The sequence below is a fragment of the Natator depressus genome, chromosome 12 (assembly GCF_965152275.1).
Source record: "Natator depressus isolate rNatDep1 chromosome 12, rNatDep2.hap1, whole genome shotgun sequence".
NCBI lineage: Eukaryota > Metazoa > Chordata > Testudines > Cheloniidae > Natator > Natator depressus.
Window position 1 is genome coordinate 3,990,675 of NC_134245.1, and position 256,154 is coordinate 4,246,828.

The 256,154-nt window shown below is 51.1% G+C and overlaps 5 protein-coding genes and 2 non-coding genes across 19 annotated transcripts; 4 read left to right on the forward strand and 3 right to left on the reverse strand.

Annotated features, from left to right (window-relative positions):
- Window positions 1–17,542: 17,542 nt before the first annotated feature.
- ST3GAL2 (ST3 beta-galactoside alpha-2,3-sialyltransferase 2) lies at window positions 17,543–110,838 on the reverse strand. 10 transcript variants are annotated; one of them, XR_012641544.1, is made up of 10 exons: window positions 76,046–76,267; window positions 61,818–61,916; window positions 54,384–54,456; window positions 38,987–40,271; window positions 32,514–32,707; window positions 25,580–25,759; window positions 24,176–24,221; window positions 23,422–23,541; window positions 21,610–22,288; window positions 17,543–19,062 (listed from the first exon to the last, which is right to left on the reverse strand). XR_012641544.1 is itself a non-coding variant. In XM_074968373.1 (10 exons), the coding sequence occupies exons 5-10, from the start codon at window positions 39,314–39,316 to the stop codon at window positions 22,115–22,117; spliced, it is 1,044 nt and encodes a 347-aa protein (XP_074824474.1). In that variant the 5' UTR covers window positions 39,317–40,271; window positions 54,384–54,456; window positions 60,587–60,655; window positions 61,818–61,916; window positions 76,046–76,267; the 3' UTR covers window positions 19,064–22,114. The 10 variants fall into 10 exon arrangements, 9 of the variants coding, with proteins under 9 accessions (XP_074824474.1, XP_074824471.1, XP_074824472.1 ...); XM_074968373.1 differs by lacking the exon at window positions 17,543–19,062 and adding an exon at window positions 60,587–60,655 and having other exon boundaries at window positions 19,064–22,288; XM_074968370.1 differs by lacking the exon at window positions 17,543–19,062 and adding an exon at window positions 68,811–68,904 and having other exon boundaries at window positions 19,064–22,288.
- LOC141996417 (uncharacterized) lies at window positions 92,647–94,587 on the reverse strand. The gene is made up of 2 exons (XM_074968380.1): window positions 93,794–94,587; window positions 92,647–93,214 (listed from the first exon to the last, which is right to left on the reverse strand). Exons 1-2 carry the CDS (start codon window positions 94,455–94,457, stop codon window positions 93,156–93,158), a joined length of 723 nt encoding a protein of 240 aa, XP_074824481.1. The 5' UTR covers window positions 94,458–94,587; the 3' UTR covers window positions 92,647–93,155.
- FCSK (fucose kinase) lies at window positions 110,156–154,099 on the forward strand. 3 transcript variants are annotated; one of them, XM_074968364.1, is made up of 24 exons: window positions 110,156–110,170; window positions 122,548–122,667; window positions 124,445–124,596; window positions 125,331–125,381; window positions 129,164–129,289; window positions 129,764–129,836; window positions 131,461–131,558; window positions 133,309–133,389; window positions 135,888–136,007; window positions 137,026–137,197; window positions 138,229–138,356; window positions 138,891–138,992; window positions 140,051–140,221; window positions 140,654–140,724; window positions 142,008–142,372; window positions 144,195–144,405; window positions 145,014–145,180; window positions 145,884–146,111; window positions 147,314–147,457; window positions 148,163–148,282; window positions 149,810–149,997; window positions 151,751–151,850; window positions 152,873–153,096; window positions 153,401–154,099. In XM_074968364.1, exons 2-24 carry the CDS (start codon window positions 122,589–122,591, stop codon window positions 153,611–153,613), a joined length of 3,384 nt encoding a protein of 1,127 aa, XP_074824465.1. In that variant the 5' UTR covers window positions 110,156–110,170; window positions 122,548–122,588; the 3' UTR covers window positions 153,614–154,099. The 3 variants fall into 3 exon arrangements, with proteins under 3 accessions (XP_074824465.1, XP_074824464.1, XP_074824466.1); XM_074968363.1 differs by lacking the exon at window positions 110,156–110,170 and adding an exon at window positions 113,878–113,938; XM_074968365.1 differs by lacking the exons at window positions 110,156–110,170; window positions 124,445–124,596 and having other exon boundaries at window positions 122,545–122,667; window positions 153,401–154,098.
- A 694-nt stretch (window positions 154,100–154,793) lies between these two features.
- Window positions 154,794–187,998, reverse strand: COG4 (component of oligomeric golgi complex 4). 2 transcript variants are annotated; one of them, XM_074968366.1, is made up of 19 exons: window positions 187,824–187,998; window positions 186,585–186,667; window positions 185,576–185,690; window positions 182,305–182,479; window positions 179,031–179,224; window positions 177,630–177,735; window positions 175,706–175,863; window positions 174,773–174,831; window positions 171,144–171,277; window positions 169,545–169,663; window positions 167,853–168,019; window positions 166,132–166,297; window positions 164,541–164,603; window positions 162,021–162,137; window positions 160,378–160,470; window positions 158,390–158,473; window positions 157,863–157,964; window positions 157,206–157,334; window positions 154,794–156,874 (listed from the first exon to the last, which is right to left on the reverse strand). In XM_074968366.1, exons 1-19 carry the CDS (start codon window positions 187,968–187,970, stop codon window positions 156,740–156,742), a joined length of 2,346 nt encoding a protein of 781 aa, XP_074824467.1. In that variant the 5' UTR covers window positions 187,971–187,998; the 3' UTR covers window positions 154,794–156,739. The 2 variants fall into 2 exon arrangements, with proteins under 2 accessions (XP_074824467.1, XP_074824468.1); XM_074968367.1 differs by lacking the exon at window positions 187,824–187,998 and adding an exon at window positions 187,474–187,719.
- Window positions 187,999–188,262: 264 nt separating this feature from the next.
- SF3B3 (splicing factor 3b subunit 3) lies at window positions 188,263–237,505 on the forward strand. The gene is made up of 26 exons (XM_074968381.1): window positions 188,263–188,432; window positions 191,247–191,363; window positions 191,784–192,110; window positions 193,233–193,405; window positions 194,638–194,779; window positions 195,876–195,988; window positions 197,217–197,354; window positions 198,655–198,758; window positions 202,259–202,424; window positions 203,098–203,193; window positions 204,355–204,427; window positions 210,388–210,539; window positions 211,037–211,192; window positions 211,667–211,822; window positions 215,736–215,879; window positions 216,762–216,884; window positions 219,465–219,619; window positions 224,686–224,860; window positions 225,874–226,079; window positions 226,991–227,147; window positions 229,230–229,355; window positions 231,140–231,352; window positions 232,935–233,033; window positions 233,968–234,111; window positions 234,858–234,962; window positions 236,797–237,505. The coding sequence occupies exons 2-26, from the start codon at window positions 191,294–191,296 to the stop codon at window positions 236,935–236,937; spliced, it is 3,654 nt and encodes a 1,217-aa protein (XP_074824482.1). The 5' UTR covers window positions 188,263–188,432; window positions 191,247–191,293; the 3' UTR covers window positions 236,938–237,505.
- Window positions 192,493–192,570, forward strand: LOC141996933 (small nucleolar RNA SNORD111). The gene has a single exon (XR_012641659.1). It is a non-coding gene; the product is annotated as a small nucleolar RNA SNORD111 (small nucleolar RNA).
- On the forward strand, window positions 194,976–195,052 carry LOC141996934 (small nucleolar RNA SNORD111). Its single transcript, XR_012641660.1, has one exon. It is a non-coding gene; the product is annotated as a small nucleolar RNA SNORD111 (small nucleolar RNA).
- Window positions 237,506–256,154: the final 18,649 nt, after the last annotated feature.

Sequence of the window (256,154 nt, forward strand, 5' to 3'; positions counted from 1 at the left end):
CACTTGTCTCTTTCCCAGATGTATTAACACTGACTAAGATGGTGAAGTGTTTCAGCTAAACACCGCCAGCCCGTTACCATTAATTGTTGAAATATTGGCCCAATTGAAGTCAATGGCAAAACTCCTCTTGATTTCAGTGGGCTCAGGATTTCACCCACTATGTTTCATTTAGCTATGTTGCCTTTGGGAAAAAAATTGCTCTATATACCTTTTAAATGACAATTGCACTACAATTGCTATTAATTGACATCACGTACAGTAATTTAACCCTTTTTGGTTAGTTTTTATTGTGTGGAAAATCTGTTCCCTTCCCCCACCATGCATAAGCCAAACTGAGGGCAGGTCTACACTTAAGTCGATCTAACTTATGTTGTTTGGGGTGTGAAAAAGCCACCTCTTGAGAGAGGGACGCTACGGAGGTGTAAGCACTGTCCGCACCATCCCTATGTCAGCGGGAGGCACCCTTCCGTCAATACAGCTTCGGCCTCTCGCGGAGCTGGGGTAATGATGCCGAAGGGAGAGTGCTCTCCTGTTGGCATGGAGCGTCTTCACCAGACACCGCACAGCGGACCTGCCCTCAGTTGTCATGAATTCAGAAATTGTGAAACAGGAGCCGAAAATAATTTGTACCAGTCTTGGGGGAGAGCCCACTGGTGGCGAGAGGAGAGGCACGGGAGTGTAGTGAGCGATCCGTGTCCAGTATACTGGCTGGGATTTTCAAAGGCGCCTTGGACAGTCCCAGTCTTGGTCATTAATTGAACTGTTCTTATGAGTTTAAAAAAATGCATACAGAAACTGAGACAAAAATAAAACAGCTAGGCAAGTATTTCCTGCTCACATCAGGGTTTGGCTGTGCTCTCAAAATAGGGGACTTGTCAGGTGACGGTGGCATTTGTCACAGCTCTAGAGGACGGCAAGTTGTGAGGCGAGTGCTCCAAGACCCTTCAATCGGAAGCGGCCACATGTTATTTTCTTTGTTAAAAATCCAGTAGATAATTGAAGACCGTTTGTTTGGTGTTTATATCTGGCTGTGGCCCAGTGGCTCCCAAACTTTAACAACCCGCCAACCCCTTTCACTAAAATGCTAAATCTCGCAAACCCCTCCTAAAAACGAACATTTCCAGGGATTTTATCCTTTACCGGAGTATAAATGATAAAAGCAGCGATCTTGGAAATATAACATGTGTTTTTATGACATGCTTATTACAAACTGTTTATTATTAATTGTTTATCATGACAGTATTTTTATTGCATTATGAACAGGGCAACACTCTTCCAAGATCTCACTTTCGTAGCTTGTATCACTTGCAATAAGCCTGTTATAAGACAAGGCTCCTAGGTTTCATCAAGGACTATCAGATGTGAAACAGCATGGAGACATTAACAAACCAACTCAAAGAGTTCATCCAGCACAAGCATTCAGGTCTTGAGAAGGCTCTGGGCTGGGATAGGGGTGCAGGCTCTGGGAGGGAGTTTGAGGGCAGGAGCAGGGGGGTGTGGGAAAGAGGGGGGGGTACAGGCTCTGGTTGGAATTGGGGGTGTGTGTGGCACTTACCTGGGACTCCTAAGCAGGGCAGGTGGGGGGGGGGCCTCCGTGCGCTGCTACCCCCAGGCACTCTCCCCGCAACTTCCTATTGGTTCGCAGGGGTGCTTGGGGTGGGAGCAGCACGCGTGGACACAGACCCGACCCACCTCACCCAGGGGCCGTCGGGAGGGGCTGGCAGTCATGTGGTGGGTGGGGGCCCTGGGGCATTTAAAATCACCTGGGGGACGTGCAGGGCGAGCACTTGGGGGTGGAAGGTGGGGCCGGGGGGAGACCCGGCCTCAAACAGTGCTGGGCCAGCACCACGGGCCCATCGAACTCTCCGCCTATGGTTGCTGCCCCATGCTGATTTGTAGAGTAATGGCTGCTGGACAATTTTACATTTTACCTGAAAAGCATTTTGTTTTATCATTTTTTTTTGTTCTGTGTTTGAGAAAAGGAAGGAATGAGACAGTGTCATATGTAACTCAAATTCTTAGGGTTTCAGCTATATCCAGGCCAATTCCAGAACAAAGAATAAAAGTCCATAAAGCTGACGATTCTTGTCATGATTTGTATTATTCACTGGGCACCATCGCTGTGCTCAGCACTGTTCAGAATATTTCTAAAAAAGGTAGGTCATGCACATTGTGGTGAGATGCCCAGTCACTGACAGCCGGGACCTTGTGCAGATCCATCTTGATGCCTTCTATGGACAGGATGAAACCCAGGAATTCTGTTGAGGTATAATCAAATGCTCACTTCTCTAGTTTAGTGTACAGACCATGTTCTCGTAGTCTCTCCAGGACTGTGCTGCCATAAGTGGTGTTTTGGTCCAGGTCATCCGAAAACTTCGATATGTCAGCTAAGTACACTACCGCAAACTGGTCCAGTAGTTCTCATAACACATCATTAATGAAATGCTGGAATGTTGCTGGAGCATTAGTCAGTCCTAATGGCATAACTAAATATTTGTAGTGGGTCTGCAACGTGGTCTTCCATTTATCACCCTCTCAGGTACAGATGAGATTGTAAACTCCACACAAATGTAGTTTTGTGCAAATGCAGGCAGCACCCATGTGATCCAACAGCTCAGGTATTGGGATAGCAGGCAGTGGTTCCGGATTGTGATCTGATTTAGGGTGTTCGATAACCAACACAGAGGTGGATGCTTCCATCTTTTTTTAAATGAAAAGCACCCGGGTGCTGACTGGTGAAGTCAATTTGCGGATGAACCCCCAGACCAGGCTCTCGGAGATATTCTCGCAATGCTGCCAATTTGGGCATGACATTTGTATTTGTCCAAATTGTATCTTTGTCCCTGGCTGAAGTTCTCTGGGACAGTCATAGTCCCGATGTGGGGGGTGGTTTTCTGCTTCATTCTTCTCAAAGATGTCAGTGTAGTCACAGTGCTTGGGGGGGAAGTTCCGTAATTCCCCCAGTAGGTGTTTCAATGCAGGCAACTACCCCTACTCCAGCCTTTTTGTCTCTGAGTGAAATGTTCATTGGTCCCTGGCCATGCTGTTGGCAGAATTCTGATGGGAAGGTGAATTTCTGTTCTCTCCAGTGAATGAGGGTGTCATGAAGGATCAGCCAGGAGATGCCAAGAATGAGGGGAGCATGCGGGGAATGGATCACACCGAATTGGGTCATTTCTCTGTGTCCCTGAATAACGGCCTTCCAGGGGACAGTCTCCTTCACAACTGGACCTGAGGACAGTGGAGACCCCTCAATAGTTTTGACTGTGTCAGGCATGGCCTTGCGTAGCAGGGCTATCTGTAGGATCTGAGCTGCAGCTGCATCCATGAAATTCTCCACTGCTTCAGAATCAATAAGGGCCTGTTGGAGGGGAATCTGTCAGGGGTCCCCCAGGCTGTACAGCTGGATAGGCACCTGCAAATGAGAAGCCTTTGATGGGGTTCAGGGTGCAGCTCAATGAGAACTAGGGTACAGCGAAGTTTTTTCTTCTCTCAAGTTCCAGTCATATTCCCCCACTGGACCTGGGTCATCTTGTTTCCCCATGCTCTTCAGAGTGGGCAGGTGAAAGATGGCATGGCCAGTTTCATCACCGTAGAAGCACAGATAGTACTTTTCTTCAGATGTGAGTTGCTGGCGAGCCAGATTGGCCTGCATGGGTTTGGCAGGTGGTACAGAAGCTGGAGTTCTGGTACGTGGCCAGGGAGGCTGCAGGCCATCCCCTTTCTTCTCCCTTCATTCTAGCCTCGTCGAACGCATCTCCTATCAGCAGGCCGATTACCAGGGCCACCTTGACCTGGTCAGAGGACACATCAGAACACATAGATTGGAGAACACATCAGAAATAGAAGATGGTATTGGTTCATGGACCCCCAGAACTGCCGGCATTTCCTGTCAAACCACTGGGGCAATGGGTCAACGAGTAGTGATCAATGGCTCCATGTCTAGTTGGCAGCCGGTGTCAAGTGGAGTGCCCCAGGGGTCGGTCCTGGGGCCGGTTTTGTTCAATATCTTCATAAATGATCTGGAGGATGGTGTGGATTGCACTCTCAGCAAATTTGCGGATGATACTAAACTGGGAGGAGTGGTAGATAGGATACAGAGGGACCTAGACAAATTGGAGGATTGGGCCAAAAGAAACCTGATGAGGTTCAATAAGGATAAGTGCAGGGTCTTGCACTTAGGACGGAAGAACCCAATGCACAGCTACAGACTAGGGACCGAATGGCTAGGCAGCAGTTCTGCGGAAAAGGACCTAGGGGTTACAGTGGACGAGAAGCTGGATATGAGTCAGCAGTGTGCCCTTGTTGCCAAGAAGGCCAATGGCATTTTGGGCTGTATAAGTAGGGGCATTGCCAGCAGATCAAGGAACGTGATCATTCCCCTCTATTCGACATTGGTGAGGCCTCATCTGGAGTACTGTGTCCAGTTTTGGGCCCCACACTACAAGAAGGATGTGGATAAATTGGAGAGAGTCCAGCGAAGGGCAACAAAAATGATTAGGGGTCTGGAACACATGACTTATGAGGAGAGGCTGAGGGAACTGGGACTGTTTAGTCTGCAGAAGAGAAGAATGAGGGGGGATTTGATAGCTGCTTTCAACTACCTGAGAGGTGGTTCCAAAGAGGATGGTTCTAGACTATTCTCAGTGGTAGAAGATGACAGGACAAGGAGTAATGGTCTCAAGTTGCAGTGGGGGAGGTTTAGGTTGGATATTAGGAAAAACTTTTTCACTAGGAGGGTGGTGAAGCACTGGAATGCGTTACCTAGGGAGGTGGTAGAATCTCCTTCCTTAGAAGTTTTTAAGGTCAGGCTTGACAAAGCCCTGGCTGGGATGATTTAATTGGGGATTGGCCCTGCTTTGAGCAGGGGGTTGGACTAGATGACCTCCTGAGGTCCCTTCCAACCCTGATATTCTATGATTCTATTCCAGGTCCCTGCTTGGGGTAAGGCACTGCATGCTTGGTTCACAGCAGAGGATTCTCAGCGTTAAACCGCCTCACTTGCTCCTGCAGTCATTGGTTGTCTGAGGTCAGCTGCACAACTTGGGCCTGCAGTGCTTAATTAGCCACCTGATAGAGGAGGGCCCAGCTGGGTGAGTCTGGTGTTTCTAAGTTACCAAACTGTTAAATATTGACCCTTTATAAGGGCAATGGACCTGTAATATCTGAACTGTCCAAGAGAGGGCTGGACAGTGCAGAACACAAGTTTTGGGGAAAATTTGGGACTGGGAGTGTGTTGAGGTCACCCTGCAATTAGTAACCCAGGCTGGCGGAAGCCAGAGAGTGACTGGAGTGTTGCTAGCAGGCTGCAGCTCTACCCAGACACTCAGGGTGTTACCTGCATGCTTGTAGGTGGTTTATAAGCAGTTCAGGTTAGAAGCTACAACAGCAAACCATTATGAGGCACTCAAGGTTGCACAGCCCCTCGGTGGTCTGGATTGCACCCCAGAATGCGATAATAATGCAACCACAAGAACCCTGGCATGGCACAAGAAATTGCACTTCCATGTAATGCAGCAGACTGTGCACAATTCTTACGTTATCTTCCACCAGACATTAGGAGACTTTCACTGCACCTTTGTAAATGTCCAGCTCTCACTTGTATCCAGCCTGCTAGTAGTTCAAGCTGCAGTAGATGGAAGCATGGTTCCCTTTGACTGACTCATCAATTAATCCAAAAATTACTGCAGTCCCAAGGCAAGTGGAGGCCACAGAAGAGATGCGGAACCAGCAGCAGGCAAGGGAAAAGGTGAGATACACATTACCACTGCCCAAATACGCAGGAAAGCCAGGTCTTTGCTTGGGTGCTTGTTTTCAACGTTACCAAACTTCTACTGGTCATTCTCTCTAAATAAACCCTTCTCGTGTACATCCAGCCCCTGTGATTCTTACAAAGGGACAAAAAGTGCACTGTGGGAATTGATCCACCCCTCTCTGTTTGACCTGGGTGCACCCTGCTTAGCTTGGAGGGGTGCCACAGGTCGGTGGTGGGAAGGATATGAGCCCAAAGACCTAGGTAAGTGCTCCCAAGTGCCAGGGATGCCTCAGGTGGTTTTGGAGGTCGGGGTCTCCTTTGGAGGAAATTGTTGGGGGGGGGGGGGGAGTCAACACCTGCTCCCCTGCTCTAATTCCCTCTCAGGTTTGGCTAGGCCTGGGTGGCTACTGGTAGCTTTGAAGTGGCTCTCTGTACCTCTGGTGGGGAAGATGGAGTCCCAGAGGTACCAGAGCTTTCCCCCCATGTGCCATGGATACCTCAAGTTGATTCTGTTTCAGGTGATCCAGAGAACAAATGCTACCTTATGCAGGCACTCCCTTCCTCCTTCATTCTGGCCAGTCTGGCTGGGACCTCTGACCTCACCCTGCCTGTGGAGCCAGGGGCTCAGGATGGAAGTTGAGTTATCCAGGGGTCCAGGCCTGCTTCCCCAGGTGGATCCCTGTGCTCCTGGTCATATTGGTGAGACACAGGTGTCAGCTGTGGTGGGCCGAGGGGAGACGGGGGGGGAAAGAAAAAAGCAAAAAGAACAATTGCAACAGGAAGAAAGAATTATAAAGAAACTCTGCCTATATCTCCTGGGATTCCCAGATGTTCTCCCAACCAAGTACTAGCCAGGCCCACAAGAGTTCAGCTTCTGACATCAGACAAGACTGGGCGCATTCAGCCTGTAGGAACCTGCCTCCCTGCCTCCTTGCCAGCTTCCCTGTACTGACACACAAGCCTGCAAAAACCAAAACCAAACCAAACCCCACACGCCCTGCCAGGCTAGGAGGGTGGGATTGGCGCCCCCTTCAGTTGTTCGAATTGGCTTCTCTCACTCTCCCCAGGAAGCCAGGTGCAGCGGCTGTGGGAGACAATACAGACTTCCAGGGGCCCGATCCTGGCTGAGAAAGAGGCTCCCCGTTGCTACTGCTGGGGAGGGAGAGCCCGAGACAGCTTGTGGGGTGGCAGGCAGCCTGTCCGAGTGGGCTTGACCTTTTTTCCCCTTTGAGTTCTGGGGCTCCCTTGGCTGGTTCATCAGTTTGGACTAGAGCCTCCCCACACCAGCAGGCCAAGTCCCGCCAGCCAACAGGTCAACCGCAGAAAAAGTAGAAAACATTTTCTAAGTTTAACTGGCCATCAGGTCGACCCCATTCTAGTCAACTGGTTGCTGTAATGGCTGGTAATATCACAGCTGCCCACAGGAGGCCACTCAAATTCTGTTTGTCACCTGTTCAAACCGCACAGGCAGCTTCGTCCCCCTGCACAGCTCCGCTGATGGGGCCAGGTGCCTTCCCATTAACTCCTGTGCAAAAAGTCCATGGAGACTTTGTTGACAGGGTTTTCAGCACCTGGTGAGAACAGAGCTGAGCCCAGCGGCTCAATCCCAGTGTTGTTCCTGACCTATATGAGGGCAAGGCAGATATTTAAAGGTGGGAACCAGCCCTCCGGTGCTCCTTCCAGTCGGTGCTGTTTTCCCCGGCTCGTGGTCTCTGGTGACCCTGCAGCCATCCCAGTGGCCCAGACTTGAGATCAGACAGTGGGTGGCCTTGCCTGGGAGGGCCCTCCGTGCGCTGGCGCTGCTCCCAGGGTGCCAGTGCATGGGTGGGATGGGGTCTTCTTCCTTTTCTCCTGCCAGACCCCAGCACAACTATACTGTCCTCGGGGAATGGGCATGGGTGCCCCTCGGGGAATGGATTTGGGTGCATGCCTTGGCTCCTACCCCTCTCTCCGTCTGACCACTCACTGGAGTGACAGGGAGGGCCCTTCGTGGGCCAGCATCTCTCCCAGGGTGCCAGTGTCAAAGCAGATCGGGACCACTGGTCTCTCTAAGCTGTGCACGTGCGCACACACAGATCCTAAACCCCACGCACTCAGCAAAACACCGCACACAACCATTTGCACAGAAGCACAACAATTTGTACAGAAGAATTTTTTTGCACACATGGCCTGTCAAAAATTAGAGGGAACACTGATTGGGACCCTCCTCCCTTTTGTGTATCACACCCAGGGACACTCGAGGGTCTCCTCAGGGAAGAGGGTCTGGGTACATGCCCTCCCCTTCCGGGGGCTGGCTGATCTCTGCCAAGTGAGGCTGAGCTGCTCTGTGAGCCCATCCGGGGATCAGTTACGTCCCAGAGATGTGTGTGTCGGCAGGGCAAAGCAGTTGCAAAAGTGAGTAGGGGGCACGCGGTGGAGCCCACCACACACGATGGCTCACCCTTGTGCATGCTGGGGTGGCTCCTCCCCCTTGGTGGGACCCTCAGAGCCCCCTCTTGCAGGAGCTCCAGTCTGCCCTGCTGCCAGCCCAGTCTCTGTTGCTGCTGTCTTCTCTAGCAGTTGCCTCGAAGGCATGCATGGGCCCCATGCCAGCTAGCCATGTTGTCTCAAAAAGCCCTTGGGAAACAGGGAGAAGGGGGTCTCCATACTCCATCCTATATTCCACTGTCCTTTGCTGGTGTGACGCAGGGAACTGGGGGAAATGGGGAGAAGGGGGGTCTTGATGGCTGTCCCTCTCTTCTGTCATCCTACCCTGCTGTGACCCAGACCAATCATGGGGGAAATGCCATCCCTGTCAGTCCACGTGTTGCTCTGCAGACCCTTTTCCTTCCTTCTGGGGAAGCCTGGTGGGGCCTGCCAGGGGTGCCCCCTGTCCTTAAGGCGGGGCCCGTACTCTCCTTCCTAAGCATTGCTACCTGGTTGTTCCTGTCAATAGCATATGGTTGGCTCAAAGATTAAGCCCGGTATGTCTAAGTACACACGGCCAGTACCCTGAAACTGTGAATGGCTCATTAAATCAGTTACGGTTCCTTCGGTCACTGTACCCATTACCTGGAGAACAGTGGTAATTCCAGACATGCCAATGAGATCTGACCTCAGGTGATGCGTGCATTTATCAGACCAAAACCAACCCACTCATCTGCTTTCGTGATTCTAGATAACCTTGGGCCACGCACACGACCCCGTGCTGAGTTGGTGCAACAATGTCTGTGCTTCTGTCTGTGCTTCTGCAACTGTGCTTCTGCCTGTTCCTGTCGCCTGGACCATCCTCCCCAACGGCATGCTGCACTGGCAAGTGTGAGTGCTTGGCCAGGGTGGGACTGGGAATGAACTGAGACCCCGCCCCCCCCCCAGCCCCCCCAGTCAGAGGTGATGCGCTCCAGCAGCCCGGGGAGGCAGACTTACTGGGATGGCTCATCCGTGGAGGGGAGGCTTGAGCAAGGGATGAAGTGGGTCACTTTGGTAGAGTGGTCCACGAGCATCAAAACTGTTGTAAATCTGTTGGCCCTAGCCAAGGTCTTTATTCAGAAATTCACTTCACCTGCCCGGGCACCCATCCTCTTTGTTAAAAATAAAAATGACAGAAGGCTCTGACTACGTGTTGAGTAGTGGGTCCTAAATCAGGTCACCAATAGAAAATGATATCTGGTACCACTAAGCCCCAAGCTAAGGGGCCGTGTAAGTATCACCCAGCTGTACACAAAACTAGACAGCCTGGGGCATAAAAGCTGGAACACATTAGATATGGGGATGGAGGGAAGACCACCTCTGGAATGCATTATGGTCACTTCAAGTATCTCATGGCTTTTTGGATGACAAACACATCTGTGATGCACCGACATTTTATTAATGATGTACTCCAGGACATTCTGAACACAGTAGCATACCTGGACAGCCATGACCAAATGTACCCCTGCATTCACACCCTACACACTGTTGCAATAATCTTCATCCAGATTATGCCTTGGAAGATATCATTTGAAAACTAACAATTCACTGGTCAATAGTATCATGATGAAATGTGTAGCATCATTATATATAAAGTTATAAACAAGATGAAATTAGGTCTCACATGTGTTTACTGGACAAGTTTGAGTAAAACAGATTCTAGAGACAAAGGACAAGCTTGCACCTCAAGCCAAGTGTCATTAAAGTTCTTGGGCAATCATCGGTCAAGTGGCCATTCTTTGGCAAGGAAGGAAGCTAGGAACAAACAGATCTGCATTTTAGTGAACAATAGCATGTCACTTCTTTCACCATGACACTCCTTGTCTCCACCCTCACAGTGGGAATAAAATTTATCTAGGGGTAACCTCAGGAAAATGCTTTTCAAAAGTGGCATGAACTATAAAAGTGAGCAGCAAGATGACCCCCAATGTAGCTCTCCCTCTCTCTCTCTCTCACTTAAGATGACAAAAGAAACAGACTTTGGAAGCAGATCCTGGCCTGAGAATTTGGTCATCAATGTTACTGGGAACATGTGGTAAGGGACTTCACTTTAAACCAAGTCCAGTTTTTTTTAAGTTTTAGTACAGGGCAGCCTTTTATCTTCATTTCTCTTGTAATCATTTCTGACTCTAATACCCTATAGCTGTACTCACTTAAAATCTCTCTCTTTGAAGTTAAATGAACTTGTTTTATTCTTTAATTAAAACTAATTCACTGCTGTCATTAAACTGAACTGTGTGGGTAACTCCATTTAAAGTAGCAAACTGTTGTATATTGCTCCTTTACAGGGGCAACAGACCTAAAATATCTGAAATATCCAGGAGAGGGCTGGACAATGCAAAACACACCGCGGGGGGGCGGGCAGAAATTTGGGACTAGGATTGTGTTGGGGGTTATCCTGCAAGTAGTAACCAAGGCTGCTAGAAGCCTGAGTGTGGTTGGTGTGCTGCTGATAAGCTGCTGGGTTCAGAGTTCCTGGACCAGGTCTGTAGCTATATACAGACACTCGGTGTGATTGTGAATGACCCAAGTTTGAAACCACAACAACAGCTCACGTATTAAGCCTTCCTGTGAGGTTTCTGCTGCTGGGAAGCTTAATGCCCTTGGGAGGGAGGGGGCACTTGGTGGCAAATCCTACTCAGGAAGAATTCTGGCTAACAGGTCAACCCATTTGGTGGCCTGGTGATTTAGTCCTTGGGGCCAGCAGGTCAAGCCAACTCTCCAACAAGCATGGGAGGCGGCCACGGAGATGCCCTCCCAGCTCCAAATCCTTGTCAGCCAGCTAGTCAGGCCAGGAGCCCCAAAAGGGACAGCAAGGAGGTGGCCAGATCATCTTGCCACCAGGGTCTCACCACCCTCTCTCTTCCCCACTGCCACTGGGCTCCAGTCCCGATTGGCCACCACGTCAACCCACAAAGTAAGGTAGGAATGGGGCGAGGGAGGAAATCAAGCTGAGAATGGCAGGCAAAGCTAATCTTGCCTTGCTAGGCCGCCTGCAATAGTTTTATTCTGGAGTGCCATGACTGAACAAGCAGCCACACGAGAGTAGCAGCAAGCAAAAGGCAGGGACCAGAGTAGCTCAGCTGTGAGCACATTAGACTGAAGGTCCCTGGCTCAGTCCTGGGCTTTGGCATGCCTCTTCCATCCAGGGTGTCTTTTGCTGGTGATGCATTTTGTGGGAGTGCAGCTGCGCCCTTTTAACCAACGAGAATTCCTGGTCCCCGGCTCCTGAGCAAAGGAGAGTGTGTGAGCATATGCTTCTGCACCTCGGTGGCCCACCTGACCTTTCTTTCTTGCCTTGCTCAGGAAGGCGAGGAAAAAGCAGCTCTCCTTCAAGCCAGAGTCAAATTGGCAACCTACAACTGACTTCCCAAGCCCCCGCTACAGCCCTCCACTCTGCCAGCTGAGCTATCAAAGGGCAGCAACAGCAGGTTCTTCCAGGTTCGCCCAGAAGCAAGTGGAGTTTCTGTCATTTAGTGGTTATCACATTTACCTAAAATGCAAAAGGGCCCCAGTTCAACACCAGACAAAGCCTCTCACTTTTTGCAGCTCCCTTTGCTCTCCGAGGAGACGTGCCCCTTTCTGCCGCTGGCTTGTACCAGGGATTCCCGCTGCACGAGAGACAGCAGTAACATCTGCCTGGGCAAGCTGGAGGCGTTAGGCCGGTCACCTCTGCGAGGCTTGTGCCTTGGCCTCCTCTGCCCTGGGAGGCTAGCTCCTCCCGCTGGCTCCTTTGCTCCCCTTGCCAAAGGAGGAAGTAAGGCAGGCTGGGGCGAAAAAAGCAGGTCACCATGAGGAAGGCAGGGCAGAAGCTAAGCGCCTCCATGAGGCAAACGGGGCTCGGTCGAGTGCCACCGTTCCTTCTGCCATAAGCTGTGATGGTGCGGTTGGGCCCAGGGAGCTCGAATCGTGTTGCTGCCTCCTGATGGGTCAGGGAGGGTGACTTGGTGCCCAGGAGAAGAAGAGGAGAAATGGGTGGAAGGAAGAGGAAGCCAAGTAGAGTCTGAGTCGGCGTGGCCCAGCACTCCTTTCTGGCCCAGCTGGGTGCTCCCTAGTGGGCTTGCGGGGCTGCCTGCCAGCCGTGGGCACCCGTGATCCAGAGGGAATCGCCGCTCCTTTCGGGCTGTCCCAGGGCCCCATTGATGGGTTGGGAGAGGGCGGGAGGACTGGCTGTGAGTGAATGAGCTCCTGGAAGCCCCAGCCTGCCCCTCAGGGCCTGAGTCTTCTGCTTCTCCCCTTCCTTGGGCACCAAGTCTCAAGCCTGCCCAGCATGTGCTAAGCCTTTGTGTGTGGAGTCTGCTGCTGGGGGGGGGGAGGCTATTTGGGGGGAAATCTTGGAAAGAATTCTGGCCACCAGGTCAACTCATTGGGTCGAATGGAGCAAGCTTGTGGCCTGGTGACTTAGTCCTGAGGGCCAGCAGCCCATGTTGACTTACCTGCAAGTGGGGGAAGTGGCCGCAGAGGCTTGCCCTCCCAGGCCCTGTGCCCCAAATCCCTGTTGGCAAGCCCCTCAGGCCAGGAGCCCAGAATGGGCTGGCAAGGCGTTGGCCAAATCCTCATCTCACAACTGTGGCCCAGCACACCTTCTTCCCCTCTGGAGCTGACCAGCACGTCTAACGATGGGGGTGAGGAAACATGTCAATCTGAGGAAGACAGGCAAAAAGCTAACTTGCCTTGCTCAGCTTCTTGAAATTACTCCTGGGGGAATTCTGCATGACTGCGCACCCCCAGAAAATGCTCCCCCCGGCAGAATTCCTGTGCTTCTGGGCAGAAACCAGCAGGGAAGCAAAGAGAAACCATGTGGGAGGGGAGAAGCGGGATGACCCTGGCACTACCCCCGAAACAGAGGCAAGGCATGGGGGGGGAAAATGGGGTTATATGCCACTTCCCCCCCTCATTTCTGCAAGCACAGAGCTGCCCAGCTGAAGGAGGCTGCGTCTAGGCTGAACGCAGGCTCCTGGGTCATAGTGCCAGTCGTGCTCCCCTTCTATGTGCTGGGAGTCTTCCTATTCTCTGTGCAACAGTGAGTGCCCCTGGTGGGGCTGGGGAAATGAGGGAGGGGGGGGATGAGGGGGTAGGGAGAAGAGGCAGTGGGGAAGGAAGGGGGGCTGGAATAGGGCAGGGGAGGGGAACATGGGAGTGAGGGGAGGGGGATGGAGAAGAAAAGGGGAGAGGGAAATCGCAGGAAGAAGCAGGAGCCTGGCATGCAGCATCCTCTCGGCAGCAGCTGGGGGTCCACTATTAAGCAGGCTCATCGAACCCTCACCCTGACAAGCCCTACCCCCTACACCTGAACCCCTCCAACAAGCCCCGTCACACCCAGACCCCCCACCCCACTGATTCTCAACCGGCTGCACCTGGACCCCCATCCCATCAAGCCCCACTCCCCCAGCACCCAGACCCCCCTACCAACCCCTCACATCCAGACCCCACCCACAAGCCCCTCGTCCCACACCCAGACCCCCTGCTGAGCCCCAACCGTCTTCACCTGGATCCCCTGCAGAGCCTCATTGCTCCTGTACCCGAACCGCCCCTGTGCATCCAGGTCTCCCACCGAGCTGCCCACACAGAAACCTCTCACCCCACACCTGGATCCCATCACTAAGCCCCTCCGCACTTGGATCCTGCTGGGCTGAGCCTGCCCACTCACACCTGGTGCAGGGGGGCAGGGCCCTGGGGCATTTCTGGGGCAGATCCAGTCCTTGCACTGTGTCAGGGTCAGATGCAGCCTCACTGCCGAGTCCCTGTACTGAGGGGTTGAAGACTTCAGGGTGATCTCCCACCTGCATGCAGCCCATGCCTGGGCTCCCCACTGCCATGCTGGAGCCACATTTATTTATTGACAAATAAAATTTGCAGAATTTTAAAATATTGTGCACAATTCTAAAACTTTTGGCGCATAATTTTACATTTTTGGGTGCAGAATTCCTTCAGGAGGATGAAATGGCTTCCTTCTTGTGTGTCATGGCTGCCAAAAATGTCCCTGACAAAGTAGCAATGGGCAAAAACACCAACAGTTCTGTAGGCCCAATCTCTATGCTCTGATAGATGTCACTAACTACTGGTAAACCCATTGGTGATCTTCCTGAAAACACCATCCTGGCCACTATGGATGTGGAAGCCCTCTACACCAACATTCCACACAAAGATGGACTACACGCCGTCAGGAACAGTATCCCCGATAATGTCACAGCAAACCTGGTGGCTGAACTTTGTGATTTTGTCCTCACCCATAACTATTTCACATTTGGGGACAACGTATACCTTCAAATCAGCGGCACTCGCATGGCCCACACAGTATGCCAACATTTTTATGGCTGACTTAGAACAACGCTTCCTCAGCTCTCGTCCCCTAATGCCCCTAACTCTACTTGCATTGATGACATCTTCGTCATCTGGACCCATGGAAAAGAAGCCCTTGAGGAATTCCACCAGGATTTCAACAATTTCCATCCCACCATCAACCTCAGCCTGGACCAGTCCATACAAGAGATCCACTTCCTGGACACTACCGTGCTAATAAGCGATGGCCACATAAACACCACCCGATACCGGAAACCTACTGACCACTATGCTTACCTACATGCCTCCAGCTTTCATCCAGACCACACCACACGATCCATTGTCTACAGCCAAGCTCTATGATACAACCGCAGTTGCTCCAAGCCCTCAGACCAACACCTACAAGATCTCTATCAAGCATTCTTACAACTACAATACCCACCTGCGGAAGTGAAGAAACAGATTGATAGAGCCAGAAGAGTTCCCAGAAGTCACCTACTACAGGACAGGCCCAACAAAGATAATAACAGAACGCCACTAGCCATCACCTTCAGCCCCCAACTAAAACCCCTCCAACGCATCATCAAGGATCTACAACCTATTATGAAGGACGACCCATCACTCTCACAGATCTTGGGAGACAGGCCAGTCCTTGCTTACAGACAGCCCCCCAACCTGAAGCAAATACTCACCAGCAACCACACACACCACACAACAAAACCACTAACCCAGGAACCTATCCTTGCAACAAAGCCCATTGCCAACTGGGTCCACATGTCTATTCAGGGGACACCATCATAGGGCTTAATCACATCAGCCACACTATCAGAGGCTCGTTCACCTGCACATCTACCCATGTGATATATGCCATCATGTGCCAGCAATGCCCCTCTGCCATGTACTGGACAGTCTCTATGTAAAAGAACAAATGGACACAAATCAGACGTCAAGAATTATAACATTCAAAAACCAGTTGGAGAACACTTCAATCTCTCTGGTCACTCGATTACAGACCTAAAAGTGGCAATTCCTCAACAAAAAAACTTCAAAAACAGACTCCAATGAGAGACTGCTGAATTGGAATTAATTTGCAAACTGGATACAATTAACTTAGGCTTGAATAGAGACTGGGAGTGGATGTGTCATTACACAAAGTAAAACTATTTCCCCAAGTTTATTTCCCCCCCTATTGTTCCTCACATGTTCTTGTCAACTGCTGGAAATGGCCCACCTTGATTATCAGTACAAAAGGTTCCCTCCCACTGGTAATAGCTCACCTTACCTGATCACTCTTGTTACAGTGTGTATGGTAACACCCATTGTTTCATGTTCTCTGTGTATATAAAATCTCCCCACTGTATTTTCCACTGCATGCATCCGATGAAGTGAGCTGTAGCTCACTTTGAAAGCTTATGCTCAAATAAATTTGTTAGTCTCTAAGGTGCCACAAGTCCTCCTTTTCTTTTTGCGGATACAGACTAACACAGCTGCTACTCTGAGACACTATATGTTTACCAGGTTTATCAGCTAGGCACATCCCAAATTAACAAACCACTTCACCCAGTGTCAGTATGCAGCCACCTCTGAAATTGAATGCAGTCACTAGCTAATAATATCTAATCCCACTGAGTCTTCATGAGAAAAATCTCTGCAACTGGAGGCAGTCACTCATGCTGGAATTTAGCCAGGACACTGAAGGTCCCACCCTTGCACTTTTGAAACAGGCTCTTGGATCTTTAATGAGCAACATTTGTCAGTATCCCTGTCTCACCTCTCCTAATGGCCAGCACCCGTCCCTCATCACTTGGCTGTGGCTTTGGCTCAAGAGTGACTCAAAGGGAAGGCTGTCAGCTGGTCCTGTCCTGTCATGGCTGGTCCTGTCCTGTCATGGCTGGTCCTCAGTGCAGACCAACTCCCAGCCCCGTGGATCAGAGATGATCACAACTCAAGGGGCTGCAGCTGCCAGGCAGTGACAGCAATGACTGGTCTAACAGGACAAGTGGGTGACATTTGGTTGGGGTTTGAAAATCAGCTCTGCGAGACGGTCAGTGATCCTGAATGATGGACAGTGCATGTCTGTCAGCTCCATTGTGGTCCTGCAGTGGGATTGTACAGACAGGACATTGAAAAAAGTCAATTGTGAATCATAATCAGGTCTCCCACAAAGCACGGTAATAATCTACTAATGAACTACCGATGCTGCCACTAAGCCACCAGCCTTTCCACAGCTTATTTGCGGTCTTACTGACACAAGACATGCCTATCTTTCTCTCTCAAGAGTGGGAGAATTAGTATCTCCTACACTGGAGACAGGGCTCAATCCCCAGCCCCTGCAGAGAAATCGAATTTCTGTACAGCTAGACCTGGAATAGCAACTGTGGGGAATTTTTTGCTAACATTTCCTAGAACAGACAAAGCCTGAAAATGCAGAAGGGATTTTGCAAGAGAGAAATTAGAATTTGGCCAGGAATAATTCCCTGGGTCTTATGGAAAGTTATTTCCAGTCTGAATAACATTGGTTGAATAGCGTTTGTGTTATGGACAAAGTGAACAGCTCACTTTGCCTTATAAAAAGAAACCAGACTATTGAATGAAAACTGTTGAATTTGTGTTATTCATTAAATGTGCAGTAATCATTTCAAAAGGAATCAAATCCCCAAATAAATTAGAACAGAGCCCTATGGGTATTTCCTCATACTCTGTATTGTTGAAGTAGCGTATGTTTATTACAAGAATTGGAATGGCCGACCTAGCAGGTGTTATGATAGGATGGTTTAGGTGAGTGTGAAAAGAACTTGTCAGATTGTATTCTTAGGTATATTGGGTACCAATTAATGTATGTAACGCTTTGCATGGAGTATGGTAAGGCAGGGGTTTTCAGGCCCTACCCAGCAGATGGACCAGAGAAGGCTAGCGTGAAATCAGAGCCAATCTGACCATCTTTCCTCATTAGACTAGTGACTTCCAGCTATTGCTCATCTCCAGATGAAATACCATGCAACACCAGAGGCCTAAGGTACACAGATGCCAGGAGAAGGAACAGATACAGATTTTATTTTGTACAACATAAAATAAACCCCATTTTTCCAACTGTGGCACATGAAAGAAAACAAACCCCTCCAATACAGTAAAAGTGCGCATAATACTGAAACCAGAGGGCAGGGGAGAGCAGGCACAGCTTTGCAGGCTGCTTACAATAGAAGGAGAGGAACAGAATGCTTCAGATTAAATCCTTTTATTAACAAAAACAAAACAAAAAAAGTTTTAAGACAGTCGTGTGTAGAAGTAGCAAAGTACACAGAGGCTATCGGGAAGGCTGCCAAGCTGCTTTTCAGACTGGTTTATAGGAAGAGTGGACGAAGACAGGGCTGGACCATAAGTCACCTTTACTAAGAGCCAAGCGCTGCAAGGCATCCAGAAGATGACCGTAAATTCAGTAGGATACCACAGGACCCATGGGTGCACCACAGAGGAACCCTCCATTTCTCCAGTTGGTGGTAGGATTTTGGGCCCCAGTCCACCAGAGATGCACGTGAACAGCCCCACTGACTCGAATGGAGCGGCATGAACCTGAGCATATGCAGGAGGAATCTATGCAGAATTGGGACCTTGGGTTGTCTTTCAAAGTTCCTCAAGACTGAACCATCCTGAACCAGCCATGAATTGACAAACTTGCTCTCTGCAGCTCCCAGCATGTCAGGGCTGCTCCGATCCTTGGGCAGCCCTGACTAAGTGCAGAGCTATTTCTGAACTGTTTTGATCGTGATGGAGATAACAAACTGGGGCAGTCTCAGCTGAATCCAAGCTGGTTCCACTAGTCTCCTCTCCATCTCTGCTCCATTCTGGAAGGCACCAGTGCACCTTGCCCATAGCCTCTGTGTAGTTTCCTCTATGTACAGTACAGTGGTATTTGTAGACAATGCACTCCACACTCCCTTTTCCGCGGGGGTGGGTTGCAGCATGCTCATGCAGGCGTTTGTTGGCCAGTCTGCCAAGGAAAGAAGCGTTAGCAAGTCCTTGTAGCAGGGTGAACTAAAGATTGTTTTCCAAGAACTAACTGGAAAATGGAATCATTCATCCTCCTACAGGACTGGCTCTTGGATTCGAGACCGCATGGAAACATCCCATTTGTTGGTAGGGTGGCTCCTGTCACTTCTTGATTGTCAAGCCAGTCCTGCCTCTGCCCATGAGCCAGGAGTGAGACCAGCCCTTCCAAAGACAGCAACTGGATTTTTAATCAGGTGCTTCTCTCATCCTGTTGCACCAGCCAGCACCGAGAGCAGCAGCAGGTTTGGAATTGCAGCAGCAGCTCCAGAAAAGGCGGCATCTGGCAGCATCTCTACTCTCCCCATGAGTGGCATTTTTCAGCTAACCCCAGCACCTCGCTCAGATTTGTTTTTAACATGGCAGCATGGAAACAATGAAGGAAGCAGCCAAGACTGCCACTAAAAGCAGACATCGACATCCTGGCCTGGTTCGTGAACCCCAGACACAGCATGGTCAGTGGGTGGAGTCCAGTGTGACAGACAGTATGTGATTCAAGGCACTCTTTGGTGCTCATGGTTTGTTTTTTATTTCTAAAAAAAAAAAAAAAAAAAAAAAGATAGCAAAGACTGGGCTTGCACTAAATCACGTCTCCCTCCCCTGGTTCCCAAGAAGAGAGAGGTGCAGAAAGAGCACAGGTTTTACTGTCCTGTCAAACACCCCAGCATGCAATGACTTGCTGACTTTTGGTTTCCAGTACACTATTACAAGCCTCAGAGGGTCACTACTATGGAGTTACCTCTTTTGCCCTTGATTATCCCAAATGACTGCTTGGCAAGCAGGTCATGTGATTGCATGACATCACAAGCAGAACCTTTCGTTTTTAAAAACGGCCTCAGACCTTCACCCACCTCACTTCTTTAGAGCCCTGTAGACTGAAAACAAGAGCCATCTTTTTGACTGCTGTAATAGGCCCAAGAACGTACATTTCACAACTGCAGAAGAAACCTCAAAAACGGGAGAGATTGCCATACAGAAAAGTCACAGATACAAAAAGAACTCCCTTTCCCTATCATAATTTCTTTAAATAACTATTGCAAAAAGGAGATCTGGCCACTCTGGGCCCTGTGTCTCCCAATACCACACAATCCAACTATGATACAAACCAGAATAAATTATTCCATTCTATACTGTTTGGCATGATTGCATTTTATTTAATTAATCAGATACCTACCTGAAAAACCCAGCCAACCAAGAAATAAGAAGCCATTCTCCTTTGATTTAGCTAATACCTGTGAGAACATTTCATAGCTGCAGGCTTTGCTCCCTAATGGAACACACCCCAGTTTGGACCAATCCCCCCAAACAAACAGGGAAGCCTCCTCTATAGTTGGATGAGGTTATTTCACTCTCTCTTTGCATCCTACCGCTAGGCCAGGAGCTCTCACTTAACTGTGTCTGTAGCCTTAAACCCCACGAAGGCAGAGCGCAAAGCAGGGACTGGCTTAGATGGCTTAGGTTGGGCTCCAGTCCAGTGGCATGGTCCAAGTCAAGCTAAAATGAATGCACAGGAAGGGCAGGACATCCCTATTGGGTGAGAAGAGTTAAGGGTACGCAAAGAGGTCTCGGCTTGCGAAAGGGAGCCTGTGAAAGTCAGTGTATGAGATACTCCTTCCAGTGGTTATAAGATTTCACAGAAGCCTTTCCCATTACCTTTAACTCAGTCTCCTGCCCAAAGGCAATTAGTCCACGGATGAGTCAAATCCTAGAGGTCAGTCATGATTAAAAATGGGGCAAGCTCTTCTAGATTTGGGAAGTCTAGATTTAGTTTTCTATTTTTAAAGACACTTCATTCACCAAAGTTCTAAGTGTTCTACAATTTGCTCTTTCATCTTGCAACAGAAAGGAAATCTATTTTTTTCTTTATCTAGTGTGCAGCACCCCCAGCCCAAGCACTAATGTTGTGATCTCCATCAAGGACGGCCCCCTACCTTGATTCAGATAGCTTTCAGCTGGTGCCTCCCTAGCAAGTTCTCTACAAATCCATCCTCCCAGCTCCTTTCTAGTCTTCCTTTGATGCCCACCGGCCAATTCTCACTACCTGTCCCAGCTCTCTCTTTGCAGGGGCAAATTAGCATCAGCAATGCTGAGAAGCAGCCGTCTAGAGAGAGGAGAGTCTCTGCCCATAACATCAGCAATGAGATCAGCTGTCTATCTGCTAGGACAATCCCTTCGCCACAGCTTAGCAACTAGCCATTTAGCTGGAAGTTGCCACCACAGCTTCATTCTGATGTGAGGATGAGCTGGGCAATTTACAATGAACCTGGAAAAGCAGGATCTTACTCAGCCATGGGCCACCACTTCCCTGTCATCATAATTTGTAAGAACACTGGCTTCTTGCAAAGACAAGGACTGCTTGTTGCAAGAACATGCTCTGGTGGAAGAGATAATGGAGGCAACACTTGTGGGAGAGGGACTGGTGTGGGGCGGTAGGGTGTGGTTCTAGATTAGAGAATTCCCCCTTCCCTCTCTAAACCCCGGTGGGGTTGGCATGGAGATGGGGAAGCGGTCTAAGACACAGGCTCTTCAGATTTCTTAGCTGCATTTGGCATGGCTTCTCTTCATACCAGTCAGTCCTAGAGCAAGACACTGCCCCTTCTCACGGGAGTAAAAAGGCAGACTCCAGGCTTTAAACGGAGGTTCCCCCTCCTTTCCTTTCCTCCCACTTATTGAGACTAGCTCCCGACAAACTTTAACCACTGACCAGTCTCAGAAACTTGCAGTCTGCCAAGACCCTACATCAGAAGCACCCAAATGCTGCTTCTCCACCAGGGCAGGGTCTTCCTCCCTCTTGATGTTTCCAATGGCTTTAAAATCCTCTGCTCAGCAAGAACTCTTCTCAGCAGGCTCCATTCCGAATGGTTTGGACCCAGCTGGCTGTCAAAAAGCCAAGAACCACCCGACACCTCTTCCTCTAACTCCCTCAGCCCCTCCCTTTGCCAAGCTGGAACTTTCCCAGTCAAACTGATTGTGCTGACACCCAAAAGGAATTGACTGGCTGCTCAGCATTTTGAACCAGATTGTACAAAATAAAGTGACACTGGAGCCTAAAAGGAGACATTAAAAAAGGTGACGTTCACCTGGGTGTTTCATGTAGAAACCAACCCATTCCATAGGGTCAGTCAGGGCTGAAGCTCACAGGCTAGTGTCATTGCACTGGGAGATTGGGCCAATGGGGAAAAGAAAATCTGATTGGTCGAAACATGCAGCTTGCCTTCAGCCTGTGGCCATGATTGGTTGGGCTTTGTTCTGAAATTATCAGGATTGGTTTTAAAAAAAGAGCAGCATTTGGTTTGACCATGAGGAAAACCGGGCTGGAAGCCTCCAACGTAACCAGGGGCCGGTTTTCTTTGTAAATCCTTTTCATCTGAAAGTTTTAAACAAAAAGAAGTTTCCTTTTCTCTCTCAACGTGATTGGCCGGCAGAACCAAGTACCCCCACTTGGCCACTGGTCAGGTGGGTCTCAGACCAAACCCTGTAACTCATTGTGATTGGTCGGGGATCTGTCACAGCAAGGCCTGCAACAGCTGTCCCGTCACTTGAAACCTGATTCTGAAATGAAAGCCGAGGACAGAGCCCAGAGCATCAGTTGCCGCGGTAAACGTTGATCTTGCTGGTTTTCACCAGCATGTCAATGATGTGCGCCTCAAAGTCCGCATCGTGCACCCCGGTCTTCCGGAACTCCCCTGCGTAGCGATTGTTCTCCCAGTAATGGTGCCAGTTGCCCCAGCTGTCTGCCCCGAATCCAAAGACATTCACCTGCCGCCAGAGATGGGGGAACACCAGTTACACCAGAGCTGGGCAGGAAGCAGCACGGGGCAGGAAGGTGTATTGTGGGTTTTTCTGCCTGCCTCTGACACATCAGGCATTAGCCAAGGCTGGACCCAGGATGCTGGACCAGTGCCTGATCCAGCCTGGGAAATCCTGCACTCCGGTGTAACATGGGAGCTAACATGGTACTTGACAGCAGTCTACTCAGGGAAGCCTTTCTGTGCACCAGGAATTCGGAGTCATCATACTGAGATATGTGCGGACCATCGGACAGACAGAAGTTGATCCCACAAGCAACCTCTTTGCTCCAATTTAAAGTCTGCATAACCCTGGATATGAAAGGCAGGTCACGAGCATGGCCTCATTCTGTAGTTTGGTGAGGCGTGTCAGTGGCATGGGCTGGAATTAAGGTCTCTCTAGCTTTTAAGATTGGGTCACAGTTTGAGAGTGGGCACCACTGTGTTACGTAACACTGTGGGGGGGGGGGGGGAAGGTCTCTGGCCTAGGTCATGCAGGAGGTCGGACTAGATGATCACAATGGCCCCATCTGACTTGGGATCTCTGAAACACGGCCGGTTTTGTCTGCATTTTGCCTGACTGAAGAGATTCTAAGGGGCGGCTGAGGAAAGGTGTCAAGTGGCCCAGTGGGCTTCAGATAAACCCTGGGAAGAAGCTACCCAAAGCACAAAGCAGAACCCTCAGCCCAGCCCGAGTAAGAAGCCCTGCCACCACTCCCGGCAAATCACCACCACTCCCAGAGGGAGCCGATGCTTTCCCCAGAGTAAGGAAGCCTGCAAGTCTGACGCGGAACTTGGATTGGCTTTTTCAGGCCATTTCAGCACGAGATGGATAGACAGAAGCAGCAAACTGCTGTCTAGGAGACAGTCACCATTGGCAACCACGGGCAGACTTTGGCAACGCTGTGCTGCCGTGCAGGGACACTAGGGATGGTACCAGCTGCATGAAGATGGCTAGGACTGAGTGTTACTGGCCAGTGCCCTGCTGGACAATTTGTCTCTTGCCAGCGTAGTGAGGTGGCGAGGGCAGGGGAGGGCATGTCACATGGAACCCCAGATTTCTGGCCCTGTCCCGGTGGCCTCACCAACTGTTCCTGAACCCACCTCATCGCAAACATGAAGCGCGAAGAACAGCACTAGCATCCCCGTGGAGGGGTATCGCCCGTGGTGCTCGGTCCACCTGTCGTGAATGTATTTGAAGAAGGCTGGGTTGTAGATCTGCACCTGCAAGAAAGCCAAGGTCCAGAGGTCAGGCTATGTAAATGCTCCCTAAAACCAAACACAGGGAGGGGGAGAAGCACATGGACAAGTAGCTCAGGAGCGTAGTCGGGTCTAGAACCTCCCTCCTCTGATGGTCAGAAATGTTCTTCCGATTTGGGCACTGCAAAGTCAGTCCCACATTGCTTGGTTCTGCAGGAATCTGGCATGCTCTCCCAGTACTGACCAGCTCCAGGCCACCCCTCTCACGGGGACACAAATGGATGCAAGATCAGCTGTGGGAGCAGCAGAACATGGTGCAACCTTTGGAGGAAGGCGACCCCCGAACCACAAGAAGCGAAGAGTCTGAGATGTTCACGCTACCCCTCATTGTGAAGATACAGCAACATCCTCTGGCTTCTAGCTACCCCAGAGCCCATGCAGCGTTGTCTGCACCAGGGATGAAGCTGTTGGACAAAGACTGGGCTGGAACGGTTGCCCATGTTCTCAGTGCTGAAGAGCCAAGGCAGAGTTAAGGGGAACGCCCCAGAGGGGACCAGGAGTGGGGGTTTCTCTAGCCAGAAGGATGCTGAGCAGGGTGTACTGCAGCCTCCCTACAGTCAGGGCTGGGCTAGGAAAGGGAGCCTGGAGCCAGCCTTACCTTCTCCTTGTCCACGCGAAGGAAGGGCTTCACAGGCGCATATGTGCTGGAATAGGAGAGAGGCAGATTATCGCCGAGGCCACACAGCACTCCACAAGGCTTTATCGTTAGAGGGTACACACAAGGCACAGCACAATTAATGGCAGAAGTCAGTCACTTGCGGCCCAATTCAGGAGGGTACTGCAGCACATGCCTGGTCCCACTGACATCAGGGGCAACGCTCAGGTGCTTAAGGTTACGTACATGCCTAAGTACCACCCTGAATCAGGGCCTTTGAAACAGGGATCCAAGCCTGCCAAGGTCCCCTTCTGCCCTGTGGTGAGGGGGAACTGCCAATGCACTCCTCCCTCCTCCTGGGGGGAGACAGACAGACCTACTTTACAGATGAGGGAACAGAGGTCCAGAGAGATTATGCATTTCCCCCACCATTTCCTTTTGTTTTCCCTGCATTTATCTTCCAGTCACCTTGGCAATGGCTTCTCATTCTAGTATTATGGGATAGTGTTAGAAGGAGGTGCCCTTCCGAATACTTAGGTACCTCAGGCAATACCACACCTTTCCCCTGGAGGGCAGCAGTGAGGGGGCCCTCCCTGCATTAGGAATGGTTCCAATTCACTCTGTGGGTAAAGCAGCGAGGGCGAGTTACCAGCCTGTGAGGGCATCTGCAGAGGGTGGCAGGCAGGGATTACTGCAACACTTGCAGGGGCATGCTCTGCTCAGCATTAAACAAGCTTGATAGGGAGAGAAGAGGTGGAAGAAGAGCTCCTCACAGTCTCCCCAGGGCACCCTTCGCACAGTAGGCGTTAAAGGGTTCTGGTTCGGGATCACACATTGCAAGTGGCCTGGTGCCCCAAATTAAGTAGGCAGATGCTGTAACTCTCCACCCAGTCTGTGGCTCCCAGTCAAACCACCGGCTCTCGCCCACCCCGCCCTCCTGCCTTCCAAGGGAGTTCAGTGCTGGCGAACACTACCAGCCCCGCGGATCGAAGTCCCCCGTTCCGAGCACTGAGCAGGCCCAGCTCACGCAGAGCCTGGCCAGCCTCCCCAGCACTGTGTCCTACTAGCTAGTCTCCTCCCCCACCTAAAGGGGCTGCCACTTGGGGTGTGCCCTGGGTACTTCTAAATACCACAGAGAGCTGAACGAGAGGCTCATTTAGGGCCTGATCCTTTGCCCAAGGAACCAATGGGAACATTCACACTACTGGCTTTCAGCGGTGCAGAATCGGACTCTTAGCAAAAGCATCACAAGATGGTGGCTTCTGTTCATTACCAGCCCTGTACTGGGAGCCAGCAGCCCAATGGGGACAGGCTCTGTGTCCCCCACGTGGCACCAGAGGGGCTGGCACACAGCATCACAGAGCTCACTGGCCAAAGGTGTGTTTCTTCCCACAATTGGCTACTCACAATCTGATCTGCCCAGTCGACAGGGCACTCGTGATCCACAGCAGGTCCAGGGCTTTGAAGGGCACCAGCACGAAGCTGACATTGGCAGGCAGGTTCTTGGCACTCTCTGGGTACATGAAGTGATGGGTGGTCCTGCCCCCGACATCTGCTTCAAACCCCACTGTGGGGGCCTGGTTCATTCTGCAGAGAGAGCAACGGTCTCGTGACCTTCAGGTCATTTCCATAGAGCAATTGGATTGGTTAGACACACAAGGCAGCAATTAGAAACTGCAATCCTGCTTCAGCTAGGTACACTGGGTATGTGCTTAGTAATCAACGCAAGGAACCCTTTCTATTCCCTCCCCCACTGGTCAGTCTCCAGCCTTGGTGCTGCATTAATTGAGGGCTTATTATTTTCAGCTGTCTCCTCTTTTCTTTAAAGACAAAACAATTTTTTTGTAAAGCAATCCCAGCTACAATCCTGCAGGGTTCAGAACGGCATGGTCCCGAGCCAGCATACCTACACCTGCACCTCTCAGGCACACAGCCAGGGCCCGAGCTGGAGCCATGCTAAACCCCCACAGCAGCCTTTGAACATCACCCGGAGTTTCGGGAGCTGAGCAGCCAGCCCTTAGCTGTAACACGACGTCACGGTGAGCAGTGTCAGTGCGACAGAGAGAAGCAGGACTGCGGTCCAGCAAACGTGCACTCAACTCCAAACTGTAATGCTGCTTTTAAAGCCACGGTTTTCCACTTTGGGGCAGGGACTATCTCACGGTTGGTGTTTGTACAGCACCTGGCCCAGTGAGGCCTCAGCCTCAACAAGTTATAGGAACAGAGACACTGCCAGACTGGACCAGGCTAGGGATCCATCCCAGCTGAGAGCAGCCTGGGCTAGATGCTTCAGCGGAATGAGCAAGAGACCCTGCAGTAGCAACTATGGGAGAACTCAGCCCCGGGGAACACACTTCCCAACTCCCAATATTCCTCAGTGCAGACCAGCTCCATGGGCCAGAGTGAGTGACCTTGGAAATTTACCCCCCCTCCCCGCAAAAATTGGCCGAATTCTAAATAACGAGGGCAGGGCAGGACAGTCATACGGAGCGATCTGAATTCCTTGGCAAGATGGCACCAGTCAAACAAAATGTGGTAAATATGTACACCCAAATGCAAAGTTATACACCTAGGGCCAGGACTGCAAGGAAGCCAGATGGGAGATTGTGCCCTAGACAGCAGTGACTGAAAAAGATTTAGGGGCCACATGAGCTCTCGTGTGATGCTGTGGCCAAGAAGGCTCGCATGATTCTTCTTGTACAAGCAGGGAAGTGTGGAGCAAAGAGGTGATTTTACCTCTGAACATGGCATTGATAGGACCGATACTGGAATCGTGCATCCAGTTCCGGTGTCCACATTTTAAAAAGGATGTTGAAAAATTGCAGAGGATGCAGAAAAAGAGCCACAAAAATGATCTGAGAGCTGGAGAAGACACCTTAGAGCAAGAGAGTTAAAGAGCTCTGTCTGTTTAGCTCGTCAAAAGGCCAATTGCAAGGTGACTAGATTAGCATGCAGGTACCTTCACAGGGAGAACATCCCTGATACTAACAAAAAGAAAAGGAGTACTTGTGGCACCTTAGAGACTAACAAATTTATTTGAGCATAAGCTGGTACTAACAGGGTCTTTAACCGAGAGGAGAAAGACTGAACGAGAACCAGTGGCTGGAAGCTGAAGCCAGACAGAAATTGGGCACAAATTCATAGAATCATAGAATATCAGGGTTGGAAGGGACCTCAGGAGGTCACCTAGTCCAACCCCCTGCTGAAAGCAGGACCAATCCCCAATTTTTGTCCCAGATCCCTAAATGGCCCCCTCAAGGATTAAACTCACAACCCTGGGTTTAGCAGGCCAATGCTCAAACCACTGAGCTATCTATTCCCACATCAATTGTTCCCAGCCAGGGTGACTAGCTGAAAAGTGTGCCTCTGATGAAGTGAGCTGTAGCTCACGAAAGCTTATGCTCAAATAAATTTGTTAGTCTCTAAAGTGCCCCAAGTCCTCCTTTTCTTTTTGTGAATACAGACTAACACGGCTGCTACTCTGAAACCTGACTAGCAGGGTGACACTGCCATGGGAAGCAGCGGGTTCTCCATCTCTTGATGCCTTCAGATCAAGGCTGGATGCCTTTCAGGAAGATCTCATCAAAGTCAAGTTATTGGGCTTCACACAAGGCTATCTGGGTGAAATGTAATGGCCTGTGATACACAAGTGATCAGGCTAGCTGATCTAATGGTCCCTTCTGGCTGTGAACACTATTAATATAGGAACTCAATGGCTCTTGCCATCAGCAGAGTCATGATGTCACGTTTCTCTTGTGACTTTGCTCTTTTCCGCCACCCAGAGCTCCTTGCTGCACTGTACCACGTCACCCGAAGTTCAAGCTGCATTTCACCACTACGCTGCACCAATGAAGCAGGAATTGGACAAGGAGACAGTTTCTGGAGAAGCCCAGGCTGCACGTGGAACGTGACTAACCCCATATATGTTCTGTTACACACACACACACACCCACCCCCTGACGATGCAGGCTTTAATGACATGACCACTTTCCATGCAGCACTCCTGGCTCATTTTGTGCAGGATGGGGCAGTGCTCAGGTAATGAACAGCTATGGACAGTTCTGACTGCCATCCACAGGCCAGTAACCACCGCCCCCAAACAAACAGTGCCAGAGGCTGCTGGCACGATGACATAAGCTAGCATGGATCCCTGATCGAGCCATTGTGGGGACCGGTCTCTGCACCATGCACAGGCCAGCCTGGAAAACATTCTCTGTGAGCTTCCCTGAGGATTGGCAATTAGACAGGGCAGTAATAGACGAGCTTGTCAGCGTCAGGAGCTGGTTTCTGGAGCAACCTCCTAATGGAAGGATCGATACAATTCCTCTGGGGCAGCGAGACTGCAGCGAAGGTGGAGATGGAACGATTCCTGCCTCCTGCAGCAGCTGCTGCATTCTGGTTCCAGCACCGTTCTCGGCTAGCTACACAGGGGTAGGGCCCTGCCAAATTCATGGTCCATTTTGGTCAATTTCACTGTTGTAGGATTTTAAAAATCATAAATGTCATGATTTCAGCTATTTAAACTCTAAAATTTCACGGTGTTGTAATTGTAAGATCCCTGACCCAAAAAGGAGTTGTGTGGGGGATCGCAAGGTTATTGTTGGGTGGGGGTATGGCTACCCTTACTTCTGCACTGCTGCTGATGGCGGCGCTGCCTTCAGAGCTGGGCAGCCACAGAGCAGCAGCTGTTAGTCTGGCACCCAATTCTGAAGGCAGCACACAACAGCTGCCGCTCTGCGGCCGGCCAGCTCTGAAGGCAGCACAGACGTAAGGGGGGCAATACCCCCCCCCAATAACCTTGCGACCCCCCTGCAACTCCCTTTTGGCTCAGGACCCCCAGTTTGAGAAACGCTGGTCTCCCCTGTGAAATCTATGTAGCGTAGGACAAAAGCACACAAGACCAGATTTCCCAGGGGGAGAGCAGATTTCATGGTCCGCGATGCGTTTTTCATTCCTGTGAATTTGGTAGGACCCTACGTATGGGGCAGGAGGAACAGCTTGATTTTCAGACACCAAGATGAGCTGGCAGGTAGAGTGAGTTTTGTTCTGTCTTAGGTGAGTGAACGGCATCAGAAAGTCAGAGGGAGAGTAAACAACAGCAAGGCATTTCTACAGCGCCTTCCATCCCAAAGGCTCCTCAGGGCTTCACGAACCTTTACAGGTGCAGTGCAGCACCACTGAGAGGCAGCTGCCACAGGACAGAGGACGCTGGGCTGGCAACCGACTGGCAGCATCCTGCATAACAGTCAGGTAGAGCAATGCACATAGTGAGGGCGGATTCTGGTCAGCGATGGCTGGGTAAGCCTCTGCATTGATGAAGATAGATGGGACCAGTTATCCAGGCAGACTGCCAGCCCTGTCTTGCAGCTGAGATTTTGGGGAGAAGCACATTCCTGATCACAGCCCTACTTCAGAAGCTAGGAATGTTTCCCCAGGATTCTCCCAGAAAATTACACTGCACAATCTCAGCGCTTAGCCCCCGACACTCGCTGCAGAGGAGCCTGGAGGCACAGGGTGGCCTCCCATGGCATCCAAGGAGCCCTGATTGGTCTCAAAGCCCTCACCTGGGTTTGGATACTTTTGGAGCCATAATTTCCCATGGCTGTGAAGCTCCAGTGTTTTTGATAACCCTGGGTCAGCATTAACTTAGACAGGGACCCCTCCATGCAGCTGAACCTTCCCAGCCCCACGCAGAATCAGGGTGACATCTTCTCCTGCCCCTCCACTTCCCTTGCAGAGCAGCAACTCCTCATGGGAAGCCTGTCCTCACGGGCCTCCCTCCTGCATATAGGACAACCTGGCCCAAATATACCCTCCCTGATCCTGGGCAGTCCCAGGGCACCCAGAATCCAGCCTCTGCACGAACACAACCCCGCGTGTGCCAGCAGCCCCAGGGCCCGGATCTATTGACCCCTGTGTCTGAAGGGGAGCTCCAGCAGGCAGAGGACAAAGCCAGCAGGAGCGATCACAGCGGTGAGACAGCAAAGGCAACTGGGCCACATCCAGATAGAATCACAGACTATAATCACAGACTTTAACGTCAGAAGGGACCATTATGATCATCTAGTCTGACCTCCTGCACAACGCAGGCCACAGAATCTCACCCATCCACTCCTGTAACAAACCCCTAACCTATGTCTGAGCTATTGAAGTCCTCAAATTGTGGGCTTTCCTCCTGCTAGCTGCTAAGGGAAGAGGGAGGAGGAGAGTCTATGACGGGAACAGTGATGCGGCCCTAGCTACGCCGTGGTGCGGAGCCAGGCCTGGCCAGGGAAGGGGTTGGAGAAAGAGCGCGGGGAAGGGAGGTGTCTGAGAATGGCAGGGAACAGCCAGGTGTTCTAGCTGCTGCTCAGGGTCATCCAGTGACCAGCTCAAGGGAGACTGATGAAAACGGACAGCGAGTGGCTGATCCACCTGGACCATTCCACCAAGGCTCTTGGTAAGAGGCCTTCAGGCTTCCCGAGAGGGGAAACAAGCATGCAGAGCGGGGTACGCAGCAGTGGGGTTTTCAAAAGGGTCCAACTGACTTAGGAACACCAGCTCCACCTGGACTTGTGCTCCCCAGGTGATTCAGGAGCATCTGAACCCATCCTCCAGAGATTTAAAGGGCTCTTGGGCCTATGTGGGCAATTGCACCCGGCCGTTCTTATTTTTGGGGCCACGACTTTCGGGCACAGAGCATGGATCAGAGAGCAGAGCTGTCTCAGGATGTAGCTGGACTGGGAAGCGAAGGCCGGATGAAAGGAAGGTCCTCTCAGCAAGGTTAAACACCATGGAGGCCAAAACACCCAACCAGTGTCTACCCTGCAGCCTCCACCACTGCTGCCACGCACAGCAAGTGAGGGATCCCTGGTCCCCCTAGTGCAGAGATGGGCATCATGGCGGGGCATCAAGAAGGAAGGAGGTGCAAGTCCCCACCACGAAGGCGGATGAGCCAGTGCCAGATCGGCCAGCGGCTATAGATTTGACGGCCAGTTTGGCACATCGTGGTCATGTAGTCTGACCTCCTGCACCACCCTGGCCAGGGGATCTCTGCCAGCGATTTCTGCACCCAGCTCAGCGTGTGCTTCAACCAGAGCATGTTGTGGGGTCTCTAACCCTGGATGCTTTTCTACTGGTGATCCTGAACATTGCAAGTAGCCGACTCTTTCCTCCCTGAGACTGCACTGTGCCACCAAAGCATGCTGAGAAACCTGCCTTCCCACCGCACCCCATTGCGGGAGGCCATGGGGAAGTTGGGTACAGAGATTTTATAGTTCCGTTGTTTCAATGATAGGTGTGCAGAAAGGTCTTTAAAAGAATGGAGAAAGATTGTTCCTCCCCACCACCACCATTTACTAAAAAGGGCCTGAGTACTTGGCTTGAGCCTCCCAGTCAGGCTGAGGGTGAGTATGGGGAGCTGGGAACTTGTGAGCGGGGAGCAGCCGCCTTCCCTTGTAGCTGCTGGGCTAGGGACTCATTCCCATTGTAGCTCTGGCCCCACACCTGGCCTCCAAGGGTACATCTACACGGTATTGTAAACCCAGGGCTGGGAGACCTGGGCTTGTGGACTTGGTGTTTCCCAGACCATGCCTGAGGTTCACACGGCATGGTGAACCTGGGCTGACAGCTGCGGGACACAGGTCTCACAGTCATGCTAAGACCTCCTGCTCGGCCCTGCAGCTTGAGCTGCAGCCACACTATGAAACAGGGCTTGGACCTGAATCACAGCAGGACTCGGGCTCTGACTCACCTCCTAGCATGCTCCTAATGCCTGGGTGCCGAGTGATTCAGGTCAGCCAGCAGACTGATGTGTCTGTGGATGGAAGAGGCTGTGGGCTCAAACCTGAGTCGCAGCCCGGGCTCAGTGTGCAGCACAGACATACCCAGAGGGGCTGTGACCTGACACAGCCGGCGCTAAACACTGCAGCAGCAGGTCAGACGCACACCCCTGCTTTCTCGGGCAGGTCCCAGCCTGGCTGCCACTCGGCGTGCATGCGTTCTGCTGTTTGTCACAGAGACAGCCGCTCCCAGTGACACATGACAGCCCCGTACATGCAGCTCTTCCCCTGCTCAGCGGCCATGTCCAGAGACTTGAGTTGATGAAAGGAGCCTGGAGGCAGAGGGTTCACCCCGCACAGAGCCAGGCCCGAGCGAGAAGGGGGCTCAATTGCCTGGAGGAGGAAAAGGTGCTCTGAAATGCAGGTAAGAGCAGCACGTGTGGACAAAGCGCTTCCACCTAGTTTGCTCAGACATTATCTGAAGCAAAAGCCGGCCCAACGCTGAGTCCGCGCCTCCGCCCTCAGCTCACCGCCCCATGGGAGCCAGCCACAGCCCCTCCCCGGCAGCACTGGCCACCCACCTCATGACGAAGTCATGCCTGTCGATCTCTCGCCCGTAGCCAGAGCCGCGCAGGTTGCCCGAGTTGCCCACCACAGCGCAGCGCCAGCACTTCCTGGGGTCACGGAAACCATAGGGGTTCTCGCCTGGCACGATCTGGAAGAGCTTGTCCAGGACTTCATTAGTGTTGTGGGACTTGAACTGGGGCTGCAGCATCTGCAGAGACACACAATGGCCAGTGAGACGTCAGGCCGGGAGAGGTTTCTATAGCACCCATCTCCTTGGCACCCAGCCCCAGCAGCCCACCTGGGCTAGACAGTCCGGCTGCCAGGCACTGCTCAGACTGCGCCCATCGACATCCAACTGGCAGCCGCTCCTGGGGCACTGGGCAAAGGAGATGGTGCCAGCTTTAGCAGCAAGCTCCTATGGGCATGGGAGCAGCATGAACAGCAGTCCTGGGACAGGACCAGAGACCCCAGTGGTGGTGGGGGAAATGGGAAGAGAAAGGAAGGGGGTGAGGGCTCTGGTTGGGGGTCTGGTTGGGCTCCAGGGTGGGGCCAGAAATGAGGAGTTCAGGGTGTGGGAGGGAGCTCTGGGCTCTGGGGGGGTGGGGGGTGAGGGCTCTCGGCTGGGGATGAGAGGTTTGGGGTGCAGGAGGGTGCTCCAGGCTGGGATCGAGGGGTTTGGAGGGTGGGAGGGGGCAGGGCTGGGGCAGGGGGTTGGGGCCGGGGGGAGGCTCTGGGGTGCAGGCTCTGGGCAGTGCTTACCTCAAGCGACTCCCAAAAGCAGAGGCTCCTATGCAGAGGCTCGGCCAGGTGGCTCTGCATGCTGTCCCATCCCCAGGCATCACCCCTGCAGCTCCCATTGGCTGTGGTTCCCAGCCAATGGAAGCTGCGAGGCCGGCGCTTGGGGTGCAGGCAGCGTGCAGAGCAGAGCCCCCTGGCTGCACCTATGTGTAGGAGCTGGAGGGGACCATGCCGCTGCTTCCAGGAGTCGAGTGGAGTGGCCCCCAACCCTGCTCCCTGGCTGGAGCGCCAGAGCGGGGCAAGCCCCAGACCCTGCTCCCCAGCGGGAGCTTGAGGGCCAGATTAAAATGGTTGACAGGCCGGATCTGGCCCGTAGTTTGCCCACCCCTGTGTTAAAGGAAGAGAAACATATGTTCAGTCTGGGCCCAAGACTTCTGCACTGCCCCTCAACCCCTGTGCCTTTAAAGACAAAGTTAAAAGTGCAAGACCTTGGGATGGCATTGATCCCATCAGAGGCTCAGCAATCTGAAATACAGCTTCAGCATTAAGTAGGTTTTGCTGCAGCACCCAGAGGGCCCAAGGGGATTATTCACCCTGCCTGGGTTCAACCCCCCGGCTGGATAACAAGCCAAAGCAGTTGGCACACAGCTATCGCACATCAGCCACTGCTACTCCTGTTCAGAGTCTCTCTTGCAATTGGGTGGTTGGGAAGCCAGCGTGAGCTGTGCCTAGCTGAGATGATGCCCCATGTGCAGCTTGGGTTTCGTAAATACTTTGGACGGACTGTAAGACTTGGCATTTAAGCCGAATCCTTTTGAGACAAAAGCAACATCAGATTTCAAATTATTTGCATTTTTAACTATGCTGTTTCCTTCCCTGTGTCGTCTACACTATTTTGGCTTAGTAACGTGGGAAGGCAGGGTGCGGTTTTGTCTGGTTTTCCTTCTGAAGATGGAGCTTACGACCAGGATGGTATTATGGGGTTGTCTGTGACAGCAGGGCTGGACTTGACCACCCAAGAGGACCCTTCCAGGCCGTGTTCTTATGTTTGAAAGCTCTTTATTCGGCACCATTAAACAGGAACACAGAATTGCCAGGCTGGATCACACTCAAAGCCCATCTAATCAAATGTTCCTCCTCCAGCAACTGCAGGGACCCCAGGATAGGCATAATCTGCCTACACATGAGGTCTCCTCCTGGTCCCTAAGCCCATCTTCTTGCAGTTTTCTCCCGGCTTGGACAGCAGAACTGAGCTAATGAAGTCACCCTCTTTTCCAGTGCACTGCCCAGCCAGACTCTGTCACACTAGCGTGGCAGCAGGCTGGTTTGCGAGCACTGCAGGGGAAAGTTCTAATGAAACCCTTCGCCAGCCAGATGGAAGAGTGTCGAAAAGGACGGTTCACACGGTGCCAGCGGCAGGCCTGGTGCTTCGGAGACAAGTGAGACAACGAGGGACCCAATTCTCACTCACACTGTTCTTAACTCCGCTCACTTCCTTATTCCTGAGTTACACCCACACACAAGTGGACGCGGGCCCACCCTGCTTAAAAACACAATCACGCTGGAGGGCAGGAGGGTCTAACGGACTGGGCATCAGGCTCGGACTCTGCAGATCTGGGGTCAGCTCCCTGGCTCTGCCACAGATTCCCTGGCTGACCCTGGCCAAGTCTCTTATTTCTCCCTGTGCTGCTGGTTTCCATCTATAAAACGGGGATAGCGCTTTACTGGGGTGTTAAGGAGGAACTCAGTGTTTGTGGGGCTCAGGTACTGCAGGGATGGGAATCCTCACAGGTCCCAGCTGGTGATTTCGGTCCACGTTGCCCTGAAAGCATCTCATATGAAGCACCTGCCTTGTTCTGGCCCAGCAGTCAAATGCAGCAGGCTACAGAAAGGGAGGCGGAAGGGCAGCCTGGTGCTGAGAACCAGAGTGCCGGCTCCGAGACACCGTGCTGGCCCTGCCACACCCCCCAGGGCAGCAGAGAAACATGCTGTTGTGCCCGCCGATGGTTCCAAGTTGAACCTCTCCCATCCCTGCAGAGGGATGCTCTCCTGAGCTCCCACCCATCAGCCTGGCCCAAGAGCATCGTTGGCTTTTATACCAGTCACTGAACACCCCCCGGATGGTAAGAGTTTGCAGGACCAGCTAGGTCACACTGGAGCCAGCGACTGCGGTGGAGCAGCTCCCAGTTCCTGTCCCCCCCATCCCAGCGTGGGGACTGTCTAGGAGTAACAGTGCATGAGGGCAATCATCAATAGTTAAACAGCCCAATGCTCCTGCTCCCATGGCTAGACTCAGCTGTCTGAGGGAAATTAGGCCATTCCACTCCAGCAGCTGCTGTGTGGTTGGCAGCCATCACCTCCAGTGACAGCCCCCAGTTGCGAGGGGTGCCCAGCCAGGCAGCCGCAGTGCTGTGGAAGCGGCCAGGGTCCAAGGCAGGTTCTGCAGGGGAGACACTGCATGCCGCTCTGATGCCCAGTTAGCAGCGCTCCCCTGGATTGCTGAGAGTCAGGAACATGCCAGTAAAGCTCCTGTGCTGGGCAAATAACCACTCCCGAGGCACTCTCCGCAGCACAGGAGACATGGGCGGGAGTGAAGACGGTCAGTGCTAACAGAAATTCCAAATGAACAATCCAGCCATGCCAGGGAAAGAGTGAGGAGCACACTATTGCCCAGGGGATTAGGGCACTCACCTTGGATGTGGGCACCAAAGTGAGTAATTTAGACAGAGTGGAAACAACGAGGAGTCCTTGTGGCACCTTAGAGACTAACAAATTTTGGTGCCACAAGGACTCCTCACTGTTTTTGCTGATACAGACTAACACGGCTACCACTCTGAAACCTGTTAGACAGAATGGGATAGCCTGAGAAAGCTCCATCCCAGAATAGCCCCTAGCCCAGTGGCCAGGGCTCCCTGCTGCAGTGGGGAAGAGCCAACCTCAAAGCCCTTCTCCACATCAGGCAGTGGCGGGGGACATGAACCCAGATCCTCCCCTACTCACGGGGCTAAAGCTCACACGGGTGTGGCCCACCCTGGCCATTTTGGGAACCTGGCTTGCTGTTGGCAAAATACCTGAAAGTTGAAACTAAATGTGGGGGTCAAAGGAAACATTTAGCCAAAGGAGACATTCCGGCTTCTCCCATTTGGTGGACGCGATTCAGGGAACTCGGTAGGAATTCACCAATACTTTGGGTCAGCCCCAAACTGCCTTTTTCAGCAAACAAACCGTTCAGCTGAAAAACGTCACCCGGCCCTACCCGTTCGCCAACCGCAAATCCAGGGCTAGCGTAGGGAGAGTGGTGGAGGCGGGGCCCTGTGGGGAGGCAGAGTTTGCCCCCTTCTCATTTAGGAGCCTAGGTTAGTTTATCCACTAAGCCACTGGAGCCGGGCTCTCGGGGCCTGGAGCCAGCATCGGGTTCAACTGCAAGAAGAGCCCCGGTAACAGAATGAGCCTCTTGTGGTGTACCGAGAGCCCACACACAATCACTAGCAGGGACGGGCGGGAGCACCGGTGCTCTTGTGGACTCCCAGAAAGGACGTGGGAGATCCCAAGGATGAGAGCAGACTAAGACTCTCCTTCTGCTAGCTCAGCCTGAGCCCCTCCGCTAGCAGCTGGGCAGCCTAGGCTGTGCCAAAGCAATAGCGGCCTCTCCATTACACAGCCCCGGCAATCTCCGCACAGAGCTGTGCAGCAAGAGGCAGCGAAGGCTGCGAGCCCATGGACAGACAGGGCTCATTGCCCAGAGCCACTGGGCAAAGAAGGGGCTACTGTCTCCATGCCACCTCTCGGCCACTAATCCTGGAACATCAGCTAATGGCCCTGACAGGAGGGGCGGGACAGGTCCCCGCAGTACAGGTCAGTGTTGCACATGGAGCAAGAAGAAGAGCAACCCGAATGGAAGCTAGACAGATGGCTGGAAACCCAGAACCAAGGCGTCTCTGTGTCGTGGTCCCCAAATTGCCTGTGACACATGGCACCCAGCAGCAGGGCGGCTGCTGGCAGCAGGGCAAGATCTAAAAAGCAATGCTTTCACGTTGGCATCGCCTTTCCCATGGAAAAAAAATCTTTCTGTGCACAGGCGGAAACACCAGCAGCAGAGATCCCCTCACTGCCCCCCATGCCTAGCAATCCCTGGCATCTTAATTGGGTTTCAGGACATCAGCCTCACACCTAGCCAGGTGCTCCGACAGCCCCTGTCATCTGCATGAGCACCAAGACCGTCTGCGCCAGGAACGTGCCAGGATTCTCTAGCCAGGGTAACAGGGAGATGGGATCTGTACTTGCTGCACGGTTAAAGCACGTGAGACCGGATTCATAGATACTAAGGTCAGAAGGGACCATTATGATCATCTAGTCTGACCTCCTGCACAACGCAGGCCACAGAATGTCACCCACCACTCCTGCAAAAAACCTCATACCTATATCTGTGCTACTGAAGTCCTCAAATCGTGGTTTCAAGACTTCAAGGAGCAGAGAATCCTCCAGCAAGTGACCCGTGCCCCATGCTACAGAGGAAGGCGAAAAACCTCCAGGGCCTCTTCCAATCTGCCCTGGAGGAAAATTCCTTCCCGACCCCAAATATGGCAATCAGCTAAACCTTGAGCATATGGGCAAGATTCACCAGCCAGATACTATAGAAAATTCTTTTTGCCTGCCTCCAGAGCAGAGGGGGTCAATCCCCGACAGCACACGCTAGGAACTGGGGTGGGGAGAGCGGGGGAAGCCTTCAGCCCATGCGAGTTGACGTTTCATAGATATTAAGGTCAGAAGGGACCATTATGATCATCTAGTCTGACCTCCTGCACAATGCAGGCCACCGAATCTCACCCACCCATCCTGCAATAAACCTCCCCTCCCCTCCATGGATACATTCATCTCCCTGCGAGGTGAGGTTCACCCCATTTTAAGCTGGGGAAAGAAAGGCCAGCAGAGTGACTCACCCAAGGCTAGGGAGCATGTCAATGGCAGATCTGGGATGGGAGCCCAGGGGTCCCGATTCTCTGCTGCCGCATGCACTGGGGTGTGACTTTACACCTGTCCGGCAGGGCAGAACGGCAGAGCTCTGCTCCCTGGTGGAAGTGGATTGATGACAGGCAGGCAATGGAGGGTCAGGTCCAACTGCCGGCTGTGCTGTGTGCACTAACCACTAGACCACACTGCTCCCTGCAGGCTAGACATGGGAGCGCCCCTACTTCCCCAAACTCTGCCCTCTGTTCAGCACACCCAGCCCCAGGGAGGCAATGGGGCGGCACAGGGGTCGGAGGCAGCGCCCAGCCTGGGAGAGTGCATCCTCAGGGGGGCATGAGCTAGGAGGAGCACAGTTGGGCTCAGTACCAGCAGGGGCTCATCTCGTTGCCAGATGGCCAGGGCCCATTTGATCGGGAGGCCCAGAGAGCCAGTGGAGCCGGCAGGCCACTTGCACAGAGACACGTCACAGATTAGAACTAGGCTGCCAGCAGGTTCTGGGCCCCTAGAGGGGAGCAGGTCAGTCATTCGAGCAGGCCAGGGAACACGGACTGCCCAGCAGCAGTGCGGCCTCCGGGTGGATGAGACAAACTGCAGGGAAACAGGGGCCGAGCACTATTTCCAGATCCCGAGCTGCGGAGCGGGTGGCAAGCGGGCCAGGGTGAGGGCGGCTCTGGAGTAGAGCACGGACCGGAGGTCGGGGGGACGAAGAGAAGGGGACTCCCTCCCAGCGCGAGTGCTTGAGATCCACTGACCCAGGGCCTCCTGGCAGGGGCTCACTCACCATCCACCACCTCTGGACATCCAGCGGGAGCTCCATGTTCTCCTTGGTCCACACCGGGGAGATGCTGCTGTCATAGTGGCTGGTGAACCACTCCGAGGTCCCTGCGTCCCCTGTGCACCTGTGGCAGCTGCACCCCTCCCCGAGGCGCCTGGTCTGGCTGAGGCGCTGCATGCCGGCGTAGCCGGGCACCAGTCTGACCCGGTGGAAGCTGCCCGGGCTGTCGGGGTCCAGGTAGGCCATGCTGGGGTGCGAGTACGTGAAGAGGAGTGACATGACGAATACCAGCAGGAAGGCGGTCGAGAGGAACCAGAACCGCAGGGAGCACTTCATGGTGGAGGGGGGAGAAGAAAGGACCACCCTGCCAGGGCTGGGGTGGGGTCACTGGGTCCGCTGCGTTGGCTGCTGACGTCCCAGCCAGCCTGTGCCACCCTCTCCGTGGCAGTGGCAGAAGGGCATAGGGCAGGCTAGGGGGACGCACAAAGCCAGGGGGAAATACACTGGAGATCAGCACAGGGATGCGTCCAGCTCCCTGGGGGCTCTTTAGTAACCGCAGGTGCAGTCACGGCTCTCTGGATGCCACAGAGCCCAGCTGGGCCCCAGATGCTCTGTTACAAGCCAAGGCAGGGATCCAGGGAGCTGCTGGAAGTCTGGCTGCCAGGCCCCGTGGCTCTTCGCAGAGTCCCCAAGCTCTGGATTAATAAGCAACAGGAGCCCTGGTCTCTAATGGGCAAACAGCTCCCCTCTGCCTTGAGCCCCAAAGGGGAGCCGTACTTCTCATCCCCTGCAATCTCTGCTGGCCCGGGGAGTGAAGGGAGCAAGTCTTGGTGCGCGCAGACCCAGGATCTAGCCCCTTGTCTGCCGGTCACCTGCTGCAAGACCCTGTCCAGGAGGGGGAAGAAAAATGCATCTCAGGGGAACTCTGTGTAAGGGGCTAGAGAGCCAGGTTCCCACTGCGCCTTGCCTGCGCCTGGCTGGCTGCTGCTTTCCATCAGTGTCTCCTCGCAGCTGAGGGGGCCTCCCTGGCTCTAGTTGCCTGGGAGACAGCTGAGCTCTTGAGGAGCTCCACATCTGTAGCAGGCCCGGGAACAGCTGCAGCTCGGTGAGGGTCTCTCGATGGCTCCTGCTCAGCCCTTCCACAGGCTCTCAGGAACCCCCAGCTGGCATTCAGCTGCAGCCTCCCTCATGCTCTCCGGAAGCCAGCCTTCCCCGCTGTGCGGCCTTTCAATAATCCCCTGGCAATCTTCCCCTGCTGCTCGGCTGGAGGAGCTGCTGCTGCGACAAAGCCCTGGAATTGCAAGGGGGCAGGGATGGGGGAGGAAAGAGAGATTAAAAAAAAATCACTAACAGCAAATAAAACTAGCTCCACTGCTAAGCCCCACAGAGCCACCACAAGCCTAACTCACCAGGGGGCAGCTGGAGCCTGGCAGCCCTCCTGGGGCTGGTGGAGCAGAGGAGAAACTAGATGAAGATCTCGGTGAGTGGCCAGGGAGAGTCCTGAAACGTGCCCCCTTCTCCCAGTCCTCCCCAGGCTCTGCCTGAATGGAAGACAGCCATGTACATGGCAGGCCAGGTCCTCTCCAGTGGGAGAAGAGGAAGGGACACCCCCGCTCCGAGACCACTTTGCATGGGTCTCTTGTTCAGTTTGGCACCGGTCACAAGCACAGGGAGGCTGGAGGTCCCTGCGTGAGTCAATCCCGGGAAATCCCCCTCTGCCCTCCCATCACAAGAGACATAGCACGGTTAGGAGCGGTTGCTTGGAGAGGCCCAGGGCTTTCACAGCAGAGGTACTGCAAGCCAAGACTGAGCTGTGTGGGGAGCTCAGCCCTAAACCAGAAGGGGGCGCTGTAAGGTCAGGACAGAGGCCTCCCGACAGCTGTCTGGGGGAGGAGCTGGTGCTAAGCAGATCATCTCCTCTGTGTAGGTAGGTGCACTGTATAGGGAGCCCCTCACTGCCTGGAGACCCTGCCCCATGCCCCGACCGCATAGGTCCCGTTGGAGCCAGCAGGTGCCACTGCCACCAGAGTTCAGGTTAGCGACGTGCCATCAGCCTGCACAGATAACACACTGCTTCTCTGGGCTAGCCCGTGACCACCTCCAGAGGGTCAGCGGAGCCACTGCAGCTCCTGGGAGACGCTGCTCGGCCCGACTGTCAGGATGGAAAGGGCAGCCCCCACACCGGCAGTTCTGTCACAATAAGACCATGCTTCTTTGGAGGCTCTTTGATGCCTACCCTCCCCGGGTTTGCTGGGACACAACGTGAACCCGCTCCTCACACTCCTCTCCCTGCTCCACCTGGAGGCTGCTCGTCAGCCCCCCACTGCAACACCCGAGGCACTAGACACACTCAGAAGCAGGGCCTGACCCAGACCCACAGAGCCCATGGGACTCAACCCCCTCCCCCCACAGCAACCTCCAAGACGTGACCAGCATTTCAGGTGGACCTATCCCTGCCAGGACGAATATCCCTGCCTCTGCCCCAGGCCAAACCAGAGCAACCAATGCCACCAGCAGGCAAAGGGCTCTGGCTACAGATCATTCCAGGGAAAGCGCTGCCCATGCATGGAGCGGCTCAGGACTGGCTAAGGGAGGGATGAGCAACAGTTACGGTGGCCGCGTGGCTCAGGATTGGCAATGGTGTCTAGGACGTTTCATTCCTAGGTGGCCGGTTCAAACCTGGCTCACATCAGTGGCTGCCCCACCTCAGAGCCTTTTGGGTGATCTTAGTCCAGTTCCTCCTGCATTTGAGAAGAGAGAACGCTCCTCAGAGATGCAGGAGGCCACATGCAGTAAGGAGAAGAGAAGGGGGTCAGGTGCCAATCTGGGACTCTACAGAATTGACCCTCGGTCTCCACCACCACCAGCTTCCTGTAGGCAAGTGGCTCGGTCTATTCCTCAGTTCCCATCTGTCCAATGGGGACAGCAGGCCTGCCCTCCACAGGGGGGAGCCATGTGAAGATAGGCACATCAACCACAGGGGATGCTCAGACACCATGGTGACAGGTAGGTACAAGAGGCAGAGGAAGGCTGGGCAAGTGGTGAAGGTATAGGTGTGTGCAAGGGGTTGGGGCATCAGGAGACCCAAGTTCTATTCCCAGCTCTGCCAGTGGACTCACTGCACCACCCTGTGCAGGCCAGCCCCCAAGTAAGCACTAGGGGTGAGTAATTCCCTCCCGCCCACTCACACAGGGGAGGGGGACATGCGAGATAATTTCTATCAGTGAAGTAAATCACTGGTACAATTCATTAGTGTCTTACCAGAGCACCCAGATGCCCCAGTCATGGACCAGCATGCAGCAGTGCCAGGCGCTGTACAAGGATGCCCTTTGCCCCCAAGAAGATTCACCAATGGACCGTGCTGGAGGAGTGCAGAGCCTCTGTAGGGCTGGTCTGATGCCCCTGCCTGGGGAACCTAGCCAGTGTGTATCCAGCTTTTCAAAGCACAGTCCGTATGAAATGGTTGCATTTCTGATACAAGGGAAATGTACACAGGGGTATGTATAGAACAGGGATGGGCAAACTATGACCTGCAGGCTGGATCTGGCCTGCCAGCCATTTTAATCTGGCCCGCCAGCCATTTTAATCTGGCCCTCGAGCTCCCGCTGCGGAGTGGGGTCTGGGGCTTGCCACGCTCCAGCCGGGGAGCAGGGTCGGGGGCCGCTCCATGCGGATCCTGGAAGCAGCAGCATGGCCTTCCTCCGGCTCCTATGTATAGGGGCAGCCAGGGGGCTTCACTCTGCATGCTGCCCCCACCCCAAGTGCCACCCCTGCAGCTCCCATTGGTCAGGAACCACAGCCAATGGGAGCTGCAGGGGCGGTGCCTGCAGACGGGGCAGCATGCAGAGCCGCCTGGCTGTGCCTCCACATATGAGCTGGAGAAGGGACATGGTGCTGCTTCTGGGAGTCGCTTGAAGTAAGCGCTGCCTGGAGCCTGCCCCCCTGAGCCTCCCCTCGTGCCCCAACCTCCTGCCCTGATCCCCCTCCTGCCCTCCAAACCCTTTGATCCCAGCCCTGAGCATCCTCCTACAGCCCAAACTTCTCATCCCCAGCCCACACCCCCAGCCAGAGACCTCACCCCTCCACCCCCCTGCCCCAGCTCTGATCCCCCTCCCACACCCTGAACTTTTCATTTCTGGCCCCACCCCAGATCCCACACCCCCAACCCTAATTTTGTGAGTGTTCATGGCCCGTCATACAATTTCTATTCTCAGATGGGGCGAGGGGTAGCTCAGTGGTTTGAGCATTGGCCTGCTAAACCCAGGGTTGTGAGTTCAATCCTTGAGGGGGCCATCTAGGGATCTGGGGCAAAAATTGGGGATTGGTCCTGCTTTGAGCAGGGGGTTGGACTAGATGATCTTCTGAGGTCCCTTCCAACCCTGATATGCTATGATTCTATGTGGCCCTCAGGCCAAAATGTTTGCCCACCCCGGTATAGAATTTCATTTCATGTGTTTGCCTACAGGCGGCTACTAGGGGGCCTATTTATACCTGCCTAGTCTCTTGTGGAAGCAGATCCTTCTCACCTAGTGAACTGCTGTTCCAGTCTGCGAGCAGTGGGCAGCATGGCCTTTCAGAAAAGCCTCCGCACTGCATTCAGTTCTGCTGCCCCTTCCTTTCCCTGAGACTGGATTGTGCAAGGATGCGGGAGAAGCCTTCTGTGAGGGCGGAGGCCCCGAGTGCTGTCGAAGGCAGAGGTGCGCAGCGCCGGCCAAGGCTTGCAGTCAATTGCTCACCAACCCAGCCAAGCAGAAGATGGACAGTCTTTCCCACTGCATTGCCTGCCTGGCGGCAGTGCCAAGGCGAGTGGTGCCTCTCCGGATTTCTACCCTATTGCAGCCTTACAACCTGCTAGGCTGGCAGCACAGGGAATTTAAAGGCAAGTTCAGTGCATGGGTTATTGGAGACCTATGTTCAGTCATTGCAGTGAGCCAGGAGAGACATCCCCCGCACTGCCAGGCCTGGATACCACCTTGGGCAGCCTCAGGCGGCGGGCCACAGCTGGTAAGATCTCGGCTATTAAAGCCTGGCTCCCATTCAGCCCACACACTGGCAGGGCAGGGCAGGGCAGGGCCCTGGCATGAAGGAGTGGGCCCTGTGGACAGGCCACGCCATTGCAAGAGCCTGAAGTCACAGTCATTGGGAGCCATGTGACTTGCTGCCAGAGACAAGGTCTGGAAAGTCCAGTTGGATCCTGGCTTCCAGGCCCAGAGCAGACAGGATAACGGGATGAAAGCAGGAACGTCCCATGCAGAATGGGAACGAGAAAAACCCAGCACTTTGCAGGACCTGCTGGTATTCTCGGTGGCACCTGCGATCACAGCTGTTGACGGGTATTAGAGGAAGGGAGTTTAAGCTCCTTTTTCAGTTTGCCATCACATGGGCAGAGCAGACACCGTGTGCTGTTAGCATCACAGATCCCTCTGCAACGTCCACCCCCTTCCCTGTTGGGGTGGGTCTTTCAAACAGGGAGAAAAGACCCCAAAAAACACAGGAAAATCTAGTTGTAAAATCACAGCACCCGGTAGGGGGATGCAGGGCCGGGATAGGAGCTGGAACTAGTTTTAACTCTAAGTTAACTAGCTTAACTAGGTTAACTGATCCTCTGAGGCCCAAACGTGGCCCTGGGTGGAGCTTTGTGGAGCAGAGACACAGCACAAGCTTTTGGTCCCAAGGATGCAGTGAACAGCCCACTGCCCTTCCTGTGCCTCAAACGCTAGCTCAACTTTCCTTCCCTGCCCCTAGCAGCACCCCAGAGCCCGCTGGGAGTCCAGGGAAAGATTTGGGAGCAGACTGAAGTGAGAGGGAGAGAATACAGGGCCTAAGGATTTCTGCGTGCAGGGGTTGGGAACAAGGAGCACGCCTGCCGGGAGAGGTCGAGTCCCCTGTGCTCACCACAGTGAGTCCATGTGAACAGCATTGCCGCAGGCCAGGTCCAGACTGAAATGAGGCCGGGAGGGAGGGAGCAGAGCCCAGGTCAGAAGAGCTCACTTCCTTTGCACAGAGCTGCAGTCCTGGTAGACACTTCTGGGCCCATCTAGCACCAGGCAGCTCAGAAAGGGGTAGAGCAAGGCTATCCCCACAGCCTCCGTTGGTTCCACTGGCTCATGGATGTCTTGGGCACGCTCCCTTGACAGTATCCCTGCCTCACCTCACGCATTGCCAGCTCCCAGGCACACTGGTCTGCCACACCCCACCACAAGACTCCCTTAGGGCAACGCCCTTTGTACACAGGATGAAGAGAAGTTTCCTCTAAGTTTCTGCACTAGCTGTTCCCGACCCCAGGCCCTTCAGGGATGTGTGTCTGGCAATCCAGGCTCCTGCTCCGAGGCCCTGAACTGGGCTTGGGGCACCACGGCTGCCCGTTGTACTTAGGCATGACACAAGACTGGCCTTTGAAATAGGCTATGCCCCATGGCAGGTAAGATGCACAGGCTACTACCAGCAAGGCTTATGAACTGGTAGAGTTGCACCAAATGGGGGAACTCCTGATCTCCATGGGGATATTGTCCATCCCTGTACTATTTCCTCCACACAAGGGCTCCTGCTGGGAGAGACTGGGATGGGGATAGCTCGGAGCTACTTTAAACTCAAAGCAAAGTATTTCCTGGACCCATCAAATGCAGAGTGGGTTCCCTATGCTCTTTGGAAAGGAAGTCAAAGGTCACATGGAAATTCTAGCTTCAACCGCAAGCCAGAAGGTGCTTGGAGCAGAGACAAGAGCATCATTCAAGGTGCTGATTCACATGTTACTGAAATCACATCCCTGCACCAATGACAGGCACCCTCCAAGACAGAGTTTTGCGAGTGGGCCTCGCACCCAAGCGGGACACAGACACGTGCATCTCTTCTGCAGAATGGGATAGGAACCAGGCACCCGTAAGGAGATCAGGGACCAGCTATTAATGAGGTACAACATGATTATATGACTAAGCCACAGAGAATGGGGGAGGCAAGCTAAATTAACCCTGCCAGGAACAGTGCCTGTTGGCTGCCATCGTGGGGCTGCCTCTGGTACCAGAGGGAAGGCGTAATAGCCTGGGGCCAAGGGTAATCTGAGATTGCAGGACAGCTGGGGTAAAGGAATAGTGTGACTAGGAGAAGGAAGCTGGGGGCCACAGTTTGTGATTAAAATGCTTTCAGACTAGTGTTTTCCCAGAGACTGTCTGGGAAGCAGCCCTGAGGAGTCTCTCTCCTCTGCCACCTAGCTTAGGGGTGTCAAGATCTTCACCAAGTTCCACTGCTTGGTCAGATTTACAAGGATGACAGAAGTCCCGTGTGTAAACTTGGAGTCTGCACACTGGCCCAGCTGTGACTGGGCCATTCCCATATGCAAATCCCCATAGCACAGGTGCAAATTGACAAATTTAATAAGTGCTATATACAAATGCTAGAAGTCTAAATACTAAGATGGGTGAATGTGAGTGCCTGGTATTAAATGAGAACATTGATCTAATAGGCATCACAGAAACTTGGAGGAATGAGGACAATCAATGGGACATGTACAGAGTACACTATATATATATATAGGAATGACAGAATAGGTTGCGCTTGTGGGGGAGTGGGTTTATATGTGAAAGAAAGTGTAGAGTCAATGTAGTAAAAATCTATAGTATAGTTTGATTCATTTGAGAATCTCTCTGGATAGAAATTCCAGGCTTGAATAATAAGAGTATAGCAGTAGGGATATACAGCAACCACCTGACCAGGATGGTGATGGTGACTGTGAAATGCTCAGGGAGATTAGAGAGGCTATAAAAATAGAAAACTCAATAATAATGGGGGATTTCAACTATTCCAGTATTGACTGGGTACATGTCACCTCAGGAGAGGATGCAGAAATAAAGTTTCTAGACACCACTAATGATTGCCTCTTGGAGCAGCTAGTCCTGGAACCCACAAGGGGAGAGGCAATTCTTAATTTAGTCCTAAGTGGAGCACAGGCTCTGGTCCAAGATGTGAATATAGCTGAACTGCTCAGCAATAGCGACCAGAATATAATTATATTTAACACCTTTGTGAAGGGGGCGGAAATACCAAAGAAGCCCACCACAGTAGCACTGAACTTCAGAAATGGAACTACACAAAAATGAGGAAGCTAGTTAAATGGAAATTAAAGGGAACAATCACAAGAATGAAATGTCTGCAAGCTTCATGGAAATATTAAAAACACCAAAATAGAGGCTCAAATTAAATGTATACCCCAAATTAAAAAGAACAATAAGAGGACCAAAAGAAGCGATTAGAGGCAAAAAGGCATCCTTTAAAAATTGGGAGTCAAATCCTACAGATTTCAGAGTAACAGCCGTGTTAGTCTGTATTCGTAAAAAGAAAAAAGAAAAGGAGTACTTGTGGCACCTTAGAGACTAACCAGTTTATTTGAGCATGAGCTTTCGTGAGCTACAGCTCACTTCATCGGATGCATAGCATATCGTGGAAACTGCAGAAGACATTATATACACACAGAGACCATGAAACAAAACTTCCTCCCACCCCACTGTCCTGCTGCTAACAGCTTATCTAAAGTGATCATCAAGGAAGGCCATTTCCAGCACAAATCCAGGTATTCTCACCCTTCCCCCCCCCCCGCCCCCACAGACACACATACAAACTCACTCTCCTGCTGGTAATAGCCCATCCCTCTTTGAAACCTCTCTTTATAATGCGCATGATAATCAAGGTGGGTCATTTCCAGCACTAATCCAGGTTTTCTCACCACCCCCCCCCCACACACACACCCCCCTCCAAAGACCACACACACAAACTCACTCTCCTGCTGGCAATAGCTCATCTTACAATGTGCACAGCAATAATCCAAGTTTAACCAGAACGTCTTGGGGGGGGGGGGGTTGTAGGAAAAAAACAAGGGGAGATAGGCTACCTTGCATAATGACTTAGCCACTCCCAGTCTCTATTCAAGCCCAAATTAATAGTATCCAATTTGCAAATGAATTCCAATTCAGCAGTTTCTCGCTGGAGTCTGGATTTGAAGTTTTTTTGCTTTAAGATAGCGACCCTCATGTCTGTGATTGCGTGACCAGAGAGATTGAAGTGTTCTCCGACTGGTTTATGAATGTTATAATTCTTAACATCTGATTTGTGTCCATTTATTCTTTTACGTAGAGACTGTCCAGTTTGACCAATGTACATGGCAGAGGGGCATTGCTGGCACATGATGGCATATATCACATTGGTGGATGTGCAGGTGAACGAGCCTCTGATAGTGTGGCTGATGTTGTTAGGCCCTGTGATGGTGTTCCCTGAATAGATATGTGGGCACAGTTGGCAACGGGCTTTGTTGCAAGGATAGGTTCCTGGGTTAGTGGTTCTGTTGTGTGGTATGTGGTTGTTGGTGAGTATTCGCTTCAGGTTGGGGGGCTGTCTGTAGGCAAGGACTGGCCTTTCTCCCAAGATTTGTGAGAGTGTTGGGTCATCCTTCAGGATAGGTTGTAGATCCTTAATAATGCGTTGGAGGGGTTTTAGTTGGGGGCTGAAGGTGACGGCTAGTGGCGTTCTGTTATTTTCTTTGTTAGGCCTGTCCTGTAGTAGGTGACTTCTGGGAACTCTTCTGGCTCTATCAATCTGTTTCTTCACTTCCGCAGGTGGGTATTGTAGTTGTAAGAATGCTTGATAGAGATCTTGTAGGTGTTTGTCTCTGTCTGAGGGGTTGGAGCAAATGCGGTTGTATCGCAGAGCTTGGCTGTAGACGATGGATCGTGTGGTGTGGTCAGGGTGAAAGCTGGAGGCATGTAGGCAGGAATAGCGGTCAGTAGGTTTCCGGTATAGGGTGGTGTTGATGTGACCATCGTTTATTAGCACTGTAGTGTCCAGGAAGTGGATCTCATGTGTGGACTGGACCAGGCTGAGGTTGATGGTGGGATGGAAATTGTTGAAATCATGGTGGAATTCCTCAAGGGCTTCTTTTCCATGGGTCCAGATGATGAAGATGTCATCAATATAGCGCAAGTAAAGTAGGGGCGTTAGGGGACGAGAGCTGAGGAAGCGTTGTTCTAAATCAGCCATAAAAATGTTGGCATACTGTGGGGCCATGCGGGTACCCATAGCAGTGCCGCTGATCTGAAGGTATACATTGTCCCCAAATGTAAAATAGTTATGGGTAAGGACAAAGTCACAAAGTTCAGCCACCAGGTTAGCCGTGACATTATCGGGGATAGTGTTCTTGATGGCTTGTAGTCCATCTTTGTGTGGAATGTTGGTGTAGAGGGCTTCTACATCCATAGTGGCCAGGATGGTGTTATCAGGAAGATCACCAATGGATTGTAGTTTCCTCAGGAAGTCAGTGGTGTCTCGAAGGTAGCTGGGAGTGCTGGTAGCGTAGGGCCTGAGGAGTGAGTCTACATAGCCGGACAATCCTGCTGTCAGGGTGCCAATGCCTGAGATGATGGGGCGTCCAGGATTTCCAGGTTTATGGATCTTGGGTAGTAGATAGAATATCCCAGGTCGGGGTTCCAGGGGTGTGTCTGTGCGGATTTGATCTTGTGCTTTTTCAGGAAGTTTCTTGAGCAAATGCTGTAGATGCTTTTGGTAACTCTCAGTGGGATCAGAGGGTAATGGCTTGTAGAAAGTGGTGTTGGAGAGCTGCCGAGCAGCCTCTTGTTCATATTCCGACCTATTCATGATGACAACAGCACCTCCTTTGTCAGCCTTTTTGATTATGATGTCAGAGTTGTTTCTGAGGCTGTGGATGGCATTGTGTTCTGCACGGCTGAGGTTATGGGGCAAGTGATGCTGCTTTTCCACAATTTCAGCCCGTGCACGTCGGCGGAAGCACTCTATGTAGAAGTCCAGTCTGCTGTTTCGACCTTCAGGAGGAGTCCACCTAGAATCCTTCTTTTTGTAATGTTGGTAGGCAGGCCTCTGTGGATCATTATGTTGTTCAGAGGTATTTTGGAAATATTCCTTGAGTCGGAGACGTCGAAAATAGGATTCTAGGTCACCACAGAACTGTATCATTTTCGAGGGGGTGGAGGGGCAGAAGGAGAGACCCCGAGATAGGACAGCTGCTTCTGCTGGGCTGAGAGTATAGTTGGATAGGTTAACAATATTGCTGGGTGGGTTGAGGGGACCATTGCTGTGGCCCCTTGTAGCCTGTAGTAGTTTAGATAATTTAGTGTCCTTTTTCTTTTGTAGAGAAGCAAAGTGTGTGTTGTAAATGGCTTGTCTAGTTTTAGTAAAATCCAGCTACGAGGAAGTTTGTGTGGAAGGTTGGTTTTTTATGAGAGTATCCAGTTTTGAGAGCTCATTCTTAATCTTTCCCTGTTTGCTGTAGAGGATGTTGATCAGGTGATTCCGCAGTTTCTTTGAGAGCGTGTGGCACAAGCTGTCAGCATAGTCTGTGTGGTATGTAGATTGTAATGGATTTTTTACCTTCAGTCCTTTTGTCACGCAATCACAGACATGAGGGTCGCTATCTTAAAGCAAAAAAACTTCAAATCCAGACTCCAGCGAGAAACTGCTGAATTGGAATTCATTTGCAAATTGGATACTATTAATTTGGGCTTGAATAGAGACTGGGAGTGGCTAAGTCATTATGCAAGGTAGCCTATCTCCCCTTGTTTTTTTCCTACAAACCCCCCCCCCCCCCCAAGACGTTCTGGTTAAACTTGGATTATTGCTGTGCACATTGTAAGATGAGCTATTGCCAGCAGGAGAGTGAGTTTGTGTGTGTGGTCTTTGGAGGGGGGTGTGTGTGTGGGGGGGGGGTGGTGAGAAAACCTGGATTAGTGCTGGAAATGACCCACCTTGATTATCATGCGCATTATAAAGAGAGGTTTCAAAGAGGGATGGGCTATTACCAGCAGGAGAGTGAGTTTGTATGTGTGTCTGTGGGGGCGGGGGGGGGGGAAGGGTGAGAATACCTGGATTTGTGCTGGAAATGGCCTTCCTTGATGATCACTTTAGATAAGCTGTTAGCAGCAGGACAGTGGGGTGGGAGGAAGTTTTGTTTCATGGTCTCTGTGTGTATATAATGTCTTCTGCAGTTTCCACGATATGCTATGCATCCGATGAAGTGAGCTATAGCTCACGAAAGCTCATGCTCAAATAAACTGGTTAGTCTCTAAGGTGCCACAAGTACTCCTTTTCTAAATCCTACAGAGGAAAACAGAAATGAGCATAAACTTTGGCAAGTGAAGTATAAAAGCGTAATTAGGCAGGCCAAAAAAGAATCTGAAAAGCAGCTACCAAAAGACTCAAAAACTAACAGCAAAAAAAAAAAAAAAAAAAAAAGTTTTAAGTACCTCAGAAGCAGGAAGCTGCTAAACAACCAGTGAGGACACTGGATGGTAGAGGAGCACTCGAGGAAGACAAGGCCACTGCGAAGAAACTAAATGAATTCTTTGCATCAGTCTGCACTGCAGTAGATGTGAGGGAGAGTCCCACACCTGAGACAATCTTTTTAGGTGACCAAATCTGAGGAACTGTCCCACATTGAGGTGTCAATAGAGGTGGTTTTGGAACAAATTGATAAATTAAATAGTAATAAGTGTAAGTAAAATTACCCAATATAGTTAAGTCCAAAGCAGACTTCTGTTCATTCCTTCTGAAGCAGCTGGCACCAGCCACTGTGGGAAGACAGAATACTGGGCTAGATGGACCGTTGGTCTGACCCACTATGGCCATTGTTATGTTCTTCGCTCCTGCGCATCCCCATGCTGAGTGTTTATTGAGGAAGTTCTGATCTATTTCCTGCTCCAGCGCTCAGGACTTAGCTGAACCCCTGCTGCTGTGTGTTTGGCTGCTTGTCTGGGACAGGCTGAGTGTCCCACTTGAAATGTTATCCTATGGTGAGTCACCACAGATAAAGAGCTCTGCTGAGAGCACAACCAGAGCCTGTCCCCTGATGCGCAGCCGAGGCACAGATGGGGTTGGAATTCCATGGACCACATCCAGGATGGGTTCCAGATACAATGTGCCAATCAACTGCACTACGAGCTTGGAGGCTAACGAGCTCCCTAGAGTTAGAGCTGGGCCAGCATAACCTTCCTCCACGCTGCACCTCCCACACCCTACCAGCAATAGGCCATAGCCCTCCCTAGAGGGATCCGCCAGTTTCCACAGCAATCTTGTGCCCTCCGAGTGCAGGACAACAGCAAGGAGGTCCCAAGGGTGGCATTGCTGCAAGTCCCTGCATCAAGACCCAACTTCCACAAAATCATAAGCCACGTAGGAGCCAGACAGCCACAGCTTTCCTCTGGGTCAAGCTGGGCTGAATTCAGACTGGTCACCGAGAGGTCAGAGGCACCGTATCCCCATTACCCATCCCCTCAGAAGAGGCAATGTGACAGCAATTGAAAATACCAATGCAAGTGGCTTATTCATTGTGCTCACCTAGCCTGACCTCCAGCATCACAGGCCAGAGACCTGCCTCACAATCATTCCTAGAGTAGATCTTTTAGAAAAGCATCAAAGCTTGATATAGATATTGTCAGTGATGGAGAATCTCCCATGTCCCTTGGAAATTGTTCCAATGGTTAATTGCTCTTGCTATTAAAAAATTACACCTTATTTCCAGTCTGAATTTGTCTAGCTTCAACTTCCACCCTTTGGATTGTGTTAGACCTTCTTCTGTTAGACTGAAGAGCCCATTATTAAATATTTTCTCCCCATGTAGATACTTGTAGATTATAATCAAGTCATCCCTTAATCTCTCTGTTAAACTAAGCAGACTCAGGGAGCTCAATCTATCATAGAAGGCAAGTTTTCTAATCCTTTAATCGTTCTCATGGCTCTTCTCTGACCCCTCTCCAATTTATCAACATCCTTCTTGAATTGTGGACAGCAGAACTGGACACAGTGTTCCAGCAGAAATTGCACCAGTGCTAAATACAAAGGTAAAATAATTTCTGTACTCTTACTCGGGATTCCCCTGTTTATACATCCCAGGATCGCATTAGCCTCTTTGGCCACAGTGTCACACTAGGAGCTCATGTTCAGCTGATTTTCCACCACAACCCCCAAATCTTTTTCAGAGTCCCTGCCTCCCAGGATAGAATTGCTCATGGTGTAAAAGCATGACCTACAGTCTTTGTTCCTACATGTACACCTTCATAATTTAGTCATATCAACATGCATGGTGTTTGCTTGCACCCAGTTTACCAAACGATCCAAATCTCTCTGAATCAGTGACCTGTCCTCGTCTTTATTTACCACCAATTTTTGTGTCATCAGCAAACTTTATCAGTACTGATTTTATGTTTTCCACCAGTGCATTAATAAAAATATTAACTAGCGCACTGGAAACACACCCACTCAAAGATTCCCCATTTACAGTTACATTTTGAGACCTATCAGTTAACCAGTTTTTAATCCACATAATGTGTCATGTTTATTTTATATCATCCTAGTTGTTTTTTTTTAAAATAAAAATGTTGTGCAGTACCAAGTCGAATACCTTACAGAAGTCTGAGTATAGTATGTCAGCACGACTACCTTTATCAACCAAACTTGTAATCTCATCCAAAAACAAAACAAAACAAAAAAAGATATCAAGTTAGTTTTACAGGATCTATCTTCCATAAACCCTGGCTGATTTGCATTAGTTATATTACCCTCCTTTGATTCTTTATTAAATTGAGTCCCGTACCAGCCTCTCCACTATCTTACTTGGGATCCATGTCAGTTTTCTACAATTCCTAACATCTGATTTATAATTCATTACTATTAATTTCGGGAAAGTCACCATAGTACCATAATGAAAAGGATATTTGCAGCTATGAGCCCAGTCTTGCAGCCCTGGCTCATGCAAGGAGCCCAATCTAAGCCAGTAGTACAAGAGGGTTTGCCAGGGTAGCCTTGGACTCTGATATTTCTCCGCACTGAAAGCTACATATTCATGAGCAGTCTCTCACATCCAGTCGCTTTAGCTGGTCTCCCCCAAGGACCTGGTTTTTCTTTTGACTTGGCTACACAAGCCAACAGGAGCTCCACGCCAGCGACGCCAGCCTGGCATGGAGCGAGAGGCGGAGGTGGCTTGCAAAGGGAAAGGAAAAGAGAAGCCATGCTGCAGATGTAGTCGCTTCTGACCTGGAGGCAGATGAGCTGTGTATGAACCAGGCAGGCCATGGCATATTCTGCAGCAGGACAGCACGCAGCAGGCAAGTGCAGCGCCAGGCAGTGGTTGTGTGGCACATGGGATGCAGCCTTCACAGCATTTCCTGGGATCCATCATTTCTCTCAGGGAATAAACACCTCATTACCCTAACAAAGCTCCACCTCAGATCAAAGCAACCAAACACAGCTTCCCGGGGCAGGAGGAAACCTGCATGGGGGCATGTGTTTAAACGTGGAGCCTGTGAACTGGAGCCAAAACGAATCAAAGTGGGGAGAAGGGGGAGCTAATTCAGACTGAATCCCTCCCTGCAGCCCCAGCCACCTCACTCACCTCCTCAGGTGTCTCCTCTATCCAGTCAGCTGACCACCTGCTCACTCGTGCAAGCCACCACCCCTTCCGCTACCTGCAACAGAAAACCAGCATCAGTGCTGGCTGCCAGCGGGTGCGGTGCACAGTGCACATTGTTCTCTCAAGGCCTAACCCAATGGCTCTGCAACTCCGCCACCATGCAGGGCGGAGACCATATCCCCTCCCACCAGAACAATGCCCCTGTCCCACACCCCTCCCTCCCTGGCTCTCTGCTTCATTTCACAGGCCACACTGCGCTCATACCATAACTGAGAGCCACTGAGCTAACTGGGCTCAGAGTCATTTCAGAGGCAGACTGTCCCCCCTCAGTTCTGCCATCAGCGATGAGGTTTTGTCTGCCAGTCCCCAGAGCCGGGCTTCTGGGGGCAGGAGGAGAGGCACTGCCTGGCTATGAAATGTGCGTCTGTCAGGGCCCAGACCTCACCCCCGCTTGCTCTTGCAGCAGATCTCTGGTCTGGCTTCTCCGTGGGATGGGCACTGTACCCACAGCAGAGTTCATCCTTCCCTGTGCAGTGACCAAGTAAGTGACTGTGCGTGCAGAACGTAGCCCGTCCCCACCCCTTTGAGGGCAGGACCCTTGCTCTTCCTCCGTGGTCTGCATATCACTTCACCAGCCAACCCCCAGCCCCATCTTAGGGGCTGAAATAGTAGCTGTGGCCCCTCCAAACAGGGCTCCAGGCCCAGGGGGGCCCAAAAACATATCCCAAAGCCCTGCCACCTACAGCACCCCTCTGCGCACCAGCCTCCCCAGAGCTGGCATGGAGGAGCTCTGCTCCTCATGGCCGCCCTGCCCACACCCCTCTGGGCAGGGCTGGAGCAGCACAGAGAGCCTTGGAATGGGTGAGCACCGCACCAGGAGCATGACTTCCTGAAGAGGAGGCAACATCTGTGATTCCCCTTCAGACGCGGGCCGCTCTCTTTACGGGGGTCCCTGGCAAGTTGCCCCAAGAACTCCCTTCTAGCTCTCCAGCACAAGGCGAGAGGAGAGAGTCACCTCAGAAACCAGCACCACCCGGGCTGCAGACGTTGGCACCAACTCTTGCCACGGCCAGGACGTTTCTTCCACAGCTCCCTCCCCTATGACCTCGCTCCTGCTCTGGGGACAGACCGCTTGTAACAAGGTAAATACAAATGAAAAGGGAGGATATGCCAGCACGCTGGCGGAGTTACAAGCAAAGTCTAGAGCAGAGCTCCTTAGACAGCCAGAAATAATATTTCCTCATTTCCTCTTCCCATCACAGCCCCTGAGTGCCCACATCCTGGCCACCTCACACATCATCGGCAAGATGCTCCCTGCGAGCTGAGCCACCAGCTCTCCCCAGGCACAGGATGGCGCTGGCACGCGGGAACGTGCTTTGCCTCAACAGCACTTTCAGCCCAGGGGAACGCTGACCCTTCTCTGCCTCGCAGAGCCCCGGACCAGGAGGGCTGGCCCAGAACGAGAGGGCAGAGCGCTTTGTGCGGCTTTGCAAGGACACCAGCAGCAGGGTGACCGTGGCCCCAATTCAGATTTTGTAAAAATACACTAATAAAAAGCTCCAGGTGGACAGAAATCCTCGAATGAGATGATTTAAAGAGTGATTCCAATGAAAAAACATCCCGTGGCAGCAAGTGAGCCAAACATTGCAGCACTGCGCTAGTGCATGAGAACTGGAAGGGGGTGGGTGGGGGAGAGGACTAGCTCACGCCCTCCCCAGGCTGAGGAAGAGGCAGAGAGGGAAGGCAGCACAAATAGCCAAGGAATCGGTGTCTTTAAAAGGGACACGGCTCTGCTAAGAATCTGATCATTTAAAGCCCGATCCTTGAAGCATTTCCTGAGGCACACAGCTGTTCCAAACAGGTGCAATTGCATTGTGAGGCCATTATCTCTGGAAAGCCTTTAAAAATCACAGCCTGTGATAAATCTCCCAGGAGCTCAGCCCCTCCGCTCCTGTCAGGCCATCTTTTTTGCAAGATTCATAGGGGCCCTTTGCAAGGTGGCAGAGAGTTGCTCTCACCAAAACGCAGCAGCAGACAGCTCGCGATAACCTGTGCCAAGCTGATAGTGTCCGGATGTCACATGCAACATCCGTACATCTAGGAGACCCAGGGAAGGGAGAGTGGCTTTGACAGCTTGTGCTATTCAGAGCAGAGGCCTGGGTGCAGGCCAGGACACTGGGTAGATTCTCTTCGAGCTGCCGATCTTCAAAAATGTAAATGAGAGACAATGTCATTTCCAGATTAGACTGTCAACAAGCTGTCGCAACACCCTCCCAGTGCTGGACAAGCGTCACTGCTTGTCAGGCTGCCTCCAGCTTAAAGCCAGGGCCTTTTCAGTCTGCCTGATGAAGCAAAGAATCTGCAAAGAATCTCCTCCACCCCCCAGTAGCCCAGAAGGTAACAGAGCTGCAGGGGGCATCAGACTCCAGTTGCCCTCCACGCTTCCCCAGCAGAGGCTCCAGCCTGCAGGTTGGGGGCGTGTCCCATTGGACCTATGGAGCCACAGGTGTTTAGATTGTCAGGCTGGAGGGAGGTTACCAGTGGAGTTCCTCAAGGATCGGTTTTGGGACCAATCTTATTTAATCTTTTTATTACTGACCTCGGCACAAAAAGTGGGAGTGTGCTAATAAAGTTTGCGGATGATACAAAGCTGGGAGGTATTGCCAATTTAGAGAAGGACCGGGATATCCTACAGGAGGATTTGGATGACGTTGTAAACTGGAGTAATAGTAATAGGATGAAATTTAATAGTGAGAAGTGTAAGGTCATGCATTTAGGGATTAATAACAAGAATTTTAGTTATAAGCTGGGGACGCATCAATTAGAAGTAACGGAGGAGGAAAAGGACCTTGGGATATTGGTTGATCATAGGATGACTATGAGCCGCCAATGTGATATGGCCGTGAAAAAAGCTAATGCGGTCTTGGGATGCATCAGGCGAGGTATTTCCAGTAGAGATAAGGAGGTGTTAGTACCGTTATGCAAGGCACTGGTGAGATCTCACCTGGAATACTGTGTGCAGTTCTGGTCTCCCATGTTTAAGAAGGATGAATTCAAACTGGAACAGGTACAGAGAAGGGCTACTAGGATGATCCGAGGAATGGAAAACATGTCTTATGAAAGGAGACTCAAGGAGCTTGGCTTGTTTAGCCTAACCAAAAGAAGGTTGAGGGGAGATATGATTGCTCTCTATAAATATATCAGAGGGATAAATACTGGAGAGGGAGAGGAATTATTTAAGCTCAGTACCAATGTGGACACAAGAACAAATGGATATAAACTAGCCACCAGGAAATTTAGACTAGAAATTAGACGAAGGTTTCTAACCATCAGAGGAGTGAAGTTTTGGAATAGCCTTCCAAGGGAAGCAGTGGGGGCAAAAGATCTATCTGGCTTTAAGATTAAACTTGATAAGTTTATGGAGGAGATGGTATGATGGGATAACATGGTTTTAGTAATTAAATATTCGTGGTAAATAGGCCCAATGGCCTGTGATGGGATATTAGATGGGGTGGGATCTGAGTTACCCAGGAAAGAATTTTTTGTAGTATCTGGCTGGTGAATCTTGCCCATATGCTCAGGGTTTAGCTGATCGCCATATTTGGGGTCGGGAAGGAATTTTCCTCCAGGGCAGATTGGAAGAGGCCCTGGAGGTTTTTCGCCTTCCTCTGTAGCATGGGGCACGGGTCACTTGCTGGAGGATTCTCTGCTCCTTGAAGTCTTGAAACCACGATTTGAAGACTTCAATAGCACAGATATAGGTATGAGGTTTTTTGCAGGAGTGGTGGGTGAAATTCTGTGGCCTGCGTTGTGCAGGAGGTCAGACTAGATGATCATAATGGTCCCTTTTGACCTAAATATCTATGAAAAAAAAATTTCAGAAATTAAGACATTTGCACAAAAATAAATGTGACCTGATGCAAGGTCCTGACCCACTCTGTGGCCGAGCAGAATCCCCTGCCATGTGCCCTCCGAATATGCGTATTGCCAGGGTGAATGCATTTCCCCAGCAGTCACAGTAGGTCACTTCCAGTACTAAACACGTGTCTTTTGTCACCGGGCACCAGCTCTAGTGCTCCATTCCAGAGGTGGCTGCATTTCAGTCCTGGGGAAGGAACTGCTGCGACTCTGTGGTTTGTAAAGTGCTCTGGAGCTAGGATTTCTCAACCAGGTTTATTAAAAACAGAGATTAGGAACCAGTTATTCCACCCAATCTCATTTTGTCTCACTGATGGATCTTATCAGTGCTTTGACACTAGACATCGGACTCTGTTTAATCCTTTTGCTAGAGGGCTAGGAACTCACTAGGCAGAACAAGCCAAGGGGAACCATCCCCCAGAGTGCTGGGCCACCCACAAGCAAGTTGCAGGGTGATTGCATGCACCTGACCCCCACTGTTCGGCTGAACCCCCCCTCAGTCACACGCATGGAGGGACAGCTGCAATGGGTCCCTTGAGACCCTTCTCCAGTGCAATGGAGCTAGAGCTATATGGCCCCATCACTCGGTGAGCGTATCATTTGGTGCTGGGGTCAGCGGGGAAGGAACAGAAATGCTGCAGCCCCGCCCCGGTTGTCCAACTACAAGGCTTGCACTGAAGCCATGACCTACCCCACAGGCCAAGCTCAGCAGCAGTCCGGTTCAAAACGGAGGCAAGGCCAAGGCAGCTGCCCCTTCCCCACATGCCTGCTGGTCTGGTGTCCCGCAGCCAGAAGTGCAAGAACAGCAGAGATCTCTTCCACAAGATGCCTTCCAGAACATGCGCGACAAAGGCAGCGGCCTCCTGGCTATGGTCTGGTACCCAGCACCCACTCCCCAATAAGGTGCAGAGTCCTAGTTTCTCAGAGTCCATCCAGTTCTGGGGTGGGATGTAGGGTGCCCGTGGACATCAACACAAGCTACTTGCCAGGAGTCACACATGGGCACTGGCAGCCAGCTTCTTTACCACACTCAGAACCTGGTGGATACTTTGCATCGCCAAAGCATTAGACTAGGGAAAGGGGCCCACTGCCTTAAAAACAGGAAGGAGACGAGCTGCGCTCACCTCCGATCAGGTTCCAGCCACAGCCCTGGGGCATCTGTAGTCCCGGTGCCAGAGATCCAGCCCTATGGTGAACCCATTGGCGGGGGGGGGGGGGGGGAATCATAGTCCTAACTCTTCTCACATGCCCACTCCCTGAAGCAGTGACTGATCTAGTCAAAAGGCTGGCCTGGATCCAAGCTGCCCAAATTAGATTTCTCGGACATTCTTTAGATGCCCCACAAGAGATCAAATGAGGCAATGTCCCGTTATCCATAATCCCCTCCGCCTGCCCCCAGCACTCGTCTCCAGCTCTAATGATCTCCTCTGCTCCCGGCACAAAGGTTTATGCTAATACCTCTGATCCAATCAGCTTTTATTTCTAGAACAGCTGAAATCTGCCTCCCTAGTTCCCCCCCAGCAGGCCTGTAAGTTCCTGGAATATGCTCATGCAGCCCTAATCAACATTTATTTTAATCACATTAAAAATGATTTATGGATACAAAAGAAAGCCACAGAAGCCATGTGGGCGGCTGAGCCAGGATGGGGCTCAGCCATCGTTCCATGCTCAAAAGGTTCCCATATCCTGCTAGGCCGAGCCCACAGCACCAGCCCAGGGGGTCAAAGGGAACAGACCGGATGGAGACAGAGCTTCCAGTTAGTCCCATGGCCATTGACTGCGGCCAGAACAGCTGGAGCTCTGCAGCTCCTCCTTGGCATGCAGCCCTCACCTCCCTCCCAGGATGGGTTAAAGAGGAGATGAAGACTGTCCTCATCCCACTACAGAGGGGACTGACACCCCCAAATGGGGGCCAGCTTGCAAGGGACACCAGAGGACATTCCCAGGCTCCAAGAGAGAAGCATGAACTGGAAGGAAGGAATTTGGATTCAAGGAAAGGGGACGGGTGGCGATATGGAGGGCAGGATCTGAACTCTCCCTCGAGGGATTTATTGGTCTAGCATCTCAGGAATTAGCCATAACGTTCCAACAGAATCAGGATAAATTTAAGGAAATTGCTGCAATACAAAAAACAAACACAGATTCAACCCTTCTCCTGAATTCAGATTACACTTAAACCCCACCCCATTAAAAAAAGTGAAGCCACAGAAGAAAAATTTGATCCCTACAGAAAATTAACTTCACACAAATTCTTTTCTTGTTTTTACCTGGGTGACAGCCAAGAGGAAAACTGCCTGCATAATCCTAAACGTTATGACTCCATAATCAATGTGCTCCTTTTTGAGAAAATGAGACAAAAGGTTTCTGGGTCAAGATGGGTAATAGCCATGAGATACAGAGGGACAGGAAAAGAGATGGCCTAATAAGTAGTGTGGGAAATCATCAACCTGGTCAAACCCACATGGCTTGCAAAGCCAGCACTGCATCTTTCAAGATAAACCAGCCTCGTTGTTTGAGGACAGAGAGCAATGAAGGTTCTGCCCTGGCTTATTCTTCAGAATTCCCAAGTATTTCTCAAATCTAGGGAAGGTCTTTAAACAAGGGAGACATTTGTTGCCTTAACATCTGTCATTTCCAGTTGTTTAGAAATATTTTCAGCTCTAAACTGAATTACAATTTTAACGTTTAAGAAAGTCTTGACCAAATCTAGTCCCAAAATACTCCAAGAACGCATAGATTAATGGGCTTGCAAAGCCAGGAGAGCTTAAGGGTTAGACTTAGGCTGTTCCTCCAGCCATTGCCTTGGTAGCGGATATAAATTCATAATCAATAATCAAGAAGCACTATGCTTTGGTTGAAACAGAACGTCATCCACCCCTGCTCTACACACAGCAGCTGGAGCATAGTTAGGGAGACAGCATTCTCAAGTTTTGCACTGCCTCTAATGACCTAACTTCTTTTCAGCCCCAAATTTCTACACCATGGGGCACAAATGTGAACCCTGAACCCTCTGTATCTGCGTCTGCTCTCAATCAAATTGTCGCCATGCATATAACAAAAAAAAAAAAAAACCTGCCTGCATGGAAGGCTCTCCCCTTAGTCTCCTGTGTATGTTTAGCCCATTCACCCCGTATGTAAAAGCAAAATATCCAGATAAGGAAAAGGACTTGACCCATTCAATACAATTATCATCAATTGTTTAACCAACTTTGGTCTAAAGCCAAATTATTTCAGCTTTTTAACCATACACTCCTGCTGACAGAAAGTGCTAAAGTCATTTAACAAACACTTCAGACCCAAAGGAGCGTGGGACAACACAGTCATCTGGGGACTAGACTAGAGGACCAACACTGGCTGGGTCAGAATTTTAGGGGAAAAAATCTTGCTCCTCCTCCAATAGCCCAACTACCTCATTGATAGAAAATTTTAAAAAAGGGCGGGGGGAATCAATAAACATCCCTGATCTGCATCCTTTGTAACAGGAACAGGGTCACTTACCTGACCCTTCCATCCTAGCCTAATCCATGCCACAGTTTGGCCACGAAGGGCTCTCCAAATGGTCTCTCCCAGCCCTTGTGAGTTTCCCCCAGAGATGACCTGTGTCAACAGCAACAAAAGCAGGTTTCAAATCAATGAGCACCACATGAAGTTTATCCCCCTTGGGGTATTGTAGCAGGGTGGTCACCCACTCCTGCCCTGAAGGGCTTAAAACAGCCCAGGAGAGGGCTGTGGCTGGGAGCAAGCAGTTCCCAGGCTGATTGGGGAAGCAGGCTCAGCTGTGGCCACACCCCAATCAGGGCTCAGCTGGCCCTTATAAGAGGGCCATGGGCCAGGAGCAGGCAGGCAGGCAGGCAGACAGACAGACACTCTCTCTCTCTCTCTCTCTCTCTCTCTCTCTCTCTCTCTCTCGAGGGAGAAGGGCCTGGCTGCTGGGGAGTGTACCTGGGTACCTATGGTGAAGCAGGGCTGGGGAAGGCCAGAGGAGCTGGGAGGCTCCAGACTGGAAAAGCCCCAGGCTGGAGGCCTGGCAGACGGCCTAAGATAGGTACTGGGGTTGCAAGGGGCAGCCCACGGGTAGGCAGAGGCAGCAGGTCCAAACCCCCCTTGCCTGTGATGATTGGCTTATATACTGCAGTCTGCCCCAGTGAACGGGGGCTAGATGGTGACTGGGCAGCAGCCATATCCTGAGGCGAGGTGTAGATAGCGGGTGGGGGTTCCCCTGGGAGGGGGAGACCCAGATCTGTGGGGAGTACTGCAGGGGGCAGCACCCTGGGTAAAGGGGCACTGTGGTCCGGGAGGGACATGGGGCCAGCAACAAGCGGGACACCGGCCTGCAGAAGGCACTCCGGGAGCTGGAAGAGCTAATTCCCAAGGACGACCAGCAGGAGGCGCCGCAGGGGTGACTCCCAACCATTACAGGGACCAATATTTATAGATCAAACGTGAGAGCATGAAATGATTATCTATAGTTGAGTGGTGATTCCTAAAGCTGGCTTGTTCCTCAGCAAAAAGGTTTCCGCGCTCAGCACAGTGCTCTGAACTCCTGGAGGGGGACCTGGAATAGATTTTAAAGACTACTTCTATCATCCAATTAGTCTTTTAATCACCCTGGGAATTTCTATCACCTTCTTTCATAGAGGGACAATACCTGTAAAGCGGCCTGCCGGGGAAATCTCTTATTTATAACCAATAATTTTGCTAGCAATAGGAGCCCATCAATCAATATCTTTATAGACATCTTCTATATGGAGACCTGCAGCTATTCCAGAAGAGCATGACGGGTAAAGTCCATCGACATAGACCATGTGACTGGATTGGCATCCAAGAACAGAGAAAACCAACTCTCCCCCAACATTTAGTGATAAGAACTTTAATGTAAATATTGATCTTACCCTCGCCTGCAACATCCAAAATACTAAAAAGATAATTTCTCAGCAGCAGCAAGTTAAAATCCCTTCCAACGGGCCCTCTGATGATCAAACTTTTTCCTATTTAAACCATTTCTTTATCGTTCTTTCTAAAAATGACCAATTTCATAATGGAATTTGGTAAGCCCCTTTCTCTAATAGGCATTACAAGAATCTGAAGCTGTTTGTTCTAACCAGCGCAATACATATCACACCAGATTATTTTATCTTGGCTGGGATGAAAATCTCTTTTCTTAGTAGCCAAATCATACCCTTTTTAAAAAAACAAAACAATCAGTAAATGCTAGGTGGACATGTAATGCATCTTAAAGTTCCAGTAATTGGCTCTTCATGAGTAATAGGATGTTAGAAACTATTAAATTTGTACCTAATTCATGAATGGAATACGCTTTACCCCCCAACCCATGTAGAAAGGGGACAATTAAACAACAGTTCAAACTGAAGGAGTTGGGGATCACTGCCCAGTTTAGAAGCCACTGCACAATTAGAGAAACAGGACCAGCTGAAAAATCAGAATTGCAATAAACTATTGAACTGCTCCCTCTAATTGAGATAAATGCAAAATGGCCCTGAGCAGCACTGCATCCTCTGCCATTCAACACCTCCAAGCAAAAGATATTTAGGATTACTGAAAATTTGCAACCCAAGGTATTTCCCACTCTCACCCATGGATGGCCTAGGAAGGGCCTTTTTCAGTAAGTCAATGGGAAGATTACAAATTTCTCCATTCCCAGCTGAGCATTAAAGTCTCTCCAAAGAACAACGTTAGCTAATGGGTAGTTTTCCATAAGTGAGTCCAGCTCTGCCCAGAGGGACTCATAAAAGGAGACCCCAAGGGGAAGACAAGCAAACATTCAGGCTTATTAGAACAACTTTATCCAGAACAATAAACCAAAGGCCTGGCAACATGAGTTACCCGATGTTAAGTTAATATTTTTAACATTAAATTAAATAGAAACAAAGAGGACTAAAAACTGACAGGTCTACCCCTCCCTAACATGGATTCAAAGTCTGGGAGATAAAGTCCCTTTCTTGGCTAGCCAAGTTTCCTGGAGGAAAATTAAATCAAACTGGGATATATAACTCCTACCTTCCAAATCCTGAGATTTGCTTTTGAGACCTGCAATATCCCAGGAGACCATCTTGATAAGAGTCTTTAAGCAGCCTTGATGAGACCCATCTGGTCATTCCATCTCAGGCTTCTATTGAGAGACTGTCTTGGCAAAGAGCTCCATGGGCTTTATAATTAGGTCTCTTCCCCAAAATTATAATCGTTAGCCCTATGGGTCTGGGCCATTTGACTTTGCTTGCACAACAAGGTGTAGACCAACATCCAACCTGTTCTTCTGAGAAGCAGAAATTCTCCCCGACTGAACGTTTTTAGACAGTTTCCCTTTATCCTTTTCTATTGGGTAATCTCTGCATCTAAAAGGAGGTCTTATACCCTAGATTTTCATAACGGTCCACCAGTCCTTAAATTCCACCTCCACTCCCTTGAAGTCCTATATTAGAAACAGGGCCGGCTCCTGGCACCAGTTTTCCAAGCAGGTGCTTGGGCCGGCATTTAGAATGGGGCGGCAGTCTGTGTCCCATGGCGGCAATTCGGCGGCTACTGCTTGGGGCAGCAAAATTGTTAGAGCCGCCCCTGATTAGAAAGCTTCTGTACCTGTTGAATTTGATTTCTAGGGAGAGAATACACCACCACTCACTCTAAGGCTACGTCTACACTCCAAGCTAGGAGGGTGACGCCCTTGCTCGTGGACACACTAGCTCAGTGAGAGATAACAGGAGTATAAATAGAAGCGTAGCCACCATAGTGCGGGTCGTGGCAATTGTGGCACGGCTTAGCCATGCCGAATACAGATCCACCTGAAACTGGTGGGTATGGACCTGGCATGGCTTTGGCATTGCCTGTGCTACTACTATTTATACTTCCCATCGCACGTACTGAGCTAGTGCGAGAGTGTGAATGTGAGCTTCTTCCAGTTCTAATATTGGAAATCTATTAGAATTGGAAAAATTACAGAGAAGGGCAACAAAAGTGATTTGGGGTATGGAACAGCTTCCGTATGAGGAGAGATTAAAAAGGCTGGGACTGTTCAGCTTGGAAAAGAGACGACTAAGGGGGGAGATGACAGAGGTCTATCAAATCATGACTGGTGCAGAGAAAAAGTGTCATTTACCCCTTATTTACCCATAACACAAGAACCAGGGGTCACCCAATGAAATACGCAACAGGTTTAAAAACAAACAAAAGGAAGTAATGCACACAACGCACAGTCAACCTGTGGAACTCGTTGCCACAGGATGTTGTGAAGGCCAAAAATATGACTGGGTTCATGGAAGATATGTCAATCATTGGCTATTAGCCAAGATGGTCAGGGATGCAACCCTGTGCTCTGGGAGTCCCTAAATCTCTGGCTGCTAGATGCTGGGACTGGACAACAGGGGATGGAGCACTTGATAATCGCCCTGTTCTGTTGATTCTCTCTGAAGCTCTGGACACCGTCAGAAGACAAGACACTGGGCTAGATGGACCACTGGTCTGACCCAGTGCGGTCATTCTTATGTTCAGGGAATCACATCACTAGCTCATAGTATAAATTTAGCCTAATATGTCTATCCATGTTCCAGTCGGGCCTGTGACTCACCTGTTTCCATTCATAAAAGCCAGTGCCACACCCCTGTTTCGGATTTCATCAGTTTGAATCTGAAATATTTTCACTAAAATTCTACAGGCACCAGTGGCTTGTTTTCCAGCCTAAGAGAGAGCATGGGGGAGGGGAACATGTCTCCACCTCATGCCCCCCCAGTATAGCTCAAACATTCCCAGTATTATTCATTCAGACCTTGCACCCACAGCTGAGCAAAACGGTGAATAATTAACCAGACAAAACCTTGGCTGCTCCAAATAGCTTGAGCACACACTGGGCAGCAACAGCCTTCTGGTGTGTTCGCCCTGCAGCCTTCACTATAGCCATCTCTACCCACAGTGTCCATTAGAAGCTGCTCTCTTGCCCCAAGATGAGCAGACCTCGAGAAGGAAGCACTACCTCGAAAGTTCAGATCCCTGCCCTCCGGCTGCAGGTCCACGACAGGGCACAAAGAGATGGCCAGGCAATGGTTTGGATCTCATCAGTCAAATCGCCCCACAAGCACTTGCACGCTTCTGCCCAGGCTACCGCTGATCCCTGGGAGGAGGAGTCTGCCAGAGTCATCCACATCTCTCCTTCAAACTCACTTCCACCACCAGGCCGGCAAAGCACGTGGCTACTGTGTGCAATGAGACCACGGCTCATTACATGTCACAGCCATCTCACCAGTACCTTGTGCTCCTTATCTGCCTGTTGGCTCCTTCTACTTCAATCATAAGCTCTTCAGGGCAGGGTCTGGGGGTGTGGGCATGCTTCCCCCCCCCCCCCCCCCAGAACAACGGGGCTACTGCAATGCAAATAAATTATAAACTTTTCCCCTCAATCCACGCCCACAATTCCCAGTGTGGTCACTGGGAATCAAGGTGCAGATTGGAGGGTAGATCTGGGCAACAGGGTCATTGGTGCTAGCGAGCCCCCGTTCTCCCAGCAGCACAGACTTGCCCGTGCTGCGCTGCGTGACGCTGGAGCGATAGCAGCACAAGGGTAACAGAGGCAAGTCCTCCCCTCTAGCAAGGCCTTGCTCAATGGAAGAGCAGAGGGTGGGAAAGCAGGAAGGAGAATAACCGAACTCCCAACAGCTTGGAGTCTCCCATACCTGCTGGTCTCCAGGAGCCAGCTGTGATCAGGTCTTAGGTTATAAAAGGCTCACAAAAAAGCCATGAACACCAGTTATACCCGATAGGGAAACTGGAGAGATGCTCAACGTTCTCATGGGCTCCTTCAATATTCAATCACATGAATTGATTGATTTTAGGGGAAAAAATCTTGCTCCTCCTCCAATAGCCCAACTACCTCATTGATAGAAAATTTTAAAAAAGGGCGGGGGGAATCAATAAACATCCCTGATCTGCATCCTTTGTAACAGGAACAGGGTCACTTACCTGACCCTTCCATCCTAGCCTAATCCATGCCACAGTTTGGCCACGAAGGGCTCTGGATAAGCCAACTTCTCTTCTTTGTTGGAAAAATTCCAAGAGGATACCAGGGTCTGGAATAAGTTGTGTTAGGTAGGTGATGTGCTAAGGGTATGAGCTTGTGGCTTAACATTTTATGTCTTCTACAGGCTCCCAACAAAGACATCCCAGGGACTGGTCGTAAATGCTATAGACTGCTCCGAGATTCTTGGGCCCCTGTTCAGAAGAGACTGTCCCGCTATCCTCAGGGCGAGGCCTCATCAGGATCCCAAACTTTATGCAGTATTATTGAGTAGCTGAGTTACCAAGGATTGCAGCTTGGACTAATGGAAAGCAGGATTCAGAAGGAAAGCCCGGTCCAATTTAAGACCTTCTTGTGTCCTTCCATGGGCACTGCAGAAGGAACATATACTTAAACAAGACCCTTAATTTAGTGCCAATGCGCCAAATCCTCAGGTTATGCCAGTATACACCAGCTAAGGATCTGGGACAGAGCGAGTTCATTATCAGGGTAACTGGAGTTACGACACGGGGAGGAGCCATTTCCGCTATTCAACGTTTTGCTTCACTGGGTTTAAATAATTGGGACAGTCTTGTAGAAAGCAGCAAATATTACAGTAACCTCTTCGAGGCTGGAGAATTACATCAATTACAGGATGGAGTCTAATCTTCTCTTATGCAGCAGAAAGAAATAGCATAACTAGAAATATAAGACAAGGAAGTTGTGGAATAACTGACCATTTCGCTCCTGGACTCTCAATGGAAAGAGGTTAAAGGTAGACTAGATAAGCAGTTTGACTAAAGTTAAAATAAACTACAAAGAAGTGATGAAAGACTGACTTCCCAGTGGAAGAGACAGAGCAAAATGAGATTGTAGCTGCCTTTAACTTGATGAGATAGCAGCATAAAAAAAAAGGAAAGACAAGATGGTGGTGGTAATATCTTTTATTGGACTATCTTCTGTGGGTGAAAGAGACAAGCTTTCCAACTACACAGAAGTTGGTCCAGCAAAAGATATTACCTTGTCTCTCTCATACCTTAGGAGCAAACACATCTACAACACTGCAAACCTATTTTTAAAAAAAATTGATTCTATCGATTTTATTCTAACCCCACAAGGCTGTGGTTCATGAAATGACTGCCACACAAGCAGTGCTGAGAGGCTGCAGTGGGGAAGTAAACACAGATATAAACTTGATATTGCCTAGAGAGGGAAAACTGCTTACAAAAAGCTGAAAGCATTGCCAAAAGTATCGCTGGAAGATGAAATAGCAAGACTATTTCCTGTGGGGAGAATTTAAAGGCAAAACAATGAAGCTATAACAAAATGTAGAAACCGCTTGTGAAATTCATTGTTTCTAGCAGGTAAACATACTATACCAAGGACACGGCAGGCTGAACAACCCCCAGCCCCAGTACAGAGAAGCCCTGAAATACGAGCATCAACTTTAAGCATGAGAATATCAATAAGGCTATTAATGTAAAGTTACATACGTGCTTAAGTTCTCTGCTGGATCAGGGCCATAATGACTGGATACACCGCATAGGGCATGTGGTAGAAGAGACAAGTGTTGGAAAAACAGCTGTCCTAAAAAAACAAACCAAAAACCGCACAACTTAAAAGCCCTGTGGCATCCTTTAAGTTACATAGCAGAACATTCTTCTCCTACTGGATCTCGAGACTCCATTTAAACTGAGATTAGATTTAATTTCAGTTCTATATTTCGAACTGATTGAAGAGTTTTCAAGTGAAGCACAGTGAGGAATTCTGCCTGTGTGTTTCCCAGTGTGAATACCAATACTGGAGGTTACAATGTGGCACAGGACTTTGTTAATTTACTATTTCTTGGCTTCTCTTCTATTTGGAATTTTTATTCAAGCTGTTTAATAGCTGTGGAGCAGTGTGTTGTGAGAAGGAAAAGCGTTAGAGGGACAGATGCTCTTGACTTAAAATAGCCTTGTGTCAATTCACAGTGGCTGAAGATCTGAAATGCAGATGACTCCAAATTGTGCAAATTGTACGGCCAGGCCGTTGGTAAGAGGTAGGTGCCTTTTTAAAAAACAAATTGTAAAACTGAAAGGTAGTTTGTATTTAAGTCACATGACCCAGCCTAGCCATGTGGCTTGCTGTCTCCCTCTAGTGGCAATCCATGGAAAGAGGTTGATGAGTCTGCTACTGCTTCTCAGCTCAGTGGTTCTCAGCCTGTGGTGGGATCCGTGAACTATGCCCAAGGGGTCCACAGACTGAAAACAGACTGGACAGAATTCACCTGTATATACAATCGATCGCCAACGGAGTCTGCACATGAAAAAAGGTTGAGGACCACTGGCCTTGGCCAACAGACCTGGTCCTTCAACTCAGGCGGGCGAGGTTCCTGCTTTCTGATCTGGGGGGTCCCAGTTCAATCTCCAAAGACAACCCCACTGGGGCAACAGTCTGACGTGAGTTTTCACAAGAGAAGCAGGAATCAAAGCCTGAAGTTAGGCACCAGACGTGGCAGAGATCGAGAGTTATTCCAGCTAGGGAAGCAGCCCTCAGAGCTCCACAGCAAGCAGCCTTGGGCTCTCGGCTCTCCAAAAAGCAGCACAACTCCCAAAACAAAGAGGAAGCAAGTGGTTTCTCTTTGGAAATCTCATGCCTGAGCAGGCTGCAAACAGATGCACGTGGGAGGCGGGAAGGGGGAGCTGTGAGCAGTGTGTGCTCTGCCCAGAAGTGTAGGACAATATTTGAGATTTAAATTTGGGTGTGAATGTTGGCAAAAAGGTGCCAGACTGACAGCGCTGGAGATGGGAGTCCTCTAGCTTAGGGCCTCATCCTACTTCCCATCACTGCAGAGTTTGAGCCCCTTCCCCATAGAGGCCCATCAGCAATAGCCATCACTGGTGGACTTGGGGGAAGAGCCAGACACTCTGTTTCAGGTTACAGGAACTCTGCTTGGTTTAGGGTCCTTTTTGAGGGGTCTGGGGGGAGAATAGATGCAGGTGGCAGTTGATGCTGTGAATGTTGCTGCTGACTGTGAGTATCAAGAGGAAGGTTCCTACAGGTTTTCCTAACAGGTGCCCCAAAGTTCACAGGCAGAGCCTCTCTAACAGGCTGATCAAGCCACCCTGAAAGCGGGGGGGCTCAGATTTCAGCCCTGCCTGTTTAGATCTAAAGGGATAGGTCAGGTCTGCTAGTGCAGAATCCAACTTCCATGGCCCTCCCCGTGGGGGGCCTGAAAACCTGCAGTGCTGGCAACAGCAATAGGCCTACAGATCTCTAGCCTCATCTTTCAGGTGCCCACCCTCACCGCTCCATTCACCACCCCTGCTTTCCCAGGGGCACCTCTGAGGAGGAAATCATTTCACACCCGTTCTTGCTGCGTAGCATCTTCTTTGGAAAAACCTAACACACGCCACTCTTAAGCAAAGTCCAGCCAGAATAAGGAGATTGATCTTCCTACAGCAACACACACACAATCTTCAAATGAGACTGCTGGGCTAATCAAGTTTAATACTAGATTACAACATATTGCTGCAGGTTCACTGCATCCAGAGTGCACATCAATAGCCTCTAAAGGCTTTGCTACTCCGACTTTCACAGTAAGTCTACAAGGCTATTTATTATTGATAGGCTGCGGACAACACAAAGCACTCTATGAGATGTGTAAAAGCAGCACAAGGATCTCAGTACAGCTCAGAGAGAACGTGACAATATTTCAAATGCCAGAGAAGGCAGATGCAACCCAGCCCAACTTGCTGCTCTAACACTCCCCTCGGGAGCTACGATAGGGGGCTGTAATATTACAACACAGAGGGGCATATCAGGGTTCCATTTTTAAAGAGTTACTTTGGTGCTATTCACACAGATACAATCAAACTAGACATTCGTGTTGCCCTATGCTGGTAAGGAGGGGGATGGTTTAGTGGCAGACACTGCCATCCCGCTTTGGTTTGGCATTTTAAAATTAATAGGACAGTCTTCATTCAGTTAGTCTGAGTTAGTCCAGTTCCGTTATGGACGCCACCACATTCTTGTCCACAAATGCTGCTGGGAACGAAGGGAGTTACAGCAATGGGCAGCCGGTGCTTCTGTCATCACCAAGCGTAGTTCAGACCCAGAGGATGAAGGACATCAGGCATAGCAACAACAACAAAATCCACTTGAGACTCGGGCTCTGGTCCCAGGCAGCTAGCTAGGTGGATTACTGCATCACACCATGCTCTGCCCATTGGCAGATGAAACCTTCTGCTGCTAGTTTGCGTGCAAAGGCATCGCTGCATGTTTCAAGAGGCACACACAAGGCGCTCTGGAATCTTTACCACTCAGAAACTAGTTTCAGCCTCCACAGCTCCAGTGATCAGTGAGCGGCTTGTGAGGGCAGATAACACACTCAGGACAACTTGCTCCCGGACCACATCCCAGACTGCTTGCACATGCCCTCATATCCAGAGTTTTAGTTGTCTTCAAGATCCATTGTGGCCTCTGCCTGGTGGAGCTGTACGCCACTCAGGAGGATCAGTATCCCTTGTGGAAGAGCTTTAAAGAACCTCTGCCATATTTCAAAGCATGTGGGGCTGGGGGGAGCAGCATCTGGTATTAACATCCCTTCTACTTTTGCTCCTTGGAATGGAGACATGCTCTCTCACCATGGAAAATCAGACCTGCTTATTAGGGGAACATGGTGGGAAGAAGAGAGGCTCCTTGCCAGCTTTGAAGATTGTTAGGAACTCATGGAGACAGAGGTGAAAAAGTGCTCAAGAGCAAAGACTGAACTAAAAACAGAGGCAAGATCTGTCAAATCGCTACTGGGAGAGTTTACTGCCAGCAGAGTCGATTGTGCCTTGAAGCCTCTACACCAGTGGTTCCCAGACTTATTCTGCCGCTTGTGCAGGGAAAGCCCCTGGCGGGCCGGGCCGGTTTGTTTACCTGCCGCGTCCGCAGGTTCAGCCGATCGCAGCTCCCAGTGACCGTGGTTCGCTGCTCCTGGAAGCATCGCAGGCCACTGGGAGCCGTGATCGGCCGAATCTGCGGATGTGGCAGGTAAGCAAACTGGCCCGGCCCACCAGGGGCTTTCCCTGCACAAGCAGCGGAACAAGTTTGGGAACCACTGCTCTACCCCTTGAGCAGGAAAGCGATTATTTGCCTGTACAGTCTGGCCATTCAGGTCAGAGGTACTTCCTAAGGGCTGCTGTCATAAAAATAAATGGAAGGGTAAAACCCCTTTAAAATCCCTCCAGGCCACAGGAAAAATCCTCTCACCTGTAAAGGGTTAAGAAGCTAAAGGTAACCTCGCTGGCACCTGACCAAAATGACCAATGAGGAGACAAGATACTTTCAAAAGCTGGGAGGAGGGAGAAAAACAAAGGGTCTGTGCCTGTCTGTGTGATGCTTTTGCCGGAGACAGAACAGGAATGGAGTCTTAGAACTTAGTAAGTAATCTAGCTAGATATGCATTAGATTATGATTTCTTTAAATGGCTGAGAAAATAACTGTGCTGAATAGAATGAATATTCCTGTCTGTGTGTCTTTTTTGTAACTTAAGGTTTTGCCGAGAGGGATTCTCTATGTTTTGAATCTAATTACCCTGTAAGGTATTCACCTTCCTGATTTTACAGAGGTGATTCTTTTCTTTTTACTTCTATTCAAAGTCTTCTTGTAAGGAAACTGAATGCTTTTTCATTGTTCTAAGATCCAAGGGTTTGGGTTTGTGGTCACCTATGCAAATTGGTGAGGATTTTTACCAAACCTTCCCCAGGAAGTGGGGTGCAAAGGTTGGGAGGATTTTGGGGGGAAAGATGTGTCCAAACTCTGTTTTTTCAGGAACCCAGATAAAGTTTGGTGGTGGCAGTGGAAATCCAAGGGCAAAGGGTAAAATTAATTTGTACCTTGGGGAAGTTTTAACCTAAGCTGGTAAAAGTAAGTTTAGGAAGTTTTCATGCAGGTCCCCACATCTGTACCCTAGAGTTCAGAGTGGGGGAGGAACCGTGACAGCTGCCATCGTCAGCCCCTTCTGAAGTGGCTGTTTTACAGGTGCTGCTGCTCTCAGTGATCTCCAGTGGGGCAGTATGAACTTTGCTGAACATCAACATTAAAACCAGCGCCCCGAAGGAGTAGCTGAGATCAGGGCCCCACTGGACTAGCCACACTAGGAAGAGAACATCCCTGCCCCAAAGAACTAACCGTCGAAATGGAGCGAGAAGGGAGGTGACTTGCCCTAGAAGAGCTGGGAATAGACCCATCTCTCCAGTCCTCCATTTCAACCAGCTCCCACTTGCTCTAGAGGCCACAGATGTCAGATGCTTAGACACCACAGTGATGGGCCCTGCATAAGGAGCTAAGGAGAAAGGACTAGGCCCTAAGCATGGTTTAGACAGTACGCGGCTAGAAGGGAGTTCTGCCAGCAAGCCAACTTCCTAAAGGGGGAAAGAGTTTGGGAGCTAGAAGTAACCCTTCCCCCTATCATGCCCCAAACAATCTCAGCTCATCAAAGGGCCTCCCCCCCCCCCCCACTATATACACCACACTGCTGGGTCTGCGCCCCAGCTGTGCACAGTAAGGCTCAGAAAGGAGATCCCCCCACTCCCCGATGCTGAGGCTGTCCAAGACTTCTCACAGCAACACCATCGCTACAAGCTCTGCACATAGGAACAAGCCACCTTCCCCTTGGAGCCTAAAAAGGTACATATGTTACAAATACAGACAGGAGCCAAGAGAGACATTTAACCATCTTGCTTTATCAGCCAGGCCTTCCCAGTTTCTATAGCTCCTTTCAGGGGCTTGAATTAGACAGTGAAAGGTCACTGCTCATGGCTGTGCGGGCAGAGCCACAGGGAAGCCGGGCGCCTCCCTCCCTCTCCTTGGCATTTGCCAAGAGACAGGCCAACAAGGATGACACATGGCTGGGCTGGGGGAGCAGCTGCTCTGGATGCCCCGAGCTACATCAGCTGCAGCGGATGGAGGAGCAAGTGCCCACGCATGGGTCAGCCAGCGCCTGCTTAACTCAGCTGTGCATGCTCAGGGAGCCTGGGGGCTTGCCTGCACTGCACAGATCACCGTGCTGCTGGGGGTCCAGTTACTCGATTCGCCCACCACATGCCCCAAACGAACCTGGTGCAGATCTGATGCTGAGATGGACCCTGACGGTCCTTTGACACAGCCCATGTGCTGGCCAGGACCTGGGCACAGTTGGGGGTGGGGGGCACCCTTAGATCCCACCACAAATGCGTTCAGGGACAGCCACACAGTGCCCAGGTCAAGCCACCATCCCGCCCACCCCCTCCGCACAGTGCCCTGGGTAAGGGCCATTTTTGCCCTGCTGAGTGCTCTCCCTTTCCTGCTGCTGGTTTTCTGTGGAGAGAGAAAACACCATTCTTGCTTGGGGTGCAGCCTCGCCACACTCATGGCTGGCTGTGCCAGGCAAGAACCCCCCACACACACCCAGCGAACATGGCAGGGGCTGTGCCCAGACAGATAGACATGCCTCATCCCCTGGGCCGACACCAAGCTGCTGGAGCCCATGGAGCAGCCTCCAATATCAGCAACATGCAGCCACAGAACACCCCCTCCCCTTCCCATGGCCCCACTGTGGGGGACACGCCTGGCTGAGCCAGCCGACTAGTGACGGCTGGGCTGGGCTGCGTGGGGATCACAGCACTGGGCCCCAGGGCCATGCAGAACACACGTGCGGTCAGGGCCCTGAGGGATGAGGCAGGGCACTCCGTGCACACGCTGGGTCCCCATTCCTGTGCTGCAGGCTGGAAGCAGAGAAGAAAAGAGGGAAGAGTCACTCCCTGCGCACGGCTGGATGGCGGCCAAGGGAAAGGCATAAATCAAACACAGATGGGGCTGGGAGAGGAGGACACTGCTCTCTCAGCTCCGAGAGGTTCCTCCCAGAGTCAGGCGGTTCAGTCACAGGGAGGGGGCCATTTCCTCCTCTCCCAGCCCCAGGCAGATGACCCAGGCTATGCTCATTAGATGACATCATTATGCCAAGCTGCTGAGCCTTTTCCCTCCCTCCCCCTCCCTCAAGCAATCTGGATACAGACCCCCCTCCCCTACTGGAGGCAGGGTGCACCAGCACAATGCTTCTGGGAAGCTCAGACACCAGAGGAGGATCCTTCCAGAGGGAGGTCCCCAAAGCGCCCTCCCCGCCTGGTTAACTCTGTACCACGCCGGGCATAGATGGGGGCCCATGGCCACACACTGCATACCTCTCATTGGGTGCCAGGCACGTGCCCAGAACCAGGGGGTGGCACAAAGAGGGGAACAAACCCTCCTGCAAACAGATGCACTTTCTCCTCAATCTCCCCAATGAGAGCCAGATGAGTCATCAGCTGGCACCTGGTTGGATGAAACAGGTCCTGCCCCCCCTCCCCATACACACGCCAACACAACTTCCCACCTTGTCATGGTGCGGGACCTTCACCCCATAACCCTCATCGGTGGGGTCATGCTGGACATTGGTCAGAAGCTCTGGGGCAGGGAATTGTGTTCATGCCATGTGCCAGCCACGTGGGTGCTACAGGTCCCTACCCATTAAACGGTCCAGTTAATGCAAGGGCTGGTACCAACCCACAGAAGACCAAGACGGACACGCTGTCTAGACTGGTTCACAACCGTGAGCACCAACCTCAGGGTAGGCTGTCAAAAAGCAGGACAGATGCCCCAAACTGATTGTACGGTCTATAATTAGATTTCACCAAGCCAGTAACAAATGTGATCACCTGGATCAGTACAACAGTCTTACCATGGAGTCACAGACAGTCCCCTTGTGCATTCCAGTCTGTCTTGCCACCCAGACAAGCTGGACTCAGTGATAGTTGTTTGTCACACATCAAAGAGCACAAAAGACTCAGGTTGCTTCCAGTCCCCAGAGACCAGTCACTTGTCCCAGGTCAATTTGTACCTCAGATCTGACATCAAAGACAACTCTTGCAGCCAATCCTACAGGAAACTAAGAATGTATTAACTAGGAAAAAAGACACGAGAGTTATTTACAGGTTAAAGCAGGCAGTGCATATACATAAATGAGTTACAGTCCCTGGTTCCAAAAAGGTGACAAAGTTGTTGCGATCGGTCAGCACCAGCTGCCTTTTAGGGCTGACCCAGGTTGACCCTGGGGATCTCAGCTTTTGTTTCCTAGCACCAGTCCTGGGAGAGTCCAAAAAGCACAAGAGAGATGAACATTTTTCATGTCAGCTATCTAGATTTCCTTCTTCCAGAACTCAGGCTCATGGGATGTACTGCCCTTCACATAGCATCCTTTATGGATGCGAGAGGGCCATTAACTCAGGCTTTGTATCGCCATGTCCCACAATGGCCCATTTTGTTTTGACAGTCCTTCTTGACCCCCCCTTCAGCCTGGGTTCAGAGGTTCAGAGCAGGTATTTTTACAGTTCTAAAGCACAACATCCATATTGGATGGGGGGATAGCTCAGTGGTTTGAGCTGTGGCCTGCTAAACCCAGGGTTGTGAGTTCAATCCTTGAGGGGGCCATTTAGGGATATGGAGCAAAAATTGGGGATTGGTCCTGCTTTGAGCAGGGGGTTGGACTAGATGACCTCCTGAGGTCCCTTCCAACCCTGATATTCTATGATTCTATGCCCTACAAGACACAGAGGTGGTCCTTGCCCTGAGGATTTTAGTTGCCCCTTCAGACTGCAATGCACACAGGCTCAGTGGGTAGTGCCAGCCTAGGGGATGTCCTTGGTGTGAAAGGAGTGAGTCTCCAAGAGGGTTGGCACATGGTTGCGGGGGAGGTGTCTCGTCTCAGGGAAGTGCGGGGAAGTGACTCTAGATGGTTCTTCCCATCTTCGTTTGAAAGGTCCTTTGAAACAGTGACTGACGTCCACTCCTCTCTGGGGTGATGCTGGGGACCTCTGTGCTCGTGCAGAGAGTCTCTTGGCAAGAGGCAAGTTCCCTCAGCCTCTCCTCATAAGTCATGTGTTCCAGTCCCCTAATCATTTTTGTTGCCCTCCGCTGGACTCTTTCCAATTTTTCCACATCCTTCTTGTAGTGTGGGGCCCAAAACTGGACACAGTACTCCAGATGAGGCCTCACCAATGTCAGATAGAGGGGAACAATCACGTCCCTCGATCTGCTGGCAATGCCCCTACATATACATCCCAAATGCCATTGGCCTTCTTGGCAACAAGGTCACACTGTTGACTCATATCCAGCTTCTCGTCCACTGTAACCCCTAGGTCCTTTTCTGCAGAACTGCTGCCGAGCCATTCGGTCCCTAGTCTGTAGCAGTGCATGGGATTCTTCTGTCCTAAGTGCAGGACTCTGCACTTGTCCTTGTTGAACCTCATCAGATTTCTTTTGGCCCAATCCTCTAATTTGTCTAGGGCCCTCTGTATCCTATCCCTACCCTCCAGCGTACCTACCTCTCCTCCCAGTTTAGTGTCATCTGCAAACTTGCTCAGGGTGCAATCCACACCATCCTCCAGATCATTTATGAAGATATTGAACAAAACCGGCCCGAGGACTGACCCTTGGGTCACTCCACTTGATACCGGCTGCCAACTAGACATGGAGCCATTGATCACTACCCGTTGAGCCCGACAATCTAGCCAACTTTCTATCCACCTTATAGTCTATTCATCCAGCCCATACATCTTTAACTTGCTGGCAAGAATACTGTGGGAGACAGTGTCAAAAGCTTTGCTAAAGTCAAGGAACAACACATCCACTTCTTTCCCCTCAACAGAGCCAGTTATCTCGTCATAGAAGGCAATTATATTAGTCAGGCATGACTTGCCCTTGGTGAATCCATGCTGTAAGGGACTGCGGAAGACTTTGTTACAGCCTAGCTAGGGAACTTTCGCTTTCTCGAGGCTGCCCGGTCACTGTAGGACATGGGAAACCAGCTATAACCAGCCTTTAGGCCAATTTTGTCTGCCCTGCATGGCCCTCTGCCAGGTAGCGGAAAGCCCCTTTTGGAAAGTACCAAACTATATATTCATGAGCTGTTTCTGTGTAGTGCTTATTATGGCTTGCTGTTCACCCCTTCGTTGGACTCCGTCCCAGGCAAAGCTCCGGTGTGCTGGGTTCTCCGCCTCCGTGACAGCAATGCTTGTAGTCCCCGTTGCGGGTGTGTCACTAGCCTTCAATAAAGCCAATAACTCGCTGCGTAGCTGCATGTGTGTCTCATTTTTCAGAGTACCTCTGCCGGCCTGCGGTGCTTCGAACACTTTGGCCCAGAACACATGCTGACTGTTCCTGATCACTTTCCTCTCCTCTAAGTGCTTCAGAATTGATTCCTTGAGGACCTGCTCCATGATTTTTCCAGGGAGTGAGGTGAGGCTGACTGGCCTGTAGTTCCCAGGATCCTCCTCCTTCCCTTTTTTAAAGATGGGCACTACATTAGCCTTTTTCCAGTCTTCCGGGACTTCCCCCGATCGCCATGACTTTTCAAAGATAATGGCCAATGGCTCTGCAATCACATCCGCCAACTCCTTTAGCACTCTCGGATGCAGCGCATCCAGCCCCATGGACTTGTGCTCGTCCAGCTTTTCTAAATAGTCCCGAACCACTTCTTTCTCCACAGAAGGCTGGTCACCTCCTCCCCATGCTGTGCTGCCCAGTGCAGTAGTCTGGGAGCTGACCTTGTTCGTGAAGACAGAGGCAAAAAAAGCATTGAGTACATTAGCTTTTTCCACATCCTCTGTCACTAGGTTGCCTCCCTCATTCAGTAAGGGGCCCACACTTTCCTTGACTTTCTTCTTGTTGCTAACATATGTGAAGAAACCCTTCTTGTTACTCTTAACATCTCTTGCTAGCTGCAACTCCAGGTGTGATTTGGCCTTCCTGATTTCACTCCTGCATCCCCGAGCAATATTTTTATACTCTTCCTTGGTCATTTGTCCAATCTTCCACTTCTTGTAAGCTTCTTTTTTGTGTTTAAGATCAGCAAGGATTTCACTGTGAAGCCAACCTGGTCGCCTGCCATATTTACTATTCTTTCTACACATCGGGATGGTTTGTCCCTGTAACCTCAATAAGGATTCTTTAAAATACAGCCAGCTCTCCTGGACTCCTTTCCCCCTCATGTTATTCTCCCAGGGGATCCTGCCCATCAGTTCCCTGAGGGAGTCAAAGTCTGCTTTTCTGAAGTCCAGGATCTGTATTCTGCTGCTCTCCTTTCTTCCCTGTGTCAGGATCCTGAACTCGACCATCACATGGTCACTGCCTCCCAGGTTCCCATCCACTTTTGCTTCCCCTACTAATTCTTCCCGGTTTGTGAGCAGCAGGTCAAAAAGAGCTCTGCCCCTTGTTGGTTCCTCCAGCACTTGCACCAGGAAATTGTCCCCTTCACTTTCCAAAAACTTCCTGGATTGTCTGTGCACCGCTGTATTGCTCTCCCAGCAGATATCAGGGTGATTGAAGTCTCCCATGAGAACCAGGGCCTGCGATCTAGTAACTTCCATGAGTTGCCGGAAGAAAGCCTCGTCCACCTCATCCCCCCCGGTCCAGTGGTCTATAGCAGACTCCCACCACGACATCACCCTTGTTGCTCACACTTCTAAACTTAATCCAGAGACTCTCAGGTTTTCCTGCAGTTTCATATCGGAGCTCTGAGCACTCATACTGCTCCCTTACATACAGTGCAACTCCCCCACCTTTTCTGCCCTGCCTGTCCTTCCTGAACAGTTTATACCCATCCATGACAGTACTCCAGTCATGTGAGTTATCCCACCAAGTCTCTGTTATTCCAATCACATCATAATTCCTTGACTGTGCCAGGACTTCCAGTTCTCCCTGCTTGTTTCCCAGGCTTCTTGCATTTGTGTATAGACACTTGAGATAACTCGCTGATGGTCCCTCTTTCTCAGTATGAGACAGGAGCCCTGCCCGCTCGTGCTTCTTCCCGGTATCCCATTTCCTCACTTACCTCAGGGCTTTGGTCTCCTTCCCCCAGTGAACCTAATTTAAAGCCCTCCTCACTAGGTTAGCCAGCCTGCTTGCAAAGATGCTCTTCCCTCTCTTCGTTAGGTGGAGCCCGTCTCTGCCTAGCACTCCTCCTTCCTGGAACACCATCCCATGGTCAAAGAATCCAAAGCCTTCTCTCCGACACCACCTGCGTAGCCATTCGTTGACTTCCATGATTCGACAGTCTCTACCCAGGCCTTTTCCTTCCACAGGGAGGATGGACGAGAAGACCACTTGCACCTCGAACTCCTTTATCCTTCTTCCCAGAGCCATGTAGTCTGCAGTGATCCGCTCAAGGTCATTCTTGGCAGTGTCATTGGTGCCCACGTAGAGAAGTAGGAAGGGATAGCGATCCAAGGGCTTGATGAGTCTCAGCAGTCTCTCCATCACATCGTGAATCCTAGCTCCTGGCAAGCAGCAGACTTCTCGGTTTTCCTGGTCGGGGTGTCAGATAGATGACTCAGGGCACACCATCAGTACAGAAAGGCAGCAACAGCCCATGAAATGGGACTCCCAGCATGGCACAGGCCCTGCAGGGCATGACCCAGCAGCATGCCACCCAGCAAGCCAAGGCCCACATGCACAGAGGGAGGGGTGCTAAAGTGACCCATCACTGCCCAGTTTGTGCCAGCCCATGTCCCTGCAACACCAGCACGCCATTCTCTCACCTGGCGTGGTACCCAGCACCCACCACTAGCAGTGAGACTGAGTGTCCCATGGATGCCAAGCTATCATTACCCCCACACCAGCAAGGGGCGAGGATGGCAGTAGCGCAGCCACCCCCCACCTTCAGAAGAGGGGGCGCAGCCAGAGAGAAGTTAGCCACACAGTGGCCATCGCATGGGAGAAGCAAGTTACAAGTCATAGGAAAATAAATGAATACCTTAGAACTTGTGGTGTTACTGTGGCTTGAAGAGAATGAAGAGAGAGTCTACAGGGTGTGGGAGCTGATGGCTGGTTTTAGGTCAGACTGACCAGGGTTAAGATGCTTGTCTATATGTTACCTGTGCATCTAATAGACTGTTCAATTACTGGCAATGAATTATTAAGATTAGCGGATTACTTGAATGTAAGAGAATACATGGAATGGAAGGACGTGATACAAAGAACTGGAAGAAGTTAAAAACACACTCAAACGCTGTAGTGGCTGGGTCACTACAAAAAGTAATTTTTCCTTTCTTGATATTCACCTCTTCTTGTCAACTGTTGAGAATGGGCAACGTCCACCTTAATTGCATTGGCCTCGTTAGCACTGACCCCCCACCTGGTAAGGCAACTCCCATCTTTTCATGTGCTGTAATATATATACTGCTTACTGTATTTTCACTCCATGCATCTGATGAAGTGGGTTTTAGCCCATGAAAGCTTCTGCCCAAATAAATGTGTTAGTTTCTAAGGTGCCACAAGGACTCCTCGTTATTTTTGCTGATACAGACTAACACAGCTGCCCCTCTGAAACCTGTCACTCAAATAAAAGTTACTCAGAAATGAAAACCAAGTTTGTATGAAATAAGATCAATCCATTAAGAGTTCGCACATTTCTAAAAAAAGTCAAGAAATGCTGCAGAAAATTGAAAAAAGGTTTAAACAGAATTGGAAGTGAAGCAAGAGACTGCCACCTTTCTGAACAGTGCACGTAGTAAAGCAATTTCATTATAGAATTCATTTCAAGCTTAATGTTAGAAAACAAGTTGACTATGAGTTTGTCTTAAAGATTCCAAGGGGTACTGTTTACCAAAACAAAAAGGAAACATTTGAAACACTTCAGTTTCACTTAAGAAATCTAACAGACTTTTGAATAATTTTTAATAGATCTAAAGATAAGAAGTCAGACATGTAATTTCCACAATCTGAGCCAATGGTAAGGGATATCTTTTTATCCCCTTCACAATCTGATCAACGTAAGAAAAAGATGGTTAGAAGAGACAGATCTACATCTTAAAAAAGCAGTGAGAATTTGCCAAACTGCTGAACTTAATCAACAACGATCGCATATTTTAGAAAGCAAACAAACTGATGTGAATGTAGACTTAATAAGGAAGAATAAAAAAACAAGTCACTGGAGCAAAACAGAGTGAAAAATATTGAAATTACAACATATGAGCATATAAAAATGCAGGCCCTCCAAGGAAGGGGTGTAAAAGGGGCAATTGCCCAAAGGCCCGGGTGATTTTAAAGGGTCCGGGGCTCCTGGCTACCTCCACTGCCACAGTAAGTGCATTGCATCCGAGAGTGCTAAAGGAGTTGGCGGATGTGATTGCAGAGCCATTGGCCATTATCTTTGAAAACTCATGGCGATCAGGGGAGGTCCTAGATGACTTTTAAAGATGGGCACTACATTTGCCTTTTTCCAAAGGGAAGGAGGATGATCCTGGGAACTACAGGCCAGTCAGCCTCACCTCAGTCCCTGGAAAAATCATGGAGCAGGTCCTCAAGGAATCAATTCTGAAGCACTTAGAGGAGAGGAAAGTGATCACTTAGAGGATCAGGAACAGTCAGCATGGATTCACCAAGGGCAAGTCATGCCTGACTAATCTAATTGCCTTCTATGACGAGATAACTGGCTCTGTGGATGAAGGGAAAGCAGTGGACGTGTTGTTCCTTGACTTTAGCAAAGCTTTCAACACGGTCTCCCACAGTATTCTTGCCAGCAAGTTAAAGAAGTATGGGCTGGATGAATGGACTATAAGGTGGATAGAAAGCTGGCTAGATTGTCGGGCTCAACGGGTAGTGATCAATGGCTCCATGTCTAGTTGGCAGCCGGTATCAAGTGGAGTGCCCCAGGGGTCGGTCCTGGGGCCGGTTTTGTTCAATATCTTCATAAATGATCTGGAGGATGGTGTGGATTGCACCCTGAGCAAGTTTGCAGATGACACTAAACTGGGAGGAGAGGTAGATACGCTGGAGGGTAGGGATAGGATACAGAGGGCCCTAGACAAATTGGAGGATTGGGCCAAAAGAAATCTGATGAGGTTCAACAAGGACAAATGCAGAGTCCTACACTTAGGACGGAAGAATCCAATGCACCGCTACAGACTAGGGACCGAATGGCTCGGCAGCAGTTCTGCAGAAAAGGACCTAGGGGTTACAGTGGACGAGAAGTTGGATATGAGTCAACAGTGTGCCCTTGTTGCCAAGAAGGCCAATGGCATTTTGGGATGTATAAGTAGGGGCATTGCCAGCAGATCGAGGGATGTGATCGTTCCCCTCTATTCGACACTGGTGAGGCCTCATTTGGAGTAGTGTGTCCAGTTTTGGGCCCCACACTACAAGAAGGATGTGAAAAAATTGGAAAGAGTCCAGCGGAGGGCAACAAAAATGATTAGGGGACTGGAACACATGACTTATGAGGAGAGGCTGAGGGAACTGGGGATGTTTAGTCTGCAGAAGAGAAGAATGAGGGGGGATTTGATAGCTGCTTTCAACTACCTGAAAGGGGGTTCCAAAGAGGATGGATCTAGACTGTTCTCAGTGGTAGCAGATGACAGAACAAGGACTAATGGTCTCAAGTTGCAGTGGGGGAGATTTAGGTTGGATATAAGGAAAAACTTTTTCACGACGAGGGTGGTGAAACACTGGAATGTGTTACCTAGGGAGGTGGTGGAATCTCCTTCCCTAGAAGTTTTTAAGGTCAGGCTTGACAAAGCCCTGGCTGGGATGATTTAGTCGGGGATCGGTCCTGCTTTGAGCAGGGGGTTGGACTAGATGACCTCCTGAGGTCCCTTCCAACCCTGATATTCTATGATTCTATGAGTAGCAGCGGCCGGGAGCCCCGGTCCCTTTTAAATTGCCTTGGTGGGCTGCAGGGCTCAGATTGGCCAGCGTGGGCGGTCCTGGAAGGGACTGATTTGTCACTTCCACCCTGGGCCCCCCCCGGGGACAGCCCTGGCCCTGGGGCCCAGAATTTCTGTCGGCAGGCCTGAAAGAATGGTCTAGGTGTGGAAGGAGGCACCAACCTAGGCAATTTCCAGCATATGGTCACATCGAAAAGAAACTGAATCATTTAGCAAAAGTCTGTAAACAGAAATCTGGGAAAACATAGAAATATATTTTTAGTTCAAAAATCAAAAATCTCAGAGAAGATAACTAATAAGGAATGCAGAGTTGCCACTACAGATGAAGAAAATTATTTCAAAATTCCCAGAAACAAGAGTCACTCTGTGAAGTACAAGGAGTATTGGACAATTACACTATCTACTAATGGGACATTTATTTCATATGCAACAGATACAGATGCACAAACTAATGAAATTTCAAAAGAAATGATACGGCTAAAGGTAAAACATGTAGTAAGAGAGCAAATATGTATTAATTTACAATTTTACAGTGGTGAAAATATTCCTGTTCTGGGTATTTCTAAATTACAGGTCATAGCTAATGACGACTACTACACAGGGGTGCTGGGACAATTTGTATAGTGGAGGTGCTGAGAACCACTGAACAGAAAAAACTACCACCCTGTAAACCCTGTAGATCAGCAGTCTGAAAATCCTGGCCATCTGCAGCCCGAGAACCTCCCCACTGTGGCCCCCGGGGCTCCAGCAAGTTTGGGGCCGGGTCTCTCCCCTGGCCCTGCCTGCTGTCCCCAGGCGCTCCGCATGTCCCCCAGGCAATTTAAAACGGCCCAAGGCCCTGCCCACCACCAGCAGCGCAGCGGTGCCTCCGCTTGCTGCCCCCGCCCCGAGCACCCCTACGGCCAATGGGAAGCTGCGGGGGCAGTGCCTGGAGGGAGAGGAAGCGCATGGAGGCCCCCTGCCCCACCCCAGAGCCGCAGGTAAGCACCGCACCCCCAGCCCTTTCCCAAACACGCCCTCCCGCCCCCAACTCCCTCCCAGAGTCTGCACCGCTTCCCCCTCCTCCGTCCCAGAGCCTGCAACCCCACTCCCTCCTCCTGCACTCCCACCCCCCTGCTCCAGCCCAGACCCCCTCTCCCACCCAAACTCCATCTCAGAGCCCAACCTCTCACCCCTTCTGCACCCAAACTCCCTCCCAGAGCCTTAGGTAGGTGGGGGGCAGAGTTTGGGGGGATGGCTTCTGGGTGACATGAGTGACATTATTGGCCCACTGGAAGGATTTGAGGACTGGCACTGGCCCAAAGGTAAATTGAGTTTGAGACCCCTACTCTGGATGATGAAAACCACTTCAAGCCAGGGGTGCAGCACCCCTAGTTCCAGCTCCACTGCTACTACAAATCTTATCTTTTCTAAAAGAGACAAGGTATTTCTGTTTTAGGTTTAGAAACATGTTTAGGGCTAAATCTAATTGTTTGAATTCAGAATCTTCAGGATTCTGAAACATTAGAAATAGAACATCAATGTAGAGTTATTCATAGGTGGTGAATTGGATTAAATGTATAAAATAAGTTAAATGAAACAAAAGAAACCAGTTATACGTGCAACTAGAAAAATACCCCTAACTTTAAGACACAGGGTGCAAAAGGAATTTGAAAGGTTAGCTAGTTAATTTAGATACAATTAAAAGAGTGGGTGAATTCATTAAGTAATAGTAGAAAAGAAAGATCGATCCTTATGTTTAGCTCCAAAAGACTTAAATAAGAATGTTAAGAGGGAACATATTAAAATACCTACCAGGGAAGAAATATTTAGACCAATGTCAGGAGCAAGATATTTTTCTTCTTTAGATGTTTTGATTGGATTTTGGCAAATACCAGTGGAGCAAGAAAGTCAATTGCTATGTACGCATGATACAAGGTTAACTAACGCATTATCTAGAGCAAAAGAAGGACTGAAACTTAAAAATAAATGTAAATTTAGAGTGCAAGAATTAAAGTTTCTAGGAGAAAAGCTGACGAGTCAGGGACTGTAGGTTGATCCACAATGGATACAAGCCATTGATAAGACTGCTTACCCAAAAGATAAGGAATCGTTGCAGACATTTTTGGTTATGATTAATTATGTGGGAAAATACATACGTAACCTAGCCCAAAAAAACCCAACAAATTTTAAGTGCTTTACTTTGTAAAAATAATCAACGGAGATGCAACTGTCAACACTAGGAATTTAAGCAGCTTAAAGAAAAGGAGTACTTGTGGCACCTTAGAGACTAACCAATTTATTTGAGCATAAGCTTTTGTGAGCTACAGCTCACTTCATCGGATGCATCCGATGTCTCTAAGGTGCCACAAGTACTCCTTTTCTTTTTGCGAATACAGACTAACATGGCGGCTACTCTGAAAAATAAGCAGCTTAAGCAACTAATAAAAACAGCTCCGACATTAAAACTATTTGATAGTAACAGATTAACGAAATTGTCTTCATATGCATCCAAACGATGCCTAGGTACAGTTCGGTTACAAAAGTGTTGTGATCTATGGAAACTAGTTGTTTATGCATCTAGAGCTATGTCAAACATGGAAAGTCCATATGCTCATATAGAAAAAGAGGCTTTAGCATTGGTTTTTGCACGCAAAAAAAATTCACATATTTATATATGGTGGTAGATCTGTAATGGCAGAAACCAAGCATGAACTATTAGTTAATATTTCAAAAGGGAACATGACAGACACACTGCCTCTGTTACAAAGATTGTTTTTTCAATTGTATTTATAGGATTTAAAATTAGAATATCAGCCAGGCAAATCATTCACTGTTGCTGATTCTCTTTTTAAAGCTTATGATGTAACCAATGTAATTTAAGAAAATGATGTGGCACACGTAGATGTACGTAAATTGTTTCCTACATCAGAAAGAATACAGGAAGAAACTGTACAAGCAACTAGACAGGATGAGAATTTACAAAGGAATATTACAGCTATTGAAAAAGGATATAATAAAAAATGTTACCGAAGCCATATAATCAATTTATTCAAGGACTTATCAGTAATTGAAGGAATTCTGTTTAAAGGAAGAGAGTAGTAATTCCTTTAGGGTTAACAAGAGAGATGTTGAAACTTATACATGAGGGAAATTTAGGCACAGAAAAATGTAAGCGTACAGCAGGAGAGGTTCTATATTGGTCACAAATTAAGCAAAACAGAGAGGATTATACAAAAGAATGTGACATATGTCAAAAACGTAGAAATGCTCAGGCTAAAAAACCAATGAAAAACCAAGAAAACTTAAGACCTTGGTTTAGAGCTATTTGAATGTAAAGGACATGCATATGTTACAGTTCTTGACTATTTTTCACATTTTCCTGAAGTATCTGCACTATAAAACACGTGTGCCAAATAAGTCATTAATAAAATACAATCATTTTTTGCCAGGCATGGCATTCCCAATACCGTAATGACTGATAATGGATCTCAATTTCACAGTCAAGAGTTTAAAAGTTTTATCATAGCATACGATTTCAAACCTATTACATCAAGTTCAGATTACCCACAATCTAATGGACTACTTGACAATAGTGTTCAAATAGTAAAAAGGTTATTAAACAAAGCTGAAAAAACTATTTATATTTTGCATTATTAAACTATAGATAATCGCCATGACAAGGTTTATCACCTGCATAGTTGTCATTTAACAGAAAGCTTAGAAACAAATTAGTTACGTTCTTTCAAGGAGGATGTAAGGAAAGGAATAAGTATAAATATCAGTCAAGGTTTGTAACAGAAGAATTACAATAGAGGATCACATAAACTACCTTATTTGAAGCCGAATGATAGAATACATATCTATAATGGAAGAAAGCAGGCTCAGAAAGCCATTGTAACAAAAAAGAGGTAGCACCTCAATCTTCTGAGGTCACGACTAATAATGGTCAAGTGTAGAGAGGAAATATCAGACATTTGCAATTCTTACCTGCAAGACTAGACTCAGAGCGCACCAAGAAAATGAAAATGAAACCATTCCTCTAAGTCAGGGATCGGCAACCTTTCAGAAGTGGTGTGCCAAGTCTTCATTTATTCACTTTAATTTAAGGTTTCGCGTGCCAGTAATACATGTTAACGTTTTTTAGAAGGTTTCTCTCTCTGTCTATATATTATATAACTAAACTATTGTCGTATATAAAGTAAACAAGGTTTTCAAAATGTTTAAGAAGCTTAATTTAAAATTAAATTAAAATGCTGATCTTACGCCGCCGGCCCGCTCAGCCTGGGGTTCCGTTCACCTAGGCCGGCAGTGGGCTGAGCGGGGCCTGCGGCCGGGACCCCGGCTGGCAAGGGGCCGGCAGCCAGAACCCCAGACCGGCAGTGCGCTGAGCGGGGCCAGAAGACTGGGACCCCAGACGCCAGAGCGGCTCAGCCCACTGCCAGTTCAGGGTTCCAGCCGCCGGCTCCTGCCAGCCAGGGTCCTGGCTGCCGGCCCCGCTCAGCCCGCTGCTAGTCTGGAGACCCGGCCCTGCCCACATAGAGTAGGTACCTACCTTCTCCCTGGTTCTAGCCCATTCTCTTCCTCTCTCTCTCTGCACTGAGCTGAGGGTGGGAGCGCACTGAGCACAGGGCTGGGGGTGAAGGAGCAGGCTGGGGGTTGGGGTGTAGGGTCTGGCCAGGAGCTAGAATGAGGAAGGGGGCTCTGGGTTGGGGCAGGAGGTTTGGGTGTGGAGTGCTTACCTGGGCAGCTCCCATTTGGTGCGAGGGGTGCAGCTGGGAATGTGGAGGGGTGGAGGGTGCAGGAGCTCCCGTTTGGTGCTCAGGGTGGGGGTGGGAATGTGCAGGGTGCAAGAGTCAGGACATGGGGTGTGAGGGAGCTGGGTATGTGTGGGGATACTGGAGTCAGGGCTGGGGTCGTGGCAGGGTGCAGGGGTCAGGGCGTGCGGGCTGGGGTTGTGGGGGTGCGCCCAGCCCCCTGCCCAGAGCGGCTCACGGCAGGGGGCTGGAGGGGATATACTCTGATTCCATCCCCCTTCCCCAAGGCCCCGTCCCCACCTTTTCTCTGCCTCCTCCCCGGAGCAGCGAGCACGCTGCGCCTCTGCTTCCCCACTCCTTCGAGCGTGCTCCGGCTCCGCTTCTCCCCCTCCCTCGCAAGGGCCATCAGCTGATGGGCGTCAGGGAGGGAGGAGGAGGAGGGGCAGGAACCCAGCACGCTGGGGGGAGAGGCGGGGGAGGGGGAGCTTGCCTGCCCTGCAGCAGCAGCTGGCAGGACCAAGCTTCTTCACCCTGCCCCGGCGGGGGTGGTGGGGGGGAGAAGAGCGGGCTGGGGCAGGCAGGATTTTTAATGGCATGCTGCTGCCTGCCGGGGTCCCAGCCTGGGTTCGGCAGTGGGCTGAGCGGGACCGGCGGCTGGGACCCGGCAGGCAGCAGCGTGCCATTAAAAAAATCGGCTCGCATGCCATAGGTTGCCAACCCCTGGTCTTAGTAATAAGAGCAACTTCAGTAATGCGGCAAATACAGAAGTTAGACAGCCCATGCATCAAAGGCGCTTTGTTAAAAGACTTATAAAAAGGTGCTAAAGTAATTCTGATTACACACACACTTTGTGCTAAAAGAAATGGAAAGGAGGTCTGGTGTTACTGTGGCTTTAAGAGAATGAACAGAGTCCCTGGGGCAGAGCTGGCTGTTTTACCTTACACTAATATTGATCAGAGTTCAAATATTCTCTCTATATATTAACTATATGTCTAATAAAGACTTATTAAATTACTAGCAATGAATTATGAAGATTAGTGGATTACTTGAATATCAAAACAACACAGAATTCACCCAAAATAAGCTAGGAAAAGAGCCTTGGGGTGGGGGAGAAAAGAAGGAGGAGATTTCCCTCCCCCCAAATCCCCTACAAGTAAGGTTTCTGACAGGCCAACAGCAGAATCACTACTGGCTATTAAGAACAAGCTGGACAGAGCGTCCCCCCCAGCATGACTCAACTCCCAGGCAGAGTTTGCAGCACTAGCAGTTATAAAACGCATGAGATCCATGCCAAGAAACATGGGCCGAGATTTTTCAGGGCACCCAAAAGGAACCTCACTTTTTAGGAAGTGCTGCGCATCCACCCCCTTTAAAAATAAGTCAGGCCTCTAAGGGTATGTCTACACTACGAAATTAGGTTGAATTTATAGAAGTTGGTTTTTTAGAAATAGATTTTAGATAGTCAATTTGTGCATGTCCCCACACAAAATGCTCTAAGTGCATTAACTCGGCGGAGCGCTTCCACAGTACCGAGGCTAGCGTCGACTTCCGGAATGTTGCACTGTGGGTAGCTATCCCACGGTTCCCGCAGTCTCCGCTGCCCATTGGAATTCTGGTTGAGATCCCAATGCCTGATAGGGCAAAAAAACATTGTCGCGGGTTCTGGGTACATGTCATCAGGCCCTCCTTCCCTCCCTCCCTCTGTGAAAGCAAAGGCAGACAATCGTTTCGCGCCTTTTTTCATGAGTTACCTGTGCAGACGCCATACCACGGCAAACATGGAGCCCGCTCAGCTCACGGTCACTGTATGTCTCCTGGGTGCCGGCAGACGTGGTACTGCATTGCTACACAGCAGCAGCAGCAACCCATTGCCTTGTGGCAGCGGACGGTACAATAGGACTGGTAGCTGTCATCGTCATGTCAGAGGTGCTCCTGGCCACGTTGGCCAGGAGCGCCTGGGCAGACATGGGTGCAGGGACTACCTTAGAAGTGACTTGACCAGGTCACTCTCTTTAGTCCTGCAGCCAGTCCTATTCTACCATCTTTTGGTGAGCAGTCAGGCAATATGGATGGCTAGCAGTCCTATTGTACCATCTTCTGCCGAGCAACCAAGAGATGTGGATGGCTTGCAGTCCTTCTGCACCGTCTGCTGCCAGCCAAAGATGTAAAAGATAGATTGAGTGGATCAAAACAAGAAATAGACCAGATTTGTTTTGTACTCATTTGCTCCCCCCTCCCTCCATGAAGTCCTGCCTGAAATACTCCTTGATGTAAAGCCACCCCCTTTGTTGATTTTAATTCTCTGTAAGCCAACCCTGTAAGCCGTGTCGTCAGTCGCCCCTCCCTCCATCAGAGCAACGACAGACAATCGTTCCGTGCTTTTTTTCTGTGCGGACACCATACCACGGCAAGCATGGAGCCCGCTCAGCTCACTTTGGCAATAAGGAGCACATTAAACACCACACGCATTATCCAGCAGTATATGCAGCACCAGAACCTGGCAGAGCGATACGGGGCGAGTAGGCGACGTCAGCGCGGTGACGTGAGTGATGAGGACATGGACACAGACTTCTCTCAAAAAATGGGCCCTGGCAATGTGGGTATCATGATGCTAATGGGGCAGGTTCATGCCGTGGAACGCCGATTCTGGGCTCGGGAAACAAGCACAGACTGGTGGGACCGCATAGTGTTGCGGGTGTGGGACGATTCCCAGTGGCTGCAAAACTTTCGCATGCGTAAGGGCACTTTCATGGAACTTTGTGACTTGCTTTCCCCTGCCCTGAAGCGCATGAATACCAAGATGAGAGCAGCCCTCCCAGTTGAGAAGCGAGTGGCAATAGCCCTGTGGAAGCTTGCAACGCCAGACAGCTACCGGTCAGTCGGGAATCAATTTGGAGCGGGCAAATCTACTGTGGGGGCTGCTGTGATGCAAGTAGCCAAAGCAATCAAAGATCTGCTGATATCAAGGGTAGTGACCCTGGGAAATGTGCAGGTCATAGTGGATGGCTTTGCTGCAATGGGATTCCCTAACTGTGGTGGGGCCATAGACGGAACCCATATCCCTATCTTGGCACCGGAGCACCAAGCCGGTGAGTACATAAACCGCAAGGGGTACTTTTCAATAGTGCTGCAAGCACTGGTGGATCACAAGGGACGTTTCACCAACATCAGTGTGGGATGGCCGGGAAAGGTACATGACACTCGCATCTTCAGGAACTCTGGTCTGTTTCAAAAGCTGCAGGAAGGGACTTTCTTCCCAGACCAGAAAATAACCGTTCGGGATGTTGAAATGCCTATAGTTATCTTTGGGGACCCAGCCTACCCCTTAATGCCATGGCTCATGACGCTGTACACAGGCAGCCTGGACAGTAGTCAGGAGCTGTTCAGCTTCAGGCTGAGCAAGTGCAGAATGGTGGTAGAATGTGCATTTGGACGTTTAAAAGCACGCTGGCACAGTTTACTGACTCGGTTAGACCTCAGCGAAACCAATATTCCCACTGTTATTACTGCTTGCTGTGCGCTCCACAATATCTGTGAGAGTAAGGGGGAGACGTTTATGGTGGGGTGGGAGATTGAGGCAAATCACCTGGCTGCTGGTTTCGCATAGCCAGACACCAGGGCAGTTAGAAGAGCACAGGAGGGCACGGTGCACATCAGAGAAGCTTTGAAAACCAGTTTCATGACTGGCCAGACTACGGTGTGAAAGTTTGTTTGTTTCTCCTTGATGAAACCCCCCGCCCCTTGGTTCACTCTTCTTCCCTGTAAGCTAACCACCCTCCCCTCCTCCCTTCGATTACCGCTTGCAGAGGCAATAAAGTCATTGTTGCTTTACATTTATGCATTCTTTATTAATTCATCACACAAATAGGGGGATAACTACCAAGGCACTCCAGGAGGGGTGGTGGAGGAGGGAAGGACAAGGCCACACAGCACTTTGAAAGTTTAAAACTTTAAAAACTTATTGAATGCCAGCCTTCTGTTGCTTGGGCAATCCTCTGGGGTGGAGTGGCTGGGTGGCCAGAGGCCCCCCCCACCGCGTTCTTCGGTGTCTGGGTGAGGAGGCTATGGAACTTGGGGAGGAGGGTGGTTGGTTATACAGGGGCTGTAGCGGCGGTCTGTGCTCCTGATGCCTTTCCTGCAGCTCAACCATACGCTGGAGCATATTAGTTTGATTCTCCAGCAGCCTCAGCATTGAATCCTGCCTCCTCTCATCACGCTGTCGCCACCTTTCAGCTTCAGCCCTCTCTTCAGCCTGCCACCTCTCCTCCCGGTCATTTTGTGCTTTCCTGCACTCTGACATTGTCTGCCTCCTCGTATTCGTCTGTGCTCTATCAGTGCGGGAGGACAGCATGAGCTCAGAGAACATTTCATTGCAAGTGCGTTTTTTTCACCCTCAAATCTTCGCTAGCCTCTGGGAAGGAGAAGATCCTGTGATCCTTGAAACACATGCAGCTGGCGGAGAAAAAAAAAGGGACAGTGGTATTTAAACAGACACATTTTATAAAAGAATGGGTACACGCTTTCACAGTAAACCTTGCTGTTAACATTACATACATAGCACATGTGCTTTTGTTCCAAGGTCGCATTTTGCCTCCCCCCAGCGTGTGGCTAGCCCCTCACCCTTCCCCGTGGCTAACAGCGGGGAACATTTCTGTTCAGCCACAGGCAAACAGCCCAGCAGGAACAGGCACCTCTGAATGTCCCCTTAAGAAAAGCACCCTATTTCAACCAGGTGACCATGAATGATATCACTCTCCTGAGGATAACACAGAGAGATAAAGAATGGATGTTGTTTGAATGCCAGCAAACATACACTGCAATGCTTTGTTCTACAATGATTCCCGAGTACGTGTTACTGGCCTGGAGTGGTAAAGTCTCCTACCATGGTGGATGGAATAAGGCTGCCCTCCCCAGAAACCTTTTGCAAAGGCTTTGGGAGTACATCCAGGAGAGCCATGAACGCCAGGGCAAATGAATCATTAAACATGCTTGCTTTTAAACCACGTATAGTATTTTAAAAGGTACACTCACCAGAGGTCCCTTCTCCGTCTGGCGGGTCCGGGAGGCAGCCTTGGGTGAGTTCGGGGGGTACTGGCTCCAAGTCCAGGGTGAGAAACAGTTCCTGGCTGTCGGGAAAACCAGTTTCTCTGCTTGCTTGCTGTGAGCTATCTACAACCTCATCATCATCTTCCTCGTCCACAAAACCTGCTTCCGTGTTGCCTCCATCTCCATTGAAGGAGTCAAACAACACGGCTGGGGTAGTGGTGGCTGAACCCCCTAAAATGGCATGCAGCTCATCATAGAAGTGGCATGTTTTAGGCTCTGACCCGAAGCGGCCGTTCGCCTCTCTGGTTTTCTGGTAGGCTTGCCTCAGCTCCTTAAGTTTCACGTGGCACTGTTTCAGGTCCCTGTTATGGCCTCTGTCCTTCATGCCCTGGGAGATTTTGACAAATTTTTTGGCATTTCGAAAACTGGAACGGAGTTCTGATAGCACGGATTCCTCTCCCCATACAGCGATCAGATCCCGTACCTCCCGTTTAATCCATGCTGGAGCTCTTTTGCGATTCTGGGACTCCATCATGGTCACCTCTGCTAATGAACTCTGCATGGTCACCTGCAGCTTGCCACAGTGGCCAAACAGGAAACTGAAATTCAAAAGTTCGCGGGCCTTTTCCTGTCTACCTGGCCAGTGCATCTGAGTTGAGAGTGCTGTCCAGAGCAGTCACAATGGAGCACTCTGGGATAGCTCTGGGAGGCCAATACCGTCCAATTGTGTCCACAGTACCCCAAATTTGACCCGGCAAGGCCGATTTCAGCGCTAATCCCCTTGTTGGTGGTCGAGTAAGGAAATCGATTTTAAGAGCCCTTTAAATCGAAAAAAAGGGCTTCGTTGTGTGGACGGGTGCACGGTTAAATCGATTTAACGCTGCTAAATTCAACCTCAACTCCTAGTGTAGACCAAGGCTTTGAGACTGTTTCGCTGTCTCCTAGACTGAATAAAGCCAGCTTGGAAGAAACTGGACTGGTCTAGAATTGGTGTTTTATTTTAACTCTCCAGCTGGCATACCTGCCCACCACCCTATACAAGGCCATGGACTCCAATCCCAATCCAGATTGGGCACTCAGTTATCCCTCCCTCTTCATGTAACACCACAGTTTAATCAGATTAGGTTTTATATGGCAGGTAAATTATGTAGCAAATAACCCAGTGTTATAGGAGGTAACAAGTCAACTATTGTGACAGCAGAAACTATATAGACAGCTGTGTCATTCTTTATACATACACATAGCAACAGCTCACCACAGCCATGAGTTAGGGGATGTGCCAGAGACAACAAGCCAGGACCATAGGGGTAGCCCCTGGTATCTGCAGAAAGAGGCAGAGGCGTCCCCCCCAGAGCTTATTCCATTCCTCAATTTCTCCCCAGAGCCGTTAGAGGTAGGAATGAGCAGTCCCAGATCACATAGTGGCGTTCTAGGGGTCTGACTTCACTGCACAGTGTTCTGTTGCGTGAGAGCAGCCCCACTGTGAACCCCATGAATCCCGGCATGGATGCCACAGCTTAAGTGTGGAACTAGGACTTTTAGGGGCCTAGCCCATGATTCTTTGCAGCAGGCTGAGCTGCTCTGATTTTTCCCAGTGCATTGTGGGACAATTTGTCCATCCTTTCTGGGCACAGGGGGGGCGGAATTCTGGGAAGGCACTGGAAGACTAGGGCGCTCGCCAGTGTCCACACTGCAGAGTGGTCACATTAGCAGCTGACGAGTTGCACTCACTTAGCCTACTACCCCTGCCAAGACAGCCACCGCACTCAAACGGAGGGGCTGTGTCCGCGGACGGGACTCAGGTTATAACTCTGCAGTGAAGACAAGCCTGAGACAGGAAGTGGATGCTGTGTCAGACTTCATTCTCCCCATGACGATCAATTCCCTTTTCTCCTTTGGTGCCGGCTGTGCTTGGCAGGACTGGGGGCTACCTAATTAGGGCCTGCTAAGCTCCCCATTCATTCTTCATCACAAGACCCTGCATGATCTGTGCAGGCAGCTACAGAGCAATGCGTAAGGGGGTGGGGGGAGAGATAAAGAGTTATAGTAAAATCCCATCATGTGACAGATCAGCAATGGCTCAGACAGCTCCCAGGCTAGGAAAAAACAGATATAGGTCACACTGGAGCAGAGACTCCCTCCCTCCCTGCCACGGCAAATACCTACAGCCACTGGGATTTAGCTCTGTGGTGAACTGAATCTGAAGGGGCATCCGTACAAACAGGAGAAGGAACAGGTTTGTCATCAGTGAGTCATAAGGAACCCGGCCAGGAGAACAAGGACGGACAGACAGACAGACGCTCCTACTGAGGATTTCTCAAGCAGCCTTGAGGGCAACCTCCCCTGCCCCCCATATAAACAACAGCAGGCTGGGTGAGCAGCGCCTGCCCCATCTCAGTGGTTCACACTCCGAGTCGGACAGACAGGAAAACAAGAGAATAGACCCCCCCAGCCCGAGGAAACGGTGACTGCGCTGGCTTTACCTAGCCATTTTCAGAGGTCATGGCTGTTGCCTCTGCTGACTAAAATAGCTCCCTCCATGTCCCCAGTGATGGGAAACTGGCTGGATTTCAGAGGGCAGCCTCTGGGCTGCAGGAAGCGCAACACAGGGGAACCCCTGGATTCACCCCAGTAGCATCAGGCAGCTCGGCACTGGTCTGACTCCAAGCCCAGATACCAATAGGCACTACCTAAGTGGGGGGAGGTGGGGGGGGGTAGTAGTTGGTGGCAGCACACGCATGCGCCGCTCTCTGCTGGGGAACAAGGGACGGCCAATTCCTGCCATTGGAGTTCACATGGTGGCAACTGACCAGCTAGGCCAGGGCTCCTGAACTCCCCCGTCACTGCTCCCTCGTGGTGCCCCTCATGGCCCTGTTCGATTGTACGTCCCATTGGGCTAGGTCCAGCCTCGTGGGGGCAGGGAGCTTCCTCCCAGAGAGGATCCCACCACCCACATGCAAGCACAAAGCCTCGTGTCATGGGCTAGAAAAACTCGCCCCCATCCCCAACTTCTCACTGTCCTACAGGAATCCTCTGATGGCAAAGAGAACAAGAGCAGCATAGCCACTGGGAGCAAGTTACGCGTCTTGTAGTATCCTCTTGTCTAACCAATCACTCCTAGACCCGAGAAGGGGTAGAATCTCACCAGACCACACTCTCAAAAGAAAGAACAGGAGCTAGCCTGAGACCCAGCTTCAATCATAAGAATGGCCATAGTGGGTCAGACCAAAGGTCCACCTAGCCCAGCATCCTGTCTTCCAAAAGTGGCCAGTGCCAGGTGCTTCAGAGGGAATGACCAGAACAGGGAATCATCAAGTGATCCATCCCGTCGCTCATTCCCAGCTTCTGGCAAACAGAAGCTGCTCTGCCACAAGACTTCCTTAGGCAAGTCACTTAGTCTGTGCCTCAGTTTCCTCATCTGGGCAAGGGGGATAATAGCACGCTCCTCCTCCCAGGCAGGTTGTGAGGATACATGCTCTGAGGAGGTACATATACTACAGTGAGTAGAGACTCATTGGAACTTCCTGCTGCAGACTCTGCAACGGGCAAGGAGATGTGATACCAGTGCTACCGAGATCAGCCAGCAGGAGGCAGTGTGAGAAGCCATCAACTCATGCCGCTTCCCCATTCCTTAACATATAGATCTCCGCTAGGAACGTGTGGCAAGATCTGTCCCTACGAATTTCCCCTAACTGCAAGCTCAGCTGGGAAAAGTGAGCGGGAGCTCATGCAGAATAACCGAACAAACAGTGATGGGGAAGGGTACGAAAAGGAGACGGAGGGAATTAGTCCAAACAAAGAGGCCTCAAGGATCATGTTATGATCACGCTGGTAAACAAGAGAAATGTGGGACCAAAAATCAATGGCCCAAAACTGGTGTGTCAGAAATTAGGCCTAATTGGTGGCAAAATAACGAGGGGATGGGCTATTCCACCCACCTCTCCCTTTTGGGATCCTTAAAAAAAAAAAAAGGACTGTTTTGGGGGGAAGCTGCCTACCATGACACTGGCTGGCTGCAAGATGACAGAAGGGGAAGGAGCGCACTTCCAGGACTGTCACCCCCAGTCTCCTGGAACCCTGGATTTTCTTCATCCTAATCCTGAGAGATGTCCAACCAGACCAGGCCAGAGAGAGAGGGAGCCAGAGGACAAATAGGATTTAGCCAGAGCCGGTGGAGGTTGCAGCCACCACCTGGTACGTGAGACGTTAACACAGACACCTCCTCCCAGCATGTCCTTTTCCTTCCCCACCTTGTTTCTTCTCTTTCCTGTTGCCTTCAGTCTAATAAGAGTTGGGCTTAGCCAGCCAAGACTGTAATTTTGCAACACTGCTGTAAGTCTGTGACCAGAAAGCCCAATACCTAGACAAGTTTGCCAGGTCTGTGTGTGGCTGATCTGCCCATGGGCTGAACCTGTGTTTCTCCAGCAGCCAGGTTGCAAACGAGAGTCAACCCCAGAGACAGAAGCTGCATTTTCTTTCCTTCACTGTTCTTTCCTTTCCTTTTGCGTGTGTGTGTTTGTCTTGCAGGAAATGGGATCGGACTTTATCCAGCCCATCTCAACTTTTTCTCTTTCCCCAAAATCATCATCATCTTTGAAATCACCTAAGATGGTCAAACGAGGGTTTTTCCTTCTAAAGACTCTCTCCAGCTAAAAGAAACAAGGGAGGATGTTAAAATGGAAGCCTGACTTAATACCTTACATTGCAAACGCTTTGTTTTTCCTTTTTTAGTATCTAATAAGAACGGTCACACTGGGTCAGATGAAAGGTCCATCTAGCCCAGTATTCTGTCTTCCGGTAGCCAGTGCCAGGTTAAATGGATGTTTAATGGTGCGTTCGCCTTATAAGCAAGCTGGCATCTCTGGATACCAAACCTCATTTAAAGCTGTTTGACATTGCCTACTTGCCTCTTTGGGTCTTTTATTGCATCTTGATTAATACAAGTGAGCCCAGAGAGCAGGTCCAGGATTAGAGTTCATAAAAGGGAGGGACTGGTGGCTTGCACGGGTGTCTGGCTTCCAAGGGGAAGTCTGAAAGGAAAGCAAACCCCTGCTTGAACCAGGGGCTGCTTCGGGAGAGCCGAACATCACGCAACTTGCAGTGCATGATGGGAAGCAGAGCCAAGGCAGAGTGACTGCTGTACTGCCAACCCCAAATGTTCAAAAATCACAAGACTGGCTTTAAAAATCCAGAGATTATGTACAAATAATAGATTTGGGGTTCTTTTTATTTACCTTTTGAGCCATTAGGTTCAAAATGTGACCTCTTTCTCCCCAGCCACAAGGGCTGGAGACTCACTATTTCTTTCAGAATGACGGCTGAACTCATCACATCCCCGCCTTGACTCCAGGAGCTGGGGCTTTACAGAGAACAATAATTACCCTGAGACTCATGATAAAATCCTGTGAGTTGGCAACACAGTGACTGGCTGCTCTCTGGAGCGTTGGCGCTGGCTGAGTTAGGAAGGTAGCCGAGCAGTAGCTCCAAGGACCATGTGGGCCGACTCCCTGCTGGCTAGACTGCAGGACCGGAGCCCAACACCTGGCCTTGGTCCCAGGAGTTGGAGATCCTGGGTCCTTGGAGTGCCCGCCCCCATGACAATGCTGTGCCCTGCTTCTAGACATGCTGCCCTGTGGATCTCAAGGGCCATCTCATGAGAGCCCCAGGTGGCACAGGACAGGTCCCTGGCCACTGAAGGACCAATGTCTGACCTAGCTGGAGTCAGTAGCCAAGCTCCCCCTCAATTTCAGGAAGGCAGGATCAATCCCCAGGGATTGCTCGGGGGGCAAAGCGAATACTGCCTGCACGTCGTCAATAGGGAACAGCGGAGGGGTGGGGTCAGGGGAGCTCCCAGTGCTACCACGGCATCAGTCACTTCCACAGATGGCCCTGGGAGAGAAGCCCATTGGTGCCAAGATGAGGGACATGCCTGCTTGAAACCCCTATGGTGCAGAGCAGTAAATACTGCCTCCCCCAGGTGTTCCATGCTCCACAGAGACAAACTGCAAGGGGAAAAGCTGCAGTCACGTGGGAGGTCTGGACAGGCTAGACTGCCTGAGAGCAAGAGGGGGGAGCAGTGGGAGAGTACAGAGATACACTGGGTTATCTCCTGTTTGAAGCACTTCGCAGACACTGAATCTCCATGTCCAAGAAGCCCTCCAGGGCTTCCTGTTTGACAGATGAGAAAATGGAGGCGCATGCAGGTGAAGCAATTCACCAGGGTTAGCAGCACAGCAGGGAGTAAAACTCCAGCTCCTGGCCCCCAGGCGCTATCCTGCACCCCATGCCAGGATGCCACATGCGCCCCAGATGCACTCCCCTAATGATACGTCTGGTGGTCTCATTTGCACCAGCTGGGCATCTGACCTCAAGGGGGGCATGATCCAGATGTTAGGGAGCTAGCTTGGGACCTGGGGGGCTATGGCTCCCAACTCCTTGCTCTGCCACCGTGACGTTCCCCTCTGGTTTTGTCTGGACTGGTGATCTGCTAGGCCACTCCAATCCTTGACTCTGGGAGCCAGCCTTACCCTGCTCTGCTGTGAGAACCCCCATTCCTGGGCTGTTCACGCACAGCCTCTGACATGTAAGCTGCTCCCAGCTACTTCCAGCCAAATGACATTAGCCAATATCTCCGGTCCCAGACACAACCCTAGGAACCTCCATCTGCAGTGTCCAGTTATGCCCACTGGAGGCTGCAAGCTTACATGAGTTCGTCATTTTAACAAAGAAATTGATATGTACCAGGCTTGTTATCCCAAGGGGAGACTCTGACACGCTTCAAACCAAAAGCACTGCTTCAGGTAGGATAAACAAACAGATTTATTAATTATAAAGATAGATTTTAAGTGATTATAAGTCAAAGCATAAGTCAGAGTGGTTACCAAAATAAAATAAAATATAAGCACGCGGTCTAAACTCTCAACCCTATTAGGCGGGGCAGCAACTAGATTAAGCAGTTTCTCTCACCCCACTGGATATTGCAGTCCTTAATATACAGGTTTGTTCCTTAAACCTGGGCCAATCTCCCGTGTTGGAGTCTTGTCTTCTTCTCAGTGTCTTGGTTGCTTGCACCATAGGTGGGGTCAGGAGAAGGGCCCAGTATGTGTCCACTCAGTCTGTTTTATATCCTCAGTCCATGTGCCTGTAGAACACAAGTCCAGGCACATGTGGGGGGCATTGGTGAGCCTCTCCCAGCAAGGTTGAGTAATTCCCCTGGTGTGGCCTCGTGCAGGTGAGTCATTGTACTGTAGCTCCCTTGCTGGACAATGGCTGTTGATGGTTGTTTGACACCCCGCCCAAGCATTGGTACTTTCCTTGCTGTTGCCTCTGGGGAGCTAACATCTGGCTGATCCCCAATTTACAGCATGCTTTACAACACAATTCTCATAACTCCATATGCATTAACGATACACATATATGGATAGAGAAATGACTTTCAGCAGATCATAACCTTTCCCGATACATATAAACCATGCCTTGTAAGGTAAGACCAAATGATTATATGAAAATGAGGAATATGGGGGTTACAGTGCACTCCCCCAAGGTATAGAATGTCACAGCTGTACATTTCCTGTGGGACCTTGGGCAAGCCTTAGTTTCTCTGTGCCTCAGATCCCCAGCCTAGAGATGAGGAACTGAGGTACAAAGTTTAAACGGCCCCCTTTTTTATAACCGTGCTCTAAAATAACATTAATAAGACTCAGAGCAGGTCACGTGAAAGAATCTCACTGTAATGGCTAGTAACTTGCTAATTTCAGTTCCCAATGAATCTTCTTAAGACTATTAAATACAGCACCTTTACACGAGGATTGGAAGTCATCCCTTTGAACGGGGGGGAGGGTGGGGGGAATAGACTATGGCGCAAAAAAACCCAAAACAAATCACGCCATGCTGAGTTACTCAAATTTCCATTTGGCAATTCCACCAAGCAATTCCTCACTCCTTCCCCAACATCACATCTATAACAGACTCCTCCTAAACTGACAGGAAGTTAGGTTGTTTCCAAGCACCGGGTATCTAGTTCCATTGTCTGGAGTAGGAAGAGTTAATGAACCAACTGATTGTGCTCCAGTTTTCACAAACCAACTGATTGTGCTCCAGTTTTCACAACAGTTCATGTCATTACTTAACAGTGAGCCCTTATGTTTGCCAGGCTATAATTTGCTTTGCTATTGTTCTGTTCAAATATAGCACATGGGTGAAATAAGTCTTCATATGTAATCAGACTTCCTTCTCTTAAGGACATAGAATCATAGAATATCAGGGTTGGGAGGGACCTCAGGAGGTCATCTAGTCCAACCCCCTGTTCAAAGCAGGGCCAATCCCCAATTTTTGCCCCAGATCCCTAAATAGCCCCCTCAAGGATTGAGCTCACAACCCTGGCTTTAACCCAGGCCAATGCTCAAACCACTGAGATATCCCTTCCCCACTGTCTCACGCTTACCTAAGATACTAAAAAGGGGAAAGGGTATTTGAGACTAAGAGGGTGCTCATATAACCGCAGGCTGTGTTGTTATCCACAAGGATTCATAGTGAAGATGGAACAAAATGTTCCATAAAGGCTGAATTAAGAGGAATTTATGCGTTTAACGAGTGAGATTTGATTTTAAATACTGATCTTAAGTCAAGTTTTTAAAACTTCTGTTACAGTGGTTCTCAGATGTTCAGGCTGCAATGCTACATCACTTGAAATTGCCCTCTTCTGTTAATTTCCTCTGAAGCATCTAGCACTGGCCACACGGAAGACAGGATACCAGGCTAGATGGACCATTAATCTGACCCATTCTGGCCATTCTTATGTTCTTCTATATCTTCTTCCTTCCAACCCCACCCCAAATGGCTGAGCCCAATCACACAACTACAGTGGTCATGTAGCAGACTGGCAAAGCATGGACTGCATAGGGCACTCCAGAGGCCTCTGTTGGCTGGTTCACTAAAGGTCGGCAGCCTACTACTGCCACCAGCTAGCCTAGCTACTCCTGTAGCTCAAGCAGCAGCTGCTCATACTGTGCTGCTGAAGGTCCTTGGTTTTAAACCTACCTCCCACCCAGGGTGGCCTATTGTACTTGGTTACAAGAAACTCACATGGGAGTGTACCAATGAGACAAGGTGAAGATAGCCCCGTCTGCTTGGCTTCATTTGCTCATTCCCAATTGTGGGATGGTGCCAGTCCTTCCTGGGAGCAAGGATTTATACCTAATGTGCCCTTTGCAACCTCCATCCCTCTGATTCCCTGCAGATCACATGGCAGCACAGGCTCTCCCTCACATGTCTGCATGCGACAGAAGTTGCAGTCAAGCAGGGGGAGGTTTAGGGCTCAATTGCTGAAGCCTCCAAGAGCCCACCAGACTAGCCTGAGCTGGATGACAGCTAAGAGCAATACAGGCCAAACCCTGCTCACCTGAGCACTCCACTATAGTGAATGGCACTGCAGTATCCCTGTGGCACTGAGCACTGCGCAGTGACAGCCCAGAGAACCTATGGCCTAACTAGACAAGTCAAAGCATGGGAAAGGAACTTGAGGCACAGGGAGACAGGTCACTGGCCAAGCCGGGAACAGAACCCAGATCTCCTGACTCCCAGTCCAGTGCTTTTATCCACTGAAACACAGTGCCTCTCTGGGGCTGAGGGTCAAGTAGGATCTGCCCCTTAATGTGGCAAGAGGCGGCATTTTGGGCGCTCTGGAAGTAGCAAGCCAGGGTGAACAAGCCGTGCGTCTCTGGAGAGCTCCACAGGCTGCGACCCCAGGCCTAGACCCGTTTGCTTCAATGAGCTCTGCCTGGGACAGCCACGTCACAGTCTCTTCACCCGGCCGCAGAGGAGGGTGGATTAGCACTCAAGTGAGGAGTGAGCTGGGAAGGAGCCACAGTCTGCAGGTATGGGAGCAATACAATCCCTGCCTTCACGAGGTCGGGGGGAAGAAGGCCTCAGCATCTGGCAAGCTTCCTGGAGCAGCTGAAATGCTGATCCTTCCCCAAGGAGGCTGTCAGGGCCAAGACCATTTTAATTTAGTCCAGGGGCGTTTTGTTGGGATGCAGGAGCATGCTCCGGGCTAGGATCAAGGGGTTTGGAGAGTGGAAGGGGGATCAGGGCTGGGGCAGGGGAAGGGGGTTGGGGCATGGAGAGAGGCTCGGGGTGCAGGCTCCGGGCAGCACTTACTTCAAGCGGCTCCTGGAAGCAGCAGCATGTCCCCACTTGGGCTCCTACACGGAGCCGCAGCCAGGCAGCTCTGCACACTGCCCCATCCACAGGCACCACCCCTGCAGCTCCCATTTGCTGCAGTTCCTGGCCAATGAGAGCTGCGGTGGCAACACTTGGGGCAGGGGCAGCGTGCAGAGCAGAGCCCCCTGGCTGCCCCTACCCATAGGAGCCAGAGCGGGGCCATGCCGCTGCTTCTGGGAGCCACGTGGAGCAGCCCCCGACCCTGCTTCCCAACTGGAGCGGGGCAAGCCGCAGACCCTGCTCCCCAGCAAGAGCTCGAGGGCCGGCTTAAAACGGCTGGCGGGCTTGATCCGTAGTTTGCCCACCCCTGATCTAGCTACAGAGAGATCAGGCCTTCTTCTAGAAGCAGCTAAGTGAAAACTGAGCCAAGCCTCATCCATCTCCGTCATTCAGAACCTGTGGGTGGTAGCGACACTGACGAGCATCAAGTCCATTTTCTCAGCGCTGCTGGCAGGCTAGTTATTTTCTGTGACATTGGACCCAAGAGGGAGGCTGGAGGCTGGGCAGGTTAGAAGACAGCTCCTCGCCGTAGCAGCACCCAGGATGCTGAGAAAGGGGTACAAAGCAGAGCGCACCACAGCGGCCGAGAAACTCTGCTGTGTGAGGGATGGGGGCCTGGACGGAGTGCGACACCTACAGCATTTTACCCTGGCCACCGGGTGAGCAAGCATTTGAGAAGAGCTGCTAAAGCAAGGGGAGAAATAAAGATCTCCCTCCAGGAGCTGGACGCTTCCCACAAAAAGTGAGTCCAAGGATCTAGGATAAAAATTAAGCCACGATCCCCACCTTCAAAATAGCACGGCTGTTGTGTAACTCGACTGGAAGTGTGAAAGTCCAGTGTGCCACCCCCCCAACAGGGCCACACTGGATCTCCAGCTTCCTGAGGTCAGGACAGCTACAGTCTGGGAAGGGATTAAGAAACTGGATTCAAATGCTCCCAACTTCCATAGAAACAGAAAGCCACGCGGCCATTTTGGAGGTCACAGGGGCTAGAGAAATACCCTAGCGAGCTCTGTAGCCATGGGGCACCTACCAAGTGAGATGTAGCGCGAGGGGGTCACAAACTGGTATCGTGGTGTTCTTCATCTAGCACACATGGCTTTGGTAGGGGCAAATCCTGGACAATGCCCCCCGAACGGGATGGGAGGATGCTCAGCAAACACAGGATAGGGCCTCTGCCTCATGCACCATAGACTAAATGCATGCAAGCTTAGCAGCTCTACTCCATCACGTCATCCTTCCCACACGCTCCCTCCCCTTGCCCTGAACAGGGCCCGATTACAGAGATGTGTGTGAATAGCTTCCCCAGTCAGAATCCTCCTCCGCCTGCCTGCTTCGTTCAGTCTCTGTGTCTCCTGCATGACATTAGGGACTGAATCGGCCAGGCAGCAATGGCATCAGCCAGGTTTGCCATCTGCACCAATGGAGAAGGGAATCAGCACAAGGTAGGGACACCGAGCAGGGACAGTGACTGACGCGCAGTCTGCCGGGGGGCTCCACCGGCTCTGTTCTGCCCTCACTTCCCAGCCACACCACAAGTGCTAGGATTTCCCCCATCATGCAGGCTATTCCTGCACACACACAGGCTCCCAGGAGCTCTTAGCCAGCAAGCTAAAGCTTTGGCAGGGGGAGGGGAAGATGTCAGGCTGAAGGGGAAAGCAAGTCACAGCTTCATGCAGGGGGACTTCCAACCTGCCTGCCAGCCACACTCCAGGCTGGAGGAGTTCAAGGGCAGTGTATTCCACTGACTAATCAGGATCACACGCCATCTGTAGAGATCTCTCTGCAGCCTGCCAGGGCTGACGCTGGAAGCTCTGGATTCACCCAGAAGCAATGGGAAAGGACCAGCTATCCCAAGTCTAATTTAAAATTTTATTTTGGAGCCCTGGGAGTGACTCTGAAGGGAGGGTGGGAATGGAGGAACCCTGACCCGAGGAAACAGGGCTGGGGAGGAGAGTAGCTTTGTTGAGCTGAGCACACAGGATACTGATCAATTTTAGATATATTTCCTCACTGGTTTTATCTTCGCTCTCTCTGAAGCGCACATAGGAAGGGACACTCCTACTGGCTTTGCTGCCCATTGCTAGGAACTGCCTTTACAACAGGGGAAGAAACACTCCTCCTTCCACGGGTGAACAGTCAAAGCATGGAAACACTTGTCTTACGGGTACCTTCTCCTAAGACAGGGAGCAAGGCAGGGGACTCATGAGAACTACTTCCCACCTTCTTCACCACTGCACATTCTCTTTGTAGGCGGATGTTTAGATGCCTCTCTGGGAAGCATGTTCTCCCAGTGTAGGGGTTTTGTTAGCGGTTAGGTGTCAGGTGGTGATTTACCTGCACAATGCGTGCCTCTGCTCTCAACAGCAGTGCAGGAAAGGAAGAGTTATTTGCATTTCTTTAATTATCTGACTTATAGCAGCCCCTGAAGGTAACCAATCCGGGTGCGCTTGTGCTCAGTATGGTACAAACCAACAAGTACCAAAGAGCAGCTGGAGAGCTTACATTTCTTTTTGAGAAGAGCCTCTGGCATCAAATCTCATTTTAAAAGTCACTTTACTGGCACACTGGACCATTTTAAAAAAATGCACGTCCCATTATTCTACCATAATGCCCCCAAATCCACTACAGCTTAAGCTAGCAACACCACAGCATTTGGTGTCATTACCGCAAAATGGGAAATTCCATAGGAGAGTAGCATGTAGGGTGCGACCCCCCACTCCCCACCTCTGGGAATATGCAGGGCTAGCAGGCAGGAAGGGGACCTGACCGCTGGTCTCAGATTTCATTTAAAACACATCAAGGTCAGTTTTTGACGCACTCCGTGACTCGACGGCAAACGTGCCGTGCTCACAAGGAAAGACGCTTTTCCCTAACTGCTGGCACTGCAAGCTCAGAGCACCCAAGGCACATGCAACCCAGCCCCACTCTACTACCCCCTGCCTGGTCGCCATCCCCAGCAACGCGACCTCTGCAGGGAGAAGGGGCCGTTCCGGTCTGCTGCTGACGCACCAGACAGAAGAGCTAGACTCGCCTGCAGGGCTCGGGAGTCAATGTGGCTGGTGTAAGAACTCTTCGGTCATTAAAGCAAGCAGCTCTGGTGGTTACCACTAGACAAGCAGCCCCAAGGGGCAGTGTACCCAAATATATACACATCAGCTGAAGAACTGGGCTCAGCAGACAAAGCACTCTGCTAAATAGATGGGACTAGGTGGTAGCCCAGGCTGTCCTCCAACTGCAGCTGACGGGCTGTGTGATCTCCCAGGTGCCTCAGCTCCCCCTGCTGTGGAACAGGCCTGTTCCCCCCTTAGCTCTCAAGAACTGAGGATCAGGTACCCTGGAAGGCTACAGAAAAGCACCACGGGCTGCTATAGCTACGAAAAAGCACCACCTGCTTTCCCAGTGGAGGGTTCTTCCATGCACATGACTCCCGTAGGGCAAAAAGGGAGGTCAGTGCACACAGAGACCCTGCAGGATGGGGCCCAAGGTCAATGCTAAGCAGCAACCCTCATTCCTGCTCATCAGGACAGGAACTGGCAGGAAGCAGAGGACTCCAAGCCAGGAACACACCACGCAGGCTTCTCTTCGGGTTTCCATTCTAACTAACAATTGCTGACAGAGTCCAACCGACTCCACCACCTTCGCTTGGCAGGAGCCTTTAATAAACCTGGGAAACTGCCAATTTCAGGCCTACTAAACTGACAGCATTTGAGCACTGAGCTACAGGTTACTGCCGGTGACAGAACCTCCATCCTGTTATCTAGGACTCCAGCAACTCTATCCCCATGGTTAAGTCTCTTCCCTTTGGTCTTTGGGTATTTAGATATATTTTTTGAACTGTCAGCACCAAGTAAATGGGACCACAATGAAAACCCTTTGGACAGGCATCTGCAGTGCAACAACAGGAAACCCAAAGGCTGCCCTGAGAGATAAAAAAAATTGCAGCGAACCCAAGTAGCTGCAGAGGCTACCCTGTCTCGGATTACAAGGTTAACAGTTTCCTTTCCCCCTCCTTCCCCCCTGCCCCAGTCTCTGCTGCAGACAGAACATCTGGCTCTGATCAAATCTGCTCACTCCTGCACACTGCATAACTTTCAAAATGGGCTTCCCATCCGTGCCTCCGCTGGTCACAGCCAAGCTCCGTCGGATGGCAGCGATCCAAATGGGAAGTAAAAACGTGCACACTGCAGCAGCAGCAGCGCACTCTCCCATCCTTGGCGTAAGTTTTCTAGAGCAGAGAGAGTTAGAGGCTCTGATCAGCCCAGGGGTGATAATAAGGTCCCAATTTGCAGAGGTACCCACCACTCCCATATCCCACCAGCGTGGTTACGATGCAGAAGACAGCACAGTCCCCAGGAGCACACCTAGGCCTTTCTTAACAGCAGTGCATTGCAGGCAGCATGGTGGACAGTGGGCTTTGCTAATGAAAGCCTGTTACCTCTGAACAGACTCATCCCACAACCAGCTGACGGAGAGGAGGGAGAAATAGAAATCAATGCCGAACTATCCACTGCTGGGCTTAATGGCCGTTGTTTCAGCAAACACACAGTGGGATGGAAGAGTGGGTTTGTTTCAGGAGAGGCAGGAGCCCCCCAGACCATACTGAGCGCAAGGAAAACGCAACAGTGGAGCAAGAGGACAGGAAGCAGCAGGCCACACGCTGGCCTATGTGGTACTCACTTAGCCCTAGCAGAAGGGAGGAAGAGTTGACATCATAGGGGTCATGAAGCACTCTCAGAGGGGATGGCTTGTTCAGAGCCTCAGGTTGGACATACCTAGAGAACCCAACCCCCAGAGGTCCACATGCCGACATGGCCAATTCAGCCATTCATCCTTCTGGAGAAAGAAGCTGAACCCTATTGGCTTTACAGCATCAAGACTTTTTTGGAACCTGCCTGGTAGAAGTCCTGTCTCCTGTGTATGGACATTAAGAGTCCAGTTAACAGGAGAAGACCCTGTGAAGAAGGGGTACCACTTGCTGGGTGCCACAGCTGCGGCCTTTCAAGTTGTACCCGTTTTTTTAATGTTGGTCACCCAGCATTGAGAGCTCATTTCCATTCTGCGCTGTACAAGAGAACATTAATTACAGAATCTTGCCTGGCCTGGACTAGGCATATGCCAGGAAAAACCCAGCTTGACTTTGAGATCCCAGACTCGAGTTAGCAAAGGGCTGGGGGAGAAGCCAAAATTAATTTTCACTTCAGAACTGAGAAGACAGGATACCAATGTCACTGAGAGGCACTCAGGATCTCATGACACAGGAGTCTGTTGGCGGGTTTTCAGAGCAGTTCGATTCTGGAGAAACTCACAGCAAGTATCCCATGGAAGTGCTAGGAAAAGAAGGGGTTTGTCCCTAAATCTTTGCTCGAGAGTCCCTTTCTTCCTACTGCTAGTGTATGCCATCCACCACCCGAGAGGAGCTGGGGCATATACGATCAGTCAGTTCATGAAGTACTTTGAGACACTTCATGATGGAAGACCCTCTAATTCGGCCATAAGGCCCGGGCTCTTGCCCTCCACCAGACATCTAGTGCCCACGCCACAATGCACAAAGGCCAGGAGACATATGGCACTGGGAGGGCAAAAGGAGAGAAAACGCTAGGTTTACTGAACATCTTGGCAAATAATCCAAAACAAACCAGCCCACCCGTAGCGTGCCTCCAGGATGCCTAGCAAGGTGCTAGAGACAGGCACAAACCGCACCAGGTGCCCAGTTAAAGCCCGTTGGCATGTAGGGCTTTCTCCACTCCACAGCCCAGCTCCCCTTCCTTTCCTCCCCACATGCTTGGGGACCAGCAGTTCTCACCAAGCAGCAGCTGCCTGTGTTACCTTCTTATTTCAGACCTTCAGCAGAGAGTCGCTACACGATGACCCCAACAGGTTTCAAGGCACCCTGACTCCACCTTCAGCGCACCCTCGGCTCATCTCAGGAGGAAAGACCGACTTGGCCGTTACCAAAAAGCCACAAAGCAATCCCGACGTGCTAATCTAGGGCTCCCTCTTGGGCCCAGGACACGGCTTGGACTCAAATGCCACAATACAGACGTAAACCAAGGCAGCCACCCTTTGAAACGTACATTTAGATCAAGCCGGACTTCGCTTCGAGGACAAGCCAGAGTCCCGCTGACAGCCGCCAGGACGGTGTGTAAACCGCGCTGCGGTCACGGGGCTGCTTCGCTCGCCCCTCCCGGGGAAGGCGCCCAAAGCCCGGGGCACGGCGGGGAAGGGCAGACCGCAGCAGCGGCAGGGGCCGGAGCCGCTCCGACCCACTACCCCGCGCCGCAGGGCCAGGAACCGCGCGGCTAACGGGCCGCGGGCACGCCGGGAAAGCCCGCGGCTGTGCTTGCGAGCTCCCCGCCCGGCGGCCCGAGGGGGCAGGGGCGGGGGCGGGCGAGCGGGAAATCCCCTCCCCCAAGACACAGCAACGCCCCTCAGCTCCGCTGTCGCCCCGCGCCCCGCCCGGGGACCCCGGCAGCGAGCCCGCCTGGCAGCCTGGAGAGCCCGAGGGAAGCGGCTGCTGTCCCTGCCGCCGCGGGGGCCGGGCTCGGGGGACGGCCGGCCGGCCGGCGGCCGGTGAGCGGGGCCCGCAGCCCCCCGCGCCCCCCGCGCGCGCGGCAGCATCGGCACCTGGCTCCGCTCGGCTCCGGGCGCCCCTCGGCGCTGCTGCGGGACCGCCGGGGCCGGGCGCCTCGATCATTCCCGGCCGGCAGCTGCTGCCCTTCTACCCGCCCACCCGCGGCAGCCCCACTTCACTTCACGGGGGCTCCGAGCCCGCCGCGGGCAGAGATTTCGGAGGGAGGGGGGGCGATCCCACGCGACGCTGGGAGTTGTAGTCCACGCGGGGCCAACAGCCCCTGGCAGCCGCAGCGCTTCTGGGGGAAGGAAACTACAGCTCCCATGATGCGCTGCGCGCGGAGCCGCGGCTCCTGCCGGGGCTGGTGGGACTTGTAGTCTCCTGACCCTCCTGGGGCTTTCTTCCCCGGGAAGGGCCTGGCCAGGGGAAACTACCGTTCCCAGCATGCAGCGCGCCCCTAGACTAAAAGCCGCAAATATTGCGGGCTGTGATCAGAAAGGGGAACGCGCTGCTGCAGGGGTGTCAGGGGAAGGAGGAAATCAGGGATGTTGTGAAAGCCAAGCAAGACTATTACCAGGGTTCAAAAAGGAACTAGGTAAGTTCATGGAGGACAGGCCCATCAATGGCTCTGAGCCAGGATGGGCAGGGACGGTGTCCCTAGCCTCTGTTTGCCAGGAGCTGGGAATGGGGATGGATCACTTGATGATACCTGTTCTGTTCATTCCCTCTGCGGCACCTGGCACTGGCCACTGTCGGCAGACAGGACACTGGGCTGGATGGACCCTTGGTCTGACCCAGTCTGGCCGTTCTGATGTTTTGGGAACGGGTCAGCTATTCCCAGGGTCTGACACAGACACAGCCTGCACAGCCCCACAGAGCGACCAGCGACATGGCTTGTGACAGGCTCTCCCTTCCCCACGTGCACAGTGCAGCCTAGACTCACCCCCCACTACAGTTCCATGGCCCAGACCCACAACGGTAGATGGGTGCCCAGCCCTAGTCTCAGGTTGAAGTGCATAAATTCTGGTTTTGGCTCCATTGCAAATTGATCCACCAAACTCCCGCTGAACCCTGTAGGCACCTAAGTTTTGAGGCATCGGGATGCCTATCTCCACCTAAGCCCCAAAACAATTCAGTGGAATGGGGAGGCAGATGTTCATCTTCCTAGTCACAAGCAGGGCTGGGTCTGGGAGGCATGCTCAGAGGCTGCCTACCAGGTCAGATCCCATTCACAATCTGGCACGCCGAGGTCGTAGCAGCACCCACCCACCTTATAACTCAGGGATGTGGGAGGCCCATGTTCAACTCCCCATCTGCAAGAGGGAGAGAAAGGAATTGAACAGGGCTCTCCCACCTCTCTGGAGGGTGCTCTAACCACAGAGCTATGGGGTATTATGATTTTTTGGGGGGAGGAAGGGAGTTAGGGTGACCAGACAGCAAGTGTGAAAAATCGGGACAGGGAGTGGGGGATAATAGGCATCTATATAAGACAAAGCCCCAAATATTGGGACTGTCCCTATAAAATCGGGACATCTGGTCACCCCAAGGTGGGTACTCCTCAATCTCTCCTGTTGATGCTGTTCCACTGTGGACAAATAATGGAAGGGGGATTGGACCTTGGATCTCCTAAATGGTTGTCCTAATCACTGGGTTACATAGTCCTTTCCACTTGCTTGCTTTTTCGATCTCTCTGGCCTAATGACTAGTTAATTAGTTAATCCACAGTAGAACAGCTTCAACAGGAGAGACTGATGGACCCTCATATCAGAATATCCATAGCTCAGTGGTTAAAGCACATGACTGAGAGATAGGAGATCCTTGTTCCCATCTTTCTTGACTCTTCCAGTGGCCTAGCTTAGGCCTAATGTGCTGGCTTGTTTGCATTCCACTATAAGGAACCTATCTCTCCCCATTCATTGTATAGGGAGCCTGGGAACCTACCTCACGCTTTGTGCATCACAGTGTTGTTCCTGTGATTCATTAGGCACTACGATGATGTTCATGGCAACGCTAAGTCCCTTTGCAGATCCGGGCCCATGTGTTTATCTGTCCTGCCATATTCTCTCTTCTTGCTTTAAATTAACTGCTCATTTGAAAGTTAAACTGCTTTGAGCCTTAGAGACTTTCCTTAAATACACAGTTCAGCTCATAAATCCATTATCCCACTTCTCTGAACTCACTTAACTTCTTGGAATTCAAAATATCATACAATAAACCCACTTTTGTGTGTTCTGATTTTTTTTCATGTTAAAAACAATTGCAAATATTCCATAGCATCTTTAGCTAAGGGTCTCAAATCTAAGTTGCAAACATTAATTCTCCCAAACACCCCATGATGTAGGTATTATTCTCTTCCTTTTAGACGGGAAGGGTCAGAACAAAGAGGCTAGAGGACTTCCCTAAAGTCATCTAATGAATCACTGGAAGTGCTTCACTGGAAACTGGGGTTTAGGAACCCCCTGCTTATTTTACCATTATACAACCCTGATATCTGTGAGCCTGGGGGATCAGTTTAATTGCTTAACTCTACCAATTACTTTGAAAGGGACATTGCATTTTAATTGCATTGTAATTAGAGTTGAGAGGCAGCACTGTCTAGTAGCAAGGAATCGGGACACTTGGGTTCTGTTCCCTGCTGTGTGACCTTAGACAAGTCATTTTCCCTCCACCCTTTCTCTAATTAGAATTAATATCTTTGAGGCAGAGACCCTCTGTGACTATACACATGTACTGCACCTCGCTCTGTGGGGACTCAACTAATAATCAGGGATTAATTTTCTCAATCAGGACAATAAGACATTCCAATAAAGGGGCAGGTGATTCTCTTCTCTGCACCAAGGCACCCTTTCTGAGATGGCTTCTTTCTCCCTCTCTCTGATCTGAAAACATGTCTATGAAGCGTTATTGTGGATGTTCCCCGGGCTGCATCCTCGTGGCCCTGCAGAGCCTGCTGCTGCCAACCAGATGGTTCTGATGGTTCCTTCTCCTTGAGTCTTATTTTAGGTGAACAATCCTCACACGTATACAGGACCAGGTCACGAGGGACAGAGCCAGCATGAAGGTGGGACACACTGAGCCAGACCCTTAGTTCGCAGGATTCTCTCTGCCCCAGGTGAACAGGAAATGTGCCCTGTTCCCTAAGAGGTCGAAGCCTACGGGCTGGGGAATGCAATGCACCCCGGGAAGTGTAGTTTAGCAACTCTATGCCCGGGGCTGCCCCCTGCCCGGCCAGGATAACGAACTACAACTCCCAGCATGCACCGCGGCGGCGCGGCCGGTGGGGAAGGGGCTGAGTTAAAGGGGCAGCTCTGGGAGGCAGCGTCCTGCGGGGGCAGGTAAGCCGCGCCGCGCCGCGCCTGCAGAGCGGGGCTCGGGGCAGGGCACACTAGGCTCTCTCCCTGCACCCAGGGCAGGCTGCTCCCTTCCCCCTGCTGCACTGGGGAGGCGCCTGGGCTGGTGGCATTTAAGGAGCAACGTTTCCTTCGGCGCTTCAGGCCGGGGCCAGCGCTGCGGGAGGGCCGGCTTCCTGCTCAGGCCCCGCTCGCCCCCGGGCTTTGGATCGGCGCCTCCCCTGGCCCTCCTCAGAGCCTGCCGAGGGCTGAATTCACACCGCGCGCCGGAGCCGCGTTTAGCAGGAAGCGAAGTGGCTTTTGCACCTCTCCTTAGCTGGGGATGGACTTTCAGTCCCTGGAGAGGGTCAGAACTGCCCCAAAGATAGGAGCGCTGGGGAGTGTAAGACCCTCTTGGCTGCACACCCCTCTCTCCGGCTACACCCCTGTGCCGGGAGTCCTGGGGGCGGGGGTTGCATACAGACAGCTGGGCCAGCCCTGCCCCTTCTGGGAATTGCCCAGGGAGCTCTTACAGCTGCTCTTGGCTCCTTTAAAGGAGCCAGAAGGGCACTGGGGAGTCGGGCTCAGAAAGACTAGCTTTAAAGCAACCTGAGCCGGTGCCGTGGGGCGGGCATCACATGTAGAGATGGCTCCCTCAATCTGACAGGCAGCTGGCATTCCATGCGTGCAAGTGTCCATTCCTTACACACAGCCCCATGCTGCTGCTGTGGGGTGGGGAGCAGGCGCTGTTGCTTCCGCTCCCTGCACACATGCAGGCCTGTGGGTGCCGCTCCCATGCACATACATGCCGACATATGACTGATGCTCCTTTCATGTGTGCATAGGGATGCATTCTCTGCACCCCTTACATTGCAGGGCAGGTAACTATGATATGCACAAACTCACCCTCCCTTCCATTTCCTGGGAGCAGTAACCTATCAACTTTCGTCATATTTTGTTTAGTTAGACTCTGGAGACCCTTTGCAGCAAGAGTTTCTCATATTGAGTGGGTTTTTCCCCTGATTCTCAGGGCTTATTTTGCAATACATTAAATCCCATTTATTAGGAATGAAAACCCTGTTTGAGGAGCATTTCCAAGCTCTTTCTCTAAATTACAGCAAAACCAAGCCTCCTCCGAAGCCCTGTGCCCTGCAGAGGAATGCAAAGCAGTGATGGGTGGGTCTCTAGGGTCTACCAGCCCTGCTGTCATCTGCAAGCTGTTTTCAGCAAGGTCATTCTGTGGCTGTTCTTGTTCCAATCCATTCTGAAATGCAGCCCAGGATTTTTACCCTGGGAACAGAAGCCCTGCTCCCAGGGCACCGTTGAAGGCTATTGGAAAGTCCACAGAAATGAGATCAACTGGTTCTGCAGTATCCCTGGGTTTGCTGACGTGCTTGTGGAATCCCGGTAGATCCATGGATAGACTCACTGACGGGAATGTGAACTTGGCCTTTGTTCTCTCACCAGCTTCTGGGCAGGGGAGGACTCCGTTGGGGCAGTTCCTTCTGGTTCCTAATGGAATGGCCGGAGAAAACCACATATGGATTCACAAGCTGACCCCTCGCTGTCCCCAGCTGTTCAGGGCTGGATGTTGTTTATACCCCTCTGTATACCTAGTCAAGGGGAACCTTTCTATTGATTTCGAGGGCCCATGAGTTCACACTCTGTATTTATGGGGGAGGGCAATTGCCTGACGTTGAGGGACTGTTAGTGATACGCTTCTCCAACTTGTTACAATTTTGGAACGTCTCATTCACGCCAGCGTCTCACAAGACAGGTCAGTTGTCAGCCAGGGGACGTGACAGGAGGCGGAGCCGGGAGAGGCATGAAATAATAGTAAGTGCCTGCGGGAGAGAGGCAGGGTTTGAAGCAGGTGCTTTTAGAGCACTGGGGAGGCAAACTGTAGCTGTGTGGGAGCAGGGTCTAGTGGGTGGAGAGGAGCATGTAGGAGTCCATGGTTCTGCTCTCAGCGCTGATGCTCCCTCTCTGTGTGTCCTTGGGTTGGTCATGCCACCTCTCTCCATTTCTCGGTCTGTCAGACAGGGCTAAGCACTTTGAGACCCAGTGGAAGGTGCTATGGAAACAGGGAACATTAACATTTACCTGGGGGTGTGGCTGTAAAAAAGCAACTTCTGACAGCAGGGGTGGCCCAAGACTAGAGACGTTGGCAGTGGTCCCAAACTTTTGAGGGTCACGCCCCCCTTACCCCTGTCCATGTTTCCTCCCTCCCGCCAGGATCAGGGCACAGCTCTGCGGGGGGCATGGACACAAGTACGGGGGCCAAGACCTGGGAGTAGGGCAGGGCCAGAGCCACAGCCAGGGGCCGAGGCTGGGAGTGGGGGCGGGAGCGGAGCCACAGGTGGGCCCCCGTCCAGGTGCAGAGCCACGCCAAGGCCAGGCATGGGGCCAGGAGCCATGGCTGGTAGTGGGGCCGGAGCATAGCGGGGGCGGGGCTGGGTGGCGCTCTCTCCTTGCCCCCTGTAGGAGCTGGCCCGGGCCCACTGTACCCCCCTGAACATTCCTCCGCACCCCCATAGGGGGTGCACCCCACAGTTTGGGGACCTTTGCTCTAGAGGAAGCTGCTGCCATCATGTCTGGCTGAGGAGGCGGCTGCAGAATGAGTCTTCTTGCTGCCTTGTGTCTTGCTCATCTAATGGTGCTTTCATTAGTGTCACTGCCTGCTTTGGTGGGACCGCGAGTGGGAGGAAGCTCTCCCTCCAGGAGAGCGAATAAGGGACAGAGAAGGGTGCCTGGAGACCTGAGCATGAGCTGCTGAGCTGATTGCAGAAGTTGTGCTGAGATTCTTGGGTGGTCTAAAATGTGCTGCTTTCACCTTTGATCTGCCAGCCAATGTGCTTTGGATTTCTACCAAGCACATTTATTCATAGGTTGCTGATTTGCGAGTTATTGCAATGCCACGTGCTGGCCAAAACCATCTAGAGGTACGTTTGAGGAACGGGAGGCACTTACACTTGACTGGTGGTGCACTTGCATGCATTTTGTGCATCTCTCTGTGAGATCCAGTGCTTTTGAGCATCGGGCCAGCATCCGAGGTGCTAACAACCTGTATCTTATTTATATAGCACTAGTTGGGTCTGGACCTTCTTGGATTACTTTGTTGGGGCAGGTGAAATCTTGTGGACTTTGTCCGCTTATAATTCAATGACTTACTTCCCTCTTTTAGTTCCATATTGCTTTGCTTTGATTCAGGGAAAATTGGCAGTGACTATTGCAATGTACTGTTTTGAGTGCCTCTGGTGGTATTTCTAATCATAATACTTCTTAGTGCGAGAAATTTCCTGTTGGGCTTTATGACCCAGAATTTTTCACAGGAGGTTTGAGTGTTTCTGTGTCTAGAAAGTGGAGAAACAATAAAGCCTGGTGGTTTCTTAGGACAGGATACATTTAAGGTGTCTATCCTCTTCTGTAGATAAGCTTGTTTTTGGAGGGGATGGTACGATGAGGTTACTTACAATGGTATGTGGCGTCTGTGACTGCCAGTAGCAAATATCTCCAAGGGCTGGAGATAGGGCACTAGGTGGGGAGGGCTCTGAGTTACTACAGAGAATTCTTTCCCAGGTGTCTGGCTGGAGGGTCTCACTCACAGACTCAGGCTCCAGCTGATCACCGTATTTGGGGTGAGGAAGGAATTTTCTCCCAGGTCAGATCGGCAGAGACCCTGGGGGTTTTTCACCTTCCTCTGCAGAATGGGGCACGGGTCACTGGCTGGTTTGAACTAGAGTAAATGGCAGATTCTCTGTAACATGAAGTCTTTAAATCAAGATTTAAGTAACTCAGCCAGAGGTTAGGGGTCTCTTACAGCAGTAGGTGGATGAGGTTCTGTGGCCTGCAACGTGAAGGAGGTCAGACTAGATGATCATGATGGCCCCTTCTGGCTATAAAGTCTGTAAGTCTGTGTAGAAACAAATTAAATCTTGTGCTTGCACAATACACTACAGACACAATGTGCAGTACAAGCATTTCCAAGATAGTGTAAGATTAAATTTGATTTCTGAGCCTTCTGAATTCTGCAAACCACCTGCGTTTTCCAAGAAACTCCTTGGCTTTGGAGAGAAATCCTTTTGGACATACACCTAGGGAACTGAGCAGAGCCAACCGATCCTCAGTATGCTTTGTGAATGCCAAACACCAATTGAAAGTTCCTGATCTGTTTCATATCGTGATCGGTCTTTGCTAAATATTTACTAGCTAAGAACCTGCCCTCAGAGTTATGAACACCTCTGGAATGAATGCTGTTCGGAACTCTGAAATGTTCGTAACAAAACATTATGGTTGTTCTTTCAAAAGTTTCCAGCTGAACATTGACTGAATACAACTTTGAAACTTTACTATGCAAAAGAAAAATGCTGCATTTAACTATCTTAATTTAAACGAAACAAGCACAAAAACAGTTTCCTTTCTTTGTCAAATTATTTTTATTAACTTTCCCTTTATTTATTTAGTAGTTTACATTTAACACAGTATGGTACTGTATTTGCCTTTTTGTTTTTGTCTCTGCTGCCTGATTGCATACTTCCTGTTCCAGATGAGATGTGTGGTTGACCAGTCAGTTCATAACTCTGAGGGCTTGTCTACCTTGGCAATTTACAGCGCTGCAACTTTCTTGCTCAGGGGTGTGAAAAAACACCCCCCGAGCGGAGCAAGTGTCAGCGCTGTAAAGTGGCAGTGTAGTCAGGGCCCCAGCGCTGGGAGCCGCGCCCCTCGTGGAGGTGGGTTTTTTAGAACTTTAGCGTTGCCGGTGTAGACTAGCCCCACGGTTCTACCGTACTACTGTTGCATAATGAGGTGCCAGTTGCAATTAGTCAAGCCTTTTGTCTTTTATTGGACCAACTTCTGTTGGTGGAAGGTATAAGTTTTCAAGCTACACAGAGCTCTTCTTTGGGTCTGCGCAGCTCAAAAGCTTGTTCCTTCCACCTACAGAAGTTGGTCCAAAAAAAGACATTACCTCCCCCACCTCACCTGACTCATACCCTCATAGCTACAGCAGCACGATAAGCTGCATTTTAGTGGCTAGTGTCTTTGTTGTGCCCTTCGCCTCCGCAGCTCTAATTGAAGAGGTATGACCATGCTGACACTATTTGACACTGGTCTCCGGCACCTAGATTGTATGGCAGATGGGACTCTGTAAATAAGTAGCTAGGTGTCTGTAGCTCAGGCCAGGTCTACACTACAAACGTACTCTGGTCTAACTACATCACTCAGGGGTATGAAAAAATCCACATCCCGGAGTGACGCAGTTATACCGGCCTAACTGCCAATGTAGACAGCGCTCCATCGATGGGCCCGCTTCTCCTGTCGCCCCTCAACACAGGTAGTGACTTCACTAAGCGCCACAGCGCATCTGCCGCTTTTTAAGTGTAGACCTGCTTTCAGTTATTGCAAGAGAATCAGATGTCATCTGGTTCCCCCCAAAAGGAATCGGCCAGAACTCCTCCACCGCTTTCTGCCGTCTGTGCTTTTATCAAGGAAACGTGCGCTCATGTACATTGCAGGGCCCGTTCTGGCGAGTAATCCACAGGATAGGTGTGGCGTTGGTCACCAGGAAGAAGCAAAACCACTTTTGACAGGCAGCGATTAGGAGCTTTCAATTGGTGTCTGGCATTCACAGGGGCTCTGTAGGAAGAGGATTTTTCCTGGAAGCTGCAAGGACAAGACATTATCTGCCCTGCCTTGAGATGGCATTTGCAGGCCAGGCGGATGGACAGATTTCCTAGTTTCACTGCAGCATCTTAGGGTCTCAATAGCCTGTAACACGAGGAGAGCAGAAATGCAGCCGGTGGGCTGGATGGAATTCTTTGCTGTAGCTTGTGGTTGCCCTTCTCTTCAATAGCGAAGTGAGGTTCAGGGTCACCTGCGCACACATACCCGTGCTACGTTTTGTGCCAAGCAGCCAGCCGCTGGGGACTAAATATCCCAGCATGCAATTCTACACTTCATAGCTTGCCCATGCAGACTGCCCCTCCCAGCCTGGAACCAAGCAGCTGGAGACTGCACATCCCAACAGGCAACGTCCCATCTCATCCCAAGTGTGACCCATATTCTTGATGAGAGCTGGGGCAGTCTGCTTCATCAGCAGGCTCCCTGGGAAGCTGCCAACATGGCCCTTGGCTGGGCAAAAGCTGGGTACCCCTGTTGTGAGGCTGCAGGCATCAGGGCTGACTGTGCCAGGTGCAGTACAAACACAGAGAAGCAGTCTGTGCCCTGAAGAGCTCACAGTCTAGACAGACAAGATAAAGAGCGGAAGAAAGCCGCTTGCAACACTTTCAGTGCCAGTGTTTTGGGGGATACCCAGTGGAGCAGGCTGCAGCCCTTTAAGGCAACTCCTCCCAGCTGGCCCCATTAAGTTGCCTTCAGCAGGTTCCCCCACTCTGGCAACAAAGTCTTTCAAACCCAGACAGAACTTGGACCAAAACCCCTTCCTGACAGAAGTATTTTCCTCTCAAGCATCTCTGCTGGGGTACAGCCTTCATCCCTGGCATGGAGGCCAGGTCACCCCTCGGTCCTTTTCCCTGGGTTGGGAGAGGTCAGCAGACCTTCCCCTGCTAACATCTTCCCCATTCCAAGGAAGAGGCAGCTTATATACTGACCTCTTTCCCCAAGCTCACCTTGATTGGCTGAGACGGAGGGGAGCACTGCCCCACCTTACACTCCAAGACTTCTGATTCCAGACCCTTAAAGAAACAGTAGCTGGCATTTCCCAGGGATCACTTCTTTTCTCCCAACACCTGCCTTTGCCATTCCCTAGAAACTTGTCTGTTCCTAAACCTCTGCAACAGGGTAGCGTGGCCTCCCAGATTTCCCTCTCTCACCTTAAAGGGCTAGTATACCCCATTACACCTGATCTGCACACAGATTCTTATAAATATTTTAGGTTTTTTTTAACCGATGTGGTTATACCAGCACTGGCCCAAGTGTGGACGCCGTTATAATGGCACAAAGGTGCCTTATACCTTCCCAAACGGGACTAGCTCTGCTGCGATAAGCGCACATACTGGTATAACTGCGTCCACACTAGGAGTTGCAGTTTTAACTCTTCCAGCATAGTTAAAGCGTGCAACTTGTGTGAGTGGACAAGCAGGTATGTGACTGCTCAGGGCACAAAGCAGAGCTCATCAAGCAGGTGGGAGTGGCAGTGACTGCAGACTGCAGCGTTTCTGATTCCTGATGTTAGGTGCCATTGAGTGCTCCCTGGGAGTTTTCTCTTCCCCCCAGTGGAAGGAGGCACATTAGAGAGCTTGCAGCTGCATAGTTAAGGTTGAGCTAAGTTTGGCACTTAAAGCCGGGCTTGTTCTGTATGAAGAACACAGCGTCTCCCTTCCGAATGTACAGCAAATTTCTAGAATTTACAAGCAAATGCATTGATAGAGCTAAAATAATTACAGCTTGGAATCTGCAGTTTTCCCCTCGTGCCTGCAGTTTGCTCTTGTTCTCTAATCAGTGGGTGATTTTTCCTGCCTGCCCAAAGAGATCCTGAGGGTGCGTCTACACTGCATTGTAAACCCAGGTCTGTGGGATCCAGGCTTGTGGACTTTGTGTTGCCAGCACCGCACTTGCGCGTCCGTACTGCATTGTAAACCTGGATTTACAGTTGCTGGACCCAGGCCTCACAGCTGTGCTAACACGTCCATACAGTGCTATGCAGACCTGACTCGGGTCTGCGGCATGAGCTGCATCCCCACGGCAATATGAAAGGGCTTGGACTCAAGTCTTAGCAGAACTTGGGCTCTGACCCCGCCCCTTAGAAGGTCCTAGGACCTGGGTCCTGAGCGCTTGCTGACCCGAGTCAGACCGATCTGTGTGTGGACAGGCGGGGAGATTGAGCTCAAATAGGATCTGAGCCTGAGTTGCAGTTTGGACAGACATTTGCAACCTCAGAACAGGTTTTACCCATTGCTGAGCACAGCTTGTCTTTGGCTAAGCTGTGTTCCACACTGGTTCAGCTGTATCCACCGCCAACGCCAACGACGGGTCACTTTTGCAGCCTAGATAAGAGCATCTGTTCTCCGGCCACTGCGTCTGTTCAGAGAGGACCTGGTGGATGAGAACTGGGCTGGAGACACTCATCTACGGGGCCAGTTTATTTCACAAACCACCGTCGGATGGGAACAGCTTTGGGTCTCTCCTGACCTGGCTTTGAACAGCACCCAGACATGAAAGACTGGGTTCCTGTCACCTGAGCTGTGCCATCCCCCTGCCTATTTAATCGACTAGTGTATTTATTAAAGCTCCTGCCCCAGTTTCTGCTCAGATCCTAACCCTCCTGAGCCCCCAGCGGAGCCAGTCACAAAGTTTCCAGCTGGAGGTGCCATTCTGTGAGAACCAGCTGTGTCTAGAACGGCCTCCCCGTTGTGTCAAGGCTGCTGCACCAGCCGGGGACTTTCACGTCTCCTCCTCAGATAAGGTTTATCTGGCTAATGGCTGTTGGGAACCAAAACTAGCCCTGTGTGGCTGCAACTCGCCAGCCTCATGCAGGCCTCCCTCACCAGCACAGAGGGGTCCCTGATCACAGCCAGGCCCTGAGCCTGTTGCACAAGGACTCGCAAGGGGTGGGTCGGTGATGGGGAAGTGCTGCAGTCTTTGCGTCCCTTGTACAGAGCCAGCGGCGGCGCCAGGCAGAGAGGCCCAGTGCACCTGGATGGCGCCGAGAGGGGTGGAGTGGACCGTCATCGTCCTGACCTGCCAGCACAAGGACAGCGTGTGTGCCTTCCAGAAAGGTAAGTGGGGCGGCTCGAGTACCAGGGGCCTGGTGTTGACACAGATGCATCCCAGCTGGGGGCGGTTCCGAGCCCTCAGAGCTGTTTGCAAATCTGGGGATGGACTTGGGCTTTGTGTGGGACAAATAGCCCTGGCCAATGCCACGCGTAGCCTGGGTCGATTCTCTGCAAGCTTCCCTCCTCCTGCAGCTCATTGATCCCCATCTGCAGCCTCCTGCTGATCCCACTTGCAGCTTTGCTGGTGCCCCTCAATCCCCACCTGCAGCCCCTTGTATCCCAGCCCTGGGCTCCCGCCCGCCTTGGCTGTGCTAGCGTCCCCCTGCTGTCCCAGCCCCGGGACCCCACACACAGCCCTGATGCATTGAATTCCTGACTCACAGCCCTGCTCCCCAGGCTGTTCTACTCCCGGGATCCGCGCATGCAGCTCTGCCAGGGGAATCCACCCCGGCTGCTCCAGCCCTGGGAGCCCTGCTCACTCTTGAGCCGTGCCAGAGCCTAGAGCGCTCTCAGAGACACACTGGCTCTCTCTCTGCTGAGATGGAGTGTCAAAATGCTCGGGCTGGCACCGCTGCTTTAACCCCCATTCCCATGCCATTGGGGCAGTGCATGGAGGGACAGAGCCATACCCAGGAGCATGGGCTAGGTGCTAGCATTCCTGGTGATGGGCGCAGGACAAGAGGTGGCCGTGTGTGCTGTGGCCACAGGGCAGGGATGGCCATGCGGGTGAGGTACAGGACTGTGGCTCTGGTTATCAGCACAGGAGAAGGCTGCGGGTCAATGGGCCCATGTGCTGCTCGGATGTCACATTCTCCGCGCCTGGTGGTTCAGCCTCTGGGGGGCCCCGTGGCTTTGCCTGGCCCTGCGTGGGAGATCGGGCTGCAATGGGTGGGACCTAGGCTGGACCGAGTAGCCTCATGGCTATTGCCAGGCAGGGACTCATGTCCAGAGCTGGCCTGGGCTGCGGGCCAGGTCCCAGTCTGCCCTCGGTAGGTTTGGATCCCCGGCTATCCAGGCCCTGGAGGAGTCCAGGCCCCACCGTGGCTGGGTGACAGGTGAAGGGAGACACGGTCCCTTGGTGCCCTGCAGTCCTGCAGCACAGGGAGCGACCCCCAACCCAGAGAGGGGCTGTTCCTCTCGGGAGAGCCCTGCTTCACCCTCCACACACTGTGTGACTCAGGGCTGTAGCAGGCAAGGATGAGCCTGTGCAGCTGGAGATCCCCCACCACCAGCAGGGGTCAGCCACGGTCTGACCCATAGAGACGGAGCCATGGTCCTGCAGCGCCCCCCCTCCAGCCTGGTTACTCAGCATGCCCCTGCTTCTCTCACCCCGGCCTGGTCACTCAGCATGCCCCTGTTCCCCCGAATCCTGGTCACTCAGTGCACCCCTGATCCCCCCCACATCCTGGTCACTCTGCGCACCCCTGCCCCCTCTCCACCCCCCCCCCAGGTCTGGTCACTCAGCATGCCCCTGTTCGCTCCCCATCCTAGTCACTCAGTGCACCCCTGATCCCCCCCACATCCTGGTCACTCTGCGCACCCCTGCCCCCTCTCCACCCCCCCACCCCCCCCAGGTCTGGTCACTCAGCATGCCCCTGTTCCCTCCCCATCCTAGTCACTCAGTGCACCTCACTCAGTGCTCCTCTGCCCCTCCCACCCCAGCCTGGTCACCCAGTGCGCCCCTGTTCCCCCCGCATCCTGGTGACTCAGCGCGCCCCTGCCCCTCCCTCCTTGGCCTGGTCACTTAGCGCCACCAAATGCCCCTGCTCTCGTTTGCCAGAGCTAGAGATCCGGTGGCGGCGGGGTGTGCTGGGCCCACACCCCCTCCTGCTGACTGTTGAGGACCCCACAGCACGTGTGGGCAGCGGTGGCGCCACCCTCAATGCCCTGCTGGTGGCAGCCGAGCACCTGAGCGCCAGGGCAGGCTGCACGGTGAGTGGTGGGGCACGACGGGCTCCGGGCTGTCTCCAGGTGGCACCTGTGCTAAGTAGCTGCTGGGTGGGCAGCTCCAATGCCCCCGTCTCCCTGTCCAAGGCTGTGCTGGCATTGCCCGCCCTGCAGGTGCCTCCCCTTCCACCCCACACGCCCCCAGGCGAAGGGCATCCCCTCCCTCAGCCCATGGAGCTGGGAGCCCCAAGTCGTCCCCTCCCCCAGGCCTGACTCAGCTAGCCTGCCCCCGGGACCAGCAGAGGCTGCCTGCCCTATGGGCTTGGTACCTTAGCACCATCCAGTGCCCTAAGGGACCCCCAGCTACAGGGCGCTGTAGCAAAGCAGAGCTATAATACCCTTCGCTAACGCAATATAGCTACCCAGGTGGGCTACAGTGACCCCAGCCCCCTGCCTACCCACTCTTAGGGGCCATATCTGGGGAGCAGGGGCAGCTCCGGACCAAGATCCAGAGGAGCCTTGCTCCAGACGAGAGCCCAGGCTAGCTCTGCAGCATGTAACTGCTGCAGGAAAGGGTCTGCAGCCGTGTGCCCAGATGGCAATGGCAGGAGGTACTGAGGCCTGGCTGGTAGGGTGCCCTCAGCTCTGTGGACCCATAAAGCTGGCATAGGCTGTTCTGGGTTATAGTGTTTGCTGGAGGAGGGGACGCTGGTCAGAACTGTCCAGTCTTGGGGCTGGTTCCCCAGCTCGGCTAATGGGTTCCCTCTGCGCTCCTCCAGGTGGTCACTGCTGATGTCCTGCGCGAGGCCCGGATCCTCATCCTGCACATGGTGAGAGCCTGACGGGGCAGGGCAAAGGCCTGCTTTACAGTGGTGGGCAGCTTTCACCCTTTCCCTCCTCCCAGGGCTGCCAGCCTGGGGGCATCATGAACGCCAGCCTGGCTGCTGGTGGCTAGTCCTCACCTGGGGAGGGTGGGACATTGGGCTGTTCCATCCAGCTGTCACCTCCCTCATCCAAAGCTCCTACCTCTAGGGCACATGTCACGTTACCTCCCACCATCAGCCCCTCTGGCAGCAAACCCAGCCGACCAGCCACTGAGAGGGGAGTGACAGCCCAGCTCTGCCTCCCAAACCTCGGAGCACGTTGGTTCCAGGGACCGTGCAAACCATTGCTAAATGCTACTGCGTGTGCATGGGTCACTGCAGGTAATATTAGTCCCAGGTAGGTCCTACAGGGGTGAGGGGTGAACCCCAAAGAGGCTGGGACCAGATTGGGTACATCCCCCACTGATAAAATCAAAGCCTCCTGGTGCATAATCAGCTGAACACAAGCTCCCAGTGTGACGCTGTGGCCAAAAGGGCTAACGCGATGCTGCGATGCATCAAGGGGAATCTTGAGTAGGAGCAGAGAGGTTATTTTACCTCTGTGTTTGGCACTGGTACGGCCATTGCTGGAATCCTGTGTCCAGTTCTGGTGCCCACAATTCAAGAAGGATAGTGATCAATTGGAGAGGGGTCAGAGAAGAGCCACGAGAATGTCTAAAGGGTTAGAACAACGAGGAGTCCTTGTGGCACCTTAGAGACTAACAAATTTATTTGGCCATAAGCTTTTGTGGGCTAGAACTCACTTAGAAAATCTTCTGTATAGTGATAGACCCCAGGAGGTCAGTCTGTTTAGCTTAACAAAGAGAAGGTTAAGGGGTGACTTGATCACAGTCTGTAAGTACGGGCATGGGGAACAAAGATTTAATAATGGGTCTTCAGTCTCACAGGGAAAGGTCTAACGTGATCCAAGGGCTGGAAGTTGAAGCTAGACAATTTCAGACTGGGAATAAGGTGTATAGTTTTGACATGCGTGCAGGAGTGAAATCAGGAAGGCCAAATCACACCTGGAGTTGCAGCTAGCAAGAGAAGTTAAGAGTAACAAGAAGGGTTTCTTCAGGTATGTTAGCAACAAGAAGAAAGTCAAGGAAAGTGTGGGCCCCTTACTGAATGAGGGAGGCAACCTCGTGACAGAGGATGTGGAAAAAGCTAATGTACTCAATGCTTTTTTTGCCTCTGTCTTCACGAACAAGGTCAGCTCCCAGACTACTGCACTGGGCAGCACAGCATGGGGAGGAGGTGACCAGCCCTCTGTGAAGGAAGAAGTGGTTCGGGACTATTTAGAAAAACTGGACATGCACAAGTTCATGGGGCCGGATGCGCTGCATCTGAGAGTGCTAAAGGAGTTGGCGGATGTGATTGCAGAGCCATTGGCCATTATCTTTGAAAAGTCATGGCGATCGGGGGAAGTCCTGGATGACTGGAAAAAGGCTTATGTAGTGTCCATCTTTAAAAAAGGGAAGAAGGAGGATTCTGGGAACTACAGGCCAGTCAGCCTCACCTCAGTCCCTGGAAAAATCATGGAGCAGGTCCTCAAGGAATCAATTCTGAAGCACTTAGAGGAGAGGAAAGTGATCAGGAACAGTCAGCATGGATTCACCAAGGGAAAGTCATGCCTGACTAATCTAATTGCCTTCTATGACGAGATAACTGGCTCTGTGGATGAGGGGAAAGCAATGGACATGTTGTTCCTTGACTTTAACAAAGCTTTTGACACAGTCTCCCACAGTATTCTTCCCAGCAAGTTAAAGAAGTATGGGCTGGATGAATGGACTATAAGGTGGATAGAAAGCTGGCTAGATTGTCGGGCTCAACGGGTAGTGATCAATGGCTCCATGTCTAGTTGGCAGCCGGTATCAAGTGGAGTGACCCAAGGGTCGGTCCTGGGGCCGGTTTTGTTCAATATCTTCATTAGTTTGGGGTGAGGAAAAATAGTGGTACTCTCTTGTGATGTGACCACAATGATCTGGAGGATGGTGTGGATTGCACCCTCAGCAAGTTTGCAGATGACACTAAACTGGGAGGAGAGGTAGATACGCTGGAGGGTAGGGATAGGATACAGAGGGCCCTAGACAAATTAGAGGATTGGGCCAAAAGAAATCTGATGAGGTTCAACGAGGACAAGTGCAGAGTCCTGCGCTTAGCACGGAAGAATCCCATGCACCGCTACAGACTGGGGACTGAATGGCTCGGCAGCAGTTCTGCAGAAAAGGACCTAGGGGTTACAGTGGACGAGAAGCTGGATATGAGCCCTTGTTGCCAAGAAGACCAATGGCATTTTGGGCTGTATAAGTAGGGGCATAGCCAGCAGATCGAGGGACGTGATCGTTCCCCTCTATTCGACATTGGTGAGGCCTCATCTGGAGTACTGTGTCCAGTTTTGGGCCCCACACTACAAGAAGGATGTGGAAAAATTGGAAAGTGTCCAGCGGAGGGCAACAAAAATGATTAGGGGACTGGAACACATGACTGATGAGGAGAGGCTGAGGGAACTGGGATTGTTTAGTCTGCGGAAGAGACGAATGAGGGGGGATTTGATAGCTGCTTTCAACTACCTGAAAGGGGGTTCCAAAGAGGATGGCTCTAGACTGTTCTCAGTGGTAGCAGATGACAGAACAAGGAGTAATGGTCTCAAGTTGCAGTGGGGGAGGTTTAGGTTGGATATTAGGAAAAACTTTTTCACGATGAGGGTGGTGAAACACTGGAATGGGTTCCATAGGGAGGTGGTGGAATCTCCTTCCTTAAAAGTTTTTAAGGTCAGGCTTGACAAAGCCCTGGCTGGGATGATTTGATTGGGGATTGGTCCTGCTTTGAGCAGGGGGTTGGACTAGATGACCTCCTGAGGTCCCTTCCAACCCTGATATTCTATAATTCTATGACAGTGATGGCAATTATCCATTGTAGCAATTTACCAAGGGGCATGGTGGATTCTCTGTCACTGACAATTTTTAGCTCAAGCTGGGCTGTTTTTCTCAAAGCTCTGCTCTAGGAATTATCGTCACAGGGGCAGGTTGCTGGCCTGAGCTAGACAGGAGGTCAGACTAGCTGATCACAATGGTCCCTGCTAGCCTTGGCATCTGTGAATCTATATGAGGAGCTCCTCCCCTGATCTCCTGCCATACCACGGCTCTGCTTTCCTTTGGCAGCTGCTGCCATCCCCTGCCTTCCACGGGATGTGGTTAGAGCCATGGGACCCTTGGGTGGACAGGTCACACAATCCATGCTGCTGGATGAGACCCCATTAAGTTGCGAGGGACCCAGGTTTATTCCACTCCCACATATTCCAGGGCCCCAGCCCTGGGTCTCCCCTGCCCTCTCAGTGCAGCAGGGCAATAATCCCCTCCTAGGGCTGGAGTCTGCTGCCCTTTACATGGCACCTCTCAAAGCCACCAAGCGTTTCAATGCGTCTCCGATCCCCAGCCCTGGACTGTCCTATCTGCAGCCTGGCTGCAGACGCAGCTGCCCATGCCTGTCTGACCAGCCCCTGCCCCAGCACTCAGCCCAAGAAGGAGCGCACCTGCTCATGGGGTTCCAGGCAAGGCACCCAGGGGGCATCTGATGGGGCGTGACATTGCTGGGAGTGAGCCAAAAGGCCCAGAGGCCACAGCTCCTGGGTCGGAGGGGGTCTTGGGGCCAATTCTTTTCTCCACAAGGCCTCTCGCAGGACGGAGCCTGTCACCCTCTCTGCCCGGTCTCCCACTGACCAGTGCTCCGGCTCTTTCTCCCATCAGGGCCGTGACTTTCCCTTCGATGACTGCAGCCGAGCCTTCACCTGCCTCCCCGTGGAGGACCCTAATGCCCCAGCCGAAGCGCTGACCTGCAACCTGGACAGCCTGCTGGGGACCATGACACAGCAGGTCAGTGCCAGGCAGGGGCAGGAGGAACCCCTGGCCAGGCTCCTTTAGGAGGGCGAGACTGGGCCCTATTCAGCCCATGACCATCTCATCCTGGTCCTAGCATGCACTGCTTTCTCTCCATCCTCATCCCCAGGGCCAGGTCATATAGCACATTGGGGCCTGGGTCTCCCCATCTCTATGGCAGAGGGGGCAACCACAATTTATTCCCACAAGCCTACGGAGGGACCCCTAGACCCCTTGCCCGGGGGCAATGATGAGATCCAGCCAGGTAAAGTGTGGGCGCCCCCTGCTGTTGAGGTTAGGAAGGCCAGACAGTAAATGGCTGCCTACCTCCCTTCCGCCCGGCCTGCGGCGTTCTGGGGTGGGGAGGGCACGTATTCCAGGCCCTGTGCTGATCTCCTGGCGCTGAGATGTGCAGCCCAGGCTCAGGTCCCAGTGGACCATCCTCACCTCCTTTTGTGTGTCCCTCTGTAGCTGTGCAGAGGCTCCCCGCCGGGAGTGTGGGTCTGCAGCACTGACATGCTCCTCACCGTTCCCTTGACAGCAGGTACGTGCTCGCCCTGCGCCGGGGAGGGGATCCGAATCAGAGCGGAGCACAGCTGGGGAAATCCAGCCCGATAGCCAAACCGAACCTGGCCAGGGTGTAAGGGAGGGCTCCATGGGGCTCTAAGGTCCGGTAAATCCTGCTTCTGGCACCCCACAGGGACCCTGGCGGTGGAACCAGTGTTGTTCTCCTGAGCCAGGGGAGGCTTTGGGGGCAGTGTACAGGAGGGTCAGAAAATTCAGTGCCCCATGAGTCCTTTACTTCTCCCTGTTGGGGCCTCAGCAGTCCCTGGAGGGCTTGCGTTGGGTGGCAGTAACCGCTGCAGAGCCACTCGGAGGCCTGAGAGAAGAGGCCTGGCCGACAGCTGTCCTGGCCTCTTTGCGCTGCCCCGCAGAGCACAGGGCAGAACCCCTAGGGAGGCTGTGTCTGATGGGTGCAGCAAACGGCACCTGGGCACCTCTGCCCTGCGGGCCTGCAGCTAACGGCAGGAGGCAGTTCGGAGCCCTTGTTCCAATGAGCTCTGGGCGTGCCCTGGTGCCACTCAGCCCCTGGCTGTGGTAGGACCCAGTGCTCTGATCCTCGCAGCCAGGGCTCTCCACCTTGCAGGGACAGGTGCTGTCGGCCCGGGGACTGGCTGGAGTGACGGCCTATGTCTGCACACCACAGAGGGCCAGCCTGTCTCCCAGGTGGTCCCCAGGTGAGCGCTGAGCACCTCGTGGGTGCATCAGGGCAACCTGATGCGATGGGACCATTGCAGGCAAAGCAGGGTTGTGACCCTGCACCTGCTCCTGCTAGGGCCCAGTGCTCCAGTCCTCCCACACCTCTGTCCCAGCGGGCCTGAGCCATGGGGCTTCCCACCCACTGACCCATGGCAGGGGCTGTTGGTGGGCGGCTGGCGCTGGGAGGGTTGAAACAAGTGCCCCTGCAGCCTGTGTTGTGGGGTCTGGACTGCAGTCAGCTCCCCACTGCCGGCAAAGTGTCTCTGGGGCGGGAACTGGAGTCCCCCATCCATGGCTGCAGCGGCCTGGGGCAGGGGTATTGGTGTTAACAAAGGGGATCCCCCATATGGGGAAGGGCAAATGACTCCGCCCCCTGGGAGAATCAGGGCCAGGCCGGGGCATGCAGGGTGGCAGCTCCCATGCACCCAGGCTGGGGCTCTCAGCTCAGTATGGTCTGCGTCCCCAGTGCACCCCTAGGTTGGGCTTGTCCTGCATCCCCTTCTCATCCAGCAAGCCTGGCTGCAAAGTGCCCAGGCTCAGGCCTGCCACTGCTGGGCGCCCAGACGCCCATGCAAGCCAGGGAGTGCTAGAAGTGCTCAGTGCCTCCAGGGTTGGCCAGCAAGCCCTGGAGAGGGGTTGGCGTTTCTGAGCACCGGTCTGGGAGCTGGGTGCCCGGCGGCCCCGCTGCACATGCCTGGGGTGCAGTCGGGGCACATGCATTGGGGAGCATCTATAGCGCCCAGAGCTCAACAAATGGCGCTCGACCCCTCCAGCTAACATGGGAGCCTTGCTTCAGTGCCGCTCCCTTAGCGACAAGCCCCCAGTCCAGCCATGCCCATCCTGCCAGCCCCGCCTTGGGTGTGAGGTGCCCGGGCAAGGCGGCATTGGTGTCTGCTCCTCTCTCTCAGAGATCGACTGGGAAGGGTTCCAAGGTGCCAAAGTGATCTCCGTGCCGGGGAGCGTCTCGTATGCCAGAAACCACGGCATCTACCTTGCTGACCAGCAGGTACGCTGAGCCCAACACGTAAAGGGGCGCTGAGCCCCAGACAATGCGCTGGCTGTGCTCCCGCTTGCCCCTCTTAAAGGGGCGCTGTGCCCGGGGCAGTGCTGACCCTTCTCTTAAAGGGGCACCGAGCCTGGGGCAGCAGACTAGCCAAGTTCTGTTTGTCAGCGTTCACCTGGTGATATCTTGCTCTGTGATCCCTCCTGCGCAGCGCCAGGAGCGGCTGGGTTGAGGGGCCCAGGACAGGGGGCCAGCCTGTCTGTTCCCAGGCCACAAGCAGTGGGGAGGGAGCTGTGATCTGCCTTCCCCTTTGCCCGTGCTGCCATGGGGGAGACTAGGCTGTCGGACAGCATGTGGCCTGCTGGAGCCACCACCGAGGGGTGGCACAGACTGGGGGGCAGTGCCACTGAAACGTTCTGCCCTGAGCTGCAGGAGGGCCCCTTGAGAAGCCCCTCAGGCTCCGTGGCCCGCTGAATTCCTGGCTCTGCTCTGTGGCTACCCCCCAGCTCAGTTAGTGCCAGCAGGGACAGAAGATGAGCTGGTGGTGTCAGGACCCTGCATCTAATGCCTTTCCCCTGAGGGCTGTCCTCCAGCATACCCCCTCTGGGCCCTGTCTCTTGGGCCATGGGGTCCGCACTCAGGGTGTGAGGCAGGAGGAGGGCTGGCCTGCCCCAGGGTTTTCCCATGGGGTTATCAGCTAATGTGGGTACCCCCTCCCCGACTCTGAGCCTTTCTGAATGGGGCTCTAAAGCAGCCGGGGGAGGTGGTGTGCCCATGGCTTGGTCCCTTGCTCTGCCCTTCAGCCAGGCACAGATTGCTCCCCCTGCTGCTTGCTAGCAGCCTGTGAGCTGAGCCAGCCACTGCCTGGCCCCCTCCAGCTCTGCCAGCTCCACAGCGGCTTCCCATGCAGCCCTTGGGGAACAGCATCCTGAGCCTGCTTCTCTGCGGCTCCCCGAGGGCGCCCAGCCCAGGATCGCATTCGGGCGCAGGCTTCTTGCCCACGCTCAGCAGTGAGTTCAGGACGTGCCTCGAAGCCTCGGCGGGCCTTGCCGGAGGGGGTGTGACACTGAGCCAGAGGGGAAGGCTCCATTCTCCATTGCTGATTCGATTCCCTAGGCCAGCCGGGTCCCCTGGCTCCTGCACATGGCATGCGGGATCTGCTGAGAGGTTTGAGCAGGAGCCCTGGAGCTCTGGGATAGGCTGTGGGGAGCAGCACTCATGGGCACAGAGCAGGCCCGCGGGCAGAGCGAATGGGCTTCCAGGCATTCCCAGGCTCATGGGTACTGCAGGGAGATGGCAGGGCCAGCCAGATCTCCACTTTGAAGCCTCAGTGCCACATCTGGGGTGGCACGATCCCCAGGCTGGCATGTGTGATGAGTTACCAGGATGCAGGATGGCAGCAGCACTCCAAGAAGGTAGGGACACGGACCTCCGAGTGAGCCAGCTACCCCACAGGGAACTGAAGCAGCTGGGTCCTGCCCACGGGGTGCTTTGGGGACTGGCCCGCCCCTCCCCCTTAACAATCCTACTGTGTGTGGAGCCCATCTCTGACACACGGTACCCTGCCCCAGAGCTCGGGCTGCCCCCAGTATCGGGAGAGGTTGGGAGACAGATGGCCAAGCCTCTAGACTGGTGGCCCCCAAGGAGGCAGGATCCATTAGCCAGCCCTGGCCATTCCCTGTCTGCTTTGCTGAATTGCACAAGGCACCTGGGAGCTGCTGCCCAGAGCTAACGGGGCCCTTTCCTCTTGCAGGGGTTTGTGCGTGACATCATCTACCAAGGCCCGGAGGCCCGGATCCAGGAGTGCTCTGGGCCAGACGGGAAAGTGCCGCTGGTACGTCCCCTCCTTGGTTCATGAGGAGCTCGCACCAGGGCTGCAGACGGGGAGGAAGGGGTGTAGCTGGGGTGGGGGGTGCTGCATGAAGCAGGATGTATTTGGGCTAACAAGCACAGCCAGATCCTGTTTGCCGTAGATGCTGCTGGGGGTAATTACTGGACTCGTGCCTAGAGGCCTCAACCAAGATCAGTACAAACACCCAGCGAGAGACAGTCCCTGCCCCGAAGCCCTTCCCACCTAACAAGACAAGGCAGATGTGGGGCAAACAGGCCCAGAGAGGGGCGGGGACGTGCCCAGGAGGTCAGTGGCAGAGCCAGGACTAGAACCCAGAGCAGGGCTTGATTCACTGTTTCGTTGCTGGCCCCCGCAGACAATGGCTGGTGAGAAGGAAGGAGAACAGCATCTAGCTCCTTTCACCGGTAGCCCTCCCAGCGCAGGGCTATACCATTGCCCCCCTTTTACAGATGGGGAAACTGCGGCACAAGGCGGAGTGAAATGATTTGCCCCACAGCTAGTAGCAGCTCTGGGACTAGAACCCAGGTCTTCCAGTCCAGTGCTCCATCCACTGGGCCTGACTGTCCTCCCAGCTAGGGTACCTGGGCGACTCCTAGTTCCCGGGGATCCGATGCGATGGAGGGCTAGTGGGAAAGGCCTGCAATAGGACGCCAGGGGCAGCTCCTGTATACTAATGTGTTGGGACACTGAGTGCCAAGGCCAGTCAGAGGAGGAGGCTCTGAGCTAGGACTCCTGGGTTCTACTCCAGCCTCTGCCACTGACTTGCTGGGTGACCCTGGCTGAGTCACTCTGTTCCGTGCACAGCCTCCTGGGGTGGACAGGAGAGGTTAACACGCTGACACCTGCATGTGTTCTGCTATCCATGCGAGTCACGGTGTGACGAGCCCCTGTGGAGAGAGATGCCGAGCGGGACACAGCTGCGGAGAGGGGCAGTGGCTTGCCCCTGGAGAGCTGGCACTTGGGCCTGTTGAGAAGTAACGGCCCAGCTGGAGCTGGAGGAACGGCTGGGGAGCTCTGCCGCTGGGTGTATCGGTGAAGCGGTTGGGTTCAGCGCTGCCCTGGTGGCTTTGTTAGGGTCAGACCAGCCGTGAATCTGGCCTGGCCTCGCAGACCTGGGCCTTAGCCGCACAGGTCAGATCCAGCTCTGACCTTCCCTAGAGTCTGCTTCGGTCCTGCCCAGAGGAAATGCAGGGCTGTCCCTGGGCGAGCTCCCTGCTAATCCTGCTTCTGCTGCGGGAGACAGGACAGAGAGCCAGATGTTACAGGCCAGGGTACCATGGGGTGCCTGCTGCCTGACCTGAATGAGCCAGGCCACCCCAGAGCAGGGTGACCAGACAGCAAGGGTGAAAAATCAGGACAGGGCATGGGGGTAATAGAGGCCTGCATAAGACAAAGCCCCGAATATCGGGACTGACCCTATAAAATCGGGACATCTGGTCACTCTACCCCAGGGGGACACAGCACCAGCCCTTTTAGAGACAGTCTGCAGCCAGACAGGGGAGCGACTGTGCTCTGGGCCTGGGGCAGGATCTACCCCACAGCCTCCTCCCAAGCTGAAGACACCATGGGCTTGTGCTGCCAAAACTGCCCCATGGGCCAAAGGGAAGTCGCCACCAGCAGGGCCAGATTAAGGCAGGCACGTTAAGGGCTGTAGCCCGGGGCCCTGGCTCAAGGGGGGCCCCCCAAAACTAAATCACAGGCAGTGATCTCCAGGGCACTCAGGCTGCCTGTCCTGGCCCCACGCCACTCCCAGAAGTGGCTGGCTGCTGGCATATCTCTGCGGCCACTCGCCGGGGGGGGGGGGGCAGCTCCACGCACTGCCCTCGCCCCCAGCACTGTCCCCGCAGCTCCCGTTGGCTTGCGGGTGCGGACAGCACACAGAGACATGCTGTCCCCCTCCCTGCAGGGGCGTGCAGAGATGTGCCAACAACCAGCCGCTTCCGGGAGTGGTGTGGGGCTATGGCAGGCAGGCAGCACTTACCACAGGCAGCTCCCGGCCGGAGCCTGCACCCCACACCCCCCCCGCACCCCAACCCCCTGCCCCAGGTCAGAACCCCCTCCTGCACCCAAACTCCCTCCCTGACCCTGCACCCCCTCCTGCACCCCAATCCGCTGCACCAGCCCAGAGCTCCCTCCTGCACACAAACTCCTTCCCAGACCCCGCACCCCCCCCTGCACCCCAACCCCCTGCCCCAGCCCCCTCCTGCACCAAACTCCCTCCCAGGAAAAAGACTTGTATACAGGGGCCCCACAAGGCCTAATAGCCCCGGGCCCACAGGAGCGTTAGTCTGGCCCCGGCCACCAGCCACCGCCGGCAGAAGGGTTTAGCGTCGGGAGCTCTGGGGGTGACGTAATCACACACCAGTGGGCAGGCCTGAGTCTGCCTAGTAGAGGCAGCAGTGAGCCGCAGGGACACTCTACGTGGCCCCCCAGGCGTGAATTGCGGTGACACCCCCACCCAGCCGGCTCTGTGATTTCAGGTGTGCGGGGTCGTCTTCTTCTCCTCGGAGACCGCAGAGCAGCTGCTGGCCACGCACGTCATCCCCCCTCTGGATGCCTGCACCTACCTGGGCCTGGATTCGGGGGCCCAGCCCATTCAGGTGATGCTCTCAGCCATTTGCCAGCTGAAGGGATCCCCTCGTTGTGCCATCTGGTGCCAGCCACAAGGAGGGCCACCGTCACCTCTCCATAGCTGTCTAAAGCAGCGCCAGGGCCATCAGCCCTTCCTTCCCCCCAGCAGATGGGTCTGTTGGCACAGGGGCAGTGGGAGGCCCCGGAATCACCACCACAAGGGGTTAAATCATCCCACGCTGGCGTCGGGTGACCAGCAGGAGGCACTCTGTGCGTGTGCAGGATCATGGCTGATCTTACCTCCCCCAACTCCCTGTGGTGCAGACCTCTCTGCACCCCACCCCCAGCCGAGCAGCAGGGTGTCCCCCGGACAGTCTGCCCTGCAGGGAGCCGGTTCTCCGGGAGTGCTGCAGAGGCAACACACAGCTCTGGGGTCCCTTTTATCCCTGCACCCCAGAGCTCCAGAGAACCCCACCGTCCTGTGCTCCAGACCCCTGCAGCAGTACGAGCTCCCCCTGCCACCTTCTCCCCACAAGGCTGCCCCATAGGACTGTCCTGAGGAAAGTGTGACAGCCCCCTACCCTTGCCCTCCATCCTGCCATGCCTGGGGCTGAGGACAGAAGTCATCCTACTCGCCCTGCAGCCCTCTTTGCCCAGGGAGGGGCAGGGCAGAGCAGAGAGATGCCTGCTGTCTGTGCCAGCCATCTTACTCCAGTCAGCTCCCGAACCAGCTGGTGCCAGCTTCTCTTGCCATTCCAAAGGCCAGGTGCTGCTCTGTCCCAAACCCTGCTCATTGGCACAGGCTCAGGGTCTGTCACCCCTTTTCTTTTGTCCTCCCTTGGAATCCCCCACCCCAGGAGACCTGCCCGTCCCTGGCACCCCTCCTCCCAGTGCTGTCATCGCTGGATCCAGTGTGAAGCCCACCCAGTGTAGACACACAGCAGTCACAGTCTCCAGCCCCCTGTGTGTCAGGGCTGGAGGGCACAGCTCGGCAGGGCTGGGGGGGTTGCTCGTACTGAGCGTTTCCCATTCTCTGCCTCCCCCCAGCTGTCCCTGTTCTTCGACATCGTGCTCTGCATGGCTGGCGGGGTGACCGAGGAGGACTTTGTGACCGGCAGGACCCGGGAGGTGGGCAGCGGCCATGCCAAGGGAGCAATGGCCCTGAGGAGCGCCCGCTCCGTGCTGTGGAAGGCCCTCCATGCCATCCCTCTCAGCATGGGTGAGTGCGACCGCCCCGAGCGCTGTCCCAGCTCCTCATGCCAGCCCACTCTGGCTAGAGCTCTCTGGGGCCTTGGTAGCCACCCAGTGTCCCAGCAGATGTTCCTTGGCTGGTATGTTGCCAAGGAATTGGGGAAGATCTCTAAAGACACCGGCGGCCTGTTTCCTCCCCAGCCATTCCTCTGAGGATTGTTGTAAGCAAGGCAGGTTTAGTCCTGGTCGGTGTGTGGAGAGGAGGCCTCAAACGAGCCATCACAGTGGAGCTGGCAACTGTGCTTATTAGAAACAGGACATGGCTGGTCCAAAAAACTCTACTGTTGCTGGGGAGATGCAGGCCGTCAAGGGGATCTTTGTTAGTATAGAGAGGATTGTTGGCACGTTTCCCTGTCAGTCCGGAGTCAATGCCCCGGCATCGTGATAGGGGGCGCTGGGCCACAGGGCAGTGGGGGTGGCGTTGTGCCCTGAGTGCATGCCCCGGCAGCATGTCACCTTTCTGTAAGTAAGAGCAGGGCCCTGGCCTGCCAGGGGTCATTAAAGGAGCTTCAGCAGGGTAAGCAAGAACTGGCTGCTTGGCTTGTATAACTTCAGAGCCTCGTCATCTAACCCACTGGGGTGCTTCCAAGAGCCCCAGCGGGGCTGGGGGCACATGGGGCTGTGCCCGTCCCTGCCGTGCCCCGGCTGGCTGCCGCGCAGAGGTGTTTGGTGAGCATCAGCCGCCAGTCACAGCCAGGTGCCAGGGCCGATCCCTTCGGTCTCCCGCTGGGCGAGGCCCTCCCTGCGCTCTGGCCTGGGTTCAGTGCAGCACCCACCACCCCACTCCTCCAGTAGACGCTGCACCCTGCTGAGTGGTGCCCGGATCATGGCGCCCAGAGGGGAGGTGATGGCCCCCTGCCGGACACAGAGTGCCCCTCCCCTCCCCAGCCAGATGGACCCCTGGCGCCTGCCAGGCCCCCTCCCTTGCAGCCTGGCTGCCACCCCAGAGAGCTGCTGGCACTGCATTAATGGTGTTGCCTCTCTCCTGTTTCCTGGCAGCGTGTATACCTGATGGTTGCTATGACTACATGACAATGGCCGCTAGCGACCACATCCACAACCTGACACTTTGCACCAGCTCCGTCAACACCCTTTCCTTCCGGAAAGTAGCGCATTCCCACGTAGCTGTAGGTACTTCCCTGCCCAGCCCCCCACTTGCCCCTCCCCCTGGCATCTCCTTTCCTGCCCCCGCTGCCCTGGGGCACCAGTGGCATCTGGGCCACGTCACCTGGCCCTGCTCTGAGACAGCAGAGCGGGAAGACTCCAGCACTGTCTACACTACTACCCCATCCCTGTGGGAGAGGCAGTGTAGCCTACTGGGTAAGACACTAGCCTGCAGGTCGGGAGACCTGGGCTGTGTTCCCAGCCTGGTCTTGGACCTGCTGGGTAACCTTGGACATGTCATTGTCCTTTGCTGGGCCTCAGTTTCCCCTCCCCCCCTTGTGCCTGTGTTGGCTGCTGTCAGCTGTTTGGCACAGGGCTGTATCTGCTTGGAGCCTAGGACAACGGGGCCTCTGGTGCTCCCCTAACCCTCCATCAGTGCCACCTCCATGCGGAACCTTCAGCGAGTGCTCAGTACCCCTCCCCAGCCCCCTTTCTGCCCTCTGCCCCGCCAGGCTCCTCTCCCCCCTCCTGACGGCTGGTTCCTTCTGTTCCCGCAGCAGCCCCATCTCCTGGAGGACGGCTGCACCGTCACCAACAGCCTGCTGGAAGGAGCCGTGCGGGTGGAGCCCGGAAGCGTTCTCCAGCACTGCCACCTGCAGGTACAGCTCCCTCCCCTGCCCCGCTCACTCGGCTGGCTCCCTGGGGGTCAGGCGCTTCCCAGGCATGGGGCTGGATCGCCCTATGGCTTTGGGCTCTCGCTCTAACCCAGTCTGGGACCTGGCTGCTGGGGCTCCCTCTCTCTGCATTTTCAGGCCCATGTAGCATATTCCCCCCAGGGACCTGGGCAGGAGTGTGTCCCACTCCTTCCCCCCACCCCCACACTGGTTTTACCTGAATCTGTTTGGGGCCCCCAGCTCTTCCCCAGCCCCAGGGTCCGTCTGCACTGCAGTCGGAGGGGGGCTGCAGCGCGTGGCGCAAACTAGCTCCAGTCACACTAGCAGCGTGGAGCGGACGAGCCCACCCGAGCACTGGGGACGTACTCGCGTGGCCAGTCCCTACTGCCTCGGCTTCAGCGCTAGTGTCGTGTGAATTCGCGGGCTCTGCCCTGGCGTGGGTACGTCTGCACCCCTCGGACGGCAGCCCAATCACTCCCAGCCAGCTCCATGCCCGGGCGTTTTCCACAGCAGGAATTTCCCCCTTATTTTCATTCTGTTCCTTCTATTTCTGCCCCTGCTGCCCCTCAGGACAACCCTGCCTGGCGTTCACACTCTTTGCGGACTGGTAGCCTGATCTCGCGCCCTACCCCTCATAGCCGTTTCTTCCCCCAGTCTCTTCAGCACACCCGTCCCAGCTCCAGCCCCTGCTCCTCTCCCAATTCGTGACCTTGTGGCCAGGAGCTCTAGGCAGTGAATGCAGGACTCCAGCAATATCCCCCATTGCTAGATTTTACCAGTGACCATCTCTGTTTCCCCCCTGCCCTCCCCGCCCCCAGCCTTGCCACTATTCAAAGCACGGCTGTATGGTACGTGAAATTTAAAGGCTTTCTGAGCCTTCAGGTCCCTCTGGGGGTCCCGGGTGCAGGAGGGCGCCCAGAGACAGCCATGATGGGCTGGTTGTGACTAGATTAGAGGGAGGGGCTTCCCAGAGCTCTGATGGGGGTGGGGATCTCCGGCACTGCCCCTCGTTTCTGGAGCGGCCCATTTTGTCGCCCTCACAGGGACCCTTGCAGATAGGCTCTGGCTGCCTCCTCACGGGGCTGGACGTCTCCTCCTCGCCTGCCCTGCAGCGCTGGCAGCTGTGCGATGTGGTCCTGCAGGGGCACACCATCCGGCTGCAGGACATGCTGCGCCAGGTGTTCACCCTGACTGGGCGCCACGACGACTGGCAGGTGCTGTCTGAGACCGGGCTGGGGGGTTGTCCGGGAGAACCAGTGGATAGAGCTCAGAGGATCGTGTGACCTCCCTAGTGAACAGTCACACCTCCGGGCTGCCCACCATGTGTGATTGCCCCAGTGCGGGGCTCTGGCTACCCACTGGACTGGGGGCCCTGATGGCGGTGCCTGGGGGGAGGAATGTTCCCCTATGGGGGTGTGGAGGGGACCATCTGCCAAGGAAACAGGATACAGGGAGCCACCCCTGCAGACCAAGTGCTCTGTGGAAGGAGCAGAGGCCAGGGACGCTGCCCTGCCTCCCTGAGAGCCAGTGAGGGGTTAACATAGGGCCTGCCGCCAGGAGAGGGCAGAGATCAACCCACAGTGGTGGTGCAAGTCCTGTCCCCTTCTAGCCCCAGTTCTCGCTGTCTCCTCTCTCCCGCTTCACAGAGCCCTGCCGGGGTGGCCAGCACCTACCTGAACGTGCCCTGGGCTGAGTTCTTCCACAGGACGGGGATACGGTACGTGCCAAAGGGGCTGGGCAGAGAAGGGTCCTGGATAGGACGCAAAATGAGCCGAGAGCGACCGCTTTCCTCCCCTGCATTGCGCCCTGGTCTCTGCTTGGCTGAGACCTGGGAAACTCACTCTGTTATGCTGCCTGGAAACGTCTCGGTGCAAATGGAAAGGGGCGGAGAGGAGCTGCCTGACGCACTGACCTCCAGAGTGCTGTGCCAACTCCTGGGGGGCCCAGTGGGATAGAGTGAGGCCTACATGAAGCCAGCACCCTAAAGCAACCTGTCCTGCAAGAGGCTGGGATGACATCGCTGGGAGCTTCCCCACATAACCAGCACATGTATCTACAGTGCCTCCTGCTGGGAGAGGCTGGCAGGGCAGGAGCCGTGAGCCCCTCACAGCTGGTCTCCTGAGTGCATTTCCCTCCAGCTGGCCGAGGAAGAGGCTACAGTGGCTCTGCTGGCTCCTGCTTTCAGTCTGGGTGGAGGAGGCTCCATCCCAGCTGTGCAGAGTGGGGGCAGGGCGGGGCAGCGGCTATCCTCCAAAACGTGCCGCCAGTCATCCTGAGCATGGGGCTGTCCAGCCGTTGAGAAGTCAGCAGGGATGCTGAGGAGATGGTATGATGGGATAACATGATTTTGGTAATTAATTGATCTTTAAATATTCATGGTAAATAGGCCCAATGGCCTGTGATGGGATGTTAGATGGGGTGGGATGTGAGTTACCCAGGAAAGAATTTTCTGTAGTATCTGGCTGGTGAATCTTGCCCATATGCTCAGGGTTCAGCTGATCGCCATATTTGGGGTGGGGAAGGAATTTTCCTCCAGGGCAGATTGGAAGAGGCCCTGGGGGTTTTTCGCCTTCCTCTGTAGCATGGGGCACGGGTCACTTGCTGGAGGATTCTCTGCTCCTTGAAGTCTTTAAACCACGATTTGAGGACTTCAATAGCTCAGACGTAGGTGAGGTTTTTTGCAGGAGTGGGTGGGTGAGATTCTGTGGCCTGCGTTGTGCAGGAGGTCGGACTAGACTATCATAACGGTCCCTTCTGACCTTAGTATCTATGAATCTATGAGAGCTGGCAGCGGGCAGGAGCGTCAGCCCCATGCTCCCCTCTCCCCGTGCCCTAGGGAGGTGAAGGCCCTCTCAGGATCTGCTTTCCCTGGGGCAGAAATGAGGCTCTCTTTGTACGTAGGGAGGTCAGAGGGGCAGGTGCCTGCTGCCCAGGCCTCCTGCCCCCATTGCATATGGCCACGTGGTGCCCGCTCTCTGAGGCTGCTTCTCACTCCGGCAGGGAGGGAGATATCTGGGGCGCCGACGTCCCCCAGAGGAGCCGCTGCCTGCTGAACGCCCGCCTCTTCCCCATTCTGCACACTGCTGAGCCCGTGGGGGTCCAGGACATCCTGTGGTTCCTGGGCTCCCAGGAGGGCGAGGGGCTGGGGCGGTGGCGAGCCTCGTGGCGCATGTCCTGGGAGCAGCTGTTGATGTGCCTAGACCAGGAGGCGGAGCTGGTGTCCCGCCGGGCGCTCTTCTTCCACCAGGCACAGGGCAAGCTACGCAGGGTGCTGCTGGAGCACAGGGACTGCAGCCTCCTGCCCCTGATCCGCAGCGCCGTCAACGAGGGCTACCAGGAGGCCGTGCTGAGCACTCTGGACCAGGGTGAGAGCAGGGCAGGGCGGCTGCCTGTGACCTTCGTGTCACCCACACATGCTGCTCTGGGGTGTCAGGATGCAGACTCCAGCACTGTGGTGATTTAGCCCCTGTGCAGGCCCACGAGTGCTGGTGGATTTGGGCACTGGTGGGGACCCTTGAACACGGCTGGCCACTCTCCCTTGCTAAGCAGACTGGGCAGTCCTTACAGCAGCCAGGGGACTATTCAGTGGGATGTCAGCCCAGAGGCCTGCCAGTTTCCATCTTTGTGGATCACATTGTGCCCTGCTGAGTTCCTCCTGCTGTCTTTGCAGTTGGTGACAGGCAGGGCTAGCTCTAGGATGTTTGCCGCCCCAAGCAAAACCATTTTTGGCCACCCCCGCTTTTTTTTTCCTGCCCCCGGCTCCGCCCCAACTCCACCCCTTCCCAACCCCGTCCCCAAATCCCCGTCCCCGCCTCCTCCCCCAGGCGTGCCGCAGTTCCCCCCAGCCATTGCTTCCTGTGGCTCCCCCCACCCCCCGAACCCCTTGCCCTAGCTCACCTCTGCTCTGCCTGCTCCCCTGAACACGCCGCCACTCCGCTTCTCCCCCCTCCCTCTCAGGCGAGGGAGAGGCAGCCCGTTCAGGGGAGCAGGCAGAGTGGAGGTGAGCGGGGGGGGCGCACACAGGAAGTAACGGGGGGGGTAGAGGAACCGCTCCCCGCCCCAGCTCGCCTCCGCTCCACCACCACCGCCTCCCTCGAGCGCACTGCCGCTCGGCTTCTCCTCCCTCCCTCCCAGGCTTGCCACGCGAAACAGCTGTTTCGCGTGCGGCAAGCCTGGGAGGGAGGGGGAAGAGGTGGAGGTGAGCTGGGGCAGCGGGGGCACATTTCTAGGGGCGGCATGGCCGGCGCCGGAATGCCGCCCCAAGAAATGTCGCCCCAAGCACCTGCTTGTTTTGCTGGTGCCTAGAGCCGGCCATGGCTAGAGGGCGTTCTTCATCCCCTGTGTGACGCTGGGTCCCAAAGTGCCGTACAAACCCAAACAGCTGTACGGACTGTACCACAGTCCCTTACCCCTTCCCCACCATGCACTCACCTCTGGAGAGGAACATGGCCACTTTGAACATCCCATAGGCATGTGGCTTACGGAGGCTGCCAGAGGGCAGAGTTTCCTCCCATTTTCACTGGCGAAGCCATGTGGAAGCCAAAGCCTGAGCGCGCTTTCTGTTGTGGGACACAGCGGGTTTCCAGCAACCCTGGCCTGTGGCCATGAGCGGGTGGAGCATGTTGGTTAACAACATGCAAATAAGTAGCGCCAAGCAACTCTCTTCTGCCTGAATTGCCAGGCCCTGCAGGCTTTGGAAAGTGGAGCTACCAGAGCCTAGGTTCAGTAGGCCACAACCCATTCTAGGTGTGCTGCAGGAAGGTGCCGGCTTGAGTGCCTGGGCGCATGAAGCCCTCTATCTCCAGAACAGGCGCTGCACTGGCATTGGCAGTGCCAGCTTCTGTCGGCTGCCCCTGCCCAGTGCCCCACCCTTGATTAGCATGAGGGAAGGACTTCACGCTCCATGGAGATAGTCAATGAGGGAGCTGATGATGATGGGTTATGGGATGTGGGTACTGGGCTGAGAACCAGCAAACTCATTCCACTCAGGGACCGCGGGGGCATGCTCTGGTTCTGGACAACTGTAGATAAGTGGCTGGAAGGGCTTAGGGGGCAGAGGAAGAAGGTAACCTGCGTGCTAGGTGAGAAGGGATGAAATCCTCCCATGGGCAGCGGCCCTCTAAGGCTCCAGCCTGCTGGGCTGTGGCTGGCTGCTGCTCTGATGGCTTCCCTTTCCTTCCTTCACAGTGGCATCTGTTGCCGCTGACCCTGGGGTGGCAGCCCGGGCTCTCGCCTGCATCGCCGATGTGCTGGGCTGCATGGCCAAAGGGGACGGGGGCTTGCGGAGCGGGCCGGCCGCCAACCAGGAGTGGGCCCCGGCCTTCCAGCAGCTGGAGAGAGGCAACATCGCTGAGGGAGTGAAGGAGCTCGCCAAAGAGAGGAGGGAATGGCTGGGCAGGTACAGGGCCCTTGGTGCCCGGGAGCCAGCAGGGGTGGCAAAGATGTTGTGATGAGGGCTGTGGTGCTGGGCTCGCCCTGCTGAACGGACAGAGGTTCCCATTGCGCCTCGTTTCCGGCCCTGTCTCATGGCCTTTCTGCAGCAAGCAGCGCGGTTTGCTGTGAGGTCCCAGGGCTGTCAGCTGACAGACTGGCCTGATCCCCACCTCTAGGTGGGGGACCGATGGCCCCTCCCCACCAGCAGCTTGGGCCCCTGGTCCTGCTGGAAACCCATAAACTCCCCAGCTGCTGCTGGGCATGACCCCGTGTCTCTGCAGGGGGCTTTGTGCTGGGCTGGCTGATGTTCCAGGCATCTCCCATCTCCGCAGCCCTGGACTGCGGCTGGGAGATTGGCTAAGGCCCCAGCCACACACCAGGTGCTCAGTAACCGTGACAACCTGTGCCAGAGGCCGACACGGGCATCACTGGCTTCCTGTGGCCAGTCGAGCGTGTTTCTGCTCAGCGTGGCCAGAGCCCCTAACTGTGCCACTGACATCCCAGGAGAAAGGCCGCTCCGATGGTGCCCTCTGCCAGCTGGTGAGCGGCACCCGTCTCCCCCTGTCGTCTCAGGCCGGCGCTGCTGGTGAGGGCTGCCCGGCACTACGAGGGGGCCGAGCAGATCCTGATCCGCCAGGCTGTGATGTCGGCGTGCCGGTTCATCAGCGTCGGGCGGGAGGAGCCCCCTCCCATCGGTCACTGGGTGCTGGTGGAGTGCCCTGCCCGGATAGACGTCTCTGGTGAGCACCTCTGGGCGGGAGCACCTTTCGCAGGCCCCAGTTCAAAGGGCTTTCTCTTCTGGCCCGGGCATCACTGGGGCTCGCCCTAGACTCTGTCCCAGCGCTGGGGTGGATGAGGCAGTGCAGGGCCGGGGCCATGGGGAGCCCTGGTGCGAAGGGAGCAGCTCCCAGGAGGTGGACAGCACTGGTTGTAACAAAGCGCATGCCGCTCCGACTGCCATTCCCTTGCAGCTGAGCTCCAGCAATGCACCCCCACAGCAAGCAGCAGCTGCCACGGGAATACTCGTTGAACGCCCGGGCTGTGCTCGGTGCTTCCAGGCCACACGCAGACCAGGCCGGCCCTGTCGGGAGAGGCCTTGGGGCAGTAGGTTTCCTGGGTTCATGCGCATCTGTTTAAGGCGTCTCCCGGGAGGTGTGGCTTGCGGATGCTGCCTTTAGGAGGGACTTGGAGGGGGAGATGTGACTTATTGGGCTCTGGAGGTCATGCCCTGTGTGGCAGGCAGCATGGGGAAAGCGGGTAGGGAGAAGGAATCTAAGAAGGGGTTTATAGCTTCCAAAGGAGCATTGTGATCATCTCGTACCACCTCCTGCAGGACACGGCCAGGGCGCTGCCCTGTCTTAGGCTGGCAGCCTGGAGAGGACAGGAGATGAGGGCTAGTCTGTGAGCGGCTGTCCTGCATGAGGGTCCCTCTGTGCCTTGCAGGGGGCTGGAGTGACACTCCTCCAATCACTTACGAGCACGGGGGAGCCGTGGTGGATGTTGCCATCCTGGTGGATGGGCGCAGACCAATCGGGGCCCAGGCCCGGCGCATCGCCGAGCCGGAGCTCCGGCTGGTCAGTGCTAGTGGCATGCTGGAGGGCGAGGTGGTGCTGGAGCTGGTGTGCCAGGACCTGGAGGACCTGCAGGATTACTGCCAGCCTCACGCGCCAGGTAAGACCCACCCCGCTGCTCAGGATCAGGGCTCACCAGCTGCTCCGCAGCCCAGGAGCTCCTGGACCAGCAGAGAGAGGAGCTGGGGGTCACTTGCAGTGCCCCATGGATGGCAGAGAGAGGGTCGCTGGTGCTTGTGTATTCTCCAGTGTCATTCTCGGATTGGCACCTGGGGGGCACCAAGTAGTGAGCTGTGCTGCATCCCTGTCACTGCACCCTCCCAGCTCCGAGACGGGCCATCCCCTCATCTGGCTCGCATGCCTGGCCCCATCCACTGCAGGTCTCAGAAGCAGTGTTTGTTCCCAGTCAGGCTGGCAGGAACGACATCCACCTGGTGCCAGTGGGGTTCTGTGGGCTGGGCGGGAGGTGAATCCATACAGCGTTAAAAGCAGGAGGTGGGGTGTCCCGGGGGATCAGTAATGGGCCAGAGAGCTGTCTGGGGAACCACTCCCCGAGCCCCGCCACTGAGCCCTCCCCAGCGGGTGGCCGTACTGCTGCCAGCAGAGGAGTTGGGGGGCTCATTCCTAGCAGACAACAGCCTGCCGCGCACAACCCACCGCCAGGGTGGCTGGCCAAGGGTGGCCCAGTGAGTTTGGTGCTGGTCAGGGACTGGGCTCAGTCCCTGCTCTGCTACAGGCTTCCTGTAGGACTGGGGCAAGTCGCCTAGCCTGTCTGGGCCTCGACTCCCCCTCTTTGCAATGGGATGCCAGCCCTGCCCCGCGTCCCAGGGTGGGGAGGTGATAAGAGAGACCCAGTCGGGAGACCTGCGTAGCACAGACAGCCCAGGTGCACAGGGGATGGAGACGCTCGTCCTGTTGCTGCTTGTTCCGGACAGTGAGGCCATTGGCACCTTTCTCCCACCAGCAGCCCCACCACGATGAGCCAGTCCCGGGGAAACCCTCAGCTCAGTGAGTTCCCCCTCCCCCTCCTCCAGGACCTGCTGTTCCGTGCTGCGGGGAGAGCAGGCCTCCGAGCCTGGACAGCTTGGGCTGCGGCTCTGCCCTCGCCCTGCTGGCCTGGGTGGGGGTCGCTATGAGCATCTGCCTGTCAGGAGCTTGTGCTAATGGCTGACCCAACAGCCGTGACCCGGCCGGAGCACCGTGTTAGTCTGCCAGCAGTGAAGGGGTTAAACCAGCAGGGGCTTGGTGGCCAGGGCATGGCTGCGCTCACCAGCCTTTCAGGGTTTTCTCTCTCCTTTCCAGGGGCCTTGCTGAAAGCGGCTTTCATCTGCACCCAGATTGTCACCCTCGCTTCCCAGAAGCCCTTGCAGGCCCAGCTGCTGGAGTGCTCTGGCGGAGGGTTTGAAGTGCACAGCTGGTCGAGCCTGCCACACGGATCTGGGCTGGGTATGTTTGTGGCCCCCTTTGCACAGGGCATGGTCTGGGCAGTGAGCGTAGGTAAACGTAGACCAGGAGAGCTCTGGGGCTTGGCTTCAGCTCCCGTAGGAGGCTTCAGAAAAGACATTCTCAGCCATAAGCAGCCAGGCCCGCCCTGGTCACATTCTAAGGCCTGGCTGGTCACTCCTAACAGAGTGAGAAACACTGAACAGCAGCATGGCTGGGGCTGGGGCTCCCCCAGCCTGGCCTGCTGGGATGCACTCCCTGGCTGGGCCCTCAGGCACTCCGAAGAAACTCGCTCTCCCACAGCACTGCAAGGTCTGCACTGAGAACAGGCTGGCTCCGGGCCTTGTGCTTAGGCACAGCACACAGGATGCACTGGGGGACGGGCCAGGGGCACAGGAGAGGCCATGGGCTCAGCCGCTGGGGAGGGATCCAAGCCTCTTTCTGTGGCTTCATTGCTTGTCTCTGCAGGCCAGTCCCCTCCGGCCGGGCAATGCAGAGCATGGGGACTGCAGGGGCCACCCAGCACAGAGAGCTGCTTATGTCCTTCTCTGCTGCTGTTCTGGGAGATGGGGACGTAACCTAGCGACGGGCCCCCCAGCCTCCCCCTGCCCTGCCCTGAGGCGCTGGGTCATTTCATGGGCCATGGCTGAGAAGTGGTCCCCATGCACCCTCTGCCTCACCTCCCTGCCCCGTCTTTGGCTCCTCCAGGCACCAGCAGCATCCTAGCCGGGGCGGTGATGGCGGCGCTGTACCGGGCAGCCGGGAAATCCACCAACGCAGAGTCCCTCATCCACGCCGTGCTGCACCTGGAGCAGGTGCTCACCACAGGTAACAGCACAGAGGCTGGAGGGAGCGGGGGGCCTGCCATGGCCTGGCCCGGCCCCCTGAACGGACCCACTGACCAGGTTGTGTGTGGGCAAGGGTGGCATGAGCCTGTGGCAGCTGGGATATGCGATGCCAGGCTGCCTCTGTGCTGCACACCTCTGGCCCCTGTCAGACACACTGCCTCTCTGCCATTCCCACTCCCCTGCCAGGGGGCCCATCCTCACCAGCTGGAGGTTTGAACTGTCCCATGGCCCCAGCTGATCGGGCCCATTATTCTGCCCTATTGGTTCAGGCTTTCTTTGCAACAGGCAGCGTTAACCCTTGTGGTCCATGCTGCCTGCCACTCTGCTAGCCCCCATGGGGCTGTTTGATCAGTTCCCTGTCCCCAACCAAGCAGCCCGCCTCCCTCTCCCACCCAGCCAGCCCCTCAGCACCACACTGCCAGGGCCTTCCCCAGTATCCTGCCTGTTGGACTCCTAGGGGACTTCAGCACCAGCACGTTCAAAATTCTGCACCCAATATTTTAAAATACTGAAAAGTTTATTTGTCAAAATAACACAATATAATCACTCCAGTTTCAATTATTCTGGTAATTTACTTCAAAATCCCTGTCAGCAAGTCTGTCGGTAACAATACAGACAACAACAAAAAAGATTCAGGAAATGGTTTTTGACGAATCGATTCCTCACTAGGCTTATTAATCCAGAACTTTGAGTAATAATTAATTTAAGCTGAAATACAGAAACATATTTCCTGCACTGTTCAAAAGCAGTGCAAGGGCTTGTGGGAGTCAGGGGTGAGAGGGGAGCCTGGGAGTGAACCTGGAGGGTTGCTGGGTGTGGGTGGGAGAAGTATGGAATGGATTTTTGGGGGAGGGATTGTTTGGGAGTTGGGGAGCTTCCCTCATGCAGACCCTGGCTGACCCGTAGCCTCTCCCATTCAGTCAGGCACATCTGCCCCTGTCCCCAAGTGTCCCTGCACCCCCATTCAGCCAGGCATATCTACACATCCCCCATGTAGCCCTGCACCCTCACTCAGCCAGGCATAGCTGTTCCTGTCCCCATGTGGCCCTGCACCCTCACTCCCATTCAGCCCTTGGCTCAGTGCTGCTACCTCAGTCTGTCCCCCTCACTAGCCCTTCTGAACTCGTGTGACCCCCCTGCAGCAGCCCCATGTGCCCCGCTCTGTCCAGTCCCCCATAGCCCACATCTCCTCATCTGGTCTGTGGACAGGGCACTGTGAAGAGGGCAGCCTCTGCCCCCTCCCCCTCCATGGCTGGCTGCTCCAACCCATGAGCCTGCTGCCCTCTCTTCTGGCACCACATCAGCCCCTGGTGGGCAAAAGGTGTAATTGCAACTTCCCTTCACCTCCCCGTCAGAATCAGTCTGCAGAAGAAAAAAAAATCTCGGGGGGGGGCATTAATTCTGCACTTGAACAACGATGCAAAATACCCCTTGGTTGCAGGGCTGGGACTGAAACCATTAGTATCCTCATGGTTTGCTGCTGTGTAACTGGCCCTGTTGCTGGCAGGAGGGGGATGGCAGGACCAGGTTGGTGGGCTTGTGCCAGGCATCAAGATCGGGAGGTCAAAGGCCCAACTGCCCCTGAAGGTGGAGGTGGAGCAGATCCCTGTGCTGGAGGGCTTTCCCCAGACCCTGAACAAGCACCTGCTCCTGATTTACACAGGGAAGACTCGGCTGGCCCGCAACATGCTCCAGGTAAAGCATGTGCCCCTCCATGTCTCAGGGGGCGCTCCCCATCCAGTCCCCAGCAGGGCCACAGCAGGCGTGGGCAGATATAGCAGCCCCCCCCAACACCAGTTCAGCCATCCCTCGCTCTAGCTCTCCCAGTGCTCTACAGAGCAGGGTCACTCCCCTCCGTGTTCCACAGCTGAGGGCTAGAGCTGGGAAAGGACCTGCCCTGGCCCTATGCGGCTGAGCTGAGCCTAGTACCATGCTCCCAGCCCCCTGGTTAGTTCATTAGCCCCAGCTTTATAGGGACGTTACTCTAGGACCCAGGTGCCCAGCCATGGACCCAGTCCCTGCTGCGCTACGCACTGTACGGACAAAGGACAGTCAGACGGCCCTATGCCGCACAGTTGTTGTGGCTCATTGCAGGGGATTGGTCATGTCCCTCCCTTGGCTCTGTCCCCGCTGCAGAAAGGCTCCCCACTGCAGTGAAAGTGAACGCTGGCTCCCAGGAGCAGCTGTCCAGTGCTCAGTCTGCAGCTCGTGTGGGAAGGTGGCTGGTCAGACATGCCCAGTACAAGGGGATAGAGCCAAGGGCTGGGCGGGGATACTTAGTCACACTGGCATTTTCTTTATTTGTAAGTCATAGAAATAACCTGGGCACTGCATTCCCATGCTTTGGAGACCAGCTCGCAGCGCCCGTGGGAGGGGGGTTTCCCCTAAACTGCTCCACATAGAGGTCAGGCTGCAAATCATTCTCACACAACACCACAGGATCCCGCTCAGCAATCGGGCTCCCCATGGGGCACAGAGCCCGCTGCCCCACACTCTCTGCTAGTGGGGTGCAGCCCCAGCAGCAGGGGAGCTGTAGGCAGGGGATGCAGGGGAACAGCAGAATCTGGGCCCAGTGCCTTAGCCCGTGTGCCAGCCTGCAGGACTCCTCCCGGCCGGGACATCCCATGTCCACAGGACAGCCAGGTGCAAATCATCAGGAAGAGCAGCCGGGCAGAGCGCAGGGCTGCCGGACGGCAGCTCTCAACTCGAGTAGGCAGAGCGCTGCCCGACAATTGGTTACAGTGCTTGGAACGCACCTGCTGGAAGCAGAGCTCAGGGGTCACCCAGCAGGCCTAAAGTAACCAGGCGCCCTGCCCCCCCTGCTTGAGTCACGGCAGGGGGGCTCCATGCAGTGTAGTGGAGACGGGGCTTAACCTGAGCTCCTGTCTGGGCTGGGGGGAGGTGGTGGGGAATTAAAAGCTCTCAGAGGAGCATGGGGTTGGCCCAGTGTCCCCGGCCAAAACTGCTCTTCCCTCCGCAGTAGGGGGTGAGGCTAGCTGCCACCCTAGCCCTGGCTGCTTGCTCTAGGCTGAAGGAATCTGTGTCCGCAGAGAACATCTGAGCCTGGGGCCCCGCAGAGCCCACTGGGGCACCTCTGCCCATTTTCTGTAGTTACACCTGCTGCTCCCCCATTCATTCCTGAGCTGGTTCAGGTGCTGGTGACCGGTCACAGCTGGATCCAGGGCCAATAGCCCAGCCTCAGGGGTTAAGTCCCAGCTCTACTTTCTGCCTTCCAGCTCGGAGGAGCCACCCTCTTGCCATCACACAACCCCCCGCCCCCCACTTAGAATCCCTGGACCAGCAAAGCTGCCGGGAGTTGCACTTACGCTCCTGCTTTCCTTCTGCACCCCCGAATGCCGGGGCGGGGGTGTCAGTAGCAGGCCAGGGCCCCTCGGGTTGGGAAGCACTGGTGAAGGTGATGCAGTTCATGGCTTGCCTCCCCTTGCAGGACGTCCTCAGGAACTGGTATGCCAGGCTGCCAGCTATCGTGCAGAACGCCGACGCCCTAGTGAGCAACGCAGAGCAGTGCGCCCAGGCCTTCCGGCAAGGTAAAGCTGCTGCACGCTCATCTCTGGGGCCCAGGAGGCCTTTCCTGCACTGCCTGCAGAGGGGGTGCCACTGCTCTTGTGGGCAAGGGCTTACATGCCAGGCTGTTCCAGCAGCAGTGCTGCGGCTAGCAGACAGGAAAGGCACCACAGCTCCTGGGCTGTATAGATCCCTCCGCTGGCCCAGGCCTAGCCGTGATGGGACTTGTTCTAGCCCCTGACAGCTGCTGCTCTGTCAGAGCAAGGTGCAGGCCCCTGGGAGCCCAGCTCCAGCTCAAGCACGGTGGCTAGTCTGCATTGCCTGCTGGGACTTGCAGCCTGCAGGGACAAACCGGCACATCCCATTTCATGCCAATTCTGTGGAAGTCTCCTGCCAAGGTAGCCCTGCTCTGATGCCTTTAGCGCAGTTCCCACTTGTGCTTAGGAAACCAAACAACAGCTCTATCGAGGTGGGATGGGAGCCGCAATGCTGGCTAGGATGTGATCAGGGTGCCACATGGCCATGCCTTCATAGGGAGCCCAGAACCCCACAGGTGCACCCAAGAGCTGGCTGCCGGGGCATTATGCTTATGGCCTGGTTAAACTACTGTTTTGGTCAGTCGTTTCCAGCTGGTGCATGTCGACGCAGCCCCAACACCTCATCAGCTGAGCAAATTGCTTTCCCAATCTGTTCCCCTGCCCCCCTTTGTAGTAGACTGTGCAGGCCAGTGTCTCCACCCCCATCACCCGAAAGGCTGCATAAAGGCGAGCCCTGCTCTTGCAGGGGTGCAACTGCAGCTGGGTTGGAACATTTGAAAAAATAACAGAAAAGCTGGCAGCTTGTTACTGGGGAGTCAGAGGCAGGAGCTTGTGAAACCCCCACAAATCTCATGTTGAGGTATCAGGCCAGCCAAGCGTATCATTTAGTTCTGATCGCACTCGCAGGGCAGACCCTGCCCACATCCCCTGCGAGACCAGGCGTGGGGGAACAGCTGTAGCTCTCCTGGGTATAGACCAATTCTTGGCATTGTCTTTGTCTGCTCTAGGTAACCTCCCTCTCCTTGGGGAGTGCCTGACCCGGTACTGGCAGCAGAAGAAGTGCATGGCCCCGGGCTGTGAGCCTCTGGCTGTCAGACGCATGATGGATGCTCTCCAGCCGTATGTCTATGGGCAGAGCTTGGCTGGAGCTGGAGGCGGCGGGTTCCTCTACATCTTAACCAAAGAGCCCAGCCAGAAAGACGTTATACAGCAAATTCTAGCAAAAACAGAGGTGAGCCATGCACGTTCACCCCCATCCATCTCAGGAGCGATCAGAGCAGCAGATGGTTCCGCAGCGCCTTGCATGTCCCATGCACTGCGAGAGGGGTGCAGACTACAGCAGCCTATGCCATGTGGCATGTCGGCCAGGCAGTGGGGAAGGGGTTAGAACTAAGCAAATAGCCCAGCTGCCTGGAACTTGCCCCCCAATGTCAAGGGGTGAGAGATTCCTGGCCACCCAGTGCTACGCCCACAGCTATTACCACGTAACAGCAAGGCCCCTGCTGACTCTTTACTAAAATAACCTTTTATCGTAGGGCCTGGGGAATTTCAGCATCCACACTGTTGAAGTGGACACAGCCGGCTTCTCTCTGCAGCTAGTGGGGAGCAACCCTAAAGCAAGAGGCGACACAGGGAGTGGAGGGCACAACCGGTCACGTGAAGGCCTTCAGCAGGGCCCTGGTCTTTGTGCACTGCCAGGGAACGTTCAGACAGCAGCAGACAGCAGCCAACCTCCCACCCTGGCGTGAAAAACCTGCCCTAGGATTTTCCACTCACAGGAGCTGCCGGTGAATCTGTCCTGATTTGGTTTCAATTCAGAGTGACTTCTGGCTTCAACAGCAGCAGCTGCACAGGCTGCATGATCATCTTTGTAGAGTACGTGCCTCTACCATTGGGCTGACGGAGCAGGGAAGCCCTCAGCCCCTACAGCGGCCTGGGCTCGTGCATACTACAGAACCAGGACAGGTTCACCGGCAGCCAAAGCGAAGAAAGGCCTCTCTCGGTTTGACAGCAGTCCCACCCCCAGGCTGTGGTAATGCTGCGGTAGAGATAGGCTTGGCAGAATTTGATTTGTATTTTTTATCATTTTGACGGATATCAACGTTTATTTTTAAGCATTTTTTCTGTTCATCAATTAAAATGTTTATAGGGGTGGGAAATTATGGAGGGGTCATCCTAATTATTTAATGAAAGACACAGAGTCCAAAAGTTAAAGCTGTAGCCATTAAAACACAAACTGTGAACATCGTGTCAAAATCTGCAGGTAGCCTTACATCACACCTCCAAGACTTCAAGCAGCAGTTTGTCTTACTTTGCCTAGCTCAGGGGTGGGCAAACTTTCTGGCCCGAGGGGCCACAGCAGGGAAAAGAAACTGTACGGCGGGCCCTGAATGCTCACGAAATTGGGGTTGGGGTGTGGGCTCGGCTTGGGGGTGCGGGATCTGGGGTGGGGCCAGAAATGAGGAGTTCAGGCCCTGGCTGGGGGGGGAGGGAAAGGCTCTGGGGTGGGGCTGAGGAGTTCGGGGTGTAGGAGGGTGCTCTGGGCTGGGACGGGGATCAGAGCTGGGGCAGGGGGTTGTGGTGCAGGCTCTGGGACTAAGGGGTTTGGAGGGGAGTCAGGGCTGGAGCAGGGGGTTGGGGCATGGGGGGAGGCTCAGGGGTGCAGGCTCCGGGCAGCACTTACTTAAGCAGCTCCCAGAAACAGCAGCATGTCCCCCTCCGGCTTCTACGCAGAGGCTATGCGGCTCAGCACCTCCCAGCTGCCATTGGCCCCAGGGAGCTGCAGGGGTGGCGTGGGGGGGAGGAGGGGGCAGCATGCAGAGCGGAGCCTCCTGGCTGCATCTATGCGTAGGTGCCAGAGGGGGGCCATGCCACTGCTTCTGGAAGCTAAGTGGAGGGGCCCCCAACCCTGCTCCCCGGTTGCAGCAGGGCAAGTTCCAGACCTGCTCCCCGGCAGAAGCTTGAGGGCCAGATTAAAACAGCTAGTGGGCCAGATCTGGCCCACAGGCCAGGGGTGGGCAACCTATGGCCCATCTGTACATTTCAATCATTCACTGAAATTGTTTTTCATCTATTAGGATGTACAGTGAAATCAGTGTTTCAACATTTGCTGATAAAACACTAATCCTTCCAAACCTCTGTACAGCAGAGATAGCCCCTGCAGCTGCTCGGGTCCTGTACCTGTATTTTTATATGGACTTTATGCAGATCACATCAGTAACTGGGTCCATGGGAATGATGACTAACCCTTGATTTGCAGGTATCTCCTGCACTGAGCCATCTCATGAGAACAGGTTAGTGTAGCCGCTTTTCCTAGTGCAAGTAGGATTAGACCACAAAGCCCGTTGAATGACTCCTGAATGGTTGAGCAGGACGGTGAATGGTCCAGCATGCTCTGAGACACGTATGCATAGCCGTGCAGAGGGAGTGAGCCGGAGCCAAGCCCAGCCTCCACATTCTAGTCTAGCTGTTTACAGCTGAACAGTCCCTGGGGCAGCCCAAGCCCTGCCGGTTCTGTGCATGTGGGGATCCTCTGCTACCCACCAGCAACTCTCTCACAGGCAGTGCTGGCTTTCAGGAGCAGCCAAGTCCCTGCACACTACAGAAGCTTTTAGTTTTGTGGTGTCATTGCTCCTCCCCCTCCACCCTTTTTCTGACTACCAAGAGCTGAGAGTTTCCCGTACATGAAAGGAGCCCCTGGTCGTGTGCTGTCACAACACTCTTCCCTCCCAGCGGGCTGTGCATTCCCCGCAGAGCCCTGGGCTTGAGACAGCTCAGCCCATCCAGCTGAGGCCAAGGCTTTTCAGAGAGGCAGAGCCAGTCTGCACCCAGGGAGGGCTGAGAGCATTACACAGCACAGCTGCAGGGCAGGGCGACAGGGCTAGCACAGTACTGGGCTAAACAGTGCAAATTCAGCAGCACTTAGAATAGCTGAGTGCCAACTGCAGCTGGCAACTATGTGCTCTCAGGGCACCTGGCGGATGGACAGGACAAGCGCACACCACACTGGAGGTAGGGAAGGAGCCTGCCGTAGGTTCCAGCCTTAGCTCCCATTGGCTGTGCACTCGCCCAGCCTGTAACACAGGTCACCGGAGAAACATTACTCCCCACTCCTCCATCTTTATTCACCACCTCACTGCACAGCGTGTAAAGAGATACAAGAGGAGCCAGAGCCCTGATTCTGGAAGGGACTCGACCATCAGCAGCCCCCATGTGAATTTCAGACAATCCCCACTTATGCCCCACCCTGAAGAACTCGCCCATCCGGCACTGGGAGACAGCTCCTCCTGCAGGACAGGGACTGCCCCCTGGAACTCCAGCAGCTGAAGGGATTACACCAGGATTACACCCCTGGTGGGCCAGGGCAACCATGGACTCCGAGCCAATGGTCTGTGGAGGGCTGCAGAAGGTCACTGCTGCTTGAATCACCTCATAGGGGCAGCATCTGGAACTGCAGCCACGTACTCCACAGAACCTGTCATGAGAAGGGAAGGCGAGCAGAGGAAGGCATGAGCAAGCTATAACCCTCTGTGTTAGTGTCATGGGGGAGGGCACCTCAGCGAGGAGCCCTGCTGGAATGCCGCTGCTCTCAACAGGAGAGATTGCACAGCCGCCATATCTCTGCTCCCTGAAGGGCAGTGAGCCGAACTAGGCCTTCTCGAGTCCAGGTCTCCCCTACCAGGAAAGCCGGGTGTGGGGAGCAGCACTAGAGTAATCACAGGGCTGGTGACTGACCGAGCCAGCTGGCCGCCCCTGAGCCTATCACAGTCCTGCTGCAGCAAGTGCTGGAAGCACGAGGACAGGCTTCATGGGATGCTACGTTCACACTATGAAGCGCATCCGAGGACGGCCAGGACCTGCAGACAGCGCGCCAGCTACAGGCGCAGCCTCTTAATGTCCTCGCTGCGGAAGTCGATTCGGAGGGCCAGCACCTGACGGACCTCGGCTGGGGTGAGGCGCCAGGTCAAGGGGCCTGAGTTGGGGCCCCAATAATCCAGGATCTCTGTCACCTGGAGAAAGAAAGAGAAAGTCAAGCTGTGGGGCTGTGGGAAATGACAACACATGAATATGCCATTCTACCCCCCAGCTCCAACTACATGGAAGATCAGACACTCCAGAGCATGGGGTGGGAGTGACAGGTGGGCAGAAGCTCCAAGTTCCTGCAACTACCCCTCCCCACACCAGCAGTGAGTGCTGCAGGAACAGCAGGCATAGGGGGTGAGGGGGTTGGGGGCTGCTAAAATCGGGCTGAGCCTAGTAGACTTCTGTGGAGGCTGGCTCGGGAAGTTGCTGATGTTGATCATTCTACCACCCTCAGCACTGAGTCAGGGGAGAGCTCACCCTTTCCAGATTGAGGATGGTTGCCATCTGGGAAAGACGAGCAAACTTGTCCCGGATGGTCCACGTGGTCACGGTGGTGAGATAGGCTATCAACGATCTCAGCTCCTTATCGAACTGCAGGCCACCAAGCTGAGGGCACCAAGCAAACCATGTTACTCTTCCACATTTCACAGGCCCATGGCTTTCCATCTTACAGATGTCATGATGGGTGAGGAGAGGGAGGAATTCCATGAAACATGGTGCTCTGGGGCTGGAAAGTAGGCAGTGGCTTATAGCCGGACACTTTAGGGGCCAATGCCTTTTTTGCTGCAAGGTCTCCCTAGCCCCACTGCCAAAGGCTTCCTCTGACAGTTCACTCCAATCGGGGCTCTTCTGAGCTGGCTAAGTCTAGTCACAAGCACTAGGGTCGCTGAGTGGGGAGGAAAACCGAAGCTTTAGCTTCAAAGGCTGGAATTGTAGGGTAGCAGGAGCCTTGACGCAACAGCACAGCAAGAAGCTCAGTGCCACGGCCAGCAGGGCAACAGCTGTACGGGGTGTTCTAGCTCAGCCTCACCACCCCTCTTAGAGTAGGAGACGGTTGAAGGCAGGACTCTCCTGGTTCTGCCAGGAGTCCAGCGGCTGCTGCTCAAGGAAGGGAGGACCCAGCTGTTTGCTTACCCTGCTGAAGGTAGATTTGAGAACCACCTTCTCCAGCTCAATGGCAATGAGACTGGTGGTCAGGCTGCTGAGGCTGTCATAGATCACAGGCGAGAGCCCAGCCTGGGGACAGAAAACCACGTCATTGTCCTGGCAGTGCAGCCACTGGGAAGAAGTCAACAGAAACCAGCGCCAGTGAAAGAGCCTCCAGGGAGGCCTGGAGTCAGTGAGAACAGCCACCTTTATGGTGCTAGTGGCCATGCTTAAAGAGCGGAGCCAAACAAAACCAGAATGGCTCAGCAGTCAGGCCTGGGGCACCGGGACTTGGGAACACCCACAGATGTGAGGATCACTGACCTCTCCGGGAGGGCTCAGCGCTGGAGAATCAAAGCAAAGGGGGTGACTTTGGGTTGTTTTAAACAGCATGAGCAATCAGGGGAGGACTATGTCCATCACTCGCCAGAGCAGGGAGTTTGAGTCAGGCAATGCTGCTGTGCACGACTGACCCAAAGCCTCACATTAAGTTACTGGTGCTCAGGAGAACTCACCTTGAACTCTGCCATTTGCTGTTCCAGGTTGATGATGAACTGTTGGACCCAGGGGTCGTTGGCTTCATAATCATTGAACTCTTCCTAGCATTGGAGTAGAATGCAGGGGTAATTACTTATCCCCGACACCCCTTGGCTTGTGAAGAGCTGCACTCTGTCAGGACTGGGAGAACCTGCTGGAGCTACAGCAGTCCTAATAGGCCTTACATCCCTGCTGCACTGCATCAAGTCCTCCACAGTTTCTCTACTTAGCTTTATCTGGCCTGAAAGATTTAGCAGACCCCAGGATGCCCAAGAGTTATTTGCACTAAAGAGTCTTTTCGTGCTCATCTGTGTCCCCGCTTGGGAGAGGCCAGGAGAAAGGACAAGGTCATGCCTGACCTGGGCCCAGCACTTTCCAATGGCTAGGTTGATAGCATACCTACTAACATATATAGTTGTGCATGCTCAAGATGATCTACAGCTCTGCTTCAGGGGATAAACGGAGTGCCTGGGACTTAGGAAGGATTCCCCCCTCCCTCCGCATAGAATCACAGAATTGTAGGACTGAAACGCACTTCGAGAGGTCATCTAGCCCTGCACTCACGGCAGGACTAATTATTATCTAGACCATTCGACAGGTGGTTTGTCCAACGTGCTCTTAAAAACTTCCAATGATGAAGATTCCACAACCTCCCTAGACAATTTATTCCAGTGCAGAACCACCCTGACAATTAGGAAGTTTTTCCTAACGTCCAACCTAAACTGTCCTTGCTGCAATTTAATTCTGTTGCTTCTTGTCCTGTCCTCAGAGGTTAAGAACAATTTTTCTCCCTCCTCCTTGAAAAAACTTATGTACTTGAAAACTTATGTTCCCTCCTCTCTGTCTTCTCTTCTCCAGACTAAACAAACCCAATTCTTTCAATCTTTCCCCATAGGTCATGTTTTCTAGACCTTTAATGATTTTTGTTGCTCTTCTCTGGACTTTCTCTAATTTGTCCACATCTTTCCTGAAATGTGGTGCCCAGAACTGGACACAATACTCCAGTTGAGGCCTAATCGGCGCGGAGTAGACCGGAAGAATTACTTCTCATGTCTTGCTTACAACACTCCTGCTAATACCCAGAAGGATGTTCGCTTTTTTTGCAACAGTGTTACACTGTTGACTCATGTTTAGCTTGTGATCCACTATGACCCCCAGATCCCTTTCCGCAGTACTCCTTCCTAGGCAGTCATTTCCCATTTTGTATTTGTGCCACTGATGGTTCCTTCCTAAGTGGAGGACTTTGCGTTTGTCCTTATTGAATTTCATCCTATTTACTTCAGACCATTTCTCTAGTTTGTCCAGATGATCTTGAATTTTAATCCTGTCCTCCAAAGCACTTGCAACCCCTCCCAGCTTGGTATCGTCCACAAACTTTATAAGTGTGCTCTCTATGCCACGTACTCCAATGCACAACTTGATCAGGTGTGTTACCAGCAATGCATTTCTGCCCTGCTCTGAAGTATCAGATACAAGGCAAGGATGCAGGACTACCTGGACCAATGGTCTAATCCAGTACGGCTACTTAAAGCAACAAACCCACAGAGTTAGTCCCTCAGTCACCAGCGTAGAGCATCCTACAGGACAGTCCAGGGGTGGGGAGCAGATATTCCTTCATGCCAAAACTTGTCCCTGTCCCACACAAACCGGCTAGCATGGTGCTTTTCAGAACTGTGTGTCACTGGCATGAGAGGCCTTGAGTTGTGACACTGGGATAGGAAAGGTCCCTGACAGTACAGCATTGTGTACCCCTCACCATGTTTTCCTGGGGTCCTATTTTCTAGGTTTCAGTCCCACGGGTTGTCCTTGGACGGCCAAGGAGTTCACTGCCTGGCCATGCTGAGGTAACAGCAGGGAAGATCTTTGGGATGTGAACCAGGCCTGTCCCTCTGACCCCTCCCCACCGTTACAGGTGCAGAGCCCTATGGAGCTGGACGCTTCGGGAGCAGAGAAAGGTGAGGCTTACCTCCTCGATATTATGGGAGACCGAAAGGAAGAGGTTGATCCAGGGTTTCACCTGTGGTTTGACAGCTGTGCTGTTCAGCTCACTGAGTCCTTCCTGGGGAGGAGAGGAAGAGGACCTGGCAAATGACTGAACACACCTTGATTCCAACGAACGTGCACCATTCAGCCATGGCTATGAAACTGCTCCTCTCACCCTACCTGGAGTCTGCCCTGTTAGCCAGGGGAGTACGACCTCCAGAGGGGGGAAACGAAACCTGGAGAGAGACTTGTGCAGGGTCAGACAGCAAGTCGAGATGGGAATGGAACCCACGAGTCTGGATGCCAAGCGCCATGCTCAGGAGCCCCAAGGTGGGAGGGGGAAGGCCACTGACTGACGTGGCCTTCTGCTTGCTCAGGGCCAGATATGGCAAAAAGGCAGCCATGGCCAGATTCCAAAGGCCCCCCTCTCCCCCAGCATAGCTTTGTTCAACAGGAAAAGCTTAGAGAAGAGCTAGCTGTGGTAGCAGTGACTCTGCTTTCCCGGGAAGCAGCAGTTCCACGTCGCACACGCCCCTCCCCACACGCAGCAGCTTGTGAGTGGTGGCTGTTGGGGGCCTAGGTAAGTCCTAGGTAGCTGCAAGGCTAGAGTGCTTGTGAAGGGTCTCCAGTGCCAAGCAGACTAGCTGCCGGGCTCAGCGGGACATGAGGGGTCACCCTGCGAGAAGCTTCTCACCAGGCAGTTGGTGGAAGTTTTTAATTACAACTGGCATCTCGGAGTCTGCTGGCAGCTGCCCTTTCCCACTGAAAGGGGATATCTGACTCAGGCAGGATGGGAGCTCAGCTGCTTCCCATCCAGCTTTAACGAGGTTCCTGCGTGGTTTCAGCATTAGCCATGGGCCTGGGACCCCGCCTGCAGGAGAGGCTCCAAGCAAGCCGGGGACGGTGCATGGCAAAGCAAGAGAAAATGGTTTTGCTCTCCCCGCTCCGCTCACAAGGCGAAAGATGGCCTCAGGGTTTGCTCAAACCAAGTTCTCTGCTGCTTGGCTTCCATACACCAAACGTTAGGCCTTCCTCTCCCTCTCTTTGGCAAGCTCGCTGGAGGACTTGATCAGGGATGTCATGAGATTGTAGCCTTAGCAGCAGCTACCCACTGAGAGATGGGGAAGCTGGATATTTCGATAGGGGAGAGAGATGCTGGTTCTTGGATTACATCTGTGGGATGGCCGGAGCATCTCAGATGCCATCCTTAGACAGACCCTCTGGAGGTCTTGCCAAGGTTCCCCTCAAAGAGGGAGAAGGGAAGATCTCAGAACTCATGGTTCTAACTTAAAAATACTGCCCCTTTACCTGGCGAGACCACCTTTGCTCAGCACAAAGCAGCAAGGGGAACCACATTCCTTCTGCTCCGCAGTTTGCCTTTAATGCTTATCCCTCCCCAGCCAGGAGGCATCACTGTTACTCAGCACACGATCAGTGTTTACTCCCCCTCCACTAAAGCTGGATCCCTCTGCACCATCTTACACCATATGGGCTGGACTCAGATCCAAAGTTAGCACAGGCCCTGAGCTGATGATCTCCCATTTGTGAGCGCATCTCAGAGCCAGCTGAGTGGCAAAGCCAGGCTGCCTCAGCCGGAGCGCACCACCCGCACGGCAAGGAGCTCACCTGCAGCAGATCTCGGAACTTGTTAGACACCGCAGCCATGTCAGCGAGGCAGCTGTCGATCTTGGCTTCGGCTTGTTCTCCCCCAAAGCCTTGGCTAAGCAGCTTGGCACAGTCGCTCTGTCGGAAAGACACCCCCATATGCAGACTTGGTGGAAAATGGGAAAGAGGAGGACAACAGGTGTCCCAAGAAAACCATTGAGAAAGATGCTACTGTCGTGGAAAGAGACCACAGTGGAGCAGGAAACGTGGCACTAGACAGACGGAGGTGGAACCACCTGGTTGCCTCATGTGTCACAAGGCGTAAGAGCATCTAACCCAAGACACAGGGAAATTATCTCCATGTTACAGATGGAGAAACAAGGGGTGGAGGGTTCTTTTAGCATTTTCACAAGGTCGAACCAAGCGCTGACAAGCTAGCCCTTGGCCTGGCCAGAGGAGAGATTTCAGTCCATTCAACCATGTTTTCAGAAAAGGACAAGTCCCAACATGAATGTCTCTTTTACTGGGACGAACATCAACAGCCCAACCCTACCAGAAATGGGGTGAGCGCTAATATTCATTTATTTTGCAGTTTCACCCTGGAACCCATCATGGAGCAGCACCTCAGTGTGCTAGGAGCTGTACGACGTAACAGACAGTCCATGCCCCAAATGCCGTACCAGATGGAAAAAGTCTATCTTCGATCTTCCTCAGCTGCACCCGATCTGCAACTCCAGCCTATGGATTTGGGCAGGCACAAGTCTGCATGTGCTTTGTTTGCACTGGCAAATCCGATTACTCAATTGTGTCTGCAGATCAGGTTCTTCAGTAACTAGACCACCTTCTTTCCCTCCCCCCAACCCCAGTTTCTACTTCCCCACTCTACGCCCTTAGTCACTGCCCTTCTCCACTACTTCCCTCCCCAACTGCAACCCCACACTCACCCCAATAATAAAAATACAGGGCAGTATTAACACCGACTGAAGAGAAGCCCTCACTAATCTAAGAGCCACTAAGATACCTGCTCAACCCTAACCAGCCACAAGTTTTTCGTAACTTGTCCCCCCACCCAGAGTCTTTCTTGCATCGGCTGGTTGGATCACATCTATTGAGCTATAAGCTCTGCAAGGCCTGGGCTAGGTCTTTTACATGCTTTGGACAGCAGTCACTCTGTTTTGACGCTAGGTATCGATTTAGCAGCTGAGCTGCATCCCTTTAAAAAAAAAAGTCTCAGGTTCTCATGGCTGGTGGGTTTTTTTGAGAGAGTCCCTGTGTGTATCGTCAGTATTTTCTTCTGGTTCGTCCACAGGGCTACCACATGAGGACAAAATGAGTTGGGAAATACAAGTCATTATTAAAAATAACCAGGTAAATTGAACAGAGTTCAAAGGCGAGCAGCAGAAACGGTATTGGAGATTTGGGGTTTGTCTACGTGTACAGAGCTACAGTGGAAGACACAGGGAAGCTTCTCCCATTGGTGTAGTTCAGGGGTTCTCAAACTGCAGGTCGGGACCCCAGAGTGGGTCGCGACCCCATTTTAATGGGGTTGCCAAGGTTGGCTTATACTTGCTGGGGCCTGGTGCTAAAGCCAAAGCCCGAGCCCCACTGCCTGGGACCAAAGCCCAAGCCCTGGGTGGCGGGGCTCAGGTTACAGGCCCCCTGCTTGGGGATGAAGCCTTTGAGCTTCGGCTTTGCCCCCTCTTCCCTGCAAGGGGTGGTGGGGCTCAGGTTTTGGTCCCCTGCCCAGGGTAGCGGGGCTCGGGCAGGCTCAGGCTTCGGTCCCCCCTCCTCAGGTCGTGTAGTAATTTTTGTTGTCAGAAGGGGGTCGCGGTGCAATTAAGTTTGAGAACCCCAGTGTAGTTAATCCATCTCCCCAAGAGACGGTAGCTATGTCAATGGGAGAAACCCTCCCGTCGACACAGCACTGTCTACACGAGAGGTTACATTGATATAATATCACATCACTCAGGAGTGTGGAATTTTCACATCCCTGAGCGACACAGCTGTACCGATCTAGGTCTGTAGTGTAGACCTGGCCTTGGAAAATGAGAGTGATAAAGAAAGGTTAAAACCAGAACACAGTCAGTCAAGAGGAAAGAGGTTCAGACATAGATGCTGTACGCGAATGAGCAAATTCTCATTAGATACAGATCGAACACGTAGTAAAGGCCCCACAACAGGAAGATTTAGGTATAAAACGAAAACAGGAAACAAATTGCTGTCCCTGTAAACAATGAAGGCTTCAGCCTCACAGAAAATTTGGAAATTCATTAGGGATAATGTCTATTCTGCCAGGAGGTAGGTGGATAGACTCAAGGAATTGATAGTGGTCCCATCCAGCCCAATTTTTCTACCAAGCTATTTGAACTAGCAGGACAGGTCACCCGAGGTTAAATAAGATCACTAAAAGTTAATTTAGGCCAAGACCACAGGAGGCTAGGAGCGCTTATTCCATAACAGAAGCCCTTAAAATTTACCCAGCTGGACCAGAGTTGATTGTAAGGCTGGTTATAGGAAGCCAATAAAGATGCCAGACATTACCTCCAAAGTAGTCTTCAGGGTCATTATGTTTTCGCTGCAGACCTCCACATTGTTTAAGGTCACCTGGAACAAAGAGGAAGGAGCAAAATGGAACTGCACAGTAAGTCACCTGCAAATAGGTAAGTGTAGAAGACATGATATGTTTCCAGTGATGGCCGATCTGCCCTCCCCCCACTACTGTTTTATATATAAAAGTGTTTGAGTGACAGCTCTCTGCCTCATTCCTGCAGGAAGGCCCACCCTTGTGTTTTGCACCGCTTTCGTGGCAGCATCACAGAGAACACTCTGGGTTGCGAACGCCCAGAGCCAGCTGCTTACACACAAGTATGTAGCAGATGACAAGTAAAAGTCCAGGAAAACGGTGATGAAAAGCAAGTCTTTGATGGGCAGGCAGGAGAGCGCAGAAATTCTTCTGCCCTGTGATAATCCTCGTTAAAGCTTCAGCAGTGGTGACACTTTGCTCTTCACCTGTTGAAATAAATGTCAGTGCGATACTGAGATTTCCTGGAGACAGGAAAACGAGCCGGGCTGACAGGTGAATGAGGGACTCCAGCAAGAGTGCTGACATTTTAAGTCCTTTCCTTCAGGAAATCCAGAGCCCTGTCACCGAGCATGTAATGAAATAAAGCCATCGGCCCTGCACCCTCCCTTCACTCATGCCTTTGTTGTTATCTATCCTCCAAGCACGATGAAATTTGCTAAAAGGAACCACCTGCATAACCTCCTTATTGCTATGCATTCACAGTGCTGCTGTGGGCAGACAGGGCATGCAGGTCTGTGCCAGCCATCACCACAGCTGCCAGTCAAAGGACTTCACTTGAGGTCTGCTTGGCATCAAGGGTGTCCCATCAGTGGGAAACCCTTTCAGTGCTGGATCAGGAAACCAGTCAAACAGTGCAGTCTCCCATATGCATGTGTAGGGCATGGGTGTCCTGAGATCTATACAGTGCTCCTCCAGATGGAAGAAAGCAGCAGAGAGGTGACAGAGGAGATCCTCCCGAGGGCTCACATTTCTTGCTCTGTAAAGTTGACTTCCAGGCTCTGAACCCTGAAACCACGGCCGGCTGTAGCACCACAGTGAAGAGAAGACAATGGAATGGCTCTCACACTCCAAGTGCAGTGGGCGCCTGTGATGAAAACCCCTTTGTTGTATCAGCAGAGCTCATTCATCCTATGCAATCCTTCTGTGCAAGAGTTCCCCTCTGGGGAGAAATCGCACGCTCCCAATGCCTCTTTGCAGGGCATCGCTGCTAATCTCAGTGCAGAGCAGACCCACTTTCCCAGCCAAGGGGAACACACAGTCATGACAGCTTGTGGGATGACTGGAGGATCTTGTCTGGCTAAGTATCCAGGGAGGAATGGTTTGGGAGACCTACTCACAGGAGATGCAGCATCAACCTTCTACCAGGAGTCAGAGGTCACCCTGCCCCATCCTGGCTCTCAGGCCATGGTCATAACACTCAAGCCCATGAGACAAACTTTCTGGTTCCTGGGACACTAGATATCCAAGCATCTCCCTTTCCTCACGTTCTCCAGGCCCTCTATCCTTGCTGCCTGCCCTCCCCTCCATCCAAGCCTGCACAAAACCCACCAGAAAGGACTGCTTGGCCTCATCAGTGCTTTCAATGCCTTTGGTGTCAAACTTGCCCTGCTGCAAGCTGCTGTGCATGATGTTCACCGCGCTGGTCACCCCCCTCTGGATGTCTTGGAATGTGGTGGCCGGGAAGCCCAGCTTCAGCTTGGTGCACAGAACCTCCCTGGGGACAGACAGAGCACACTGTGCCTTAGTACCGAACAGAGCAAGCCAGTCAGGCGGACAGAGAAGCATCAGGTCAGGCCTAGTTGCACAAGCCCAGCCCTCTGGCCACAACTCACCCTGGGAAGAACATATGAGAATTAAGATGGCCCACTTCTGCTGGGAGATGGTATAGTCCACTCCTTGAGCACGCTTTGGTTCACTATAAAATGCACTCAACAGACCAATATCGGGACAGGATAACTGCTAGAAGTCAAGGATACTTTAGTCCCGGAAAAAAGGTTCCATACGCTACCAATGTCTGGGAAGCCGACTCGTGCAGCCTTGTTGAATTCACCTTACACAGGAGGATGCTTCCAAAATCACCCAGTGCAGCTAGGAGTACTTCTAGGATGATTTTACAAGTTACAAAACTCTTCGTGTGACTAAAACCCAGCCCACCAGTTCATCCCAGTTCCTTAACTTGTAATTCTGGTCCTTCCTTAGCTCTGTTGTGGATACTAGCATTCCAGCTACTGTTTCATGAAGGTACCTCCCTAGCTTGTACTGGGCAGAACATTAATGTATTTTGTCTTTGACAACTTTCTTGTTTTCTAAAGCCAAAGCTGACTTCAGCTTTGCAAAGCATTGTGGGATACATAGCACCAGTGAACAGGATTACGGAACACAGACCAAGTCAGGCCATGTAACCACAAGAAAGATATACAACGTTATATTGATATTGTGTGCTTAATGCTTATTACCATTGCTGGTGTGAATAAAGTGATAGACACAGATATATAATAATTAGCCTAGCAAATATTGGTCAGCAGTTCTTCTGCTCAAGTCAGGAGCCAGGATCTAGGCATGGCAAACAGAACCCTGCCAAATCGCTCTGCTCCTCACAATGTCCATTGCCCAGCATCCAGGGATCCTGCCAGAATGCTTCCTTCCCGAGCTCTCACCCAAATGGGCTGGTTGCAATAGCTTGTTGAGATCAGTCACTTCTGTATTCCCTCTGGCTACTGCCATCTCGGGATGCAAAACAGACACAGGTTGATTTCTGTACCCACATGCCTCCGTTCAAAAGCATCAAGCAGCCACTCAAGTTGCTGCATTAAAGTGGCCCCAGGGAACCTCACCTGCCATGTGGAGCTCTAAGGTGAATGCCTGCAAGTGGCCCAGCACAGACTGTACAATCGCGCAGGTAAAACACATAAGTACTACACGGATTTCCTCCCAGCCCTTTTGATGACTTTTGGTCTTGAGGCTCTTGCACCCATTCGCGCCACCAAGGGCCTGTTTTCACATGGCATGTCGCAGAGAAGAGACATGCTTGAGGTTAGAAGCATGGGAACCCAGAGGCTCTACATGCAGGAAACACCATCCTATAGCAAACACTGTGTTTGCTAAGTACGCAACAAAACCAGATCCGAATAAGGGGGGAAATCAGTTATGGCCTTTTCTGATAAATAGTGTATATTTTCTCTCACCCCTGCATCCTTCCGTGTGCCCTCTGGGGGACTCGGAGACAGCACTCAGCCCCAGGGACGCCTGCAGGCAGCCTGCCCCATTACCTGAAGTCAGACTCCAGCTCGGTGGTGGAGTGATTGATCATGGCACAGAGACAATCTATGCTGGAGCTGGACAGGGCGCGCCCGATGCACTTCTTCACTATGTAGAAGACGTCATCCACCATGCTGGAGGTCAGCTGACCCTTCTCACACATGTCCATAGCAACAGCCTGAAGGGAAAGAAAACTCACAGCAGTGAGTGCAGCAGGTAAGGGACCAACAAGTCCGGAAGTGACTGAGATAGGTTCGCTGAGTGGCTCAGGTTCACCTTTGGCTGCACGGCTCAAAGAAATATCCAGCCCCAAGCACAGGTCCCCCTTCCTGCAGGCTGCCCACCCACCTTCCTGGGGCAACTAGCCCTCCCAGCCCCACTCGAGCCAGGTTATTTCTCAGAGCAGCACGTCTCCAAGCCTAAGCAGCACTGAGCGTCTACGGGTACAGCCTCATTTGTTAGTTCTCAATGTCCAATGGTGGAACGGGGAAGATCACCAGGATGCCCCTTCTTCCACCCCCACCCCTATGTGCTCCGAGAGCTCCACTCCTTTGCAGTGCTCACTGCCCCAGCAGCACACTGCCTCTCCACAGCACACCCAGCCAGGGACCTCGGGCCCTGATGTCACACGGCAACATGACACGCAGCTGGTAAAAATCAGAGCCAGGCTGGGGGGTCTACCTATTAACACACGATCTGTCTCACAGGGCTCAAACCCAACCTACTTGCATCATCCCCCTCCAGGGTATTGGGTACATGCTTGTCACCATGTGACGGAAGAGTCTCTTGCACTGCACGGGGCATGAAAAGGGCTTGGGGTACGTGAAACTCATTGTTATGTCACGTTAGGAAGCATCTTAACGTCCAGTCCTGGCTAAGGGTCCTTTGGCATGGCATGCTCAATGGCAGCGCATGGGAGGGCAGGCTGAGGAGCAACGCCGCAAACTGCTAGAATGGCTTTCAACACCAGGATCCAGCACACGTCACAAGCTCTGCACAGAGGAGTCACTTCATCCGCTCCTGACATACATCCGCCTCTGTGGTGCCTGGAGCTGTTCATCAGCGCACACCAAGCATTTAGTACAGGAAGCTAAGGATATGAGCGTGGCTGACACTGCAGGATATCCAGGTCAGTGGAGTCATTCCCCAAGTTAGAACTTGGCCAGGACAACAAGGTTAACACTCCTACTCTAGCAAGAGGCGCCAAGACCACAGTTCTACAGCCCATCAGCCCAGCAACGCCTTAAGCCACCCTTGGTCTACTATTGCTTCCGAGGAAAACTGCCCCCAACAGCAGCTCCAGCAGTGCTCTGGGTTTTCCTTAGGAGACTGTGGCCAGGTGCAACTCTGCGAAGCCTACCGAGTCTGACCTGACCATCTGCTTGGGGGGTGTCCGGTTGCAAGCCTTACTCCATATCTATATGGGGGACTCTGGGCTGGGAAGCTCAGAAAGGAGTTTTTCAATTAATTCTGTATATTTTTCATGTGAAATTGTTCCCAATGACCACCCCAGAGGTCGTTTACTGAAAGGGGCCAGGGGTACGAATGGAATCCCCATACACGACGTGTGGCAGGGAGCCCCCTGCATGTCTTCACCCAGCAGGACTGTGGAGCAGCAGGAACCAGAGGCTTCCACCTCCTTAATCCCCTGTGGATTTCAAGGCCCAGTCCCCACCCCAGGCTACCCAGGACGTAGGCCCTACCTTGTTGACAGTCTCCCGCATGAAGTACTCCTCCATGGTGATGTAACAGCCAATTAGCTCTTGCATGGTGCGGCTCAACAGGCAGTTGTTGAGGAGCTTGTCCAAAGACTTTTGATGCGCTGCAGAGAGCAAGCCAGAACCATCACCAGTGACGGAGCATCCGAAAGCACTTCCCCTCGGCCACCTCAGCTCCTCAGCGGGGCAACAGCGACCTGCCGGAATGGCACCCGACCGGCACACACTGTACAAACCCTGCCGCCCTGAACGAAGCGTGTGTCTGAACTGTGCAGCAAAGGACAGCAGACAGCACTGCCACCCTGACGCTGGGGGTATCCTGTACCAGCACCTGGCAAAGCCCCTCGGCATGCCAACTGCAGTCGCGCTGCCTGAGCTGAGAGAAGCCGGGTGAGCTGCAGAAGCAGCATATTTAGTTACTGGGCAAAGGACAAATATGGAACTCATCCGTCAGCTGCTCCTCCTGTGGGAGAGATGAGCTCCAAAGGGAGGCCCACCCCAACGGCAGCTGGGAAGATGACAGCTATGGCTGTGGGTCCTCGAAAGCGCAAGGTGTAAATTACAGGATCCTCAGGACTCCAGCAGTGAGACTAAGCACCCAGTGGGATACGAGAGGAAATCAAAGCTAGCCATGACCTCGATTAAGACACCAGACGAGCCCTTCATTTAAATTCCTCACCCCTTCCCAGGCTACTGCTCCCTTCCCCAGCTCTCCAGCCTACATGTATCGAAGTTCACTCTGCTCAGAGAGAGACTTAGTTACCTTAAGGATTCTACACTGAAAAAGGGGCTGTTTGCTTTAGTGCCATGGCTCCCAAACTGGGGTTTGCGGAGAGCGATTGGGTCACGTGCTGCTGGCTCACCTCCGTTTCCAGCTACTATGTAACAGACAGACATGCGAGTGGGAGCTGGCCCATGCAGCCATGAAAGAAAGCGGTGGTGTCCATGACACACTCTCCCCTCTTTCAGCTGCCCTCCATGCTTCAAAAATATTTAAGAACCCCGTTTTAGAGAACTAAGGTAGTGCATGCAAAGCATGCCAGACACCTGCCAGCCAGGGAGAGATATAGAAGACAAGCCCTGCACCAAAGGAGGTCCAGGGCAACACCATGATGTGATGTCACCTCCAAATTTCAACAATGGCACTGTCCACCTGCTTTGGGTGGGTGGAGGAGAGAGCCCACCCTTTGCATTTGTTAAGTCCGACGTGCAACCCTGCCAGCTGCAGGGAAAGGAGACCAAGTAGCAGAAGGTAAAAGCTAGTCTCCAAACCAGCTAGCAGAAGAGCCTGACTGCACTAGAGGGCCAGGTTTCCTGTGCACACCGCTCTTCAGGTCTCCCAACAGTGAAGGAGGAGGACATGCTCCAAGAGACTGTGGGTCAGACTGTGCAGGAGGTTGGATGCATGAAATGCTATTGTGAAAATGGGGGTCCCCATGCCACACGGTCCAGCCCTCCAGAGCGCTATCCCAGAAGCTGCCTTCAATGAGCCGTCGCACAGCAGTGCCTGCTCTCACCCAGCCAGCTACCCACTGAGGAGCTGTAAAGACGGAGCCAGAGAAGCAATGGCATTCAAAGGATTACCTTGCTTTACCTCCTCCGAGGCCATGGAGTCTTCCACCTCAAAGTCCGAGATGATCCGTCTCTTGATAAATCTGAGGTACAGCTCGCTGCGGGCATTCATCAAGGTGACCTCTGTCAAAATGGGGTCAAGTTCCCTGCAAGGGGCACAGTAAGAAAAAATGTAGCAAGCCCACAAAAGGAAGGGCACTCGTTTTCCTAAACCAAATGACACGACAAGGCAGCACACTCTACAGAATCATGAATGCTCATTTCCGAGGGAGCCGGGAGAGCCAAAGCTCTGCAAGATGGCTCAGAACAGCCCGTCATTCCCTTTACTTTCAAATGCATTGCTGAACTCAGGCCTGCTGAGACTTGCTTCTGGCCACTTTATTATGGGTAGTAAAACACAGGACCTGCCAGACTTGAGCAGGCCAGGAGTCCAGCCAGCCCAAAGTGCCACCTGAGAGTGGCCAGCACCGGATATTTCAGAGAAAAGTGCAAGACACCTACAGTCAAGGTTCCTTCCCCACTCTGAACTCTAGGGTACAGATATGGGGACCTGCATGAAAACCTCCTAAGCTTATTTTTACCAGCTTAGGTTAAAACTTCCCCAAGGTACAAGCTATTTTCCTTTTTCCCTTGGACTTTATTGCTGCCACCACCAAGCGTCTAACAGATATATAACCGGGAAAGAGCCCACTTGGAAAAGTCTTTCCCCCCAAAATCCTTCCCAAACCCTACAACCCCTTTCCTGGGGAAGGCTTGATAAAAATCCTCACCAATTTGCATAGGTGAACACAGACCCAAACCCTTGGATCTTAAGAACAATGAAAAAGCAATCAGGTTCTTAAAAGAAGAATTTTAATTGAAGAAAAAGAATCACCTCTGTAAAATCAGGATGGTAAATACTTTACAGGGTAATCAGATTCAAAACATAGAAAATCCCTCTAGGCAAAACCTTAAGTTACAAAAAGACACAAAAACAGGAATATCCATTCCATTCAGCACAGCTTATTTTCTCAGCCATTTAAACAAACAGAATCTAACGCATATCTAGCTAGATTACTTACTATGTTCTAAGACTCCATTCCTTTCTGTTCCCGGCAAAAGCATCACACAGACAGAGAGAGCCTTTGTTTCTCCCCCCCTCCATCTTTGAAAGTATCTTGTCTCCTCATTGGTCATTTTGGTCAGGTGCCAGCGAGGTTATCCTAGCTTCTTAACCCTTTACAGGTGAACGGGTTTTTCCTCTGGCTAGGAGGGATTTTAAAGGTGTTTACCCTTCCCCTTTATATTTATGACACCTACAGTGGACAGTTACCGAAGAACCTGCCCAAAGAGGAAGTTTCCTCCTATCCCCAAGCAGTTAGGAGACTTCTTGTGTCCTGAAGCAAAAGGGATTATGATCGGTATTAAATTCAGGGTCACAAGACAGTCACTGTCCCAAGCAGTTTACCATGTAAAATAACCACCCTGACATATGATGCACAAAAGGAGCAAAGGATGGATTTATCAAAAAGCTCTGCAAAAATAATTAAAGAACAATGTTCATTATGTTGGTGGATGCGACTACCATTGATAGGCTGGGGCAGAAGCCATACTAGACCCAGCTAGCAATAGGTGTGATCCCTGCCCAGCCAGGGCTGGAATCTCCTGGACACTGCTCCCTCCGTGTGTGCTTTGGTATACAAACATTCATTACAAATCCTTGGCAAGAGCTAGTCTGCACCTGCAAACAACAAGGGGTTTGTCTTGATTCAGCAGGTGAGGAACCACACAATGGTACCTGCACGCAAAGAATAGCACATTGAGTGTGCAGAGAAAAGGTAGCTTCTTGTGTAATTTAAAAGGAAACATACTCCTCGAGCCTGCTTCAAAATCACTGTGCAAACATGACTTAAGCCTTGTCAACGCTGGCAGCAGCACGAAGGGCACGTGTAGCTACATGCCGCAGTGAAAAGCAGGCTGTATCCATGCTGGTGTGTACTACACATGGCAGTGAAAGGCTCTGGCGGGGGGAGCTGCCGGAGCCTTTGCCTGCTGCCCCCCCGCCAGAGCCGTTCACTGCAGCAGGGATGCTACACTGCTAAAAATAGCTGTGTAGACATGGGAGGCACTGCTTGGGCACTGGAGAGCTGTCTAGGGTATGTGCCCTAAGGGTCTGGCATGTCTTCGCTCACCTAAGCTATGCCTCATTATCTACACTGCTATTTTTACCCATGCTGGGGGGACGTGCAGCATATGTTCTCTATACACCACTGTAAATGTAGGCGGTGCCTTATACAAAGCCTCACCACCAACCTGATGGGCAGGGAAATATCATCCCATTTTACAGATGGGAAAGCTAAAGCCCAGAGAAAATAAGAACAAAATAGCCATGCTGGGTCAGACCAATAGTCCATTTAGCCCAGTATCCTGTCTTCTGACAGTGTCCGGTGCAAGATGCTTCAAAGGGAATGAACAGAACAGGGCGATTATCAAGTGATCCATCTTTTGTTGTCCAGTCCCAGCATCTGGCAGTCAGAGGTTTAGGGACACCCAGAGCATGGGGTTGTGTTCCTGACCATCTTGGCTAATAGCCATTGATGGACCTTATCCTAATGATGAACTTATCTAATTCTTTTCTGAACCCAGTTATAGTTTTGGCCTTCAAAACATCCCCTGGCAACGAGTTCCAGAACGACTTGCCGAAGGAGGTTACACACGGCGAGTGTAATAAATGGTCATATACAATCACAAAAAGAAATTGTTTGAACAAAAATGTTTGTATTTTTTTTATATGCATTTCTAGCACCTTGACATGGTGGGAAGGCTTGTGTTTTCCAGTGCGCCTGAGAACTCTGCCGGCGGGAGCCTAAACTCCCGAGAGCCACCCAAGGGGAGGGACTGGACGAAAAGCTGCTCCTCCAGGTTGGGAGCTGAGCATCAGGCTAATCTAGCCTCGCTGAGAAACAGGCCAACAAACTATACTCATAAAGAAGTTAAAATTATAGAAACACACCAAGGTAGGTGTGTTGTTCAGGGATGGCAGAGCTTGGTGTGCTCTAAGTGAAATCTGACTGCATGGGAAGGATTCAGCTGTATTTACCTGGCATGCACAAGCGTGGTATCTGGGCTTCCAATGGCTTTAATCTGGGGCAACTGACAAGTTTAAGACCATAATGAGCAGGGAAAATGAAGTATTTCAGTTTATTAGAGAGAAATTGATGCAACAGAATCTTGCTGTGTGGAGGGAACACAGTCCAGAGCCCAGAGTTCTCATTCCAGCTCTGCCATGGACTTGCTGTGTGGGAAGTCACAACACCCCATGGTGGATCACTTTCCCCAGCTATAAAAGAGTCACCATCTCCCTCACCAGAGAGGGCTGGCAGAGCTGCAGGTTGGGCATCAGCCTCCTGCACTGTCCTATTCCTAGGCCTTCTGGGAAGTCAAGGTCTGATACTTCAGGTAATGAACAAGCAGAACAAAGAAGCATTGAGACCATCTTTATGGACCCCTAAAGGGCAATAAAGACACACACCAAAGGGATTTTATGCTTTAGTGGTTGTCAAGCATTTGGAAGATGGAAAGTGCTAGCTACCTGCGAAGCAGCGTTAATGCCAGAGGAATAGTGTGGAGGAAGAGAGCAGCTAGTGTTTTATTTTCTGTACCTTGGTTCAATCTTTTCTGTAGCTGAACTTCTCACCATGCTGTTTTGAACGTGCTGGAACTGCAATTGTGAGAACAGGAGAGCCATCACCATCTCCGCCCGCCATCGCCCTTAACCCCACGCTAGGTTCCCCTATAGGACCGATCCTGCTGAGGAGCAGCTGGTACAGGGAGGTCCGAGGGAAAACCGACCCACTCGTAGCCCCTGTTCCCCAGCAACTGAACTTACTGTGGGGCTCAGTGAGGACTTAGGCCAGGCAGAGCAAACGCAGATGGCCTCTAAAGGTGTGTGCCTATGAGACAGCTAACAGCAGTGCTGTAGCTGGCAGGAGGATCACTGAAAGAGTTAGAGACACAGTCTAGCTCAGAACGCCCCACAGGATTTCTCCTGTTCACTCACTCAAGCCCCAAAGGATCACCTTTGCTTCTCCCACTCATGTCCTGTGGCCGCTGTCCTTCAGGGAAAAGAGTGGATGCCCACTTCCTGGCACTCCGTCAGCCATCAGGGCAGTGATGGAGTAACGCCAGGTCCCTTCCACCCACTCACAAGTAGGGTTGGCAACTCTGCCTGAAGCTCTTCCAAGAGATTTTTTTTTCCCCAACATGACAATGTCATTTTCTTAAAATATCCCATTGAAATCTCCCAGATTGTTTTCAGTAGTCACTGGGAGATCGATGCCAATTCCAGGAGACTCAGTTCTGGAGGGTTGGCAACCCTACTCACAAGGCTGAGCTTGCTGCCTCAAACCTGCTGGCCTGGAAAGTGAGGTACCAAGCCCAGACTTCCCACATGGCCATGCAGAGCCCAGGAACGAGGCTCATGGAGCACACACCACTTGCAAAGGATTACAGGAGGTTAGAGAATCACTGGGTATGAGGCTCAGAGCAGGCTCTAGACCGCAGCCCAGTCAGTCTACACTGCACATCACTCTTACCTGCCTGTGATAGTCCCTCTGCTTGATGAACTTGTCCACCACCTTCTCCACCTGCTGGTCACACTCCACCTGCAAGTGCTTGATCAGGGTGTACAGCTTCCCTGGCCCATAGTAGGTCTCCACTATGGGCTGGTGGGTCTCCACGATCCGAGCAATTCCTGCCAGAAGATAGTGGTGGTGATTTTTCGTGGCTTTAACGGTGGTAGGAAGCCCCAGGCAGGGCAATTGCCCAATCCTGACCAAGACCTGGGCTGTGGCATCCTGATCTAGGGCGTAGGAAGGGGTACACAGCACCTCCCCAAGCGCAGCTCAGAATCCAGGCTGGTGGGATCCTCATATCACCCACCCCTACATCCTGGGGTGCCCTTCTCCCTCCCCAAAGTTATACCCTCCACCTTCTCTCCCTTTTCAATCTAGGTCTGCCCTGCGAGCGAGGGGTGCGAGTTCCCTGCTTGGATACGCACACGAGGGTAGCCCAGGGAGAGCTAGTACCAGTATACACAGCACCGTAGCTGCAGGAGCATGGGCAGCAGCAGAGGCACGGCTGAGCCATGCCGAGTACAAAAGCCAGTGGGCAGGTACCCAGCCCATGCCGCTCAGCCATGCCGCTGCTGTCCAGGCTGCCACGGCTGCGGTGCTATTTCTACTCGTGTTAGCTCTAACCGAGCGACTGCACTACCTGCGCGTGAGGGCTGCAGCAGATACCTTGCAGCCACTCCCAGGCAGCTCTTCATGGGAGGCAAGCCAGCCCTCTCCCAGAGCCTGAAAGGCCAGCCCCTCAACCATGCCTTCAGCCTCAATGCACTCCCAGCTGCCTGCTCCAGAAGCAGGGCACGTCGTGCTCACTGCCAGCCAATGCAGCCAGCACTAGACGCAGGTGGGCCACCAAGCGCATTTGCCAGGTATAAAGCTTTGCACAGAAGAAAGCTGCAGCTCCCTAATCACCAGTTAAGCCAACTGGAAAAGAAACCTCTTCCCACAGCCAACACCAAAGCAGATCCTGAATGCCAAAGACTGAGTTCAATCCCCTACACACCCTTAATGCTACAAGAGAACAGTTCTAGCTCTAGAAAACTCATCTCAAGGCAAACTCTGCTCCTCTTCCCCAGACAGATGCTCCGAAAGCCAGCCCTGTGTTCTGCACCTCACACAACTGCCAGGCAAGCCTAGAAGATACACTCTGGGCGGTCAGCAGCAGCAGAGTGCAAACACAGGAGAGTGGCTTGGCAGTAGCATAGTATGGGATGACAGCAGAGCACTCTATTCCTTTTCTTGATGGTATTCGCACAACACACATAAAAGTCCCTGGCCCTCCACTCTCAAGGAGGGCAAGAGCTGCCTTGCCCCAACCCCAGAGAATCAGCCCAGGGAGGGACAGCAGCGATTTGGCCTTACGGGCCGGGATTTGTTCATCCAGTCAGGTGAGGCAGGGGAGCTGTGCGTCTGGAAAACTCTTCAGCAACTAACCAATTTGTTTGGAGGAGCCGGAAGGGAAAAGGGCAGCTTTCATGCCCCGTTCACCAAGCCCTTTCACATCCAGCTGACTATCTAAGGCAGAGATCTACAACTCTTCCTGTCTGGCTCTGGTTCAGTCCCTTAGGCTGAGAGAGACTGAGAAGGATAAATTCCAGGAGGAGCCGTGGGGAGGAAGCGCGCTGGTCCTTTGCAAGTCCCTCTTCTGCCAGCCAAATCTGAACAAAGAGCGAGCTCCAGACCCAATGCCCCCTGCTGGCCAGAGACAGACAGCACTCCAACCTAGCTGGGTCACTGGGCTCCAACAACCCTTGTACTCTATTCCAGCACCACCGAGAGGAAAACAGCGCTGTTCTGCCCTCCTGCAGCCAGAAATGAGAGCTTCGATATTGTCTGGGCACCTTCCATCGCGGAGGATTTCCAGCTGACAAACCGTGCAGGGAGGGATTACCTTCAAAGAGGAGCGTCAGTGTATCTGCAAAGATGACTGCAGCCCTACGGTCACTCATGTCTGTCTCCATCACCAGTAACAGGTTCTCCTTGGCTTTGTTAGCGACCTAAACTCCAGGGGAAGGAGTGCGTCAGTATGGTTCTGGCAGAGCCCCCCGCACAAGGGAGACTTTTGCCCTCCTGCCCCATACAGCCCTTCCCCCTGCTGTTCCACCTTCCCTGCCACCAGCACGACAAGACACATGGACCTTACAGAGCAGGTGTTGATGCTTTGGGTCAGATGGCAGAGGGGACTCCAGGGGCAGGGCAGTCTACATCTCTAACAGAGATAGGTGTATTCGGCTGTGCTATGCAAACGGGAACCACTGTTAAAACAGCAGACAAATCCTAGCTTCTCACCTCTAGAAAACCTAGCTAAAGGCAGCCTAGCAAATACCCCCAACACCATTCACCAGGGCTCCTGCGCCCTGTGCAGAGAGCTGTAGGACATGAGATCAATGTGGTACAGCCTGGCTTCCTTCAGCACCTGGGTACCTGACTGTAATTCCCTTTTACACCACTGGGGGGCACCCCAAGTGCTTTCTGTGAAGACAAAGTAGCCCAGCAAGGCCCTTCCTGTCTCTCACCCCCAAGACTAGAGGGTCAAAAAGAAGAGCCATGGGAATCTCCAAGGCACCTAACTGTACCTCTGACCTTGTTCTATGCACTGTGATCTCCTTCCAGACACTCTTCACCCTTCCCTCCCCATTCTGCCCCATCCCAGTTCTCCGTCTCCTTCCAAGTCTCCCCACAGGCTTTCCCAGGTCTTCGCCTGTTGGGGCTCTTTCCACTTCCTCACTGTTTCCACTGTTTCCCATCCAGTCTGGTTCCTTTTCTCTAGAACAACCACAGGCACCAGCACTAGGCACAGCCCCAGGCACCAGCAGCTAGGACCAGGGGAGCAGGAGATGTAGGCCCCTCAACAAAATGCTAAGGTCTCATTTTCTGGGAGAAATCTGGCTAACCACAAGGGATCATTTAATCAGACTGAGGCACATAATGGCACCAGGAGAAACTGATCAATGTGCCAGTGCAGTAGGGCTGGGTGCAGAGGGGCCACGCTGGCCATAGCTGAGCGCAAGCAGCACGGTGCTGTCTCTAAGTGAGATAAGGGGGGGGGGGGGGGAAGCCACAGAGTGAGGGCCTGGGATCTGTGACTGATCACCCAAAAGCCCCACCTGGTAGCACAAAGAGCAGGGAAAGTGCTGACCAGGCCCAATCTCGTCTCGTCACATCTAACCATTATTAGATGCGCAGAAGCCAAGATCTCGTTCCTCAACACCTGTGTTGGCAGAAGCCCAATTTTACTCTCCTCTGAGGTGCTGTGGCCAGGGGCCACCGTGGGTTCTGCAGCGCCCATTACCTGTTTGCAGAGGTACTCTGAGAACTTGCTCAGCCCCTCCTCGTGTAAGCCCAGCAGGGGGAAGATCTTGAAGAAACGTTCCACCTGAGGCAGGTTGCCCTGCTTCGTAGCCACGTCAAATTTCTCAGTCACTATGATCTTCAGGCGCTGCTCTGCCTCCTGCAGGAGTTTCAGGTTGGCATCAATTATGCTGCCTGTTCAGAGGGCACAGCACTGCATTAGTACCAGGTTCAGGACACTCACCCTCCTGGCACCGCGCCCCTGTCGGAACAACTCCAAGTTGGCAGTCAGGAGCCATCAAAGCCTGGAAGGAGACAGGTCCCTGGCTCATATTCATTTCTTCCCCCAAACCACCCAGGACCTTTAACCTAAAGGTAAAAAGGGGGGTGGGAAGGGTAGGTGTATACATAGACTCTTCCAGCTCTGGGGGCTCATCATATCCCTATTCCCTAAGGCCTGGAGAGAAAACCTAATTAGGGTTAAAACACGTTAGCAACTCTGATGAACATCATTAATCCCTCCCTCTCTCTCCTATTGGCCCACACCCCCATATCCACCATGCATGGCCAATCAGATGCTCCATTGAAATACCATGGCATGCCTAGTTCCTGGGTCAGCAGAGGGGCTATTAACTGGAACAGCCACTACAAGCTGGCCATGTTTATCTTGGTTCTTTAGGAAGTCACCCCCCCACACACCCAATGAGCACCCCACGTTTAGCGAGAGGGCAGAATGCATGCCCCCCAACCCACCAATGCCCAGGTGTAGAAGAAGGGAGCAGCGGAAGATGGAGAGGGTTAGGAACAGCTAATTACAGAGAAATGGAATGGTGACTGAGCTCTGGCAGAGCTCTGGCAGGATGCTGTACAGCAAGGTCTTTACAAATTCACTCTCTAGCCAGTAAGGAATTTCTGTAGGTGAGACTGGACGGGGCAGAGCACTAATGCATCAACCTCTGCAATATTTAAACTTCTATTTAAAAAAACAAAATGAGACAAGAGGATTTACAAGCCATTCTGATTATCAGCAGCACACACGGAAAGCTTTCATTACTAAGTGCTGCCTGAGATTGCAGACAGACAGCCGCTGTCTCTACAACTCAGAGCGTCCCCCAACTAGCAGCAGCAGGAAATTGGCACGAATCTGCTAGATTTTGCCATGGCTATTCAGCACCTTGTGGGCAGCCATGAAACTGAAAAGAATCAGTCTTATTCTGCTGCCGCTTGGGGAAAAAACTCTGAGCTGCAGCCCAGACATACTGGAGCTATTCACAAGGACCCCAGAAATGCAAGATAGGGGAACAGAAGAGACATGGCCCTCTTCAAAAGCAGCACATAAGAAAGTCTGAATGACAGAGGGCAGGGAGAGGAGAAAGAGCTCCTCACCACTTCCAGAAACCAGAGGGCAGTGAGCACGAGTAATCACCCTGAGCCTGGCACTACCACCTGCTACATCTGTGGTGCAGCAACACAGAATGCTGTCCTGGAGAGAGACAGCCAATGAGAGGGCAGCTTGAGCCGGGGAGGGGGCTTGGAAAAAGCTGTTAGATAAGGAGGGAAGGAGAAGAAGCTAGATGCTGAGCAAGCAGATGAATTGGCTCTGGAGTAGGAGTTGAGGGGGCAAAAGAAAGGAACAGGACAATAAAAACAGGGGACTGGGAAGTGAGAAGGAGAAAAGAAAGAAAAATAGGAAAGATTTCAGGATCAGGAGAAGCAGGAAAAAAACCAGACCTGAGTATGTGAGCAGATATGTTAGAGAAGGGAAATAGATGGAAATAAAATCTACAGACGTACCAGAGACAGACTATCAAGGGGAAAACCTAAAGGAAATATAATTGGTGAAAAAGGGAATTGGTCAAATTTATTATTTATTTGGTGTATGCAGTCTGGTCAAGCCAAGCCACATTTTGCAGTCCTAAACAAGGTGTGTCATGGTTTGTGGCTGCCCACACTGATATAGTGGACTGCCTCTAAAACATCACTGAAATTCAGCTGCAGCACAAATTCCATGTCTGATACGAAACCAGCTGAGAAGGCGCCGTTGCCTTCAGGGTAAATCAAACCCGGGTTGACGTTGAGTCGGGTCTGAGACAAGATAATTGATCAAGAAGCTGTATTAGATTAAAACAGATCCTGAAAACAGTAAGTGAGAAGTCCACCCACAAGGGACCTAAAGTACATGAACTTCTGTTTGAACATCTGTTGAAGGAATACAGTTCAAAGGTGCCTAATGGACAAATGAGGGCCCACAAGGTAAACAAACCTGACTTGTGCATAAACTCAGTGGAAAGAGGTCCACCCTCAAGAACACTGAATCTACGGAGCAGTAAAAGTCGAAGAGAAGCAAAGAACAGGACAGCAAGAGTGGAGCTAAACTTACAGCCAAGGAGGAGAAAAGTTGATTCTTCCCTGAAGTGACACAGTCTATTGTTGAATGTTATTAACAAGAACAAAAGAGATCAATGTATTTGATATTAACTGCAGAGTAACGAAGGGTACCATGTACAAACTCGCAAAGGTTAACGTGCTGGTAACCTATGGGTTATTACTATAGGTAGTAAGTACTTGGTTATGTTATTTATCCTCCTGGGACAATTTGGGGGGTTTTCCCTTATCAAGTTCTAAAAATTTAAAATGATCCCTTTTGTCTTGGTTTGCATCTGCCTCGCCTCACAGTTAGCATAACCTAGCCATGTCACTGCACATGATTCAACTTTATCAGACACCTACAAGCCAGTGATTTAATATAAGAAATTAAACTATAGAGCAGAATCCAGGGACAAGCTCCTAACAGGTATTCCAGCAGCCCTCTGGGCATCACACCATGATGCTGCACTGGGCCCTCACTGATGAGCACCCTTCCTCCCATCATTTCTATCATGCACCACTGATTAGTGCATTTAGCCTGCTGGCTAGTAATTGGCTGCCAAGCTCTTCAAGCCCCAAGTCAGTAACTCTACATGTGTGGCAGTTTGCATAGATTTAGGGCCAGAAGGGGCCATTATGATTATCTAGTCTGACTTCAGTAGCCTTTTCAGTAACTAGCCACCTCAGCTTTCCCGCAAGTAATATTTGAACCTAATTATATCTCAGAAGTATTCAGACATTTCCATGTAAACGGCTACCTGCAGAAGCTGCCAACTAATTCCATAATCACAGACTTTGTTAACACACCCGTTGGCTTCAGTTTCTTTGGCTCTGGACAAAGTTAGAGCCTCAAAAAGCAAGAGTGCTCAGGTTATTTTACTAAACAGCTACACCTGGACAGCACCTACCCTCCTGGCCTTGTCGGCTCAGCTCAATGACTGATTTGTCCAGAGACAAGTAGCGGTGGATATGAGCAGCTGCTTGTTCATAATCTTCATTTCTCAATGCTGTTTGAACCCCATCCATGCAGAACTTCAGGTCCAAGATGTCATCAGCTCTCTGGATGGCCTGATAGAGGCGGTTCTGCAAGACAAACAGCAGTTAAGACTCCCCTTCCGTGGCTGGGCCAGAGAAACAGAACTAGAGAAAAGAGAGAGTACAGCAGGAGGGGGAGGAGAGATGGCTGCCAGAGATGGAGAGGCTACTTCGGTATAAGGTCAGCAACTAGCTGGATGAGAAGCTTGAGCTGCTTTGAGAGTTGTGATGGATGACCTTAAAGGAAGAAGGGCCCCAAGTCTGTCCACCCAAAATCTGGATTGTACTCAAGAGCCACCCCTAATTTGCACAGAACAGAGCAGATTACAGCTCACTCACCTTTAGCAGAGAGGCCTGGTCTGCACAGATTACAGGTGTCAGCATGCAATCTTTAAATCTACCTCTGTACAAAGAAGACGGTAGCTCCAGACTACAGCATGGACCTCTGAGGTCCATGTCTACCTCCATTGTCTCAACCTATTACACCAGGAGTGAGGAAGGGAGGAATCATAGAATCATAGAATATCAGGGTTGGAAGGGACCTCAGGAGGTCATCTAGTCCAACCCCCTGCTCAAAGCAGGACCAATCCCCAACTAAATCATCCCAGCCAGAGTTTTGTCAAGCCTGACCTTAAAAATATCTAAGGAAGGAGATTCCACCACCTCCCTAGGTAACACATTCCAGTGTTTCACCACCCTCCTAGTGAAAAAGTTTTTCCTAATATCCAACCTAAACCTACCCCACTGCAACTTGAGATCATTACTCCTTGTTCTGTCATCAGCTACTACTGAGAACAGGCTAGATCCATCCTCTTTGGAACTCCCTTTCAGATAGTTGAAAGCAGCTATCAAATCCCCCCTCATTCTTCTCTTCCGCAGACTAAACAATCCCAGTTCCCTCAGCCTCTCCTCATAAGTCATGTGCTCCAGCCTCCTGATCATTTTTGTTGCCCTCCGCTGGACTCTTTCCAATTTTTCCACATCCTTCTTGTAGTGTGGGGCCCAAAACTGGACACAGTACTCCAGATGAGGCCTCACCAATGTCGAATAGAGGGGAACGATCACATCCCTCGATCTGCTGGCAATGCCCCTACATATACATCCCAAAATGCCATTGGTCTTCTTGGCAACAACAGTACACTATTGACTCATATCCAGCTTCTCGTCCACTGTAATCCCTAGGTCCTTTTCTGCAGAACTGCTGCCGAGCCATTCGGTCCCTAGTCTGTAGCGGTGCATGGGATTCTTCTATCCTAAGTGCAGGACTCTGCACTTGTCCTTGTTGAACCTCAGATTTCTTTTGGCCCAATCCTCTGATTTGTCTAGGGCCCTCTGTATCCTAACCCTACCCTCCAGCGTATCTACCTCTCCTCCCAGTTTAGTGTCCTCTGCAAACTTGCTGAGGGTGCAATCCACACCATCCTCCAGATCATTGTGGTCACATCACAAGAGAGTACCACTATTTTTCCTCACCCCAAACTAATGAAGATATTGAACAAAACCGGCCCCAGGACCAACCCTTGGGGCACTCCACTTGATACCGGCTGCCAACTAGACATGGAGCCATTGGTCACTATCCGTTGAGCCCGACAATCTAGCCAACTTTCTATCCACCTTATAGTCCATTCATCCAGCCCATACTTCTTTAACTTGCAGGCAAGAATACTGTGGGAGACCGTGTCAAAAGCTTTGCTAAAGTCAAGGAATAACACGTCCACCGCTTTCCCCTCATCCACAGAGGCAGTTATCTCGTCATAGAAGGCAATTAGATTAGTCAGGCATGACCTGCCCTTGGTGAATCCATGCTGACTGTTCCTGATCACTTCCTCTCCTCTAAGTGCTTCAGAATTGATTCCTTGAGGACCTGCTCCATGATTTTCCCAGAGAGTGAGGTGAGGCTGACTGGCCTGTAGTTCCCCAGATCCTCCTTCTTCCCTTTTTTAAAGATGGGCACTACATTAGCCTTTTTCCAGCCATCCGGGACTTCCCTGGATTACCATGAGTTTTCAAAGATAATGGCCAATGGCTCTGCAATTACATCCGCCAACTCCTTTAGCACTCTCGGATGCAACGCATCCGGCCCCATGGACTTGTGCTCATCCAGCTTTTCTAAATAGTCCCGAACCACTTCTTTCTCCACAGAGGGCTGGTCACCTCCTCCTCATGCTGTGCTGCCCAGTGCAGTAGTCTGGGAGCTGACTTTGTTCGTGAAGACAGAGGCAAAAAAAGCATTGAGTACATTAGCTTTTTCCACATCCTCTGTCACTAGGTTGCCTCCCTCATTCAGTAAGGGACCCACACTTTCCTTGACTTTCTTCTTGTTGCTAACATACCTGAAGAAACCCTTCTTGTTACTCTTAACATCTCTTGCTAGCTGCAACTCCAAGTGTGATTTGGCCTTCCTGATTTCACTCCTGCATCCCCGAGCAATATTTTTATACTCTTCCCTGGTCATTTGTCCAATCTTCCACTTCTTGTAAGCTTCTTTTTCGTGTTCAAGATCAACAAGGATTTCACTGTTAAGCCAAGCTGGTCGCCTGCCATATTTACTATTCTTTCTACACATCGGGATGGTTTGTCCCTGTAACCTCAATAAGGATTCTTTACAATTCAGCCAGCTCTCCTGGACTCCTTTCCCCCTCATGTTATTCTCCCAGGGGATCCTGCCCATCAGTTCCCTGAGGGAGTCAAAGTCTGCTTTTCTGAAGTCCAGGGTCCGTATTCTGCTGCTCTCCTTTCTTCCCTGTGTCAGGATCCTGAACTCGACCATCTCATGGTCACTGCCTCCCAGGTTCCCATCCACTTTAGCTTCCCCTACCAATTCTTCCCAGTTTGTGAGCAGCAGGTCAAGAAGAGCTCTGCCCCTAGTTGGAATGCTATCTGACCAGCTGTGATAAACAGGGGATTTCCTTTTTTTACTTGTACATTGGTACTGCCTAGGAGTGCGAAGGAGGTACCAGGATCCTGCCATGGTAGGTGCAATATAAACCTAGAACAAATCAGGGCTCGGCTTCAGCTCTTGTCTTCCCGCATGCAGGTGAAGAGCTCATGCTCCTCTATCTGTCAAATGCATACTCGCTCGTCTACTCACCCACACACAGCAGAAAGAGAGCTCAGTGCAGAGCTCCCACATGGTCCCGTTACCTTAGCAAGATCAAGCTGCCGAACTTTACTGCTGACGTTTTCAGCCAGGTTACAGGTGAAGGTGATCATCCCAGCCAACTGTCTGGCATCCCCCTCAATCAGCTGCAGGTTAGGACTGGAAACAGATGCAGGGAACATTGGTTATACATGTGAAAAGTGGATATGAAGCAGCAGTACATTCTGCGATGTATTTCCCCACACAGACACTTGCACCTGCCAGCACCATGGTCTCTCACCCCTCATGAACTGCTGCGTACTTTCACTGAGGCAAGAGGCCAAATCCAAGAGTGAGATGTAGAAGAAAGCAGCACATCCAGGCCTGACCAATGGCTGTCTCCCTTGTATTAAAACGATGTGTGGAGTCGGATTGATGCGCTGGCCTTGTGTTTTGTGGAACTGCCATCTTGTATTCCAGAATCCAAGCTTTTATTAAATATAATTGAGGATCTAGCTCTTACGGTCATAAAAATAACTTACAAAATGAACTAGAGGTAAGTAGATGCAGTAACGTCTGCCCAAGTCTACAGACAGCCTGAAACAACAGAGCTGAAGAGGCATGCTATTTCCATTCATATAAATTGACTGTTAACTCTTAAGCCTACTGTTAACAATTTGAATGGAATCTTTGTTTACAATTTCACTACTGATCAAAGCATGAGTGGGACAATTAAGAAGAACTTCACAATCTACTGTGAATGGCAGCTCATTTTGTTGTCACAGGTGGTCACATCACAAGAGAGTACAACTATTTTTCCTCACCCCAAACTAATGCTGTATAATTCTTTTTCATGTACCTTTCATGTCAAAGTGTTTTCCAGACAGAAATTGCTTCCCCACACTGACAGGCAGCTTCATCTGTGGTAGAATGAAGCAGCTGCTGAACAGTGTAAGGTAACATTACAAGGAAGAATTTGATATCCAGAGCTTGCTTACTTTCTTTTTTAACCAAAGCATCAGATCACATAGTACTAGCTTCACTCAAGCAGGATTAAACTGGTAAACTACTAACCCCAGGCGATGAAGGGTGACCATCTTGCTCTCTATGGTATTCTGTTGTTCCAGGAGCGCCTCCAGCTCTTCCTCCACCCCTTTCTGAAAAAGAAAGCAGCCTCACGTCACTTCATGCCCCTTTCAGGCCAATCATCAACGCCACTAGCTAAGAACCAAACTCTCAAATCAGGAGCATGAGCCAAGCAGGGCACTAAAGCTTCTGAGAGTTCAGCTCATATGCAATCCTTCAAAAGCCCAGAAATCCATCCTAATCTGACAGGTTTCAGAGTGGTAGTCGTGTTAGTCTGTATCAGCAAAAACAACGAGGAGTCCTTGTGGCACCTTAGAGACTAACAAATTTATTTGGGCATAAGCTTTTGTGGGTTCGCCCACGAAAGCTTATGCCCAAATCAATCTGTTAGTCTCTAAGGTGCCACAAGGACTCCTTGGTGTTTTTGCTGATACAGACTACATTTACACCCCAGTCTCTTCTCAAAGGCCACTTCTGGGGTATGCGGGCAGTCCTTTATCACACATTTTTTTTAAAAATCACCTCTGCCCAAGGTACAGGTGACCAAGCTGCCTACATGAGTGAATCAGAGTTCGGCAAGGTGCTCCCAGGCTTAGAAGATGGGGTTGCTGCAGAGGCAATAGAATCAGCCTGTCAGGGCTGTAACAGGTGGTCAAAGAAGCATTTAACGTTGTTGTTCTGTAGCAATCTTTCCTGACCATCTAATGAAGTTCTGGCAAAGAGACATCCAGTCTTTCTGGTCAGAGGCTATATCACCACCACATCGGGGGCAAAGGGAGTGGGAGTACTTGAATAACATGACGACAGCTTCGCTAAAAGAACCTAAATAGAAGAGAACGGTTGGGAAAATGGCTATATGTTAATTTTGGAAAGTCACCCGCGCTAAGTCAGAGATATTGATGTTTTCCCTCCAAACGAGATGCCGGTGATTCCCTGCAGCGTTTTAGCACGCAATAATGGCTAGCTCGTATGCAGTGCGTCTCAACAGTAGATCTCGCAGCACTTGAAGAGGAGGTCAGTGACAGTGCAAGGCAGCCAGGACACCGATCTACACTTCAGTGAGCGTTTCAAAGAACACCTCGCGGTTCTCCCGCAAAGGAAAAGGAGTAAGTTTGGGTCCTTTTCTCCTGTCCCAGGGACCCGTCTCTGGGGCAGGGCGGAGGGTCCCGACTCCCGGAGGGGGCGTGGGGCAGACCTAGGACCCGGCGCTGGGCGGAGCCGCCCCACCTCCTCCCCGCACAGGCGGCTGTAGGCGGCCTCCAGCTCTGGCAGGTCGGTGAGCGAGCGGATCCGCTCCATAGAGAGTGACGAGGCGGAGGCAGAGACGCCGCCTTCACCCCCTGGCAGCCACAACCCCGAGACAGCCGCCGCCATCTTTGGTTCCGGGTGACACCGTCACTTCCGGAAGAGCCTCCGAGGCCCCAGCGATGCGGTCCGCGCGGCCGTTAGGGCTGTCCCAATTGGTGCCTGAGTGGCGCATGCTCACGAGGCCTCTCGGTTTGGGTTGGCGACGCGGAGCGAGGGTCTCCGGGGGTCGAAGGCGGTGGGGTAGGAGCCCCGGGGGAGTTGCCTCGTCTTTGTGTGGGGTTCGTTCAGGCATTGAGCGGGACAGCCCCGCGTCGCGCGCGCCGGAAGCCCCTGGGGGTGGGGCAGGTCAGGGTGCGCGCTGGGTCGATGGCGGGGCGGGTTGGCCGGCTGGTGGCCTAGGGGGAGCGAGCGAATCTGCCGCCATCCCGCGCGGTGAGAGCCGCCGTAGCCTGCGGGGCAGCGACGGGTAGGAGAGTGCGACGGGCCGCGGCTGTGGGGCGGGGTATCGGCCGCGCTGTGCACATCGAGGTGAGTGCAGGCTGTTCCGGCGGGAGCCGCGCGCGGAGTGGGGAGGGGAGGGGAGGATTGTGCATATGGGGCGGGAGGGAAGTGGGGGGGGTGCGCGGGGAACACTGGGGAAGAGGGGAGCCGAGCATTGAAAACTGGTGGGGAAAGGAAGCGAGATGTCAATGGGAAGAATGTGCAGACGGGGCTGGGGTGGGAAAGCGGGGAGCCTTCCCCTTCCTTTCCTCTTTGAATGGCCTTTGGGTGCTTTGATTGCACGTGTCTGCCTGATGCTGGTCCTGTGTGTGCTGCCTCACAGCGAAGAGGTGAGCAACTTTGCCTGACTTTTGTGTCTCCCGGGGGAAGCCAGGCCTCCTCCATAAACAGGGTGACTCTGTGGAGGTGCCCGAAGACAAATATTTCCATGGGCGGAGGAGGCATAGATGCCCTTGTTTCTCCAGGACTTTATTAAAGGGGCGCTATTAGCTTGAAGATCAAGTCCGCTGGATAGATCGCTCCAGGTGCTGAGTCACTGTTGTGTTTTGTGGTTTTACTATCACTGGGAGCTATTTTCTGTTCTAAACGTTTTTCTTTCCTCTGTTGCTGTGTGAAAGACCCACACGCAGCGGAATTTTGGTCTCCCATGGGGAAGTGGAATTGACCGCACAAAGGGTGCCGAAATGCACCACCAGTGATACCATCGCAGGACCTAACCAGATCAGCCACACCATCACCGGTTCATTCACCTGCATGTCCACCAATGTAATCTACGCCATCATGGGCCAGCAATGCCCCTCTGCTCTGTACGTCGGCCAAACTGGACAGTCCCTACGTAAAAGGATAAATGGACACAGATCAGATATTAGGAAGGGCAATATACAAAAACCTGTAGGAGAACACTTCAACCTCCCTGGACACACACTAGCAGATTTAAAGGCAGCCATCCTGCAGCAAAAAACCTTCAGGACCAGACTTCAAAGAGAAACTGCTGAGATTCAGTTCATTTGCAAATTTGACACCATCAGCTCAGGATTAAACAAAGACTGTGACTGGCTTGCCAACTACAAAAGCAGTTTCTCCTCCCTTGGTGTTCACACCTCAGTTGCTAGAAGAGGGCCTCATCCTCTCTGATTGAACTCGCCTCCTTATCCCTAGCCTGATGCTTTCTTGCATATTTATACCTGCCTCTGGAAATTTCCACTGCAGGCGTCCGATTCACCCACAAAAGCTTATGCTCCAATACGTCTGTTAGTCTATAAGTTGCCACAGGACTCTTTTCCGCTTTTACAGGTCCAAACTAACATGGCTACCCCTTTGAGAAATGCACAAAGTACACTGGAAAATAATTTTTTAAAATCTCAATTTTTTTTTAGTTATAATGTCTTAAGTGCTGCTTGTAACCATCGTAGGTTACAGACTTCCAGGCAAGAGTGTAATCTTTGTTGTCCCTTTAATTTAGGTGGAAGCTGCTGGCCTGTTTCCCTTATCTACCTGTAGAAATAAGCATTTCAGGCTAGGTTTCTACAGTACAGGGCAGACAGGGTAACCTGCTCTAAGCCACAATTTGCACTGGTGCAGCTTACCCCAGTTTCAAGCAAAGGGTGAACGCCATTGATGAAAATAGCAGCTTTGTTTGTCTGTGCTAAGAGTTTGTGTTGTACTGCCAGCTGGCCACTGATGGCCGTGACCTGTAACCAGTCTCTTGTTTAAAATGATGCCGTCGAGGTTGATGAGCCTAACATTAAACCAAACCTATTTTTAATTTTTTTTTAAATGAAGCCCAGATTTATTCTTTCCTTTCTATCAGCACTTCCATACAAGAGCTGCAATATTCTCCTCCATTACCTATAAACCTAGGGACCTAGAGAATAGAGCACTGAACTGAAAGTCAGGAGACCTGGGTTCTTTCCCTGTCTCTGCCACTTGCAGAGGTGACCTTGGACAAGTCACTTCACCTCTCCATGTCCTAGTTTATCCATGTGTAACATGGGAATAACACTTCCTTCCTCTGTAAAGTTCTTGGATTGCTACTGATGAGGTGGCATTATTAGTGATATTATTAAATTCTCAGAAGCAGACAGAAATGGAGTAAAAATAAACAGGGAACAAGGACTGAAGTCAGTTTTGACAGCTTGTCCTTGCAAGAGCGTAGCCAAGGGCCTGTGCTGTTTCAGCTTGTCACTCAAGTCAGGTGCCTGCAGAACCAAACAAAGCTAGTATGTCAGTTTTTATGCAGCTCAGCGTCTGTCCTAAACTTAGATCGTAAATTGTATTAAAAAATCACTGTAGGCTAATAATTTTACACCAAATTATCAGGTTTATCCTTCGTTCCTTCTAAATGAGTGTAACATGGATCGAAATGTCAGAGTCCGCCTAAAGGACCAAAAAAAAGCTGACCTGCTATCCTTGTTTAAAAAGGAACTAAATGTCTTTTAAAATGAAACCCCTAAATAACTAGAGTAGGAAGCTAGAGCTTTCAGTGAATAGCTGACTTGATCTAGTGGACTGAGCCATGGAATGGAGAACCAGGAACACCCAAGTTCTAATCTTGGCTCTGACTTGAAGTCTGTGGCTTTGAGCAAGTTTTCCTATTGTTAAAATAGGGATAATCTCATGAGTACAGAGAAGGCTGGGGGGGAGTCCTGATTAATCAGTGTTTGTAAGGTCCTTGAATGTTGGCCAGTTAGAATAATATGAGGCATGCAATCTCAAAATTGTGTCTGTGGGACACAGAAACACAGGCTGTTTAATGCTGTTCCTTTGGGCTGACACAATGTACGTTTTAAATGTAGATCCTGTTTTGCATATTCTTAATTTTTGTTGCTGTTTTGTTCACAGCTGACTCAATAAGTGAGACGCATGAGTGAAGTGGATCTGTCGCCACCATGTTCCTTTACAATTTAACATTGCAGCGAGCCACTGGCATCAGCTATGCCATCCATGGCAATTTCTCAGGTAATCTCTGCTCTCCTGACTAGGAAACTTTCAGGCTGAAGTAAAGCAAGGTCTTTTCCATTATAAGCTACTTAGCTACAGCATTAGTTTTTCACTGAGGTTCTGCTCCTATTAGTGCCGCTACCTGGGTTGACTAAGAAGCTGCAGTTTGAGGGAAAGATCTGGTGTTGAGAAAGAACTTGGAACCAGGAATTTATAAATTCAGATCCTGGTTTCCTCACTGAGTTTGCGGGGCCTTAGTTAAATCATTTAACTTCTCTCTGCCTCAGTTTTCTGATCTGTAAACTGGATACTTGAATACTCTGGAGGCTGTGAGACTTGCTTTGGTGATTAATGTTTGAAAGGCACTTTGAATTTCTTGGTTTTTACATCTCCTAACTTATAGTTGGTGATAAGTTTCTCATGGCTTTGACTTCTTAGGAACCAAACAACAGGAAATTGTTGTTTCCCGGGGGAAGATCCTGGAGTTGCTCCGCCCTGATCCCAACACGGGGAAAGTACACACCTTGCTGACAGTGGAAGTGTTTGGAGTCATTCGCTCCCTCATGGCCTTCAGACTGACAGGTGGAACCAAAGACTATATCGTGGTGGGTAGTGATTCGGGTCGCATTGTTATCCTGGAGTACCAGCCCTCCAAGAACATGTTTGAGAAGATTCACCAGGAAACCTTTGGCAAGAGTGGCTGTCGCAGAATCGTTCCTGGCCAGTTCTTGGCTGTGGACCCAAAGGGCCGTGCTGTCATGATCAGTAAGTCATCTGTACTGTCTTCCTTAGTTGTAGCATTTAAAGACGTGAGTGCGGGAAACTGATTCTCCTTGGGATTGTTGCTTTGCCTTTTCCTTACTTCAAGGATGACAGTTTTTGCAGCCTGCTTCTCAGCTATAGTCTCAAGTGCTTTTCATGCAGGCATTTCATTAAATTCCAGCCTTTGGAATGAAAAGTCCAGATGTATGGAATTTGTTCCTGCCTATTGTCATGATTGCACAACTGAGTGCCAAAAATTGGGCCATAACAGTGTAGGAAAGAAACCTGCTCAGGTAGTGGTAAGCAAACAACCCATTTGAGGCTGATGATTGGAAAAAGAGAAGATGGGATGCAGACGACCCAGTCATGGTGCAGCCAGCTTTCTCTGCCTGAAATGATGATATGAATTCATGTCTCTTCTCTGAGATTGACTATGGAGACAACTGCATTTCTGATCAGGCCCTGCAGGTATAAACTCTTAGATTATTCCAACTTTCAGGGTTTGCATTACCAGGCAGCTTAACAATTGTATTATAGTGAAAATAATGACAATACTGGCTTGGAAGGAAGCTACTTGCTTCATTTTAACCTGAAGGTAGCACTGTGCAATTTGTCTGTTATTCAGGATGACAGCTGAGAGCAGGACTTGCTCAGTAAATTACTGTGTATGCTGTATATCAGCAAAGAAACGCATACCTCAATTACAGTGCAATTTTAGAGGGTTTCCATGGAACTGTTTCCCTTCTGTTGCATAGCTGCTACTCTTTCCTCATCTGTTAGCTACTGTGGCTGCATGTTTTGCCAAGCAGATGCTGCTGCAGATTTTCCGCCTGTGAACTGAACATACCTTGAGTTGTGGCTTGTGTGAGTGGAGCTTAAAAAGGTCATCTGCAAGGTTAAACCTGTTCCTGAGTCACTGATTCGTTTTTAAAGATTTTAAATACTGAAGTTAGGGAGTTGACATAAACTTAAGTGTGATGGGGAAATTATGGGACAAGATGTTATGCTTCTGTTTTCCTGCAAAGCTGTCAGTTGGCTGTTTTTGTGCAAAGGCGGGCGGTGGTGCAGTTGTCTTCAGCTTCGCGTCCCCAATCTAGGTATTTTATGCACTGTTGTTCCCTGCAGGTGCCATTGAGAAACAGAAGCTGGTATACATCCTGAACAGAGATGCTGCTGCCCGGCTCACCATTTCTTCCCCACTGGAAGCCCACAAGGCCAACACCTTGGTCTACCATGTGGTGGGAGTAGATGTGGGGTTTGAAAACCCAATGTTTGCTTGTCTGGAAATGGACTATGAGGTAACCAGGGACAAGGTCCTAGTCTCTTACCCTACTCCCTCTGCTCAGCTAGCTCAGTCTCCTTCCTCTCTGTCCCTTCAGCTAGCATGTCCACTTATGCCAAGACTTCTGTGTCGCGCTAGCTGTCTGGGACAACCTCCCTGGGTCTCTGCTCATTGACTGTCAATCTCATGTCCAATCTTAGCTGAAATCCTCTTAATTGCTTGGTCCTTCTGTTACTGAACTGTGAACTACAGGCCTCTCTGCTCAATGCTCTTTTTGTATATTCTTCTCACTCTGGCCTTTGCACTTCATTCCAATGCTGCTGTTCACATTTAGAACTGCTTCCCTCTGCTGCAGCAGTACCCCCCCCTTCACTTGCATTCCTCCTCCAAATACACTTCCCCTGTCAAGCTTTCAATTAGTGATCCACCAGAATTACCGCCCCAGGTATAGATGCGTTGTCTGTGAACTCAGTGAATTGGGAGTCATCTCTCTTTAGATTGTTACAGCACTGAGCATATTTCTCACATTCAGGAAATTAGTAATGGTGGTGCAGTTTGGGAGAAAACGTGCGTGAATGATTTTATGCAAAATAAAGTGGCATGTCATAGTGTAACGACGATGCATTGTGGTTTAAAATGTACCCTAGTAGCCGCCGTGTTAGTCTGTATCCGTAAAAAGAAAAGGGATATTTGTGGCACCTTAGAGACTAACCAATTTGTTAGTCTCTAAGGTGCCACAAGTCCTCCTTTTCTTTTTAAAATGTACCCTAGAATCTCTTCCATCCTGCCATGGGGTTGGTGATACTATAGCTGGCAGCTAGGGGGAGCATTGAAAATCAACATCACGCTCCGGGCAGCACTGACAAATGTTTCTCAGTATATCTAGCTGCAAAGGCAGCTGTTTTATACCCATTCAACATTTTATAGTTACGTGTTGCAACTAACCAGCGCTGCCTGTTTGTCTGCTACTGGCAATAATTCTACCCAGGTGCTTCCCGTTTGTTACTAGAAAATGCCTGTGGTCTTGATCCTTTGAGGTGCTGCGCCCGCAGCTTCCATTGATTTCAATGGCAGTGGTGGATGCTGAACACTTTGCAAGATCAAGTCCTGGGCTGTCATCTTTGAATTGCTGTTGTGGTTGTTAATGAGTATAACACCATTCCAGAGACTTCATAAGATCTCTCTTCCTTTAAATATACAGATAATGTTCCTGGCTGTAGCTAAAATATTTGTGCGCTGTTTTTCTAGGAAGCTGACAACGATCCAACAGGAGAAGCAGCAGCTAACACCCAGCAGACCCTGACATTTTATGAGTTAGACCTGGGTTTGAACCACGTAGTTAGGAAATACAGTGAACCTTTGGAGGAGCATGGCAACTTCCTTATAACAGGTACTACCCTCCCCATTGCCAAGTCGCTTCCCATTCTCCCAGCAAAATGACATGGGGGAACATATTGCACATTTGAAAGAGAATCATGGGGGTCGTAACTTGAGCTGCTTTCCTGCTCTTAGTTGGGCCTGGAAGTCAGGTGAGAACTAAAAATTCTCATCTGATACATGGAATTTTGAAGAGTTTGATTTTCTTGCAGCCTGAAGTGATGAGTTTTTCATGTCTCTTCTCTGAGATTTATCCTGGAGATAGCATTTCACTCTGATTGGGCTCTGAGATGATAGTATTTGAAAGCTTCCACGGGAAAAGGGTGTGGTTTAAAAAAAAACGGGAGAACGAGTTTTTCAGGTGACAAAATAAAACAAATGAAAATACAAACAGTTTTAGCTCCATGTGAACACAACTTGATTTCAAGAAGTAGTTATGGGCTAACCTTAAGCTTTGACTTTGGGGGTGCGACTTTAGCCTGCTCTACTCATTGCTGAAGTTAGTTTGGAGTTTTAGTATCCAGGATTCATTTGAAGAGCATGATTTATAGTACAGGTATCCAAAGGGTGGTCCCAAAGGCTTAATTCTGACTGGGCCACTCTGCAGTTCACTATATCTTATATGTGCCTTGGGGATACTGTAGGCTAGTGGGCTCCAGGAGCTCTGAACACTGTTTGTGGTTTTCATTGCTGGTAATTTCAGTTTCTGAGAGGGAAGTACCGGGAGATCATCTGGGAACCTGCTTCCTGTGATTTGCAATAGCAGATAAATGCATGTCAGATGCATGGGGTTATTGGCACATTGCCAGTATGATGCCTGAGCATCTCAAAGATTTGGGTTAATTTATGGGACTGGGTAAGAGGTGTAAAAATGAAATATTAAGCGTTGTTTATGACCCCCAAAGTTTCATTCTCCTTCCCCTGCTCTCCATCCCTAACTCTGCCTTGTGCAGATACAGAAGCCTATGCTTGCAACCTGGTGTCTTCTCCACCATAAACTGAAGCAGGTTTATATACATGTGAGAATACTGAATAAAGATTATCCAGATTTCTTTTGAGCAACAGAGCTGTTTCTCTTCTCTTAATAAAGTTTCCATCTCATCCCTTAGTTCCTGGTGGCTCCGATGGTCCCAGCGGGGTGCTGATCTGTTCTGAAAACTACATCACCTACAAAAACTTCGGTGACCAGCCTGATATCAGATGTCCCATTCCCAGGAGAAGGGTGAGAATTTCATCTCTTATGCCCTACTTTAGAGGCCTTTTCTTTAAAGGTTCCACATAGACACTTAATATCAGCTTCTGGGCAGGGAGGCTTTTGAGGAAGGCAGTGCGTAGTGATTGAAAGGCTGTCGGGCTGCCACCCCTTAGGGTGTGGAGGGAAAGCCTGCCTTACTAGCCAGTCATGTCATCTGTAAGGGAAGGTTCTAGAGTTTGCCTGTAGTCTGATGTGATGAGTTGAGTTCATCTCGTGTCTGAGGTTTACCCTTGAGATAGTCCTTTCTCTCTTACCAGGCTCTGAGACAGCAGCACTGGTGGCATGAACCATGATTCACACGGCATGGTTGGATATACTCGCCCTAGTACATGAAGATGAATTCCACAGCTGCTCTGTTCCACCTCATGCTGTTTCCTTTTAGAAGAGTACATAAAAACGGCCATACTGGGTCAGACCAATGGTCCATCTAACCCAGTATCTCGTCTTCTGACAGTGGCCAGTGCCAGGTGCTTCAGAACAGGGCAATTCTAAAGTGATCCATCACTTGTTATCCAGTCCCAGATTCTGGCAGTTGGAGGTTTTGGGACACCCAGAGAATGGGGTTCCATCCCTCACAATCTCGGCTAATAGCCGTTGCTGGACCTATCCTCCATGAACTTACCTAATTTTTTTTTTTCAACCCAATTAATTCTTTTGGTCTTCACAACATCTCTGGCAACAAGTTCCACAGGTTAACTCTGCATTGTGTGAAGAAGTACTTCCTTTTGTTTAAACAAAGTAGGCTGTAGCTAGCTGACACTGGGTCACTAGCATACATTGTGTGTGGCTTTGGTGGTATTTGCCCAAAAAGCAGATGCCACAGGTCAGTTTTGTATGGCTAGTGACCCTTGTGTACCACAATTGGTTTTGCAATGTGTGAGATTGCCCATCCGGGGGGAAAAGTGGTAGGAGGGAGAATGCCTCAAAGTTTTGGCTCTTCTCAGAAACATCTATCAGGAAGAATCCGCTTTCCTGAGAGCATTATGGATGAGTCAGGAGAGCATTGGGAAGGGGTATGCTATGCATGAAACCTTTTCCGCATGCTATAGTCCCTCAGGCTTTCCATTTTGCTAGGACCATTGATCCAGGGGAGTATATCCTGCCTTGCAGGGGAATGGCTTTGCTGAAAGGTGATCTAGTAGGTCCTTTCCACCTTCAACATTTATAAACCTCTGTCTTATCTTCCCTGTGACAGAATGACTTGGATGACCCAGAAAGGGGTATGATTTTTGTCTGCTCCGCTACACACAAGACCAAATCCATGTTCTTCTTCCTGGCCCAGACGGAGCAGGGAGATATCTTCAAAATCACCCTAGAGACTGATGAAGACATGGTGGGTAGATTGAGGAGGGAAGCTACTTTTACTTCTTGAAATATGTCCTTGAGAAGCTTCCCCATCATGCTGCATTTCCCATGGTGATGAGACTTCGTTCTAGAGCAGTCTTCCCCCTAAATCAAATGATTTTTAACTTAGTCTTTAGCCATGTATAGAGACGAATGACTCTGCATCTACCCTGTTAGATGACAGGTGCCATAACTTGCTAGTCACTGCTCGCGCAACAGACAGACGGGGACAGCTTCGAAACCACAGAAGACTTAGGTGGCTAAGTCACATGGGCACTTTTAAAAATGTTACCCGTGGTCCCTGCTCCAAATCGCTTATTCCAAAATGTGGCCCAAGAGATTCTACGACACAGTTCCCTAAGACAACAGAGTGCAGTGATCCTTCTTGATCTGAGCCGCCATACTTGGCTGCACCTATGGGTTGAATATTTGGGTGCCTGCAGTCTGTTCGCTTTTATGCAAACTAGGTGCAGCCGGTTGGGCAGAGTTTGGCCATCCCATGTCACACAGCTTTTTCAGCTGGGATAACAAACTCTCCTCCTGAAACTAATCGGAATAGATTGGAATTGCTTTGTGCTGCCAGTCACCTCCACCCTTGCCATCCCTCTGCATCTCCAACAGGAGATTTGTGCTGCAGTGATCCCATTTGTGGTCTCAGGAAAAAACCTTCTGAAATGCCACTAACCCCCATTGCCTTTAACATGACAAACCCTTCCCAGAAGGTGTCATGATAGAAGACTGTGTCAGTTCAGCAGTTTAAGACTGGCCTCAGGCTTTTCATAGGAACCATCATGGCAACTTCAGGTCTGTCAGAAGTGTAAGTGGCCATTCTGAGAGACGTCTACCCAATCCTCTGAGTGAATGATGTGGATGCCAAGATGGGGGTTGTCTCTTTCTCAGTAGGACTGCTGAACATTTTCATGTCTCTGTTGTAAGCCTTGAACTCAGAGTCCCATGCAAAATAGCCTCAAGAGTGAAGCAGAAAGCCTGGCTTGTGTTTACACTCAGAATGCCATCCAGTTTGAACTTGGGGAGTGAAAGCAGCTGCCCCAAACTATCGAGAAGGCGAGCGCTCTTGGCTGTGCTCAGTCACCGCTCTTTTCCTTCCTTTGAAGGTAACTCCAAAGCAGTCTTGTAATAAGCTACAATCCCAAATGCATCAGTTCCTGTATCTCTGAATGGGAAAGTGGGCTGCGCACTTGTGTGTGAAGGAACATAGCCCATCTCTGGAGATGGACTGAACTGAGCTGTCTCACTCACCGTTACTCCTTTCTCTCTGGGGCTTTCAGGTGACAGAGATCCGACTGAAGTATTTTGATACTGTTCCTGGAGCTGCTGCCATGTGTGTGCTGAAAACAGGGTTCCTCTTTGTGGCATCTGAGTTTGGAAACCAGTGAGTAAATCATTTAATTTCCTTCATGTGCCCTGCTGAATTTTACTGTTACGACGTATTAGCATGACAGATTGCCGTGGTCGTTGGTAGAATGTGTAAAAAGACAGGTGCTCTGCCTTAACGAGTTGATGGTCTAACTTGTCCAAGTGCAATGACCACAGTTTTTAAGCCCATTAACGTATCCTGGGCAACCTCCTCCGTATTGATAGGTTTTGTGGAAGTGCTCTTAGATCATCAGGTCTTTGGGGCAGTGTGGTGCTACACGGGGATACCCAGGATTGTGAGGCCTCTCTCTACCGCCTGTCCTTAGTGCCAGGGAGCCTTGTCTGTGCCTGTCAATGGTCAGCTCCCTGACTTCACCTTCCATAAGCAACATCATCACTCTCCTCTTAGCCTACACAGACTCCACTGTCTCTCGGCAGATTAGCAATAGGCAAACTCCAACCCTGAGCCCTCTGCCACTGGACACTCACACAATTACCAGATCCACTGTTCCCAAAGGAACAGTACACCCCTGCTTCACTTCAGACTGCCCTACTTAATTCACAGCACTTAGATTTTGTTATAGCGAAAAGAATGATAAGTTTATTTAAGAAAGAACAGAGGTTAAGGGGATAGAAAGTATTGGAACCAATTGGTTATACATCAAATAAAATCAACACGCTTTCTGGAACCTAGAGTTAGTTAATAAGGTACTTTCTTGTCTAATAAAGTTTAGCTCACCCCATGTCTTTGTCACAGCACTTCACAGCCCTGGTTGGCTATGATCCTCCATTCATAAGACATGCAGGATGGCAGCTTGTCCCCTTGATGAAGGATCCAGGGCATACCTCAGTACCTCCCAGTTATAGCCCTAAAATCCATTGTCTTTACTCATAAACAGGAGACACCCTCCCCCACACACACATCCTGTTCTTGTTTTCCTGCAGTTTTTCCTCTCTTGAGATTTTGCAATCTTGATTAGCCTGGAGGCTCAATATGCAAATATATTTACATTGTGAGGCATACAATACACAGTGCCAGACAGAGAGAGAAGCGTCTCTTCCCTCTTGCTTGAAAGGAACCTCTTTATCCTAACTTTCAGATCTTAAGAACATAATTTCCAGCAGGCATTTCAAATATGATCCTTGCAGGCATTTCACAGTGATAATGACGACTACTGAGAGACTGGCTTTTGGTAGACACTGTACATGCCAGCCTTTGGTGAATTAAATTGCACATACCAGACCTGGGGGGGTCCTGTACCCCCTATGCATCCCATCTATACCCTCAGCCAGTCGGCAGCAGGGACTGTCTGTTGGTCACCTAGCACCATGGGTTCCTGGACCACGAGGGGTTTTGAAGGATGGATGTAGATGCACAGGAAGTGGGAAGCTGTTCCACATGTATTGCCAAGATCGAATGCCTGGGCAGACAGAGAAGGGAATTGGAAGCTTGTTTAAGCAGATCAGTTTAGCTCTTGCTGCTAATGCGTGCTACCGTCAGACATGTGTCCATCAATTAACTATTTTTTTCATTGCTCCAGGTAGTGAATTTTTACCTTAACACACTTTCATTCGTGTTTAGGGTTGTCAACTTTCTAATCGCACAAAACTGAACACCCTTTCCCCGCCCCTTCTCCAAGGCCCTGCTCACTGCATCCCCCCTCCCTCTGTCTGTCGCTCTCCCCCACCCTTGCTCACTCACTCGTTTTCACCAGGCTGGGGAAGAGGGTTGGGGTATGGGCTCTGGGGTGGACCCAGGGATGAGGGGTTTGGGATGCAGGAGCGGGTTCTGAGCTCAGGGAGTTGGAGTGTAGGAGGGGGCTTCAGGCTGAGGCTGGGGGGTTCGGGTGTGGGAGGGGATATGGGCTCTGGGCTGGGAGTGTGGGTTCCAAGGTGGGGACAGAAATGAGGTGTTCAGGGTGTTGAAGGGGGCTCTGGGTTGGAGCAGGGAGTTGGGGTGCTGTGGCGTGTGGGCTCTGGGCAGGAGTTTGGGTGCAGGAGGGGGCTGGGCCGGGGGTTGGGGTGTAGGCTTTGGGCTGGGGTAGGGGGTTGGGATGCGGGAGGTGGTGTGGGGAGCGAGCTCCAGATGGCAGTTACCTCGGGGGGCTCCCTGGAAGTGGCGACGTCCCTAGGTTCCTAGGCATGGGGCTGGCCAGGTGGCTCTGTGCAGTGTGTGCACTGCCCCTGCAGCTCCCATTGGCTGCGGTTCCCACCCAATGGGAGCTGCAGAACTGGCACTCGGGGCGGGGCCAGCATGCGGAGCCCCCTGGCCGTCCCTCTGGCTCAGAGCCAGAGGGACATGTCGCTGCTTCCAGGAGCCGCACTGAGCGAGGTATGGAGCCTGCCAGCCCCGCCAACTGGACTTTTCGTGGCCTGGTCAGTGGTGCTTACCGGAGCTGCAATGATCCCTTTTTGAACCGGGCTTTCCATTGAAAACCTGTTTTGTTAGACGCGTGTATGCCTGTCAAAGGACCAAACCATGTGAGCTTGGAAATAGTCTCTAGTATCTTTGTAGCCCACTCTCAGAAGCAAATGCGATATTTTACCATGACTAGATGGTTTTCTTTCTTTTTCTATAGCTACACTAGTTATTCTTGCGTAGTAGAAGTGCTGTCAAGCAATTTTGTTTCATGAGCTGATCAGCCTTTACAGATGTTATAACATGTAGGGGCCTGTTCTGTGAAGTCTTGAGTATTTAGGTCTTGTTTCTCTGTGTGGCCGATGAAAGGTTTTGTTTCAAAGTTTCGTTTGCTGTAACCTCTCTTGGTCCAGAGTTTTACAAGTGATCCTAAGTTGCACACACAAAATACAGTGTTTTTCCACACAGTTACTAGAGTTGTATGTGCACATTTGGGGTTCGTGTGCATGCAGTTTAATACCTTAGTTTCCAAACATGTCTTGCAAGTTTATGGTCAGCTCCTGTAGAGCCAGCCAGCAGGTGGAGCTCTAGCCAACTAACATAAGTCTAGCTGTTAGTTCTGATGAACAGGGCAAAAAGAACACAAGAAACAATTCAATCGTTCTCTATGGATCTGTTTTCCTTGTGTGTAAAACTTGCTTATATTAATATTCTAGCTTATAAGACAGGGTAGCAGGTGATTTTTGAACACCTAGAAAATAGCACTTGACAGTGTTTTCTCCCTAAAACATGCAGACTCAGAGGCTGTTAGCCAGCGGTCTTGCTCTTCAAAGGTTTCATCATTTAGCTCTTCCTGCAATGAGACAGGAAAATCTAGGAGTCAGGGCAAGTGGGGTGAGCACAGAGCTGTCCAGAGTCTTCTGCCAAAAACAATTTTAAAGAAGGAAGTCAGAATTGGGCAAGACCTTTGAAAATAGCCCTTTGCCCCTCCTTCCTCTCCCCAAGAAAACAATCCCTCCAGGTGAGAGTTGAAATAGCCAAATATTCTGTGGAAACAGTACTGGTTCTTGCTCACCCTTCACCCACACTGAATGCATGGCTGAACTGTAGCTGTAGTCTACTCTGACTATGGTGGTGTTCTTGCTTTGTGTCTGAAGTTACCTGTACCAGATAGCCCATCTGGGAGATGACGACGAGGAGCCGGAGTTCTCCTCCGCCATGCCCCTGGAGGAAGGAGACACTTTCTTTTTCCAGCCACGACCTCTCAAGAACCTGGTGTTGGTGGATGAGCTGGACAGTCTGTCTCCTATCTTGTTTTGTCAGGTATGTCGTCATCTATGAACACATGGTCCTTTCCTTTCCCACCAACCTGCCCTCTGGGGATGCAGGGCTATTACAATTGTGTAACCACAGAGGCAGATCAGTGATTCATCCATTGTACTGCTAACTCAATTGGTCTTTGAGGTGCCTTACGAAAATGGAAACTCTTTTCAGGGAATCCACTTAAAATGGAGAAAGAAACGCACAAGTAATGATCTCATTTCAGTCTTGCTCTGGTTATTTGCCTTGGTTTTGCCTGAGTGTGACAGTACTGCAAGCACTGACAGAAAGGTGGGTTTGCTAAATCCTGAACCCTGGGAAAACAATGACAAGGTGTAAAGCTAAACCTCACAATACAGACATTTGCTGAAAGGGTTATTACCATTTATCAGCTCCATCAGGGGTACATATATACCCGGTGTTTGGAAATGGGGTGCAATGCACCAGCTCAGTGCTCGCCCTCTATCATGACTGTTAGACAAGGCCTCGTGTATTCTGCAGCAGACTTGACCTAAATTTTGTGATTCTCCAGTGCAGCAGACGGGATGTTCTGTGGCAGCATCAGTTACATTAAATTACTGAAACTTTGTTCAGAAAGCAGATTACAGGGCAAACATTTGGGGGGTTTTGTTCGTCTCCTTGCGCATGTTGTGTGACCCACTCTTCCTCTGCGCAGATAGCGGATCTGGCCAATGAAGATACACCCCAGTTATATGTGGCCTGTGGACGGGGTCCTCGGTCATCTCTGAGGGTCCTAAGGCACGGACTTGAGGTAAGATCCCCAGAGGCAGCTCCAGAAATCCACAGCAGGAATGTGGGGTTGTTTTGATAAGGCCCTTCTTGAATTTATGGTGGGGTACTCACAATGGCACTGTAATTAAACAATCTGTCCTTGGTGCAACTCTTAGAGGGCTTTGTTCTTATGCCCTTTTCTGCCAGAGACACTGTGTAAATGTAATTTCTTCTTCAGACTGTACAATCACTCCCTGTTGTCCAGTCGTAAGGGTTATGGTGCTGGAGTGCACATGAGTGATAACCATATGTTTTCCATTCACATACTACCCTATAATCCCTGAATGTGATCCTTTTAGGCATGCGAACAAATGGAATTGAGCGAGAGAAGCTAGGTGGGGGAGGCAATATATTTTATTGGACCAACTTCAGCTGGCGAGAGAGACAAGTTTTCGAGCTATGCAGAGTTCTTTAGGTCTGAGAGAGAGGCTCAGTGTAACAGCTAAATACAAGGTGGGATGGATAGTTAAGCATAAGGGGTTAACACTTTTTGCAGGTGACTATTTAAAATGAATACTATTTAACATCTCTGCAGGCATAGGATCAAGGAGAGTTAGTGGGTTACAGAGTGTTGTAAGATGCAACGTGTGTTAACCCCCACCTTGTATGTAGCTGCGACACTCTGAGCACCTTTCTCAGACTTGAAGAAGAGCTCTGTGTAGCTCGAAAGCCTCTCTCACCAACAGAAGTTGGTCCAATAAACGCCATTACATCACCCACCTTGTGTCTTCCATATCTTGGGACTAACACGGCTACCCCAGCATGCAAACAATATATGGAATTGATATTCTTCCCCAGAGATTCTTTGCGACCTTCTCTGATCCCTAACTCCCCATCTGGTAGAATCCAGGTCACAGCCACAGGCCTTTTAGCTGAGGATGGATGAACAGGATTTAGCACAAAGCTGCTCAGCCTGAGGTGTCACTTAATGAGGTGACATGAGTCACTTTTCTGTCTGTGTCTGGCATGTTGAATACTTTGCCTCAACAACATTTCTAGTCCAGGGAGTGAGGCTGGGAACTGAGAACTGCCCCAGCTGCCCTGTGTAGCTGTGAAAAGCATTAACTAGTCACTGTAATGCTTCAGTGTTTGACTGGGGTAAACATCTGTTAATCTGAAACCTGCTCTTGTTTCCGATTAGGTGTCTGAAATGGCCGTCTCAGAGCTGCCTGGTAATCCCAATGCTGTTTGGACTGTGAGGAGACACATTGAAGGTACATCATCCTTCCCTCAAGCACAGACTAAAACTTTCTGTATTGTCCAAGGGCACGGAAAGGGTGCTAAGTAATGCAGCAGTGTGCTTCGATCCAGCTGCTCTGTCTGCACGGTGTAAGGTGTGTGCAAAGACCCAGACATGCTCCATGTCTAGAAACCACCTTTGACTTCCCCAAAAGTGTTACTGTTCCTGTTTCATTGGAAAGGAAGCATCCAATATGTGTGGTAGGCAGCAGCATCCATCTCCTACGTGATGCTCCTGATATGCATTCCCAATAGGAAGCAGCTGCCAGGTGCAAATGAAGCCAATCTGAGTTCCAGAGGTTCTGGCTTTAATTAGCATCAATGGCAGCACACCTGCCTCATAGTGGAGAGAGGGGTGTGGTGCACAGTTTTGTTTTACACACACTCAGTGGTAACTGCAGTAGGTTTGTCTCTATAGGGCAGTAGGAAGCATATCCAGAAAAAGGCAGATAAGAATACACCTGCTTAAGGCTTTGATTTATAATACTTCTGCACCTGCTAATCTGCAAAAGGTGGATACTGTTTGCAGCAGTACTTAATGCTCTGGGGTAGGCAGCATTCCCCAGCCAGACACCTAGCAGTGTGTGCGGGGTGACCAGTGCCAAGGGAGGACTATATGAAAACAGCAGCACAAAGCATCGTTTTTCATTCAGGTGAAACAATGTCCTCATTTTATTAAAACAGAGGAATACAACCCCCTCTTTGGGGTGAGATTAGAGCTCTTCAGAAATACCTAGGTTGCTAGCACTACCCCTTTGAAGGCCTGAAGTGAAGCTATTGCAAGTGCTGACAGACTCCCTTCTAGGTTATTTGTAAGGGATTTCACTAGCGTTGCTTACATGAGTTCTGTGCTGCAGTGCATAGCAGAGCCAGCATGCTGGAATAGAGGCTTTACTCTGCTGCTGTGACATAGCCTCTCATGTCAGCAGCCTTAGTGAGTGGCATATCTCTTGCACTGGCCTCAGCATTCTTTAGGAACCTCACACCTTGCTATGGAATTCACTTCCTGTTGGAACTGGTTCCAGTTTATTTCCCCGACTTTTCAAGACTTTGGAATACAGCCGAAGTTGAGCAACATGAAAAGAACTAAACAGGAAATGCCTGCAAGCTCCCCAGCAATAGTAGGGTCAAGGATAGAGCATTTCAGGTCTCCAGAGTGCTGTTGATACTGGTCTTGCTCGTCCTTCCCAGAAGTTGGAAGCCAAGAAAGATTCCAGGTTGGCTACCACAAACCCAAGCTACCAGGTGCTCTAGCAAATGAGGTGTCTCTAGAATGCATGAACACTCCACAGAGTAATGGATATCTGTAGCCTCATCCTACCACATTGTGACTTGCTCTTTAATGTATCTTACGTGTCTGGGGCATCCAGAGGATCACATTAGCTACTTGTCAGGAGACTATGGGTCATGGCTACGTTTACATACAATGGACCAGAATACCACCACTCACTCTTACTCCAGAACTGTAGCCCAGAGATACTGCAGGTTCCAGTTTACAATCATTCCTCTTGATCCATGCAAACAATCCTGGACTCTGTGGGCTCCATGAGCAGCGTTTCTGTTTTAAAGATGAGGGCAGCCGCATTTGGGCACGATTGTTCGTTCAACAATCTATAAAACTGATCCCCAAATTGTAGCAATTTGTCTTCTCAGCTAGTTTTACTGGGTTTAACCACAGAGAACGCAGCACCCTTTAAAATGGGCATCTTCTCTTGAAACTGTACAGAAGTGTCACTGTCTGAGGGCTTTCGGTTTGTCTGTAATGCAGGTTACCTGGCTCTGACCAGGTACCAAATTGAAACTCTCTGCCACAACATGCACATGCTGGGAGGTTTCTGCAAGCACCTACTGGTTTGCAGCCTTCAAGGCAAATACTAACCTTGGCTGGTACGTGGTGATACACACTACCAATACCAAGCCTCTTTTTCTCTTCCACAGGTGGCTGGTGGTGGAGGTGCTGATCACCACAGGTGTGTACCTACTGCTAGGGGCTACTGTGCTGTCTTGCAGGTTATCCCGAGAGAAATGCAATCTTGAGGCTACTTTTATGCTGAGCTTTACAGTAAATGAATTCCAGAAGTCTCTGTGCAGTTGGAAATCTTTATATTTGTACTGTCTGCCCCAAACCTTCATTGTATGGCTGGGGATCAGAAAGCAGCTCTTTGAATCCCCGTCCCCTCCCATGATCCTTTGGGAACAATAGTGGCTGTAACTCTAAAACCTTTGTCAGCTTTCACTAAATCTAAACCAAGATATTGCTAGCTGAGCATTTCTATAATTGCCTTAGGTGGGCTTTCCCCTTGGATTTGCTTCCAAACTGACCGTGCAAAACTCCAACATGAGACCAGTGAAAGATGAGCACATTGAGTGTGTATATTTGGAGACTGTTTTGACACAGGATTTGCCATGTAATTAGGGAGTGTATCTGTGTATTTGAATGGAGAGGTAGACCTGAGGCAAACTGGACACTCCTTTTTAACTTAATCAGTATGAAGGTCCAGGGATTCAGAGAACAAGGCCTATAATTCCTTCCACAGAAATATCCCTGAGCTCTAACCTGTGAGTGGGGATACCCAGGGAAATGTGGTGTCTTGGGACTTGATTCCAGAGTCTCCATGAAATTGCATATTCTCTCGGGCTTCCTTTTTACTACTGTTCCATCTGCACCTCCTAAAAGTGGGCATCCTGCTGTGCTGTGGTGGAGCGCTCATCCGTTCACATGCTCACTGATCCTCCCTCTTGTTCTGGCATTTATACAATGTAAACTGGGCTCTGTGGCAGTGCAGAGAAGTTAGATTAAAGGCACAAATTGGTTTTGTAGGAAGGAATTTTAATAGACAAACTCAAATAGAATGTTTTATTAATAATGTGTAAGATCATAGTATAAAGTACTGTGCCTAAAATCTGCCATTTTTTATGAGTCATCACGACTGATTCATGAATCTACAGAAAATATGCTATGTGGAAACTGGAGATGGAATCCAGCTGTGACTCTTCTGAATCATCAAAATAATTTTCTCTGTTTACTAGGCCTCTTTGTTGAAAGGAGGTAACTGAAGCAATTCTAGCAGTAATAAGCATCTCTGACCTTTTTTGTTTGCATGCAGAATAACACCCCTCCATTCAGAACTCCAGCCAGTAGGATTTTCTGTACGCTTGATTGTACTGGGTTAAATGGAGATTTTTCTAATGGAAAAAACCAGCCCTCTGTTCTAATGCTGTATTTTTCAGTGTGCCTCAGAAACCTAGTTCCAGTTAACTACTGTACATTCTAAAGCAAAATTGTGACAGCTGGAATCCTGATGAATGCATTTTATTCATTTATTTCATGCTGCTAAATCATGCCCTTTATTTCAAAGGTTCCAATGGAGGAACAATAAACAGCCATACAAAAGTTCAGGCAAAAACATTTTGGCTGTAATGGAACATGAATTCATTGAACACTCCAGTATAACATGAGATTCTAGTTACTTCTTCAAATTATAGCGAGTAAATCAGTACAAAGAAAAATCTATAATCTAAGTAAGTATTAATGATCAAACAGGAATTTGATTTCGAACAGGATTCTCTTTCAGCTGTTGCTTTCAAATGAGAGCAGAGTTCTTTTTGTCCTTCCCCTAAACACATGGCTGCTGGGAGATAGTCATGTGTCTCACTGGCAGCCACTTTGCAAAAGGCAACAGCCCTAGAGATGGCTAAAAAGTGACGGGGATTTTCAAAATTTGCTGTTGAAAATGCATATTTCAGTTTATCCTTTGACAGTGGTTGTATAGATCAGTAACTATTCAGCAACCTGAATGATGGCTGGCTACTGGACCTTCCTTTGAAGGAAGTTGGTATAGGCTTCCAGTGATTGAGAATGAATAAGGCTTTCAGGTGATGGTGACCACTCTAGTGGAAGTAACCAGTGTATAATAATGAGGGTTCTGTAAAACCAGTAACCTCTACTTGTAAAGATCACAAGACAAACACAGTAACAGTGCTATTATTAGACCATTGCATAACTGAAAAGGACTTTAGTCTTTTGGTTTGCTATTCACTGGCAAAGAATTCCATCCTTAGGGTCTGATCCTGCAATGTGATCTATCCCAGTGGTGACTTACACACACATGGAGTCTCCCTGAAGACAGTGGAGATCTGCAGGGGTCCACCTCCATGAGTCACGTTGTAGGATCAGAGCCTTAGTCACCTAGGAGACTAGTAATTGATGTTACTAATCTTGCAGCCCAAGATGGGATGGCTTTAGTTTTATTAAGACCTTCAGTATGGTAATCACAAAGCTGTGGTCTGTGTGCTGGGTATTAGTAAATTATGCATATTTTAAGCTGTATGTAAGAAACTTTTCTCTCCCAAGTGTGATACAACAGGTTTGGCAACACCTGTCTGCCCAAACAGAGGGGGGAGAAGAGTGACCACTTGCTGAACCATTTCAACTAACCCAGTTGGGCCTTCAAAAATAACATGTGCCCTAGCTGTAGGTTGAAAGCATGTTCGGGACTGGTCCCTGTAAGCCACTGCCCAGCATTTGCTGGCATCCTGAATTAAATCTATGAATGGCAGTGTGTCCTGTATTTTATTGCATGTTTAAGAATTGACCAGCTATTTATCCATCTCCCATTCACATGCTAATCATGGGAAATACTGATCAGTGGATAAAAATCAGGACAGAGAGAAAACTCTCGTGTCCCTCTCGAAGTGTTCTTGTCTCCTACTGTGATAAATAGGTCTGTAAACACTTCGCAGTGTGCTGAGCGAAACAGAATTTTCATATGTAAGAAATGGCACTTCCTGCCAGCAGTGTCAGCACTCTGTAGAGGAGTTGAGTTGTTTATCTGGGACAGTCTGGTGTCTACATCAAAGCTCCTGGCTCCATTCCCCGGTGGGATTGATCAATTTTACATTTATCCAGCTGTATTTCATTGTTGGAAGATTTGTTTTATTTAGTACATTTTTTAAAAAAAACTTCCTGTTAGTTTCCTACCATGACAAGTGCCGGGAAAGTCTGTGACTGGAGCAGATGTGAGCTTCCTCTTCTCCTCACCCAAACCTCCTGCCTGCAGTCCTATGCTTTTTCGTCTAGTGAGTCCTCCTAGCAGAAGCTGGGAATGGTGTAGCTCCTCCACCTCCAAAGCACTGTGCCTGCAACTACACCCAGTGGGAGAGGCTGGCAGTGAAGGCTAAATGCAACATTCCTACCCCATTCTAGTAAGAACAGAGGCAGGTGTTTATCCAGAGCCCCTAACAGCCACCACTCATTCACCCACAGAGCCCATAAAGATGGCTACATAAATGTAAGGTTGTTTAGCAACTCCTGGACAAGGCTGGAGCTAGGGGTGCTGATGAGGGCCTCCAAGACAATGCTCTTCTGACATTATCTATATTCTAACTTCCTTTTGCAATAATACTAAATAACTCCATCTGCCCAAGTTCATTAGAAGCCCTTATTCATGTGAGTAATCCTAGTAAAGTCAACAGAACTGCTTGGGTGTGTAAAGGTCTCTAGGATGGGGCCACTGAAGCTGAGTCTTTCCAGTGACTTCAGTGGGAGTTGCATTGGGCCCTTAAATTTCTGGAGTTGAATGGAGAACGCATAGATGTCAAGGTTTCTGCCTTTCTTATTATCAGTTAAAGGGCAGCTGTAGTTGGTACTGCCTTCTAGAACCCAGCATATCACAAGTTGACTTTGTGTTCTGAGCCATCACCAGAATCACTGGCTAGATCTTGAACCTTAGAGGGTCTGAGGTACAGTGCTGGCTAATTCTCTTGTGTGGTGTTTCCTGAAACGAACTTCTGCATAGTGCTGCTAGTGGATGAAGGAACTACTGTTGGAATATTTTTGAGGAATAACTGTTAGTCATTTGACAGTCTCCTCACTTTTCTTTAGAGACCTTGTATCTAATCAGCAGCTCTTTTCCCTCTCTGTCTTCCTGACCAGATGAATTTGATGCCTATATTATCGTGTCCTTCGTAAATGCCACGCTGGTGCTGTCTATCGGAGAGACTGTAGAGGAAGTGACTGATTCTGGATTCCTGGGTACCACCCCCACTTTGTCCTGTTCCTTGTTGGGGGATGATGCTTTGGTACAGGTAAGGATACCCTCTGACATCCTGTCCACCTGTATCTGCCATTCTCTACTTGGTGCAGGGCCAAGGCGTCTTCGCTGCTCCTGATGTCTGTGCTGAAAAGGTTCTGCCAGAAGTTCCACAAGCTTGGCCAGTATGGGCTTCTGCGAACATGACCCTGTTATCCAGGCTTCTCTCCTTGTTCGCCTTATCAGTAAGGTTGGACCTGCTGGAATCTGTTGTCCACAGTTCCTCCAAAGCCGGTTAAGTCCTGTGCCCACACAGGTTTTCAGAGGGTCTCTGCTATGAGCCCACTGGAGAGTAGTCTCCAGCTTGTAGATTGATTTGTTGTACAGGTCTGTATATTGTATAGTCAATAGGTCAAGAATTACCTAGAATGGCCTCTGGTACTAGTCACTGTCAGGAGCCACTGGAGCCCCTGTGTCAGAAAAACAAGGGAGCTGGGTCCCACAATGGGTGGGTAAGTTGTATTTTATTTCTGTATTATTTTTCTGCTTTAGGTTTATCCGGATGGCATCCGGCACATCCGAGCAGACAAAAGGGTGAATGAATGGAAGACACCAGGAAAGAAAACCATTGTAAAGTGTGCTGTGAACCAGAGACAAGTGGTGATAGCACTGACTGGAGGAGAATTAGTCTACTTTGAGATGGACCCAGTATGTGGATTTAAAACTGCAGAGAGCTTTGACATGGGGACTGGAGGCTGGGTTACTGCCTCAGTGAGGATGGAATCTCTGATGTGTCCGCAGAGTAGGATTCAGTAGGGAAGAGGACTTTTAGAATGGGGCCTAGGCAGAACCCTTTAAAGCCCATCGAATGTCATTGGATGAGATAATAGAAATGGACAAATCTTCAAAGGCTTGTTTTGGACGGAGCAACCCAACCTCCCAAGTCCGGAGCTCAGGCTGGAAATTATGTGCTTTCTCGTAGTTCTGTCGTGTGTTCTGGTGCTTCCAATCCTGGCCGAAACCAGGCTATAAAGAATTGTTGAAAGTGGGAGATGTTATGTGAACTTAATTTGAAATCCAGAGCCTTGGCTTGAGCAATAGGTGAAGGTTGAGGTGGGTGGTTGAGTCTGACCCAGTTTGCCCATACCCTAGTTGATAATCCCTTTGTGCCTTTCTTCTCAGTCAGGACAGCTGAATGAGTACACGGAGAGGAAGGAGATGTCAGCCGATGTGGTGTGCATGAGCTTGGCCAACGTTCCTCCTGGGGAGCAGCGTTCCCGCTTTCTTGCCGTTGGGTTGGTGGACAACACTGTCAGAATTATTTCCCTTGACCCTTCGGTGAGCACATCCTGAGATTTGCTTTTTCCTTTGTGCTTGTTCTTTGCTCTTTGCAACTGGTCTGAAGTCTTCAGACACATTGGCTTTAGAGCTTTTGTAGAGTCTAAGACCAGAGAGGACCATTGTGATCATCTAGTCTGGCCTCATGTAGAACACAGGTCAGAGAACTTTCCCAAAATAATTCCTAGAGCAGATGTTTTAGAAGAACATGTTTGCTTCCTGTGCTGCCATGTCCTTATTACATGAATGCTTCAGTTGGGATTGTGTCATGTTATTGGACCAGTACCAAGATACCTTCCATATAGTCATCCGTTGCAGACAGTATTATAGTGTTGCCATATTTTCTTCTGCCTCAGATTTGGATGTACCAATACCAGCAAACGCACAAAGAAGAGCTTCTTGGTTCAATGACCCTAGATTTATCCAGGCATTCTGTGAAATTAAGATTAGGGTGTGTCTGCACAGCAGCTGGGTGCTGTAATCCCCAGCACAGGTAGACGTGCACACGCTTGCTCCGCTCAAGTTAACGCCTAAAAATAACAACTCGGGCTAGCCACCTGAGGACACTCCCACCAGGCTCTCTGGGTACATATTTGGGCGGCTAGCCAGAGCCACTGCCCATGCCACTGCAGCCACACTGCTATATTTAAATGCTAGCTCAAGCCGAGCTAACACTTGTCTGTTTACCCATGTTGGGAAGTACACCTCCCAGCTGCACTGCTGTTGCCCACCCTAGCTATGAGGGTAAAACTTGTGGCGTACTTTTAGGGAAGACTCCCTGCTCTCTTTACTTTGGGCCTGATTCTCAAGCCACTCCACCCAAAGAGCTGCTGTTGAATCTAGTGGGAGCAGCTACAGAATGGAGCTCAGGATTGGATGTTTGGGGAGTTTGCTTCTGTTTTTGTGGTTCTTTGGGAAAGGTGCCCGTCGGTGTTGCGGCACATAGAAGCTGCAGACTGTAAAATTAAAGTTTGTCATTCTTTGCTCCTGCGCTCTTGTAATTAGAATAGTCTGTTTCTTCAGCTAAACATAGCACAGCCTGTGAACACTCTTCCTGTGAGTTCCAGAATTTCCTTTACGAGGAAAGTTTGATGGTCCAATCCAAACCAGAATTTTTAGCCAATGGTGGGGAATGAGTATATTTGTGCACGTTTTGTCCCCCCTGCTGAATCAGGACTAAGTGCAGCCTTTGATTTTGAACCCTTGGCAGAGTCCCCTATCACAGCTACCCCTTGATGTCCACAATCAGTAAGGTCTACAGGCATAGGAGGCTACACCCTGCCTCCATCATAAACTGTCTGTTTCCAGTAGGCACAGACTTTGGTTTCTAAAGTATGGTTGCTGATGGTTCCCTTGTAGATGTCTACTCATCCATTTATCTGTGGCAAAGAAAGCCTTTTTTTAACAGACAGTTAAAATAGGCTTGGTTTTGCATCACCCTTTCCATGGTAAATATTAGAGCTGTCAATTAATTGCAGTTAACTCATGAAATTAACTCAAAAAAATTAATAGCGATTAATCACAGTTTTAATTGCACTGCTAAACAATAGAATACCAATTGAAATTTATTATATATTTTTGGATGTTTTTCTATATTTTCAAATATATTGATTTCAATTACAACACAGAATACAGTGTACAGTGCTCACTTTGTATTGTTTTTATTACAAATATTTGCACTGTAAAAGTGAAAAACAAAATAATATTTTTCAGTTCACCTCCTATAAGTACTGTAGTGCGATCCCTTTATCGTGAAAGTGCAACTTACAAACGTAGAATTTTTTTGTTACATAACTGCACTTAAAAACAAAACAATGTAAAACTTTAGAGCCTACAAGTCCATTCAGTCCTACTTCTTGTTCAGCCAATCGCTAAGACAAACAAGTTTGTTTACATTTACGGGAAATAATGCTGCCCGCTTCTTATTTACATTACCTGAAAGTGAGAACAGGCATTTGCATGGCACTTTTGTAGGAGGCATTGCAAGTTATTTACATGCCAGGTATGCTAAACATTCATATGCCTTTGCATGCTTCAACCATCATTCCAGAGGACATGCTTCTACGCTGATGAAGCAAGTTTTAAAAAAAAGCATTAATGAAATTTGTGAATGAACTCCTTGGGGGAGAATGGTATGTCTCCTGCTCTGTGTTACTCGCATTCTGCCATATATTTCATAGAATATTAGGGTTGGAAGAGACCTCAGGAGGTCATCTAGTCCAGTCCCCTGCTCAAAGCAGGACCAACACCAACTAAATCATCCCAGCCAGGGCTTTTTCAAGCCGGGCCTTAAAAACCTCTAAGGATGGAGATTCCACCACCTCCTTAGGTAACCCATTCCAGTGCTTCACCACCCTCCTAGTGAAATAGTGTTTCCTAATATCCAACCTAGACCTCCCCCACTGCAACTTAACATAACTCATGACAGTCTCAGATGATGGCCCAGCACCTGTTGTTCTTTTCAAGAACACTTTTACTGCAGATTTAACAAAACGCGAAGGAGGTACCAATGTGAGATTTCTCAAAATAGCTACAACGCTCAACCCAAGGTTTAAGAATCTGAAGTGCCTTCCAAAATCTGAGAGGGACGAGGTGTGGAGCATGCTTTCGGATGTCTTAAAAGAGCAACACTCTGATGCAGAAACTACAGAACCCGAACCACCACCAAAAAGAAAAATCTACCTGCTGGTGGCATCTGACTCAGATGATGAAAATGAACATGCATTGGTCCACATTGCTTTGAATCGTTGTCGAACAGAACCCATCATCAGTATGGATGCATGTCCTATGGAATGGTGGTTGACGCATCAAGGGACATAAGAATATTTAGTGCATCTGGCACGTAAATATCTTGTGACACGAGCTGTAACAGTGCCATGTGAACACCTGTTCTCACTTTCAAGTGACATTGTAAACAAGAAGAGGGCAGCATTATCTCCATAAATGTAAACAAACTTGTTTGTCAGAGCCATTGGCTGAACAAGAAGTAGGACTGAGTGGACTTGTAGGCACGAAAGTTTTACATTGTTTTGTTTTTGAGTGCAGTAATTTTTGTACATAATTCTACATTTGTAAATTAAATTTTCAGGACAGAGATTGCACTACAGTACCTGCATGAGGTGAATTGAAAAATGCTATTTCTTTTGTTTTTTACAGTGTAAATGTTTGTAATCAAAACTAAATGTAAAGTGAGCACTGTACATTTTGTATTCTGTGTTGTAATTTAAATCAATATATTTGAAAATGTAGAAAACATCCAAAATATTTAAATAAATGGTATTCTATTATTATTTAACAGCATGATTAATTGCAATTTTTTAATCATTTGATAGCCCTCGTAAATATTAGACCCATAGGTTTTGTGCCTGAACTGGCTGCTAACTTTTTTTGACCCTTCTGAATGCTTACGTTAGGCCACTAGCCTCTAGCTAGAGGTGCTCTGCAGTTAAGTTGCATTGTAGTTCAGGACCACTAGCCATTGTGCCAGGCTGCTCAGATGCAAATGCAACATCATTTGAGGAAAGCCAGGAGGTAAGGCAGATGGATCCAAAACTCTTGTGCACTGGGAGATCATAAGGGATGGGGAGGGATAGCTCAGTGGTTTGAGTATTGGCCTGCTAAACCCAGGGTTGTGAGTTCAACCCTTGAGGGGGCCATTTAGGGATATGGGGCAAAAATTGGTTGGATGATTTAACTGGGGATTGCCCCTGCTTTGAGCAGGAGGTTGGACTAGGTGATCTCCTGAGGTCCCTTCCAACCCTGATATTCTATGATAAATAATTCTCTTAGGGTTTCCTGTGTGAATTGAACGCTGTTCTTTACAAATTTTGAAGGGTCCCCTTTAGGCTCCTTAGATATAAAGCTGGATCTCCTGTGGTAATTGCATGCTAGTGTCCCTTTCTGTCTCCTACAGGATTGCTTACAACCCTTGAGCATGCAGGCCCTCCCTGCACAGCCAGAATCACTGTGTATTGTGGAGATGGGCGGGGCAGAAAAACAGGATGAGTTGGGCGAGCGGGGCTCCATTGGCTTCCTGTACTTGAACATCGGATTACAGGTGAGGAGTACTTGCCTGGTTCCTACAAGACCTTCTGAGAGACACTCAGCCTGAAAGACTTTATTAAATGCTCATTATATTGTCCAGTGCAGCAGCATGAGACTTTCCATGTGGACACCCCTGTCAGGATATCAAGGTCTGCTGAGTCATGCAGTGAATTCCCCTCTGTGTATGGGCCTGTCTGGAATTCCCCAGTTGCTCCAGCTGTTAAACAAGTCCCCATATGTAGTTAGATTTTAGGTGAATATCCACACTGGTCAAAGGAAAGCAAATCCTTTGAGATGTTGCCTAGTACAAATCATGCATTCTTGTGCTTTGGCCCCCTTTTGAAAAGAGGATTAATATAAAGAAACTATTCTCTCCATGAAATGTTCTCGGGCAGCTGTGCAGAGAGCCTCTTGAGGGCAGAGCCCGGGTGCACCATGCACGTGACCCCAGGGTCTGCTCCAATAATCTCCCTGTTGTCCAGTCTTTCGCACAAGCAATGCTACGTGATCCTGAGATGGAAATGTTGTTTTGATAAGTGCTACGTGGGGTAAAAGTAACTGGGCTCTTCCAAATAGTCCAGCCCAGGATCTTTACCTGGGCATCTTGTTTGTTGCCAGACTGTAAACTCTTTGATCATTAGGGAAGAGGGTTTGAGTGAGAGGAACTGTGAGGCAATGCACTTGGAATCTGGGTTCAGTGACCAGTTCTACCATAGACTTCCTTTGTGTCTTAGGGAAAGTTGCTTTGTGCCTCAGTCTTAGAAAAAGAAAGAGAGAAAAAAAGACCAATTAGTTAAAAACTGCATCTTTTCTCATTAAGTATAACTGCCTCAGCCAGTATTCCGTCTCTGTGATCATGAACTAAAGTGAGTTTTCTCTCTCTCCTCAATGAAAGAACGGTGTGCTGCTGCGAACTGTCCTGGATCCAGTCACTGGAGATCTTTCTGATACCAGAACCAGGTACCTTGGCTCACGCCCCGTGAAACTCTTCAGAGTCCGAATGCAAGGCCAAGAGGCGGTAAGTAAAGCAAGATGTCAAGGTGTAGTGTCAATATTTGTCACTGTGCACAATGAGCCAGCTTCCCTCTGTCAAGGTTCCTCCCCCACTCTGAACTCTAGGGTACAGATGTGGGGACCTGCATGAAAAACCTCCTAAGCTTATCTTTACCAGCTTAGGTCAAAACTTCCCCAAGGTACAAAATATTCCACCCTTTTGTCCTTGGATTGGCCGCTACCACCACCAAACAAATACTGGTTACTGGGGAAGAGCTGTTTGGACACGTCTTTCCCCCCAAAATACTTCCCAAAAACCTTGCACCCTACTTCCTGGACAAGGTTTGGTAAAAAGCCTCACCAATTTGCCTAGGTGACTACAGACCCAGACCCTTGGATCTTAAGAACAATGAACAATCCTCCCAACACTTGCACCCTCCCTTTCCTGGGAAATGTTGGATAAAAAGCCTCACCAATTTGCATAGGTGACCACAGACCCAAACCCCTGGATCTGAGAACAATGAAAAAGCATTCAGTTTTCTTACAAGAAGACTTTTAATAAAAATAGAAGTAATTAGAAATAAGAAATCCCCCCTGTAAAATCAGGATGGTAAATACCTTACAGGGTAATTAGATTCAAAACATAGAGAACCCCTCTAGGCAAAAACCTTAAGTTACAAAAAAGATACACATACAGAAATAGTTATTCTATTCAGCACAATTCTTTTCTCAGCCATTTAAAGAAATCATAATCTAACACATACCTAGCTAGATTACTTACTAAAAGTTCTAAGGCTTCATTCCTGGTCTATCCCCGGCAAAAACAAAATGTAGACAGACACACAAACCCTTTGTTTCTCTCCCTCCTACCAGCTTTTGAAAGTATCTTGTCTCCTCATTGGTCATTTTGGTCAGGTGCCAGCGAGGTTACCTTTAGCTTCTTAACCCTTTACAGGTGAGAGGAGATTTCCTCTGGCCAGGAGGGATTTTAAAGGGGTTTACCCTTCCCTTTCTATTTATGACACCCTCATTGGTGGGTAGGGTGGAGAACAAGCCTCTGCTGCACAACAGGACCAGCTTACTGTAGAGGAGGAGGAGGAGGAGCCGGGTGGCTTCATTCTGGAGCTGCTTGGGAGATAGCTCGTTCTTGACATAACCAGCCTGGGTTGTGTCAGTCTCACCTTGTTTCTTAAGATATGATGCACTGCAATGCTTGTCTGACTCCTCTTCCATCTATTGCCCTCTTTGTGCTGTGACTGTGCTGACCTGCAGGCCACTCCTCCGCTATATTTGTAAAAGCTCAAAGCAGATTGTTAGGCACTTTCAGTGTCTCTTAGCTGACCTCTTCTGCACAGATACGAAGGCTGAAAGTTCTGCATGAGCATCCACGCAGTCTCTGGCTGCCTGATGTGTAGTGGCATTTATTTTGCTTTGGCCCGAAGCAGGTTATGGACTCCTCCTGTCTATGTTAAGAGGGCTGGAGCTGGTTAGCCAGGGGCTAGTCAGCTGCCTAGTCATCTGTGGCTGAAGCAAAATATTTGCTGGATTTGGAGTTGAGGATCCAGTCCTTTAGAATCATATTTGCAGCCCTTCTGTTGTGGCACTGAGGAAAGCAGCCCCCCTCAGGTTGACCCGTTTTTGGATCACACCTCATGGGTTGAGAAGTGCTGGGTTAATGATGGCTAGTGCAGGGGACTGGTGGGGGGCGGGGGTGTCTGGATTCTGCTCTATGTTGTGGTACATTGGGTAAGTCTCTCATCTTGCTGTACGCAGTCCTCTCGTCTGTAAAATGGGGATAACATATTATGGAGGATTTGAGTCTTAATTCATTAATACATGTAAAGCTCTTTGAGATCCTTGAAAGAGAGGTGTTGAAATAGAGCAATACGTTTTCTGTTTAGAGGCCAATCTCTTGCATTCCCCCTCTGCACTGAGATCAAGTGACACCCTCTGAGTCTAATGTACATTATTTAGTATAACTCTGTCTGGCTGCCTAGCCAAGAACATTATCATCTCCAAATCATTGTAACTAATAATTGAGATATAAATAATCCTATAGGTTAAAGCTGAAGGAGTTTTATGTCTAATTTACTTTTCACTGTTTGTCATTTGTTTGCTTTCTGCATTCCTCTTTGACTGACTGCAAATAGACTAGTTAGGTCCATTTATGTTTCTAATCAGTGTCACTTTTCATGCACTTGCACAATACTGAAATATTCAGGTTGCAACATGACAGGGAGTGTTTGTTTAAAGAAACCTACTTCCATTGAAAAACAAAGTTGCTGAAAAAGAAAAGCCATGGAAGAATTTCTGTTGATATTGGCTTTTGTGGAGAAAATTGGATTTTCCAAAACTCAGTTTGGGACCAGGTTGCCATGACACCATTCTTGTAATCAGTGATGTCTGAACTATGAGGTTGCTCCCTTGGAAGTTGCTCCTTAGAGGGGGAGTGGTTTTGAAGTCTGTCTCCGGGCAGAGTGAAATTATGCCCACAGTGGCTAAGAGTCTAATTGCTGGAATGTGCACACTCTGATTAATGCTGCAGGGAGTTAACTTGACCCTCATGTCCAGATTGGTGAATTTGCTGTCTCTCTTCCTTCCCCAGGTGCTGGCCATGTCCAGTCGCTCATGGCTGAGTTATTCTTATCAGTCCCGCTTTCATCTAACCCCCCTGTCCTATGAAACTCTAGAGTTTGCATCTGGCTTCGCTTCTGAGCAGTGTCCTGAGGGCATTGTTGCTATCTCCACAAACACATTGCGGTAAGGTTGATGAAACTCTCCTGCTTCTGAACTGGGGGCGCTGGTAGCTCTCAGGAGGGAGGAGAGGGCTGTAGGGACGTTTCAGTTGTTGGGGTCTCCTGGTATGATGCATGGATAAAGAAAGCTCTTTAACATCACCTGCCTCTCCCTAAAACCACTCTCTTTTACCGCAGACACATTTGTTCATATTCAACATATGGCATTTTTGCACCAAGCCAATTTATAGTGTTTGGGAGAATTTGCAGTAAAATCCCATCTCACTGGGGTCAAAAGATCTTTGAGCTTTGTCCCCCACTGGGAGATGGTCAGGCACCTTTGAGCACAAGGCAGTTGGGTGCACAGTTCATTCAAATATTTCCCCACCCTGTCATTTTTAATGTTTCTACCAGTGGATCTGCCACTCGGCCTACAGAGGGCATTCTGCAGTATACTCAGCAGCCCCATTTCAGGTTTCAAGCCGTGACTAGAAACCAGTTTTGCTCCAGATGTTCTGTTTTATTAAATTGTCTAAATGTTGTTGATCCTTCTCCTACCAAGATTAGGAGTACTTGTGGCACCTTAGAGACTAACAAATTTATTTGAGCATAAGCTTTCAAAGTGAGCTTCAGCTCACTTCATCGGATGCATGCAGTGGAAAATACAGTGGGGAGATTTTATATACACAGAGAACATGAAACAATGGGTGTTACCATACACACTGTAATGAGAGTGATCAGGTAAGGTGAGCTATTACCAGCAGGAGAGAAAAACCTTTTGTAGTGATGATCAAGGTGGGCCATTTCCAGCAGTTGACAAGAACGTGTGAGGAACAGTAGTGGGGGGTGGGAAATAAACATGGGGAAATAGTTTTACTTTGTGTAATGACACATCTACTCCCAGTCTCTATTCAAGCCTAATGTAATGGTGTCCAGTTTGCAAATTAATTCCAATTGAGTAGTCTCTCGTTGGAGTCTGTTTTTTGAAGTTTTTTTTGTGGAAGAATTGCAACTTTTAGGTCTGTAATTGAGTGACCAGAGAGGTTTTTTTTTTCTCTCCTGCTGGTAATAGCTCACCTTACCTGATCACTCTCATTAGTGTGTATGGTAACACCCATTGTTTCATATTCTCTGTGTATATAAAATCTCCCCACTGTATTTTCCACTACATGCATCCGATGAGGTGAGCTGTAGCTCACGAAAGCTTATGCTTGTTAGTCTCTAAGGTGCCACAAGTACTCCTTTTCTTTTTGCGGATACAGACTAACACGGCTGCTACTCTGAAACCTACCAAGATTAGTAATCCAGGGCCTTCCTGTGGGGCAGGGTTGCTCCATGTTTGTAATAGTTGAGATCGTTTTCAACTTTGGAGCTAGCTCACCAAATCATATTCTTCTTCTTACATTTTAAAATGCATCGCAACAGTATCTGTCAGCTGATAGCAAGATGCAGACTCCAGCACTAGGCTCATAAAATGCAACTTGTAGTTAATTTGTAAAAGGAAATTTTTGTGTGGTGATTGGTGCTTCTGCCCTTGAGTTTTTAGGTCATTAAATAAAATGGGTGTAATTTTAGGTGTATTTTGTTCAGTAACAGTCTGACCTTATTTAAGCTAATAGCCACACTCCCAATGGAAAAAGAAAAGGAGGACTTGTGGCACCTTAGAGACTAACAAATTTATCTGAGCATAAGCTTTCGTGAGCTACAGCTCACTTCATCAGATGGATGAAGTTTTGGGGGCAGGAGTGTGGAGGAATGGAAAAGCAGATAACAGCTTCCTTTTGTTCTGGAAGAATTAAGTAGCGCTACGAAGTAACATTGTCTGTAATGCTGTTCCTTTCTCCATACCTACCATATTCAGTTATTGTTTCTCTGTTCAGATTAGACTGTAAGCTCATCAAGGCAGGACATAAGAATACTTAAGTCTGAAAGCACCTTCTGTGCTTATGGTGGCACTATGTGACGGTGAGGTGGAAGATAACCATATTGGGACAATTATAATCACAGATCAGTTTTATTTACAGAGCAGTACTTTTCTAGCAAGACTGAGTTCTTGTGCATGTTTCAAACCGTTTGTTCTTAGTGTCCAGCTCGGTCACCTCAAAATTTTAGAATTGTATAAGGTTCTCAAGGTCGGTAGCTGTGTTAGACCAATAGGAACACAGACAGACTGAGCAATTGGTTTATTTGGAGATGCACAAGAATGCACAGCAGAAATGTTTATTACAAGAACTTGTCCCCTGCATACAGTGAGCACTGTGCTTGTATTTCAGCAAGTTTGCAGCTGAGAGGCACTATTTGCAATGGTTCTGATTCTCATGCCTCTAAATGAGGGGAGATTACACCACCACTGAGAAATAGGATACACAACCATTGAGTGGGAAAGTACACGATAAACTGGGAATAAGGGAATTTAAATGCATCCCGCCGAGCTGCAGGAGGAGTGACTGAAGGACATGTTGAGTAACTCTCTTAGATTTCATCACTGGAAAGTGCAGCGTGGGATAGCGAGATTGCGAAAAGGGCCATGGTGAGGACAGCTGCCCATTCCGTGGAATAGCCATGCTGCCCTTTTTAGCAGGCTGCCAGAGTTTGTTTAGCAGCTTTCAGAGATCTAGATAAGACGGCTTTATTTGGTTCAATGTTTGGTTTCGGTTTTGCTCATGGTGTGGCTCATTTGTGTGTTAAGAAAAGGCATTGAATTACTAAACATGAAGGCTAGGTCTACCCAGCAAGAGCTGTGCATGGGCTAGCCTCCCTGAGCCAGCTTAAATCCGGCTAGCGTGGGGAACAATAGCAGTGAAGGCAGCGTGGGCTTCGGAGCAGCTGAATGCCTACTCAGGTTCTGTGCTACATTTGTACTACCAGCTTTGAAGACCATGCTCTGCTGTCTTCATTGCTATTGTTACCTGGATTCAAGCTAACTCAGGTAGGCTGGCCCATGCCCAGCTCTTGCTGTGTAGAAATACCCACAGAATCTAGGCTAGCTGCCCTAGCAATGGGGCCCTGGAGAAATTAGTAAATATATGGTGGTATCAGCATTCAGAGTATTTCAGGTCTGAGATCAGACACTGTAGGAGTATCGTATACGATTCCCTTATAGCTAGGAGATGACATTTCTAATATTTACCCCCCAAAAAATGTCCAATCAAGTGGTCGAAAACAACCACTGATCCACAACGATAGTGCAAAGCAGGGTTGGCTTTTTTATTTTATAGGCCTCTGTTTAGAAAATGCAACTCCACCTCTAGCTCACCATTGTAATTTTGTTCTGAGCCATTCTTTGCCCTGGCCAGCGCCAAACATTTTCTCATGGAATGTCTTTCCTCAGTCCCCCTTTGCTTGGTTCCCAAAATACCTCATTCTGTAGGCCACCAGAAAGGTCCATTAGTGGTCCATGAATTGCTGTGCTGTTGGACTTACTTTATAGCAAAAGAAAAGGAATTCAACTACAAACAGATTTAAAAATGACTCTGGCTCTTACCAGGAGAGAGAAGGAATTAAGTTTTTCTCTGTATGGGAAGTTCTGTGGCTGGCCTATTATAATTTGGCTATATGCTGTAAAATAACAGAAAAAGGAAAGTGCTGCATGAACTGAAAAGGCTGCTCTGCAGGAAATGGAGTGAGTTGTTGGTTTGAGAGTCAGAGGAATGACCGTGTTTTTTGTGTTTCCTGTTCCTATCTCAGCCGGGCGGCGAGGGGGAGAATAATTAGGAAGATAAGTGAAAATAAAGGGGAAGCTTACATTCAGGAGCCCTGCTTTATGTGACTACAAACAGGCACTTTCTTCTTGTCTGTCCTTTTTGGCATATTAAAGCATTCAGTGGTTTTTTAAAGGAATCTTTCTGAAGGGACTCTTGGTTATTCTGGCTCCAGATGAGCTGGCATTTGTGCAGGCAAGCTGCAGAACGACCAGCCATTCACACACTGGTATTTTTCTTGTCTTGTGACTAACCTGATTTTCATCGGAGAAACTTTTTGGGCCAGCTGTAGCTTCTAAACCACATTTGGATGCAGATGCCGTATTCCCAAGATTCCCCAATTCCATTCATCCACCTTTTTCCCCCCTGATAAAATATGATTTCTTTTGCATAACCGCACCATTTGCAAAAGGCTGTTGATCACCCACCACTCATTGTGTCATCTCTGGCATAGATATAGCATGGTCTCATATTTAAAACAGGGAAGTGGGAGTCATAGGAGACCTGAATTCTGTGCTCACTTCACCCACTGATGAGCCCGTCTTATCCCTTCCCTGTAGTTCAGTTTCCCAGCCTGCAGAGTGGGGTCATCAAACCGAATGCATGGGATTAGTATGATCACCTGTAAGGGATTACAAAGAATCATAGAATATCAGGTTTGCAAGGGACCTCAGGTGGTCATCTAGTCCAACCCCCTGCTCAAAGCAGGACCAATCCCCAACTAAATCATCCCAGCCAGGGTTTTGTCAAGCCTGACCTTAAAAACCTCTAAGGAAGGAGATTCCACCACCTCCCTAGGTAATACATTCCAGTGCTTCACCACCCTCCTAGTGAAAAAGTTTTTCCTAATATCCAACCTAAACCTCCCACACTGCAACTTGAGACCTTTACTCCTTGTTCTGTCATCTGCTACCACTGAGAACAGCCTAAATCCATCCTCTTTGGAACCCCCCTTCAGGTAGTTGAAAGAAGCTATCAACTCCCCCCGGCACACAACACTGCACAGTTGGCCTGGTGTCTTGGAGGCAGGAGCATTCATCTTCCTCTGAGGCATCAGATATTGGCCTCTGCCAGGAAACTACTAACCAATCCATTGCTGAGCTCTCATGTAGCTCCGATATAGCATCCACTCCAAAAATCTAGCAGCGCTATTGAGAACTCTGTGGGTTTGTGCTCTGAAGAAAGAACATTGCTCTGAGAGTTGGGAAAGAGTGATTAGCGCTCTCCCATCTGTTGAGGCTTCTGGCCTGGGCTGCTGAGAGAACAGCAGCTGGCCTGTACATTGATTTATGAAATGATAGCTGAAGACTGAGCTCCATCCTTGCTGTTTCTGGGGAATGGCTTGTGTTGGGAGTTGCTAAATGCATGTGGCCTTTCTCTGTCCATGTAGGATTTTGGCGTTGGAAAAGCTGGGGGCAGTCTTCAACCAGGTTGCCTTCCCGCTGCAGTACACCCCCAGGAGGTTCGTCATTCACCCTGAGAGCAGCAACCTGATCATCATCGAGACAGACCACAATGCTTACACCGAGGCCACGAAGGCCCAGAGAAAGCAGCAGATGGCTGAGGTAATCAGGACAGCTCATATATGCATGTGTGTCCTTCTGGACGCCCTCTCACTTGAGTGCTGAGGATCCCCACCTATGTTAACCTCAGGGACTGGAATTCTTTTGCTGGGTGTGAGCTCGAAGGGCGGGTGGATGGAGTGCAGTGCAGGCCTGTGGGGATGGCAGGAGAGGTTGCTCAGAGTCCAGCATTGTGTTCCACATACAGTTTGGGCTTGGGCTAATCACTTAACCTCTTCCTCAGTCTGTGTAAAACGGTGTATACTTAATGCTCAGCAGGTGGCCCCGTGACACTGAATGTTTGAAAATCCACTTGAGCTCCTCTGAAGGAGCCTGTATAAGGACAAATTGTTCTTTACTGTTTGCTGCTGTTGATTTCTTAATAGCAGCCTCGGACTCCACGTTGCCAAATGATCAGTGGTTGGTTTTCTAGTTCAGTTATGGCGCTTCCACGTAATCATAATTTCAGCAGATAAATCGCAGTCCAAATGCTGCCTTTCACAGCATGCAGTACCCTGATGCCTTGACAGACTTTGAGATCATTCTGCTGAGCAATGATCCTGCTTGTGTATCACACGTTCTCTAGAATTTTTTATTATTATTGCTGAGGTTACTTGGAGTTGAATAGATTGTTTTCCTTAAAGATTTCTCAGTGGCATCAGCTGGTGTTCTGGAGGCCATCTCCCCAAAGCAATGGCCCCATGGGCAGTGAGGAATCAACAGTGCCGTACTTTTGAGCTCCATAACAACAGGCTGTATTGTAGTAAGGCAAGCGGAATCATGGTCTCGTAGGTTTCTTGTAGGTGTTGAGCTCTTGGCTCTCTGGCTTTGTAAAACAGAGGCTTTAACGTTCACTTGGCTTTCATATTAGTAGCACTTTGCCTTGGGGATCTCTCTCCACTGAAGCTTATCTTCTAAATCTTCACCACACCAAGCAACTTGGGTATCAGCCTGTCTTGAAACGAATCCCCTTTTGTGCTGAGTTCTTTCTCTTCCCGCTGTAATGTGTGCTGCAGGAAATGGTGGAGGCTGCAGGTGAGGATGAGAGGGAACTGGCCGCAGAGATGGCAGCCGCCTTTCTGAATGAGAACCTTCCCGAGTCCATCTTTGGTGCCCCCAAGGCAGGCAATGGCCAGTGGGCCTCTGTTGTCCGAGTGATGAACCCCATCCAGGGCAATACTTTAGATCTGGTCCAACTAGAGCAGAACGAAGCCGCCTTCAGGTAAGGAGCAGTGCCAGACATAGTCTCTGGCTGTCATGTGCTTAATACGTTGCTGCTTATTTGGCCCAGCCGTCGTTTGAGTTGAAAGGCCACATTGCTGGGAGGCTGGGTACTAAACCCCAGTAGACACCTCCCTGTACTCCGAAGCTCTTATCTTTCCTTCGCCCAGCCCAGTTGTGCAAGGTGAGCATAGGCACTAACTCTTAATGCCAATGCATTCACTGGACCTTTACACAAGCCGTTGAAGGATCGTATTCTAAAAAGGCCCCATGGGGTGCAGATGATGGAGAAGAAATAAAAAGTAGGAGCAGTTGTCCTTGTGTTCCCCTCCCTCCTGTCCCCCTCTCTTCCTTAGCATCCCCTCTGCAGAGATTAAACCACCAAGCAATGTTGTGGGTGCATTTAAAAGGGCAGGTACTGTGTATAGGAGAGAAGTCAGGTGGAACTGCAGCAAGGAAGATGAGTCAAGCCAACTGACACGCAGTCTGTCCGTTTTGCTTTGTGTAATCAGTCCTCGAGACGCCTGACTCTTGTGCTGATGGGCTAAGCATCCATCGGGGGAGGAGAAAGATGAAAGGAGGGAGAAGAAGTTGCTTATAAATGTCCAAACCGTAAATTTCCTCTCAAAAGAAAAAGCAGCAGCCCAGATTCCCACTTCCTGCCTGGGCACAGTGAATATTCCATACCTATATTGCTGTCTAAATATGAATACTTAGAGTGTGTTTTTGGGGGGAAAGCTGAGTGGGGGGGATAGATGACTGAAATCAGCAATGTGAAGTCAGGCTTCCAAAGCTCTCACCCAGATTTACCATCCACGTGTGACATGCAGATTCTATCCCGAGGCAGCTCTGGCTTTGGTTTCTATACTTTGCTCACACTAACCTCTGGGCACCTGTCTCTGTTGTCCCCAGTGTGGCAGTGTGCCGATTCGCCAACGCCAGTGACGACTGGCATGTGCTGGTGGGAGTGGCCAAGGACCTGATTCTGAACCCCCGGTCGGTTGCTGGTGGGTTTATCTACACATACAAGCTGGTGAATAATGGCGAGAAGCTGGAGTTCCTACACAAGGTGAGCGTGCCCTGCATGGAGTGGGCTGATCTCTCTTGTGCTAACATTGTGGGAGGTACAGACCAAGAGAGGAGGAAGGGAGCCAGGAAAATCCACATTGAAGCTCACTGAGTGCATGAGAGGCCCAGACAATCTTCAGATGGGTTTGGAAAACTGACCACACTAAACTACAGTTTGAGTCCCCCTGAGATATCTTGTTCCAAAGCATATACCAGATAGACTGCCAGCTGTCAGCCCCACATTCCCTCATGTGGCTGGTGCCAGTATTGGCAAATGGGCAAGCCCTGAGCTGTGCCAGGCAGGTGATAGTCAGTGCAAATGCAGGAACTTTGCACAACTGGCAGTAGCTGCAAATCTCACTACTCATTTTCCAGGGCACCTAACTGGCACTAGTTGGGCTCTAGCAAAGTGACTAGATATTTGGGGAGACTGTAGGCTAACCATAATTTTTCTCCTGCTCGGGGAAACTTTGAAGCAGGGAGAAGCCGGTCTACTTTCCAGGAGGAACTGGCGGGAAAATTCTGCACCCAGAATTACTGTCTATCTAGCTGTTTGTTTGGCCCCAACCCCATAGTATCAGCCCCTCACAACTGTGAGCACGTTTATTCTTGCGCCCCTGTAGGCAGTAGGGAAGGGTTTATTCTCACCCCCCCTGTAGGCGGTAGGGAAGGGTTATCCCTGGCACGGGTGGGGAGCTGAGGCCCAGAGACATTGACATGCCCAGGGAGGGCCGTGATAGAGCTGGAAGTGGACCCTGGTCGCCTGAGGCCAAGCCAGGGCCAGGCCTGCATCGCCATGCGCTGGATTGACAGGTAGGGACCCTATTCCTGCTCCCAGAGAACAGTTACTGAGGCCCGGGGGGGAAATGCTACCATTTTAAAATGCAGTATTCCCATGCTTGAGGAGCTTTCATAGTGGCTGTTTCTTTACAAAGCTGACCTGCTCTCAGGTCACTTGTCTTGGTGATGAAGGTTCCCTGATACCCAGCTTTAGGTAGTATGGGCCTGTGCACCTTCTTTCGGTTAAATGCATAAGTGACTTGACCGCTCATAAGTGATCTGTGTTACTGATGGACCTCCAGGGTTTGAACAGCAGGGTTTCAGCAGCACCAAGTTCAAAGAAACCTCTGTTCTCCCTATGCATTCCCAGCATGGTTGAGAAATGGGCAGGGAATGAGGAAGTGCTAAAGAATGTGGTGACTTTCTTCTTTCTTCCCACATTTCCAAGTTCATCAAGAGGGGTCTGTCCTGGCCAAGGGCCGCTAGGATGCCTTTTAACGCCCACCGTGTAGCTTACAGAGCTAGTTGGATGGACTGGCTTTTGTTAGCCAGCGTGACCAAACCTGGAAAAATGTGCTGATGACTGTCAGCACCAAAAACGCCAGTGGAGTTAATTTTTTCCATTGTGATCGCTGACGGATACTTTTGGATTAACAAGAATATGGCATTATCCTTAGGAAAATTTGCCTGCATTAGAGCTGCCAAGGACATCTTGAGATCTTTCAGATTTAACATCTTCTCCACTGGCTGGTCCAGAACTCTCACTGCAAGCGCTGAATCGGATCGAGACTCCTGAGACTGAAGGATTGCTGATTGTAATCTGAATTGGATTTAGCAAAAAGTAAAATCTTGTTCATATTGGGGAAACAGTAAAGCCACTGATTGGGGTGACGGTGCCTTTTCTGCCCTGCTGCATATTCTGCTCAATTGCTCGTAGAATGATCTCCACACTCAACTCCAACTCTCTCATTTAAGTGCTATGTCTGATATTCAGTGGCTTGGGAGTATCCTATCCAGGATTGCATAAGCACCAATAAAACATGGTGTTCCAGCATGTAGTGTACTGCTGGCACAGGGGTTAGGAATTCTGCAGGACACATCAAGGACTCTGATTAACCTTGGCATTGAGAACTCCATTGCCAGTATCAAGGCTTTAAAGCTTCAACAGAACCACTGGATAAAGTCCATTCTCCAGCTCTGCTTTATTTTGCAGTAAAGGTGCAAGTACAGTCAGTTGTTTTCAGGGGGTTTTGTCTGTCTCACTGGGCTTTCTAATGTGTGTTCCTTTCACCTCCCTGTGTAGACCCCTGTGGAGGAAGTACCTGCAGCCATTGCCCCATTCCAAGGCCGAGTCTTAATTGGAGTTGGAAAACTCTTACGTGTATATGACCTGGGCAAGAAGAAGCTGCTTCGGAAGTGTGAGAACAAGGTATTGGCTTTGGTTCTTGATGGGTGCCATTTCTTGGGGTGAGGGGTATGAGTAAAGAGTAACACTTGGGGATACATTTTCAAAGCAGGGTTTTAGGTGTGCTATGTTTAGTGTGTGTGTTCGTTTTTGTCCTAAATAAACTCCACACCAGAGGGCCCCATCCAAAGTTCTGGGTGCCCTGTACATACACCCCAAAACAGAATAACCTGGGAAATACCAAGTGAAAATCAACCACAGCAGCAACTGCTTCTCCCCCATGCCACGTTTGTCATTTGATCGCCAGTCATGTGTGCAATACCTTAAAACCCCACCACGCTTCCCTTCTAGACAGAACTATTAATGGGTTTCTCACGCACTTGTTCTAATGAAATGCATAGTCCCTCCAGTACTGCTGTATCATATGTGGGTCTTCTTTCCTCTAAATACAAATTGAAGGTCTGGTAGCATTTCCCATTTGACTAAATGGGAGACACTTTCACCCCTTACACTAGGGGACAGTAGATTCTGCCAACAGCCCAGCAGAGTGTAGGCAGAAACAGCGGAACTATGAGGCTCTGGTGTGCCATTGGATCTGGACGCACTGAAGAGCTAAAGTGGGCAGCTGTTAAACTCTTCGCTCTTTTACAGCCACAGAAGGAGCTGTGTGACAGGACAGAAGACAAAGGCTGTGTCTACACTGCACACTAAGCCAGGATCTGTGGGATCTGGGTCTGCGATTGAGCATCCACACTGCGTTGTAAACCCCGGGTTTACAATTGCTGGACCTGGTCTCACAGCCATGCTGATGTGTCCGTACTGCACTACGCAGACCTTCTGACTCAGGCCTGCAGCTTGAGTTGCATCCACACTGCAAAATGACAGGCCTTGGACCCAAGTCTCAGTGGGACGTGGGTTCTGAGCCACCCCCATAGCAGCGTCTTAGGACCTGGCTCCTGAGTGCTTGCTGACCCGAGTGAGACTGACTTGTGTGTGGACGTTAGAAAGAGTTTGGCTCAAATCTGAGTCAGAGCGCAGCCTTAGTGTGGAGTATAGACATACCTAGAGAGGCTCGTTAGGTTCCATTAGGACTGCCAAGGATACTGCATTCTTTTAAGTTCTAGGCATATGGGGGGGGAATGGGTGTGTTTTGCTCTGCATGGCTGATACATTAGACAGCACGAAAGCAGTTAAACTACAAAGCGCTTTTTCTAGTGCTTTAGCTGGCTGCTTCTCTTCCCATTTCCTTCCCCTGCAAGTTACAGGTCTTAGGCCAACCTCTGATTGTCCACTGCACATAAACACACACCAGAAAACCCACAGGGTAAAAAGGGAACATGGAGAGGATAGATTTTGCCTAGGTTTTGGCTCCCATCACAACTTGCAAAGTTTTCTTCTCAGATGCTTTGTGACCGGAGCTGTGAAGTGGCATTGCCTGGCCTGGAGGTCAGGGGGCATAACCAAAAATCTGTAGATGTAGAGGTGGCATCTGTGCTCCTACACACACCCCTGATCAGACTACTGCCGCTCCAGACAGGGTTATTTATGGAGTCAAAAACTGGGCACAGTGGCCACTGTAGTTCAGGTCTGCACTAACACGACTTCTCCTGTCCGTGTTCTGGAGCCATGGTGGGGCAGAATTGCAGTTGTGGTGTCAGAGCCATGGTGTAAAATTGGGGATTAGTCAATGGAGCAAGGAAAAAAAGTCATTTAAAATGAATTGAGTCAGGTGGATTTTCTGAGTTGGAATGAAGCCCATTTGAGTTCTTTATCAGGACTACTTACTGTTGTAATTCCCTTTCTAAAAGCACATTGCCAACTACATCTCCGGTATCCAAACCATCGGGCACAGAGTGATAGTGTCAGATGTCCAGGAGAGCTTCATTTGGGTGCGCTACAAGAGGAATGAGAACCAGCTGATCATCTTTGCCGATGACACCTACCCTCGGTGGGTTACCACCGCCACCCTCCTTGACTATGACACTGTGGCCGGAGCAGACAAGTTTGGCAACATCTGTGTGGTGAGTATGTGTGTCTGAACTGTCAGGACACCCCAGAGACTGCAAGTACTCACTGGGAACAGCTACGTATGTCTACAGAAATGAGAAAATGTGTGTTTAGTTAGCGCCAACGCCCTATAGCTAGCGTTCGGTTGTTACAAGTGCCCCGTGGGACAGTTATTCGTCAGTGATTCAAAGCAAACAAGTTAAAGCATTGGCACATCAGAAGCTACCATCCTCAAAAGTTCAGTGAACTTACTTAAAAATAAAACCTTTCAGCGTAGATGCGCTCTTGACCACTGGTAGCCACTGAGCATTCCCTGATGCTTTTGTCAAGAGCAAGGGTGTTTGCCCTCTGTATTGGCCAAATCCCAGCTCTGGTGTTTAGCTCTGCCTCCAGAAATTCCCTGTGCATTTTGGGTTGGTTACAGAATTCCATGCTGCTTCCTGACCTGTTCTTTCCCCCACTGGGGGCTGCATTTCAGTGGCATGTGGACTGTGTCTCCTGGTGGTGGTCCGATCAGTTTCTGAAGTGCACAAGGTGCAGGCTTCGAAGCCTGAGTTCTAGATGTGTCTAATGTTACCCAGCTAGCGTTTGGCTGAGGCACAAACCAGTCCTTGTCTGTCGTTACACCCCAGCCTCCGTCAGGCTGGTCTGGCACAACTTAGCTTTGCCTCTGTGGACACAGTCGGTGAATGCCAGTGCCAAGGCAGCCAGAGACCCATCCCATGTGACCAGGTTCTGCCCTGGTGACTTAGCTCTCGGTTATCGGGAGTTTTACCTTATTTCCCCATATGTTGTGGGTGCTGTGTCCCGTGTTCTTACTCTCTGCACTGATGCATACATGCTTCTCTTTGTATCCTGACACTGGCCACTTTCTGTACTTGACAGTATAAAATGGTGCACGCTGTTATTTAGTCTTTAATCACACTGGTGCCAAGAGATGCATTTAGTTTGGGGTGAGGATAAACCTCCAGGATGGCCCCTTTGGTGAAGGAGCTGAATTATTAGTCACCTTTCTATCTTGCTGTTCCTGTGCAGCCAGTTAACACTGGGCTGGTCTCCTCTAGGAAGTTAGATTGGCTTAACTACGTCACTCAGGACTGTGAAAAATGTCTTGCCCTGTGCGACTTCATGAAGCCAACCTAAGCCCCAGTGCAGACACTGCCAGGTCAGCAAAAGAGTTCGTCTGTCACCCTGGCTACTGCCTCTCGCAGAGGTGGATTCACTGCAGTAATGGAAAACCCTCTTCTGTTGCTGTAGTAAGTGCCCGTGCCGCGGGACGCAGCTGCAGCAGCGTTTCCAGTGTAGCCATACCCACTGCTGTGAATGACAAGCGAAGGGTCATTCCAGTGGCCTGAGCATTTCCGCAAACACTCGAGCACCCAGCATTCCTAGTGCCCCGCACGCATACCAGCGAGGGTCTGTGTTACATTCCTGTCAGACCAGGGCACTTGATGTAATGCAAACTGAATGCTCCTGTGCTGGCAGGGAAGTGAGAACACCCTGCAGCCAAGGGTTAACTAGCCTGCGTCCTTCTCTTGTTCGTACGGTGCTGGCAACAGACCAGCACGCTGACTCTGTCCTGCTTTGTCAATACAGGTGAGGCTGCCTCCCAACACAAACGATGAGGTAGACGAGGATCCGACAGGCAACAAGGCTTTGTGGGACAGAGGGCTTCTCAATGGAGCATCGCAGAAGGTAACCCTTCCGGGGGGCGGGGGGGGAGGCAATCAGCTCCTCTGTGGAGCTTTGCAGAGTGAATGCGAGTGCATCTTTGGGGATCCATCCTGAGGGGAGATGAATCCTGCCGGGTAAGGGTCTGTAACCAGAATGGCCACAGCCAAACACCTTACAGTTCTGAGAGCGCTGGCGAACGCCTGCCAAGAAGTGACTTTCTCTGGGAGCAGGCCAAGGGCCCCCAGGTTACATTTCTCTTTCACTCCCCTGCCCTCTTATCAGCCACATCCATGTGTGTGTGAAGAGCTCTAAGCCATTTGGGTAAAGCCCTGGATTTTGTCGCACGCTCTCCAGTGGAAGAGCTTGTTCCGTTCCCCTCCTGATCCTGCTGGTAGAGCTGTGCAAATCCACGGGTATCCACTTTATATCCGTGGCCCATTGATGCAGATACAAATTTTGGATCTGTACAGAGTTCTGACAGTAAGAGTGGTCAGGCAGCTGTGACGAACTGCGGTGCGGATCCTCCACCTGCCCGGGGCAGAGACAGGGGCCAGGGGCTGCTCGGGCCCCACACCCAGGGCAGGTGGAGGGTCTGCCACTGCTTCCCACAGCTGCCACCCAGCTCTTACGGTGGCCAAGCTGTGGCTCCAAGCTGCCCCCCTCCCCAGAGCCGGGTTGGGGAGAACCATGCTGGCAGCTGTGGGGAGCCCTGGTCCCTCCATGTACCCTGGGTGGGGGGCTGTTCGGGAGTGGGGATGGGGGTTCCTCGGAGTCTCAGTCTGGCCCCTGGTGTAGAGCCCTGCAAATCCACAGATATCTGCAGATCATTTTTGCGGATCAGATGCAGATACACATTTGTGTATCCACACAGGGCTCTACCTGCCGGCCCCTTTTATGCGTATGTCGGTTGTGGATGAACTCCAGAGGAAAATACTGACCTGTGACTTGTTTGCAGGCTGAGGTGATTATGAATTACCACGTGGGAGAGACAGTGCTGTCGTTACAAAAGACCACGCTGATTCCTGGAGGGTCTGAGTCTCTCGTGTACACCACCTTGTCGGGGGGCATTGGTATCCTGGTCCCGTTCACATCCCATGAGGTAAGAGCCATCCTGCTGCAGAAGCACTGAGTGACTGCCCAGCCACACCCAGCTCCTGTGTCAGCATCCTCTATTGGCTTGTGTGTGTTGGTCATAGACTATAGGTGACTGCAGTATGTGAATGTCAAGTGTGCAACAAAGCTCCTGCCAAAGGGAGCCGGTGAGATCAGGGTATATGGAAGGAGGGTGGGAAAGACAGAGCCCACTAACTGGTCTCTTCCCCGTGACTGCTTCCTTAGGAATGCATTGCAGGTGCTTTGCTGTCTGGTGCACATGTCAAAGAGTTAGCCCAAGCGTGGCCCACTGAGTTATGTGTCTTGGGACAACCTGAAGCCCTATATTTTAATAGGAACATGCAGCTTGTAGCAACTAGCTCCAGCGCTTGGTGCTCCATCTTGATCCAAGCACAGGCTGCTAGCGCATTGCATGCTGGGAGCTGTACTGCTTTGGCCACGCTTCCATCCTACACGTGAGAGCAGCAACCTGTTTGGATTTATGCAGGTTTGGGGAGCACCTTGTGTTCCTGGCAGAATGGCCTGGGTGGGCTGGTTTTGGATGCTCCTGTTCCAGTGAAAAAGAAAATCTGTGCCTGGAAGTGGTGGGGGGCCCCTTTGTGGCCAGGAATTAACTGAGCTGTGCAGGGCACAGGCTGCTAGTGGAGTGCTACCATATCCTGATGTTACTCCAGTCCCACATGGGTGGGAGGAGCAAATTGTTCTACCTCTCAACTACTTGTGTCCCTTCAGGATCATGACTTCTTCCAGCACGTGGAAATGCATCTGAGGTCGGAGCATCCCCCTCTCTGTGGACGGGACCACTTGAGCTTCCGCTCCTACTACTTCCCAGTTAAGGTAGGTCTGGGGTCTAGGTCCACCAGGACAGCGGTAACCAAGGTTGACAGGTCTGCCACTGGACATGTTCACTGTTCCAATATATCGTGTGAGCGTGTCATGGAGTAACAGGCCCACAACTCCCTCCAGGGAGCTTGCGACAGCATAAACTACAAGAGAAGCTGATGTTAGCAGAGCCAATGTTGAATGGCATAATACAGAATATTCCCAATTATCTGAGTAGTAGTGGGGACATGGATTTTATTCAAGTAATGGAGAGTTCAGATAATCAAGAGGGCAGGCATCATTCACCAGTGAGGTGGCCTCCCACGTAGCCAGGGGCTCCTCCTCGTAGTCCAGTCCAGGGGTCTCGCTCTGCCTCATTCACTCCCTCCAAGACTGTGGGGCTGCAGAGGGCTCCCTGTACTGTCGTAGGGCTGGGGACACCCCATCCCTGCAGGCTCAAGGTGTGGATGGGGAGGCTGCAGTCCTGGCAGAGCAGAGACCCCACCCCCCCACCCCAGCCAGGACTGCAGCCTTCCCTGCACCTTATGCCTGCAGGGATCATGTGTCCCCAGCCCTGCAGCAGCACAGCGAGCCTGCTGTCGTGGCCCCACTCACTCACTCCCATGACAGCGGGGCTGCAGAGGGCTCCTTGCGCGGCCGCAGGAGCCATTCAGCAGCAGGGAGGCATCCCCCATAGCCAGGGGTTCGTCCTTCTCGTAGTTCTGGCCGTGGGTCTCTGCTCTGTTAGCCGAACCAAACCCCTGGTCCCTCAACATGAGCCATTCTGCAGAGGGCATGTATCTCATGCTGTGGGACAAAGAAGGGATTTGGGTAATGTGGAGGTTTGGATAACAGGGTTTCAGATAAATGGGACTGTCCTGTAATACCTGGCTTTTGTTTAGTGCTTTTCATCCATAGATCTCAAAGCACTTTACAGAGGAGATCAGTATCATTACAACTGGGGAAACTGAGGCACAGAGTGGTGCAGTGATTTGCCAAAGGTCACCCAGCAGGCCAGTGGGGGAGTTGTGAACAAAACCCAGGTCTCCTGAGTCCCAGGCCAATGCTATCTCCACTAGGTGACACTGTGGCCCCTCCCAGAGCCTCCTATTAACAATCAGGAAGATTTAAAACTAGGCCATGGTGCGGAATGTTGGATCTACACCCTGCACAGGCACCTGCCTGTTGCACCCTCCCCCGCTCCTGCTTTGTGCACCGCCCTTGGGCGCCTGCATGGCTTTGCCTTGGTGTTCTGGCCATCGTGTTAGCTGTAAGCCGTCACTGTGCCGCATACCCAGGACTTCCAAGAAGCCTTTTTACAGCTTGCAGGATGTTTATCACTGCAGCTCTTGTAGTGTCCCTGGAGCTGTTAAGAGGGTATAGAACCAGATAGGTGTTCCAGCTACTGAGGAATTGCCCAGAGATGAGTCAGACCTATTATTGATGGCCTTGGGGCTAGTCCCAAGACCTCAGAGACCTTTGAAACCTTAGATTGGAGACTTTCCCCTTCACCGATCCCTCATTCACAATCTTCTCCTTCAACCCCCTCCAGCACATGCCATCTAGAGACCCTGTGCCAGCCAGGACTTGCCGGCTGAAGCGAGATCAGCCTTGTCCTTCCCTCAGGTGGTCTGGGTTTGCTGGGGCTCTTGTTAATTAGTTTGACTCCAGCTGCTGTTGTCCAGCAGATGAGGTCACTGAGCCTGGTTGTGTTTCGAAAGCAAGATTAAGAAACTCCTGGCAAAGAGCTATTTGCCATGCTGCCCTTTTGTCCATTCTAACTAAGCGGTGTTGGGGCCGAGCCCGTTTGCTACCCAGTTTCTAACGTGTTCCCATGTCCTGTCTCTAGAACGTGATTGACGGGGACCTTTGTGAACAGTTCAACTCCATGGAACCCAACAAACAGAAGAACGTCTCGGAAGAGCTGGACAGGACCCCCCCCGAGGTGTCCAAGAAACTGGAGGATATCCGCACGCGCTATGCCTTCTGAGCAGCACAACCCCTCCTGGGACATGCCAAGGATGCTGCTCCCAGCCGGATTGGAAGGAATAATGTGTGCTTTTTTTCCCTTTTTAACTTCAGTTTGCTCGTCTTGCTCTGGCCCCTGGGGCTGGGTTTGTAAACTTAAAATCCAAAGTCATGAACATTTCCCATAAACTCAGTACCAGGAGTCTGGCTTTCCAACATGGCAAGGTGCTTGTTGGAGGCCCTGGGTCCCTGTAAACCCATCTAGTGATCATAACTGCCTGCGAGAAGAGCAGGAAAGCTCTCCAGGCCTGCCCTCTATCCCTGGGGTCACAGGCACAGGCTGTCAGCTGCCCCGTCTGTTTGTCTAGGACCAGAGCCTGGACCCATTTTCTGAGGCCCTTTGGGGCTAGACCCCGAATGGCCTCATGAAGCGAGCTGGGCAGGGCAGTGCTTGGCAGAGCCCTCTCCCCACTGATGGTATCTGGGTCAGGAGCGCTCAGATGGGGGTCTGGAGCTGCCCAGCCCTTTGGTGGGCTGTAAACAGCTGGGGTGTGACTCTGAGATGCTGCAAGGGTAATTGAAATAGCCCTGCCCCCCCCCCCCCCCCCCCCCCCCACACACACACACACACACACACACACACACACACACACACACACACACACACACACACACACACACACACACACACACACACACACACACACACTCTAGGGGTTGGGGTTCCGTGAGCCCCATGGCCAGTGTATGGAAGTCCCAGCACATGAAGCTCTGAAAAGGGGGCAGTGCCACACATGGCCTGAACCCCCCCATTGGAAAGGCTGGGGCCAGCTTGGATTCCTTTGTTTTTAACTGGTTTCCCTGTAAATATAGTTTTGTACAATGTTCACTCTGGTGGGGCGTGGGCAGAGGTTGAGCTGGGACTACATTTGTTTTGTAACAGCTTTTGCACGAGCAGTGCCCTGTCTCCGAGCTGTGATTGGGGGCAGCACAGGAAGAATAAAAACCTGGTTTTTAAATTGGTTTGAGTGCTGACCGCCTTTACTCCCAAACAGTGTCTCTCGGCAGGGGGCCACACCCAGGGCAGGGGAGAGGGTTATTGAGCAATGGGAATGCTGCATGTCCTAGATCCACCTCCCCTACGCTGGAAAGCCACCCAGCCACCCTCCCTGCTTCTCCTTTGGCCCTGATATAGGGGGCAACAGAGGGCCACTTGCATCTGCAAGCTCAGGCAGTTGGCCACCAGCCTATGCTTCTCTCCTACGGTGCTGCGATCCCCAGCCTTCTGGTGAAGGGGGCGTGGGAGCTACCAACCAGGAGTTGGGGCGGATGTCAGCCAAAAGCCTGTGAAATAGCAGAAATTAGTAGGGGAAAGGTGAGAGAACGGACTGCAGAAATGAGACCGGCTGCCTCCCATTTGCTCGCTGTTTGGCTGTGCAGATTTGTCCGTAGAGCTAAACATCATGTGTAGGCTCCCTCCCGGGCTCCATTTCGCGCTTTGTTTTGTAAGCTGCCTTGCTCTAGAGCTGGCTGCTAGGTGTGGAGTGAGATGCTGCCCAGGATTTACAAATCAAGTTCTTGCCCATTTTACCGAAGCACAAGCTTTGCTCCCTGGCTTCCGCTCCAGTTTTGGAGGGCTAAAGCAGAGGCCAGCTGTGCAGCGGTGCGGCAAAGCCCTAGTCAGCCACGAGCATGGGTATGATTTTGTCACGGTAAAAGTAGGCAGAATTCACGGAACAGTCACGGTAAAAATGTACAAAATCAGGGTGTGGTCATGGCAACAAAAACTGTAACAGTAACAATGAAGTGCTGCAGTGTGACGCGGAGGGGTTGCCAGTGACCCACAGGCTGTGTGACCTGCTGAGGTGAGTCATGGGGTGAAGGGGGCACTCCCTTCCCAAGCCCCACCACCTGGGGCAGAAGCCCGAACTCGTGGACATCTCTTAAAATCACGGAATTCGTGACGGAATCACAGCCTTAGCCATCAGTAGCAGATGTATGGATCTGCATCTCTGATATTGATGCAATATTGTGACCCACGGGCACCCGGCAGCACTTCAGCAGACTTAAAGATTCCCCAGACTATCTCCTGATCTGTAATCCAGTCAGAAGGATGATTAGTGGCACTAGACTAGCATTTTGAGTTCGATTCCTTTGGCACCTTGGGCAAGTCACGATCCATTTTAGGCCCCAGCCCTCTACCTGCTAAAGAGGGGTAATACTTCCCGACCTCACTGGAGCGTAGCGAGGATGAACTAGTCACGGCTGGGAGGTGCTGTGGTGGTGAGTACCGAGGTAGATCACCTCTGTTGGTGCCCTTTCGGTTTTCCTGATTCCTTCATTCCATTTCCAGGATTTCTCCTAGGGGCAAGCCGGGGGGAAGCGGGGCATCGAGGCTGAGAGGTGCTTCGCTCTGCTTCAGAACTGAGCAGCAACTTCTTCCAGCATGCTCAGGTTTGGTGCTGACATTGACACTAGGCTCTTGGCCAGGGCCACAAGGACTTATGTTCTGTGCTACAGATGTTCTTGATCACAGTAGCAAATCCCTCCCACTCTTGTTGGCCCAGATAAAGGGCACGGGAGTCGAGTCCATAAAATGAGAGTCGGCAAGTTGACTAGGACAAAGCTGTGGCTAGTGACCCAATACCCTAACCTCTACACTTTGTAGTGGTCCCTCGGTTTGATTGCTCTGCACAGGAATTGGAAGCATGGCTGCTGGGGCCTGTCTCATGTTGGCTGTGGGACTTGGCTCAGCCACAGCCCCATTAAGCTCCCGTCTGAACATGGACCGTTTGACAACATTGCTTCCAGGGGTTCTCGTGTTTTTCTGGGAGCTCTGTAAATGAGATGGCTGCTTCTGCCACACTCCTGCAGTTAGAAGCGGGCTCGTTGCTCCTGGCTGATGGGAATGAGTTTGAGAGGGCCATCGGGATCTGGTGTAAGGACATTTGGAGGCTGGGATGGAGCAGAGAGCGGCAGCTGTTCTGATTTCCTTGGGATGCCTTTTGGCCAGAAGCATTCCTGTAGGATCGCTGCATCCCCAGCTGCATTATCCTCCTTAGCTGAGGGCTTGAGTGTTGCTTATCCTTCAGAATTGGATGTGGAGAGCAGCCAGACCTCTGGCTGTGGCACTGCAAGCTGTCTGTTTCCTCACCCCTCCTCCAGCCTTAGGACTCTCCTCCCAGGAGCATTGGTCTGCACTCCTGTCATTGCCTCTGCTCCTCCAAGCGGGTGGTGACTCCGGGGCCGGGAGCACCCTGTGGCAGGTAGAAATTACATCTTGCACTGAAGGATCCCCCAAACTAGATGTGCAGCACTGCTGAAATTCAGCCCAGGCAGGGGATTGAGGTAGCATCCAACCAGCCTTTTCAACAAACGCATGGCCCAGACACTGAGACAAACCCCCTTCTTCACACTGACACCCCCAAATGCCTCCCCCCCCCATAAACAAACATCCATATCCAATCCACCACAACAGAAACATGAGCGATGGACTGGGAGCCAGAGTGTTCCCGCTCCATCTGGACTCCCCTGGGAGAGCTGCCATGTGGTGAAGCACTGAGGAGAGACGGGAAACTACCTCCACATCCACCTCCACCTTAGTGATTCCCAGCAGATCCCTTCGCTGCTGCGTCTCTTTGCCTCTGGGACTGGCCTCTGTTCCCAGTGGGGAGGGGAACAGGATGTGTGTGAGGTGCGCTCCTTCCACCTTGCAGAAAGCACATTGGCTAAGCAGTTTGTTTATTCCATCTCCCCAAGAGAACAAATCACAACGGCGTTGCTATTGCTGGAAGGCTCTGGGACAGCACAGTGATGGGGGAAGGAGGTGAATAGACTGGGGTTCTCTTACCCTAGGGAAGGGTTTGACCTCCCCGGAGGGTTTCTGCACTTCACTGCAGAACAGTGGTACAAACTCCCTACTGTGCCAAAGCAGATAGCTGAATTGTCTTCTGTTGCTGCTAGGTCCTTAAGTCCATACCTGCCCACAGTCCAAAGCCAGACCCTTCCCAGTCAGTTTCTTCCGTTGCTTCATCTAATCTAGTGTTGTAGGTCACCCAGGCTGGACCCTCCTGTGACATGTGCATGAAAGATCTCCAGTGCCCCAAGGTTGCCTGGCAGCAACAGCATGTTAGCAATGCACTGGGGTAAAGAACTGTGTGGCCGATGGGAAATCAGCCAGGTAAGGAGGAATGTGTTTGCAGTGCAGATACAAAGGAGGGCTCACTTTGGGAGCTGGATCAAAGCCCTTTTGGTCCTCATGAGCTGTTGAATCCAGCATCTGTTTTACCACACCGTCATTCTCTTCTGTGGAACAGGGTCTCAGATGCCCCCGTTTATCACAGCTGTTAGCCACAATTAGGGTAACTAGGAGGCTGTCTGGCCTGCAAGCAGAATGCACCGTTCCACACCCCATCTCCACAAGGAATTGATAGAACCAACTCAGACCCAGCACATCTGGCTGGCGACTCTCCCTTTATCATCTGGCTGTTGCTGCAAGGACAAGGGAAGGAATTTTCTCTGTCTTATTTGCACACCTGATTCCGCTGACACCTTCCCATGACCCCTGTGTCTAATGCATCACGGCACTTGATGCTTTCTCTTGCATTTGGTTCTCTTCTTCCAGTTACCCCGGCGTCACCCTGCAGGAAAGGGGTGATGTCACAGTGTAAATGTGGCCCTTTCTGCTGGCATTTGCCCCATGAGTTGCACCCTCTGTAGAAAAGGGGAGGGAGGCATCTTTGACCTGCAAACTCTGCATGTCCTGCCAAGGCAGTGGCAACTCCCCATCTCTCAGCTGCTTGAGCTCTGACTTGTCCATCTGGTGGGGCACCCAAGCTGGAAATGGAGTTGCGGGTCTTGTGTCCCCCCATTCTGTTGAGGGGGTTAAAGCACTGGAGCCCTGGGTTTGTGCTCTGCCTTGGGTCATAAGTGAAAATGACTTAAGTGGCTTCCAGTCCTCACTCTACAGACCAACGCAAGGGCCAGTCCCTGTCTGAGCTGGCTCACAGAGCTGGGATAACAGCGTTATGTGGCAGTCGTCAGGACAGAGCAATGTTAACGCCTGTTAACTGCCCCGGCGGGATAATCTTGGGTGGCAGGGGAGGATGCGTGATCCATAATGGGAGGACTGCAGCGAAGCAAACCCGGCAGGGGTGGGCGCTGCTGTGGAAATGGCAACCGTAGAGAATGTGCCTGGGTTTAAAACCATGCATGAAGCCAGTTTGCAGCTGAGGGTTGCTCGGGGCTTGTGTCACATGCCAGATCACCCGGTTCCAAGTGGCCACACCTGGGCAACAGAGACCAGGGCTTCATGTTCCCCACGGCTCATGCGTTCTAGCAGACAGGTGCATTACTGGCTCCCTGTCTCACGCGAAGGCCCTCCAGTGCCATGTGACAGAAGCTGGCGCTGTGTGCTGCAGCAGTCCTGCGGGGAGAGGGTCCAGTCCCCAGGGCTGTCCAATCCAGCACCATTCACCGGCAGGGATCTCACTGACAAATGTGGATTTGATCAATCACAGCAGGTGTTTGATAAATTCTCTGGGAATTCCCTGCCATGAGGGAAATCAGCCCCTGCTTTGCAGTGGGTGATGGGCTGCTGGGGCAGAGGGAGAAACCCCCTTTCCCAAGAGCTGTGCCCAGGGAATGCAGCAGGTGTGCATCAAAGGCCCAGCCTTCAGAGCTGCGGGAACTCCCAAACCTCCACTGGGGTTTGCCTTTGCCCCATTCAGGCTCAAACAGAACAGTGACACGGACCCTTCAGGGATGTGGCTTCCTCCTGCGTCCCCCCCACCTTGCACATGCATCCTGTTGCAATCACCGGGGTTTCTTTAAGCATACAGGAGCCTCTGTTAAGGCATTGCGTTGCCAGTTGGAACTTCGTGTCTCTTTCCATCCGGTGGAAATTCCCAGTGTTTCATTTTGCAGAGAGGCATCGCTCTGATTGGTTCAACTGTTGTTTGTTTCAACATTTGAACGGTGGGTTCCTCCCTTCCGCCCCTACAGAGCTGCAAACGGCTTTTGGGGCGAGGACCGGATAGGTCAGAGGCTCCCTGGCACTGTCTAGACTGCCAGTCAAAAGCTATTAATTAATGGCTCGCTCTCGTGCCTCACTCCCTGCCAGCAGAGAGCTCAACACAGCTTAGCCCCACCAGTCACAAACTACCATCAAACGCTAAACCCAGCCCACAGGCCTCCCGCCAGGCCCTGAATGTCCCAGTTGCGGGCTGCTGAGGGCAGTGAGCGTCAGAGCCACGGGCGCCCTGCTGCCGCTGCCCGGTGAACTCTGACAGAGGCCTGGCGCTCACCCAGCTTGCCGAGGACAAGGTGGGGATGGGAGCTGTGAGGCCTGCACTAGAAAGCCACGGCTGGAGGCGCTGATGGATTCAGTGGCCTGCCCTGCTCACTGTGAAGCCCTGAGCAGTGACGAGTTGGATGGGTCCTATTCCATTCTTCCTCTGTAGACACCACAACCCCCTCTCTGGGCCTCCCTATGCCAGCAAGCCTCACCTGCTTAGCAGCCAGGGCCCTGTCACGCTGCTCCCTGGCTCTGCGGGACCTTGGGAGAGCCAGGAAACCGCAGCAGCTGAGGGCAGTGGGAAGGAGACTCGTGCTGAGTGTCCGTGGGGCATGGGTGGTGCCGCAGCAGCTGGACTGCCCTCCAACACTGAGGGAACCTGACAGGAAGGGGGCCCTACGGAGAACGGTCACCCACCACCCTTGTGGGACTCCTCTGAGGCAAAGGAGCCAACTCAAAGCACTGCCATGCTGCCCACCCCACAACACCTTCCAGGCAAGTCAACAGTTCCATGTGATCCGTGGTGTCGGAAGCAACTGCCTGGTCTAGCACGGGTACCTTACTGGTGTCTGTCACTGGATCATCGTCTGTGCCGATCAGGCTCTGACGCAACCAGGCTTCTTCGCCGATGGGCGCCGGCAGTGCCTCCCAGCTGCTGCAGCAAGTGGTACGTGGGAGCATTTTTCTTCCTTGGTGCTGGAAGTGATGTCCCAGCACGGTGAGAGGCAGTGGTATTCTTCTTCAGGGGCAGCTTTCAGATCAGCCGTGGAACCAAAGCTCTGCATTAAAGATCTCAGCACATTTGGTAGGAGTCTGCGTTAGCCTTGCTCGGCATTCTAGTGCTGATATGCAGCCCCCTAGACTCCACTACAGAGCAGTAATAACTCCCCTCAGCATGGCCCATCTGAGGGTCTAAAGGGACTTGCCAAGGCACGGTCCATATTACTACTCTCTTCACAGCAGGGGAAACAGGTAGTGGGTGCGGCTGTGGCTTTAGCTGGCCCAAAGGGATAGGTGGGGATAGAACCAGATCTCATCCCTCCCTGGCCTCTGCCACCTCCCTAAGTGAAGTGAGTCCCCATTTTCCCCTCTGCCGTTGCTGATGCAGAGGTGATGAGCAGTGCCTCGGTGCAGCCTGAGACTGCCAAGCACCGTGAGGTCTCTTTGACCAGAGAGATGCTGTCTCAGCACTAGGGTGTAATTCCCACCGCTGTCCCATTTGCCCCTTTGTTTGCCTGCTGCTAGTTATTTAGGTGAAAGGCAATGACCTGAAGCAAAGGCAATAGACTGGCTGGAGTCTGGGGCACCCTGCTTAACCCTGACTCTTTGCCAGAGCGTTCTCAGAGCTCCCTGCTCGTGTGCAGAAGCGCCGTCCTTCCCACACATTTCCCTCATCCCCGTTGCTTCCAATTAATGGCCTGTTTACAATTAATTTCCCCCTCATGCTGCTGCCCCCAACCCCTGGCAGATCTGGCACCCAAGCTGCTGGCACTAGTTCAGAGACCAATTGGAGGGTGAATCCTGGTCCTGCTTTGACACGCTGGCCGTATGACCTCCATCAGGGAAGGGACCTATGGCATGGCACTCCCCCTAATTAACATTCTGCGCTAATACATTTACTGTTGTCTTGGAGGACTACAGGAAAATTCCTGGAGGGGCTTGGTCTGGGGGCACTCAGCCCCCACTGGACTGGATGCCCGCCAGAGTCCCAGCCATCCTTGTAGGTGAGAGAGGTGAATACTGCACTAATGTGCATGCTCAGCCCGAATCCAGGCAAGCGCTTGTGCAGTCCCATCACAGGCTGCCGAACTACTCGTGTGCATAAGGAGCAGCGCCCACTTCAGTGCTTCGCTGCATCGGTGCCCGAACACTTCCCCGCCCCCCACCTTATACGGAACTGGGATGGGAGTTCCTGTCTGGCAGCCATGGAGATGTTCCTGACTGGATACAATGGAGTTCCCCTGGATGTACACTGGGTACCTGACCTCGGCGTTTGGCCCACTGACCAGAAGTGGAATTGCTCAGGCAGGTGCTGGGCAGTCCCCGACTTTCACCTCTACCAGTGCCCCTCCATCCTGGCCTGCAGACCCCTCTCCCCCACTCTTCTAGTCTGCTGCTGTCCCACTCTGCCCAGACATCTGGCTCCTGCCCTCCACCAACCCCTGGCTACTCCAGGCTGGGGAATTTCTCCCTCAGTGGGGCGTGGCCTTTTTGGCTGTGTGCTCCAGCAGTTCTAAGGCTGCTGTTTTCAGGTGAAGGTGCCCGTTCTGGGCAGAGAGACCAGCTGGCCTGAGGGACCAGCAATAGCAGAGGGACCCTTCCATGACTAGGTCATGTGTGCAGATCTGGCCCAGGCTGGCAGTGACTGAAAATTGCCCCCATGTGATGGCTGCCCATCAGTGTCCTGTGTGAGATGAGTTTGGTAGCCCTCAGCATGGAAGATGGCTGGCTGGGAGGTGAGATTGGCAGCATGACCACCTCTGGGTCCCATTTCATTACCAGCTCTATCACAGAGATCTTGAGCAAGTCACTTTTGTCCTCTGTGCCTTGGTTTCCCCTTCTGTGAAATAGGCGCGCGCACACTGATCTCATGGGGGCAGCTGATTTGATTAAAGTGCTTTGAGAGACTCAGCCACAAGGGGCTGTTGAAGGCCTTGGGGTTATTATTTGAAACAACCCCCTATCAGAAAGCTCCACTTGGCTGAAATTTCTGGATCCCAAACCTCACAGAATCCCGAATGGCATGAACGGTTCATTTCCCATTAACAAATAAAACCTGCAAAGGAGAATACCTGGCCATGTCCATCTGGCTCCGGCGGGAGCCACACTGTGCACTTAAAACAGTCTGCAAAATTGCTGTTGAAACACAGCAGGTCGGGTGCGACAGGTTCGGTCACAGAGACCCCCTTGGGACTGTCACCTGATGTGCTGAAATTACCTTTGAGCCCATTTTCCCTGCCAGCTTGGGACTCCAGAAGCTTGCCTTGTTGAGTCAGACACGCTAGCCTGCTGCCACACAGACCCAGGGTCTGGACCATGCCCCCCAAACTGCAGGTTTTAAGTGAAAACAGCTCAGCAGGTTACCTTCTCCAACACCCAGGCACCCAGCTTCCAATGGGATCCAAACCCCAAATAAATCTGTTTTACTCTGTATAAAGCTTATACAAGGTAAACTCATAAATTGTTCGCCCTCTATATCACTGATCGAGAGATATACACAGCTGCTTGCTCCCCCAGGTATTAATCACTTACTCTGGGTTTATTAATAAAAAAAATTGATTTTATTAAGTATAAAAAGTAGGATTTAAGTGGTTTCAAGTAATAACAGACAGAACAAAGTAAGTCACAAAGCAAAATAAAACAAAACATGCAAGTCTAAGCCTAATACATTAAGAAACTGTTTACAGGTAATATCTCACCCTCAGAGATGTTCCAATAAGCTTCTTTCACAGACTAAAAGAAAAGGAGGACTTGTGGCACCTTAGAGACTAACAAATTTATTTGAGCATAAGCTTTCGTGAGCTACAGCATCCAATGAAGTGAGCTGGCCCGCATGTACACAGGAAGGTTTGCAAGTATACGGAGCCATTTGCAGGTCACTGATTCTGAAGCAGTCTTAATGGCTTCCACTTAATATGTTTACATCAATGATACAAGTTTATGTCTTATTCCCCTAACGCCAGACCTAGAACTCGTACCTGCAAACGAATGGGATGACCACACTCAGTAGATTATAAACTTTGTTATAATCTTTTGCATGAAGCATATTCCAGTTACACCATATTCACATTCAGAAGCATATTTTCATAAAGCATGCGGAGTGCAACGTCACACTGGGTAGAACCATGCCCTTTGCTAATGCAGCACTGAAGGATGCATTGCTCTCCTGTTGAAGAAGGAAAGGTGCACCAGGCAGGTAGGATTTGACAAGGCTGGTTTAAAGCAAGACCAGATCAGGAGAATCCATGTTCATTTGCCATTTCACTCCCGTCCCTGATGCAGCAGCCCCAGGGAGGCACTGAAGGAGTTAATTCAGAGCCTCACTGACATGACATTCCTTTCCTCCTTAACCAAGAGCTGGGAGAGTGCTGAGTGGGTGGCAGTGATGAGCTGTGATTGAAAAGGCCCAGGACAGAGGGATGGGAGGGCTCCACCCAAACAACCAGCCCCCTGGGGCAGCTTTACCCATGCTGTCGATGAGCAGCTGTCGGCTCAGAACACCTGGTTGTGGGTGCTGCCCCATGGAGAGTTCCCCACAGGCTGCCTTGTGCCACAGCCCAGGGCCGGAGGGGAAATGTCAAAGGGGAGACACTGACCAGGGGAAATCTCTTGCCAAGCTGAGCCCGGATGTGGACTTTCCCAAGTGAGGTCAGCTGAAGATTCATCCCAGGAGAGGTCTCTTGGCTGCTGCTGCAGAGCTGGGAGAAGTTACAGGAGAGGCAGGGAGGTCTCATAGACTCATAGATATTAAGGTCAGAAGGGACCATTATGATAATCTAATCTGACCTCCTGCCCAATGCAGGCCACAGATTCTCACCCACCCACTCCTCCAATAAACCTCTCACCTATGTCTGAGCTATTGTAGTCCTCAAATCATGGTTTAAGACTTCAAGGTGCAGAGAATCCTCCAGCAAGTGACCCGTGCCCCATGCTACAGAGGAAGGTGAAAAACCTCCAGGGCCTCTTCCAATCTGCCCTGGAGGAAAATTCCTTCCTGACCCCAAATATGGCAATCAGCTGAACTCTGAGCATGTGGGCAAAATTCACCAGCCAGATACTACAGAGAATTCTTTCCTGGGTAACTCAGATCCCACCCCATCTAACATCCCATCACAGGGCATTGGGCCTATTTACCATGAATAGTTAAAGATCAATTAATTGCCAAAATCATGTTATCCCATAATGTCATCTCCTCCATAAACTTATCAAGTTTAATCTTGAAGCCAGATAGATCTTTTGCCCCCATTGCTTCCCTTGAAAGGCTATTCCAGAACTTCACTCCTCTGATGGTTAGAAACCTTTGTCTAATTTCAAGTCTAAACTTCCCGATGGCCAATTTATATCCATTTGTTCTTGTGTCCACATTGGTACTGAGCTTAAATAATTCCTCTCCCTCTCCAGTATTTATCCCTCTGATATATTTATAGAGAGCAATCATATCTCCCCTTAACCTTCTTTTGATTAGGCTAAACAAGCCAAGCTCCTTGAGTCTCCTTTCATAAGACAAGTTTTCCATTCCTCGGAACATCCTAGTAGCCCTTCTCTGTACCTGTTCCAGTTTGAATTCATCCTTCTTAAACATGGGAGACCAGAACTGCACACAGTATTCCAGGTGAGATCTCACCAGTGCCTTGTATAACGGTACTAAAACCTCCTTATCTCTACTGGAAATACCTCTCCTGATGCATCCCAAGACCGCATTAGCTTTTTCACGGCCATATCACATTGGCGGCTCATAGTCATCCTGTGGTCAACCAATACTCCAAGGTCCTTCTCCTCCTCCGTTACTTCTAATTGATGCGTCCCCAGCTTATAACTAAAATTCTTGTTATTAATCCCTAAATGCATGACCTTACACTTCTCACTATTAAATTTCATCCTATTACTATTACTCCAGTTTACAAGGTCATCCAGATCCTCCTGTATGATATCCCAGTCCTTCTCTAAATTGGCAATACCTCCCAGCTTTGTATCATCCGCAAATTTTATTAGCACACTCCCACTTTTTGTGCCGAAGATTAAATAAGATTGGTCCCAAAACCGATCCCTGAGGAACTCCACTTGTAACCTCCCTCCAGTCTGACAGTTCACCTTTCAGTATAATCCGCTGTAGTCTCCCTTTTAACCAATTCCTTATCCACCTTTCAATGTTCATATTGATCCTCTTCTTTTCCAATTTAACTAATAATTCTCCATGTGGCACCATATCAAACGCCTTACTGAAATCTAGGTAAATTAGATCCACTGCGTTTCCTTTGTCTAAAAAATCTGTTACTTTCTCAAAGAAGGAGATCAGGCTGGTTTGGCACGATATACCTTTTGTAAAACCATGTTGTATTTAGTCCCAATTACCACTGACCTCAATGTCCTTAACTACTTTCTCCTTCAAAATTTTTTCCAAGACCTTGCTTACTACGGATGTCCAACTGACAGGCCTGCAGTTACCCGCATAACTTTTTTTCCCTTTCTTAAAAATAGGAACGATGTTAGCAATTCTCCAATCATATGGTACAACCCCTGAGTTTACAGATTCATTAAAAATTCTTGCTAATGGGCTTGCAATTTTATGTGCCAATTCCTTTAATATTCTTGGATGAAGATTATCTGGGCCCCCCGATTTAGTCCCATTAAGCTGTTTGAGTTTCGCTTCTACCTCAGATATTGTAATATCTACCTCCATATCCTCATTCTCATTTGTCATGCTACCATTATCCCTAAGTTCCTCTTTAGCCTTATTAAAGACTGAGGCAAAGTATTTGTTTAGATATTGGGCCATGCCTAGATTATCCTTGTCCTCCACTCCATCCTCAATGTTTAGCGGTCCCACTTCTTCTTTCTTGGTTTTCTTCTTATTTATATGGCTATAGAACCTTTTACTATTGATTTTAATTCCCTCTGCAAGGTCCAACTCTACTTGACTTTTAGCCTGTCTCACTTTATCCCTACTCATGTTCTGGCCTCAATAAGGTAGCTTTCCTTGCTGATCCCTCCGATCTTCCACTCCCTGTATGCTTTCTGCTTTTCCTTAATCACCTCTCTGAGACGCTTGCTCATCCAGCTTGGTCTACAATTCCTGCCTATGAAGTTTTTCCCCTTTCTTGGGATACAAGCTTCCGATAGCTTCTGCAGCTTTGATTTAAAGTAATCCCAGGCCTCCTCTGCCTTTAGATCCATAAATTCTTCAGTCCAATCCACTTCCCTAACTAATTTCCTTAATTTTTGAAAGTCAGCGTTTTTGAAATCAAAAACCCTAGGTGCAGATTTATTTTTGTTTATCCTTCCGTTCAGTTTGAACTGCATTAGCTCATGATCACTTGAACCAAGGTTGTCCCCTCCAATCATTTCTTCTATGAGGTCCTCACTGCTCACCAAAACCAGATCTAAAATGGCATCCCATCTAGTTGGTTCAGCAACCACTTGATGAAGGAATCCGTCAGCTATCGCATCTAGGAAAATCTGAGCCCTATTATTATTACTAGCACTCGTCCTCCAGTCCATATCTGGGAAGTTAAAGTCTCCCATGATCACGCAGTTTCCATTAGTATTTACTTCATTAAAAACATTAAAGAAAGCTCTATCCATATCCAGATTAGATCCCGGCGGTCTATAGCACACCCCAAGCACTACCCCAGGGCAGGCTCTAATAGTTTTCTTCCCCAATGTGATTTTTGCCCGGACGGACTCTGTCTTATCCATTCCATCACTTCTTATTTCTTTACATTCTACCTCATCACTGATCTACAATGCTACTCCACCACCTTTACCTTTATTTCTGTCTTTCCTAAACAGCACATACCCTTCAATAGCTGTAGCACAGTCATGATTACTATTCCACCATGTTTCTGTTATCCCTATAATATCCGGTTTCACTTCCTGCACCAGTAGCTCTAGTTCCTCCATTTTGTTACCTAGGCTCCTCGCACTGGTGTACAAACATCTTAATTTTTGCTGTTTGGCCTCGCTCACATTCTGTACCAATTAGGCACGGTCATTCTACAGCCAGTATAACCTATTAGACTGGTATCTACACTGCCCTTCCTCCTACCCACGGCTGTATCCTCTCTTACTTCGTTTTCTTCCCTCTCAATGCTAAAATCCGGCGTGGAGATTACCTGGACATCTCCCAACCATCTCCCCCAAATTCCTAGTTTAAAGCTCTCTTGATCAGTTGTGCCAGCCTCCATCCTAGAAGTCTATTTCTTTCCCTACTCAGATGAAGTCCATCCCAAGAGAACTGTCCTCTGTCCATGAATGCTTCCTAGTGGCCATACATCCCAAAGCCCTCCTTATAGCACCGCTGCCTGAGCCATCTGTTGATAGTCATAATCTTGTCACACCTTTGTTGCCCTTCTCTAGGAACAGGCAGAATCCCACTGAAGATCACCTGAGCCTCGATTTCCTTAAGCTTCTTCCCCAGCCTGGCATAGTCTCCCTTCATACGTTCCAGTGAGAATCTAGCCGTATCATTTGTTCCCACATGAACAATCAGTGGATTCTTTCCCGCTCCCTTTAGGATCCTTTTCAACCTCAGGTCCACATCCCATATCTTAGCACCTGGAAGACAGCACACCCTTCTGTTCTTTGGATAAGCTCTGGTTACAGGCCTGTCTATTCTTCTCAGTAGAGAGTCCCCGATCACATAGACCTGCCTTTTCCTGGTGACGGTGCAATTCTCCAGTCTATCCCCTGTTCCCTCTGGCTGCAAGTTCTTTCCATTCCTATTCTCCCTTGTCATGCTCTTTAACCCATCCTGTATCCTCCTGGGGCTCACATTTGGTGTAGTCTCCATTAACTCTTCCCCTTTTCCTATAGGACTAGCCGCTCTTCTCTTCATCCTTGCCCTCTCACCTTCAGTGACCACCTGCTGAGCCCCTTCTTCATTTTCCAACTCTGCAAACCTGTTCTTGAGCTCTGTTTCTCCTTCACTAGCCCGTCTTTTCCTCTGCCTGGTTCTCTTAGTCACATGCTTCCACTGTCCATTTTCTTCACCCTGCCGTCTCCCCTCAGAATTCTTCAGTCCTGCTTCCATCTGCAAGTCTGAGCTTTTCCCTTCAGCTGCCTCATGTCTTTGCTCCATAATTCACTTCTAAACCCTTCTAAACTCAACCAGACTTTCCACCTGCATCTCCAGTCCTTGGATCTTTTCTTCCATCAAATCTATCAGACGGCATTTCATACAGACAAAACTCTTACCAGGTCCCCCCTCCAGGATCATGTACATACCACAGCTTCCACATCCAGTCATCTTCATTGTGTCTTCCACTACATGGGTCACTTCCACTGCTGCCTCTGTATCTGTCATCGCCTTCCCACCTAAATCCTGTTAATTTGGGAAACACAAACCACACCAAAACACCTGGCCTATCACTGCCCGTTTCTCACCAGGGAGCTGAGCGGGCTTGTTTGGAACCTGCTCAGCTGAATCTGCATGATATTAGTTTAACCTGTATTATTTGCATAAAAATCTCTCCCACCCTCCCCCTGCCAGGGCTGGTGGCCAATAAGAGCTGTTTCCCCAGTTAACAACCTCTCCTTCCCCCTGCCCTCACTCAGAAAAATCCCTCCCATTCCATTTTCTTCTGCTCAAAGATCGGCTTTTATATGTTGCATCTTCTCTGAGAAAGGTAACTGCCATTGTTTGGCTTGGGTGTCACTTGCCCTTTCCTCCAGGGGCTGGCCCTGCAGGGCAGTCCGGAAACTATGGTTTTTACTGCTCTGGTGTCTCGCCCCACTCCCGACAGACTAGGCAGTTCCTACTCCCGCTTCTGTCAACGGCAGTGCTCCCAGTGACTTCACTGAGAGAGAGATTAGCCCCTGCCTGGGTTCTCTGCAAGCTGCCCTGGAGTTTGTTCCCAGCATCAGAAACCGGAGCTAACCCCCAATACCCGGGATGCACCTGAAATGTGGTTTAGTCGCCAGCCCTGCTCCTGTGAGGAGGCCTCTTACCAGCAGATTTCACCAACGGGTAGGCAGGCCATTTAGATTCACAACTGATCCATTGCGAAGTGCAGCCTGTTTTTATCGGGATGAAAGACATTTGGCTGAAGCTCAGTGTAGCTAAGGCTGAGGTAAAGCTTGTGGCAGGAACATGCAAGTGGCTTATGCAGCTCTAGGGCAGGAGGTGCTGCTGAGTGAGAGCTGTGATGCTGGCAGACCAGGTGCCACCTCATGCCAAGGTCCCCATGTCCCAGTGGATCAGGCTGGCTCAGCTGGGTGTTAGTGTTGTTGCAAAAGGTGCTAGAGTTATAAGAATATGTTTAGACTTTATGGAATGCTGGTGAGCTGCTGCCTGCATTCATTAATCTCACACATCTGTATCCCATACTGTATGGTAACATCCGAGCGATTGCATTGTGAGCCTCTGTGACTGTCTCTCTCCTGTCTGGTGATTTACATAAACTAGTGTGAAGGGCTGATCTGCAACAGAAGGTGTTACGTCCTGCCCAATAGGAAAGGCCCATCAACACCAGATGGACTATCGTGGGACGATAAAGAGGACAAAAGATGTTGATTGCTATGCCCTGTCCTCCCGCCCCCTCCACTCTGGTAAAGATGAGTCATGTAAGTGGATTCCTCATGAGGGAGAAAGGGGCTAAAAATGCCTCATAGAAAGGTACTGGATCTCTATGCTGCTTGGACTCTGAGGGGCAAGGTTTACTAGGCATAAGTTTGTCTTCAGTTTAAACCACTTTTTACCAAAAAATTCCCAGGTTTTACAAAAAGCATTATTAATTTTTTTCTGATTTTCACCCTACTTTTGTATCATTCAAATATATATATATAACTTGTTTTATTAGGAAAATACAATAGATGGCATGAGATATATGTATGACAATAATACATTAGTCTGTGGGTATATGCAAAGCTGCCTGGTGAAGAAAGGCTCTGTGTTAGTCTAGAAGATACACACAATAAACAAACAGGCACGCAGGCAAGCTCTGAAGTGCGTGCACATCTGGATGTACTGATGAATCTCACGCCCACCCCATACACATTTCAAGCTGTTAGCAGATAATGGGTTAAAGATTTGACACACTAAAATGGGAAGAAAATGAAAACCTGTATTAGAATGAGTTTCAGAACACAAGGAAGCATTCAAAAGTTGAAAACAAAAACAAAAACAGGAGAAAAGGCTGAAGATTGTATGCCCTGCAAATGGTGTGGCCCAGTTATTAAATGTAAATATTTATAGGCTAATAGTTCTAAGTCTACAACAGTAATCTGTTTATTCAGAGGAAAAGTTTTATTTGGGGACTGGAGATACTGTTTTCTTAAACTCCGAGGTGGCACTGTGTTCTGAGTTCTGTCTTAGCCCTGCAGCAAACCACATTGATGAACAATATTCAAAGCATTAAATCTGCCAAATACTTTTTCTCCCTGTCTTTCTGTCCACCAAAATAAACCCTGATATTTACCCAGAAAAAATATTAATCGTTTTTTGCACTGATTTTCACCTGTTTTTGTTGTGGTGGTATACACGGATAAATTCCTGGAGAAAGTTACATAAAATAAAAGCTGAAAATGAAGAGCCCTAGACATAAACAAGAGATCCCCAGTGCTTAGCCTAGGTTAGCCCTAAAGCTCCTATAGACCTTATTATAAAAACTTTTATTACTTTTTGAAACGTAGGATTGGAACTCATTTGTGTGTCTCCAGTTTACCAGTTTTAACCTTGTAAATATCTCTTATTTCCTTGTCCTATTCAATAAACAAACCTTTATATAATTTATTATAGGATTGTCCAAAAGTGTTATCTTTGGTGTGAGATCTAAGGTGCAACTGACTGGTCCTTTGGGACTGGGAGAAACCTGAATATTGCTGTGATCCTTGGCATAAGAGACCATCCATCACAGCTATATGCTCACCTGGGTGGCAAGACAGATCGGAGTGCACCAGGGGACTGACTGTGACTCTGTGTTGAGGCCGACGGTGCCTGAGGCTTTTAGAACTCACAACCAATTGAGGGTTTGTGCCCGTTCTTAACAGCCTGCCCTGTGGTGGGTACTCATGCCTTGAGTCACTGTAGGCATTTTACAAGGCCAGGGCATGGGCTTCATGTTTAATCTGCATGGGCGGATTACACAGCATAGTCTCTCCTCCTTCCTGTGGCTACCTCTGCTCTGTAGGCTCTCCAGGGACTGGCTAGGGAGGCTGCAGTGGGTGCAGACACAGCTGCCCGTCTGCTCTGCAGTAGGGACCAGACGCGAGGGAATCAGTAACAGTCCATGGTGGTTAGCTTGTACATTGACACTCAGGGTGGGTTCCTGCTAGAGATAGTCCACGGAGCCTGTCCCAGGCTGGTGGGCCTCAGTAAATGAAGCAAGGCCAGGGCCCCTGTGCCAGAACAGGTGCTCCAAGTTATAAAGGATCAGGAACTGGTGAGGGAGAGAGACTGGATGGGTCAGAGCAGCCTGGGAGAGTCAGCCAGGAAAAGGGGAAGGTGCCAGGTGCCTGGGAGCCTGGAGAGGGTCCCTGAGGCAGCTGCGGACAGCCCTGTGCAGGCCCTCCCTGGAAAGAGGGAGGAATTAGCCGGAAGCCAGAGGCAGGACTAGCCTGCTCGCTTTCAAGAGCCAAAGCCAGTGGTGGGGTGGAAGGCTGAAAAGGGCTGAGGGGAGCTAAGGGAGGGACTGGCCAGCTGTCCTTCCTGATCCCAGAGCCAAGGCTGAGAGGGCTGAAGGTTGGGAGCAGCAGAGGGAGATGCCAGCTGGCTCTCAGAGCCAGAGAGGGCTGAAGGCTGGGGAAGAAACAAGGTGAGAGACAGTGGGGCTGATTTGTTGATGGACCATGGGGACTTGTCCCTTTTGTTATGGTTTATGTACATGGGACTTTTATAAGAAATGAATCCCACCAGGGCTATATTTAGACCAGGGAAGACTGGTTGAACTATTGCTGGGAACACTGTAGGAGGGAAACTGAGGCAGGCATGCCTCTCCTGACCTGGCCTGCTGCAGGAGGCGGCTCCAGGCAGGGCTCCCATGAAAGAGCCCTTAATCATTGGGGCCTGAGCCACCTCTGTTCCCCTTCCCCCCCAATGAGTGAGGTCATCAGGTTGTCTTCACTGGCCAGCCTGAGTGTCCATCTAAATCTAAATCAGGGAGTCAGGGTTGCAGGATCCCACAGGGCAAAGGATGAGAGGGAGAGAAATGGGAAAAACTCGGCTTGGCCAGGAATCTGTGTCCAATATGTGGGATCCCAGGGCCCCATCCTGGGGATGTGGATTCCAG

Coding starts and splice junctions, on each gene's coding strand:
- ST3GAL2 (XM_074968372.1), bottom strand. CDS start 39,316: ATGAAGTGCTCCCTGCGGTTCTGGTTCCTCTCGACCGCCTTCCTGCTG. Junction 32,708..38,986: donor ATGTCCAGAGGTGGTGGATG/GTGAGTGAGCCC, acceptor GTGTCTCTGCAG/ATGCTGCAGCCCCAGTTCAA. Junction 24,222..25,579: donor TCGACTGGGCAGATCAGATT/GTGAGTAGCCAA, acceptor CTCCTATTCCAG/CACATATGCGCCTGTGAAGC.
- LOC141996417 (XM_074968380.1), bottom strand. CDS start 94,457: ATGCACTGGCCAGGTAGACAGGAAAAGGCCCGCGAACTTTTGAATTTC. Junction 93,215..93,793: donor AGACGGAGAAGGGACCTCTG/GTGAGTGTACCT, acceptor TTTCTCCGCCAG/CTGCATGTGTTTCAAGGATC.
- FCSK (XM_074968364.1), top strand. CDS start 122,589: ATGGCGCCGAGAGGGGTGGAGTGGACCGTCATCGTCCTGACCTGCCAG. Junction 125,382..129,163: donor GGATCCTCATCCTGCACATG/GTGAGAGCCTGA, acceptor TTCTCCCATCAG/GGCCGTGACTTTCCCTTCGA. Junction 131,559..133,308: donor TCTACCTTGCTGACCAGCAG/GTACGCTGAGCC, acceptor TTCCTCTTGCAG/GGGTTTGTGCGTGACATCAT.
- COG4 (XM_074968366.1), bottom strand. CDS start 187,970: ATGGCGGCGGCTGTCTCGGGGTTGTGGCTGCCAGGGGGTGAAGGCGGC. Junction 182,480..185,575: donor GGCAGCTTGATCTTGCTAAG/GTAACGGGACCA, acceptor TTTGTCTTGCAG/AACCGCCTCTATCAGGCCAT. Junction 157,965..158,389: donor AGCAAATGGCAGAGTTCAAG/GTGAGTTCTCCT, acceptor TTCTGTCCCCAG/GCTGGGCTCTCGCCTGTGAT.
- SF3B3 (XM_074968381.1), top strand. CDS start 191,294: ATGTTCCTTTACAATTTAACATTGCAGCGAGCCACTGGCATCAGCTAT. Junction 211,193..211,666: donor TCTACTTTGAGATGGACCCA/GTATGTGGATTT, acceptor CTTTCTTCTCAG/TCAGGACAGCTGAATGAGTA. Junction 226,080..226,990: donor CAGAACGAAGCCGCCTTCAG/GTAAGGAGCAGT, acceptor TGTTGTCCCCAG/TGTGGCAGTGTGCCGATTCG.